This window comes from Onychomys torridus, chromosome 11 (assembly GCF_903995425.1).
Source record: "Onychomys torridus chromosome 11, mOncTor1.1, whole genome shotgun sequence".
NCBI lineage: Eukaryota > Metazoa > Chordata > Mammalia > Rodentia > Cricetidae > Onychomys > Onychomys torridus.
Window position 1 is genome coordinate 57368958 of NC_050453.1, and position 236896 is coordinate 57605853.

At 50.7% G+C, this 236896-nt stretch overlaps 5 protein-coding genes across 7 annotated transcripts; 2 read left to right on the forward strand and 3 right to left on the reverse strand.

Annotated features, from left to right (window-relative positions):
- Window positions 1-13611: 13611 nt before the first annotated feature.
- Window positions 13612-80161, reverse strand: Cacna1s (calcium voltage-gated channel subunit alpha1 S). Its single transcript, XM_036202223.1, has 43 exons — window positions 80010-80161; window positions 78425-78530; window positions 64145-64284; window positions 62433-62575; window positions 62150-62302; window positions 59568-59773; window positions 57885-57988; window positions 56104-56249; window positions 55346-55427; window positions 53181-53341; window positions 49433-49658; window positions 48199-48406; window positions 46790-46910; window positions 45303-45417; window positions 43935-44028; window positions 43194-43263; window positions 41096-41228; window positions 40237-40366; window positions 39564-39623; window positions 37605-37711; window positions 37197-37284; window positions 36841-36948; window positions 34908-34960; window positions 34514-34660; window positions 33899-34100; window positions 33375-33533; window positions 31732-31842; window positions 30978-31061; window positions 26720-26848; window positions 26454-26519; window positions 25825-25916; window positions 25102-25261; window positions 24013-24140; window positions 21357-21453; window positions 20617-20719; window positions 19729-19830; window positions 19299-19423; window positions 17388-17516; window positions 16443-16693; window positions 15243-15328; window positions 14687-14778; window positions 14277-14429; window positions 13612-14127 (listed from the first exon to the last, which is right to left on the reverse strand). The coding sequence occupies exons 1-43, from the start codon at window positions 80159-80161 to the stop codon at window positions 13954-13956; spliced, it is 5496 nt and encodes a 1831-aa protein (XP_036058116.1). The 3' UTR covers window positions 13612-13953.
- Window positions 80162-82219: 2058 nt separating this feature from the next.
- Window positions 82220-82789, reverse strand: Ascl5 (achaete-scute family bHLH transcription factor 5). The gene has a single exon (XM_036202013.1). It carries the CDS (start codon window positions 82787-82789, stop codon window positions 82220-82222), a length of 570 nt encoding a protein of 189 aa, XP_036057906.1.
- A 15718-nt stretch (window positions 82790-98507) lies between these two features.
- Tmem9 (transmembrane protein 9) lies at window positions 98508-116260 on the reverse strand. 3 transcript variants are annotated; one of them, XM_036202479.1, is made up of 6 exons: window positions 116212-116260; window positions 115679-115780; window positions 114622-114713; window positions 109263-109371; window positions 106308-106439; window positions 98508-99492 (listed from the first exon to the last, which is right to left on the reverse strand). In XM_036202479.1, the coding sequence occupies exons 2-6, from the start codon at window positions 115742-115744 to the stop codon at window positions 99340-99342; spliced, it is 552 nt and encodes a 183-aa protein (XP_036058372.1). In that variant the 5' UTR covers window positions 115745-115780; window positions 116212-116260; the 3' UTR covers window positions 98508-99339. The 3 variants fall into 3 exon arrangements, with proteins under 3 accessions (XP_036058372.1, XP_036058370.1, XP_036058371.1); XM_036202477.1 differs by having other exon boundaries at window positions 115670-115780; XM_036202478.1 differs by lacking the exon at window positions 116212-116260 and adding an exon at window positions 116049-116170 and having other exon boundaries at window positions 115670-115780.
- Igfn1 (immunoglobulin like and fibronectin type III domain containing 1) lies at window positions 115800-176752 on the forward strand. The gene is given in 28 exon segments (XM_036201975.1): window positions 115800-115823; window positions 115938-116345; window positions 124922-125053; window positions 125197-125319; window positions 147803-147817; window positions 147820-147853; window positions 148266-148388; window positions 150185-150324; window positions 151598-151697; window positions 152955-152999; window positions 153185-153230; window positions 153909-154083; window positions 154973-155086; window positions 156386-156554; window positions 157722-157994; window positions 158725-163725; window positions 164197-164321; window positions 164951-165092; window positions 165418-165717; window positions 166329-166628; window positions 166774-166947; window positions 167903-168031; window positions 170358-170660; window positions 171612-171700; window positions 173824-174019; window positions 174801-175100; window positions 175742-176068; window positions 176614-176752. Coding segments are annotated over 28 exon segments (9321 nt in total). The 3' UTR covers window positions 176628-176752.
- A 7148-nt stretch (window positions 176753-183900) lies between these two features.
- Window positions 183901-227042, forward strand: Pkp1 (plakophilin 1). The gene is made up of 14 exons (XM_036203028.1): window positions 183901-184284; window positions 194097-194203; window positions 212067-212464; window positions 214878-215022; window positions 216598-216805; window positions 217606-217783; window positions 219146-219260; window positions 220847-221002; window positions 221728-221904; window positions 222995-223148; window positions 223457-223643; window positions 224154-224241; window positions 225643-225749; window positions 226960-227042. Exons 1-13 carry the CDS (start codon window positions 184083-184085, stop codon window positions 225715-225717), a joined length of 2190 nt encoding a protein of 729 aa, XP_036058921.1. The 5' UTR covers window positions 183901-184082; the 3' UTR covers window positions 225718-225749; window positions 226960-227042.
- Window positions 227043-236896: the final 9854 nt, after the last annotated feature.

The window sequence follows — 236896 nt, forward strand, 5'->3', positions numbered from 1 at the left end:
CAGGAAGAGGGAACCTATTCCATCACTTTCTCTGATTTTGCCTTGAAGCAACTTCCCAGGATCCCTGGAATCTGGGTCATCTCTGACCCAGGGGATCTGGAGATCTGTCTGAGACCCACCCTAGACTTTGACTACTCCCCTCCCCCATTCTACAGGATTGGAACAGAGACAGATGCTTCTGCACATGCCCGAGTTGGTGACCAGCTCCTACATTGGTACTCTCCCAGTATGTCCTCAAAGAGAAGACCCCAGAACCCAATCAAGAGAGCTGGGGAATAGCATCTCCACCCAGCACAAAGAACACAGATGTTCAACTTTGTAGCGTTTCCTGGCCCTGCACCTGTGTGCCCCTTGCAAAAGAACCCACCCAGCCGTGTCCTCTTCCCTCCTAATGTCTGCCAAATCACTTTTAATACCTACAGATACTGAGAATGGGACTCCAGATAAATCTAGGGGATCTCCCCCTTGCTCAGTTTCACCTATTTGCCTGTGAATGTAGCATTCGGGTCGTGCCACCCCTTCAGGGTTAGTCCCTCAGATATACCTTTCCCTTCCTCCGCTAGCTCCATCTCCTTTTGGGGCAGGACCAGCAGGGTTCTCTCCAAAAGCCATTGGCACCCCGTGGAAGGCCGAGGCACCATTCCAACCCTTTCATGGGTCCCACAACCGATCTTTGTCTGTAGTACCCGCTCCCAGGATGGTGAGCTGAATCAAGAGCATGGAACTAGCTAACTGGGGTAGATGGGGGGAGGGGGGATTCCCTCCTATACCCCAGAATGAGACAGCAGCCTCATGGGGAGGCGAAGAGGAAACACACAGACGCTCCGGCCTGGGCCAGGGCTGGGTGTGAAATACCGGATTTCCTTGTTTATTCGATTTTCTGATCATTATGGGCTCCCAAGAGGGGCCAGAAATTACCACCCAAACAAAGCCACCTTCCATCAGTCCGCAGGGCCGCCGCTCCCTTGCGGCAGCCGGGCCAAGCGCGCGTCGGCCCCTCCTCCTGGACTGCGGGCTCCAGCTCGAGCGGTGCCCGCGCCCCCCGCCCCGAGTCCACGCGAGACAAAGCCCGAGCCCCTTCCTCGCACGCCCCTTCTCCGCCATCGGCGCTCACCTGACGGCCACTTTGACGCAGCAGTCGCCCTGGCCAGCCATGGTCCTCTGGCACTAGGGTCTGGGCGCGGATCAGGGGCGGGGGTCCGGGGGCCACAGCTCCAAGCAGCGTCTGCGGCTGCAGGAGGCGGAGGCACGGACACTGCTAGCGAAAGCGACCTCGCAGGCTGGAGGTGACATGCTCGCAGGAGGCGGCGAGGGGCTCACCCGCGGCCGGCCCCACGGGGCTGGTCCCGCGCGTCTCCTCCAGCCATCGCGCCGCTGCGCTGAGCTAGCTGACAGCGGGCGGTGAGACCCGCAGCTCCCTACAGCGCGGCACACGCGCGCACACACCTCCCACCCTGGCCGCCACCTCCCGCCGCCGCGCGAACAAAGGGGGCGGGGGCCGAGCCGCCCCGGGACCCACCCCCAGCCCCTCAGAGCCGCACAGGGCTCCGCCCCTCCCTGGAGCCACCAATAGAAAGCCCCAACGGGCAGCAGAGGCGGGACTTGAGCCTTTAAAGGGACCTCTTGGCTCGCGTCCATCGGGTTGCTGGGAGGAGCTGGGAGGATTGGAGGGCTGGGGTGGGATGAAAGCCGGAGTGGCACGACGGACTCATCGCTGGGAACTTGACCATTCGGGAACCTCGGCCCTTGAAGTCATGGTACCTCAGCTTCAGCGGGACCTTCCTTTGCTAAATGGGGAACGGGACCCAAAGAGGAACAGCTCAAGGTCATACAAGCGAATCTGTGGCTAGGCATGGGTAAGAACCCTGGCCTCTGGGCAGTGTGTGCAGCACCTCAGAGCATCCCACAGCGATTAGCAATTCGCGATTTGAAAAGGCCGGGAAAGCGTCCCTTCTGCATTTTATTCCTGTAAATTCTCTAACCTTTATTGAAGGGGATTCTTGTTAATGTCTAAGTAAATTTCCCCACCTCCATCCTGCAACATCTTAAAGCCCATCTTTTGCTTTGATTGCTGGCCAGCTCAGACCCTCCCTGCTAGACGAGGGTCCCATTGACCTTTATGACCCACAGATGACCCACTGGGCCTGCTTCACAGTCTGCTTTGTGACGGTGGGGGCAGAGGGTCAATGTGGGAGGCCAGAGCTGCCTGGGAGGTGGTAGGAACAAAGGGGCACTTCACTCCAGATACCTGGGAGAGGCTGGACTGCCGAGTGGGTGGGAAAGGAAGGCGGCCAGCAGCTACCATCACAGCTTTATAGAAAGGACAGGGAGCAAGCACCCCTGGAGACATCAACACAGGGCCTTGAGAGAGGACACCAGGGCCGTAAAGTCACAGTTCCCTTTCCAGTTCCCCTCCCCTCCCTCTGAGCTCCACTCCTCCCTGCCCCCCAACTCCCAACATTAGGGCCATTCACAGGGCCCCTCCCCAGCTGCCCTTTCTTCACTGGCTTCGCCCAGCTCCCTCCTCTGGAAAAGGCCCAAGAGGAGGACCCAGCTGCAGCTCAAGATGTGGATGGAGACCTCTGGGGGAGGGGAGGCAGGGGAGCCTAACTCCCAAGCTTCTTGCATCAGCCTCAGATGATGAAACCGTGTCAGAGATTTGGGCAAGTGTGTGGGTTAGGGTCTCAAGGATCCAGTTCTTGGTGTCATCATCCCCCTCATCCCCGCCACCGCCCCAACCCTCACAATCTGCCCAGGAGCCCAGATCCCTGTTTGGAATAGTTTTAAGGGGACATTTCAAAGTTATATATCAGTACACTGTTTGTACCCTCATAGGAAACAGGAAGAGAGCCATGCTCCAGAGTGGTGGTGGTGGTGGTGTGTGTGTGAGGGGTCCTGGTGAGACCCTATATATTAATATTAGCATCTGAAACCCAAAGCCAGTGAATCACATCTCTTAGAGCAAGAGGTAAGCAGGGCGTGGAGGGATTGAGACCCTCCCTGTCTTCCAACCGAAGCAGGATGTAGGGAGGTGAGTGGTGCTTATGAACCATCTACACAGGCTTTATGTTCATGCTCTTGTTCATCATCCTAACCTTATGAGCTAGGGTCTAGTGTTCTTTTTCAATTTTGCAAGTGAGGAAATAGAGTCTCATAAGCAGCAGAGGATTTGAACTCACACATGTGGCTCTAGGCTTCCTATCACCTCTAAGGGAATGCCCGTGGGGAAGGGAGCTGGACTGGCCCAGCTTTCCCTGAGGGTACCACAAGCTACAGGCTTAGCCTTCCTGGATGATAACCATGTGTTTTCACCAAAATTCTCTCTCTCCCATCCATCTCTGGACTTCTCTGGTACTTAATTGTGGTTTCCTGTTTGCCATAAGTCTTCTCGGACTTCCAACAGTAGGTGACCCTTCTGACTCATAGTTCCACTGCTGGGAAATGCCACCAGAGCTGTCCCCACTGCATCCTCTGATGTCCAGGGTGTCCAGTTAGGGTGAGCAAGGAGGTGCATGGGCTGCAGATGCAGGCCTCCTAGACATTCCGGTTCCGGGGTTCCAGTTTCCCCGCCCACTTCAGCAACTCCCTCCTAGACCATCAAGGAGCAGCTGGGTGGCAGAGGTCCAGACCCTGGACTCCTAGGCTCTGCTGTTCAGAGGGGAGGGACTAACTGTGCTGAGGTCATGTGGGGATCCCAGGTGAGAAAGAGGCTTATGCTTTGCAGTTTGGAGAGATTTAGATTAGGTCACAGGAAGCCTAAGACAAATCTCTGCCCTTTTTGAGTTCTACCCAGCCTCAGCAACCACTGCTTTGCTGTGTTCCCACCTCCTACCTCTTCCCAGCTGCTCTTCTTTCCTTCTCTCCTTCCTAAACCCCGATGTCTCTCAGCATCAGCTACTGTATGCGGCTCTCAATGCTTCACACCACACACACACACACACACACACACACACACACACACACACAGTGAGTGAGAGAGAAACACAGAGAGAGAGAGAGTTGGCCCCGAGCCCCTAACTGGACTACAGTATAAGCCCTGACTCCTATTCTGAGCTGTGTCCCTTCCCCCAGGCATCTTGGGTGCTCCATCATTTCTCCTGACAGGAGCTGTGGGCGTCTGGGCAGATGGGAACCTAGGGGAGGTGTGGGAAGCCCCCTCCAAGTCAGGAAGCTCCCACGCAACTGTAGTTAAAATACTCCAGCAGTGACTTAGGGCAGCCATCTGGCCCAGAGCTCTCCTAGACACATTCCACTTTTTAACAGCAATGCTGTGGGAACAAATAAAGACGCCAAAGGGATACCCATAGGTACCAGGAATGTTCCCAAGGGGGTCTGAACTCGAGTCTTCCTCCTCCCCCTTCCCCTTTCAGGGGTGGCACTGGGCATAGCATTGCAAAATCTAAATAAGCCCTGGTGTAAGGTGGTGACTATGGAGCTCAGAACCTGGACTTCTAGTCCCAAGCCTTTCCTAGCAGCTGTGTGCGGTTCTGTGGGAGCGGAGGCCTCAGCCTGTCCTCCAACAGTGTCCTCAGCAGATGTCCAGCTACAACCTCTAATGTCCAGCTAGAGGCAGGGTCTGTTCTTCTCACCAGCAGGAAGCTCGAGACCCCAGAAAAGGTCCGCTGAGCTGCAGACTCAGGAGATCTGAGTGCAGACATGGACTGTGCCTCACTTCCTGTGTTTAGGAGGAGACAGACGAAGCCGCGGAGGAAACCAAAGTCTGTTATAAATAGCAAGGAAGGCAGAGAGCTGTGGGTTTCAAACACCCATCAGTCTTAAAACAAACTATTTTGGGCTCCTAATAATAATTAGGATTTAATTAATGTTCTCTGTAACCTCAGACATGTTTCTATTTCTTCTTCTTCTTTTTTTTTTTTTTAAAGCAGAATCTTTCCATGAAGCACAGGCTAGCATTGAAACTTGTGATCAATGCTAGCCTCAGCTTCCCAAGCACTGCAGGCATACCTCATTATACGTGGTTTTCTCTCTCTCCCTGGTTTTTTGAGATGGGATTTCTCTGTGTAGCCCTGGTTTTCCGAAACTTACTCTGTAGACTAGGCTGGCCTCGAACCTAGAGAGTTGTCTGCCTCTGCCTCAGGGTGCTGGGACTAAAGGCATGCACCACCACTCCCCTGCTGTACATGATTCTTAATTAAACGTGGTGATGTTACCTACCCTTCTATTTTGCTGTATCCTTTTAACAATATTGATGTAGCAGTTCTCAATGTCACCTAGACTCAAAAAGAACCCCCAGGTCACATTTTATTTTCAAGTGAAAAAAACTGAGGCCCAGGGAGGTAGAGCCTTGTCAAAAGTTGCATAGTACAGTAAGTAGAGGCCGAGCTGCAAGACGGGAAGTCGGGCAGCTGCGCTGTCCCAGGGCAGGCTCCATGGGAGCACGATAAGGACCCCAAGGCTAAACATCTGAAATTAGACTGTGGTGAGTTTATAGTCCTGACAAAACTTTGGTCTGAGTGAAATAACGCAAGACAGCCCAGAGGCTGAGTTGTGATCTTCTGAGTCACGGAGATCTGGGCTCACATCCCAGTTCTTCCCCTTATGAGCTATGTAACCCTGGGCCAGTGATGTAACCATGCCCAGCATCAGCTCCCACATCTCAAAACGAGGAGGATCACGTTCTCAGCTCCGGCCCGTGGTGAGGTCTCAATGGGAGAACCTGTACCCCACAGCCCACGCGGTGCTTGCCTCAAAATGGGTGTCAATCCTCCACGTTGTCCTCGGATTCTCCACCTTTTCTCCAACAGACCCTACCTCTGTCTGGACAGAGGGGTGAGTTTATTAAAAAAGAAGAGTACCAGGAGGGAGAGGCACTCTCAGGAGTGAGTGTGAACAAGGCCGGGAGGGGACAAGCTTATGAGGATGAGGTGTTGTTAGGGTGGGGCCTGGGATGGCGTTCAATGGTAGAAGGCTTGCCCTGTGTGCTTGGAGTCCTAGGTGCATCTAAGCAGTCAGTGTGAGGGCTGCTGGGTGGAGAGGGGAACCTGCAGGAACGTAGCCACCCTCTGCTGACTACACGTGGCAGTGCCTTGGGAGCCAGGGTGCTTTCCAGGAAGAAACTTTAGCCTTATGGACCCTTTTGTGCACAGGTAATTCTGGACCACCTCCCCTAGGGGGCGGTCCTCTGAAAGGGAAGAGTTTGTACTCACCCTATAACCACAGCGAACTGTGTTACGTACATGTTCTCATCCACCCTCACAATCATCTGTGAGGTATACAGTTATCATGCCTGTTTTGCAAAAGAGGAAATGGGCTCAAAGGTCACTTGGCTGGGGTAGTGGTCATTAGTGCTGTTCACATATTTCCTGCACTCTGCCTTCCAGCATAGGGCAGGACTAACTGTCCTTAATCCTTGGATAGTAAGTGGCCACGTGACTTTAACCAATAAAAGGTGAAGTTTTAAGAGCCACGATCACTGTCACACCTGTGTTGTTCCCAGACCATACACGAGAAATAAACTTTTATTGTGTTCAACTGCTGAACTTGTGAGTTGTGTGTGGTCCCGGCAGAGCCCGACCTGCTCTGATACACTTAGTAAAAGCAGACCCAGAGACTGGACATCTCCCATTTGTAAAGATGACAAAGGGCCCAAGCGATTTCCAGGGCCCTGGCCCACACAGGTAGAAACCCCTTTAGGGTTCTGATCTCCGAGGCTCCTTAGAGATGGAGGCTGGAAGAGGCTTTCACTGTCTGTCTCCAGTCATCCTGGTTTGACTAAGATTTGACTAGGTCTCCTGGTTGCTGCATTGTAGTGACTAAAGAAATGTGTGATTAAATATTAACCCTTTGGGGTCCAATGGTTAGATTGGCCAGGCTGTCTGCTCCCTAGGAGTTCAGGAACCACCCTGAGAAGTCCCTGGAAGACACCAAGGGCCTTCCTCTGCCTCTGCCTGTCATGTCAGAAGGAAGGGTTCCCAGGTTGGGTCTTAGGATTTATCTGTATTCATCTCTAGCTCAAAGATTGGTCCTGTTCAGGTCACTCATTCCTTTGGGGACTTGGTTACTTCTCAGTGAGATGGAGATGCCACAGAAGGCTTCAGTAGCTGCTCAGAGATCAAGGACAAACCCCTTCTAGAGCATAAAGATCTCAGAGGCAAAATAATAACAGCTCCCGTTTCTGAACGCTGTGCCAAGCATGTGGTAAACGTGTCCGCTTCATGCGTTAATGTAATACTCACAACCCTAGGAAGGAGGAGGAAGAATTATTCCCCACGAAACAAACCAGTAAGATCATGATACAACTCATGAGCAGAGTTCAAACCCATGAAGGCAAAGGCTGGACCCGCCCTTGACAGCTAATGAACTGAGAACCTCTAGGAACTCACCAGCTTTAGGTGTGTGCAGGAGTGATCACAAGCACTTTTGTCATAGGCCCAAATGCTCACCAGCAAGGAATGGGTACAGAAACAGGCACATATTCATGATGGAATCCTATTCGGCAGCAGAAAGGGATGAGTTACTGGCACACTGTTGATGCAGGATAGATGCATCTCAGTGGTATTCAGTGAGAGAAGCCGATCGAGCAGCACATGCTGTATAATCCCACTGACAGGAACATTCTAGAAAAGACAGTGAACCTAAAGTGTCCGAAAACAGATCAGGGGGTCCCTGGCAGAAGGAGAGAGAGATACAAGGGGCCCTGGGTGGCATGAAAAGTGTTCTCACGGAAGGTCCACCTCAACCCCCCTCCCCAATTTCTTTCTCCAAACACAGCTCCTCCCCCAGAGAGGCTCAAGACCACTCCCACAGGGTATATAAGCTGCATCCCAGAAACCAGACACATGGTTTTATGCTGGAGAATCACCTGAGAACACTTTAGTCACTAAACTGGGGCTTAAAAAAAAAAAAAAAAAAGTTGGTCTGATTTGGTTTGATTTGTACTGCTGCATCGGTGGAGAGGTCTATCAGGGTGCAAAAAACCTTTCAAAAAGGCCAAGAGGGGGGACACAAAGAAAGTCTTCTGGGTGGTCAGTGTATGTGTAAGGTAAAGATGATCTGACGGGTAAATGTGTTTCTCAAGGCAAAGCAAACTGTTGTATGTGCTGGATAGGTGCAATTTACTGTGTTAATTTTACCCCAACAAAGCTGCTTTGTGTGTGGAGGTTAAAGATCATCATCTGGAATCTTCCTTAATTGCTCACCACCCTTTTTGAGACAGAGTCTGTCCTTGAACTGAGATCACCCATTTGGCTAGGCGAGTTCAGCTGGTGAGCCATGGAGATCCACCTGTTTCCGCCATCCCCCCTTCCTATCCTGCCCCCTGAGCTGGGATCACCTACATGTGGCACGGTACCCGGCTCTTTAGGCGGGTGCTGGGAATCTGAACTCAAGTCTTCATGCTTATGCAAGCACTTTACCAATGGAGCCGGCTCTCCAGCCCAATGTAGTTATTTTTAAAAGGTAACTTACTTCAATTTCCTCTTTGCACAGAGGTGCAGAGTGACTTATGATTTATCTGTGGTCATAGAGGCAGACCTCAACCCCTGAGGACCTCTCTCCCCTGTACCACATGGTTTAGGGGTTCAAAGAGAACCAGCGGCGGGGGGTGGGGGGCAGTGACAGGGAGGTAGGACATGCAGAAAATGTGGCATAACACCGGAGAGACAAGGAGAGGGCTTGAGGAGGAGGTCAGTCAGGGCTAGCCAGGGAGGGGAGGGGAAAAAAAAACAGATGAACTCCCTAGATCTGGGGATGAGCTGCAAGCTTCCAAGATGGACCTAGCCCCTCCCCTGCTGACAGCACTTTCCTCTCTGATGAGGCCCACAAGGGCCACTCCTGCCCTTGAGTTATTGATTGTCGTTCTCCCGGACGCATCACTTCCTTGGCTCTGGTAGACATGTGTCTGGGTCAGGTCCTACCCAGCAAATTGCCAGCACAGAAGCACTTAACGTTTTACCCTCTAGATTAACCTTGAACGTGCCGCTCTCCAGAAAAGGAGCCAGCCTGAGGATGCTACTGGACAGTGGTGGATGCCAGTCCCTAGGCAGTATATGCTGGATCTCACAGGCCTGAGGTGACATCACTCTTCAAAAGTTTGCCAGTGTCCTTCCTTAGCTCCGTGTTTTCTGAAACTTGAACCCGTGGACAAAAGAGATACATGGCTTTAAGCAGAGTGTCAACAAGGTCAAGGGAGGGTGCAGAGGAGTATGAAAAGACCCTTTCTTTTTTCTTTTTTTTCTTTTTTCTTCTTCTCTGTAATCTCCAAACTAAGCTGGAGGACCCAAATGAAAGGCTCAGACTGGGTGGAGCAAAGACTTCATAAGTCATAACCAAAATTAGAAAAAGCCCAGAGGACTAGGTGGTGGTGGTGCACGCCTTCAATCCCAGCACCCAAGAGGCAAAGGCAGGCAGATCTTTGAGTTCAAGGCCAGCCTGGTTTACAGAGTGAGTTCTAGGACAGCCAGGGCTACACAGAGAAACCCTGTTACATTAATTAATTAATTAATTAATTAATTAATTAATTTTAAAAAAAGAAAAAGCCTAGAGGAAGAGGCCTATCCCCTGTGTCCCAGCCCCCTACTCCTGGGCTGATGCGGGGGACCCTTGTGCCAGCCCAGAGTAAAGGTGGGTGCTGGGCCAGGCCTTGGCTAACATCAAATCCCCTGTTGATACTCTGAGTCTTTGCCTTCCCCCACTTAGAGGAAACTGAGAGCCAGGAACATGCCTGCAACCCAGCTCTCAGGAGACGAGTTTGAAGGCAGGCAGCACAGCACAGCCAGACCTTGTCTCAAAACTCAAATCCCAACAAAACAATCAGAATGCTTTGCCCAGGATGCCCATCTGGTGAGCTCTCATCCAAGTCATTCTGGGGAGTCAGAACAGGTGTAAATTTTTAAATGGCTTTATGACCAAGGCCTGGATCCAGAGCATTCTATGGAGAGGGTGTTACTTAGCATTCTTGAACTGTCAGCCCCAAGGCAAGAGTCACATGTGACTGGGATCAGAGATGCCAGGAGAGCAGGGAGACACCATGTGGATCAAGGTCTCCGGCATTGATCTGAAGCAGGAGTCAGCCTCAGCACACATCTAACATGGTCATGAGAGCTCTGAGGACCTGTAAGGAAACTAGCCTGGTGCTGAAGCCTCCCTGCTTAGCTTCCCCTAAAAACTCAGGATGGTCCCCTTCAAGTCAGCTTCTCCCATCTGAGAGATCTGGCCCTCACACTCAGCATCTAATAGGAAAAAAACAAAAACAAAAAACAAAAATGACTATTTATTACCAAAAACCAGGGCGGGGCAAGCCGGTCAGCAGCATCCCTCCGTGGCCCCTGCATCAGCTCCTGCCTCCAGGTTCCTGCCCTGTCTGAGTTCCTGTCCTGACTGCCATTAAGGATGATTTGGAAGCATAAGCCAAATAAACCTTTTCCTCCCCAAGTTGCTTTGGCCATAGTGTTTCATCACAGCAATAGGAACCCTAACTAGGACATAGGCCTTTACATGGTTACATCTATACCCTAAGGTTGAGCAGGAATAGACTTTAAGAGCCGTGTGAAATCCCTGCCCCTCATGTGACATAGCATGGTCAGGGAATATGACTCAGTTCTCTTGGAATCTGTTTCCCAGGATTGCTCTAACACGAGGGGGGGGGGGCGCTTTCTCTCCTTTGCAAACACCGGGTAATGGACTGGCAGGTAGTTTCAGTGGTAGAACACTTTCTTAGCATGTACAAGGCCCTAGCACCACAATAAAGAAATCATGTAAGGGCAGCTCTGCCCAGAGCAGGCCTTTTGAAGCCCTGGGGCCAGAGCCCGGCGTTCTCCTGGCTTTGATGGCATGGGACTTGGGGCCCACTTTTTCTGGCCTTTCCAGGGAAGCTCTGTCTGGGCTTTGCATCTTCCAGATGGAAAAGGCCCTCCTCATTTCTGCAGTCTTTGTATTCATCTGTGCCCATCCCTTCTACCAGGGGCACTCCTGCCCTTTCTGGCACAGTCCCCACCCAGCAGCTGGGTTCCAAATCTGCATAGAATTGCCAAGAGCCAAGAGGGGCCTCGAAGACACTGGTGCCGCCCAGTGACAGAAGGGAGACCCACCCGCCCCCATGGTACTGTTAGGTGGTCCTTCTGAGGGGACATCTGTCTCCTCTGCAACCTGGCCACTCCTCAGCTCCCTTCTGCCACCATCCTTTCCTCGTGGGCTTTATTTGAGCAGTCTGGCTGCCCTGTTAGAAAACCATTCATCAGGTACACTGAAGCTGGGCAGAGGATGGGACCTGCCCACGATGAATTAGATATGTTGTGTATCGTGGAGGAAATTGCTTGAACTTTTCAAAGACATGGAGAACTAGTTTCTCAGAGCTCTTGTGTACATTTGTATCTGCAGTCAGCCTAGGAGGACAGCATAGACTTGACAAATAGTGCGTCAGTTAAGAAAGTGAATACAACGCCAGACTGCCCATGTTGAGTTCCTTTTGTGGCCTCTTGTTAGGTGTGCAGACTTAGCTAAGGTCCCTCTCTGTGTTGTGGTTGCGAAATGAAGATAATGATATATTTTTTAATTGCTAAGAAGACGAAATACATGAGTACATAAGCAAAACTACTGAGACAAGACCTAACTAACTATATAGTTAGTGTTCTGTTTGTCGTAAGTGCCGTTCAAGACACCCAGCTCCTTTCTCTGAGCATAGCGCCTTTTGATGGTATTTTATGGCAAAAGAAGCATGTTTATGTAGGCTGCATCTTACCACACTAGACATATGAGTCAGGTGACTGGGAGACAGGGTAAGCACCTGTGGGTGGGTTAGGAACATCCCCCATCCTGGAGGCTACAGTGTGAAAGCCAGCCTGGCACATTTGGAGACAGAGCTTTTTTTTTTTCTCCTTGAGACAGGGTTTCTCTGTGTAGCTTTGCGCTTTTCCTGGATCTCACTCTGTAGACCAGGCTGGCCTTGCCACCACTGCCCGGCTGAGGTTTTTTTTTTTTTTTTTTTTTTAATTCCCTCTCACCTGTCCCTAGCTTAGATGGATAGCCAAGGTGGCCAAGCTGGTGACACTGAGCAGGTAGAATCTATACTTCCTGGCTCTTAGTAACACCTAGTTAACAAGTAGCGTCCACCAACGGTGGACGGACAGTGAGTGCTGGGCCCTGGAGGGTTAGCTGTGAACAAGGTGGGCATAGCTCCAGCTTTTGGAGACCTAGCCTCTGCCTGGGGTAAAATACAGATACAGCAAGGCTGCAATCCCTTCTGGGATGGGAAAGATAGTTGTCGACACTTGGGAGCCAGGCTCTAAACAGTTTGACAGCGTCCAGGGAAATGACAGCGAAGCAGGGGCCTGAAGGATGGTCGAGGTCAGTGAGGTAGAGGGCTCGGGAAGATCCCAGCGAGAGAGGCACACTGGGGGAGCTCATGGGTAACTATGGCCCCTTTTGAGTGAGCAGGAGCCTCACCCACGAGAAGGTAGAGCCTCACCCATGAGAGGGTGGTGTCTGGTAGGTCCAAGCCACACTGGGAAGATGACCCAAACAGAATCCAGTGCAGAGACCGGGCGCGTGGAATGGCTGGGGTGGAAAAAGGATTGGCCTGGAGCAAAGACCCAGTTTTTACCAGGGCAAGAAGAAAGGAGGGGGTAGGCAGATCAGTACAGCTAGAAGAACTGAAGAGAGGACCTTTCAGTGGCGTCTGCTTACCAGTGAGGTGGACACGGCAGGCTATTGGTGCTGAGGTTTGAGGAAAGGGGTAGGGGGAGTTGAAATTGCTGGACTGACAGGACATCGGGAAGCTTTGGGGCCTAGCTGAGGCTGGGGCCCGGATGCACAGGTCACCAAGTGTCACCCCTGCCCTGTGCTATACGCATCATGGGGCAGGCCCCAGAAACTCAGAAGCCCACTAGGGGTGGTGGTGGTGGTGGGAGAAGGTTCACCAGGAGGCTGCACAGCAGGCCGGCCTTGTTACCAACAACAGGCATGGAGCAGGCACTGCCCACACTTGAGGAAGAAATGGGCAGAAGGAAAGAGTGCCCTGTGAAGGGGAAAGACACCGCAAGGCAGTTCCATCTTTGCCTTGCTTTAGCTATCCACTACAGGTATGTCTTGTAACCTTACTGCGCTTCCATTTTCTCATCTGGACTGTGACTATGGTGAGAATTGAGTGGCTTTTGTGGGAAAGTGCCTTCCAAATGCACCGGAAGCCCTCCTCGGCAGGAGATGGCGGTTGGAAAGGGTGCCCAGGAGGCATTTGGTTGGTAGACAGCAGCTGTTAAGTTATTATTGTTGGGTGGTATGGAAGAGGAGCCATGGAAACACAGATCTGTGATAACCACAGCCATAAACCACTGCCTCTGAGACTGGCCTTGGCGTTGGCGATGGACTCTGGCCAAAGTCACAGGGTCACAGCTTCAAAAAAGGTTGGCCGTGGTGTAACCAGGGTGTGGCATTGCTTCTAATACCATCAGATCGAAAGTGGAGATGGCCTGAGACTCTTCTGCAAGGCCCAGGCTTTCTGAGGAAGAGGGTAGAGGGAGTCCAGAATGTTCTTAACAAATAATAATAATAATAATAATAATAATAATAATAATAATAATAATCAAAGACAAGCAGAAGGCCGGTGCCGGTGTCAGGCCTGGAGACTTTAATGTCCAGTTGGTTGGAGTGGTTTTTATGACAGACGGACTCTGGCACCCATCAGGCCTTTGTGAATGACATCAGAAACTCTGCCAAATCCTGCTTCTGGCTGGCGAGGAGAAGGGCCAGCCCTGCCCATCTATGGCCTCCTGCCTGGTTGAGGTGGTTCCTGACCACTGCTGCTCAGTCCACACAGCTGGCTACTGAGGGAGGGGAGGCTGCTGGCCTGGGCTAGCCCTTCTCCATTCCAGCGCCCTCTGGCCCTTGGTCATGGCAGTTCTAAGCTGTGGCATTCTGGGTAGGCCTCACGCCTGGGAGGAATAAGCATATTCTGAGAGTCCTGATGCTGGTTTGGACTGCCCAGGGAGGACCTGAGGCTCAAGCCTCCCAGGGCATGGCCCTGCCCTCTGGGGATTCTCGCTTCAGTAGCTCGGCTGCTGCCACCTCTACTTCCTCTGGTTCCATCTGGCAGGCATCCGCCAGGGCCTGGCCTGTTGCCATGACGAAGTTAGCATCTGCTGCTAAGGAGTCTAGTCCTCCTTGAACCAGAGCCTGCAGGGAGGAGAGGAGATTGGGTGGGTCTTCCAAGAGAACTGACTTCTGGGGCCCTCCACTGTTGCCCCTACCCTCTCCCCGTGACAGACTGTCACCAGGTCACCCCTTGTTTGTGGCCTGCTGCTCTGTCCCAGCCCCCACCTCACCTCCTGGATCAGGAAGGCAGTAGCTGGAGCTGTGCACCTGTGAGCTGAGTTCCTGGGAACGCTCTCCTCAGAGTTCCTGCTGTGGGGTGTTTCCAGAGACCTTGGCACGGAGCCCTTACTCCCCTCCCGCACAGGAGGCTCTGTCTGGAGGAGCTGTTCCAAACACACAGAAGCAAAGATTCCCCCCCCCAAACAGATACATTAGAGCCAACTGATATACCAGAGCCCACAGCTCATCCAAGGGAGTCTCCACCAAGACCTACAGCCTGGGGAGGATGCAGGAACACAGGATCCTTCTGTGATGGATGGACTGCTACCTCCAAGGCCCTCCCTTTGCCAGAGCCCCACTCCTAGCACCGGGCCAGGTGGTGGCTATATGGCACATCCTCCCAGGCCTTTGCCTTTGGTACCTGGCATGGGGAAGGAGGCACCTGGCCTCCAGGCATCTCTCTCTGGGTCTCCAGTCCTTTCCATTTGTCCTCAGGGGACTTGCTGTGAGGTCCTGTGGGCAAGGCAAGGCAAGGTCAGTGGGGCTGCTGTCTCCTGGTGGGCTAAGTCATCAGAGCCTTTCTTGGCCAGCTTCGGAAGGTAGTCTAGAGGAGAGACACATGTTGAAGCCTAACCAACTCCAGGTCAGGCAGAAGTGGCCCAGCTCTCCTTGCCCAGTGCTTTGTCCTTATGGTCTGGAAGAGGCTGAGGGCCAGGCTCACCAGCAAGCTCTTCTTCATTGTGGCTATGTGCATGCATGTTGAAGTGTGGGGGAGAGCAAGGAAGTATCCCTATTGCTACTGCGCTCTAGCATTCTGGAGCCTTCCTCAGACTGGTATAATGCTCTCCTTCCCAGGGCTCAGCAAGCTCCCATCCCATCATAAAGGTGCTAAGTGGCTCTCCCAGGCTCTAAGGAAAGAGGGCACCCTCACCACCACCCCCAGAAGGCCCAGCTTCTTAGACACAGAAGGGACTGACCAGAGCCCCTGCAGGGCTGTCTGAAGGGTCCTTCTCTGGGAGCAGGTATGTCTGCCTCTTCCAGGAACTCCCTTTCATAGCAGATGCTGGAATAGAAGCAGAGCAGGCTGGAACCCTTTCACTGAGGTACCAGTGAGCATCCTGGCAGACTGCAAGTGGCCTTCACTCCAGGGCTGATTCTGCCAGCGCTTGACTCTATCTGTCCTTGACTCTGGGGGAGCAAGCCAAACTCACGGCTGCCTCCACTCTTGCTCAGTGCCCCCCTACCCTTCTCACGTTCTGTATCATCCTCACACTCTTAAGATGCTAGTTCTCAACTCTGACTACACATGGGCTCACTTGGCAAGCTATGAAGCCCATTGTGTGTGACTCACCGTAGACACTGGCAAGTCTGAAAGCTCCCAGATTATGTCTCCTGTGCAACTGAAACCGAGAATCACTCTGGGCCAGCCTATGGACATCAGTAACTCTTCTGTATTCCCTAACTGGTCCTAATTGGTCTCAGTCATACCACACAACACACACTCTGAAAATAGAGGCCAGGTCTGATGCTTCTGTGTTTCTACACTACCTGCACCATGGTGACCCAAAGACATGCGTTGAGCACTCTGGGCTGCACTCAAGAGGCCTCTTTGGATTGGAGAGAGGTGTGGACAGGCCTGACCAGGGGAAGTGGCTACTCAGTTGGTGCCTGCCTTGTCCTGCCCAAAGAGACAGACAGCCACTCAGCTGGCCTGTCCAGAGCAGAAGCCCCACTGAGAACCCTGTGTTACAATCGCAAAGCGGCTCTGCTCCCACCTGATTGTATTTTATGATATTTAAACCACAGCCTGGGATTAGTGAGATGGGAACTGCCCAAATCCAGCAACTGACCTCATCATCCAGAATTTCCTACCGTATATGCTGCTGGAGGCCCTTTATTAAACATTACTATGTGACCAATACATTGCAGTCAGTGCCTCCCTACTGAGAACCACAGAAAGGCTAGCTCAGGTTTGTGGTCAACGCTGACAAGAGGCTGCCCCCTGCTGGCCAAAGATGCCTCTTCAATCCAGGTTTGCCTCTTGTGTTAGGGGTGCAGAGGGGTCCCCAAGGGCGCACAGAAAACAAAGGACAGTCTACACACTTCATGGTGCCTCCTTTCCCACTCGAGCCTAGCTCAGAATTCGTATACCCACAGATGGAAGTTACCACTGTTACCTGGAAAACACCAGGCTATTTCCATGGTTGCTGTTGCCACAGGCAACATTGGCATTGGCATTGTTGGTATTGGCACGAGCTAGAGGATGGGTGCCTGGGTTATGAGGGAAGTCCTCCAAGAAGACGGGTGACTCCAACTCTTCCATCTCTATCTCAGCAAACTGGAGGGGTCTCTGGTTGGCCATGACAGGGGGCAGGGAGTTGGTCCTTTCCAGGAAGTTGTCCACTTGGCCAAACAAGCCTCCGGTCCTCTAGAGGCAAGGGGGAGAATGGGAATACTGAAAGCAGTAAGTGGGTGTGAGGATACGGAGCACATGGGCGTTGGGGTGGGCCGCCATCCTGGGGAGGTGGTGCTAGGATGAAAGCAATGGCATTGGAGGATGAAGCTGAAAGGCCAGAAGAAAACGGACTGAAAAGTGATACTAGAACATGGTCGCCACCCTCAGCGAGGCCTAAATTTGATGGACAGACAGGGTGTGCCTAAGGAACCATACATGTGTGCCTAAGGTAGCACACACATGAACACATGGCACACTGAACTGGGAGTCTGCAGAACTGAATTCCAGCTCCCCTCTAATCAGGTGATACAGGGCATTGCATGTCATCTCTTTCGGATATCATTTTGTGAAAACCTAATAGAGTTTAATGGGGTGCCCAGGAAGAGTCTTCAAGATCCAATGGGTTGCAACTCTCCACAGAAGTAAGCATCAGGAACTAGCCTGAGTAGAAACAGATCCTCAGGAGATGGAATTAGATAAGAATTTGTGAATAACGTAAGAAAAGGTGTATCATACATGTAATACTTTTGGGTCATAGATTCTGAGCCCCCAGGGTAGCAAGGTGTAGGTGGTGTCCTCATCTCCTGTGCAGCCTGGCTCCTAGTCCTTCTCTTTTTGCTACTTACTACATCTGGTCCCTCCGAAGTGAGCCATGGCCCTCACTCACCCGGAATATCCCCTCCTCCATGGCAGCCTCCACCATGGCTCTCTCCAGCTCCTCCTCTGCTGTCAGGTCTCCTGAGATGGTGCGGTGGATCTCAGGAGCTGCCTCTTCCTCTATGGTCCGCAATCCAGCCTGGGGATGGGGAAGGGACAGAGGACCTGCAGTTCAGCGGAGACCAGAAATGCCTCCCCCGGCCCCGCTTGTTGGGAATCCCTGCAACCATAGCTCTCCTGAAACCTGTTCTCCATCCTGGGTCAATATCACAGGACCATGCGGCCCCTGTGGTCTGAGAGTCTGAGAGTCTGCATTCTGAAAAGTCTCTAAGGAGGTAGAGACTTTATACCTCTCCCATCCAAGCCTCTCCTTATTGATATGTGTTTTTTTTTTTGTTTTTTGTTTTTTTTGTTTTGTTTTTTGTTTTTGTTTTTTTTTTGTTTTTGTTTTTTTTGCCAATGAAACTTCATATCACGGGGGGAGGTGGGATCTGTGGGTGGTATGTAGAGTGAGTAGAAAATTTCTTAATGGGGTTGGGGATTTAGCTCAGGGATAGAGCGCTTGCCTAGCAAGTGCAAGGCCCTGGGTTTGGTCCTCAGCTCCAGAAAAAAAGAAAAGAAAATTTCTTAATAAAGAAAAATGGGAAAAAAGAAACTTCATATCACAACTAATAGAACGCATCAAAATGAGCGTTACTTGATAATTTCAAAGAGGGCATAGTATCATGTCTGGGACATTCTTACCCAAAACGCACATTTTCTATCTAGTGTGAGGGAACATCAGACCAACCCAATCAGAGGGAACAACATGACCTGTGTCCTCAAAAGGAAAGACTGCCGAGTGATTCCAGAAAGCAAGATGCCAAGGCAAGATGGCGTGTATGCAAGGCGTATGCTTCTGAGTTGGATACTTTTCCTGTAAAGGACATCATTAGGGCAGCAGGTAAAACTTGAAGGAAGTAAGGGGTAGAGTACAGTTATGTATCAACACTCACTTCCCAGCTCCAGTGGTTGCATTGTGGCTATGTGGGAGAATTATGTAGGGCAATGCCACGCTTTCTGGAAATTCACACTGAAGTATTCTGGGCGGACAGAGTGTCATGTGAGAGTTATTCTCAAATGGCTCATAGAAAACGTTGCAGTTGTGTAAGGTATAAAGTTATTTCAAAACCACCAGGGCAATTCAAATACGTTATTGAACATATAGCCCAGATGTGTGTGCATTTTGTTTTTGAAGATTTATTTATTTATTTTAACTTTATGCGTATGGGTGTTTTGCCTGTGTATTATGTCTATGCACATGTGTGTGTAGTGCCCGAAGAGGCCAGAAGGGGGCATCAGATCTTCTGGAACTGGAGTTACAGATGGTTGTGAGCCATGCAGGTGCAGGGACCTGAACTCGAGTCCACCTTTGGAGCAGGGAGTTCTGTTAACCACTGAGCCATCTCTCCAGCCCTACATGTCTACTTTTGAATTTTGAATCATGGGCATTACGATGAACACAGAGTCAAAAGGCCTATGAGATAAACAGTGCTAAACGTTTCTTCTCAGACTCAGTGGAGCAGACCCCTGGGTGGGGCAGGGTCTGCTTTCTTTGGAAACCTCTTCTCTGACTAGAGGTCTCTCTTTTGAAGAAATCAGATTTTCTTTGGTCTAGTCACTGAGAGACGAAGAGCTCCCAGATCTATTTCTGGGGCCCAAACAGCCCCCATCATGGTCAGAACTGAACTAGCTTCTCTTATATTTTTGGTTGTGAGCCTAACCTTTAACCACTGAGCTATGTCTCTAGCCCTGAATTATCTTCTCATTCTGTTCATCCAGGTCCCCTTCTCTTTGCTTCCATCTCTGACCGTTGATGACGGACCAGAGAAGAACTTAGTTCAGCAGGGACGTCCCTAGGAACCTACCTAGGTGGGCTTACCTGTATCTGAACTGTGTCCTTTTTGGGCCGATACCCATAATATTCCTCCTGGCGCTTCATGAACTTCCGGAAGTGTTCCTGGATGAGGAACGTGGCGTAGAACTTCCCCACTGTCACCTCGTCATCTGCAGACAGCCAAAAGGGAGGCAGTGAGGGCCAGTGGGAGTCTCACGGGATTCGGAAGGGAAAGCTGGGGGTCAGCAGGCTGGGGGGGTCAGCAGGTTGGGGGGCAGCAGGTTCAGGCGTTCGGTCCATCCTGCTGAGGCGGTGAATGGACACCTTTCGCCCTGAGTGGGATACCCTGTTAGAGACTCACGGTGTTCATAGTCTCTAGATGCCAGATTCCTAAGGGCCTTCTTGAGGAAGACTCTCAGCCTTCCTGTGTCTGCCCTAGACCTGCCCCCCCCCCCCCCCCCCAGGCAGCACTCACCTCCTATTGGAGGAATGACCTGGTCCAGGAGCTTCATGCTGGTTCTTTTCCAGATCTTTTTGATGATGGCTCTCAGCTCCTCATTAGCTTGTTCGAAGTTGCCTGGGGCAGGCATGAGAAAGGTAGGCGCAGCCCTGAGGTGACCGAACTTGACAAAGTTCCACCAGCTGCCCTTAGCTCCGCACACTCTGGCTCAGTGTTCTTTTGGGGGTAGCTGCTGTGCTCTGTCCTGACAGTGGGATGGGGGCAGGGGCAGGCCGACCTCTGGGTGCTGTACTTACTCCCCATAGGTCTCGGCTCACCATGATGAGACTGGTTAATTTGGTAGGCCATCATCTCCCTTCCTCTCTGTCAAAACGTCAAGTCTCTGCGTACTCCAGTCTGTCCCACGGTCCCCAAGCAGTCCATCTGATACCCTAACTTACTCCTTCCTGAATCCTGGCTTCCCTCTTCTTGTCTGCCCAGGGCTGCCTTGGACTTCATTGGCCCAGATAGGGAGATGGTCCCAAAGGCACTGGAACCCTGCTTCTAACCCTGCTCCTCCCGTGTCTGTATTTTAGGGGTTTAGGAGCCTACAGGTTTAGTGGAATCAATTGTGGGCTCTCATTCCTGCCCAGGACTGAGTTCTACCTCTGTCCCATCTAGAACCACTCAGGTTGACCCCAGTCCTGAGTGATCACCGTCATGCCTCTGGGCCTGACAGAGCTGAGGAACCTGAGACAGAACCTTAGTGAGCTTGCCAGGCAGAGCAGCCTCAGACTCCCTGCAAGACCCGAAGGGCGCGAGCAGTTGGTGATTGTGGCCTGGTTTCCCTCTGTTCACATTTCTGGGAATCTGTGTCAGAAGCCACCCTCGAAGAGAAAGGGGCATCCACGAGCAGGCTCTCACCTTCTGTCTTGATCTTGAGGGCTGTGCGTACCAGGGCGAAGAGTGTGGCATTGAAGGTGACTGTGCCGTCGCTATTCAGGGGCATGTTCATGCCCACCAGCCTCTGTGCACAGAGAAGGAGGACTCACTGATGTACTGGGACCAGGCCCAGCTCATCAGGTCATCCTCACCTGGGTGGGATGGGAAGGGATGGTTGTAAGGGCTGCGGTGTGGGCTGACTAGGATGCATCCATGAGACCTGAGGTCAGCGGGGAGGGACTTGGAAACTGCTGTAGGACCTGGATTGTCTACTACGGCCCGTGTGTTAAAGGTTTGCACCCTTGGGTGGTGCTACTGGGAGGTGGTATAAACTGTAAAGGGTGGGCCAGGGGTGCAGCTTTGGGTCACTGAGGAGCAGGGTTTCTTTTCTCTTTGGGTCTTGGCCATGAGATGAGTGGGTTTGCTCCACCATGGCTCCTACCATGGCACCTACCATGGCATGTTGAGTCACCCCCTCCAACCGGAGGCCTAAATGCAGTGAGTTTGCCTGATCTATGGATTGGAATCCCCAAACTGGGAACTAAAAAACCCCTTTCTCTCTCTAACATTTGCTATGGTGGTGATCATCTGACTGACATAGTCACCCAGGAAGTCATTGCTATAAGATGCCTCCTTCTACCAGGCTCTCCCTGGCCACCTAGCGCCACAGCACCTGTTGATTTTTCTTCCCTGAGCCACAGGTACTTAGCCTCACAACCTACCTTACATGCTACCCTGTGTGGGCAGAACTTCCCGAAGCCCAGAGGGGGCTGGATCCTCCTCAGTAGGGTCACCACATCCAGGTGCTTGATTCTGCCCCTGTGGGAGGACACGCAGACTAGTAGATCCAGGAATGTCACCCGGAGCACCCCTGCTCTCCACTCAGAGAGTGAAAAAGAAGGGAAGGAAGCCAGGGCCCAGGAACATTTCCTGGTTTTAAAGCCTGTTCAAAAGGCCTAGGAGCCTAGCATATTGTTTTAAATATATTTAGTAGTTCTTTGAAAATCTCATACAATGTGTTTCGATCACATTCACTCTTGCCTCTGCCTCCCTCAACTCTCCTCAGATGCCCCCACACCCATAGCCTTTCAAAAGAAGAGAGGAGGTGTGGGTTCATGGCTGCTCACTACAGAATGGGGCTCTCCATTTTGGGCAGATGCATGCTTTCTTTCAGGGAGCTACCCTGTAGCACAGGGGATTTGGATTTCATTTCCTTCATGCTAAGGCCATCCTCAGGTTTTGGTCAAGCTGAAGGGGGGTGGGTTCTGGGGTTGTACTAATAAATCAAGGGAGTGGCAGCCTACTTCAAAGACCCCTCCAGAGCTGGGAATACAACTGCAGTGTGACCATGACCTCCAGAATAGGCCCCAAACAGAACAACCAGGAAGGTCAGGTGAGTACATTCCCAAGGCCCTGGCAGTAATGGAGTGCTGCCCTAGGAGCATTCATTTGGGATGTTTTATGGACTGCCTTGTGCTCAGAGCTGGCTGGGAAAGCAATGAGACATTTCTGTCTTGGGAGCACAGCGGTCCTTGCACTCCGAGTTAATCATTAAGAAAACCGGGGATGTTAAGCACACAGGGTTGTCTTTTCAAAGAAAAAGATGTATGACTTGTTTTTCTGCCCAGAAGGCTGGGAATGGGGGTTTCTAATAGTCTAGGGGACCCCCGCACTATCTGTAGGGCCAGGCCATACCTGGCTCCTCCAAACTCCCACAACCAAGACTGAAGGTGGATAATAGTCTAGATGACCTTTGCACTATCTGTATGGCTAGGGGGCTCCCCCAAACTTCCACAAGCAGGACCAGAGGTAGGCAATATCCTAGGTGATCTCTGCACTATCTGTATGACCTGCCCAGATCTCCCCCTAGACCTTTAAGATAGCACATAGAACCCATCTTCGTGGAAGAAGTGATGTGGACTTTGAGAAGAGTTTCGATGTAATTATGCTTTACCATGCACACGGGATTATGTTGTACTAGGAAACTTTTTTGTACTGTATTTAAATATGGCTAAAATAAACTGCCTGGTGTCAGACTCTAAAGTTAGAACCAATACCAGCTACTGAGTCATGTTGAACTGGGTTTCCTTCTTGCCTCACATGAATCGGTACTCTGCTGGTCTCTGCTGGCTGAGGCATTTGCAGAGACACCCACATGGTCTGTATTCTAGGTGCTGAGTACACACACACACTCACAAACACACACACACACACACAAGCACACACAGGCCCATATGCATACTTGGGATTGAGCCCAGGGTCTCTCACATGACCAGCAAGTGTCTATCACTGAGCTGCATCCCAGCTCCCAGGCCCAAGTTAGTACTGTGGGGTAGTGATAAAAGCAAGTAAATTAAATATATATATATATATATATATATATATATATATATATATATATGTGTGTGTGTGTGTGTGTGTGTGTGTGTGTGTGTGTGTGTGTCTGTCTGTCTGTCTGTCTGTCTGTCTGCCTGCCTGCCTGCCTGTCTGTGTAAGTAAATACTATGTCTGTTCAAGTACCCATGGAAGTCAGGAGAGGGTGACTGATCTCTTGGAGCTAGAGTTACAGACCGTCGTGGCTCATCTGACATGGGTGCTGGGAACCAAACTTGGGTCCTCTGGAAGAACAGCCAGTGCTCCTAACCACTGAGCCATCTCTCCAGTCCCTCCTCCCCCCAGTAGTTTTTAATGTTCCCACTGGAAGTGTTTTCGAGTGCAGTTGCCAAGGACTCTGGACAGTCTTGCCTTGAATTTTGGTGCCATCACTTACTTTGTGATGCAGGACAACTTAATTTCTCCGCACCTCAATGTGCTCATTTGTGAGACTACAGTGACCAGAGGACATTGCCTTAGGGTGTCGGAAGCACTGGATGAGCCAATACATGTAGTATTTAAACCTGATAACTAGGACATGTTTAGCAAAAGTGATCCTACTACTTCTTCTATCAAGAGAAGTAAGAGAGAAGTGCCCCCCGCCCCAGGCTTGAAAGTGCAGGCAGATGGAGGAGCAGGCTAAGGGTAATGAGGACTCTAACTCAGACAGTCTGAGTGGGGCCTGGGACTCTGCATTGTACTCAGTCTCCAATACAGCCGGTGAGCAGAGCCCACAGTGAGCAGCCAGGCCTGGAGATCCTGGTGAGGTACTGGGAGCTCACTCCTCACCCCCGAGTACTAAGTGGACAACTAGAAGCTTGGTGAGCATTTCCTCAGAAAGTCAGGGGGTTTCTCCTTGGAGGGAATCCCTTCCAACTCTGAGACACGTCGATTCCCCTTGGAACCTTGGGTGGATTAAGGGAGAACAGATGGACTCCCGAGGGAACGCTAGGATGCAAGGGTGGGTAGTCTGATAAGCACCCAGCACTGCCCACAAAGACTCACTTAGCCTCCGGGTCATACTCGGCCCAGATGGCCTTGAACTCATCCAGGTGGTGAGGGCCCAGAATGGACCAGTCCCTTGTGAGGTAGTCAAAGTTGTCCATGATGACAGCCACGAAGAGGTTAATGATCTGCAAAAAGATACAGGCTCGCACAGCACAGGCAGGTGAGGCAGTGACTGGTGTCGGGGTCGGGGGGCAGGGGCAGACTAGGCATGGGCTCCTTCCTCATGCCAGCCCTCCAGCTCACTCCACATTCCACAAGCAAGTGAGCCTGGACTTCTCTTCTTGCCCAGCATGAGCTCTGCCCAGGTGCTTGTGCCCATTCGCTAAAACCAAGGTAGGGCACCTCTTGGGGAGCCATTCTGATTTCTGAGAGCTCTTCTGCCTCTTCTGGCCTGGCCCATGTCCCTCTCACCATGCCAGCCTTTTCCTGTCTGCACTGGGGGTCCTTGGAATCGCCAGGCTTGCTCACATACAGACTCACTCCACCGTGCCAGGACTAGGTCTTGTTCACGGTTCTACCCCTCACCTGTCTCTGTGCCTGGCAAACATTAGACATCCAAAGGTTTGGGGTGAATATAGGGAAGAAAAAGGAGCGCCAGTATGAGGGGACCCAGTGGACGCCTTCCTCACAGACAGCCCTGACACCCCAAGTGACTTCATGCTGTTTCTGACCCGAAGGGGGGGGCGCGACCTCTTGACTCGTTTCCACTCACTTAGCCTGTCCGTTATCTTTTAACTCAACATCTTTCTGTGCTGAGGAACAGTGAGGGTTAAATGTCTCTACTGGAAGCCTCTCCCCATTGAGAGCCGGCCTTATCACAATCCTCTTGATTGCAAACTCCGTATGTGATGTGTACACTATATATATAGTAAGCTCACCGTGCACACAGTGAAAACATCTTGTAGCCTGACTGGAGCAAGAAAGATCTCACAAAACAAAGACACCCCCAAAGGATCAGAAACACGGACAGTCTAACAAGAGCTTCCAGTGTCCCTAAGGTGTCCCCCTGTAGAAGATGATAGGCTCCACCCAACCTCACCCCCTCAAGCCCCGCCCTGGCTGGAGCCTGCCGACTTCCGTTCTCACCAGGAAGGCGCAGAGCATGTAGAAGCTGATGAAATAGTAGTAGGCAAAGTTGGTGCCACACGTGTACTCCTCACCCGGGGCGTAGTCTGACTCTGGGTCACACAGCTTCCCGTAGCTACAGGCCAGCAGGATCTCTTGCCAGGCTTCTCCTGTGGCACACCTGAGCATGGGAGAGACGCTGTGTGTTGGCCTATAGATGTGCGCATGGTTCTCGGGATGTCAGCCAGGAGGGCTGAACAGAACTAGGCTCCTCCCCATGGGTAGGATCCCTACAAGCTTGGTCACAGTGTCCCCTCCTCTCTGCAGCCCCGCTGCTCCACCTTTATGCAGGGCGAAAGTAGAGCTGGGCTACAGAAAAGACCCTTCTTGGCGTGGGGTGGCTTTTACCCATGATGACAGCCACTGTAAAAGTGAGTGTCACCGATCAATGTCAAGGGTCACTGAGGCCTCAGCAATTTTCAAGAGGGACATTTGACCTCTGAACTCTGCTTCCGCGGGGTAAAATAGGCAGTGTTCCACTCGGGAGGAATTCAGTGCCAAACATCAATGCCAGGTTTTCATAACGGTGACAACTGGGTATTAAGCCAGGCAGGGGACACCACCAGCACAGGGCCTGTGTGGGTCGGGCACTACTTGGAGGAGTACAGAGGGGGAACCCCTGGAATGCAGAGGGGGAACCCCTGGAGTGCAGAGGGGAACCCCAGCCACGTCAGGGACGCGTGCCTGAAGAGCAGCAACACAGCTTGAGGGAAAGTCTGGAAGTTGTTGTTCCGGTTAATCTGTGTCCCGTCCACCATGGCGATCTTCCCGAACATCTGCGAAGCACAGAGAACCAGGATACAAGCAAGCTCCACTCATCTCTTCTTCCGTCTCCCGCCACGTCTGAGTGACCTGCTTCCTACCCTCAACCTTATTTCTCCCCGGTGCCTTTCACTTCGGGCCGTGTCAGATCTGAAGCCAAACACACTGGATTCTTTCCTGGGTGCTGTAACATTCTTCCTACCACACCAAACAAAAGGCGGGGGTAGACAATTTCTCTACGGCAAGCACTAGATTAATCAAGACACGGGGAGGGGTTCTGGGTGAAGGCCTCCAGCCAAGGCTTCAGAGACCAGGTCTGCTCCCCGAAGCGCACCACGCGCTAGCGTCTCTCCTGGGCTACACCCTAGCTCATAATACGGAGCATCTGGGGCTCAGTTCTGCCTCCTCTCTCAGCTTGGCTCCTGGGATGTGGGAGGCAGGGACGTGATTCAGTAATGAGCTGCGTGGTTGGTAGGCCTTTCTGGGTCCACAGACAAACCCTCTGGCTTAGCTAGGACTCACCCTTTGGCCTGGGCCCACCTGCCCCTCACCTGCATGCCGATGACTGCGTAGATGAAGAAGAGCATGACAATAAGCAAGGCCACGTACGGCAGGGCCTGTGGGGAAGAGGACGCAGCACCAGCTAAGTGTTTTGAGGGCCGCAGAACCACGGCCCCGGGGCCTGCAGCCTGCCCTCCCTCGGCTCACCAGGGACGTGCCTGGCTCTGGAACTCTGGGACCCCACCATGGGCTAGTGGCATCCCTGGGTCAGTTTCCTGGGTCCCTGGTCTTGGCCTGTTGGGCTGGGCACTCGCACCTGGAAGGACTTGATGAATGTCCACAGCAGGGTGCGCACACCCTCTGCCCGGCTCAGCAGCTTGATCAGTCTCATGACCCGGAACAGGCGGAAGAAGGCACTGGAGATGCGCGCGCTCTCATCTGGGTCCTGTGGGGCAGCAGCCCCAGAGGTCAGTCTCGGGGTGCCACTCCAGAGTAAGGGGCAGGGCAGGCAGGAAATGCAGTGCACGCACGCGCGGGTGTTTTGGGTTTGTGTGTGTGTGTGTGTGTGTGTGTGTGTGTGTGTGTGTGTGTGTGAGAGAGAGAGAGAGAGAGAGAGAGAGAGAGAGTTTGTGTGTATGTGTGTGTGTGTGTGTGTGTGTGTGTGAGAGAGAGAGAGTGTGTGTGTATGTGTATGTGTGTGTGGGGTGTGTGTGTGTGTGTGTGTGTGTGTGTGTGTGTGATATTCATAGTGGGAGGATTCCAGCCCCACTTCACAGATCCTATTGTCTCATAGCCTTGGACCATCCTGAGATGCAGGGCTCTGGGACAGTGTGTCTCAACCCTGGATGTAGGGTCCAAGCTATGTAGTAAGCCAGTGCTTGGGAGCAGAGCAGGGATGCTTTCTGGGATGAGGCTGCAGCAAGGCCCACTGCTGGAATCCTGTTCATCTCTCCTTCTCTGTAAAGTGGCACTAAGCTATGCATCCGGTGGCCTGTAAAGTCTTCAGAAGTGTCCAATAGCTTTACCAAGCTGTTTGCTGTACACTCAGCGTGCTCACTCCCCCTTGCCCCACCCTACTCTTGAGTGTTGCAAGTTGGGCAAGCTCCTGCCCTCCTGCCAGCTTTAGTCCTGTTCCCTGTGTGCCAATTTGGGCCCTGTTCTCTGTGCCCGCTAAACTGACACGGAGGTCCTGTGCTCTCCTCTCTAGAGAAGGTCTGGGGAGAATCCTCCGTCCGTTCCTCGGAGCTCTAAGGTAGCCACTACATCCATGCATATTCTACCACAGAGGCCCCCCCACCTCTACCCAAACCCCCGACCCTCACTGGGCCCTACTCTAGGGAAAGGAACCCCATGCGATCCATGCAGCCAGCTCAGCATGCAAGCTGCAGGGCAGGGTGAGCGGGCTCATGCGGCCTGAAAATTACAACGTTCCCGCAGCCTCCACCCAGGCAATAAAGTCCCCCGCTGGAGGCCAGGAAAGTCTGTGGAGACAAGAGACGAGGGGAAGGGGAGGGGAGGGGAAGGGGAGGAAAGGGGAGAGAAGCACATGGGAGGGAGGTGAAGAGAGATGTCAGAAGGGACAGACACAAGGAGAGTTGAAAGAGAGAAGAAGACAGGCAAGGGGTGGAGACCTCACGTGGCTGCAGTTGGGGCAGAGAGTGGGTGGGAGCGAGGACAAAGCTCTAGGGAATCATGAGGCAAGAGGCCCGGGCAAGGGAGTAAGAGGGGAGGGAAGCCTGGACAGAGACAGGTCCCATCTCATCTTTGAGAAGCGTCTATGGGTGCCAAGGGCTTGGGTTCTCCCTGGGTCTGGGTTATGCGATACAGGGAACATCCTTGCTAAGGACATATTGGGAAAGACATGCTCACAGTTATAAGTAGATTCCCCCCCCCATCCCCATAACCAGGGTTGATGCCCTCCCAGGGGTCCAGCTTCCAGGGAGTGGGGGAGACTGGAGACACCTCCTCCCACCAGGTGTCACTCGACTCAGAACTGGGACCAGGATCAAGGCTTGCATCTCAGTGGCCTGGCTCCTCAGTGGTTGGGTTTATAGGAGTGTCTATCTTTTCCCTGGCCACATTTCATGAGATGCCCATCTTGGGAGCCCTGGGTGGGTCAATGAAGGAAGTAATCATGGAGCTTCCATGTGCCTGCAGGGAGATTGGTCCCAGCCCTCGGCTCCCTGCACCACTGGCCTCGATCCTGGCTGTATGTCAGGTTCATCTAGAGAGTTATACAGTATGTGGGCCACTTCTGGGGCCCAGCAGGCCAACGAAGCTAGTGACTATGGACCAGGCCTGGCTGCAGAGGTTTCAGTGCCTGAAAGGTTTCAGGAGAGTCTCATATGTAGCCGGATGACAACCCTGTTCTTGTGGAGTCTGACCAGTGGCCACTCACCATGAGTGGCCACTTGGATTACAATGAACATCAAATGAAACTAGAAACTAGTTCTTCAATGCCATCAGGTACATTTTCAGTGACCAGGAGGTGCGTGTGAACAGCGCAGGGTGGGGCTAGCATTGTAATTCTGATGGGCAGGCAAGGCCTTTCCCTACTTTGTATGCCAGGAATGTAAATCAGCCTTAACATGACTCAAACACATATCCTGGTGAGGGAAATTTTCCACTTCTGAAAACCAGAGTATGACCATGACGCCCTCCACAGCCAAGAGAAAGGTCTCTGGCACATGGGTCTCAGACTTCGAGAAGGAACTGTTTGAATTGGAGCTGTTTATTCTGGCTGTTTCGAGTTCTGTCTTCAGGCTGCTTGGGACAAGTGTGGCTCTTAGGCCACAGAATATATTTTCTTGGCAGACAGCATGCACGAAAACACACAGCACATATACACTACACATTGTTCTCTCTCTGCCTGCCCCCACTGATTTTTTTCCGGAGCCCACCCCCTATCAGGCCTGAGCAGATGGAGCTGTCTGTCACCATTTGTGATGAGGTGAACAGGGTTCCCAGGATCCTCCCCTAGTACAACAGACAGTTGGTGTGGCAGCCAAGTCCCCAGAAAGTGCCACTTCCCCCAGGGCTGAGCTTTTGGAGCCTCAGCTCAAGGCCCCTTCCTCACAGATTCAGGCTTTTCTCAGCTGGGCTCCCCTTTCAGGCATCTCTAGGGTTGGTATCTGTCTTTCCCATCAACTTGGTGCTTTGGGCTAGGAGGTAGGAAGTTCAGAAGGAAGCCCTGCCTATGATGAGTCTCCTGCCTCAAATGAGCTATCACTTGGGTAGAATCTCACTGCTCCTCAGCTGGAGTGGCTTAGGTAGATGGATACCCTTCTCTTTCTCTTCTTCCTCTTGGCTTCCTCTGCCCGTGCCTGGCTCCCGGGTGCGGCTCAGTGATGAGCCCAGAGGATACTGGTTTTTGCTTTCTGCTTCTGATCTTTGGATCGCTTCTTCCAGCTTCCGCTTGCCTTTCGCTCAGCCTTCAAAATACGCCCCAAGTTGACCACCTCTCACCATCCTTACAGCCCAAACCCTTCTCTGTCCCCTGCCATGTGGACTGCTGCACGCCCTTCCTGGCTGCTGTCCCTGGGTCAGCCCTGGTTCCTCCTAGCACAAGTTCAACATGGCAGCCACAGTGATCTCGTCAGACCTAACCAACACGGCAGCCACAGTGATCTCGTCAGACCTAACCAACATGGCAGCCATACTGATCTCATCAGACCTAACGTCTGAGCATGTCTGCACCTTCCAAAGAGCTCTTCGCCATCTCAGAGATCTGACCAGAGCTTGTTAGCCCTGTTCTGCCCCATTCCAGCTACAAGGGCCTTCTGCTAGTCTCTGCATTCAGCAGGCATGCTCCTCCTGCAGTCCCTTTACACATTCTCCTTTTGCTTTCTAACAGTGTCTGTCATAGCAACAAGGCTTACTCCTTTGCTCTATTCAGATCTTAGCTCCAATCTGCTCTTAGTACCACCCTCTCGTTCCCTTCCATGCTCATCCTTACCCACTTTTATTTATCATCATGCATCCTATCATGTGATAGATTTATTGTCTGCTGCCCATGACAGTTTTGTTCCCTGCTGTGCCTCGAGCACCCAGAGCCACACAAGGCACATAGAGGTATTCAGTAAGTGTTTAATAAGTGGCATAAAGGACTGACTTGATCAAAACCTTTAGTACATTCCTATGAAGTGAGTGGCTCATGAAGTTCACAGCCTCCCCAGCCTTGTCCAGCCCCCCTTCTCTCCGCTGCATGTCCGTAGGGATCTACTGAGACATCCCAGCATGTCTGACCTCTTCACATATCTCCAGAAGTTTCCCTGCATAGGCTTGTTACCCTCTTCAAATCCACGGCCACCTCCTACACCTCCCCCAACTCAGCCACAGACCACCTCTGCTGGACACTGAGCTCTTCATGTCTGCTGCATTGGCATACGGATCCACCTGGGACCACAGGCACCATTCTGCTCTGGAGAATACAACTCCTCGAAAGCAGAAGACTGGTCCTTCTGCCGTTCTAACCCCCTGGGGTGCCACGCTGCACTTGCCATGGGTACCCCATAAACATCTGCAGACTGAACAGGAGCCCTACCCCAGTGAGGGCTCTGCCCACCCATACTCACATCAATCTCACTCAGGATGACGTCAATGATGCTGCCGATGACGATCAGGAAGTCAAACACATTCCAAGGGTCTCCAAAATAGCCCTGGGAAGGAAGGTCATGGGAGAGCAGGGGCTGAGCTGTGGATGGAAGCAGCTCTGACTGCCAACAGGGGGTGGTGGGGGTTGTGAGGGGGGGCACCCATCAAGGTGCTGGGCAGGCCAGGGCTCCAGCATCCCAGCTCTTCTCTCTTTCTGACTTCTGATTTCTAATTCTCTTCCCCTGCAGCGTCAGTGGTAGGGAGTTGTTGGGTGCTTAGTCTAGATGGGAATCTCTTTCACCTCCAGAGCCCCACTTAAAACTCCTGCCAGAGGCCAGGCAGTAGTGGCGCACACCTTTAATCGCAGCACTCAGGAGGCAGAGGCAGGCGGATCTCTGTGAGTTCGAGGCCAGCCTGGTCTACAGAGTGAGCTCCAGGACAGGCACCAAAGCTACATAGAAAAAACTCCTGCTAGAGCTGGATGGCACAGAACTGGATTGGATTGGGATGACAGTGGGAACGGATTCGAGGGCCAAAGAATCAAAGCAAGATCCTAGTTCGAGGCCTATGCTTCAGAAGCAGAAAGGGAGGCAGGAATGGGAATGGATCCTCAGACGCAGTGCCCAGAATCTGTGAGCAGCTGGAGTCTAGGTTGAAGGGTCATCAGTAGAGATGACCCAAGTCTCTCTTCCCAGGCCACAGCTGTGCCTCTGTCCCCATGGCTCAATCGCTCACCCTGGGCTTGAATGCGATGAGCTTGAGGACCATCTCCAGGGTGAAGATGATGGTGAAGGCCACGTTGAGAATGTCTGAGATGTGGTTCATCTGTTCCGACTGGTTGTAATGCTGAAGAGGCAACATGGGAGATGTGGGCCAGACTTACCAGCTACAGATGGTGATCCTAGATCCCTCCTCTCTGTGGGCAGCCCCTCCTGTCTGCCCTTGGGCCCACTTCTCACCTGTTTTATCTCAGCAAGCTGGAAGACTAGTAATCCCCTGACTTCCACCAGATCTTAAGGATACCTTTCATGCTTAGTCCACCCCATAATAGGCAGTGGTAAAGTATAGAGTGGAGGTTCAACAGGTGCAAGGTCGACCAAGTATGGCTCGGGGCTGCAAGGCCAGATATCATTTACACATTGGTCCTGAGTGACCAGAATTGGCAATCTCCTAGGCAGGGCTTTGCAAAGTCATTATAGAGGAGGACTAAAGAGAAGACCCTGTGGGTTCTGGGTTGACATCACCAGTGTCTAGTGGACACAAAGCTAGCCAAGTTTCCTATATCCTATATGCCAGTGATGGGGCCTTGGCTTCTGTGATTGCTTCCAGGGTCCATCTGAGACTCTCGCTCTTTTTTTAAAAGTTGATGAAATTCAAACGTCTTCTACAGAACCTTCCGAGGTAGGCGAGAAGGGTCTGCTGATTGCCATTCCCCTTAGCAATGCTGTCTATGGCTGCTGCCTGACTCAACCCCCAGAAACTATTACTTATATTCCTCTACATGACCAGGCTCTGTAGCTCAGCGAGTCCCCTCCCAGGTCTCCATGAACCTGCAGTGCATGGTCCTAGCATTGTGTTCTTGTTTCAATGTGAAATATTCCCCCACAGGCTTGTGTCTTTGGACACGTGGTCCCCAGACTCTGGTGCGTTGGGAGGAAGTAGGTCACTGGGTTTGTAGCTAAGCCTTGCTTCCTACCCTGTCTCTGCTTCCTGGTCTGCAGAGGGGAAGCAGCTGCTGCGTGTTCCTACCACCATGTAGCAGCCTTTCAGTCTGTATTGTATCCCCTCCATTCATGAGCCAAAATCAACCTCTCACTCCTTAGGTGCTTCATGTGAGGTGTTTGGTCACTGCTATGAGAAAAGCAACTAGCATATATTAAGTATTTCTTGGGCTCCTGGGAGCAGGGAGTCTAGCTGTGAAGTTGTATTATAAAGGGCGTAAGAGACCAGATGTTTAATGAAATAGCATAATTAAATATGATCAATGAAGAGGTGGCTTCTCTCCTAAGAGGGTTGCCTGCCTTGTGAGTTCTAAGCCCATTTTTCTTGGGGTCAGAGCCGAGTTTCCAAACAACCCAGCCATCTAGATTTCCAACAGTGAAGGGAAAACAGAGAATACGTGGTCTGCTTCCTGCACACCCTCCTTGCCTGTAGCATCCATCTCCTGTTTGCAGATTTGCCATCCCATCTAGCTGGAGGCTTGAATTAGCTCCTTAACAAATGAACCATCAGGGACAAGGCTGGGATCCATCCGTTCACACCTGTATCCTGCAGCAGGTGCTCTAGAGATACCTACTGGGATGAACTGGGGGACTTCTCGACATCCCTGCCCCACCCAGGCCCTAGGTCTTAGTCTGGCCAGTCCCCCATCTCCTTACCTGCATGCCTAGGCAGATAGTGTTGAGCATGATGAGGGCAAACATCAGGTATTCAAAATAGGAGGAAGTGACGACGTACCACACCTGATACTGGTATGGGTTTTTGGGGATGTAACACCTCAGTGGGCGGGCCTTCAGGGCATACTGTACACACTGGCGCTAGAACACAATAAGACAGGAGAGGTCAGCCCTCCCTCTCTGCACCTATGATCACGGGGTTGTAGGGAGCCTGGCGTGCAGTGTAGGGGCAGCTGTGGCCAGGAGCTGAGGAACTGGCTGAGGAACTCTGAATGACTGGGCATCTTGAGTTCCCCTCAAGTCATCATGACCCATTCTGATCACAGCTGCAGCCCAGTGCAGAGGTTCTGAAAGGCTTTCTCTCTGGACAACAGGCAAGTTCCAGAAGAAAGCCCTCCCCCACACCAGTGCGAACTGATTCAGGTTGGAGGCAAATGGGGTCCACGGACTAGGACTGGGCCTGTGTGTGGGACTCTGTTGTCCATCTCTGGCAGGTGGCTCAGTACCTGGTTCTTGTTCAGTTCGCAGTTCTTATACTCAGTCTCCCCCTGTTCCTGGAAGGTGACGATGACAAAGCCCACAAAGATGTTCATCATGAAGAAGGCAATGAGGATGATGTAGATGATGAAGAAGATGGCCATCTCCACTCGGTTGTTGTAGACGGGGCCCATGTCCTCCTCATTGGAGTCTATGGCCTTGTACAGTAGCCTTAGAGTAGGCAGAGAGGAGAGGATAAATAGAATTGGGATAATGAGGCTGAGATCCAGGCCAAGAAGGTGGGTGTTAGCTCATTGGCCACAGGATAGCCAAGGATTGAGAGAGAAGGTAGAATTGGTCTAGGGAAGGCTAGAACCCACCCTGCCATGGCCCTGCCACTCCATGGGGCATCTTAACTACCCTCAGCCAACCATTAAGACTCCCCTGTGGGGAGAGAGGTATGCATTTGTGTGTGTGGGGGGGTATATTTTGGGTATATTTTGTCAGAATCCTTTGGTCAGGCTGCCTTAGGAGTGGCATGAGTCAGTGGGTTGGTTGGCTGGCATGGTTTAGTGGGGGCTGCTTGTTTCTTGGTACTACCCTAACTGTGCCCATAATGGACCCAGACCCCCAGTCTTACTCACTGAGGCCACCCCTCGAAGGTGGAGACTGTGAAGAGTGACATCATGGCAGAGAGCACATTGTCGAAGTGGAAGTCATTGTGCATCCACTGGCGGGGACGCAGCTCTATCTGGGTGGGGTCTCCATCCTTGTAGATGTAGTAGTAGCCCCTGACACAGGGAGGCCCAGTCACTCCGCAGTGTGGCTGGGATACCTCAGCCACACCCACGTCCCCTGGGCCCTGGGTCGTGAGTTGTGCCAGAGTTGTCGGACAGAGAGGAAGGACACTGTTGGGCATTCCCTCCCCACAGCTACCGACGGCCCAGGCTTCTATAAGGACCCCATTGCCCATCCTGAAGGACACCGTGGACCTCACGCGAGCCTCCCGTTCCCCTCAGCAGGCAGAGCCTGGAATACCTGCATTCCTTCTCTGTCATCTTGGATAAGTCATTGCAGCTGTAGAACTTCCCCTGCATCCAGGAGGGAAGAGGATGGATGAAGACAGGGCCATAAAAACAGGGTTGGGGGGCAGGCTCTGTGGGTGCTTGGTCGGAGGGAGAAGGGAAGGCAAGCTGTCTGGAAGGAGGAGGCTTCTCCTCTCTTACTCTGAGGGCAAGGCCATCATTGCCCATTTTCCCGCTCCCCGACGGCCTCCCACCCAGCCTTGCTGCTGCCTCAGATGAGCATCTGTGGAATGGCCGAGGTTGGACCTGAGGTTGTAAGCACACCCAGCCCCGCTCCTTTGACTGTGGTGGCCTCTGAGTTCCCCATCAGAGAAAGAGTACCCTTAATGGACCCAGCAAGAGCACATACTTCTTTTCTGTTTATCACATGCTGAACACCACCTGCAAAACGTTTTGTTTGAACAAACAGTTGAGTAAAGAGTTGAGACTAAGTCAGGTTTGAAATCCAGGAATTCTGCTCCAGCTCCTTGGAAGGCCCTGAGAGAGGAAAGCCTCAGGCAAGGGGCCCAGCTGCCCCGCCTCCTTTCAGGGCTCTGTCATTTCTTCAGGGCGCTCTTTCTCTGAGGTTGCCAGAGCAGAGGGTGGAGATGAAGTAAGAGATCTGGAGGAGAAGCAGAAACTGGACTTCGCTGGTGCTGAGCAGGGTTCTGGGTACTGGAAAGCAGCACCCATGTAATTTTATGCAGAAAGCAATGCCGAGCTCTTTGGCATCATGTGGAGTGTATGTGACATGCGTCAAGAGTAAAATGTGATGTAAAAGGCCAGATGTAGCAGAAGTGCTTCCAGCTGCTGGGTAGGCAGACCCTGAGGGCTCTGGAGGAAACTAGAGCACAGATGTGACATGCTGGAGGGTTATTGCTCTTACATAGAAAGGATGTAAGAACCAAAGAAAAGGTGGATCCTCATGGGTTGCTTCAGGACATGTGTTGGTAGGCTCCTGCATGCCAGGCCTGGACTAGGTGCCTGGGTAAGAGCTATGTAATACACAGACTCTTCCCTTGGGGATTCTAGGGTCACAAGAGGAGACTGTGGGGAAAGTGGGCATCCCTTCGCCATGTCCAGCTGGCTGATAGGATATCCAGGTATTATAAGCATTTGGGTTCCTCCAGAGAAGTGGCCAACAGGACCTCTCCTCCTTAGTGACCTTGAGAGGCCAGATACTGACCACTTTCCTCAAAGCTAGTATCATGTCCTCAAGAAGGATCATGGAATTGCCTTTGAGTCTCTCAACCCTAGTCAAGGCCCTGGCCCATCTACGGAATAAGTGATTCTTACATATTGGTTGAATGAATAATAGTGAAATTACATGTCTAAGGCTGCCCGAGGTTATATAATCACGAATTGAATCATGATGGGAAGTAGCATACTATACTAGAGTCCGAGGCATCTAGAAATCAAAGTTCTGTGGGAGGACGTTCCTGGAGAGAAACTGAGAGCCGTGTTCTCCCAGGGAAGTGTCGGTAGGATAAGGTCAACTGTGGATGAGACATGAAGTTGGCCTCTGTAGAGGCTCCTGGGTGATGTGGATGATGCCAGACATCCCAGCTAGGACCGTGGATTGCAGAGCCTGGCTTCAGCAAAGAAGGTGGCTGGGCCGGGGTGTTGTAGAGAGCCCTGATGGTGGGTGGAGACTGAAAAGTTGGTGAGAGGAAAGATAACTGGGCCTGTGGGTAACAGTAGTCACAACGGCAAGGGTGCCCAGAGAACCAGAGGCTAGCCACAGGCATCGCCTAGCAAATAGGCTCTGGGTGTTTCTTAATTTTGACACCACAGGTTCAAGATCATTTGCTTTCACAATTTGGGCTTCTCTTGCTTGAGAAGTGGCTGGCTTTTGACGTGGCCTTCAAGTTGGCCAGGGAAGGGCTGCTGGCCAGGCAAGGCCTCACCTTGAAAAGCTGGACTCCAATGCAGGCAAATATGAACTGCAGGAGGGTGGTGACCAGTACGATGTTCCCGATGGTGCGGATAGCGACAAACACGCACTGTACCACGTGCTAGAAAGGTAGGGGGAGTTGGTGGGCACTGGGCCTGCTGCCCCGCTGCACCCCACCATCCTGCTCATGGAACCCTGGGAATTCAAGACTCCGCCTCCTAGTACCGCCAGGAGCATGGGGGTGGGGTGGGGTGGGGAAGCACGCTGGGCTGCTCCATTCTCACCCCCATAGATGGCCAAGTGGAGCATCTGAGTTGAGGATCTGGAGTCAGGACAGCAGGCCCCTCCTGCACCTGGGGCCTCGCTCACCTTCAACCCTTTGGCTCTGTTGATGGCTCGGAGCGGCCGCAGCACCCTCAGAACTCTCAGGATCTTCACCACAGAGATGGCGCTGGACCTGCCGGGAGCAAGCTGCTGTGGGGCCTAGAGGGGTGTGTTGCAGCCAGAAGCTCTTCACCTCCTGGAGCTTCCCACACGCGCCTCCCTAACCACCCACCCCCACCCTTCACCCCACAGTCTCAAGGACAAGGCTCTGAGCACTTAAGCATTGCCACTTCAGCCCAGCTGGGGACTACCCAAGGGTGTTCCTAACTACAGCCCTAAGCCACCCTCCTGTTTCAGCCAGGAACCCAGGCATGCACAGGGCTGGGACTCCTGCTCTGAGGTGCAGGCAGGCACAGAGCACCCATGCCCTGGGACTGGGCTGCCCCTGCTCACTCGAGGCCCATAGAAATGAGGGACACGGCCACCACCAGCAGGTCCAGGATGTTGAAGTAGTTGCGGCAAAAGGAGCCTTTGTGCAGGAAGGCTCCGTAGGTGGTCATCTGGAGAGAGAGGCAACATCTGAAGCCAGCAGCTGGAGGAGCAGGCCTTCCCCTCCTAGAGAAGGGTTTCCCATCACAGTCTGCTCGGGAAAGTGCCCGCTGTATCAGGGAGTGTCATGTTATTAACTCCCCCTGTTATCTGCTTCAGATAAACGCTGGGCACTTCCAGAACACCTGTGCTTGTCTCTGCCCTCAGGGTGTGTGGGGGTCCTTTCCTCCAGATGTCTTCATGTGCCTTGGTGTCTTCTCCTTCACAGGAGGGGGATGCCTGGCTGGCCCTGCTCCCAGGACTCACACCACTGCCTCGTATTCACTTCCTCGATGGCGTAGCTTGGTTTCAAAGTCTGATTCTAACACCCCACTTCTGAAGTCCTCCTTGAGCTCTGGGCAGCTGCCTTCTCCCTCTGCTCCACTGTCAATGGTGGAAGCTCTGAAAAGGGAGCACTCCTCCCTCTGCTCCACTGTCAATGGTGGAAGCTCTGAAAAGGGAGCACTCCTCCCTCTGCTCCACTGTCAATGGTGGAAGCATCAAAAAGGGAGCACTCCTCCCTCTGCTCCACGGTCAATGATGGAAGCTCTGAAAAGGGAGCACTCCTCCCTCTGCTCCACGGTCAATGATGGAAGCTCTGAAAAGGGAGCACTCCTCCCTCTGCTCCACTGTCAATGGTGGAAGCTCTGAAAAGGGAGCACTCCTCCCTCTGCTCCACTGTCAATGGTGGAAGCTCTGAAAAGGGAGCACTCCTCCCTCTGCTTCACTGTCGATGATGGAAACTCTGAAAAGGGAGCACTCCTCCCTCTGCCCTGTACCTTACATACAGTCACCCTCTCCTCTTCTATTGGAAGAGACAAAGGCCTGTGATTCTGGGTTCCATTCAGAGATGGAACCCCTGCCTGCTCGTCAGAGCCTGCTACTGTGATAATCTGAACCCAGTGCGCCCACCTCAGGAGCAGGCACACGGGGCTGTGTTGTAGAAACTCAAACCAGGAAAATGGTCTTTTCTTTAGATAAGAGAACTGCTTTCTGTCTTAGTCGATAACCTGGGACCCCTTTATTCACCCCAAGGTGACCTTAAGCTTCTCTTCTTCCTGCCTTACCTCTTGACTGAGCAGATTACAGGCATACACCACCAGGCCTGCTTTCATGCAGTGCTGGGAATCCAAGCCAGCTCTTTATATTAGGCAAGTACGCTCAATGGGGCCATATCTCCAGCCCACGTGAGAGTAAACTCCTAACAAGTTTCCAAAAGCTGATAATTCCTGATTTGTAAAACCTGTTGCCTTTTATGTGGCAGATCAAGGTGTGGCACTGGGAGCCCCCCTCCCCTCCAAAGTTAGAGGGCATTTTCAGACTTGCAGCTTGCTTCTCCAAACAGCTAGACCCCATAGCACATGGTCAAGACGCAGCAAAGCCAGTCTGCAAGGCTACTGAACTCTCTCCAGGACACTTCCCCACAGTCAATTCTTTGAGAACTCTAGGAAGACAAGAACTTGCCTGGTACTTGCAGCGAAGGCCTAAGGACAACCCCAACTCCCAGGCCCACTTTAGGCTAAGGTGTCTTCCAGGTGGAAGATCTGTGCTTTTCTGAGAGGTAGTGGCCACAGGAGGGTCATAGTTCTTGTCTCCAGCCTTCCATTCAATCACCTGCCCCCTTGCCTTACTTCCCTTTGCTCAGGAGCTGAAGCCCTGTGTGGTCTCCTGCATCTGACGAGTCTTCCTTACCATTATTCATCTCTACCTTCTTTCCCTCCCACTCCTTAGTAGTGTCCCCAAGTGAGTCACTGTGTATAAACCGGAGCCACATCCTAGAAACACTTGGTACCCAGCCATGTCTGTCCTGCAGCCTTCACTCACCTTAAGGACAATCTCCACAGTGAAAACAGCAGTGAACACATAGTCAAAATACTCAAGGATCTGGAGGTGGGACAGAGGAGACGCAGTCAGTGAGAGAATTGGCAAAGCAATGGTTCCACCACCACCACCACCACCACCACCACCACCACCACCACCACCACCACCCCACCACCACCACCATTACCACTATCATAATCATTACCACAACTATCACCACCACTATTATCATTAACATTACTACTTCATCACATCAGTATCATCACCATTATCAACAACAGCATCCCCCCCATCACTGTTATAATCACTACCATCACTATCACTACCTTTACTATCCAGTGATCGTAACCACTAACATCACTACCGTCATCACCATTATCATTACCACCATTATTGTCCACACCTTCGATACCACCACCACCATCACTACCATCTTGACCACCATCCTCATCGCCAGCACCAGCACTATTCGGGGGGCAGGCAGGCAGGCAGAGCCTCTCTTGCCTCTGCTATGGCAACACTGTTCAGAAACTGCAGCGGGAAGTCCCAGCCCTCCAGAAGCTCCCAGAAACTCTGATGCCTATGGCCACATAGAACTTGGGCCCCAGGGTGGGGCGGGGCGGCTGCAGCCTAGCCTGGAGGAGGATGCTAAGCCAGCTGAAGGGGCTGCCATCACCTGGTTCCTCATGGACTCAGCCCGGATGGGGTCCTCAGCGGCCAGCGCAGCACTGCTGAGCAGGATGAAGAGCAGGATGAAGTTGGTGAACCAGGTAGCGTTGACAATGCGGTGACAGAGGACACGGATCCTGGTGGGGCAGGTTGGGAGGGTGAGATGCCGCAAGGCCAGGCCTCACGACCTTCTGTCCCACAGAGGGACACTCAATCCACTTGCTGTCCCCACCGTCAGGGAGGAAGGGTAGCCCTGCATCCACGTGATCCCCTGGCTGAACACGCAGGACTCGGCTCCCACTTCATTCCCTCAGTCTTAGTCCCATCTCCCAACTGAGCCCCTCCATCACTTGTCCCCTCGACCAGCACCCACCACCATGAGGATACTCCAGCCAAGAATGGGGCAGAAGAAACCCCGGGAAGTCTGCTTATTCCAAAGCTGAAAATTGTAATAATAAAAACTCCAGCTCTCCCCACACCTCATCTCCTCGTCCTACCTAAAACTGTCCTTAGAACCAGCAATCACGGTCCCTCTTAGGTGTAAGTAACCGATAAAAAAATGTAAAAGTACTATTTGTCCCAGAAATACTAGCATTTTTAGTCATTTTAAAGGCATTTTATTTTTGTTATGTGCTAGGCATTGAAACCAGTGCCTTGTGCGTGTCAGGCAAATAACTATTATTGAAGCTACTCCCTAGCTTGGGGCTAGCATTTTTAGACAGAGCCCAAGACTATAACCTAAGGAATGAGCCGTGTAAAGGTAGCCAAAGAGAGGGAGCGTCAAGAGCAGAACTCCTGGGGGAGGGAAACCACTGTCTCCGAGAGCCTCATCTGCTACCCCGCATGGCCGCCACAGCACTACCTACTTATTGGTGGGGCTGAAGATGAAGAAGGAGCTGGCCTCCGGAATGGGCACTGCCTTCTCTTTCAGCTGCAGCTCGGCCAGAGGGCGTGGCCGGGGGCTTATTGGGATCTCAGGCTCATCCTCCTCATCGTCCCCTGTGGGGAGAGGAAAAGAAATTGGGGTGTTTTCAAACCTCGCCAGGCCGTTGGCTTCTGTGCCCAGAGTCCTCCTAGAGCTTCTGAAGCCGCTAAGCAAAGGCCAATTTGGGGCAGTCGGCATTAGCAGGGTACAGCCTGGGCCTTCCCCTTTTGGGGCACAGTGCACGATCTAGCTCAGAAGTTTCCCCCCAACCTTCTGCAAGTAGGGCTGCGAGCAAGACTGAGGAGGAGTCTGGTCGGGCGTGGTGGCACATGCTTTTAATCTTGGGTTAGGATTCTAAACACAATAAGGAATTTCTAGCGTGGGCAGAATGGAGCCAATATCTCTTGAGCTTTGGCCAGGATCATGGCCACCGAGGTGAAGCAGAAGGTAGAGAGGAGGAAAAAGATATTCCAAGCATCTGCCTAACATGCTCAGCTTGGTTCCCTCCTCCAACAGTGCTTCCTCCCCACCCTGTCAACCCGGCCGAGACCCTAGGGCATGCCAACGGCACCTGATTCTGCTCTCTCCATGGCAGAGACCTGTGGGTTCCTCAACCTACCCAAATCACATCCCCACTCCTCTCCATCCTAAGAGGCCCCACCTCCTCCTCCCCAAGATGACACTCCCATCTGCCTGGTCTGCCATGGCTGTTTAATTGCGGGGTAGGTTCATCCTTAGTGTTAGCATCTTTGCAGCTCCTCTTAATTCTTTAGCCCTTTGTCTGTGTTTGTTTTGTTAATTTTATTGCACATATCTTCCCCACCCCCGCCACCCCAGTACTGGGAATTGAACCCAAGGTCTCATGTGGGAGACAAGCGTGAGGTAAGCAAGCACTCCACCACTGACCCATATTCCCATGCCTTGGCCTCTGGAGGGGCTGGAATTTGCAGGACTGTGCATTCGACCCAGATTGCACAGCACTTTTGTGAAAATCCCCTTCAGCTTATTTTTGGAAGGAGGTTAGATATAAATACATTTTAGGGGCCTTGGTAGGACCTCTCTCCAACCCACGTGTTCTCTACCCCCTGCTCTCATTGCCCTCTAGCCCCTTCCCTTTCCCCTCACATCAGATTTCCTACAGCTGGCGCCCTCCCGTCCTCAGGCCAGCCACGTGCACCCAACAGAGGATGGCCATTAGGCGACACAACTCCATGGGAAGTGTTCCCAATATACTCCTGCTAGATATTTAAAGAAATTTCGCCAGCCTTGCTCTCCATACTTCACTTTGCAAAATCATTCCATGCGATCATTTATTTGATTTGTGGAGAGCCTACAGGGTGCCACGCGCCGCCATTCCAAACACAGAAAGTCCAACTGGAGCTTAGAGACACTAAAGCTAAGCAGCCGATTACACAGTAAGAGGTAAAACACTCAGAAGGACCTGTGACCGAGCCTGGGAGCACTTGTGTCCCAGGTTTTTCCAAGAGGCCGTGTGGTGGGTGCTAATCCAGCTTGGCTCTGCTCCTACTGTACATCCTGTCCTTGGTCCAGATGAGCAGGGTTCACACAGCAGCCAGTGGCGACATGCACCTGGGATGCTTGCAGCTGGTCTGCAGCTCTGTTTTACCCAGCTTCCTTCCCATGCCGCCCTTGTGGATTTTCACACAGTGGCAGTCATGGTTTTATTTGAGATACAGGGTAGGGAGTGATCTGCCCTATCACCATATGAATGAAAATGCCCTTCTTTGGCTAGAACCCAGTGGGCAGGGGGGACTTGTATGCCCACCAGCCCTGTGCTCTTTGAAAACTGGGTGTTCAGTACTGAAGCAGATAGCTAGAACTCAATACAAGTAAATTAAAGCATGTGTGGAATATTATTTTTGCTATGTATATTGCAGGGAGCGGCAGGCCAGGTTCCTGGCCTCCACATGGAGAGGTATAAGCAGGAGACACACAGGAGACACCCAACAGAGAATTCAGTATCATCACGTCGCCCCTTCAACAGCATCCTGCTCCAGCCCGGGCTCTGGGATCCTTACCTGGGAAGTCAGCCGAAGGGTAGGGGTCTTTCACTTCATTGACGTTAGATTCGAACTCATCAATTTTCAGCTGTAGAAAGGAACAGTGAAGGTGATGAGGAAGCAAAAACTGATGCTTGTGTTTACTGGGCATCTTCTGGAGGGCCATTGTCCAGCTTCCTGAATATTCCCTATAACCTGAGAGGCGGGTGGTAGCCAGGTCTTTATGTCATTATGTCTTACAAAAAAGAAGCCAGGCCCAGCACGGTAGACAACTTATCCAAGCCTGTGTTGGGCAAAACCAAGGCTTTAGCCAGTCTGAGACTGCCTTCACTGTGTGTTCTCTTCACTCTCTACAGGAGAATTGAGTTGCTCGGGCCAAGACGCCCAGCCTCTTTGCAGCCCAGGCCCCTGGCTCCTGACTCTCTTTCCTCACTCTCCACAGTGGTGAGCAGGGCCTATGCAAGGCAGAGCTAGCAGGAGTGGAGAGCCAGGCTCCTAGTAGAACTGTGGGTGGGCAGACAGGCTGCCTTCTTGCTCTGCACAGGACACTAAGGAAGTCTGGCTCCCATGCTGAAGGGCCTGCGCCTCTCCACACAGGAGTCCCCAGAAGAGATGCAGATATGGGCTCTCCCTCCTACAGAAGCAAGGGGATGTTGTCTCTACTACTCTATGTCTCCTTCCTATCCCCAAAGTGCCCTGAGTAGCATGGGGAGTCAGGGGATTCTCAGAGGCTCTCCGGCCAGCCTGCAAAGGGCTCACCTTGGCAGTGGTGGGGATGCCTTCACCCTTGAACTTCTGCTCCAGCTTCTTAGCCATTGTCGACTTCTCTTCTTCTGATTTGTCTGGGAGCCCCCTGCAGTGAAAACCAAGGAAATCCAAAGTGGAGGCTGTAAGGATGGTTTCAGGGCTGACAACACCCTCAGGACGATTTCACACCAATGGCTCAGGGGGGATCAGGGAAGGAGCAGCACTAGCCCAATGGGAAGGGTGTAGCCCTGGGCAAGCCTTTCCTTTGTGGTAGAAGGTGTGAGCCTCTACTCAAGCGAGAGTCTCAGTGGTCATCCATAGTGGGTGTTTGTTCTAGTGAATGAGTGGGGAGTGGCTTTGCACCTGTTTTTTTTTAACTTAAAAAATTAATTAATTAATTAATTTATTTATTTATTTATGTTTTTGTTTTTCGAGACAGGTTTTCTCTGTGGAGCTTTGGAGCCTGTCCTGGAACTCACTCTGTAGACCAGGATGGCCTCGAACTCACAGAGATCCACCTGGCTCTGCCTCCCAAGAGCTGCGATTAAAGGTGTGCATCACCACTGCCCGGCGCACCTGTTTTGTGTAGGGTTCAGAATGGAATTATGGCCTGTCCAAGTTCCAAGCCTGGAAATGGCTGGGGGGGGGGGGCTTTGCTGGTTTCTCCTCCCTAGCTCTTTCCACCTTGCTCCCAAGAAATGGGCATCCCATTCCTGCAGGTGCCTGGGTTAAAAGAAGCAGGCTCCAGGCTGAAGTTCAGTTTCCCAAACTGTGATCCTCCAAACCCAGGTGCATTAGCACTGCCTGGGAACTGGGAACTGGCTAGAAAGTCAAGCCTTCATCTATCCCACCTGGTTCAGGCTGGTTGACATAGACCCTACATTTCATAAAACCTCCAGATGGTTCATTTGCAACTTGAATTTGAGAAATACTATCCAGAAAAAAACCTATCCCACATCTACTCCCAGGCACCAGGCACAGAGAGACATGAACAATCACAAATGGACAGGTCTGCAGAGAACTGAGAAGTCAGCCCCTACTTCACAGTAGCCTGAAGTTCCAAAACTACTGACTCCCTCCAAGAGGTACAGTGACTCAATAGCAGGACCGTGAGGAGGGAAAAAACATCTTAGAACCCACTGGGCTAGATCATTGTATTTCTTGAGTCTGTCTAAAAGACCAACTTGCCTCTAGCTTTGCCCAAAGAACACTATACTTCGTGAAACTTCAGAAGGCCCGAATGTCCTGATGGGCGAAACCTGCCCACAAGAGCCGGTGTCGTGTGGCCTCTGCTCATCTGGCTCAAGGCAGGGACCCCGCTTAGAGCTTAGAGGCCATGGCCACAGTCGGGCCAGCTCTCACCCGGAGGACAGCACTCACTTAGACATCTTCCTGCGCTTTCTCTCCTCGGCCTTGGCCTTCTGGGCAGAAGTCAGACTCTCTGCCTCTGCCAGGTTGTCCACAGCGATAGCCAGGAAGACGTTGAGCAGGATGTCTAGAGGTCAGCTAAGGAGCCTTGAGTTGTGGTGGAAGGCAGTTTCTGGGACAGGAGTTTTGCCTGCCCATGTGTTTCAAGGCCTTAATCCCTGAGGGGGCAGTTTCTTGACAGAGCTACAGCCTTGGGAAGACAGGCCCAGGAGCATAGACGTGTCCTCAGAGAGGCTCGCCTGCAGATGGGGCCTGAATCCACCAAAGCTTTTGAGTCTTATTCTCCAGCTGCCAGAGCGGATCCCAGCTGCCCGATCAGAATCCTCGGGAGTGAGGCAAAGCAGGGGCCATTGACTTCATCTCTGCCCGCTCACCGTGGTGCCAGATTCCACAGCATGGCGTAGGGACCCTTCAGGCCACTAGCATCTTTCTGCCCATCTCCTTCACTCTCTCCTCTCTCTGCTCATCTCACCTTTTGGCCTATCCTAGCTTAATCTTCCTGGTCCCAGAGCTCAGATGCATCCCTGGTCACAGCTTTGTGTCAGCTTCAGTTGTTAACCTGACACACTTGGGAAGAGGGAACCTCCATTTAGGAACGTCCTCCATCAGACTTGCAGTTTTAAAACTGCTGATTGATGTCAGAGGGCCCAACCCACCCTGGGCAGGTGGTCCTGGGTTATATAAAGAAGGTAGCTGAACAAGCCAGAGGGAGAGGGTTAGTAAGCAGCATTCCTTCAAGTGGTTCCCAACCTTTGGGTCGTGCCCCCCTTGGGGGTGTTGAATGATCTTTTCACAGGGGTCGCCGAAGACCAACAGAAAACATAGATATTTACCTGACAACTTGTAACAGTAGCAAAATTACAGTTATGAAGTAGCAATGAAAATAATGTTATAGTTGGCGGGGGGTGGGAGGGGTCACCACCACATGAGGAACTGTATTAAAAGGTCGCAGCATTAGGAAGGTTAGGAAGGTGGAGGACCACTGTACTGTGGTCCCTGCTTCAGTTCCTGGCTCCAGGCCCTTGCTTGAGTTCCTGCCCTGACTTCCCTTGATGACAGACCATAATGTGGAACTGTAAGCCCAACATTTTTTTTCTCCTTCAAGTCGGAGGACACCTTGGCTCCCCACCCCCCACCCCGCATGCCTCCAGCATCTGGACCAGGCTGCCCATCCCTCTCCACTGCTAATCTGCGAAGTCCTTCTAAGTTTCTTCCCACTTGCTTCAGGCTCTCACCAGCTGATTGGGTGCATTGCTCCCCAACATTTCTGGTGGAAAGAATTACATTATTGCTGCTACTTCCTTTACTGTGTCCTGTTCCTCCACTTCACGAACCTGGGAACCCCCTGAACTGACTTCCTGACACATGGGGACCCCTGATCCTCCCTGCTAAAGCCAACTCCCCCAGCTCTTCTTTGCACCCTGGCCCAGAGGGGATACAGTTGCCACAGACGAAAAGGATGATGAAGTAAATACACACGAGCACTCCAGGGTAGGAGGGGCCTCCGTAGGCCATGATACCATTGTACATCACAGAGTTCCAGTCTTCGCCTGTCAGGACCTAGGTGGGGGGTACACAAGATGAAAGGACACATCACCCCAAAAGGCCTTTGTCACCTATCAGCTCCCCCAGTTCCCACGGTCCAGATGATTACTCCCTACAGTCCTCACTGCCCCTCCAGTTAGCTACAATGTTATCAAGGTGTGTGTGGGCTTGGAGGAGGAGTGAGTGGGCTCTGGAGAGGAGCACAGGACAGAAGGGCTGCCGGGAATGGTTGGAAAAAGTCTTATCAAGCCTCTCCAGGACCAAGTTTGATCATGGGGCCACCACTCTGATCTTAATCCCCAAGCTGAAGTGGACTATACTCAGCCAGGCCTCTGTTATCCTGGCCTCCAAAAATAGTACCACTGTCAAGTCCCTTGAAAAGCACCATCCCTGGCCAGCCAATGAGGTAGTGAACGGAACAAGGGCAGGATGAAGCCATCTCCAGGGCAGACTGGTTGTCCCCTACCGCTCCTGCTGGTATGGCATGGTAGAGTGACCTGTGAGATACTGCTGACGCAAAAAGGAACATTTCCATGCTCAACACTAAGAAAGCTCCTCTGGGAGCCTGTGGCTCTGAAGGTCACTCTGAATCACGGCCATGATCCCTTGAGTGGCTTCTCATAGATAGGTAGCCCCTGTGCCTCTCGTGTGAGAAATGGGTCTCAGATGCCTGTGGTTTTCCCAGCTTGCAGAGGGAGCTTTCAGCTTGTCTGACTTTTTCCTAGAGATGTGAGCAGCACACCTCCGTCTTTCAGTCTACCCCAAGTGTTTACATCAGCTGCTGTAGCACTGTGCCAGGCACCAGGGACCAAAAGAAACAGACAGGCGAGGCGTTGTTAGGCACAGCTCAGGGAAAGAGACAAATATTATAGTGTTGCAATGGCCCAAGATACAGGCCACGGGAAGTGAGAAGGATTTAACCAACAGGTCAGAGAAAGGCTTCCTGGCGGAGGTGATGTTTTCCAGATATTGAAGGCAGCTGGGTCCTTGAGAGGCTGATGCTGCAAGGGCCGACCAAGCCTGGTCTTGGCCTGGCCGAGGCCTCCTTTTCCTCCTTAAATCACTGCCCTCTGGGGAAGAGAAATCCCACTCACACTGCCGGATGCCCCTTTCCTCTTGTGACTCACTATGATCTGTGCCAGGGTGGGGGGAAGGGAGGAGCCAGAAAGAGGAAGAAAGGGGAAAAGGGAAGCCCTGGGAGATGGAAGGAAGAGACAGAGAGAAATGTGGGAGGGGAAGGGAGAAGAAAGAAAGGGAATTCAAGAACCTCCCAGCACGAGGGCTTCGCAGACAGAGCGCCTACCTGGAAGACACTGATGAGCGCCTGGGGGAAGTTGTCAAAGTTGCTGCGTCGTACTTCTGTGTCTTCGAAGTCGTACCTGCCTCCAAAGAGCTGCATGCCCAGCAGGGCGAAGATGATGATGAAAAGGAAGAGAAGCAGCAGCAGAGAGGCAATGGAGCGGATGGAGTTGAGCAGCGACGCCACCAGGTTGCTCAGCGATGTCCAGTACCTGCGGAGGAGGAGGAGCGGCAAGGCAGGGGCTGGGCAGGGCCTTCTCACTGCTTCTCCTGAGCCCGGAGGGCTGGAGATCGAGACTGGAGACATAACAGAAAAGGGCTGTGGCTGCATCCCTGGCTTCCTGGTGCATGCCTCTTGCTGACCATCTACTTGTCTGCCTTAGTTCCCATTTCATACTCCTAGGTGGGGCTAGGAATGAATTTCCATCTTCACTATGTACACTCTATGAGAGTAGAGACCCGTGCTCATGCCAGTGCTGGGCAAGTGTTTAAGAACATCATAGTGACAGGCAGTGGTGGCGCACGCCTTTAATCCCGGCACTCGGGAGGCAGAGGCAGGCGGATCTCTGTGAGTTCAAGGCCAGCCTGGTCTACAGAGCGAAATCCAGGACAGGAACCAAAACTACACAGAGAAACCCTGTCTCAAAAAAAAAGAACATCATAGAATCCCTTCATTGGTGATTTCAGTTGTCTGGAGCCGGTGGAGGACAGCATTAAATCCTATAAATGCAGTGCTGTGATACGTTTTCAGAGAAAGACCACAGTCATGTAAATCATTACAAGACATTATAATTGCAATTTTGTATTGGTGTTAATTGTTCAGGAAAAGGCATGATGTATTTAAGGCACAGCACCGTTACAGTTTCAAGCATGGACTGGGGGCTTGACAAAACCCCCGTAGAAGGGAAGAAGCTCAAATGAAATAAATGTGTCCTTTCCCCTCTGTGTCTGGTCACCCCCACTCCCTTGCCCGTTCCCCTCACCTGCCCCATGTCCTCTTTCTTTCTTTTCCCTTCCTCTCTCACATGTCTCTCTCTGTCTCTTCCTTCCATCTCCCAGGGGTCCCCCTCCCTGCACAGATCATAGTGAGACACAAGAGGAAAGAGGCATCCGGCAGTGTGAGTGGGATTTCTCTTCCCCAGAGGCCAGTGGTTTAAGGAGAAAAAGGAGGCCTCGGCCAGGCCAAGACCAGGCCACTGCAGCATCAACCTCTCAGACCACCCCCTTCCTGCACTCACTTGGTGACCTTGAAGAGCCTCAGGAGTCGGATGCAGCGGAGCACCGAGATGCCCAGGGGCGTCATGGCTCCCGACTCCACCAACAGAATCTCCAGGATGCCGCTGCACACCACGAAGCAGTCGAAGCGGTTGAAGACGGACATGAAGTACTGGCGCAGGCCCAGCCCATACATCTTTATCAGCATCTCGATGGTGAAGAGGGCCAGCAGCACACGGTTGGCGATATCTGCAGAGGGTAGCAGGGCCCCAGCACGGCTTCCTTCCCTCCTCGCCCTCCTAGCCTCTGCCCCAGATGAGCTTCTACCAGCATGCATGCCCTCCCTACCTTTCCAATCCACTTAAGCCCTTTTGATTCCCAGGACCTAGGAAAGGGCCATCAAGATGGCTCAGTAGCTAAAGGTGCTTGCTGCTAAGCCTGATGATCTGAGTTTGATCCCCAGAAGCCATATGGTAGAAGGAGAGCACCCCTCCACAAAGTCAACCAATCATCAATCAGAAATGTAAACCAATAATAATAACAACAACCTGGTGAGAAACCTGGTGAATTTTACCCATCAAAAGAACCTAAATCTGTATTTCCAGCAGGGTTATCCATACCCGCGTTAGCCAGAAGAAAGTTGTATAAGTTCGAGAAGGTCCACCCTTCCTCATTAAACATAGTCTGTTTCCTGGTAGAGAGCGGGTGGGCTTCACGAAAGGCAATCTGCTCTCGTGTGCTTTGCCCAGCCCCATCTGGGATGCCCACTCTCAGGAACTGTTGTCTTTCTTAGCTACTTTACTTCCTCCTTTCAAATGGTCTCCTTGTGTGCACTTATCCAGCTCCAGAGTCAGTTCCATGACGCCAAATCCAGCAGATACAGACTTCCACGTACCTGCTTTCCCACAATTCTGTTCGCCATCTTCTTGCCCTTTCAAATGCTCTCTTCACCACCGCTCTGGCTTCGGTGACACCACATTCCTCGAGGGTTCCCTGAACTTCACTCCTGTCTTCTCCTAATTCCCTCTGCCCTGCATTCTTTACCAAGTCCCTGGTGATGTTCTATGATCACAGATGCAACACTGCTCCTGCCAAAGATGCCCACCTCTAACTCTCCAAAGATCCAGCCTCTCTATTGCGATCCAGATGCAGTTTTCCATCAGCTTCTTTGACACTACCCGTCAGAATGTCTCAAAGGCACCTCAAACTCAATATGCCCAGCACCACAAGGGTGGATGTTGGCTATCATCCCACACTTGCCAAAACTGCCACCTTAGAAGGTAAGCCCACCACCATCTGCTGTCTGCTCAGTCTAGGAATCCCAAATCCATCTCTTGATGGGTAGTATCCTATCTTCACACGGGTTTACTAACACTGTGTGTTAGCACACTTCAGTGTGTTAAGACAGGCTGCGCTGGGTGGTGGTGTGCACACCTTTAATCCTAGGACTCAGGAGGCAGAGCCAGGCAGATCTCTGTGAGTTCGAGGCCAGCCTGGTCTACAAAGTGAGTCCCAGGAAAGGCGCAAAACTACACAGAGAAACCTTGTCTTGAAAAACCAAAGGGGGAAAAAAACGAGAAGAAGACGGGCTGCAATGAATGAATGAGCAGATGGGTGCATGCATGCATCTGAAGGGCAGGTTTGTCTTCTACTCTTTAAAACTCTAGTCTCTACTTCATTCACTTTAAACAGTCTCTTCTGCAGTGGTTCAGCATGCCATGTTCCCGCTCCGCTCACTTGCATGCGTCAGGCCGGTGACTCTTCCTCATAGTAACTGTTCTTTATCTGAGTTGTGGTTTTCCTCCCATGGGAGCTCATCACTAAAGATGTTCTTTCCCCAGGGAACCGTATGCCTTGGCTTGAGGACATTCCTGAAAGGGTGCCTGTGTCTGCCTTGGGTGGACTTTTTCTCATTGTCTTTAGGGGTCTGTCTTAGTTTGCTTTCCCTGCACTGTGAAAGGTGCTGTGCAATTTGGACCCCATCCCCACACAGGGCATAGGTTGGAGTTTAATTTTTCACTTGTGACATGTTTCTTCCCTCCTAGGACCCCCAGGAGAGGGAACTTCCAGACTCCTTGCCTGTCTCAATGGGCAATAACGTTTTAGATCTCCTTACATGGAAGCAGCCTTTCCAGGCCCTGGTCTAAGCAGGTGTTCTGGTTTTTGTTCCCCACCTCACACAGGCCCAGGGTCCTGTCTCTGGTCTCTGCACAGACATGAAGAGCCCAGTTACCACCCCTGAGGGTTTAGGCCTGGGTGTCAAATGTCTCTGCAAATGAGTTCATGAGCTCCCTGCCTCTGCCACCCAGAGACTTTCTTGTTATTTATTACAGCTTCAGTGTGCAATGCCCCCCCCACACACACAGGTTCAAACATTTGAACTATTGGCCCTCATCTGGTGGCACTGTTTTATGTCAAATCTTTAAGAGGTAGAGCTTTGCTGGAGGAAGTATGTCATTGGGGCAGGCCATGGAGTTTGTGGCTCTACTTCCTGTCTACTCTTGCTTCCTGACTGTAGGCACAATGCTACCATCCACCCCATGCTCCTGCTCCCCGTCATAAGGGACTGGACCCCTTCTTAAGGGGCAAGCCAGAATAAACTCTTCCTTCCGTAAGTTGCTTTTTAGGTAATTGTCATGGCAATGAGAAGAAGAACCAATATGTCGTTCCTTGAGACACTATTATAACTCAAGCCATGCTGGAGTCTGGAGTGGGAAGGGTACCTAGCTGTGGAAACTGGCTCTTCTTTTTCTTAACCAGTTCTTGGTCACCATCCAGAGCTCGGGACACAGTGGCAGCATCCCCTGAAAGGATGAGGCTGACCCATTCATCTTCTACCAAGGCTGGTCCTTCAGAGCCTCAAATCTGATCATATTATGTTTAGGCTTATAACTGTTTCGTTGGCTTCCCTGTACTCAAAGGTTAAACTCCTAATGCACCATGACGGTCCACAAGGACCCGTATGAACACGTACGGCTCCTGTTGGCCATCATGTATGAAGTTCTGTGGCTTCCTCAATTCACCGGACTGACTATTCCACGTGTTTGCACTCATTACATCTTCTGCAGGAATCCCTGCCAACCTTCCACCAGCTGGGCTTTATCTCTGTGTCCTTAGAGCTGTGGAGCATGAGCATCTTCTCTTGTATCCTTTCTCCTACCATCTTATATTTGCTTTCATTGTCTTCCCTGAATGGGCTGGAAACAGTTAACATCTGACAGGTCCTATGACTAAGTATGCTCCTCGAAGTCATGAGCAATGAATGAACTGTCTGCAGTTCTCTCTATATATAGATACACACTATACACACTACACACACACACACACACACACACACACACACACACACACACACACATATACACACATATATATCTCACTCACTGCATAGTTACTATATTATAGCAGTATTTGAACTTGGATTCTTAGAGCTTAGTTATTGACAGTCTTATGTCAATATGTATGGTGTATAATTGAATAATTTGTCCAGATACCTGAGGAAACATCTGAAAATTGTCCCTGTGTATCATTGGCACTGCCCCCAGATCAGAAGGGTGCCAGGGGAAAAGGCGGGCATGCCACCTTGCCCTCTGATGCCTCTTTTCAACCACTGTGAACGGAGGGAGTTGGGCCAACGGTCCAACACGAGTAGTACATCCTTTCTAGAAGACTTTGTCGGTCTCCTTGACTTGGCACACGCTGCAGCACCCTCGGCAGGTTGAAGCGTCTCATCCCAAGTGCTCCTTCCTGGCTCCATTCCGTCTGACTCACCTTGCAAATGGGTCAGCCACAGTGGCTGGTTATGGTGCTCAGAAGCAATAGACAGGGTGTTGAGGGCGACGATCAGGATCACCAGCCAATAGAAGACCTTGGATTTCACCAGGTCATGGCACTTCCAGCGGAAGACACGATTCCACTGCCTCCAGTGCCGACTGCAGGGGACAGGAGAATTGGGATCCATTACTTTTTTTGTTTTTTTGTTTGTTTTGGGTTTTTTGTTTTGTTTTTTTTGTTTTTTTTTTGTTTTTTTTTTTTTTTTTCGGAGACAGGGTTTCTCTGTGTAGCTTTATGCCTTTCCTGGAACTCACTCTGTAGACCAGGCTGGCCTCGAACTCACAGAGATCTGCCTGGCTCTGCCTCCCGAGTGCATCACCACTGCCTGGCAGGATCCATTACTTTTAGCCACACTCACCTTTTTTCTCTGGGCATGCAAGAGAAATGGAGGGCATGGTCTAGGTCAATTTAAGCCTGGCTTCCTATTAGCCAAGTTTTGCCTTGCAAATGAGAATGATAACAACTACGATCTCCCAGGCAATTAAATGAGACAACGCAAGCAAAATGCTTAGCATGGCATCTGATACAGATAGAAGCCAGGAGCACCATGCATTTTAATTTCCACTAAAGAACATTGCGGTGGCTGGGTAGCAGTGGCCACGCCTCTAATCCCAGCCCTTGGGGAGGCAGAGCCAGGAGAATCTCTGTGAGTTTGAGGCCAGCCTGGTCTACAGAGCGAGATCCAGGACAAGCACCAAAACTACACAGAGAAATCATGTGTAAAAAAAAAAAAAAAAAGAACATTGTGGTGCCAATTCTACCCATTTTTAAAAGGGAGTTTTACTAACTCAAAGAGGTTTCCAGATCAGATGGGTGTGTGGGAAAGGCATTCTCTTTTTTAGTTAGCACACCCTTTGGGTGAGTGACCTCACAGCACTAACTAAAGTTTAGGTTTACCTGTCCTTGACTCAGCAATTCCACTTCTAGAATTCTGCCCAGAATGGCACATACTTTACCAGGAAAAACTGGTTAACTATAAAATGGTGCATCTATACCATGGGACATTTAATAGCCAAAGTTGCAATTGATAAAGATATGTGTGTGCATGTGCGTGTGTGTAGGGGTGTGGTACTGGAGAGATGGCTCAGCAGTTAAAAGATCTGGCTGCTCTTCTAGAGAATCCAGTTCAATTCCTGGTACCCACATGGTGTCTCACAACCATCTGTAACTCCAGTTTCAGGGCATCTGATGTCTTCTTCTGGCCTCTGTGGATACTAGGTATGCACGTGGTGCACAGACATGCATCTAGGCAAAACTTCCATGTACATAAAATAAATCAATACATTTAAAAGTGTATGTCTTCATATATGTACATGTACACACAAGTGTGAAAATTGACTTCAGCAGAAAGGCTTAAGAAAAAATATATGTCACAAAATAGTGTGTATTCATTTACTCAATAAATAATCTTCAATATCTCCTATATACCAGTCACAGTTTTAGTCTTTATGGTGACAGTAATTAACATGAATAACCTATTATATAAAAAGCATAACAAGAAAAAATATCCTGGTGTGTGTGTGTGTGTGTGTGTGTGTGTGTGTGTGTGTGTGACAGAGAGAGAGAGAGAGAGAGAGAGAGAGAGAGAGAGAGAGAGAGAGATGAAAGCACAGAAAGGATCTTAGTAGAACACTCATCTGTTACCATGGTTACGTCTTTGAAGGGCAGCAGGGACCTCCATTTTTCCTTTGCTGTTCTTCCTCTTGTTGGGTCTTTCAAAAGTTGTAATTATGTATGAATTTGAAAAAGGACACAGCCTTCTCTGGCCGCTGACTTTTTAGCAGGCCTCCTTCCTGCATGCCATCCCCACATCTTCGCTCTTTCCTCTTGCAAGCTCCCAACACCCAGTGTCATCCTCTCAGAGGGTATAGCCAAATGTGCTTGCTGTCTCCAAGGGCTCCTGTTTTACCTTGAGCGATGTATAAATAGGTCATCTGCCCAGGGTCCTCTCTGATTGCACATTCCCTGGGCATCCAGCCACTGCTGAGTCCTCAGAGCAAGAACTGGCCCTGTTTTCTAGCTAGGCCTTTCTAAGGGCTCAAGAAAGTGCCATAAGGAGAGGTAGTTGGACTCTGGCTCTGTGTCCCAGGTCAGGTACTCACATGAACTGAATGATTCTGTTCAAGCCCTCGATTTCATACAAGCTCTCTGTGTCTGAGCTCCCTTCATCCAAAGACAGCTTGCCTGGGGACAGGACAGATATAGTTAGCAGCCCTTAGGGTCCCCTGGGAACAGACACACTTGGTTAGGCATCATTGGACAGGACACCTATGATGGCGGGTTCTTGGTGGGCCCACTGTTGGGACTTCCTATAAACTGGAGAGGCCCGGCTGGCTGCACAGCACGTGGCCACCATGGGCAGGCCACAGGATGATCTGAGAAGAAGAGCTCAGGATGCACGTGGACTGGACTGTCTTGAGGTGCAAGGCTTTACCCAAGACACTGATGGCCCTATGAAAGCAAGCACTCTACCTTCGCAGTGGGCTAATTTTATGTCAACCTGACACAGGGTAGGGTCATCTGAGAGGAGGGGGCCCCAATTGAGAAAAATGCCTCCGTGAGACCAGGCAGTAGGCAAGCCTGTAGAGCATCTTCTTAATTAGTGATTGATGAACGCGGGCTGAACAAACCAGTAAGCAGCACCCCTCTATAACCTTTGTATCATGGAACTGTGAAATAAACCCTTTCCTCGCCAAGTTGCTTTTGGTCATGGTGTTTCATCACAGCAATAGTAACTCTAAGACACCCGGCGGTTGGGGGGGGGAGGGGCGCTGTGTAGAGTTGCACTCTCCAGGGAGTAACTGGTGTGGTGCTGATCAGCATCAGGCAGGGGGATTTGGCCATGGCTCAGGGCCCCAACCTTCTCTCAGGTCCTCCACGTCCATGACCTCGCCCTGTGTGATCCAGCTCATGTAGCCTCGAAGGTCCTCCTCTAGCTGCTGCTTCTCCCGGAGCTTTTGGAAGGTTCCCCTGGACTTGGCCTTCTCCCGCTCCTTCGTGAATTCCCTAAAACAAAACCAAGGAGGTAGGAGGGGGAGAGGAAAGGGGGCAGGGAGAGAGGAAAGGGGGCGGGGCCCACTGAGCTTCCTTAACTCAGGACACATCTGAGCTAGACTTGTCCTCTTCTGGTCTGGGGTACTGCCTGTGGGCCAGGGACCCCCAGAGTTGCCCCCTGTCTCTCCTTCGCCCAGCCCCATCTCCAGACACATTTCCAAACACTATTGTAGGTCTCTGATTTTTTTCCAAACGATCTCATTTCCTCCTTTGGTTTATTCTCAGATGTCAGGGGTTGACGGGACATTCCATTATTCAAACAGAGCCACCAGAAAGCCCCAAATTTGCCATACTTCTTGGCCTTTTAAGCTACCCTAAAATGATTTCTGCTTATAGACTTAAGGCCTGAGAAAATCCTCATGGACCCTCACCAGGAAGCAAAGAACCCGAGGGGGTGCAAGGCACCTCATGACCAGTAGAGGGCAGCACGAGGCCACCAAGCAGAACTCAGTGTGCCCTTGAAGAGACCCCAGCTCAGTGCTGATCTGATCTAAACCCCCACGCCCCCCCCCCCCCCCCCGGGCAGGAGGGGTCTGCCTTTAGGACAGTCACCTCACCCTGGCAGTGTGGTGTCCAGCTGGGTGATGCCGGCCATTGTGTGCACAAAGTTTTTGGAAGCCCACCCAATGGAGACCACCCTCAGATCACTCCTCAGAACAACGTCACAAAGTGCACAAAATAAGAACATAGAGTTACGAAGGAACTGATCAAAGTGAAATATAACCACAGAAATGTAACAAATGCCGACAGAGGAATGCAGGGGCTTCTTCATTAGCTACAAGGATCCCGTTGCAAGTCTAATTAAGCCAGTTCACCAGCAATGGTGAATGTAAACAGGAGTGCAGCAATGAACACATGACACGGTTTCCATTAGGAGAACCCACAGGCCCTGCTAATGCCACTGCGGTTAGTTGCCTGCATCCATTATTAAAGGAAACACACATTTCAGTTAATGCAATAGAAAGTAGAGATGCGTTTTCTCTAACCAACTTCACAGACTCCTCAGTTCTGTTTACAGGCTGTTGGCGTGGGGTGGGGGGTGGGGGGTGGCGGCAGACTTCTGGAGTGAGGTGATGTCAACCCAGAAGGGAGCTGAGGCTACAGCTAGCCCCACCACTGTGGCTGGGGTGGGCCACAGCAGAGACGCTCTGCTGAGAACAGCACTCATTAGGGATGCAAATGGGGATGTGCTGGACGGTTCTAAGTACTTCTGACTATCTCATGACAACCCTAGGAAACAGGTCCCGGAATTATTCTTTGACAGATGTGAACACTGAGGCATTGAGAGGTTAGGGAATTAGGCAGGGTCCCAGAGCCTGCAGGTAGTAAGTAGTACACGGATGAGACAGGTAATCTTGACCAGAAAATATGTTCTGACACACACCCAAGGCCAGAGTCTGGGGCTTAAAGGCTCACACAGGAGTGTGGATGCTGGAGACAAGGGGACACAAAAATGGGAGAAACTGCAAGCTTAGGATGCGTCTTTGAGCCAAGAAGGAAGAAGTGCGCCCAGTCTGGTGAGCTCAGACATGAGCTGAGGGTCTGGGTCTGTTCCTTTCTCCCTTCTACCAGCTGCTACTTTCTTACCCGCTCAGGACACCCAGCACCAGGTTGAGGATGAAGAAGGAGCCCAACAGAATGAGGGTGACAAAATAGATCCAGGGCCACTCATTCCCGATGGCATCGTTGACCTGGTCCAGAAAAAAGTGTGGGTTCAGTACTCTGACTTGAAGGGTAATTCCTGCCTCCAATTCTGTCCTTCCAGACTGCATAAGGGAAGCAGCCATTTGGTCCAGTGAGAAGACTTTTTCCAGCCTGGGAACCCAAGAGCCAGGCTGAAAGGTCTTCCCAAGGGACCCTTGCTGGCTGTGCACCTGGCCTAGGCTAGGCAGACGCATTGCCCATCTAGTCAAAGGCGCCTCTAACTTGCCTCTCAGACCCCATGTACAGTCCATTTCTTTACAGCCAAAACTCTTCAAAGTGACAACCCTCTGTGACCTTAAGCCAAGTGTCCTGACATCTCTGAGCATTTTCTCATCTATCTAGTAAGGTTATGGCACGTGCTCTCCTCCTAGACATGTAGCAGAGGTAAAATAGCATGTGTGACATTCCTTTGACATGTTTAATTATCTGCTTCCCTAATGCGAGCCTGCGAGAAGTGCTCACACTAATCCTTTATATTTGCAAAGCATTTAACAGTTTTACAATTCCAACCCCACAGGCAGCACCACATTGTGCTTGAGAGTTCTGGACTGGAGCCAGATGGGTGAGAGCTCAATGCTTGGCTCAGTTGCCCATTAGATTCATGAATACAGTTGCATAACCTCTTGGAGCCTCAGTTTCCTTACCTGTAAAATGGGGGTGATACTGTCTGTTGCTGGAGCATTAAACAAGAAATGCAACAGAACTGAAAAATACCTAACGAAAAGGTTGCTCTAATGAGAAAGCTTCTGTCATGATGAGTATAGACCAGGCAATGTTAACAATTCTGTTCGTTTCTCCCCAGCTCTCTGATGTGAGTGGTATATTATTTTTATAGATGAGAAGGAGACTTATATGTAGTGATATTTACATAAGAAAGCCATCTCACCCAATGGCAAAGAGAAAGACCTAAAGGACCCCCTCATCCCTCAGGTGTCCAAGATACAGGACACCAGGACAGAGTCACTGACATTCTAGGGAAAATCCAGGCATCGAGACTAGAACTCACCCCTCACCCCCTTCCTGGGTCTTGCAGACTTTACATCATAAGACCTGTCCCAGAGAATACCAGACAATCTGTAGGCATGAGGAAGACATCATACACCTGCATGGATACCCAGGGAGGGCAAGGCAGAACCAATGGCACCGAGCAGTGGCTGGCCTCTGGGGCGGGCTTATAAGCCCTTCCTTCCTGCTCCCCTAGTGCAGTGGGTAGCTGTTTGAGCCCTGCCTTGAAGCATCGCCCCTAGTGAGGCAGCTGTTACCATAACACCTGCCTATAACCTTGAGTACCAGCCTCTGGGGTGTGGCCACCAGGGACCCTTAAGACCTGGGATGCATGTTCGCTGGCCCCTCTTGGCTACCTCATGGTTCTGGATGCTGAGATCTTGGACCAAGCCATTCAGTGTGGGACATAGCTCAGCTTTAATAGACCCTATGATAAATCTCCTGTGGTTGTGAGTTTACCCCCAAATAAATTCCTGTGATTATTAAATAGACTCTGTGGATTAATCCTAATATCCCAGCAAGCCCTTAGAAGGCAGGAGTGGCTCGGAGGCTCAGACCCACCCAGTATAGGACATCGGTCCACCCCTCCATGGAGATGCATTGGTACACGGTGAGCATAGAGAAGCCGAAGTTGTCGAAGTGGGTGATGCCATGGTTGGGTCCCGGCCAGCCTCCTCGGCATTCACTGCCGTTGATGGTGCAGGGCCGCCCAGAGCCAGTTCTAGCACAGGGCGATGGCTTCTCATTCTCCACCGTGGCCACGATGTCTGGAGGCAGAAGGCAGTGCATTAGGCAAGTGGGCAGTGCTGGCGGCAAGCTGCCCAAGGACCACAGGAAAGAGCACAGTAAGAGGTGAGGAAGGACAGGACCAGGACTGGCGGTCGGCACCCACAGGTGGCAGCAGTCATGTCTTAGAAGAAATACAAGAACTTTGGAAGGACTGCTCCTAACATGAACCGTCCCTTGAAGCTCAACTCACGTCGAGGAGTGACCAGAGGGGTCTTCGTACACTCTGAGATTTAAAGAGGGGGCCACGGTCCAGTTGGGTGAGCCAGGAACAGGGGCTCTCATGCTCTGACCTGAGATTCAGTCTGGGGAGTCAAAGTGGAGCTGTACAAGTCACAGTGCACACAGGGCCAGGGCCACCTTCTGGGGAAGATGCCATCAGGCTTCAGATCACACCCCCCTGCATCCCCCAAGGGGCCTTTAATTTCCTCTAAAACTTGGTTCTCTCTCTCTCTGTCTCTCTCTCTCTCTCTCTCTCTCTGTGTGTGTGTGTGTGTGTGTGTGTGTGTGTGTGTATGTGTGTATGCCTGCATACACTACTGCACATGCGTGTGAAGGCCAAAGGTCAACATCAGGTTTCTTCTTCAGTGGCTATCCACTTTATTAACGTGGAGCTCACTGTTTCGTCTGTGCTGGCTGACCCACACGCCTCTAGGCTCTGCCTGTCTCTACCCTCAGTACTATTGCACCTAGCTTTTCACATGGGTTCTGCGGACACATGCTCTGGTTCCTCGTGCCTGCATAGGAAGCACTTTGCCCAATTGGACTATGTTCCTAGCCACTGAAATCTAGTCATTTTGATAATACCTTAGAACGCTTTTATCTTAGGATGTTTGACAGCATCCTGCTGAGTTCTGCGATTCCGTTATCCTTGGAGCACAGTGCTCTCACCTTACCACACTTACAACGTCAGCTTGGAACGCTGAAGGTGGGCAGGGAGGACAGGGATGATAAGCTTGGGGTCCCTGGATCTATGAAGCTGTCAGCTCTGATCTGAGAGGGACATTTGAATACTGCTGCTCAGCGTTCATTAATGGCTTGGCACCTCCAAATTTGCCCCAAAGCTCATGCTAGACAGCCCCTGCTATCTACAGTGCTGATTACAGGGTGTGGGAAGTCCTGCTGATTCAAGACGCCAGCACGGGTTACAGAGTGTGGACCATTCTGACGATGGAGAAGCTGCCGTGGGAGAAGACTGGAGAGCTGCCAGCTGAAGCTTCGTCAGACAGAGTTCACTCTTAGAAGCTAGGTTTGACCCTGTACTGATGGACTCTTGCTGTCCATGGGTCTGGGGAAGCAAACAGCCTCTCCCCAAGAGGCTGTAGTGAGTGCCGGGGCTGGCTGCTCTGATGAGTCGAATGTCTGGGATCTGGTAGAGGACCATTCTCTTTCTGTGTCATCCTCTCTACCCTGGAGACCCTGGTATAGTGCGTGCTCAGAGGAGTCTGAGCTAAGGATGAGGCTGAGTTCCCGGAGACCGCTCAGGGAGAGAGCCATAGAGCCTTCCGAGGTATCTGCCGTCAACAGGTTCCTTGCGCTTGGCCTCCGGTCTCTCAATGGAGAGTGGCGTCGTCCAGCAGTCACATGACCCTAATGTGACAACTTTGCATGCAGAGCGCATATGGGCTCCAACCCACCTACTTAAAGCCAGGTATTTAGGAGCCTGACAAAAAATGCAAAACCCAGTCACTTTTCTCACTAGATTTTGTTTGGGAGAATACAGCCATTCTTAGAAAACTAGGTTCCTGGTCTCACGCCATCAGTTTATTGCTGCTCATAAAGATGAATTGATGTCATTATATTTGTTCTAGTTGCATATCAGTGGCTCAGACCCACATAAATCACACTTTTGGGGGATCTTAATCACCTTTTGAGGATGTGGAGGGATGCTAAGCCAGAAAGTGAGACCTGCTGCTTAGGAAGGAAAGACTTCCTAGATTCTGGGACCTCGAGTCTAGTGTGGGTTGTTTCTGACAAGCCACAAAGTGCCCCCTTTGAATCTCATTCAGTCTGTATCCCACAGGCCTAATTTGAGACAGCTCAGGCCAAAGTACCCTACTGCCACAAGGAAAGTATGAAGCGAAATCCAGGCTCTTCCCAGGCCTATGCCTCAATCCACAGGAAGTCAGGAAGATACCGAATGGGTAGGATGAGGCACAGCAAGCTGTGGCCAAGGCCCGCCTGTGATCCCTCATCCTGGTGGAGCTGTCCTCATTGCCACTCTCATGCATCCAGGCAGGAGGAAAGGTGGACAGTGGGGAGTCCCAGCTCGAACCCAGAGCCTCTTTACCAGCTGTGATGGCCTCATTGGGAGTTGACCTGGGTCCTCTACCCCTCCACAGTCCTCCATAGCTCACCTGTCCCAATGAAGTAGCATGTCTTGTGCATCTTGCCCTTGAAGAGCTCCAGCCCAATGATGGCGTAGATGATGACCATGAAGAGGACGAGCAGGGCAATGTGGAACAGAGGGAGCATGGCCTTGAAGATGGAGTTGAGGACCACCTGAAGGCCTGTTACCAACAGCAAAGAGGAAAATAGTCATGCTCCCTCACAGTCTCGTGCCCTCCCCTCGATACACAGTGGGACACCCAGGTCAGAAGGGGCAAAGGAGGGCTTGGGAGAAGAGATGCTGTCACCCACTGGGCACCCCCGACACCAGCCGAAGGGGTCTGAGCACACGGAAAGCTCTCAGGGCCTTCACATCCAAGCCGGCTCCTTTGCTGCTCAGGGGGGCTGTGTTGGTCTGAATAACGTTCACTTGTTCCAGAAGCACAGTGAAGACACTGGAGGGGGAAAGACGGAGAGAAAGCGGTCAGCAATGAGAGGAGCCAGACTCTTAGTGCCCCGGGACCCTGGATCCTACCATGAGAAGGACCTGGGGGTGGGGTGAGATGGGGTAGGGGGCAAACACGGTTCTCTGCTGCTAGTGCTGACGAATTTTATTTTCAAGGAATCGGAGGCTAAGTTCACCTTTGAGCTCTTGGTGATGAACAGGGCTGGATACAGAAAGGGAGGGTTCAGGCTGAGATACAAGTATGTCCCTCACTATGAGACAAGAGCATCACAGTGAGCTGCAGATTAGCCCCTCACTCACTCAGGACCCAGAGAAAAACACCCAGTGGGGAGTTCTCTCCGGATCTCCCTGCAAAGAGAGGCCAATGCTGGATGCAGGCCTTCCTGGTCCCCTCCCCCACCTTCAGAACTCTGCAGCCCATTCAGCTTTCCTCTTAGGAATACCATCTGACAATGAGCCCTGAGTTCATCAGGAAACAGTGGCACTCTGGGAAACAATAGTGCTGCTCTCTGATGCTCTAGGCATCTGATATGGCTTCCAACCAGAGCACCTTACAGTGGCTGAGCTGAGTCTGAGGATGCTTCAGTTTTCCTTGTGGTAAGAGGAGAACCAAATGGCCAGCGGATAACCAACATAGCAGTGTTGGACTGCAGGCTAGTACAGTGGCTAACTGCGCAGCCTTTGGAGCCAAAGATGTTTCTTGTTTTGACCTTGGGCAAGTTGCTGGGTTCTCTGTATCTTAGTCTCTTCATTCATGAAATGGAGGTTATGGAAAAGTTATTGAAGGGTTGTCCATGTAATACACATGGTAAGTCCTCAATAAACGTGGCTGTTATAATTAGGCAATGATTATTAGACGTGATGTCATAGGCTAACGAAAACTCATTTGCTGAAATTCTGACACACAGTAACTCAGAATGTAACTCTGGAATAGAGCTACTAAAATGAGGTGACCCAGGTGGGCTGTTATCCAATTTGATGGGTATACTTACAAGAGGGAAATCTGGATGTACAAAAAGACATCCAGGATGCATGCTCATAGACAGACCACATAAAGACACAGTGAGAAGGTGGTCACTTACAGCCATGGAGAGGCCTGGGGATACCAGCCTGCCCACACTGTACTTTGGACTTCTGTCTCCAGAACCATCTGTAACAAATCTCCATTGTGCAAGCTCCCAGCTGCAGAATCTGGTGGCCACCCCAGTACACTAATGCAGGCTACTAGATGTCCATATTTGTGTACTCGAATAACACCATAGCATAGGTCTGTAGAACCAATGTACAGATGGCAAAGGTGGCCACTGGAGGCACTCCAAAGTCCTCTTGCATGTGGTGGGGGAAGATGAGGGAACTTAGGGCTGGTGAAGTGGTCTGTGACCTGCAGGCAGGTGTTGGGGGTCACTGGTTCATTTCCCACCAACATTGACCCTGTCACCCCTGGGGTGGTCAGCACAATGCTGAGGTCCCGTCTTTGCCTCTGAGCTTCTGGTACTGTCTGTGGCAGAGTCTTCAGGGAAGCTCTGACCCCAGCCGCCAGCCCCCAGCCAGCTCTTACCCCAGAAAGACAATGATGAAGTCTAGCACGTTCCAGCCGCTGCGCAGGTAAGCATCCTGGTGGAATAGGAAGCCGTAGGCTATAATCTTCATGGCAGCCTCAATGGAGAAGACGATGAGGAAGAAGTATTCCAGTTTCTCCTGGAGCGGGGGAGGAGGTGGAAAACACCGGTCACACCTTCAGGCTGCATACTCCCAGTGCCTCCTCGCTTGAGCCCGAGCCCGACAGTGCCCTGCTCCCTTCAACTTCACTTACGGTCTTTCCTAGCCACCAAGTGCAAGTGTAAGCCACTTCTAACCTTTCAGCTCTCTTCACCCAAGCTTCATGTTGTCTTCCCAACACCTGCCTAAAGTGCCGTATACATGCTTTCATTGAGTTCATTAGCTCTTTCCTCACCAAAATATAAACGCCACAACATGGTAGGATTTTTGCCCATGTCCCATCTTATTTCCAGGATTGGATGAATAAATCAATAATCCAATGCTAGCTTTTTTTTTGGGCAACTTGGCACAAGCTGGAATCATTTGGGGGAAGAACACTCAGTAGAGAAAATGCCTCATAACATTGGCCTATAGGCAAGTCTGTCAGGCCTTTTCTTGATTAGTGATTGGTGAGGGAGGACCCAGCCCACTGCGGGTGGTGCCAACTGTGAGCAGGTGGGCCTGAGTTGGATAAGACAGTAGGCTGAACAAGCCACGAGGAGCGAGGAGCGAGCCAGTAAGCAGTGTCCCCTACGACTTCTGCTTCGGTTCCTGCCTTTAGGTCCCCACCCTAAGTGCCTTCACTTGACTTTTGGTGATGGAGTGTGCTCTGAGAGTTATGAGGTAAAAGGAACGCCTTCTTCTCCAGTTACTTTCGGTGGGGGTGTTCTGTCACAGCAATAGGAACCCTGACTAAGTCAGATCCCCAAGTGGCTTCCGGCCTGGGTATTTCCCCGCTCCCAACCACTCAAAGGACCACAGGTAGGAAGTAGGGTGGGCTTGGCATCCCGAATGACCCTCTCTTGCTGCTCAGGGTCCTTAGCTCTTGCTTATTTCCCTGGCCTCTCCCTTTGCACGTCCACTACAGCTGTCTACAGGCAACTCCCACAGGCAGGGGGATGAGGAAATGGAGTGCCCCGGGTAAGAGGATGCAGTGTTGCTGAGGGGCCAAGGTTTCAGCTCCAAAGATGGCCTTGCTGACTCCTCCATACCCTGTCCTGCTGCCTGATCCTCTGGGTCACCCTGAGCTTATCCAGGTCACTCTTTCCCTGCTCTGGGCCCAGGCAAGAGCTATTTCTAACTGAGAAAACCGTTCCCTCCTGGCTGGGCTCCAGGCTGAAACTGCTCTTCTTGCAGCTATCTGAACCCTGGCTTGGTAGTTTCCGATAGCTCTGGTCCTCCAGGCTCCCCACACAATCTGAGCCTCCTGACAGGGTATCAAGGTTGTACACAGCAGCAGTTGGATTCACTGGTGCATACAAAGTTGTTTTAGCAAGAGAGAGTCTGTGTCCACAGCCCAGTAATTGTTTCCTATTACTATCACCAAGTAGTACCCATTCCTAGTAAAGCATCTCAGGACTAGCGTCTCTCCAAGAACCCTTCAGGGCTCTCTTTTATTACGACTCATTTTTCTTTATTCTGGACACAGCCAGATAGGAAACCTGACCACCCCAGGAATGACTTGAAAGATGTGGAAGGAGAAACAGAGTCATATATGAGTGAAATCTATTCTTTTGTTTTGTTTTGTTTTTGTTTTTTGATTTTTCAAGACAGGGTTATTCTGTGTAACCCTGGTTGTCCTGTAACTTGCTCCGTAGACCAGGCTAGCCTGGAACTCAGAGATCTGCCTGCCTCTCCCTCCCAAGCGCTGGGATTAAAAAGCATGTGTCACCACCTCCTTAGACATACTCTTTTTAATCTTGCCCCCAACTCCTCCTCAGTTTGTAATCTCAAAGCTTTCTCCTTGCAAAAGTACAGTGTACAGTTGAAAGGCGCCTCCACACTACTCCATGAACAGGGATGTTACTAGGGTCTATGTTGAGCATCATGGGGTGGGGTGCATGGGGAACAAATCTTGCCTCCACACAAGAGAGCTCCTAGGGGCAATCCGAATACCATCCCTGCTGAGAGGAATGAGGTGCAACCATTGTGGACAGTCTCCTGGAAATCAACTGGGTGGTCTTTCCTCTATGTGGTAAGTGTCTAGTAGTCAGGCCCATCTGTCAAGGAAAGGCACATGTAAGGACAGGGACGTTAAGTCAGCATGTAAATTTTCAGGTTGATTCAACCCCCACGGGACAGACAGGGGAAGTTTTGTTGAGGGAAGGAAAACAGGACCCAAAATAGTTGTCATCCTCACAGGCCGGGCGGCTGGCCATGTACACCAGAGAGCTGCCCGCACCTGCTACTGTCTGTCTATCTGTCTCTGGCCACAAGCAAGCTTGTAGGGGCTGTGGGCCTCAGATGGGAGTCACTTGGGGTTCATACCCATGAGCTCCAAGACCCAACTCTCTCAGTTAACCGCTCTGCAGCCTAATGCTGGAGTGGACACAGCATGCCCCTTGCTGTGTAGACATGGACCAGGAATGTATTCATTCTTGCACCATAGGAACAGTGTTATCCGCGTTTCACTGTGCTGGCCTCATGCCTCTCTAGCCCATGTGTTGTTCACAGAGGAACAAGGGCTATACACTCCCCAGGAATTTATTAAGCTTGAGACTAAATCCCCAGGCACGGCTGACCTAGCTGTCATCCTGTAACCAAAGCTATAGCCTTCCTAAAGCATTTCTATCATTGTCTGTGGGGAGTCTGCTGTCAGAGGTGGGAGGTGGGAGACAGAGGGTGCACATTCTCCCTGGCTGTTTCTTTACCCAGGTCTGTCTAAGAACCTCAGTTTCCTTGTGGTGGTTAAAGTTAATTCAGGGGTTAAGAGCACTAGCTGCTCTTCCAGAGGACTCCAGTTCAATACCCAGCATCCACATAGTGGCTTATAACCATCTTTAACTCCAGTTCCAGGGGATCTAATGCCTCCATGGCCACTGCACACATAGTGCACATGTTTACATGCTAAACACCCATACATGCAAAATAAAATACATTTCCTTTTAAAACCAAGCTAACTGATCCCCATCTCCAAAGAGCTGTCCTGAGGACTAACTGGCATCCTTTAAGAGGTGGTATCCCACTGCTCAGTGGGTCACAGGCTCTTCTACACACCTGACTCTTTGTGGAGGGGTTCTGATACTTGCACCATGGCATCCATGGAGCTCTCTTGGTCTTCACAGAGCTGCCGGGTCAGGGATACATCAGAGAGTGGTACAGCAAGGCACATCTCTGTCCAAATGGGAACTCAGCCTGAGCCTATTTTCCCCTTGAACCTGCTCTTCTTCCTCACAAGGCCCTGCATTGGCCAATAGTGTCAACTCAATCAAGACAGAGGTCTTCCCAGGCTTGGATCCCACAGATCCAGACTTTTCTTTCTCCGATGCCTCCATCTCGTCTCCACTGGAGGTGTCCCTGGCCTGGCTTGGCTCACACTCTAATCTGCAGTCACTTGTTACCTGTGATGCTCCCTTCTCTCCTGGTCCCTCTCTACTCTGGGTTCTTTATCTCTCCTGGTCTCCAACGGCCATGTGGTTTGTCAGGTAAACCTACAGCGTAGATGGTCTCTTATGAAATGACCTGCTGACCTTGACTGCTGGCCTTACCATTGTCCTGCAGGGCACTGGCCTGTCCGATGGGATGACTTTCAAATTTTCCAGGTCACCTAGCCTCTGAGCCTTTGCTCATCCAGGCTCATATGACTTCTCTGGTTGTCCCCCAGGAGAATCTGCCTGGGGTGTCTTCTGTATTGCCCGGGACCCTGTTTGCTCTCCACTGCCTCTGCTGAACTGCAGACTTGTAGGGCCAACCTCATCCTCCTGTGTGGACCGACTGTGGGAGTCCCAGTGGGGTTTGGCCCCAAGCTCAAGTGAGAGGGGACATCCCCATTAGGAACAGGATTTGGGTAAAGTGCTAGGGTCCCTCATAAGAGGGTCTCAGGATGAGTACTAGGAGCAGAGAACAGCAGGGTTTGAAAATTGTGCACTCCAAGGCTAGCTTTCCCCTTGTACCCAACTGGAAGAATTTTTGGCTCAGGTTTGGACCCTTGCTGTTTCTTCTGCCTGGAATGCTCTTCCCTGTGGGCCTACTGTCTTCTTTCTCTCTGACCCCAGCTTGTGATGGATCCCTTCTGGATTACCCCCCCCCCTACTTCCCAGCTCCCTACTAATGACACATCACTTTGTTTGTTTGTTTGTCTGTTTTAGCAGACTTCAAGACAGAACTCGCCAGCTACCTGTTTATACATGTAACTGTCTCCTGACGCGAATATAGGGCTGTCCTGCTGTGTCACCTGCATCTGGAAAGGTGACTGCCACATGGCTGCTACCACTGAGGCAAGATGAGATCGACGGGTCACCGCAGAAGCTCTGTGGAAACCCCACAGCATTGCCTAGCCTCCAAGTGCGACCAGACAACAAATGTCACCTGCCAGTCACATAGCAAGTCCCACGTGGCACAAGTGAAGTGGTCCCATACAGTAGAGCAGACTGGAAGCTATAAGCAACAGACAGACCCTGATACCAGACTAGGGGAGATGGTCTTTGACCCTGCAGCAGACTCTTGGCCCTCCTGCCCTCCTGAACTCATGGGAAGACTAGGAAGCTGCCTGTGAGGTAAAGGGTTCCAGCAGCTCCACCTACAAAGGCCTTCACCACCAGGTATGCAATGCAGGTGGTCCTCCCACAGACAGACCTCTGATGGGGCTTCAAAGGCTGCACTTGGTGTGGAAGCCTGAGCACAGACTTTGTGTCTGTGTGTCATTACCTTGCAGCCAGGTGTTCCCAAAGTCCTGGGCAGAAAAGAGCAGGACTCACAACACACATCGCTTTGCATTGCCCCATCCCCATCTCCCAGTGACTCCCACCCAGGCGTGCCTGGGGCTTTGAGAGAAGACGGTGGCAGCCAGCCAGACTCCTCTGCAAAGGGACTTGCCCACTACAGACTCTCTGTCTGGGCCACAGGGCCAGCTGTCCCCATCTCTCCGTCCTCTGCCCTGCCCAAAGCACTGTGGCCTGGCCTGCATTCCTGTCTGAGGGCCTTCTGCGTCCCCCATGGAGGACTCTGGGGTCTACCAGTGGAGCTTCCTGGGAGAAGCTAAGATGAGGCATCAGGTGAAGGAATCCTTCCTTGGGGTCCGGGCATGTGATCTGCACAGACTCGAAGCAGATAGGAGCCAGAGGTGCTAGACTCATGGGGTTCACTTGCTCGGGCCTGTTGGCTTCAAGGAGGCCAAGGGAATTTGATGGTGAATTTAATGGGAACTTGGTGGAAGCTAGAACTTGGGTCAAGGGTGCAGCAAGGGTCAGCTGAGTGAACCCACAATTCCTTCTGCACCTGGGTCCTCTCAGCAGGTGCTTCAAGGCAGGCCTCCACACAAGACCCTCTATAATAGTAATGTCTGTCTGTCTCCTGGATTCACCACCCTTCTTGTTTCTGGTAGTAGATAGCAGGAATGGCCTACTAATTATTGGAATAAGTCTGTGGCATGATCTCCCACTTTTGGTTCTTAAGGCTGGAGACCTGCCCCCAAGGTGAGAGGTCCACAGAGTGGTGGGGGGCAAGATAAGACAGGGTCTGAAGGCCCTAGGACCCCCAAAAGTGGGGTCCGTTCAGCTTTGCTCAGGTTCCCGTCCCAAAAAGAGTACAGAAGGCCTGTGACCTTAGCACTGGAAAAGGCTCAGCTCAGGACAGACAGGAAACCACCATCACCAAGAACAATTGCGGCCAGTGATTTCTGTACTCCAGGCTCAGGGGAAGCAGGGAGTGAGCTCAGAACTCATGAAGGTTCTCAAATAAGCTCACAGGCAAACAAGACAGTGGACTGCGGCTGAGTCCTCATGTAAGCGCCATATTCCCTTTTTCCTACGTGGGAGAAGCAAGAATATAAGAAGAAGAGACTATAATATATAATATAATATATAATATAAGGGGTCTGGTGCGAGCATTGGGCCCTTACCCCACCCCCAGTCCTTGCCAACACTTTTCTGGTGAGCCAGCCTGCTGGGCCGCTCCTCAACCCCTGTCCCCTCTCTGGGCCTGGACTCTCCCTGACACTTCATTCTAGAGGGTTTGGAAAATGAGCAGTTGAGGAGTGAGCGAAGTTGCTATATTTAGTGAGTGAACCCTTGCTCAAATGGACATGGTCTGGGTGGATCCCTCATGCCACCCTACGTCTCTGGGTGTGTTGGGGGGGTCTTCACCCCACTGCTCCTCCTCCATACTAGCTTCTACAGGTCAAGTGGGCTGACATGTTGGGACTGTCTACCTCTGGGGACGGGGCTGAATGACAGGAGGGGAGGTGGGGGGAAGCCGGAGGCCTAACCTAGGAGCGCTGGGGATGGAACTGTCTTGGGTGATAAGAACAGCTAAGCCTTAATAAAGCAGCCACTTACACGCCGGGACCTGTCCTAGCCACACACATTAATGGAATCCTTGCACACCAAGCATTGTCACACCCACTTTACAGATAAGTAAGTCAACGCACAGAGAGGGATGCACAGCTTTCTAGAAACACACAGCCTAATGGCAGAGCTAAAAGTATGTGTGCAGAGAGTCTAAGTCAAAACTCCACAGTCTCAACCGCCAGTCCATATACTGGAAAGGGAGAGGCATCCACAGGCATTTGTTGGATCCTGCCCACAACCCCACACTGCCCCTTCAGTCCTGGGCACAGTATGACTTTGACTGTGATGATGGGCTATCTGGAAGGGCAGAAGACAAAGGAATGAACTCTGGTTATGTAACACCTATGGACCAGGCTGTATGTGAGGTCACAGGGAGCTAATGGTTCTGAAAGGGGGAGTGCCCGCCCCTGTTCACAGGCGGGGCAGTGTAGACTGAGTTTAGGCGCAGGCTGTCTGACTTGAACGCTCCTGGCTTTCCCCCTAGAGTTCCCGAAAGGCTGCAGAGTGTGGCTCATACCAGGGACTCTCCCAAAGCTTTTATTCTTTAGCCCCATCTGGTTCATCCGTCAGGGGGCAGATTCGGCAAGGAACAGTGTCCAGAAAGGGAGCTGAGCCCACACAGTGAGAAGAGGACGAGCTCTGGGGTGAATCCGTTTTATCTTCACAGATTCTTATTGGGAGCACACTATGTCCACACTAAATGTTGAGAGTCCCTCTGTTCCTCAGAGTGGGTGACCCAGCCAGGCAGTCCCTAGATCCCCAGATTGTCTTAGAACAACTTGGTTCCTGTGCTCTGAAAGCAAGGCCAGAGTGGGGCCCTGCTGAAAGCCTAGCTTCCCCAGATGGTGAGGCAGAGTGGGCCACTGGCCGCAGGCATCAGCAGGACATTCTGGACCCTATAAAAAGATAAATGCCCCGGCTGCCAGAGGCTTAGCCTCCAGCCTTGCGGAGGACACTGGGTGGCAACCTGAACCCCAGGAATGTGGCGGAGGCCTGATGTGTCCTATGATGGCTTAGGGCTGTCTGCTCTAGAGCCAAGGAGGGGCTGAATGGGTGGTAGTCTGGAGAGCAACTCACAGTGCCCTACACAGCAGGCAATGTCTCCTACGGCTGTTAGAAAAAAATCATCCAGAGTTTGGAAGCAGGCTGCCAGATGTCAGGATGTAATTTTATTATTAATATTTTTTAAACATTTGTTTGTTTGCTTATTGGAGGAGAGTGAGTGTGCCATTGCATGAGTGTAGAGGCCAGAGGACAACTGTTGGGAATTGGTTCTCTCCTTTCACCATGTGGGTCCTGGCAAATCTTACCCGGGTCATCGGGCTTGGCAGCAGACATCCTTACCCACTGAGCCATCTGACCAGCCCCACCACAGAAAACTTTGTAAGTTGTTTAACTGTCCAAGGAAGGGTCTCTCATCCTCAACCCTAACTGACATCGGGGCTAGATAATTCTGGCTGTCCTGGGCCGGTACATGTGTCCCTGCCCCCACCGCCATGATTCTAGTCATTGTAAATGTCCCTTGATGGGCAGAGGTCCACCTCATGTCCCTCCTTTGAAAACCACTGCCTTGAGGGGTTCCTATGTTTCGTTCTCACTATTGGGTCTTACAGAGATGGGTTCTTCCCAATGGAGACACAGCCCCCGGGGTTTAGTTTTCTCGCCTGGGCTGTGCATACCCCACTAGTCCTGCAGGTCCTTTCTCCGCTGTCACTGACCCCGCCTCCTCCAGAGCTCTGTGGACCAGGCTTACCCTCCTGTTTGCTGTCTTATGAGCTGGGTTTACTGTTGCCGCGTGTTTCTCCTGTATGCAAATCAGTACGGTTCACTTTGTGAAAGCCACACATTGACACTCGATTTCTTTGAGGGTGAAAGAAGAGGTTATATCAAAAGCAATCTGTTTCTGATCATTAATGAGGGACTCTGATCATCACTGAGATTCTCATGGGTCCCCCTAAGGTCAGTGGTGGCCTTCCCAAAAGTCCCTTTTAGTTCAATTGAAGTCAGACTAGGGGCAGACCCCTTTCAAAGCTTGGGTTTGGGGCAGGGCCGGAGAGTCTGTGGCTGGGCTGGGATGCAGGCCCTGGGCTCCGGTCTTGCTTCCCAGCTGCATGTTTGCCCATCTTCTTACTTCTCTGACAATGGAATCCCTTTGGGTACTCTCCCTCGGCCTCCATTGTCCTGGGAGACTGCTGAGCAGGGCTGAACCACAGCCCCCACCTCCACCTCCACCCCTGTGCCAAGCCAGTCCCGGAGGGTGGAGCGGACACTCCGAGCATCTTTTCTAGCCTGAGCAGCAGTTCCAGGAGTCAGGAGAAGCAGGATTACAGTGAGGAGCCCAAACTCTGATTGCTTCCTCCCCTGCCTTGTCTCTTCCCGTGCAGAATGGTTTGCAAAAGGCACAGGCCTGCCTGTGAGCCAGTTGCACCGGGCGGTGATTTAGCCTCTTTGCGTCTGAACCATACTGGATAGAAGGGGAGCCCTCGGCAAGCACCGTGTTGCTGTTGCCGTGATGATGGTGGGGAACTAGGAAGGCTGGTCAGACACACTGGGACCTCAAAGAGAGATGAGGGGCTAAAGAGAGCAAGGTCAGGGGGCAGGTTGGGGGAAGGGATTTCCCCCCCAACACACACACACACACTACTGGGGATCAAACCTGGGACTTACGCTGGCGTGTTGTCACCGAACTACATTTCCCCAACAGAAGGAAGGATTTTCTTTTATCTGACATAATCATTTGGTGAAGCTATTGAGGACTATATCCTTGGATTCTAGAACAACCTTGGGATCTAGTGAGCGGGGCTGCCTGGCTGGGTCACCCACTCTGAAGAAGTGGACCCTCAACATGAAGCTCCTAAGGTTGGTGTACCAGGCACTACAGCCTAGTAGACCCTCATTCACACAGAAACCTCTCCCAAGTATGCCAGGTTATCTCACCACAAACCAGGATGCTGAAGGAACATGGAGATCACACATGTCCGAGAGCATATCTCCATGAAGGGGCCAGGCCAGATCCATCCATTGCCCTAATCACCATGCTACCCCACTCCTCCAATGTGGCTGAGTTTAGAGCCCACACCCCCATCCACCCGGGTCATAAGGCTGTCCAGGATCCTCATCTTGCTACCCTTTGGATTGCTGCTACTGTGTATTGCCACAACACCTTGCTCTATCTGGGCCTTAGTTTCCTCTACTGTTCAGAGAGAACCTGTGGCTCCCCTGCTGACATAGAACAGGCAGAATCAGGGGGGTCCCCCAGACCCAAATACAGGCCTGATACCCTCCTGGAATGCTGGAAGGGTTTGGAGGGGACAGTCCATCCCCTCAGACAAGTGCCAGGGCACCCAGTCATAATCATGGGTCCAATTCTCATACTTGGCTTGTACATCTTTGCCTGTCCCACATCCTAGCTGGTCCGGCACATGCCACAGCAGGAGAGCTCTGTCACCAGATACTCAGGCCTACAGAACCAGTTGTCCGGGGTGTAGATATAGGTACTTGTATCCCACATGGTTGAGTCTGAACTTACCTTACTCCCCAAGCCGTCTTGCTGAGTGACACTATCCCCACCCTGAAATCCCAGTGCCATCCTTGTTTTCTCCAAGCTCTGCTATACCCTCTTTCAGTTAGTCCCCAAGTCCATCCAGCCCACTTCATAAATCTTTCTCAAGGTTACCTTCTTATCCATCTCCATCTCCAGTGCCTATTAGAGTTCCTTCAGGGACAACTCTGCGTACCTTTCCTAGCTCCCATCTCACCCTAGTCCACGCCCCATGGGGTGGCCTGGAAAGCTTTTAAAATGCTGCCTGATGGGCTGAAGAGATAGCTCTGTGGTTAAGAGCACTGGCTGCTCTTCTAGAGGACTGGGGTTCAATTCCCAGCACCCCCTGGCATCTTACAACTTTCTATAACTCCAGTTCCAGGGGATCCCACACCCTCACACAGTCATGACTGCAGGCAAAACACCAATGCACAGGAAATAACGATAAATTAATTTTTTAAAAAAATGCTACCCTGGGCTCTCTAGTCTTGTATTCATTCTTTTGCCCACATAGGGCCAACCCAAACCCTCTTTTTGCTGAGCCCTTCCCATAGCACCATGAAGGCATATGTCACCCCACCCCTCACCAAACACGTGCTGTATCACTGAGGGAGGGCAGGGACTCCGTTCACATGAAAATGGAGGCCTTCTTGTTCAAAAAGTAGGCAATCCCTTGTTCATAAAGGTGTTAAAACAAACAAGCCAAGTAGCTATTTACCTTTTCCGCATCATCTCTCTCGATCTACCATAGCATTAACTGCCAATGCCTATTGTACGGGTGAGGTCAGACCTTCGCAAACCCCTGCTAATCCTCCTTCCACTACCCTCACCCCGAAACATTTGCGATCCCAACAGCTGCTAGATGTGAAGAAGGGGAACCGGTGCGTTCCCATCACACACATCCGCTACTGCAACCTGTGGTGAGCACCTAAGTGCATCTGGACCTCCCCTCCAGGAGACACTGTGTCCCTCGACGGGGGCTTGGCCTTGGACTTCAGCTCTGCAGAGCAGACCACTGCATGGGCTATGGCACAGCCAGCCCAAGGTAGGGACATCCACGACCATGCCCATCTCAGAGACATCAAAGGATCTGAATTCTAATCAGGCCTTGCCCACTCCCAGGGAGCCCAGGGCCCCAGGAGAGAAGAATCTAAGAGCTTGTGCTTTGAGTCAGAAGGTAGCAGAATCTGAGTGAATGGGAGCTGAGTGTCCAAGCTCCCAGAGTATGGGTCACTGTCCCAGTGGACTCTCCTTACAAAACTTAAATTCCAAGGTGAAATTAAAGCTTCAGTGCCATGACCAGGAGCATGCATTCCAAGAGTGGTGGAGCTCTGAACAGATACATAGCCACAAGGCTGGCCCTGGCTGCATCCTCTAGTCCTTGGGTTAAACAGTCTGTCTTTTGGGGAGTCTCTCTGACCCCCAAGACTAGTTTATATTCTCTTCCTCAGACCTCACATGCCTCTCATTTAATTTTTAAGCACATATTTAACTAATTCATTGTATTATTTGTTTTGAAATTGACTAAATTAATTGAGCTCTGTGAAGATGGGAATCATCCTCTTGGTTCACAATGGCACCTCTGGAGTATTTCTAGGTCTATCATAGGTACTAAATATATATTCATAAATCAACAACAAAATTAATGCAGATTTCATCCTGGAGTCTCCCCCTTTTAAAAGCTAAGTGTTGTCATAGGCAACTGGAATATTGCTAGCTTCCTGTAGGCTCCCAAGTAGCCAAAATAATAAGGAAGAGATAAATGCTCAGTCTGCTCTGTCTCTCTCATTGTCCTCTTCTGGGTTTTGGGGAGATGAACATATGATGGACAAGTGGTGGTGAAGAGACCTCAGGATGCTTCGGAGGCCTTGGGCAGAAGCTGCCTTTGACCCTGGGTGTGGCCTATTCTCTTTGGACTTCACATTAGGGGGTTCAGATTAGAGTTATTCCCAGGTGGTCAGTGTCCCAGGGTGTGCTGGCTTATCCCACAGGCGATGCTGGCCAGCTTGCCCTCTTCCAGCACACTCACTATGGTATGTCTTGGAGCTCTAGACTTGACTGAAAAGCTGCAGTTCCAGCCCACAGACTAAAGGGATATACCACAAACCATTTTGTTTCAAGATGGAAGATCGCATAATCCCTAAGGTGTGGTTTAATGTCCTTAAAAGAAGGCAGTTTCTTGCCAAAAAAAAAGTCAATTTCCTGTGTGTGTGTGTGTGTGTGTGTGTCTGTGTCTGTGTCTGTGTCTGTGTGTCTGTGTGTTTGTATTCATATACATACACATGTGTCCATATGGGTATGTACACATGTTCATGTGTGTGCAGATGCAAGTGTACATTTGTGTGTGTGCATGTAGAGACCAGAGGACAAACCTAGGGTATCATTCCCCAGGAGCTGGCCACCTTGTTTTTTGAGACAGAGCCTCTCACTAGGAACTAGGGCTCACTGATTTAGCTAGGACAGCTGGCCAGTGAGCCCTGAGGATGCTTTTGTCTCCACCTTCCTAGTGGCAGGATCCTAAGCACACAACACCAAAAGGACTCTACTACTACTTCTTCTCCTTCTCCTTCTCCTTCTCCTTCTCCTTCTCCTTCTCCTTCTCCTTCTCCTTCTCCTTCTCCTTCTTTTCGAGACAGGGTTTCTCTGTGTAGCTTTGGTGCCTGTCCTGGAACTCGCTCTGTAGACCAGGCTGGCCTCGAACTCACAGAGATCCACCTGGCTCTGCCCCGAGTGCTGGGATTAAAGGCATGCGCCACCATTGCCTGGCAGGATTCAACTTCTTAAAGTACACATGGTACCACATTACCAAGTCATAAAGTATGGGATGGACCAAGAACTCTCCCTAAACCCATGGACATGGATCATTGAGTTTCTTTGGGCCCTGGCTGCACGCAGCAGCTTTGCTGGCAGCAGAGGCCATGCTGCCCTGCCCTCATTAGTACCCCCCTCTCTCTCCATTCTAGGAACTCAGCTATTTCCATTCCCAGCAAGCACACATTTAGCACCCAGCATCTCCCCAATTCAGAATAGATTACCATGGAAACCAGCCTGAGGAGAGGCAGAGACACACACTTTTCTTTCAGGCCCTGGATGCATGCAGACAGGCCTCCTGTCTCCAAGCCTTGTGGTTCCAGTACAGGGGAAAGTCCTGGAGAATGGAGCTCCATTGTTGTGTCCTGTTGGTTAGTTTTTGTGGTACTAGAGTGCAGCTCTAGGCCTTCTGGATTCGAAGCAAGTATCCCAACATTGAGTCACATGCCCAGTCAGCTCTTTGTTTCTCAGTGGACTTCTCTAGGAGTCCGCATTCTGTTTACCATCTTAGCGATACAACAACAGAAGGGTTGAAGAGATTGCTCCATGGTTAAAAGTCAGTACTGCTCTTGCAGGGTACCAGAGTTCAGTTCCCAGCACCCATATTGGGCAGCTCATAATCATGTTAACTCTAGTTCTAGGGAATCCAATGTCATCTTCTGGCCTCTGAGGATACTGTAAATGCCCACACAAAGTCACACAAGTATACACATAATTTGAAAATAAAAATATTTTAAAAATAAATAGAAGAGCAAGTTCCAAAGTCAGTAAGACCAGGGTATGAGGCCCTGTTAGAAGCTTATACGGGGGCTATCCTATATAACATACCTAAACTCTAGCCACCATGGGTGGGGTTTTGTTTGTTTGTTTATTTATTTACTTACTTACTTGCTTACTTTTTTGTTTTCATAGAATCTAATATTATACCATGGAGATTACTGTGGAAGATCAAGAATTCACTAATGAAAACTACTCAGTACAGAATTTGCTGTGTTGCTGGTGACAGGGTAGGAGAGAGACACTTCAGGTCTGTCATGCCCTTTCTGCAGATTTCTATATCTTATACCCCTAGTAGGTGAGCTCAGTGGGATTCTATCCAGGGGAGGAGGCTCGTGTTCAGCATCCCTGGTTCACCCTGCTGTGGCCCAGCTTCCACATCTGTCAGGGGGTACCACTTTGGGTAGTTCTTGGGAAAGCTCCCCGAGTTCATGCCTGTTGGGTGTTTGGCATGGTGAATGCTGACTGATGGATATCATGGAACTGAGCTGCACAGGTTCAGTCTGGTAAAGCCGCAGGGCCACTGAGCAGCTCGGCAGTATGAGGACATCGGTCTGTGTTGTTAGGGAGCCAAGGCACCAGCTTCTCCCACCAGAGCAAAGCCCCAGGGTGCCTCCCAGCCAGGGCTGGGGAGCTCAAGGGAAGGATGGGAAGATGTTCTTACCAGGCCAAGGTTCAGAGTGTTATTGTCATCTTCAGGCATGGGCAGGTACACTGCCAGGGCCACGCAGTTGGCAAAGATGGTGAGCAAGATGATGGTCTCGAAGGGTCTGATGCCAGGGTTAAGGAGAGCCCCTGAGTCATCTGTGGGATGTATAGGGTTGAGGGGAAGAGACTGCTAAAGGCCAGTCTAGAAATCCCTGTAAAGCTAATAATCAGGCTACAAGATGATTTGTGGGGGCTTGTCCCCCAAAATGGCCAGGGAGGCTGGGGGTTGATGTGTGTTCAGTAGGACTGGAAAAGAGGGGAAATGGGGAGGAAAGCCAGACTTTCGGAGCTCTGTGCACACACTCTTGTGTGTAGGCTTGTGCTCACACATCCTCTTCCGAGATACCCCTGCCCTGCAGCAGCAGCCATTTCCAAAGGGTGCTCGGGAATCCACCCTTCCAGACATACTGGTCATTCAGAAAGCAAATATGAGGAAGGGAAATTGAGACAGAGTCTTCGGCATATCGTTAGGGTTGGGAAGCAGAAGGCATGCTATGGAGATAGGTTTGATAAAAATCCCATTCTCTTCCCGGCCATTTCAGTGTTTGAAGAGAGATGGGACGGGGGAGGGGCCACAGAGTAGAGTGGAGGAAAGGGAGCGCCTGCCCGGGGGAAGCCGCCCTCACAGGAGACAGGCGAGGGTTTGGAGGGGACGGGGAGTCCGTGCAGCTATGGAATCAGGCCTGACCCCAGACCCACTGTCTCTCTGTGGCTCCATATGTCCCTTACCCCTTCCAGTTATCCCTTTCTTCTCCAAGGCACAGCTGATGGAATCCCACTCTTCCAGAGCATGTCAAAAATATTTCAAATATCCCTGACTCTCAGAACCCACTCACACAGGCCTCCTCTCTGCAGCCCCTCCTTCCCCCCCCCCCAAATAACCCAGATATTTTCATCCTTCTTCTTCCAGAACTCACACAAACCCAAAGAGAGATCAAGGCCCCTGTCACCAGAACACTGCTTCTGAGGTAAAACACCCAAGTTTGCTTGCCAGCATCCAGGAACCACTAAGAGTAGGCCTTCCCTCACATGCATTTCACCAGCTCCATTTGTAACTGAGACTTGGAAATTGTTCTGGACTGTCACGTCACCTGCCCCCCCCCCCGACTCCCAATCCCTACCCCCACCTCCCCCCACCCCCAAACCCCCATGGAGGATTTCCTCCAGAGCTTCTACCTCTTTGGTCTTCTTATTCAAAATCTTGAGTGGTGCCCCATGATGATAGAGACTTGGGCATACTTAGAAACAACTCCCACGAGCCACAGGCTCTTCCCAAGATGATCAATAGCTCTCTCTCTGGCTGTCACCTATGACCTCAGTGGTCTCCTCGGGGGCCCCAGGAAGCTCTTCTTTCCATTGTGGTGGAGACCTTCCTTCCTGCCTTTACCAAGATTCCTTATGCTGGTCTGAGGTATTAGATGAATCCCCTGCCAAGAGCCCAATCACCCTGATGCTAGACGCCTGAGTTTGTGAGGGCCCTGTACCCTTCCCCTGCCTCCCCCGCTCCCCACTCCAGCTTGCTCAGGTGCTAAAAAGGATACTTCCATTCCACGATGCTGATGCAGGCCTTCCTTAGGGGGTTCTGGAGAGTCAAGCAGAACAAGGCTCGGGGTGGCCTCGGCAGAATCTCAGGAACAGGTTTCTTGGGCTGTTTCTTCCTCAGGCCCTCATCCTGGGGTGAGGACGGCTCCATGGCTTCCCCGACACCCCTCTTTTCTCTTCTCCCCCAGCCCACGGCCCTCTCCTCCCTGTGTCCCCAATGCCCCCACCTTGGGGACTGGGCCTGACTGAGCCTGTCCTGCTGAGGCAATCAGACAGGGAGGGTGTGGGGGTGGGAGGATTACTCTCTCTGTTCCCAGCGAGTAAAATTAGCCCGTGCTGCCCAGCCCAAGCTCCTGAGCCCAGGCAGCTGTCATTCCTTCCAGTCCAGCCAGTGACATCCCAAACTGCCCCCAAGGAGGGCAAGGGCTGGGTGTAAAGGGGTGATTTACACCCCAGGCCTGAGGCAGGGCAGGGGCAGTGGGAGACAGGAAGGTTTTATAGCTAGACAATGGGGTTCAGGAAGAGGAGCCTGCCGTGTGGAGCCACAAACTAGATAGGTCCCTCATGCTAAGATTAAATTTCTCCCCACCCCAGCTCCATGGCTCTATCCAGAGGAGGTTCTGGGCCTAGCTCAGCATATCTCCACCCACTCCAGGTTCAGTGTCTGTCAGCATCAGCCCTGGACCTCCATGCCTTCTGCTGTCAGAAATGGAGCCACCAGCTGGGCGATGCATGCCTTGAATCCCAGCACTCGGGAGGCAGAGCCAGGTGGATCTCTGTGAGTTCGAGGCCAGCCTGGTCTATAGAGCGAGATCCAGTGCTGTGGGATGTCTTTCTGAATGCTGTGAATATGTGTTGCTCTGATTGGTTGATAAATAAATCTGTTTGGCCAATGGTAAGGCAGAATAAAGTTAGGTGGTTCATTCCAACTGGAGAGAGGCAGGAGGAAGAAAGAGAAACAAAGACACTGTAAGCCACCACCAGAAGAAGCAAGATGTAAAAGTACGGGTGAGCCAGGGCCCCGTGGCAACTTACAGATTAATAGAAATGGGCTAAGTTATAGGAGCTAGCTAGCGAGAAGCCTGAGCCATAGGCCATCCAGTTTGTAACTAGTATAAGGCTCTATGTGTTTACTTGGGACTAAGCAGTTTCGGGACACTAGTAGGATTTGTCCTGGCCTCCCTCCAGGCAGGACACAGGAAAACTGATTACTATCCAGGACAGCTCTAAAGCTACACAGAGAAAGCCTGTCTTGAAAAACTTAAAAAAAAAAAAAAAAAAATGCAGCCACCCTCCCATTAAAGTGAAAGACTCCCAGGCAACCTTGAACGTGCATGCTCTTACATGGCCCCTGCCCTTCATATCTCTCATTATGCAAGGTTTGTATGCTTTCTCTCTGCAACCCTGACAGCTCTATCGCGCAGTCACAGCATACATTAAGCTCTCTAGAAATTTTAGTGGACTGTATAAGTTAGCAAACACCCCATACACCTTGGCAGCAAGTATTCTGGGCTGGGGAATCAAATGAAGAAGAGGAACAAGGTGGGGAGTGGGCACAGACAATAATTCAGTAGTCACAAAACTCAACAATCCTTTTATTTAGCCCTTGGTGTAAACACAGTGTCAGTGGACCCTAGAAGCTTCCAAGTCTTGGGGGCGAGGGAGGGATGAAAGTCCTTAACCTGGGAAAAGACCAGAAGACTATACCCAACGGTGGGAGAGGGAGAGCGGAGGTGATCACTTGCTGTCAAGGAAGTCAACCAGCACCAGCGACAGAAGTGCGTGTGTGTAAAACACACACACACACACACACACACACACACACACACACACACACACACGCATTCCAGATCTCTAGAGGCAATCAAGCTCCCCACTAGCATTTGAGGCCATCTTGTGGAAGATCCAGGCATCGCATACAAAGTGCTGCAGGCTTCCAGGGGACTTGTTGCCGTGGTGGACAGTAGAGGCGCGCTAAGGCTAAGAGGCGGTCAAGGTCCAGGAGCCGTTCAGAGCTCCGCTCCTCACTGCACTCACCACCTCCCGGTGATCCCTATCTCGCCCTTTCTACCCTGGGCTCGCACATTTGGCCCAAGTGGGTGGAAGTGGGAGCACAGACCTTGAACATCACTGTCCTGCCCGACACAGATCAACCAGAAGGCCCCCATACTGTTCCCTAGAGGGACACAAGTCGAGGCCTCTGGCCCCATCAAAGACTGGGTTCCTCTGACTCCAAGAAAGACGAAGAGGAGAAGGAGGAGGACCCACTGCCCTCGGCCACCAGGAAGGGGGGTTGTGGCGCATTGCCCTGACCCACGCAGGCGGGCTGCGGGGAGGTGGCTGCAGGTGGCTCGCCGTCGGGGGCGGCGCTCAGCAGCTCCTGCAGGTACTTGATGTAGCGGATGGCGGCGCGCAGGGTCTCCACCTTGCTGAGCCGCTTCTCCGCCAGGGCGCCGGGGAGGTGGCCGCGGAGGCGCGCGTAGCCCTCGTTCACGCACTTGACGCGCTGCCGCTCGCGTTCGTTGCGCTTCTGGATGAAGGCGGGCTCGAACGGGTAGTCGTAGACCCCGAAGGCGCCGGGGAAGGGCACGTAGGGGAACACCCCAGCGTAGGCGTCGTAGTAAGGCGGCTCGGCATGGCCAGGGTACAGCAGGAAGGGGACGTTGCCCAGGGGCTCCGTGGCTGCCAGCGGCGTCTGTCCTGCAGGGGCCACGACACCCAGCTGCATGCCGCTGGGAGCCCCGCGGTCCACCAGGGCCCGGCAGAAGTTACTGTTCATTGCGCCCCGTGGAGCTGGACCCAGAGTGAGGCCCTCATCCAATGCCCTCTGCTCGGGCTCTGTGTGGTCCTGACCACGGGGACAAGTCACATCGCTAGCAGCTCTGGGGCTCCACGAGATGCTAAGGCTTCATTTTGCTTTGGGGGGTTGATTTGGACTTCTTAAAACGAGTCATAGCTCTGGACAAGTGCAGCTCCTTGAGGAGCCTCAGCAGGTACCTGCTGCGATCTTGCTTGTGGAGCCATGTATTGAGTAATCTGAGGACTCTCGCCCTCTTCCCTGGCCCTTGTGACCTGCGAGTCTTCCTGCACCCCAACACTGGCACCTGTCCCTGGCGCTAGCTGTGAGCCTCCATGACCAGGTCCTCCAGTGCCCAGTTCTTGTTCTTCACTGGTTCTTGTCTCAGGATTCCCAAGCTGCGGGGAAGGGGTGAGGGCAGCGAGTGTGTCAGCTCTGCAGAAGAGGTCCCAGAATTTTGCTAAAAGCAGAGAAGAGTGGACATATCAATAAGGAAAGGCCCTTGTGGCACTCCTATCTCCAGAAACGATCAGGAGGGAAGAGATTGTGGTTTTGGGGGCATGTTGTTCAGAGCACAAATCTTGGGTTCATCCCTCAATAGTCAGGTGACATCCTTGAGTCAGATTTCCGTATTTGGGGGGACAGAAAACATCTTTACAGTCCCTAAGAGAACCAAAAGAGAAACAAACAAACAAACAAACAAACAAAAACATATCCCAGAGCACGCCGTACCTGGCCTGGCATGGGGCAGGGGCATCAATGCCATTTCCTTTGAGAATGCAGATTGTCCCATCACTGTTACCTTCCAGGGCCTTCCATCTAAAAATGGCGGAAGGAAAGCCTACTGGGGGTTTAAAGAGATGGTTCCTGCAGAGGACTGGGTTTCCAGCGGCCACATCAGGACCTCACAACTGCCTGTAACTCTAGCCACAAAGAATCCACTATCCTTTGCCTGCGTGGGCACCTGTGCTCATGTGCACACACCCATGCATGAAGACAGAGTTAAAAATAATAAAATATTTTAAAGAAGTCTATTGAACTAGCAGAAGGAGTTGTGGCAGCTACCTCGAGTTATTACAGAAGTCTCTCTGGTGAATGAAAGACAACTCTGATTACAAAGAGCTCCTGTTGTTAGCACCTCCAAAGTTGCCTGGCAGAGAGACTGTCACCTGCTCCTTCCCTGTCCCAAGCTACATTGGGTCCAGGATATACCGCCTCCCATCCTCTTGGCTTTCCCCTCTAGAGCACTTAACAGGGTGTCTTCTTTGTCTTGTATCTGTCCAAGCCAAGCCCCATCCCTAGCATGTCATAGATGCTCCATAAATCCTGGCTGAATAACCAAGAAAGAGGATTAGGCCAAAAACTGGGTTTGCCAGGGTGGGGCATAATTACATGTAGCCCTTCCCAGGTTTTAGAAAGCTGTTATTTTGGAAATAATTGGTCGGTGTTGAGTTTAAGTACCACCAGGTTCCATCAGCTGTGCTTATCGGATTCAAGTTATGGTCTCCTCCTCCTCCCCGCCCCCTGGGGATCCTCAAGCCTCTCTGATCCAGTTCCCTGCCCTTGTATGTGTCCCCAGTGCTCCTAAATGTCCCTGTGGCACTGGTCACACTACTTGTCACACAAAGCCGTTCTCCCTTTGAGGAAGATGCTCTGAGTTTACTGAATGGGGGAGTAAATTGATGAGAGCGATGAGCATCCCGAGGCACTGGCAGTGGTCACGTCTTCTCTGCATGGCAGAAAAGAGCCAATCCTCTCCCTGCCCGAGGCTGGTGGCAGTCTCGGGTTCCTGAGTGTCTTCCATCCCCTACCACATTTGTCCTTTTTGCAGCCCCCCCCCCCCCCCCCCGTCTGTCCCCGATTAGCATTTCCCTCAATGTTTACTGAGAACAACGAGCCAATGAGGACCCAGAGACTCGCACTTGCTCTGAGTGGAAGCTGATGTATAAAGACATCAGGACCAAAACTCATATCTCCCCGCTCATATGGGCAGCACCCCAGATCCCCCCATTGACTATAGAGGAACACTCTAGAAAACAATTCTTCTCTGACAGACCCTGGGCTCCGTTAGGGTAATCTCCCGATGTCCTTTGCTCATTCCTCACACCTTGGCTAATCCTCCAATTGTGAGGCCCTGAACACCTCTCTGCCTTGCTAACCTAGTGTCCATGAGAGAGTTCTCGTACAGCTTCTGCCCACACTGCTTGGGCTTTCCAGATTCCAGCCTGGGCTGTCAGGTCAGGACTGAGTATCTGAGACTTTACTCAGGCAGTGAGGTCTCAATGGGCAGGGCTAGGCTTTTTCTCGGGAAGGTGAAGTCCCTCACTCAATGTTGGACACAAAGATTGTTCAAGAGACTTGCCAGGGGGCTGGAGAGGTGACTCAGAGGTTAAGAGCACTAGCTGCTCTTCCAGAGGTCCTGAGTTCAATTCCCAGCAACCACATGGTGGCTCACAACCATCTATAATGAGATCTGGCGCCCTCTTCTGGCTTGTAGACATACATGCAGACAGAACACTGTAATCTTTAAAAGAAAGAGACTTGCCAGTATTGTTCTGCTTCTTTAAGAATTTGGGATTGTTTATATTTGATCTGCTAGAGGGCGGAAGTTTATTTATATTAATGACAATTTTAAGAACACAACTTCTCCTGTTGATTTAACACGCAGGACTCATTTTTAAAATAAACAGTCTGTGCATTAACATTTGTTTTTCGTAAAAATATGCATAAAAGTGACTCACATAAGATGCCTCACTTGGGCCCATGTCATTCTAGGCCAATTCTCTCTCTACTGCTGGAAAAAGATTGATAAGCTGCCAGGGAGCCCGATGAGGAGACCCTGCAGTAGACTGTGCCTTCTCATAACAATTCTTACCCCATATTAGAAACCGAGACCCAGCATTGCCAGTGACCATTTGATGGCCTGATAGCCAATGGTATTTTTAAGAGCCTTCTGCATGCAAGGCCCACTCCAGTCAGCAGACTTGCCGGGAAATAATGATAATTTCAGCTGTTATTGCTTGCGATGTGTGAGACACAGTTCTAAGTGCTATTCTTAAATGTTCTTATGTTCTCACACCATTCTTGGGAGGTAGTTAACATCACCTATTTTTGCAGGTGAGAAAACAGGTCGCTTGTCCCAGGCCCTGTGGTTAGGAATCATGAACTAATAAATGCTGAGCCAACCACACTCAGCTTCCTGCTCCTCTGTGGTAGTTCTCTTGGTGACTTGGCACTCCATCAAGGGAATCAGAAAGGCTTGCACTGACCTAAAAAGGATCTTATTAGGTTAGATCTCCTTTTGGAGGGATGCCCCGCTGCAGATTGCAGTTACAGTGCTAGTATTTAGCTTCTGCTGAGAGGTCACATTCGTCATCCTTGGGAAGATGTTTTGCTAGGGGTGGGGCATGGGATTCTTGGAGCCAAACATCATGAACTCACCCCTGAGAACATGATGAGAAATCCCTTTGCCCGAGTTTAGGGGAAAAAAAGAAAAGGAAAGGAAACAACCACCATCCACACAAACAGGAGTAGTGGCCCCTTCCAGGCCTCTAAGATCTATGAGGATCAGACCCGGTAGAAGTGGCTGTCAACAGCGCCACAGCGTGGTGATGAGAAGAAGTACAAGTGATGGATGAATAAAATTCAGGTCCTGATTCTGTGAAGAAGTTGTAACTTCCTCTCACAGCTCCTCCTGGAGACTGCGGGTTCTAAGAATAGCAAGGAAGAGCTGTGTGGCTTTCTGTCAACTCTATTTCCTTTGAGTTTGTTAAGCAGAAACAGCACATAAACTTTCATCATACACACACACACACACACACACACACACACACACACACACACACAGAGTCATCTATGCTTTGTAACCTGATTTAAATAAAAGTAAATAGAGCATGATGTTAATATCAGGCACCTCACTAGATAAAGGGTTACACATATGATACTTAACAGTCTTGATTTTCTCAATGTCTTCACTGGGGCTGGAGCTGGGCTCTGAGACCAGAAGATGGCCGAACAACCCTTTCCACAGGCAAGCCACGGCTCTGGAAGAGGGTTTGAGGAATGCAACGTCTTCACAACTCCACTGCTTTCTCTGTGGCTCTGAGAGATCCCTGGCTTGTGCTCAGTGCACAGTGGTGCAATAAGACTGCTTCCCGAGCCTGCCCTCCATCCAACTACCCTAAGCCAGAAGAAGGACTCAATGGACGAAATCACTGGCTTTCGGCGTCATCTCCCCCATCCCTGGGCAGGGTAGTCCCTAAGGCCTTTTCCCAAAGAGCTCCACAGTCAAACAGTATGATAAACATAACCTGCATTCTTCTCCTGAGTGATCCACAGGGCCCTAGGTATCCTTGTAGTAAAGAAACCTGTTTGTGTTGAGCTTGGAAATTCAAAAGAAACTACACAGCACTTTAAGGAATTCTTGAGCCTTAAATACACTTTGAGGAATTCTGCCTAAAATATCCAGAATACATACTTTAACACAGAAAAGGGAAAAAGAGAGGAGGAGGAGGAGGAGGAGGAGGAGGAGGAGGAGGAGGAGGAAGAAGAAGAAGAAGAAGAAGAAGAAGAAGAAGAAGAAGAAGAAGAAGAAGAAGAAGAAGAAGAAGGGTCACAGCTTCCCTTGAGGGATATGTCTAATAGCCTATAAATATTTTAGAAGGATAACCTGGCCATTCTCTCAAGTCCATATTAAATGCCTCCAAATATGCATCAACACGGGCAGTCGTTTTGGAATGCTGTATGCTACATGGAGAATAGTAACTAGCCAACGGGACCAAGCCTAGGAGACCAGCACTCAGGTCTCCCGACTGTGAGCTCACTTGTACCTTAGATGGGCTGGAAAATGATGCTGTGTCCTCTGGGTCGACATGACTCAGCAGCCTGGATCAGTCCCTCTTGCCTTTCATCTGCTGAGAATGAAGTGAGTCCCCTGCAAGGCCGTCCCTCCTGCCTCAGGGTCGTGGACCCCGACTGCTCCCTAGCCCCATTTCTGTAGCCAGTTTCACTGAGAAGGACTCATCACAGATGCGCCCTCTGGTGCTTGCTGCCTTGCCTAGCAGTCTGCTTCCTTAGCTCCTGTAATCCCTGCACCTGAGAGGAGCTGGGCATCATTTGTTTGCCGAAGAGAAACTGACTGTGGCCGGGAGTCCTGTTCGTGGTCCTGAAGCCTGGTTGCAACGTACCAGGGTCTAATTGGCTGATGTATAAGGGTCTTCTTGGCTGGACAGGGTCCCCTAAGTTTTAATAAGAGTTGCTTTATTAACCACTAGCAGCTAGAGTTGGGGGAGAGGTCTGCTCACTCCTAACCCTCAGCATTTATACTGTTGAGAAGTCACAGGTAGGTGATCTGAGAGCACTCCCTGCTCTACCAGAATGCTATTGGAATTCTGCCTTCTCAGCTTCAGGACTGGGGAGGAGAGCTTGTTACCCAGGAGGCTCATGGGAAAGGCAGCCTGAGACCAGGACCCCAAGTGTTGAATGTTCAACTGGCAGCTCCTATCTCTGGTCAAGCAGTCTTAGCCCTGATTTCTACAAGCCTCAGTGTTCTCCTCTGCAAAATGGGAACAATGCCATTTACCTCTGTGGTTACTGTTGATGGGGGTAACATACGTGGGCCATGCGGCATCCGCTAAGAACTGAGCTGTGGTCAATAAGGCAGGTGACCCAGGGTAGAGCTCCCCAGAGCTCTCAGACCCCCCGCTTGCAGCTATGACAAAGCCCAAGGTGGCGGTCCCCACGACCTACATTGCAGCTGGCAAGCACCTTGATGCCCACCTGACAGCCCTCAGAATCACATCCATACCAACAACCACAAAAAAGGAAAAATCTGTGCGTTAGGTCCCGATTGCTCCTTCAAATGTCTGAATGAGAAGGGTCACGGAAGTCACCTGATTCTAACCAAATGCATTCGCAGGTGTGACCTCCTGTCTGTCAACGCACCCCCACAAATGTCCCCTGAGGCCCTTCTAGGAGCCCTTTGTGTGCTGGGTGCAGTTGAGAACGACCTAGATTCTGTCCTTAGTTTCAGAGGAGGGCAGGACTGCCTGGTAGTGGACATGCCTAGTATATACCTAGCACTCACCCACAGGCACTGTTCTTTGTGGGCCAAAGAGCTACTGCAAGCCTTTCATGTCAGGACTGATAACACCCCCAGCTGCAGATGAGGACATTGAAGCGCAGAGTAGTTAAGTCCCTTGCACAAGGTCGTGTGGTTGGTATAGATAGGGTTGGGATTCATATTGGGGCAGCTAGGCTCCTGAGTAAACCCTGCTCACTCTACATGGCAGGGACAAACCAATCCCACCCAAGGGAAGTCAAGGAGAGAATAAACTGCCCCATATGGTGGAAAGGGAAGCATCCTGTGCCTGCATCCCAGCCCTGTTCCTAGCTTCTGGGATAAATGGACAGAACTGTGTACTTGGTGTACCCACAAACTGATGATCTAGTGAGTAAGTTCGCTGAGCCATTTTATGAACTGAAGCTCTGGACTAATATCAAAGGGAGGCCATTGTTAACTTTTGTGATTACCAGCCACCACAGCAGCCGGCAACCAGGCATCATCCTTTCTTTGGTTTGGGACCATTTTCCAAATGTCCTTGTAAGCCTGCAATGAGCTTTAGAAAACATCTGTTCTTAGATTTATCATCAGGGGATCTGATGAACTGACCCAAAGAAACAATGATCTGCTGGCTCGGGAGCCAGAGACAACTTAGAATTTAGAGCATGCTCAGATGGGACAACAATAGCTAAGCCTGGGAGCCCAGGATGTTCCACGCCAATCCCTATTCTAAACAACGAATATTCACGTGTGTGTAAACTCCACTAATTCTCACAACCGGACAGGTAGCGTCTTATCAGGTAGGAAAGCAGACATAGAGAGGAAATGACTCTCCCAAGGTCACACTGATGGTTAAATCTTGACTGGGAGTCAAGGGAACCTGGTGGGTGCATTGGAACAAGCCAGTCATTAGACAGTCCAGGGGTGAATCTTTACGAGTCCAGAAGAGAGATCAAGTCTGAGACTCGGCATATGCAAAGGGTGTTTCATACACAATACCCTGCCACCCCTGCCCACTGCTTCCCTGTACCCCAAAGAGGGAGAAAGAGGCTATGGCTTAGGAGCCAGGGCACTGGAGAATAAGGGGGGCTGGTAAAGTGTGACTAGGTGTCTGGGATCTGGCTTGCAGGGACACCTACCACTATCCAAATGCTGTGACCCCATCACCTCTGGTATTCATGAAGGCTTTGGGCTCCATGACACTAATCCCAGAGGAAGGCCACACAGAGGGGAGTCCTTTCTGTGAGCAGTGAAGGATGGTCAGGGTGGAGCAGGCAGTTCTGCTGAGGAAATCCATTGTGACCCCAGAAATTCTAGCAGCATCTTCTGGGGTAGAACAGTCGGCCTGCACGCTGGAGCCATGGACTGAGGTCTGGGGTGCAGAGAGAAGACATTCCCTGGGGGAGCTGTCCACCACCACCAGGGCTGTCTGCTTCCTTGAGAGTCCTGCTGAGCTCACGTAGAGAGCAGTACAGTGAGGTCCATCTCACTGCCAACCCAGGGGACAGAGGAAAAAGGAATCCCCGTGTCCATTTCCACAAAGGGTTCCCCTGCAGGATTTCACCAAGGAAAAATCCTTTGGGGACCACAGAGAAAATGTTTGAGGATTCCCAGGGAAGTTAACAGACTCAGAATTTACAGGTAGAAAGTCACTTGATGCCCCTGGTCTAAATGGGCTGTGGCACCTGATAGGAGGGACCAGACAAATGTGATTGAGCACCTGGGACACTCCCTGCTGGTGTTCATCCTGTGTCACGGTAGAACTATGATGTCTCCAGGCCCTCCCCAGGAGGAGGATGGGTTAGTCCAACCAGGACCTGAAATCAGGTTAGACTTCTCTCCTCGATTCCCAGCTACCACCACTCTGTCCCCTTCAGGTGGCTGAGGTCCTCACCTCTCATTTACCCAGGCTGCCGCTGAATTCCCTGATCTGCCCCCTTCCCCCTTCCATCCCTTCTTACCTCGATTTAAGACTGGGAAGTCTGGAACTGCCTGGGTGTGGCTTAGAACCCTGATCTTGGCATTTCCCCGTGTTAGGAACTTGAGCAGTTTTCCTCTATGCCTCTTCTTCTGGATGGAGCTAGCACCAAGGGGTAAGGTTCAGGAGCACCAGGCCTCTGAGAGTTGCCTGGCTGAATGCTCAGTAAACAGCAGCTGCTACTGATGCAGCAGTAACTAGTATCCAGGCTCTGGATGCCCCATATTCATCTGTCTAAAATACTGCTTTGGTCATGGTGCCCCCAGAGAGGCAACTGATACCTCCTGTGGTCCCGATTCCTTTGCTTGGCACATAGATTTCTCAGTGGGCTGGTACCACCCTCCTCCCTCATCTTGCCCTCACCACAGCCCCCATCAGCCCTCAGTTACACCATGGTGCTGCTCTGCTCTCTTCCCTCCATCGGCCTTGGGTCCTCTCCTCCAAGCCTGTGTTCATGGGATGTTCCCTTCCAGGGACATCAGCCACTCCTCTCTCTATCCACCCCTCTACCTCTCCTCCTCCTGCTGGGACCTGTTTGAGGATCTCTTTGTCCATGGAACCTTCTCTGCCCTCTCCCGATTCTATTCTTTTTCTGTCCCCAAAGCCTTTGTCTATTGGTCTCTCCTTAGTCACAGTCTGTTTGGGATGCTGGTGGGGACCTTTGGCTTGTCCATTGACCTTGCTGCACCCTTTCGCACGTTGCTCTCTCTCTAGAGAAGGCAGAATGTTGCCCTGTGTACTGCCCCATCCTGTAGAGATCACCACTGTTCCTGACAGCTTGGAGGTGCCCAGAAAGTAGTCAAAGATGGAGGGGAGTGTGTTCTTCCTGAGTATATGCTACTGAGCTGAACGTGGCTATGGCAAGCAGGCACTCTGGAGAGCCACATCTATGCCTAAGGTCTGCAGCAGAGCAGCGATGCAGAGGTTCAGGACCCATTCACCATGCAATCTCTACCTCCAGATAAAGGCACAGGTGCCCGGGGGAGGAAACCTGTATGTTAACTGACACAACACTGGCTCCTAAAACAGAGAAGGGTGGCTACTTAGTGGACACCTACCTTGTGCTAGCAACTTAGTTAATGCCCACAAGTTCCCTTCCGGGTAGCTTTATTACCTCATGTTACAGGCTGGGGAGCCAAGGGCCTGAGAGCTGAAGTGAGCTTCAAGGAGACCACAGGTCTAGCAAGCCTCAGTGTTAGAATATTTCCCTCGAGTTCCCCCTGAGCTGAATGCTAAATGTCTCCGCAGCACTTGGAGACAGTAACTACTGCCCCCGTTGACAGGTGCCAGAAGAGATTCGAAGAAGCAAAGCTCAGAAGGCCTGGCCCCCACTGCCGCCCCGCACCTCATGGGGGGCAGCTATCAAGTCCAGACCCAGGTCAAGGCTCTCTCCTCTATTTCATCCCTTCACATTTTAGCTTCTGCCCAAGAAAGCCTCTCCCAGCCAATCTCTAGACAGAAATCCCATGATGACCTCTAGGTACCACCAGGCGTTAATCCAAACCCAGCAGGCCCTTTAGGGGGCAGGTCCGCAGACAGACACTGGCTGGTGTACTGTCCCTGGAGACACCGCTAATCCCACCTTTTCCCCCCAGAGGTGGGTGCTGTAGCCCCACAAGCAGGTGGCCCGGCTCTATTTCTTCTTTGGGTAGGCGAGCTGTGAGGGGGTGACTAAGCCCTAAGTAAACAGCAGCCTCCCTCCTCCAACTCTATTTCAGGACAAAACACATCCCTCAGTCTCCATCACACAGTGATCAGCTACTTGCCTGGGGTTTGATCTCCGTGCACTGTTGTTCCCGGCCAGGGGCTCCTGGGACTCCAGGTGACGGCAGGAACTCCAAGCTGCCTGTGCGCGCGCCTCTCCGCATCTATCTCCCTTGGCCTCTGGCCCAGCTGCACCGCCACAGCACTAGGAACCAGGTACACTTCACCTGATTAAGCTTCAGTGTGTGCGACACACCCATAAAGGGAGGGAGTAGAGGAGGGGGCTCCTGAGCAGGGGATGGGCCACTCCTGGCCTGCTGTGATTGGCTGCTCTGAGCCTGGGTGAGAGACTGGGCTAGAGACTAGGGAGAGAGCCCGTGCAGTCCTCTGAGCACTGCCCATCTGAGGGGCAAGGGGACATTGCTTGTGTGGTCCGGACGTCAGGTCTTAGGAAGGACACAGTGAAAGTAAAGGGAACACACGGGGGCTCGGGGCGGGAGGGGGTGTGCCTTCACTTGATGGAGATGATTCTCTAGTGGTTTTCAAGGTACCCATTAGGGTTGGGATGTTTGATGATTGCCAAATCCTTCCAGGCTGATCGGAGGGTTATAGCACCGCAGTGGCTCTCGGGGACAGTTCCAAGGCTAGTTGGATTGAGGATGACTTTGGCTTTGCACAATGGGAACTGCCAAGGGCTGCGTAGTGCAGACAGGGCGGCACACTTGCAGAACTACCCGAAGCCAGCAGAGCCCAGGAAGGTCACCTAGACAACTGTCCTCAGGACTCCTTGAGGAGCGTGTCCCAAAGAGAGGGAAGGAGTTTGCCTGTGGGCATGCACGTAGCCCAGATCTGGCTGAGGAAGGCTGCTGAGCCAGAGAGGAGACTTAGGCTAGATTCTGGGGGACCCATGTTCCCACAGTGTATTCCTCACCCTCACTCCATGCGGCTGCTCTACAGATGGGAGCCTAGGCAGGGGCAGAAGAGCCAGCAGTAATGGAAACCCTGCTTCCCACTGCATAGACATGTGCTGAGAATGACAGATGAGCAGCACACTATTACATCCCAGGCCTGTTACATGTGTATGTTCATGTGCACATGTGTGCATGTGGTTTGTGCACACAATACTCATTTTCCTTTTACAACACACAGGGAAGTGTCACTACCAGTTTTCAGATAGGAAGGCAGCTTGACCTGCCCAAGATTGTATGCTAGGAAGAGTCCACACTGGGATTCGGAGCCTGGCTCTGCATCCAAGGGTTCAGCCATCACTCCACAGTGCCCAGTGGTGCTGGGGAAGATCTAGGGTCCAGGATAGGTCCATTCAGGCCTAGTCTGAGCAGCCCTTGCACCACACCAGAAGCCCAACATTGGGAAGCCCTCTGCTGGTCCTTTTCATACCACATTTCCTTCATTAGGAGACAAAAACCTAGAAAAAGCAATTCACTGGCAGGTGTCAGCTCCAAGGGGCCAGACGTCAGCAGTTTCAAACTTGAGTTGTTAGCAAAGGCTGCTTCTGCCATATCTGCTGTCCATTCCCAGGATCCTTCGTGTCATGAGCCTTATACCAACCATGACATATGCTTACCCCCATGCTCCTACCCACCAGCTCTCCGTATCAATATCGACAGAGCCGTCAAGTGTGTGTACTGATTATTTCTTTGGAATACTCAATAAAGTGTGTAAGCAATTGAGGAAAATACATGATTCTAGGCCTGCCTCAAATTACCTCCCTCATGTGAACTGACCTTTTGTGGGGCCACAGGCGAGTTCAGTAGGCTCTGGAGTCATCTAGGAAAAGGGGGGTCAGTGGGGAAGTTGGGCCTGCCTGAGGTCATACAATGGTAACAGCAGAGATGCTGGACCAGAGTCGACCCTCTGTGTCCCTGCATGCAGTTAATTATCAGAGGATCTTAGCATCCTTGGGCCCACTTGCCCCCAGCTTTTATGTTTGGAAGAGGAAAACAGTCTTGGGAAACCAAGTCAAGACTCACTGGGGGTGGTCTAGCTAGCTGAAGGTTGATAGAGATGGCCTGATGGCTGGGAGTCTCTGGTCACAGTGGCAGGAGGTCATGCTGAGCAGGAACCACCCACACTTACCGTGTGCCCGTATGGAAGGGCTGGTCTAAATGTCTTTGCATCAACAATCCAGTTCTTACAACCTGGGTGGAGGCAGTTGCTATTCCCACCTTGGTGAAGAAAGTGAGGCAGGTAGAGTTTTGATTTTTTTTTTTTAAAGGTATTTGCTCTAGGACAAAATGCCCTGAAATGGTATGTTCTAAAAATATTATAGAATATATTAAATTCTTATTATTCATTATCCTTGTCAAATAATATTTGTGGATATTAGTGGAATACAAGGTGATGCCTTTTTATTGTTTAATAATTTTCATGCATATACCCATACATCAATGCATAGAGCTTTTAAAGTTTCATTCATGTATGTACGTTTGTACGTATGTGAGCCATGGGACACGCGGAAGTCAGTTCTGTCCTTTCATCACGTGGGACCTGGGTGTTGAACTTAGGCTTGGCAGCATGTAGTGAGCCATCTTACTGGTCCAATATGTAGACTTTCAAACCCAGCTCAAAGCTGCTCGGTTAGTGAGTGGCAGAGAGAGATGTGTAAACAGCCACTGGGCTGTATTTATGCTCCAACCTCCCCTCTTGCTTTACAAGTGAAGGAATGATCTCACAGGGGCACGTCTGCCTGGCTCATTTGATAAGCACAGACCACAGGTTGGACCCTGGCTGTGGCACTACCACAGCCATGGGGACTGGCTTCGAGGGATAGGGCACTGCCCAAGGGCTCAACTGGGGCCCATTGCTTCGAAGGGAGGGTTTGTACCTTGGGAAGCAGATGCAGAGTTTCAGGCTTGCTTATGCAGCAAGCTCAAGCTTGGGTGTTCTTATATCCCATCGATCACTTCTTCCAGCTCAGCTCCCTCAGCCCTGCGAAATAGGACTAATGAGTTAGGAGCTGATAGGAAGCTTGAGTTAGCTCTTGCCCAAGTCTCATGCTAAGAATAAAAGCCCCAGAGGGCAGTGGCTTGCTGGGACCTAAAACCTGACACCCATAGGTGAGTGTCTCTCTGTAGGGCCTGTCTAGTGCCCCCTCTGCCAAGGGCTTGCATGGACCCAACCCAGGAGCTCATGCCAACTGTTCTGGATCACAGGCCAGAGGGACAGGCAGACCGTGGCCTCCATAAAGAACTCCTGTACCTACCCTGTCCCCCTGGAAGCTTTGAAGCAGGGAAGGAATGTGATTGGATCACGAGCAAACTCTCTGGTGGTTCCTAACAAGAGCGGTCAGCGAATGAGAAATGAGCTTGGACGAGGACAGTGATAGCAGGCGTGGAGGCGGGGGACAGATGCTGGAGACCAGAGTTTCATTAAGAAATGACAGCCCCCGGTTACTGGCTTGAACTACTTGGTGTATGGTGGCACCACTGGTTAAGATAAACAATGTGAAGGAGCATTTGGTACAGAGCTTGCTGGTTTTGAACAGGCACTGGGGGGGCCTAGAGGACTGTTCCATCTAATAGCCAGAAAGGCAAGTCAGGAGCCTGGGGTCAGGCAGATCTCAGGGTCAGATTCTATGACGAACATGAGAAAACCCCAAGAGGAGGAACTTCTGAGCAGAGAGGCCTTTTGACTTAGATTGCAGATTGAGCCACGTTGGCTGAGGACAGAAGCCTAGGAAAAGGCAATACTCGGGGAGATGTGAAGGACAGTGAGAGAGGAGGAGGCTTAGGGGCACCGCCACTGAAGCCAGGCGGAGAACTTTGTGAGGGAGAGAGAAGATCAAGGGTGTCACGTGGAGCAGCCAGGAGCAGAAAGGCTATGACCAGAACATCCTCTGCACCTGGCAACGGCAGAGCCACCTGAGTGTGCTGGGGATTGTTTTGGGGGAGGGAGAGGTCAGCCTACAGAAGGCACAGCGGGTTGATTGGCAAGGGATGACAGGAAGGAGGCTCCACTGTGACCATAGCTGGACCTGGGTCCTGTGAAGGTCAATACCCTAATGAAAGGGGCAGGAGAGAGGATGAGGTTGAAGACAGTGAGGGTCCCGGGAACCATCATGGGAAGGGAGGGCTGGCTTTGAGCTGACCACAGCTAAGCTGGTCAAGGGGATGCATGAAACTGTTTTGCACATGCAGGGGGATACTCGGATCACACCTAATGACCTGACCGTGGCCTTGAGACAGGATGAACGGCTCTGCAGGGGACACCGTGAACCTGAAGTGGTCCCGGTTAGCCTCTTACTGAGTGACTCGGGAAGGGATCAGAGCGAACGGGCTGGACTCCTGTTGGTTTTGCTGGCAGGTGTGTGAGGGAAGATACCAGGAGACAAGGAGCACAAGGATGTTGCCGATGGCCAAGTGAGGAGTGCAGTGATGGGCCACAGGAAGCAGCTAGCCTCCATCCCCCTTCCCTTTGTCCAGCCTCTACCCACGGATGGCCAGTTTAAGGCTCCGGTTTCCAAGGGGGACCCTGTCCAGCTCTTCTTCCAGGTGGCACCAAGGCCCTGCGCAGCAGCTTGCGGGTGGGTTTGATGACATAACTTCTGAATAGGACATTAAGATTGTGCTCATTGCCCATCATATGCGATACAATGGCGAATGCGACCTCAGGTCTTTTCCGTTCTTGGCTACACAATCTCTCCTCTGGAGGCAGGGGGTGCTGCCAATGACATACACTCTGGAATCCATGTCTGAACACCAGCTTTGTTTGTAAATGTGAAATTCTATACAATTAGATGTTTGGCTACATTGAAACCTTAGGCAATGGACACTCATTTCTAATCTCATAAATTTTCCTATATTCAACTTATGCTGCGGCTGATTTCTAGCTAGCATCATGAACTTGCTTTACACCAAATCCTTCAAATTACCAGATCTAGGCAGATCTCTGCGGGCCTTACCTAGGACTCACAAAACAGTGCTTGAGGTCTCTTCCCTGTGGAGGGGCTGCAAAGGGGAGGTCTAGCAATTCCAGACTCCACATGAGTTATTGGCAAATAAATGGACCCATCTGTTCCTTTTATGAAATAAGCACATTAAAATCTCAAGATTCCCAATCAGTGATGAGCTCCAGGAGGGGCTGAGAAAGTGCCCGGCTGATGAGCAGCCGAGAAACGTAATCAGCACTAGGTCTGTGCCGGTCTTTCGTTCATGCTTCCTGTTAGCCCCACCTGGGGCTTCCTGCCAGTTAAGGAGGCCTGCACAGGACCCCACAATCAGCTTATGGATTCCATATCCTCTCTGTACCTTCTAGAAGCCCCATCTGCATGCCCTCACCCCTTCCCATCCCCCTGCGGACTCAGCACTGAACTTCAGCAATCTTTGCACACTGAAACCCCCAGCTCAAGTTGTTCTCGTCTTCAGCCTTTTGCTGAGAGCCAAAGGCTTCACAGGCATCTTCCATGCACAGGGACAACCCTGAAGGACAGCGACTCCAACAGACTGTTCCTTACAGGTACCACCCTTGGGCTTGAGTCTTTGACACCCCGTACCATGCACATTCAGGGCTAAGCAGGCCCAGCTCTGCGCTCTGCAGAGCGGCCACTCTGGAAGCCACTGACTCTTCCTGCTGGGGCACACTCTTCTGGACTACCCTCTTAGTCCTTCCCCTGTCTGGGTTTCGCTTGGGGAAATTTTGCAAGGAACACCATTAATGTGCCATTAGGGTACGAGAGTGTCATCGGGCAGGCACTGTGACATTTCAAAGGCGAAGCAAACACAACTTCCAGGGGCCAGTTCACTATGCCTTCTTGTGGTATGCAAACACACAGGCAGTACTCTAGCAGGCAATAGAGATTACCCTGGCTTTGCAAAGCTCTGCCTCTGTCTGAACCCACCTAGGACAATGCTCTATCCCCTCTATGGGACAGCACACCTAACCAGATCACTTGCAATGTACTTGCCTATGGCTCCTCATCTCCCTTGAAATCTGGAACATTTGAGAAATAAAACAATTTAATGGCTTCCTTGATTTACAGACAACAGAAAGACATTTCTCTCCATGCATGGTACAATGAAATTCAGGGACAAGTGGCCATCCTTGGAGAACAGGAGTCATGGTATTCAAGTCCTCTGCTGCTCAGCTCCCTGGATGGTCCAACTTTATGGCTCAGCAGTTGCAGTCACTGGGGAGAGATGGGAGGCTGCATGGCTGAGATGGGAGCAAGGTGACAGGCGCTCAGTATGCTGGCATGCCTGGGCACTGCCATGCACCGGTGGACCAGGAGCTGAGCAGAGGGGAAGGAGGCTTCCGGGTGGGTTCTGGATGCCGCCATGGGCTCAGTGGCACCAGAACAGTTCCTGAGGCTGGGGCCAGGCCAAGTGGGAGCTAAGCTAGCACTGGAGGATGTGGAAAGCATCCTGGAGCACAGGCTCAGTGCTGGGTACCCACAGGGTTCTTGATGACACAGCTCCATCTCCCCAGGGGCAGAAAGATCCCCCAAGAATCGGAGCTTGGAGGAGCAGAGAGGAGGGAATGAGGAGGGATGAATTCCTCCCAGTCTTGTGGCCACCCCAAATGTCTCTGTTCCCTTCTCCCTTGCCTCCCCTCCCCTCTACCCCAAAGACCTACAGAGATGCTAGAGACCAGCGACCCAACCACACTCCCTAGTTAACAGTCGAGTACACTTCCGGAGAGGGAGGAGAAGGACAAATGCCATGGGCTTTGGAAGGGAAGACTCCAATGAGGGAAGGGAACTGGCCGCTGGCTCTGTCCAGCCCCAGAAGCTGGCAGCCGCGGGCTGGGTCCTGATGCAACCATGGCGGCCATCTAACTGAGCATCTTGTGTCGATCGAAGACCGTCTTCCTCTGCTCCTGCACCTGCAGCTTCCATCGCTGCTGGGCGCCTTCCACTCGCTCCAGGACAGTGTTTGCTCGGGCTCCTCCAATGGACGTAGCTCCTGCTGCCATGGAGCGCGCATCCTGCATTGGAAAGAGAAAGGAAGGGAGCAGGCATGAGGCGGGACGGGTCAGGGCCCTGGATCTTTAAAGGCTGGTGTAGAGCCGAGTGCCCCGGGAGCACTTCTAAAGTCTGGACTTCCTGGGGGTCTTGCCTTTGTGACCTGCAGACCTCAACAGTGTGCCTGGCCAGAAAAACTCAAGTCTTCAAGAGTCAGAAGGAACATTTTCTGGGGCAGAGCTGGCTCAAGTGTAAGTCACATCCTAAACCCCACAGGCTCACTCCTAGGTCTCAGGAGAAGTACTAGGTATTGACTTCAAGGCTATGAACCCACATGCACAGGGCTGGTACCAGGCTGTGCACCTCCCCTACTTGTGCTAGTGTCCCAGGGACAACAGGAAGGCCAGGGACCAGGGCCTGGCTACCCTGAGATGGTTCCTTCTATTCAAGGTGGGGGAGGGGCCTGTTAAGGAGTCAGCACAAAAACAGCTGCAGGATCTCTTGGAGAGGGCAGCTGGACAGATGGATGGACACACACACATACACCAAGTTTCACACAGACACATACACACACACAGCAAGCTTCACACACACACACCAAGCTTGCTCCTCCTGGGAATGAGAAGATGGGCCATCATTCAGTCTGGCAGGGGTGGAAATCTGGAGCTAAGGCCAGCATCGCCTTTCCGGGGCCACTGTGAGCACGGTGTGCTCGGCAGCTCTGCTCCCCTTAGCCTGTCTCCCTGTCCCCTTCCCCTTTGCTCTCAGACCCACTTCACTTCTGCCGTCAGCCCTCCCTTAATTAGTACTCCTCTGCCTCTGAAACTCCAGAGCCCATGCATTTCCTGCAGGACCTGAAGCTGATCTTTGGGGGAGAATTAGAGCCGAGGGCCAGGCCCACAGCCCATGGGGATTTCCTCTCCTGCTCTCCCCGCCTCTCATCTCCTGCCACATATCTCTTAAAGGATTAGTGCGCCCCTCTAAGCCCAGAGCCGCCCAGTAAATGCAACTTTGCTTCTAATGCCCCGAGCTGGCACAGCTTCTGTCGCCATGCGGGTGCCAGGCTGGAGAGCAGGGCGGAGCAGGAAGGTATAGATGAGCTGGCAGTGCAGAGGGAGAGGTGGCTGGCTTGCAAAGGGGCTGGAATAGAATTATCCTTGAAGCACGGTGCTGGGCAATTTGTCTTGAGCTCACTTGTTTCTAAGGTGACTTAGAAACAGTCCCCTGAGAATCCCTGTCCAAAAGCCTGAGTGGGGCATCATTGGCAGGCCAGGTGAGGCCTGGGCCTGCAATCCCAGCTACCTAGGAAGCCGAAGCAGGAGGATAGCCAGTTTAAGGCCAGGAGGAACAACTTAGTGAGATGCTGTCCCAGGATAACCCATGTTTACAGAGATAGGGATGGGTCTCAGTCATAAATAAAGCACTTGGTGAGCACGCACGAAGTTGTAGGTACAATTTCTAGCAAGATGCCAAAACCAAAAAGCAAACCCAAACAAAAATCCTAGTCATGTCTCACAAAATCCCTTTTGAGACCTAATGCGCTTGAACACCACAGTGTGACTAGTGGATGTGTGGGTCACAGAGACACCCACATGTCAAGTGAACAGGCAAGCACAGCACGGTCTCAAGTGGCCTTCTCTCTGGGAGTTCAGCACAGTGGTGCTGACTGGAACAAACCTGGCTTTGACCCCTCCCAGATATGTAACCTTAGGTGAGTCACCTCTCAGAACCAATCTCTCTACACACAATCTCTCAGTGACACAAGGAATGCAGACACTTTGGCAGCATCTGGAGATGCAGTGTGAGGCATCTCAAAGGCTGGTTCACGGACACACCAGCATTTGAGGGGACCCACCAGCAAACGGGGCAGGGCCAGGGTTAAAGCAGGCAGACTTCTGTCAGGGGAGCCACCTCTGAACAATCACCATTCTGCTCGGCTCCTCCCCAGGCTGCCTGTGTTGCCTGAGTGACCCATAACAACACAGCTTGGCTCAGATTGGTCTTAGCACGGATGTGGGGTTAGGGTGGGCACCGAAGGACCACCTTGCCTGGGAAACAGCTGGCCTACCAGGACCCCAAACCAGCTTTGGGGGCCTGAGGGGCTGCTTTCCACCCCTAGGACCAGTTCATTCTGGGACCAGTGTTGCTCTGGCGGGCTCTGGCAAATGAGCACCTGGATGTGAAGCCGGGACAGGACCGGGGTTGTCCGGGGCAGAGTGGATCTAGCAGTAGAGCAGCAACTCTGCTCTTGGGTTGTCTGAGGAAATGGGAGCCAGGAGAGAGCCAGAGCAGGGCATTAAGGGAGCGTGTCACAACTCACCGCATTACCACAGCCCCACTTGTGAGTGTTCATACGAAGTCTCGGCAGACAGCTCCCAAGTGGGAGGAAGCTGCTGTTGAGAGGCTCCATGTCACCATGGCTAATAGTCTGATTAAAAGGTACCAGAGCATCCACATCTGTTCTCATGAAGACCCAAGGAGGGCCTCACTCCTGCCTGCTCAGCAGTAGAGCTGGAAGGTGGCCGGGCAGTTGTGGGGTGAGGGGGCAAAGAAGTCATCACCTCCAACCCTCCTCCCTTCAGGGCTGGGTCTGAGGAATATAGGCAGGCAGGCAGGGGACAGTTAGGTTAGGGGGTGGGTGGAGCCCCTCCCACAGTGGTTCATGGATACGGATGATTCCCTAGAGGTCCCCAGGTAACCAGACCAATGTGACCCTGACAAGCGTACACTTTTATAGACCTGGCTCCTTCCCAGGCACTTCACAGGGCTTACTCCCAGGCCCACCAACTGGCAAACAGTTAATGTCACCTCCATTTTGTGCATGAAGCAACTTAGACTCCGAAGGAGGACTCACCTTGCAACCCAAGGTCGCATGGCTGCATGGGGCCATGTTTAAACTTGCTCACACACTCACACACACACACACACACACACACACACACACACACACACACACCTGTATTTCCCATCTTAGGACTCAGCAGTGGCTGTCTTTGGCTGGTTTTTCCCAAGAGGAAATTACTTATGGACAACCAGAGAAGCAGGTAGCCCAGAGTTAGCTCAAAGGTAAGTGACTGCAGGTGACTTGTGGCCAGAGGCCACCTCTCTGGGCAACAGCACTCCAGTGCTTGGGCCCAGTGCTGATGCTGAGGGAGGAGCTACCATGTCTAGTCCAGGTTTAGAAAACACACCCTGAGGTCAGCCGCAAGGATGCTGAGTGGCAGAGCCGGGACCCCACTAAGACCACCCTCAAGTGCTGTGCAGCCCCACGATGTTCTAGAAGCATCTGTTGAATAGCACATTCTTCCTATTCTATCATCAGGTGAGGGGACCATCTGAACAGTCTGCACCAGACCTTGGCATGTGTACGCGTGCGCGCGCGCGCGCGTGTGTGTGTGTGTGTGTGTGTGTGTGTGTGTGTGTGTGTGTGTGCAGGATTCTCAGCACACACTGTGCAACCATCCACGAACAGGCTTCCGTTCTTTGGAAACCCCAGCTTTCTCTTCATCTAGCCCTCCACCTCCTTAGTTCCCACCATCCTCCTTGTTTTCTGGCTTCCTTGTCCACCCCGTCCCACAGATCTCAGAATGAACTCAATCCAGGGCCCCCACTGGGGTGAGAACTTTGAAGACCCTGTCAGAGCGCAGGGGGCGAGAGGTGGAGACAGCTCGAGCCTCAGAGAAACCCTCATTTCTCCCTCTTCAAAGGGGGCCAGCTCCGCACATCTAAAACAGCTCTGTTGCCGTTTCTGTCCCCACAAACATACTGGCTTCCTCCTTTCAAAGGGCGTCTGAGCCCAGGGATTAGGCCTAATGCCACTGGAATCCGGGGAGGCAGCGCCCAGCAGCCAGGCCCACTGAGGCTCTGCCAGTGCTTTCAAAGGGAACCCGGCAGGCTTTCATCTCCCTCTGCAGACTGGGCTGCACTGTGGGGGGATGCCTCTTTCTTCACCAGGCTTCCAGCCCTTGGGAGGGGAGCTCCTGCCTACAAGAATTGGGGTGAGGGAGCCAAGGAGCCCCAAGTCCCGACAAACACTCTGCCTATCAAATCTCACCTCTGCCTGAGCCCCAGGCTCCTGGGAGAGGGGAAGGGAAGGCTCTGAGGCCCGACACTGTTCTTTCTGAGGCCACTGACTATATAAACTCACGTGACCTTTCAAGGGACTCCCCCACACCCCCTTTCAGGGCTCATTCCAACTTTCTCTTCTTGAGCTGAAAGTTAAATCTCTCTGGGTCTGGGAAGGCCTCCTCCTTAGGAAAACACTGTCTAGGCCACTAATCAGGCCAGAGACGTGGCCAATGCCCTGGCTTTGTAGCCACTCAGAAGGCGACCATGGGGGCCTTCCTCATGTGCACTGATTGTGGAGGCAATAGACTGTCCCTCACCATCCTTGCCCAGAGTTTTCAAAGGCCCTGTAAGAAGGCACCGTTGGCCATTTCCAGCTCAGAGCCCACCATCCTCCCCTACAACGTACAGTACTCCCATCAGCCCTCCCTCTGAGCTGCATTCAAAGTACTTCTCTGCTACGAAGCCCTCCCTCCTAACCAGAGACCTCTTTTACTAAAGACGTCATCCTTGACCGGACCTTAAAGATGATTTCCCCAAAGTACCAAGCTTCACCAAAGACTGTCATCCCAGCAAATCAGATCTTAACTGCCTGCCTTTGTGGCCCTGGCCCAGTCAACTGGTTTTGGCTATCTGGGGGCTGAAGCCTGTGGACAGGCCAAAGGTCTTAGTAAATCTCATCACAGTACCGCCTGCAGGATTATGGGAGCTGCTGGGCCACAGGCACCTACGCCTGGATACTATGCAAAATAACAGGAAGTCGGGGGATGTTACAGGTTTGCCATGTACTAAGAACATTTTCTGGCCCACTTTGAGGGTACTCATCCTGAAACTAATCCTGCACACCCATCTCCACACCCACCTCCATGTATTAGACCAACCAGACCAAGCTGACTTTAGGCCAGAGTCTCCAAGAAACTAAATACAATGTTCTATAACCTTTAGAAGCCTTGGGTGGGAGACTAGGGGTGTCCTCCTCTCTGTCCGCTACAGATGGGACATGAGCTCACAAGCACTGGCTTAAGTCTGCCAGTGACAGCCCTCTGCAGCCCTTATATGGCTAGACAGCAATCCTTCTTAGAGAACCCTTCCCACCAGGCCAAACCTGCAGGCAGAAGAATCTACTCTGATCCAGGTCCTGTTCCTGGGACCTGACCACATCCTCAAGGCTCTCCACAGATAGGCTCCAAGTGAGGAGCACCTAGGTCTCTTGTAGGAAGAGAGGCCTAGGATCAGACGTAGCGACGGCAAACCTCCCTTCCCCTGGCTCTGTATCTAGGATGGCGGGAGACACGGCAAGGCCATGCCCGAGAGCCATGCATTCCTAGAGAATCATGGCACAAGCTGTGTAATCATCGGCTGCATCTCTCAATTATTCCCCGGCCAGGACTGCAATTACCACATTACCCCTAATCGCCCCATGTTTATTAGTGACGCTTTCTCCTATCAGGGCTGCTATTACTCTACATTAATAACTGGGTAGGCAAGCAAGCTTTCCTCTCAAGCACAGACCACCCAACTGTCAGGGCCACCACCTCCCGAGCCCCACCTCCAGTGGGCGAGGCTCCTCACCTCTGCTCCACCTTTGGCCAAACCCATGCTGGAGGCTGGTGGGAGGGGCAAGCTCCCAGTGCCTTCTGACTGTCCTCGCCCTCCAGGTCTGGGCAGGCCAAGACTGCCTACCACCGGGGACGCTTCACACAGACCTGAGTCTCCACGTCCTCACTCTGGATTTGAACTTAATCTAGAACTTTAAAACCTCCAAAACTCTAATTGCCTGGTGCAGCTTGGCCTAGGCCTGGTCACCTCCAGTGACCCACAACTCACTACATTAAAAGGGAACCCTCCCCTCTATCATTCACCAGTGTAAGAACATGCCTGACACGGTCCTGTTAAATCTCCCACTTCAACCAGGAGGCCCCTCTGTCCCCTGGGCCAAGCTCTTCTCTACAAACATCTGAAGACAGCAGGCATGTTCCATCTTTTCTTTCTTCTGTAAGCTATCCAGTCATCTTCCGGTTTAAGGAAACCTCCCAGGTCTCTGCTGACATGGCTGAGGTGCATTCCCACTGTGTGCTCATTTGGACACGCCTAGGTTCCTGTTCCAAATCCCCACTCCTCGGACAGCCTCATTCCAGCAATGAGGCTGCAGGGACACTGCTCCTCACCTGATAGGTATGTGGGCAGTCTGGTGCAGTGGATCCTATTTCCTTATCATACAAAGTCAAAACCCTTTAGTCCGGCATTTAAGGCCTTCATTCATCTGGCTGAACTTCCTGGCCAGCTCTACTTACCAACACCCCTAGCACCTACCCTATCCTAAGAAACCCAAATTCTGCATTTGTGCATGGTGGTGCTGGGGCACTACCCACTTGGCCCCCCTAGCTTCTGAGATCCTGCCTCTGCTTCCAGCCCTCGGGGCCAAGCTTTGAAGAAAGCAAGCATGTGACAGATGTAAACAAAAGAACTACTGCCTCCAAGTCCTCACATACTTGTCACCAATCTGAGCAGGCAGCATCTCATGTGTACCTCCATGCAACAGGTCCCAGGTGGATCACCCTCCACCCCCAATCTTCGCCCCGGCCTAGTAACACCACGTACTGAGCCTGCCAGGTGCCAGGGAAGTTCAGCGCCACCACCTATATCTTGGTGACGCACAGGAAAATGGACAGGGAAAAGCAACCTGAGGATGACAGGGGCGGAGAGGAGGGGCACCCCTACTTTAGGGCTTGGCCTAGGGACCCACATGCTGGCAGCCCAGGGCCATGGTTACCTCATTTTCCTCTTCATTGTGCAGCTGCTCAGTATAAGCATCCGGCTTTCGAATCAAGGGGTCCACCAGCATCAGGAAGGCCATGTAGAGTAAGAGGGCGCCTACCACAGACAGGTAGATGACGATGATGACCTAGGGGAGAGGTCAGCCTTATTCCATGACCCAGCATTCCGATCAGGACCCCATTTCCAGTCTGCTATCCATGTCGGCTGCTGGGGACCATCAGGCTGGATACTGGCACTAGGAGGTGATATGGGGAACGGCCCACACTGCGGGCTCTATGCTAGCCCGAGACAGTTCTCTGACAAGGAACATTCCAGCAGACACCAAGATGACAGAAGAAGCAGCTGGCTGCTAGACACCTGAGAGGCTCTGCAGTGAGAAGCCAGGGTTAGCTGGCTATCCAGGAGCCTCTGTCAAGGAGCAGGGATTCATGAGACCCACGGCTGGAGCAAGGACCAGGTGAGAAAGCCAGAGAGCAGAGACGGAGAACAGTAAACCGGGGATCTCAGGCTGGACTCACTGGGGGTGCAAGACGGGAATGGGGCAGCCTGTATCCCAAGAGGGTGTGCTGGTCCTTCCAGAGTGCATCATCATGCAGGGATGGAGGACCACACCCTGAGGGCTGAGGGTGGGGAAGCCATGTTGGGATGACTCCTTCACCCGCCTCCCAAAGCTTGAGTAATTGTGTCTTATGGAAAGGACAGATCCAGGCCAGCAAGATGGCTCGGTAGATAAAGGCGCCTGCCACCCAGCTTGATGACTGACTTTATCTCTGGGACCTACATGGTGGCGAGAACTGACTCTCAGAAGTTGTTCTATGTCATCCAAATGTGACACATGTACCCCTACCAAATAAAGACAGAATTTTGTTTGGCTTCTCTGTGTGGCCCTGGCTGTCCTGGAATTCACTCTGTAGACCAGGCTGGCCTCGAACTCACAGAACTCCACCCGCCTTTGCCTCCTGAGTGCTGGGATTAAGATGTGTGCCACCTGGGGTTGGGGATTTAGCTCAGTGGTAGAGTGCTCGCCTAGCAAGGGCAAGGTCCTGGGTTCGATCCCCGGCTTTAAAAAAAAAAAAAATGTGTGCCACCACCGTCAGGCTTAAAGACATAAACATTGATTTAAAAAAATTACAGGGCAGCTTGAATAAGATGAATAATTCAGTGTGAAGTACGGTACTCAGTGAAATTTAGTGGGCCCCTACATGACATTCAGCACTCATGGTCTCTGCCATGTCACTAATCCCTCAGTTGTTAGGACCACAGAAGCACCTTCACTCAGCCTGAGTGGCTGTGACCGCCACACTGGAACCACAAGGCCACAGAATTCACCCAGGACCACAAACAAGGCATGGTACATGAACCTACCTTTGCTGACTCCACCTCAAATGCTTTTCCTACCCCCTAAAATGCCTAGTCACTGCTGGCTTCTGATCCCAGGGATGGTCCTGACTGTAAAAAGGGGTTTAAAAACAAACCCACCAACTATGAGAGCTGGAAAGATGGCTCAGTTAGCAAAGCTAACTGTGTAAGCGTGAGGACCTGAGTTTGATTCCCCAGAACCCACACTGGGAAAAAAAAAAAAACAAAAACCAAAAAACCCAGACATGATGGCGTGTGCCTATATGCTCAGTGCTGGGGGAGAGATAAGGCTTGCTGGCCGGCTAATCAGCTGAATTGGTAGACTCCAGGTTCTGTCTCAAAAGACAAGAGACATTCAACATTTACCCCCTCGGCCTCCACATGTACATGGAGACACACAGAAAAGGGAGAATCTTAAGACCTTTTAGCTTGATCCGAAGCTTCGTCAAGAAGCTGGATTGCCTTCCTCCTGAACTGGGGCGGCAGCAGCAGCAGTGCTCAGGCCCCTTTAACGGGGTGAATGCTCAGAACGGTTGCCTCCACCCAAGACGGGGCAAGAAGGCAGACTGCACATGCGTGGGGCTCCTAGACAGAGCCAAATGGGAGAGGGGCTGGGAGTCTGTGTGCATATGGCTCCATGCTGGAAGCACCTTCCCATCCACACAGGGAGGGGACACTGGGCTCTGGACCGAATGCCTTGGGCATCTCGATGGTCTCTAGACCTATAAAGGAAGTTCAGAACCAGGGAACTGCCCCAGGCAGGCGGGTGGACAGAGTGCAATCTGTACAGGCTGACGGGGCTGGGGAAGGGCAGAGAGCCATTTTCTCCCTAAATGTGTGTGTAGTGGGGGATGTAGGGAGTTACAGTCCAGAGAAGGCAGGCAGGAGGGGCGGCGTGAAGACTGCCTTCCTTTCAAACACACCTCAAACACAAGAGCCTCGAGACGATTTGGTATCTTTGAACTCAGGTGAATTATTTCTGATGCCATTTCTCGACTTGCCAGAGGACAAGCTTAAGAGGGTTGGCTTCATGGTCTCTAGAGAAGGTCTGATGAGTCCTGCCTAGAGGTGGAAGGAGGGATGGACAAGGGCTTTGTGGCCCCCTACTTCATTCCCTGTGTGGTGGCCCCATTTATCACTTCTGTCTGTCTCCAGTTCACCCAGACGGTCAACAAGGACGAGGTTCAGGCAAAAGATAAGACTAGAGTCTCATGTCCAATACCTCGTGTGGTCATGGAGGCTTTCTCCAGGAGGGTGACGTGATCTTGGATAACCTGCAAGCTCCCCATGAGTCCACCTCACTCCCAGCACTTGCCAGGCTGCTCAGGCACCCAGAGATGTGCTCAGCACCCTCTCTAGAGGGAATAAGGAGTCTCAAGCATCTGTGACTTCTCCGTTCTCACCACACAGGAGCCACTGCAGGGGTGTCAGATGTCCCTCACCCCTCCACCCCACCCCCCCCCCCCCCCCCCCCCGCCCAAAGGTGTAGCAATCAGGTCCCAAATCTGCATACTGGCTTTGGAATGTTAACAAAAGAACAAAAATCACAGGACAGGGGCACATGCATGCAGCCCTGTAGCCCCAGCAGTACCTTGATGGTGGTGGTGCTCCGTTCCTCATACCTGCACTCACAAAGCAGGCAGTAGGCTTCCACATCGTGGCCCGGCACTGGCATGGGCTCGACCACATGCAGGCAGTTGCTGCAATACACATAGACAGGGCTGACGAAGGGCCTCCTACCCTGAGGTCCGGCGAGCAGGTGACAGGGTGCTGAAGGGGTAGGAAAGCCCATAGGTAGGCACTCCCAGGAAGGGCAGAACCCGTTTCCCAGGCAACAGTCTGTCCAGTGTATCTCCAGTGCCAGCCCCATACTCCTCGGTGGTCCTAGAGCCCCGCCCTCAGCTGCCCCCGCCCTCAGTTGCCTTCTCCTCTTGTGTTGTTTGCCCTGGGGGCTTCATCGGTCCCAGCAGCTTGCACTCAACTCATGGGTCTCCAGTCTGAATCTCATCAGGCCTCCATCCTTTTATGACTGGACTCTAGGTCCACTGATGACCGTGGTTACCACTGACTGCCCCATAGGAGCTGTAAGTGCCACATCTGTGCACTCAGGCCTTCATCCTTTTATGACTGGACTCTAGGTCCACTGATGACCGTGGTCACCACCCGACTGCCCCATAGGAGCCGAAAGTGCCACATCTGTGCACTCAGGCCCCTGGTGCCCAGTCCTGCACACTGGCTGTGGGATCTGTGCTTCCGAGATGGGGGAGCAGACAGGGAACTCACAGCACTCTTCTGCCAGACAAGTCAAACCTGGGGGTCATCTGTGACAACACTTTTTCTTCACCTGCAAGTTCACCCAATACCCAGGTCTTTACTTCCTAAAAGTGTCTAAAATCCACCTTCTCGGTTCCCTTCTGCTGGCACACCTCAGCTGAAGCTCCCCTGACCTTTCCCTGGCAAAGTCCAGCCCTTTGGCCCTGCCTAGAACTACCTTCCCATGGTGGCCAAGTGACCATACCAAAATGGAACTGCTGTCACATTCTTCAACTTAAAACCAACAGGTGCCTCCATAGCTCATCCAGGGCCCAGGCAAACGAACTGTCCCACCGCGTCTTCACAGCCTCTCTCGGGCCCTACCACAGCCTCCACCCCATCTTAGAGCCAGACTATTCCCAAGAGAGTCACATGAAGCTTGGATGCATGCCTGCATGCATATTCTTCTCCACACAGATGATTCAGCCCCAAGGCCTGACCTCCCATCCATACTGCCAGTTCCCCTGCCTCATCCCCACCACATAGCTCTTAATCCTTGATTTGTACTATCCCACCCAGCGGGTGGGAAGTCCCATGAAAACAGAAGTTCTTACACATCTCCATACCTCTTGTATTGAGCATGGTGCTAGCCAGGACTCAACGAGTGAGTGCCAAAATCATCACGGGCTGAGAGTGAGCCCCCATCACCCAGTCACCAGCAGCACTCAAGAGCACCGTGGGCAAGTTTTGCATTGAAATGAGGAAACAAGCCCAGGACAGCAAAAGTGGCAGCTCCACCATGCTTGTGAGGCATTGGCCACCACCTGTGGTTGACTCAATCTTAGCCAGGCCTGAGCCTGCCTGTGCACTTGGGCCTCATTCCCGGACTTCCGTGGATGGGCAGGTTTCTAACCAAAAGACCTTGAAGGAAGACCATTCTCCCTGGGAACAAAGTAAGCCCTTCAGAGGTCCAAAGAAGTGAACCAAACATATTATAGTGGGTAGTTAGCCCGCCTGTCACCGTGTGTACCCTGTCCCCTGGTGTGAGATGCTGTGGTTGACACATTAAGATCCAAGTCACTTTAAAGAGGTCTTCAAGCACTAATGAAAGTTCTCAGAACTCAAGCATGGCTTCCTGCATACCATCAGGCCCGACAGTCCAAGCTGTCAGGCTGGGTTTCTGAGAGGCACCACAGATCTGCAAGAACATGCGTGGACAGAAGAGCGGAAGGTCAAAGCCTCCGTTTCTCCCCAAGTCCAGTATGCGGCACCCATCTGCTCTCTAGGCGTCCGAGGATCCTGGTTCCACCTCTGGGTAACAGCTACAACACTCTGTCCCCTACAGCAGGAATAGGTGTCTCTATGCTGTACTTCAGGGCACTGCCCCAAGACCCTGCACATCACCTTCTCTGGGAATCGCACACAGACAAGGCCCGTTCCCATTGCTCACCATGAGCCAGACATGGCGGCGCACATCTGTAATCCCCATGCTCAGGAAACTAAGGCAAGGGGCTATTGAGTTCAAGGCTGTCCTGAACTATGTGAGACTGTCTCTAAAAACTGAAACATTAATCTCTCATCATTCCCGTCCAGAGCAAATGCCGCCCTCCCTTCTCCAGCAAATTAAGCCTCCTGGGAGCCGAGTCCTTCTGTTCCTGAGCCACATGGGCTCTGGGTCAGAAAGGCTACTCCATGGCTACCGTGGGCACTGTGAATGCCCTCGACGCCCAAGGTGTAGTGGGAGGAAGCCATCTTTAGTTCTTCAGTTTGGGACCCCGGAACCCAGGGAAACGGGCTGCAAGGGAGGATGGGGACAGTAGTAGTAAGAAGGTGAAATATTGCTGTTCTTTCTGGTTCTCCAGAGTCACTGAACCCTACATACTTCCCTGTTTTCCTAAGAAGGGGACTGGGCAGGGAACACTGGCGAACAGTGAAGGAGAAAGACAAGCGGGATAGGATCCTCCACTCTTCTATTTAGACTGTGAAGTAAGGTAGCTCACTTAACCTCTCTGGCCTCAGTCTATTGCTTGACTATGGACGCGAAGCTTGACGGGTGTCTTCCGAACTGTGCCCTTTAGGGTACCACTAGAAACAGGAGGCAGGCGGTGGGAGAAGAGGGGTTTGCAAGCCCCCTCATTCGGTGCAGTTCCGGTTTCACACCTCACACAGCTTGTGTTTCCCTGACAGACTCTGTGTGTGTGTGTGTGTAGAAGGATCCTACTTTATCAAGTCAACCTGGGGACTTGTCTATGCGGCATCTAACAAACCCACCAAGAGGGCCTTTTCACATGCCTGTGATTATAGACTTTCAACACTAGATGACAGAATGCCAGCCACACAGGAATACACACAGCCATGACACTGGGTGCTGGCCTCAATCTGAACACCAGCAGGGCACCCATGGGATACAGGACCTAAAGACTCAAAGACATCTCTAATTCTAGCCCTCCCACTAAGATGCTAGGAACAAGGTCAATCCCCACCCCATCAAGGGGCGCTGAGTAAATACGTGATGGCCCTCAGGCAGGTCAGTGCTGTTGGGCCCTGGGGTCTCACCTCCCAGCTTCAGCGGCTACCCAACATCTGTAATGGAACTGCTCTAACATAAGGGTCTTCGTGTGAGACTGCTCACCAGGTGGCCCCTGAGTCTGCCTCTAAAGGAAGGGGTAAACTGCAGCTTGAAAGGTTTAGACCAGACCCCATCCTCTGGGCAAGCAAGCTTGCATTTCCAGGACATCTTATAACCTCAAGACAGTGTTGCTAAATTTGCCAGAGCAGAAGCTGCCTGTGTGAAGGAAGTAGGGTCAGTGTAGCATCTTTGCTGATGACAGGAAGCCATTAGTGCTCCTCCCAGACCTCCATTATTTTAGGACCATACCACCAGGTCAGTAGAAGCATAAGAATTAGACTAATGTTTCAGGAGAAGAGCACGTTTTCCAGGGCTATAGCATAAATTTGAGTATGTAACCTCTAGGAAGGGGTGATAATGTTATTATTATTATTATTATTATTATTATTATTATTATTATTATTATCAGCCAATATTTATATAGCACGTAGTAAGGGCAGGCATCACTCTAAGTGCTATATAAATTAATATAAACATACACTTCACACTCAAAGTATTTTACTTTACTCATAAGGAAATCAATGTGGGGCTGGAGAGATGGTTCAGTGGTTAAGAGCACTGGCTGCTCTTCCAGAGGACCTGGGTTTGATCCCAGCACCTCTTCTCAAAACTTCCTGTAACCCCTTCCAAGGGATCTAATGCCCTCTTTTGGCCTCCACTGGTACTGCATGCATAAAGTGACCAGACATACAAGTAGACAAACACACTCATCCATCCATAAATATATAAAAATTTAAAAAGTAAGTCAAAGTACACAGGGCATTAAGTCATCTGGAACATGATTAACAAACGGCCAAGGTAGACTAGGGTCCAGAAAGGTTGGATCCAGAGTCTATGCAACCATCCACATAGACAGCGTTGCAGAAAATCCTACCGCTACTAGTCTGAAAAGTCTCAAATGTGCTCTGAATCAACGGCATCATGAGCACCTCAAGGACTCCAAGCAAAGGTTACCCTTCCAACAGACACTACCATATTTGCTGAATCAAAATCTTGGCAGGAGAGGGCTGGGGCTTTTCTCAAAGCTCGCCTAGTGATCCTTGACGTCCAAGTGGCAGCAACCTTGACCCACCCCATTCAATGCATAAGCCTTGACCTTACCCGAGGTGTGCTCCCATGTCTTCAAGGATGAAGCATCCCAAACTAAAATTACCGGAACCGGAGATGCTTCCTTCACTCACACTGTAGTCTCTTTCCCTGACGCTCTCTTCCACTGGCCTTACACTTCAGCACTAGTATATCATCCCAAGCCTTCCCGGTTCCAATCCCAGATGCCTCTTCCCCTCAGCATGGCAGCTGTTCTCCCTATCTTGAGTCCACTGAGTGTCCCCAGGTCTCTCCCTTTCCAGGGAAGGTCTAGCTCCTTAAACTACTCTTTCCAGAGCACTGTATTTACACTTCCTTTCACTGGTTTTCTTTACCTGGATGAATTCTTGGTTATTTGTGCTTTTTTTTTTTTTTTTTTTTTTTTTGGTTTTTCGAGACAGGGTTTCTCTGTAGCTTTAGAGCCTGTCCTAGACTAGCTCTGTAGACCAGGCTGGCCTCGAACTCACAGAGATCCACCTGCCTCTGCCTCCCGAGTGCTGAGATTACAGGTGTGCACCACCACCACCTGGCTTATTTGTGCTTTTTTAAGTAAGGGGCTAAGAAATGAATTCAAGACCAGAGACACCAGGAGCATCATGTAAGATCTTTGTTTGGACCTAAGTCTATGCAACTGTAGAATGGGAACAATATCTACTCCATTTACCTTAGAAGGCTGCTATGAAACTAGCACAGAATACAGTAACAGAGCTGTGCAAAGGCACCGAATGGTACACACCGCATGCACCTGCCTCTCCCACCATTCTTCACGCACCAATTGAAATCCAAAGCGAAACAACAAAATCCAACCCCCTCAGCTGGAATTCAAGATACCTGGGTTTCGTTATCAAATAGTTAAGGACAAAATATTCCTTTGTAGGCCCTCCACAGAAATGTAATTTATCTCTAGGACAGGAAGTCTGGTAAGCCCCGATCATCTCAACCAGGTGATGCAGGCACGGGCCAGCCATTTACAATGTCTTACCAGTCCTTCTGAGACACATTCTGGTTGTAAATGTGCCCACTGATGTTTCTATAAGGCGGACAGATGCATTTGCACCGGATATCTTCAGAGCTCTGGAAGAAAAACAGAAGGGTAAATGGCAGGGATGATCCCAGCCTGGGTTCAGATTCTAGGCAGGCTAGCAAATGTTAGTACTGTGTCCTGTTCTGTGAGGTATGTGTGCTTTTGAATTTTCCCATCTCCAAGTCACAGAGGACTGGTTCTTTAGAAAGGCTGTCACATTACAGGGTCCTCAAGATAGGAACCTCTCTGGTATCAAAAGAAACAGAAGTTGCCTGGGGCCGCCACTCAGGGAGTGATATGTGCATGGGTAAGCAAAGTGACAGGCCATAACCCTGGGGCCCACACTTGTGTATTTTCTGTCTGGTGGGGTAGGTGGCCAGATTTCCCCCCAATTCTGTCTTAACTCCCTAGGTTAGACTGGGGGAGGGATGAATAAAGGCAAGGGGGATGTTACCACGAGAAGGCGCCCTCCAGGAGTTCCCTGAAGAGCCAAGCAGCAAGCCCTGCTACTCAACCTCACTTCAGTGTCTTCCTGATCCTCAGACTCTAAAGACATAGGGCCTCACGGACCATCTGAACCCAGCTGCTGGTCCCCTACCCCTAAGGAACGGGTCAGCCTGGAAGCAGAGGCTCCATCTGCGCATGCCTTTACACCCAGAGCATTTTACAAACATGACGTGATTTGATTATCCCCAAAGTGAGCAGCAGATTCGACCACAGCTGTTTTTACTTTGGGCAAAGGAACACAGGGAGAACTTGGGTAACTTCTCTAAACAAACTTTCCTGCTTGTGGGAAATTCCACCGAGGGGCCAGTTTCGTCTGGAACCTACGCAGTATGCTCCGAACCCCGTGCTCCCTGCACCCTTAGGAAGTCCTGCAGCTTGCCCCAGGTGAGGTCCTCCAAGTACGGTCCTCGGATGGGTGAGGGACAAGGGTGGCACTGCGGCTACCTCCGTGAAAGCCCCGCGGGCCCGGCGCTAGAGCAACAAGGTGCTGCTGGCTCACCTCCCTCACCTTGTTGGCTTGAGCTGGGGGCACCAGCAAGCACCCCACCACAGCCACCAAACACAGCAGCTTCATGCTTATCAGGCTTGCTGAGCCAGCAAGACTAGACGCCTGGGGGATAAAAAGAAACATGGAGTCGGAACAAGAAGGGAAGGTGGTCATAACACAGCCAGCACCCCGGGCCCCATTACAGCTTTGCCGGATGAGAGAAGAGGGCTGAGTTCCAGCATTCCTGGGCCTTCTAACCCTTTCCCTCTCCCAAGTCCAGCTCTCAGAAGCTTCCGGTGCACTAACAGAGGGAGTCTTCTGCGATTACAGCCTCCCGGAACCCCCAGATCCTGTCACCAGGCCCCGCTCCGACCCTCGCCTCTCCTCCCACCTCTCTGCCTTCACTGCCCCCGTAGCGCCGCTCGGGCCCAACGAGAAGCCCCGATTCCGACCGCCAAAAGCATTGCACACCCCGCCTAAGGATTTGGGGCGTCTGGGAGCCCCCAGTGTCCCTGCGACCCCCGTTCCCCTCCCCCAGTGCCGGGTCCACCAACCTGCCAGCTCCGCCGCAGCCGCCACAGACCAGCAGGCCCCGCCCCTCCAGCTCCTATTGGCTGCTAGAGCCGCCGCTCAGCCCAACCTCGCTAGTCGCCAAGACAACAAGACCCACCTCCGCCTGGTCCCGGAGGTTCCCACTCTAGGGAGAGGAAGGCATTTCTCTACCAGGACCTAGCAAGAAAAGGGAATGTCTGCCTTTTCTATAGAGAACCGAAGATCTGTCCCGGTGGGTCCTGCCAACTCCTCCCAGAGTGCTTTGTTCTACCTTGCGTTGTACCATCTTCCTGCTCCAGGGAAAGCGTTGAGAAATGAAGCTAATAACAACAACGATTCAAAGACAAGATCAAGGGCGATTGTGCTTATTCACAGTCTGAAATTTTTTAAAGAGCCACATTTAAAAAAAAAAACAAAAACAAAAAACAGGGAACTCAAGGGCCCAGTCTCTATCCCTACACACAAAGACACAATCTGAGGAGAATAAAACAGGATTGGTAATAGGTGAGGGGCTGGAGGAGGCTGGGCCTCATTAGCCTACACTGGTTCTAAAGGCCTGGCAAATTGAGACAAGCTGTACAGGCCGGGCTGGGACTTAGGGTAGGTTGCAGGCTGCAGAGGGACGCATGTGGACTTCTTACCAACTGTGAAGGAAAGTCAAGTCATCTGAGTCCCGGGCCAGTTAGTGAGGACACTTGAGCTTTGGCCTCGGCCCTTCATGGAACTAAGCACCTGTGTTACCCCAGAGACCACGCCTTCCCTCTCTGGGTACCAGTTTCTTTAGCTAAGAGTCCCTTCAGCTTTGACGGATTGGATTCCTGGAGGCAGGAACGGTCATATGGCCAGAATGTAATGTATAGAAAATCACGTGCCACAGAAGAGTTCTCCTCCCCTGGCATATTATTTGAGCACTGTTGTGTGAGGTACCATACTAGACACTGAGGCTGTTATGGGGACGGGGGGGAAACCTTGACTCCGCTCTTATAGAACATGGTATTTGTTCCAAAGGAAACACTGTCAGCCAGCCGTGACAATTTAGGATAGTAAGAGCTTTGTTGGGAAAAAGAATGTAAAAGCTAGTGGGAAACAGACCAAGAGGCAGGGGGAGCCCAGGATGGTGGAGAAGCTTTGAAGGTAGCAAGAGGCTCTCTGAGCTGGCCGAGTGTGATAAGAATACCGGCACCGCTATCAAAGGTCCATGTGCTGCTGCCGGACCTGTGACTGTGTTATCTTATCTAGCAAAAGGACTTTGAAGATGTGATACAAATTAAGGCCGTTAGGGTCCAGAGGGACTATTGGACTGTTCAGGAGGGTCAAATCTAATCAGGTGAGGCCTTAAGAGAGGGATTTTTTTTTCCTGGCTGTGGTAGAGAAAAACATGGCTGTGTCTCTGATGGTCTGCTGCTGACTTTGAAGGCAGAGGAAAGAGTTTTGAGAAAAGGGATGTGGTGCCTTAGAAAAAGCGAAGAAGTGGCCTTTTCTAGACCATCTAGAAGATATATATATACCTTGATTTTAGTTCACTGTCAATCAGACTTCAGACCTACAGAGATGAGATACAGTTGTGTTGTTTAGACCACAAAGTTCATGGCTGGCACTCTGTTAGAACAGCAACAGGTGAAGGCAGAGGGGGTAAGGTGCAGGGTGGTACAGACAGATGGAAATGCTTGCAGCAAAGGAGTAAATGGCTCAGCATGGGTCTTCTTGCACCTGTTTTTACCCCCCCCCCCCACAGTCATAGCATGGGTTTGCCTGCATAAGCTAGGTTTGGAACCCATGCTAGAACAGAGGGTCTGTGTTCCTCCCCACCCCTGCCCCTACTGTTGTGCTCCTGGATAGGGACCTGATGGCTGTGATCACCCCTGAATTATGCATCTCTCACAGGCATCAGCTATATGCCTCTAATACCCAGCAAAGTTATCTTTGTCCTCTAGCCTCGGGCTCCTAGGAGATGATGACCTTCCTGAGATGGCATTAAGCAACCACACCTGAGCCACACCACAGTATCATCCAACCTAAATAGGAAATAAAGACCAACAGATGGATGTCAGTCATTTGTGTGATGTCCAAAAGATCAATTACCGGAGTCTCGGTCATCTCTGATTCACCTATTTATTATATGAAGTTGCCATTCATGGGAGCCGTCCTTAAAATGGATTGTGCACCATCCTCAGATATCCTAAGTAAATGTATTGTCTCTGACAAAAGCAGATTTATCAAGCATCAGAGAAACTGGGTACTGATATCAGGGTGGGGGTGTTGTTATGAAGTTTGTGACCCCTGGGAAAAGACCATAGACTCAATCTAATTATAATTAAAAGGTTTATTGATTAACTGCTAGAAGGAGGAACACTCTCTGAGCCATATTTGAGATTGCCATGGAGGAGGGATTTGGGGAAGGACTTTTAAAGGAGAAAACCACACAGGGACCTTCAATATCTATGTAAGCAAGTAAAAACTGTACTGTTCTGCCAAGTTAAGCGGTTAGGGCAACTCAAAACAATCTTTGGTATCTGCATAAGCAACTTACAGAAGCAAAAAAAGCGGTTAGTCATAAAATAACAAATAGTCATTGCACAGCTGTACATTTCGGGGTGGCCACTGAGTCAGGGTTACTGGGAACTTACCTTCCAGAGACTGGAGTCAGCGACAAATGGCTGGTGGGTACCAAGATGGATGACTGACATACATGAGCTTCTTCAGGCATAGTGTTCTGCTGTGCAGGCCTCCCCTCTCAGTGTCTCACGGACACACTTCACTCTCAACACATCTCACCAAAGTGGTCTTTACCAAAGAAATAATCATCCTAATTGTGCAAATCTTGCAATAAATTCTGGCCAAAGTTTAGTAAATAATATGGACCCTCCAGTCTATTGTGTATGCATACAAAGAGTCATACATAACACGTGCACACACACACACACACTCACATACATACACACACACACACACACACATACACACACACACACATACATACACACACACACACACACACACATACATACACACACACACACACACACACACACACACACACACTCACTTACATTTCAGCTGTGCACTCTCCTAGCAATCACTCACCAGGCATCAGGATGCTATGGCCTCAGGTCAACGTTTCCTTGTCCACTGTCCTATTTTTCTTGGTTTAGTCATTCGCCTCTGCGCATGTGCTTCTGGGTGTCGACTATGTATGTCTGAGATAACAGCTTACTTTGGGGCTCCCATTTTCTCTACCCAAGCCAAATATTTTGGGGTTTTGGTTGGTGTATCAGCTCACAGTAGCAGGCATCAGTGCTGTTGTGCTAAGCCCATGGAATCAAGTCCACAACGTCTGTTTCTATTGATGGGACTCCTGCTGGAGCATCACCCACAGGGCCTCAGTTTCCCTCTGAGGAAAGTTGCTTGGAACAGCAGCTCTTAAACATCCTAGTCTCACATCCTCTTACACTCCTTTAAAATTATTTAGAACTCCAAAGACTGCTCTCGAAGGTTCTAGTTATATGTCACTATCAAAATTAAAGCAGAAATCACAATATGTCTCTGAAATTGCACGCATAGGCACCTTCTGATAACCAGAGGACAAGGGTAGCATTGGTTTACATTTTGTTGTTGTTGTTGTTGTGACATCAGGTTGAATGTGTGAGATCTGGCTTCTCACATTTGCTTCTGCATTTAATCCTCTGTGATGGATCTAAACCTAGAAAAGCTCCATTGTATGCTTGGAGGGAAATCAGACAGAAAAGGGCAAATCCCTTCTTAGTGCTTCTAGGGGAAAAAAATTCAACCTGTGATTTCCCTAAAAGTCTCTAGAGACTCACAAAAGTCCCCAGGCTGCTGGCTGAGAAGACTGTAAAGTTTTCTTTAGAAGATGATGATCTATGGTTTTTCTGAGACTACTACGTGATAGTAGTTTTCAAAATACATTTTAGAAAACACATTCCTAATATTATCACAGAGTGTTACTGTAGGTTGGATGCAGCCTGTGTGGGAAAATGAGCATCCTATGAATAAATTAGTGTGGGAACCCTTAAAGTAAATTCAACACACATACATATTTGCTCTAAGACTTTTTAGATACTTCAGTGTGATGAACACATTATAAATTTCTTAAGCTATATTATTACATAATAGTGTTTGCCTGTAGTTTTTTTCATTAACTGTATGTATGTATGTATGCATGCATATATTTCTTTTCGAGTTTTTTGTTTGTTTTCGTTTTTTTTGAGACAGACTCTCACTATATAGCCTTGACTGTCCTGGAACTCACTATGTAGATCAGGCTGCCCTTGAACTCACAGAGATCTGCCTACCTCTGCGGTTGAGTGCTGAGATTAAAGGCATGGATTAAAGGCATGAGCCACTATGCTTGACTTCTACTTTAATTTTTTTTATTTTATTTTAACTTAGTCTTGATGTGTTTACATGTGAACTCTAACTGGATGCTTGCTGTTGGGAGATCACAGGTGCACAGTGTCAACAGGGATCAACTACCCGATGATTTAATGGGGGGACTGGCTGTTCAGACAGCTAAAAGCCACCAGCATGTCTTATAAAAATACAATTTATATGGACAGATGACTAATGTCTCTTATATTGGCTCTGTCTTATTTGGAATCAAATTCTTTGAATTTTTTTAACTTAGCCACAGCAGCCACCAAAGGAGTAAACAAAGAATCCCAGCATGGAGTCCACCTCAGGACATCCAACTATCAGAGGCCAGAAGTGGAAGTTTTCAGATGTTTTACTCCTTACAGGTGGAAGGGAATAGAAGGTAATGTTTCTAGAGATCCCCTAACACATACATCTGTAAAGTAGAAAGCATAGGCAAGCAGGGAGGGGGTGGGGCACAAGTGTGCTGTGGCCAACACCTTCAGTCTGTGATCCAAATGCGTTTTCCACAGAGTTTTAACTTAGGGTGTAGAAGCAAGCAGACAGGAATTCAAGAAGGACATCGGTGATTGGGAGGCAGTCACTGTGGTGTGTTTGCACCATTCACCTAGAGTCCCAAAGCCAGTAGATCCTTTGTAAGTGTCCCACAGGGAAGTGGTCACCAGTAGGTGGTGGTACAAGGCAGTATCTAGATGGAACCTTGAGGAACTGGGGTTTGAAGCAAACTAGAAACTGTGTCTGAGGTCACTCACTGAGCCCTGCTCCTGGTGCGTGATCATCCAGCTTGTATTTAAAATGGGTGTGGAAGGGATGTGAAAGTACGCGCATTCACCACTCTGACTCTTTACTGCTTAGTTATTGAATGAAGACTTCACAGAAAACCGAGTCATGTCACATAGTTTGTTTTTTCCTTTAACTTTTTTTTTTTTTTTGGACAGGGTTTCTCTGTGTAGTTTTGGTGCCCATCCTGGATCTCACTCTATAGACCAGGCTGGCCTTGAACTCACAGAGATCCACCTGCCTCTGCCTCCCAGTGCTGGAGTGCTGGGTTTAAAGGCGTGTGCCACCACTGCCAGGCCAGAAGCAGGAGGTTCTCTGCAAATTCAAGGCCAGCTTGGTCTGCAGAGGGAGTTCCAGGACAGACTCTAAAGTTACACAGAGAAACCCTGCCTTGAAAAACCAGAAGAAGGAGGAGGAGGAGGAGGAGGAGGAGGAGGAGGAGGAGGAGGAAGAAGAGGAGGAGGAGGAAAGGAGGGAGAAGGGGGGAGGGAGGAGAGGGAGGAGGAGGAGGAGAAGAAGAAGAAGAAGGAGGAGGAGGAGGAGGAGGAGGAGGAGGAGGAGGAGGAGGAGGAGGAGGAGGAGGAGGAGGAGGAGGAGGAAGAAGAAGACAGGAAAAAGGAACATTGGATCCAAACTTCCTGCATGGTTGAAATGAGGCTGAGTCTGTTTCCCATTTAGATGAATCCAAGCGATGAGAGATGAGTACTTGGGGATGTATTAGTGGATTGTACAGTGTAATGTGACTGAGCAAGTGAACAAGCTCATTTGACCTTGGGGTTACCTAACAAAGCCTAGAACCTAATAACTCTGTTTTAAATTAAAATAAATTTTGTCTAGCTCAGTGGTTCTCAACCTTCCTAATACTGAGACCCTTTAATATGGAGTTCCTCATGATGTGGTGACCCCCTCCACCAAAAAATGATTTTCATTGCTACTTCCTAACTGTAATTTTGCTACCACTGTGAGTTGTAATGTAAACATCTGTGTTTTCCAATGGTCTTGGGTGACCCCTGTGAAAGGGTTGCTTGACCCCCTCAGCAAAGGGGTCTTGCTACAAGCCACAAAAATATACAAAGTAGGATTTCAGCTGATTGTGACAAAGCTAATACCTGGAAGAAGCCAAGGGCCTTCCAGAGGTCAAGCGGAGGCTCAAGGAGTCTTGGTGATATTTGTCTTTTGATTATCAGCCATTTCCTGCTATGAGTTTCTTGTGTGCTATTGTAGCTTTTCCATCATTTACTGGGCACTATTCCCCTCTACTAAAGGGATATTTAGATAACCTGCGCTGACAGCTATGCACAGCCAGAACCCCAGTTCAAGCCTCCCTGTAATTATCGTCATTGGCAGCAGCCGGTCAGATCCATCCCCGGATGGAGGAAAGTACCTTATCAGAGATACCTCTGTATTCTGTAAGAACAGACTTAAGCATCCAAGGCCAAACAAAATGACACCTGTCTCCTAGGTCAGGAGGATAGCTTTATTTCTTGTGCAAGTTAGGGTGAGACCCTCCTATTGACCTCCTCCTTTAGCACTCCCCTTTTGGTTTGTAAAAGAAAGCTTAGTGCTCACTGCCTGAGGAAAATTCTTACTTGCCTTTATGACCCTTGTTCTGTGAGAGGATTGCTATTGCTTGGGTTTATAACTGGATTCCTGAGAGACTTAGGGAGAACTGAGAGAATACGGAGAACTGAGAAGTAGAAGGAGAGAGAAGGATTTTTGAAAAGAGAACTTGAAGACAAGACAGAGAAGAGAAAAGAGAACAGAAGAACTAGATGGGTAAGAACTGGAGAGAAACTAACTAGATGGGAAGAACTAGATTGAAGGGCTAGAAGAGAGAACTAGAGGAACGAGATGGAAGATGAGGAAGAGACGGATGGGGAAGAACAAGACAAGAGAGAAGAAGATGGGAGAGGAGCTGATATGGGAAAGAACTAGATGGATGAGAACCTAGATGAGGCAGAATTAAGATGAAGGAATTAAGATAGAACCTAGAGGAACAGCAGATAAATGTAGAGAGAAATCAGGCAAGAAAGGAGCTAGGCATGAGAGCAGAATAGAAGCCGTGTAGACAGAGAACTGACTCAGAAGAATAAAGTGTATAGACTAAGGAATTTTGTGTACATAGTTTAACTTTTTTCATCAAGATTAAATTATCAGCTGGTTGTAGATTCTTCCCGGACCCTGGGAGAAGACTATCGAGAGGCTGGACCCCCTTAGTCCCCAATAGGGTCTCAACTCACATGTTGAAAACCCCTGATCTGGATTAAATAATACACCCATATAACTGGGTGTTGTGTTCCATTTAGGGACACATGCCATGAAAAACACATACAAGAATGCACTTATACAACACTGGCCAGTGCAATGAGAACCTTGAACCCCATCTGAGAATCTGGGAGAATGACAGCCATCTTGAACCATCTGAAGGGATGTCCAATGGAAGAGGGATAGGATTTGTAGTACCTGGTGCCTAAGGAGACACACAGAGAATTCTTTCAGTTTAGTACCAGGAAGGATGTTTACCAGGTTGTCTAAAGCAGGAAGGAGGGTCTCACCCACAGTCAGGATGTTTCAGTGCTCTGCAACAGTAACTGAATAGTTAAACTCAGAAAAGAATTGAAATTCATATAGTCTAAGAAATGGCCAAGGAACTAGGCATGAAGGGGGCAGATGGGAACATTCTCTCATGGCATTCTACAGGGGAATATCAGCAGGAATTGTTACCTCCCCCCACCACCCCTACTAAGAATGCAAAGTCTAGGCGAGAGGCAGTTGCATATACTGGACTTGGTCTCATGTCTGTTGGTCAGCAGAAAGGTCAGGGCACCTTGATAGGCCCAAGGTCATCTCTCAAGTTGGCATCAGAAACCGTTTTTTAACAGCAGTAAAAACAAACAACCAGTGTCCCCCACAGTCTCCACCCTTTTCTCTCCCACTTGGAAGACAGTTGATGTATTTGGGTTTGTTTGTTAAGAGATGAGTCTCACTATGTTGCCCAGGCTAGCTCCCAAATCCTGAGTTCAAGCAATCTTACTATCTCAAAATTCCAACTAGCTGGTACCAGCTCAAGTTATTATGCTGGTTAGCAATAATGTCGCTCTCTTCGAACTTGTCTTTAAAAGTGATAAACACATCCATCTGAATGCTTAGCAGCACACATGACAGGTCGTAACTGTGTGATGAAATACCTACTAGTCTGGGAACAGCACTTCCCTAGGAGACAGACAAGCTGACAGACTTACACATTCAACAAACAGGTATTGGGTGCCTATTATGTGTCAAACTCTGCTAGACACCCAGATTCACAAGCCACTGCAAAAATGGAAAGGTTAAATATTTGCCCAAGTAGACTCAAAGGGCAAGTGCTCTGTGTGCTTCGGGGCTACAGAAGGTGGGGCTCTCCAGGGGGGAATTCCGTTCAGGCCAAGTCCCACCCCAGCCCCGCCTACCGGCGACCTGACATTCCATCTGTCCAATCCCAGTCATCACATTCCGCGAAGCTCCACCTCAGATCTAGACTTTTGCAGCCTTGTGGGACAGGTGGCGCCCCCAGAATTAAGGACATTTCTGTCCCGGGCCAGCAGCTGTCACCTGAGAAAGATCAAGATTCTCCCACCAGGCGACAAGGCTTGTTGTGCCCGAGACAGATACGGCTCAGATTCCCAGGCTGAGGTAATTAACCCGGAGAAAAATGTGACACATCTCCCAGGCGTCTGCCTGCAGCCGGCTGCCCACTGGTCCTGGCCTTTCCCAGAGCCTGGAAGGATTTCTGAGAAGGGATCCGGGGGCAGAGCCTCTGTGTTTTCCTGCTGTAGGGGTGCAAGGGCCCCCAGGTCAGGACCTCAGCCCTCAGTGTCCCTGCCCAGTGGTCGCTGCGGAAAGTCGGCTGGCTGCCTAGCACTGCACCCGGAGGTCACCGCTCTGTGTCCTGGGACGGGGTAGGAGGATGGGTCCTGCTGATCCCTGGAGACATAGCACGGACACACTAATCCTCTGTTTTTACACATAATCACTTCACACGCAGAGATTACCTACCTCGGATTGCATGCATAGCTGGCTAGGTCTCTTGGCTTTAAAGGCTATCAGCTCGCGTTCTGGGGAGCATTGGGAGACCAGAGGCCCACCCAGACTCACTAATCCTGATCTCTCCAAACTGCCACTCACTCTCCAAGGTGTCTTTGTGGGGCTGTTTTCTCATCTGTTCAAATGGGTTAAGCTGCCGCCTAGATACCACCTTATTCTGTGGGATAAGGGGGAGGGGGCGGTCTTTAGAAAGTTATGGGTTTCTCTGGACTGAGGGTCTCACATCCTCCTCTGGATGCTCCTCCAAGAAATTGTGGTTTGGTTTTTAAAATCGGTTATAATTGGCCAGAAGGGGATCGGACTAATTGCTCAGGCAGATGCTGGTAGCAGGTTGGGGAGGGTGGGGTAAGTGATTAGGTGGAGTCCATGCCTGTGAGCAGGGACAGAGTGAGGCCTTAATAGTCATTTTCATAAGGTTCCCTGTGACCAGAGCAATTGTTGACTCTGCTGATTACAGCAGGAGTTTGGGAACTGTCTTAGCTACTCAATAGGGAAAACGGGGTCCAGAGAAGGGAGGTGATTTGCCAAGTCCAGGCAGCTGGTGGCCAGAAGTGGCCCTGACTTTTTTTTTTTCTCAAGGTTGTTACAAATCGGCTTCCCTGACCTGGACCTCCATTCTGGCTCCCTAAAGTGCTACCCCCTCACTGAAACCAATTTTAAGATTTTGGACTTCCCCCATAGATTTGTTTCCTACTTCTAAACCATTTTGAATTTCACTGGTAAAGCCATTCCCTAGACCATATTTCTCAAGTTGGGAGAGGCAGGGGCCTTGGGAGTTAAAGAGTCATCACTAGGTGGTAAGGGATTTGGGGAGGTGAGATCTTCATGGGCCCTGGGTACCTGATCGGTTTACAACTTTCTGTTAATAGAGGCCATTAATCATAGCCAACTGCAGCTGGCTCAGCCTGGGATAAGGAGCCAGCCTGCCATCTTTAGGAGGATTGGGCAGGAGGGAATATGGAGGGCAGGGCTTCCTACAGTTACCCTGACATATGAAAATGAGTCCCAGAAGACACATGACATGATGGTACATGTACATATAATTGGTGTCTCATTAAGTCCAGTCAAGTGTCCCTCCAAATGTCCTAAAGTGAGTGAGATACCTAATATAGTGTCTGCTAGACATTAGGTGTGGTCACCTTTATCTTTCTTGGTTTTTAAAAGATACTTATGTCATGGACACCTCTAAGAAGAGACTGGGCTGCGCTGTAGCTTCCGTTACAAAGCTTTGTCTATATGAGGGAGGCCCTAGGTTTGATCCCTACCACTGCAACTTAACAAATAGAGCCTGGGGGCTGGAGAGATGGCACAACAGTTAGAACTGCACACTGCTCTTGCTGAGGACTCGAGGCTGATTTCCAGCATCCATAACAGGTAATCCAGTTCCAGGAGATCCAGCGCTTCTGGTCTCCATGGATACCTACACTTACGTGCACATGTGCCTTGCTATACATATAGTTAAAAAATAAGAATGGAACTCTTTTTAAAAATAAAACAGATAGAGGCTGGGATTTGGAGGGCCCTACCCTAAGTATCAAGGGGCTGTGGGGAGAGTCCACTGGTCTTAGTTGCTAGGTACATGGAGGAAGCCTAATGATTAGTCTCCTATATCAGTACAAGCTGTTGTTGGACACTCAGGTGTTTTCCTGGTAAGGGAAGGGTTGTGGGATAAGCAGCCAGGTCACTGGACTCAAGCTGTCAGGTTCATGTCCAAGAGCATGCTTCTCTTTCTGCGGCCTCTGATAGTGTCTATACTTTTCCAAATCTTACTGTAACAGGCTTTCTTCTGGGCCACCAAGCAGCTCCCAAATCATGACACGAAGACTTCTTATCAGTTATGAATGCTCAGCCTTATCTCAGCTCAGATTTTAATCTGTTTCTCTTTGTCTATGTTTTGCCTCTGGACTTTTTACCTTTCTTTCTGTCTGTATATCTTACTTTCTCGCTGTCTCTATGGCTGTCTGACTGGCTGGCAGCTGCCTGGCTTCTGGCCCCTGGCATACGCTCCTCACTCTCCTCATTCTTCCTCCTATTTATTCTCTCTGCCCGCCAGGCCTGCCCATCCCTCTCCCGCCTAGCTACTGGCTGATCAGCTTTTTATTAGACCAATCAGGTGCCTTAGGCAGGCAAGGTGAAACAAATGCAACACATCTTTACATCATTAAATGCAGCATCAACAAATGTAACTCACCTTTACACAGTTAAAGTAGTATTCTGCAGCATAAACAAGTGTAACACATCTTCACATAGTTAACTATCCCACACCACCTTATACATTCATAGCACCCACCACTGGAGATCCTACACCCCTCTTGGATCTATTAGGGTCAAGACCAGGTAGACTGGTTTCTAGTACTCCAAAGACGTTTAGAAATCTGTGGTGGTTAATATTGATTTTCAACTTGACAGGATCTGGAATCACAGGAAACAAACCTTCAACATGTCTTGGGGGGATTTTCTAAACTAACTGAGGTGGGGAAATGGTAACTGTGGGTAGCACTATTCTGTGGCCCAGGGTCCAGGAGAGAGCAAGCTGATCCTTGGCCCTGTGCTTCCAGGCTGCAGATGCTGCAATGTGACTAACTATGTCACTCCTGATGTGGTGGCTCCCTGCCATGGTGGATGTGCACCCTCAAACTGTGAGCCAACGGAAGCCCTTCCCCCCTGAAGTTGCCCCTGTCAGATGTTCTGCTACAGCAACAAGAAAAGTAGCTAATAACAGGAGCGAGGTTGTTGCTGGGATAAATTTGACCCTGTTCGAACTGGTTTATGGGAAGAATGTGAAAAAGTTTGGAACTTGGAGCTAGAAAAGCCCTAGAATGCCATAAGCTGAACTTAACAAGCCGTTCTAATAAGAGTTTGGAAAGAGAGTTGAAAGGGTAGGGCCATCCAAGGTCTCACTTTATACCCGTGGCTGTCCTGGAATTTACTATGTAGTCCAGGCTGGCCTTGAACTCACAGAGCTCCATCTGCCTCTGCCTCCTGAGTGCTGGGATTAAAGGCGCCCATCACTATGCCCAGTCTTTTGGAATCTAGATGATTATTTGATGTTTATCTAGTCATTCTTTATCAATAAAAGAATTGGGAGTCAAATGATCAGAGAAGCAGTGGAGAAGTGACCAGTAACTTCCTATCTCTTCAGTTTCTCTATCCAAAGGGGCTGAGAGCCTAAGCCCTGTCTTACTGCTTCCTGCCTCTCTATTTCCTTAGTCCTCCAAAACCTCTATGGTTAATTTTGGTCAGCCAGTGGCTAGTTCCACCCTCTGATGCAAAGCAAGCTTTATTGTCAGAATGTGATCAAAATATCACACAATTATTTCATCAGGAGTCCCAGATAATGAGCAAAATTTTATGTTTGCTGAGTTTTTTTTTTCCTTTGTTCTGATATTTCTTGTTGTTCTCCATTCCCCCCTGTAGGAATGAGAATTTTACTGTGTGTCATTATATATTAGAAGTGTGTAACTTGGCCAGGTGATGGTGGTGCACGCCTTTAATCCCAGCACTTGGGAGGCAGAGCCAGGTGGATCTCTGTGAGTTCTAGGCCAGCCTGGTCTACAGAGCAAGATCCAGGACAGGCACCAAAACTACACAGAGAAGCCCTGTCTTGAAAACTCGCCCCACTCAAAGTGTGTAACTTGTTTTTATAGAGGATCATAGCTAAGAGATTACCTGAGTCTTAAAAAAGATTCTTCACTTACACATTTGAACAATATTGGAACTGTTGAAGACAATGGGATGGATAGGGCTGGAGAGATGGAAAGAGCACTCGCTGCTACTTCAGAGGATCCAAGCTTTTACCCAGCACCCATGTTGGGTGGCCCATGACTACCTGGGAGATCCAACACCCGCTTTGGCTGCTGCAGGCACCTGCACACAAATGGCACACATTCACATAGACATATACAAGCACATCTAAAAAATAACTCTCACAAAAAGACTGTGAGTGTTTATGAAGTTGGACTGAATAGACTTTGCATGATAAGACGGCCAGGAGCCTGTGGAGCTAAGGGGTGGGAGGTTATCACTTAAAAGTGATACTTTGATGTCAAGTTCAATAGGAGTGGACTTGTGGCTATTGATTACCAGCTTGACAGGATCTAGAATCACTTCTGGGCATGTCTGTGAGAATGTCTAGATGAGGTTACGTGAGGTTTGAAGAGCCATCCTTGCTGTGAGTGGCACATTTTATGGAGTAGGGTCCTTGAGTATATAAGAAGAAGAAAGAAAGCTAAGTATCGCTTGTAGATGAACGAACGGTCTTATTAAATAAGAAACACAAGCCAAATACAGAGTTAAAAGCCAAGAGGTCAGAGCAGTAGCTTAAAACCTCCTTACCCTTCCTGTCACTGCTGTCCTTCCCTCAGCAAGAGATCTACTTCCTGTTTATCTCTTTTTTTTTTTTTTATAGACTTTCTGTTCTGCCTTCTCATTGGTTTTAAACCCAACCACATGACCTCCTCCTCACTGCCTGTCTATACAGACCTCCAGGTCTTCTATGGTTGGTATTAAGATTAAAGGCGTGTGTCTCCCTGCTGGCTGTGTCCTTGAACGCACAGGGATCTGCTTGTCATGTGATCTGGATTAAAGGTGTATGCCACCACCGCCTGGCTTCTGCTATGGCTTGATATTAGCTCTGACCCCCAGGCTACTTTATTTATTAACATACAAATAAAATCACATTTCAGTACAAATAAAATGTCACCATAATCACTGTTCATCAATGCCTTCTGACTGCAGATGTAATGCAGATGTAAAGCTGCATCACACTTCAGCTGCCATGATAGACTATCCCCTCATACTGTGAGACAAAAATAAACATTTCCTTCCTTAAATTGCTTTTGTCAAGAATTTTCACACGGCAGAGAGAAAACTAATACAATAGCCTAGTGTCAAGGAGACGGTAGGAGAAGTCCCAAAATCTCAGGGTATTCTACCATCCACAGTCAGGTTGGACTCTTTGGCCAAACATGGAGCTGTCAGGATCTACCACTTGCTGGCAGTACCAGGGAATAGTGTTGCTTTTGCACACCAGTTATCTTTCTTTTATGCTGTTTGTGTAGTACCAGGGCTTGAACCCAGGCTCCTTTGCACACCAGACAAACATTCTGTCACTGAGCATTTATTTACTCTTGACCCTAGAGCAAGGGCAAGTGGGTATAAGTTAGGAGATAGGACTAATAACTTGGATGTGTTTAGTAGTCACTGTGTAGAGTTTACCAGCTACCAGTCCCTCCTTTATGGATTATAAAAATATTCATCCATTTAGAATCCCCCAAACCCATGAGATACATGCTTTCTTACATACATCTTTTTTTTTTTTTACATTTATTTATTACATATACAGAAGAGGGCGCCAGATCTCATTACAGTTGGTTGTGAGCCACGATATGGGTGCTGGGAATTGAACTCAGGACCTCTGGAAGAGCAGTCGGTGCTCTTAACCTCTGAGCCATCTCTCCAGGCCCCTATACATACATCTTGTATTGTATTTCCTGTATTGGTTATTCTTCCCATTGCTATGATAAAATAACAAAATCAACTTAAGGTAGGAAGGGTTTATTTTGGTTCACACCTCAAGGGTTCTGTCCATCATGGCGGGGAAGTCATGACAGAGTATCACAGATGGTCACGTGGTACCTGTAGTCAATAGGGAGAGAGCAATGAATTCCCAGCTAGCATTCCCCTTTTGATGCAGTCCAAGATTCAAGCCTCGTCTTGAGAGCCACACACTTTTAGATAGGCCTTCCCACCTCCATTAGCCCGGTCAAGATCATCTCTCACAGCATGACCTTTTTGGCAATTCTATCCCCTGTCAAATTCATAAGCAATATGAACCATCACATATAGAGAAAGAGATGTGCCAAGAAGTTAAATTCCTTGGCCAAAGTCATAGAGCAAGTATGTGTCAGAGCTGGATTTTCAATCCAGATTCCAAGAGCCGTTCTCTGAGCCAGCTAGAAAGAGTGGGCCCGGGATTGTCTACTCTAGAGAGGTCCTTGCAATAATCCCACGCACACATGCATGTCCACCTCCAGCTCTGCCTGTTTCTCTTTCTGTACCATCCAACAGTCTGGCCCACGCTTCCTGACTGCATTCTGTTGCTCCAGGAGAGACCTGTACCAACCTGGTAGGATAAGGAATGCTGATAAGGTAGCTATGTGTGGGGGAGGAAGCGTCATTTGACAAGGGCCTCTCTGCTTCACAGGTCATAGAATGTGGAGTCCTCTTGCTGGCCTCCTGTCGCCCAGCCCTTCTTGTTGCCACCTGACTCTTGTTGCTTAGCTGCTACATGTTCATAATCTTTTGGGAGACCTTTAAATTTACCCTAGCATTGTTCAGTGCCAGCTCACAGCGAGTCCGGGAGTTAAGAGCAGTCCTTACTGCTCTTCAGAATGCCCCCTTGCATGCCCGGGTGATATCTTCCTTCTGTAAAGGGATATGGCACAGGCTGTAAGATGCTTGCTGTTATGATCATGTGAGTTTGATCCCCAGTAGCCATGTAAAGCAGCCAAGTATATTAGTTCACACCTGTAATCCCAGTGATGGAGAAGGGGGAGGCAGGAGTCACACTGGGACTTGCTGGTCAGCTAGTCTAGCTAAATCTGTGAGCTCCAGATTCAGTGAGAGATCCTATTTCAACAAAATAATGTGGATACCAACTGAAGAAAAGTCCTGACACCAGCCTCTGGCACATGCATGGATGGCCACACAACGTAAATCTCCACAGAAGGTTCCTCGTGTTTCTTGTTCATTTATTTCAGGGTTGACAGTTTATGAGGCCAGGGCATTTGGTAGGATGGAGTTTCTGAGGTAGGTTTTCAGGGATTTGTTGGGGGTGCATACAAGGATTTCAAGTACACAGTTTGTCTAGCTCAGAGCGCTGCAAACTTCTGCCATGAAGTGTCAGAGAGTGAATATTGTATTCAGAGCACACTGGGTTTTGCAATTGCAACTGAATGTTCTGTACAGTTGGAGAATGAGCTACAATTGCCATACTTGTAGTTTTCAATAAGTTTAGTAAGCATATAGCAAACAAAGTAAAAGAATTAATAATAGATGGATAGATTATGTGTGTGTGTGTGTGTGTGTGTGTATGATAGACAGGTAAGTAGATAGTTAGATGATAGATAGATAGATAGATAGATAGATAGATAGATAGACAGATAGATAGATAGACAGCAAAACTTCATCAAATCCCTCAAAAATATCCAGCTGAAATCTACAAGGGAAATCCCTCTAAGGCAGTTGGCTGGAATTCCCAGGCAGTACAGTGTCCCCTTGAGATGAGGCTTCCAAAGAAAAGAACAAATAGCAACAGATAGAGATGACATCATCAAATTTGGCACTTTCGACATCCAGCATAAGCTGACTGGGGAAGTTGAGGCAGTCAGCTGGAGTTCCTGACAGAGCTTTCTCTCCACGGATGAATTTAACTGGCCTACACCAGCTTCTCTCCTGCCTGCAGGCACTTTTGTTACAGGATAAACAATAGAAACCTCTGCCGGAAAGGAAATCGTTTACATTCCGACTGCCCTCAAAGGGCACAGTGCTTTTACTCTCGGTCTGTTTGGCTGTTCTCTTGCCTCCCTGTCACAGTTTGAGGGGCATCCTCAGACTTGGGTCTAGGGGGGGGGGCAGGGCATTCCTGTTTCCAGAATGAGCTTCTCAGTGAGATCAAATAACAATTTGTGACTATAATGCACATTACATAGACGACAGCCGTATGTGAAAACCGCATAGTTGGTCTGTGAGCCACTGTTTGCTGGCCCCGGAGAGAAGGTACTTAGGGCTGGGAACTATTGTGAGCACTCCAGCCACTGAGGAGGTCTGCCAGCAATTTCTGTGCATGATGCTAACTAGAGAACATGCACCCTGAAATTGTACCAACAGGGGACACAGCCTCTGCTACACTAGAGACCATGGAAAGGGATGGATAGGATGCTGTCTCAAGAGTAAGACTCCCTGTAGGTGTTTAGGTTATGTTCACTTCTGACCTGTGCAGACAGCTGACAAACACCTTATGCTCCATGTTGGAGCTCACAGCCTCACTACACCCTTTTCTGATGCACTCAGGGAGAAAGTCCAAAGGAAGGCCTCACTAGGTTGTGTGTGGCTGCCCAGGGGCTCGTTGTCTGGGGTCTGGTGCTCAGCAGCATTTAGGATGTCCTTGCTGGAGAGGAGCCTTGAGGAATAATTTCAGAGGTGCTGAACTTACTTGATTCCTTTGAGACACCTTCTTTCCTCTTCTTCCTCTTCCTCCTCCTCCTCCTCCTCCTCCTCCTCCTCCTCCTCCTCCTCCTTCTCCTTCTTCTTCTTCTTCTTCTTCTTCTTCTTCTTCTTCTTCTTCTTCTTCTTCTTCTTCCTTCTTCTTCCTCCTCCTCCTCCTTCTTCTTCTAAGATGGATTTTATTTTTTAAATATTTTTATTTTATAATTAATTTAATTTTACATTCATCAGCCATGGATTCCCCTGTCCCCCCTCCTCCCATCTCCCAGCTTCCCCCCCCCTTCTTTCTTCTACACTGAAGCATCTACATCCCAATCTCTTCCATCTTTACTATCCAGCTCCTCCAGGAAGCTTTCCCAGATTGCTCCCTTTCTGAAGTCTTTGCTGGGGTCACTGTGTCTGTTCCCATTATATCTTAGTTCTTTACCACTGCCATTGTTACCCCCCCCCCTTGGAATCACTGTCTCCCCTGAATATTCTCCAGAAGAGTAAATTAGACCCCCATACCACGTGTAGACAAGGACACCATCCCTTAGCACAACAAATGACATGTGGGAGTTGCTCAGCGAATGTTTATTAAACTGGTGTCACTGAGTAACTGTCCCCATAATGATCATAAAGCAATGTGTGCATCTGCTATGTTCCCTATGACCTCTGTAAGAAGTGTGAGGGAGCAGAGGCCCTTCCCTGTAATAGAGCCAGACTTTCCCTTTTGACATTGGAAAGAGCTTCTGGTTTTCTCTGGGTGGGTTAGAACTTCCTGTGTCCTCCAGCTAGCTCCAATTGTACTTAGGGTTAAAAGTTTCATGCTTCAGCAACTTAAAGCCTCCAGCTACACCTCCTGCCAAGCTTGTGGTCTAGAAGTTCTAGTGTTGCCCCTGGGGCATAACAATTGTCTCTCACAATGCAGGAAGAACCGTCCAGATACCTCCATACAAACTTCCGGTGCTCCCAGAAAACAGAGATGTCTGTTGTAAAGCCAGGGACATAGGTTGAAGGTGACATCAAGGACTTGGAGCCCCATCATGTCTCTGCTTAATGACCACCTAGCTGGGGAATGGGGGGGGGCGTGAAGGAGAGATGTGTCTCTAGTCTGCACTGACCACTTCTCATCAAGCCCAGCTCTCATCCCTTTGGACACTTGCTCTGATCTCTTTACCCTTCTTTTTGAGGCCTACCATAAATGCCCATAAGTGCATCCCTTGTGCAGTACCAGGCTTGTTCCCAGGAGTTATGGCCTTTGATGAGATGACCTATGAGGTATTCTTGGGGACAACTGGGATGAATTGTCCTGGCAGCCCAGCCAGACTATGGTTATGAGCAAAGCAAGCCTTGGTTACAATCAAAGCATGTTTATGGGATATTAAAATAGATCGCAAACAAGTGCATCATTCTCTTTCTACCCCCAGACCTCTGCCTCCTTGAGACGCCCTTGAGACAGCATCTTGATTTTGATTTTTCCAGGTTTTCTTTATCTCCAGGGTCTCCACATCTCCATGCCATGGAAGGACAATCCACCCCCTAACCCCCACTCCCACCACCTACACACATGCCATCCCTGACGATTCCAGTTTCTTCTTTCTCCTCTCCTTACAGGTCATCCCTAGCAGAAAAGCTGAGCCATCACCTCAGCACCCAGACAGCTCATTCATGACCAGAGGAAGAGGTGCTAAATCTGTAGCCAGTCCATGGCAACTACTGCAGGCTGGTCAGTAGGGAAGGTCTGTCTAAGGTCTGAGATCAGCTGTGCTGAGTAGTGAGCTTAGCTCCAGCACCCATAGTCCTGGGGTGTCCATGCTTACTACCCTGCCCAGCCCTCACTATTCCCCAGTGCTGTCATTTGGTAAACACATGATATGTTTAATGTGCTCAGATCTCCGCCCTTAAGGATCCCATCTCCTGGCACAGCCCTCCAGGCTGAGTAATTCCTGGTCAGCACCCAGACTGAGACACTATGGGGGACAGACAACAGGGAGAAGGAGACCTTGTCCTTTCCTGGAGGCTCTCACAGGGACTGTGATGAGTGTACATGGGCATCGAGATGTGCATGCAGCCCTGTGCTTGGTTTGTGCTCATGATGCGAGGGTGGTTGGAGGGGGACTGGAGAGGGAGCCCAGTCAGGGGGCGCTGACCCAAAGGTTCCTAACAGAGATGGACCTTTAGCAAGCTTTGAAAAGTGATGCCTGACAGAAAAGGAAGATACACATTCTTAGTTCTTCAAGAATGTTCTTCAGCTCTTCAAGCTCTCAGTTCTGTGAAGTCACCATGCCGACATGCTGTCAAGTGAGTCCTGATGAGGGGCACAGATCACTCAGCAGGCACCAAAGTCCCTTTCCGTCCTGGGCATTAATGAGACTCAGCTGGCTCCCGTCAGTCCCCTAGGGACAGGCATCTCACAAAGCAGGGCGACAGGCGGTCCCCCAGGCCCACTCTAAGTTAGTTGGGGAACTCCCTGGGCACTTTGCAGAATTAAATGCTGGGAGGAGGGAGGCAGGAGCGTTCCAGGGCAAGGGACCTGAGAGAGGCGCATGCTGTGGGAGCCTGAATGAGCCACTGCAGGCTGGGACAGCTGGACAGTGCAGGAGCAAAGGGTGTCAGAGCTAAATAAGGACTTCCTGCCTTTGACAACTGATATTAGCTATAGTCCTCTGCTCATGAGACTCTCCTTTCTCTCTCTCTCTCTCTCTCTCTCTCTCTCTCTCTCTCTCTCTCTCTCTCTCTCTCTCTCATACATGGTCAAGGCCCTGTCTGGAGGGGAGAAGGTTGTCCTGCATGTCCCAATGGTCCTGCATCATCAGTTGGAGCTCATCCTACCTTTACTTCCCCTCATTCTCAACTCCCTACCTGCAAAATGGGTATAAGAATCCCGCCTCATGGGGGATGTGCCACAGTTGTGTGACACAGGCACTCGAGGCACTTCAAATCAAACGTGTTTATTTACTTATCTGTTACTTTGGGAGTAACAGGTAAGTTCAGCACTAGGTATGGCCAGAGGACATTGGGCAGGAGTCTCCTCTCTTCTCATGTGGGCCCTGCAGATGAACTCAGGTGGTCGGGATCGGCAGCAAGCTCCTCTACCTCCCGAGTCATCTGGCCAGCCCCCAGTCGGGGTACTTAGCTACTGACCTCCAATAGTCTTCAGATCCACCTGACCTTGTCACTGGTCACTGAAGACAGGATAAACTTTCTAGAATGTTGGGTTTGACTCTTATAAAAGAGACACACCATCCATTTTGAGTCTTTATTGAGAAATTAGATGGGTGGGAATCAGTTCTGGTGAAAGCATATGCTAAGAATTAAAGAAAAACATGAGAATTTAAATAGTAAGATCCCCCAGAGCTGGCTCTTCCTCCTTCAGAGTCAAATGTTTTGTATATCACTAAACCAGCCCCACATTCTCATTCTTGTATTTGTGTTAGGGATATTTAAATATTTGACAGAATTTAATTATTTTGCCTCTCAAATTCTAGTAGGGTATCTAAACACACACACACACACACACACACACACACACACACACACACACACACACAGTCTTGTTACACATAACAAATACCTTCTCCCCTTGAACATCACAGTTACAGGCAGGTCTCTAAGTGTCTCCAGACACAACAATCATAAAATTGCCATGCAGCGAGTATACTTTCATGTCAAGTTAAAGTCAGGCATGCCACACTTGAGACTGTGTTAACTTTTTTTTCCCTTTCTTTCTTTCTTTCTTTCTTTCTTTCTTTCTTTCTTTCTTCTTCTTTTTTTAATTCAACACAAAACAGTCATCTGGTAAGAGAAAGTCAGTTGAGGAATTGCCTCCATCGGATTGGACCATGGGTATACCTGTGGGGCATTTTCTTCATTAATGATTGATATAGGAAGGTCAGCCCACTGTGGGTGTGGCCGTCCCTGGGCTGGTGGTGGTCCTAGGTTCTATAAGGAAGCTGTTAGTATTCTGCCCCACCCCTTGGGGACCTGCCCAGTGTCCTGATACCATCCTACCTTCCCTTTAGAAAAACTCCCCTCCCTTCACTCTCTTGTCAGAGGTGGCATGCACCTTCCTTTTTCTCTCTCCCTCTCTGTCCCCCTCCCCCCTCTCCTCTCTCCCTTTAATAATAAAACTTGCCACGCAGATGTCATGCCTGCTATGTGAGTAATTCCACTGCGCCATGCCGCTGTCCTCCTTTTCACAACATTAACAAAAACAGGCTAAGCAGGCCATGGAGAACAAGCCAGGAAGCAGCACTCCTCCATGGCCTCTGCTTCGGTTCCTGCCTTCCGGTTCCTGCCTTCCAGTTCCTGCCTCCCGGTTCCTGTTTTGAGTTCCTGCCCTGCCTTCCCTTCAGAATGGACTGTGACTTTTAAGCCAAATAAACCCTTTGTTCCTCCATGGTGTTTTTGGTCAGGAAACCAACACAGCAGGAGAAACGTAACTAAGACAGAAAGGCTCTTAGGTGCCAATCATTCAAAAAAACAAAGAAACAAATGAAAAAAAATGAATACCAGGAACTATTTTCAACGCAGTGAACGAGGGCAGCTCCCTCTTTCCTGGGCTTTCACTTTGAAGTGAGAGAGAAGCAGTCAGCACGGGCCCTCAGGTGATTCTCTTCCGTGGACAAGACGGATTGAATGACATTGTCACTTAGCATTGACTATCAAAGTCCACACTGAAGATCTGAAAATGGGTGGGCAAGGCAGAGACAATGTGCAAGCATCTTCCCTCTGACCCATGCTGGAAAGAGAACAATTAAAGGAGGCTTCAGCAAGCAAGCATAATACCAAACACCTTGCACAGCTACACACTACCCATGTTCAATGCATGCTGGTTTCCATCTTGGCTTCACAGAGTCGCAGTCAGAGTGGACCACAGCAGTGACAGACGCCATCCACTGGTGACCTGACAGTGGGATTGTGTCTCCACAGACAGCAGCTGTCTGTCTCGGCCATCACACATGGGAATTAGAGGTTCTGTCCCCTATCAGGGAAGGGTCCTCCTGTCTTCCAGCTGTAAGGGGAGGGTCCTATCCCTGAATTTCTTAGTCAGAGGATTTTCCTCCCAATGGCAAAGCTTCCCAAGAACTTCAGATGCCCAGTCCTTCCTAGCCAGCTCCCTGCTGAGTCCTCAGCCTAGCTGTGTCTCCTCTGGTACCCAACACTAGCCAGAGCTCCAGGGCCAAGCTGCTGATCAGGGGTAGGGTTTCAACCGGATCTTTATGACCAGCCACATTCGGCCAGGCTGCTGGGAATCTGGGAAGTTGGTGCCAGATGGAGAACAGCTGATCCTAAGGAAGAAGTCATGCTAGAGGCAGGGGCCTGGGGCACAGGGTCTCTCCCCCATGGTCCAGGGTCCCACCTGGTCAGCCGAGTGAAGACTCCCTAGGGCAGCTTGTGTCCCCTCTGTCCTCAATTCCACCTCAGCTCTGGCAGGCCACAAGCTTCCAACCATCCGAGTGTGTCCAGGCTGAAGCAAGGAGTCTGAGAGTCCTTGCTCTTACCCTTGGTGCCCCCATTCTGATGTAGAAGACACTGCCTCTACCTTCAGGGGTGTCAAACCAGTGGATAGAGACAGGGAAACACGTAGGAGCTCCTTCAAGAATAGTGTATTTTATCTCGCTGCTCATGCACCTCCCATAGCTCCCCAGCCTTTTGCCAATGAATACTAAATGCCACAGCAAGGTACAGAGGACACCTCACAGCTTTGCTCATGACACCCACGGGATAGGGGCTTTTGTCGGGCTCTCTGCTACTTTGTCAAAGAATGGGGGGTTGCGGTTGAGGCTAAGTGAGTGGTTGACCAGAACTCTCTTCATAAAGGGAACTAGCTCCTCTGTGCAGAGTGGGAAGGGGGAAGGCTCTGTGACTGAAGACTCTCTGGGTAGAGTCCTGTCCTGAGGCACTGTTGGACACGGAAAAGTGTCCAGGAAGGAGAGGTACTTTCTGTCCCTTGGGAAATTCCCAGGACTGAGGGAGACAGAGCAAGCCTCGAGGACGGTCCTGAGACACGAAACTGAAGTGACCCACTGCGGTCATGTGGAAATGCCACTGGATATGGGGGTCACGGGGCAAGGACAGTTAGCATTTCAGGCCGGAGGGAGACTGAAGTCAGGAGAGAGGTCAGCTTGTTGAGTTAGAGAACAAGTCAGGTGAAGAGAGTCAGTGGGCAGAAAGGCTTTGAATGCTATAAAAAGCTGATATTACTTGTTCCCAGGCGCCTTGTGTGGGCGGGAGAGCCAGGAAGAGATCCCACTGCAACTCTAGCCCAGATGGAGTTGGTTTCTTACAGTCTCGGTCAAGCTGGTCTGCTGGGCCAGTTCCAGGGGTCAAGGTTACTAGCTCGCCCACTCTGTTTGTTTTTGTTTGTTTGCGTTATTACTTATTTAGGTATCTACATTAGACAGTGTCTCATTACCTCTGACTGTCTTGAAACTCCTTCATAGATCAGGCTGGCCTCAAACTCACAGAGGTCCACCTGCCTCTGACTCCCAAGTGCTGGGGTCAAAGGCGTGGCCACCACGCCCAGCACCTATCTTATCTGCCTCAGGGTTCGCTTAAGGTTCTCCCAGTTCCTTCAAAACGGCCTCACTACTTCTTACTCAGCATCCCAAGATCATCCGGAGAGACCCAGACCCAGTCTCTCCACCAAGAACAGCAGTTTGGGGCTTTGGGTTTTTGAGGTTGCTTAGGGTGTGATTTGGTAAGACCTGGGTGAGGATTCCAGGATCCTCTCTAGTGGTGTCTCCAGGTAGCCGCCTCCTCCATCTCCTGTCCCTCAAAGCCTCTTTCTGGGAGGTTGATGCTTCCAGAAGGGACAGCAACATGGTTGCCATGGGTGTGTCGCATGGTTGCCATGAGGTCAGAGTGGGTTCCCCCCTCATTACAGTTCTGGGGAAAGATGGGTCGAGGGCATCTTCCCAAGAGGATTGATCCTCTTGCATGATGATTGTGGTGAACTGGGTCTGTGCGATAGTTTGGGCATAGAGAAGGGAAATATGCCTCTCCAGGACCCCTGGAGCCCCGCCCTCCAGCCCCCTGCCCAGATGGAGCCTCTTCTGGCATTGCAGTGGGTCTGCTCCCCCAGGGCCCCCCAGTACCATCCTCAGTGAGTTATTCCCGTAGCTTCAGGGAAGCCACTGAGGGAAGTGAGAGGAGAGGATGTTCACTCCTCTCTCATCAGCATCCCTCCATCATTCCACAAAGCAGGGACCAAGAATTAACCCCTGAATAAATCCTGCCACAGTCCATGAATGGCACAATTGCATGGTCAGGCGTTTTGCACCTGTGAGTTGAAAGTATCAATTGGTTCAATGGAAATACTTAACGATTATTGTCCATTTGTAAAGAAAGCTTAAAAAAACCACAGTGACCAGGTCCTCCTCAAGTGCTGATAGTTTTGGGTAGAATCTCTGCCCCCCCCCCACCATTTTTTTTAAATTAAGGATGGAATCCAGGGACGTATACATGCTAGGCAAACTCTTCACCACTGAGCTGTGTTTCTAGTCTATTTTAGGAGACTTCTTTAGAGACAGGTCCAGTACCAGTGACAAATACAGTCATGGAGGCTGCAAAATGGAAGCCCTTTATCTATTTTTTTTTTAAATCAGCTTTTCAAGGTTCTGAATACCTGGCCCAGGGGCAAAAGTAGAGGAATCTAGTTGCATAATTCCTGTTCCTAGCCATGTGACAGTAGGGACATGCTTTAAGCACTCACCCTCAATGCTTCCTTCACTGTAGACTGGAGATAATACATTTCTATTTCATGTGCACTGCATGAAGTAACCAATGTAATGAATGTCACACACACACTTGGGGTCATAGTAAGCACTGCCATATGTTGTGACTTGTCTTGGAACCCCTTTGTAGATCAGGCCAGCCTCGAACTCACAGAGGTCCACCTGCCATTTATAGGAATGGGCAGGGGTCTCATAAAAATGACCGACTGTACAACATCGGTGATGGTATCCAGCAGAGTTGGCTGGTCCTGTGCAGCAGGATGGGGCCAGCTAACTTGTTAGCCTGATGGAGACGGAAGAAGCAGGTTTCCAGAGCACTTGGTGCTTCTACCCAGCCAGTGAGATGAACCTGGATGTTTAGCAGTTGTCTCTGCCAGGTCCTGGTACCCACCTCAGAAAAGGAGGGGGCTTCATTGGATCCACAGAATACCTCTCAAGAGTGCAGCTGGCTGAGGTCCAGACCCACTCACTAGTTGTGTGATCTTTGTATCTTAGCTTCCCTGTCTGTAAAATGGGGCTAGTAATTATTTTACGTTACAGATTTGTTGTGAAGGATTAAATTAGTTAATATGATTTTTAAGACTTTATTTGTATTTATGTATATGTGTTGTGTGTCTGTATATTTATGTGAAGGTAAGGGTGACCACAGAGTCCAAAAAAGGGCATTGGATCCCTTATAGCTTGAGTTACAGGCAGTTGTGACCCACCAGGTGTGGGTGCTGGGATTCAAACTCTGATCCTCTTCAAGAAGAGTAAGCATTCTTAACCACTGAGCCCATTTCTCCAGCCCCTAGATAATATGTTTAAAGACTCAAAGCCTAGCCTGGCATGTAGCGAGAGTTCTCTGAAGGTCAAATACTGTCCTTTTACTGTTGTTAGATGCCCCGTGAGGTCCTGTCCTGCTCTGATCTGTGAGGATCTACACTGACCTAATAAACTGCACATACATTGGCTTCACCCCTTCTACAAACTAGAGCAGGGAACCTGCCCCAGCCTCTCCTTTTTGGGAGTGAAGAGAGTTCCCATTTGCAGCCCTGGGGCCAGCTGGGCTTGCTTGGCAAGGCCTTTCTGGTTTCTCTATGGCTGAAAGCAGCTTTGCAAGAATAAAAGTGTCCTTGGGGTCTCTAAGGTCCTCATTCCTTTGAGGCCACATGGGATTCATTACACTGAGGTTGGATGAGAAAGGCATAGGCTGATGATGACCTGGACTGAGACAGGGGAGGCATGATGTCCTGAGATGGAGCTGGGAGAGTGGGAAGGATAGATGATTCTAGGGAAGTCATAGCCCCAAAAGCATCCCCAACAATGACCCAGGGAGGACAGGTGTGAGGCACCAGGAAAGATGTTGTCTTCATCAACCTTTGCAACTCAGACTTCCCGGGTGAAGACTGTGGTGAGTGGAATCTTGTGTATAAGCTCAGGCCCAAAGGGGGGGTGTCCCATCCCTTGAGGTCATCTGCACAGGGAACACATGGTTTTCTACTTCTCATGAGAATACAGCCTCTCTCTCCTTCTCTGTCTCTCTGTTTGTCTCTCCCTGTCTCTGTCTCTCTCTGTGTATGTGTGTGTGTGTGTGTGTGTGTGTGTGTGTGTGAGTGAGAGAGAGAGAGAGAGAGAGAGAGAGAGAGAGAGAGAGAGAGAGAAAGAGAATGTCATTGTGTCATGTACGGGGTATGTTCTTCCAGGCCTTTATTGAGAACTTTTTTTTCCCCCTGGAGACAGGGTTTCTTTGTGTAGTTTTGATGCCTGTCCTAGATCTTGCTCTGTAGACCAGGCTGGCCTCAAACTCACAAAGATATGCCTGGCTCTGCCTCTCAAGTGCTGGGATTAAAGGCGTGTGCCACCGCTGCCCAACGAGAACTCTGCTTTTAAAACCCATCTCCTTGGACCCATGAGAGGAGGATATGGAGCATCCTTGGTTGGCTCATTCAGCTGAGCAAAGACGTTTTACACCACAGCACAGAGCAATGGTAACCTATGAATCAATTCAAACTCTCCAAGTTACATGGAATCACCTGCTTTTCAAGTCTGGGGAACTCGCCCAGCAAATCACAAAACCATTGGATGTTGACACTGGCATGTCAGAGACCCTATCATCAATTCTATGCTGTGTGAAGGTTAGAGGACCCCAGAGGGGAGCCTTCATGGTGCCTGGGCCTCTTGTTGCTTGCCATATACTGAGTTTCTCTCTTGTGGGGACAGGAGAGCTTTGGTGTGGAGGAAGAGTAGAGAGTACATACAGCTCTTCTACCTTATTCTCTAGTCGATGAAGGCAAAGACTTGGGTTTTGCACCAGAAAAGAGAAGTCCAGCAGGTGGTGGCCACCAGCAAAGGTAGTAGGGAAATGTGGTTGTTGGCTGTTTTTGTCTTTGCTCCTTGGGGGTCTGCCTTCCAGCTCCCAAATAAATCACATGAAGGCTTATTTTTACTTATAAATGCCCAGCCTTAGCTTGGCTTGTTTCTAGCTAGCCTTCCGTAACTTTAAATTATCCCATCTACCTCTTGCCTCTGGGCTTTTTCCTTTTCTTACTTCTGCATATCTTACTTTCACTCTCACTGTGTGGCTGTCTGTGTGGCTGTGTGGCTGTGTGGCTGTGTGGCTGTGTGGCTGTGTGGCTGGGCCCTAGCATCCTCCTCTCCTTGTTCTCTTGGTTTTCCTTCTTTCTTCATTTTCTCTCAGATTTTTTCTTTCTATTTATTCTCTCTGCCTGCCAACCTCACCTGTTTCTCTCTCCTGCCTTGCTATTGGCCATTCAGCTCTTTATTAGACCATCAGATACTTTAGACAGTAACACAGCTTCACAGAGTTAAACAAATGCAACATAAAAGAATGAAACATGTTTTTGCATCATTAAAAGAAATGTTCCACAGCACAAACAAATGTAACACACCTTAAAATAATATTCTACAACAAAACGTCACCACTGACATCTGTGTATAGAAAAGCCACTGGGAAAGAAAAGGTCAACACTAGATCTGTTGGCTTGAGTGCTAACTGGGAGATTCCTGGGAGGGGCTGGGTACTACATCTTTTCCTTCCTGGCTGCCAGCAACAGGGAAAACTATCCATATCTTGCACAGGGCATCCTGCACAGTTGGAGGTTCTCACTTTCACATGGCTTACTAAATGTTACTGAGTATCATATTTGAGACTAGGCTATGAGATCAGGGAGATGACTTGACTCATGTTGTTTCTTGGAGACTCAAACTTCCCTTCTAACTGCGATGAGAGGGATCTAAGCGTGACATAGTGCAAAGAACAGAAACACCATTAGCATGGCCCCTCTTAAGACATGGGAGATACAGGTTAGTCTGTAGTGAAAACCAGCTCATGGCCATCTCTACCCCAGAGAAGAGGGCATCATCTCCCTGAGGACCAGCAGCTAAGGGTTCCCTAGTGGGCCACGTTCATAGCTTCTCTCTTCTACCATAAGCTGGAATGCTTGGAGGCTCTGGGACTACATTTCAGGAGCTAGACTCTGCATTGACCCTCTGTCTTCCTCCAACTCCTTCGCCATGCAGCCAGGGTAAGCATTTTTACAACTCAAGCTGGATTCTGTCATCACTCAACAGCCTTCTCCAGATAAGTCAGAATCCTACAGTGGTTTCTAGACCCTGTGTGTCCAAACTCAGCTGGGGCTGCCCTTCCCTAGCCTTCTACCCTCGGGCGTACTTGGCTTGCTCTTGAAACTTGTTCACAGTTCGTAATTGGCTGGTCAACATCTTTCTGTCCTTTTAGACTTCATGAGGGGAAGACTCGATGTTTGCTTAAACTTGTATACCCAGGGCCTAACAGTACCTGAGTCTAGGGCTTAGCCTTTGGGTTCCACACTTCAGTCTCTCTGGGTCTTGTGACTCACTCTCAAAGTTTGTTGACTGTTTGGTACCACTATGGGATACAATTATCAAAAGGACAGTGGCTTTATGTATCAGTGTGACTTACTGTGTCAAGGGTCCCATGGGATGAGCTTAACTGACAATTTGAGGCTGAGCTTGATGAAAACGCTCCCACTCAAAGGGATCAGATAAATGAGGCATCCTGGAGCAAATGTACCCTCAGCTGACCCAGTAAAGAGCTTAAGGCTCTGCAAAACATGAGCTGGATCAGTAGATGCCACAGGACCCTTCCATCTCTGGATTCCTCCCAAGTTGGTCCCTTAGCCCCGGGGGCCTTGCCCTGCCAAGCCTGAGCCAGAGGAGGAGGAGATGGGGTGAGTGGGAGGGGCAGAGAGAGCAAGCAAGGCACTGGCTATGACCTACATTTGTTCTTGCTCTGCCTGTCCACCGCCAGATGGCTCAGACTCCCTGGTAGCCAGCAGCAGCTGGAAGCAGGGAGGAAGGAGTGTGAGGAGGCTGGAGGCTGGTGAGCCATTCAGGTGAGTGAGCACTGTGTACCTGGTTGTCCACCTGGTCTGGGAAGGGTAGGGAGATGCTATGCTGTGCTCTAGCTTTTCTGTGCAGGAAAGAGAAGACAGGGGTCATCAGACAAGCCCCACAGATATCTAGCTGGCTGACCACAGACTGGGGTACATTTCTAACACCTCTTAGGGGACCCTGGTATCCCTGGAGGAGGGAATTTCAGCAGGTTCTGCCTGAGTGGTTCTGCCCTGGCTCTGATTTTCCAGGCACTGCCTGATGGAGAATATATATGACAACTAAGTTAAAAAAATCTTACTAGCAATTCAGAGTAGCGACCTCAAGGCCAAAGCAGTTGAGAAGAATCCTATTTGGTTCCTCCTTTCTGTTGAGAAGTTGGAGGAAGCAGGGACGTAGGCTGGCAGAACGGAACAGGTTCTGGGGCAGCAGGTGAGGATGCTATGTCCTGGGAAGAGTTAAGGAAGACACAGCCTGGTCCCGAACTCAGCGTCTGGTTGGGATAGGCTGAAATGGGTGCATTTGTGGATATAAGTAAGGGGTCTTCCCAAATGTGGGAATAAATCATGAAGGAAAGAATTAATCCCCTTCCCCATTCCTTCTAAAGAAGCCTACATCCCTCTGTTCTCTAGCCAAATGCATCTCTCACTGATTCGTCACTGAGTTTGTACTTCTTCTAGATTATTCCTGAAGTAGCATGATACTGGACCCTTGACCACCACAGGCTCCTACTTCTTTGCTTCTTTAACTGGACCCACAGGAGGCAGAGGTAAGGGGCTGATATTTGGATTATTCTTGACATGTGACAAACAGCCACACAATCTGCTAGAGCTAATGGTAATGGGGATAAGGATGGTGACCATGCTGTGTCACTATGGTGACAAAGTGTGGCTGGGTGCCACTGTTTCCCCTGATCAGATATTGACCTGAGGGAGGAAGGAGTGAAATCTTAGGGTGCCTCCTCAGCTGAGCCTGCTTGTCCAAGTTGTCTTCTCTCCTATCCACCTTGTGACTCCTTTCAATGCAGTGGCTACGGCTCCTGTGTTGCTTGTGACCGCTACAGAACGCCGTTGGCACACCGTGGCATTCCTGCACACAGGGGGCCATGGCTAGGCTGTAGAGAGGGCCAGAAGTGCCAGTGAGCGAGCAGTTGTGCAAGAAAGCATATTAGTTGGAGTATGGAATTTGCTCTATCATGTGGGACTCTATATTGATGGCTGGGTTCTTTGGACAGGAAGTACTGTTCCCCAAACAGAACCATTTGGCTGTGCATCAACCCTCAGAGGTAGGATTGCTGGAGGACTCTTGTAAGTCTCCCTTTAACTCATGCATAGCTCTCATCCTTTCCTAGAGACAACCCTACTCCTTTCTCCTATATGGGCAGTAACATGGGTGCCGTAAAAGGAAGTTGAGGGGAAAGGATGGTGGAAATGCTCTGAAGAAGGACACACTCCTGATCATCTGACATTGTAGTTCAGAGGGAAGTGGGTGGACTTCTGGCGATCTTATTGGCTTTGGGAGAGAAGAGCTCCAGAGTCATCCCCACAGACCTTGAGATCCAAAGTATTCCACTTTGGTTAAGATAGGAGGTAGAAGACACCCAGGCTCCAGTAGAAAAATCCAAGAGATTGCTATGGGATTTGCATTCCAAAGTTGAGAGGTCATGGCTGTTGAACAAGTCTCCTGCATGAGTTTGGTCTTACTCTCTGAATGGTAAGGAGCTTGGGTCCTGCCAGGAGGCCAGGTCATACAGTCTCAACACCATGGTTTTCTTTTCTCAGGATCTGGGTAGTACCTACTTCTTTCCTAGAAATTTCCCTGGGAAATTGGTCTAGTGGAGCTGTTCTAGGGAATGGCAAGAAGCTAATCATTTTTATTTGCGGGGTTAGACAAGCTCTCAGGGGCACCATTTGCCCCCAACATCCATCTTAGATTTGGCTGGGACCCCTGGTGGTATGGGAGAGGTAGGCTGACATTAACTTGGGCCTCTCATGAGGAATTCATCTGCCACCCTCAGGAGATCAGTTTCCACCCTCAGAGGAGCAAGAAGAATCTGGAACTATGGCAGGTAAGAGAGCTAGCTGCCCCTCCACCCTCCCTGTTGCTCCTCATGTGGGTAGAAGGTAGGGAGGGGGTTGAACCCAGAGTTCTTGGGGAATGCACCATCTCTGCTCTTTCAGTGTGGGCTTTGAAGCTTGCTGTGCTTTATTGAATCTCCACATGAACTTAACTTCTGCTTCCTGAAGAGTGGTCCTTTCCTACCCTCCTTTACCTGGTTTTTCTTTAGTGACACATCCAGGGTCTTCCCAGGGCACACGACCAGAGAGGAACCACCAGATTCCCACTACAAAGCTTACAGGCATCCTTTAGAGAGAGCAGGTGTGCAGGACAAGCCTGCCTTGATGGCTAGAGAAATGAGGCACCTCATTCCCTGATGGAATGGAAGGAAGATCAAGATGTACTCCTCCTATCCTCTCCAGGAAAAACCCCTAAGAAGTCCTCCATCCCCGGAGTGAGCATCCGGCAGCTGGTGGACAAGATCCCCGAAGGCTGCAGTACACCAGATTTCAAGCAGAAGCCTGTCACCTTGGCTCTACCAGAGGGTGAGACCCTAGTGGATACTGCTGAGGGAGTCATGGCTCCTGCTCTCCCACTCCCCAGAAAGCACAAGGGAGGCTTGGCCACCTAACCTTTCTATCCCTCCTATATCCATTACCTGTGTGTCCCTCCTTCCTATATTCAAGTGGTGCCTGTCTACCTGGATCCCTAGTGGGGGGACAGGAGCTGAGGAGACTGTGGGGAAAGGGAGTGAAGAGACTTCACACTGTGCAGGGGAACAAGGACTGGCCAATACTAAACAGGGGAGCAGGTCCTCAGGTTCTTTCCTCTCCTCCCCCTTTCTCAAGGTCTTCTATAGGAAGAGGCTATTTAGAAATCTCTTCTCCCAGGGTGGAGAGCATGGGTATCAGTAAAATGCCTGCTATGTAAGCATAGGGACCTAAGTTTGGATTCCTAGTACCCACTTAAAAAGCTGGACACTGAACTGAGCAGTGGTGGCACATGCCTTTAATCCCAGTACTTGGGAGACAGAGGCCAGCCTAGTCTACAAAGTGACTTCCAGCACAGCCAGGGCTGTCACAGAGAGAAACCTTGTCTAGATAAAAGAAGAAAGAAAGAAAGAAAGAAAAAGAAAAGGAAAAAAAGGCCTGTAGTCCCCACACTGGGGAGAAAGTATTAGCAGGATTCCAGGGACTTGTTGGACAGCCAATCTGGCCAATAGATGAGTTTTAAAAATTAGGTAGGAGGGCTGGAGAGTTGGCTCAGCAGTTAAGACTACTGGCTGCTCTTCTAGAGGACCCAGGTTTGATTCTCAGTGCTCAGCTCTGTAACTCTAATTCCAGGGGATCCGACACCCTCTTCTGGCCTCTGAGGGCATCACACAGACATACATGAAGGCAAAACACCCATGCACATAAAAGTGAAAGAAAAACATTTAAAAAAAGGGGGGGGAGTGTAAACAAGGAAGAGATATCTGACCTCTGGTCTCTAGACACACACACACACATACACATACACACACACACACACACACACACACACACACCCCTACCTTTTCTTCCAATCTTACCCTAAAGAGCCAGATGTTTAGTGGCTCACAGGCTAGCTCAGGAGTGCCATTTTAAAAGGCCACACACAGGAGTGCCCAGGGAAGTGGTGTTCCTCCCCTGGAAATGATCCCTGCCATAAATTTTAGTTGACATTCTGGTATAAGAAAAATAATGGTATGGTATTTTACTTTTCTAAATATGAAACAAGGTCATGAGACACAAGGGAGGGCCCCGGGACCTTCAGATTCTTCTGCTGAGATGTCCCTGGTGGGAGGCAGCAGGGCTCTGTGAGGACCAAGTAGCTCCCACGCCATCTTGCCCTGCATGGAACTGCAGGTCTTCTCTGAGGCTGGAGTCCTATGTCTCGGGACCAGTTCCTTTGAGTACCAGCAGCCATTGCTTTCCAAGATCTCCCTGGATGGGAGGAACCGAACTCACAAATTCTCACACATTTCCTTGGTTTGGGAGAGACCTTAGCCTCCTAATGCACCCACTCTCAGAGAAATCTGCCTCCCACTCCTACCCTGCTTACCTCCACGACCACAGACGGCACACCACATCCTTCTCCTGGGGACACCAGGCCTCTGCATGGTTGACCTCAGGCCAGCACTGCTTCTGGGTACCTGGAAACTTTCCACCTGACATGATGAGTCCCCAGTCAAGGGGCTCAAAGCCGGGTACTTCTTTGGGGATGGAGAGCTGGGATGCCTACCACAGGAAGGATGATGTAAGTTTAAGTCTAAATGACATCTATTGCCACTCTACCCCCAAGCTGCTTCTTCCTGCCACAGGAAAGAATGCCATCTTTCGGGCAGTGGTCTGTGGGGAGCCCAGACCAGAAGTGCACTGGCAGAGCACCAAAGGAGACCTCAGCAGCTCCAGCAAGTACCAGATCTCCTCTGCTCCTGGCAGCAAGGAGCACATGCTGCAGGTGAGCACTGCAGCCATTCCTACCCGGGGCTTGTGGGTCTCTTCTTAGTCCCTTAAGTCCTTAAGGGCATCAGTCCCCAGGGGAGGAAGAGATAGTTCCATAGTTGGGTCTATTCAACTTCAATCCATGGTTCAAGGAGATGTACTGGCAGGTTTGCTGAAACCCCTGTGAACACACCTGGACCACTACTGGGTCACAGTCCCAGGCCCATCACCTTGCCTTCGGAAAGCTACTTACTTGTCTCTTTCTATCTCTATTTCTTCACCTATGGAATAGCATAATTACAATACATGCTCTATGGAGTATTAAAAATTTAATGTTCATATGAAGTGTCTAGCCAGTGTCCCAACCTTAAACTGAGCACAGACAGCCCTTGACTTATCATAGTTCCACTTGCAAGTTTTGATCCTTGGTGGAAAAGCAATGTGCAGAAACCACACACTGAGTTTTTAATTTTTCAGTTTGATCTTTTCATGGGTGAGAAATATGTAGGTGCGAGCCACTTACCCTGAGCAATGGCAGCAGCCTGCAGCCTACATCATTCAGAGGATAACTGTATTCTGTAGCATATAGTGTTCACCAAATTACATGAGGCATTGAACCCCCTTTTATAAAATGGGCTTAATCATCTCGCCCAACAACAGGGTCATGGAAATGCAGTCTCACATGAAGGCAGGCAAGGCTAGGGCAAAATTTGGTAGGTTAGCAGTACTAAATGCATTTTCAATTGATAATATTTTCAGTTTACAGGAGGTGTACTGGATGTATCTGTCATGTCACCAGACAAGTGCCTGCCCTCTCAATCAATTAGGGTTAATATTAGTAATGTTGTAGACACTAACCGTGGAACACTCAAAAGTGTCGGGCTCTGGACCAAACATTTATTACAGAGGACATGAGTTAATTCTGACCATTCACTGCTTTTTTGAGATATTATTATCCCCATCTTATAAGCCAAGAAATTAAAATTTATAGAGGTCAGGGAACTTGCCCAAGGTCCTATAGCTAGTAATACAAGGTAGAGATGGTCTCCAGTGCCAGGTTCATCTGACCCCTCACCCCCAGAGCAAGCTCTTTCTGGGACCCATATAGCCTCCAATGGCAAGAACATCTATCCTCTGCTCCGGTCCAGAATTTGTTCTGATGTCTGCATTTGCTGATAAAGACTGTGAGCTTCATGGGGAAAGAGCCCATACTTCCATCCAACAACTGTGTGTGGTGCATGGAGGAAAGGAGTGTTAGCCCTGCTCCCCTGCCCTTGGCCTCTCCACAGATCAACAAGCTGACTGGAGAGGACTCGGATCTGTACCGCTGTACTGCAGTGAATGCCTTCGGAGAAGCCACGTGTTCAGTGAGGCTCACCGTCATCGAAGGTGGGCTTGGCCTGTGAGCTCATCAGTGCACAGGGCATCGGCTTTCTCTAGAGAACACCCTCAGAGGACCCACAGGGCGGCAGGAGGGGAGGGAGAACCCAGAGGCTGTGCATTCTTGCAGGAGCCCTGGCTCCACCCAGTGGCATTCAGTTTGTATGTGCCTAGTAAGGCACACTTCAGCCACACCCTGTGGCAGTTGCTCTGAATGGGCCCAGGCTCCAGGTGTTGGTTTCTAGTCTTCTGCTAAGTCGTTTTCTTTTCCCTCCTGGGTCTCAGTTTTCCCACTCTACAACAAATATTTTGTACAGGTTTACATTAGACTTTTTTCCCCCCACGGTGTTTGAAGATCCTTATATTTTTAGTCTGTAATGAATGGAAGGTTGATACCTCTCGAGGAAGCAAGCCTAGTCTCTCAAGTAAGCTGACACATTCATCTCATCTCTAAGCACCACGAAATCCTAAGAGAAGTCCAAGAAATAAAGATACCAAATTACTTCACATAGGAGGAAATTCTGAGATTGAAGTCCAGGGCTCATTCTACAGCTCCAGCTGTCCCAGGAGAGCAAGCTCTTCTGGTCTCACTGCCCTGCCATCCTCAGCAGGCTGACTGGTCACTGCAGAGCTGAGTGAGAGGAGAGGGAAAGGGGGGGGGGGCCGGGGCCGGGGAGACACCTGCCTCTCTCATCAAAGAAGCAACAGCTCAAAACTCCAAAAACCTGGGAGCTTTTGTGTGCATGTCATTGGCTAGCACTATGTCACGTGATAGCCGTTATTTGCAAGAGGGAGGAAGTGTGTGTTGAGTTTCCCCAGACTCTCCATTGGAAGCCGATGACAAAGAAGAGGATTATGAATGGCTGAGGGAATAATCAAAAAGCAGAATCTGATGCGTTTGGCAGTTCGGGCCCCATCATCTGAACTGGCAACTGTCAGATGCTCTTTGGATGCCCTTGAGTTGGCCGTGGTTGTCAGTGGCCACTTCCCTTGTACCCCCTTGTACCTGCCACTTCCCTGTAGACATGTGAGTGAGTCTCCCCTCGTGCAATGATGCTCATGTCAAAGCTTTGAGGTATCAAAGCTCATGGGAGACCCTCCCCCTCCTCTCCCCCTTTCGCTTGGATGTTGTGTCTTAAGGTACAGAACAGGTGGGAGGCCAGGGCTCTGGGACTTGGTCCAGTTCCCAGGAGGACCATCCAAGTGTCTTGCTTCTTTCCCTGTCTGTGCACACCACCTTTCTCCTCTCCTCCTTGGATGGTCCAGTGGGTTTTCGGAAGAACCGAAAAAGGCAAAAGGAACCTCAGGAGGGTATGTAGATCGGTCAGAACACCCCTCTGGGGCCTTTGCATGTTGCTCCCCATCTAGTATAACCATGCACACCTTGTGGGCATGAACAATTTCTGGAAAAATAAAAACTCACATCAGCAGCCCTGGACCATATAGCCTTGCTTCAGACCCTACCTGGGATTCAAGACTTATTCCTTATTTTCTAGACCTCAGGACAGAGCTGAAGGACTTTCGGAAGATGCTGAAAAAGAGGTGGGTCTGGGACTGTCTGGAGGATTTTGGAATCTCACGTAGTGTTCACCTCTGCTCCTTCCATAAACAAACTGGGCTCACCCTCCACTTCTGAAAAAAGGAAGGAGCCCGATTGCCACCTAGTAGAAGGTAGGCCTGAAGAGCACAGAACCGGGTATCCTGGATGAACTGGGCATCCTGGATGAACTGGGCATCCCAGATGAGCTGTGCATCCCAGATGAACTGGGCATCCTGGATGAGCTGTGCATCCCAGATGAGCTGGGCATCCTGGATGAACTGGGAATCCGGATCTGGCCACTTCAAAGCTTTGTACCTTTGAGTCAGTCTTCTTTCCCCCGAGTCCTGTTTGCAAAATGGGAGGGCCTGCTTGCCCAGTGACTTAAAAATATGCATTAAAGCAACAGAACACTTCAATCCTAACTTACTGCCACCCAAAGACATCCTACTCAGAAATCAATATCACCAGTTGTTAGGAGCCCCAAGTCTCCTCCAAGCCGAAGCCACAGTTTAGGTCCTTCCTCTTGAGATCGTGGTGCCTCCCCCCCCCGAGATCTCAGCCTCTGTGCCTGCTCTTCCAGTACGCATAGGACAGCTTCCCTAGACCACTCAGAAGGCCAGGAGCAGCTGGTCTAACCATGGGACTCCTCTGGCCTCTGACCGACCAGCCTTGATCCCCAGGATCCCAGCTCCAGCCCCTGATAAAAAGATGGAGTCTGCAGAGGTGTGGCAGCTGCTCATGACCGTGGACCGTAAGGACTATGAGAAGATCTGTATGCAGTATGGCATTGTCGACTTCCGGGGCATGCTGCGCAAGCTGCAGGAGATGAAGAAGGAACAGGACAGAATGGCACAGGTATTCTGGCCCTGCTCCCACCCCCTAGCTGGAGCGCAAGGCCTGGAGGGGCCCCACACACCTACCTAGACCTGGCTTTGGAAAACCCAACATGGTGGACAGTCTACCTCCATCTAGCCCCGCTGAGAGGTTCTGCTAAGGATCCAGCCTTCTGAGCTTGCTCTGGGTTTTAACACCTGGGCCTGATACTTGAACTCCGGACTTTAGAAAATTAGGGCTCCAGTGTCTTGATGTCCTCATATGTATAACAGGTTTATAGCAAAATCTGCCTTGTAGGGTTGAGAGGATAAATAAGAAGATGTGCTTACAGCAATTAGCCTGGTGCCTAACACATAGTAAGGTCTAGTGAATGTCCCCTGTCATCACTGTCAACATCATTATTGTCAGACTTGGAGCCTGATTTCTTGAGGATTCTAATACTCTGATTCCAGCATCTTAAAAACTACCGGGAAGTTCCTTCTTGTGTCTAACGTGACATAAGTCTGCCTTTTCCTTCTGGGATTAGAAAAACAACCTATTTTCATTATTCTGAAATTGGCATTTTGAAGGTAGCTTCTCCAGCCTCCCAGCTAGGGCTTTTCTTTCAATCATTCTTACCCATGTGTTGACGTGGCCTTGCACATGGCTTTGCCTAGCGACGTTCATGTTTATCAGCAGGTAGGACAGATGCATGGACACCCAGAGCCCTCTCTTTTTGTCCTTCATCGCCTGACTTTTTTATCTTTGAATTTTCCTTCTTGAGGGTTTATGTATCCTCACTTGAGAACCCCATAAACCCCTGCTCTTCAGGTATGTTGTGGGCCAGGGCTGAGACCAGATCCTGCAAAGATTTGGCGTACCCCAGAGAAACTGCTTTCGGGTCCCTCTCATGAGTGTGTCTGCCCTCTAGTACGTCAACGCCATTGACAACTTGAGACACATCAGGGTCACCAAGGAAGGGGTCGCCACATTTGACCTGGAGCTGGATCTCAAGAACCTTGAGAGCAAGATTTACCTGTACAAGGTGAGGCCAGAGGACCTAACTGGGGCTGTGGGTCCTGGGTGGAAAATGATGGACCCCATGGAACTATCTAGAACACCCAGGTGGTAAGCACTCACCCATGGGGTTCCCAGTTGGAGTTAGGTCACACCCTGTGGTGGGCAGTCTCCAGACATCTCTCACGTCTCCTTGAGCTGGGCCTGTTACTCTGCATAGCATCTAATGCATAGCAGGGTCAGAACAGAGTTCTGAACACATGCCCACCATGTGGGGCCGGGATGGGTATGTGGGATGGGAGACAGCAAAGCATACACTTCTTCTGCAGTCAAATTCACCCTGGCTCCATCACTGCAGACCAGACATCTTTCCTGAGCCTCAGTCTCCTCATCTATGAAGTGAAGGATCAGAAGAGCCACCTCATAGAATACAGCAATGCCTAAATGACACTGCATGCTTGTCTGTCCTGCGACTTGGCTCCCCCTACCCGTCTCTCCTCCTCCCTGCTGCTCTGTTCCTGCTCCTTGGCCTTGTCCCTGCTCCTTCTCTGTTGCTGTCCCCTGTGCCTGGCGCATTCACCTCTGACATCCATGTGGTTAGTTCCTCCCACCTCACCCCCTGAGTGCTTCTGCTGTGCTCCCAGGTCCTCCCTGGTGCTTCTGAGCCCCTTCCCCACTTAGCCTGCTTTGTCTCTGAATTCTGCTTTTCCATATACAAATCATTTATTTATGGAGCTTACTACTTATCTTTCTCACCCATCGGTGGGAGTCTTTGTTCTATTTATTGTAATGTCTCAAGTACCTGAAATAATACCTGGCATGGAGCGTTAGGAAGTGTTAGCTATTGTTAATTCTCAGCTAGTAGAAAAATCTATGTATGGCTTAGCAAGGATGAGCGTACGTATAAACTGACTATGTTTTGTGCAGCCTGGAGGACATTCTCCAAACATTCCCCTTGGTGGATGAGAGAGCTGGTCCCAGGTCATAGGATCACCTCCCCTGCTAACACACAGGGCTGTAAAGCAACTCTCTTCCCAGCAATCTGGATTAGCCAGATGTCTTGAGTAAACTGCATAGATTTTTTTCCCACTCATAGAAAGAGGTCTAGACATTCTTAGAACATACATTTCTACTTACCTCATGACCCATGCACCCATATCCAGGCTCTGCTCTCTGCCCTGATTCTACAACCCCCACATGGTTCTAGGACCGTGTTGTCTTTGACCCCAGGCCAGTAGAGAAAACTGTTGGTGGTAGCCAGAACGAAGCTAGGCTAGAAGGCTCTTTGGACCCATGGAGACCCTAAACCATCCTTTTCTGGCTTCAGGATGGTGAGATGATCCCCTATGGCTTTGATAACCAGACCAAGCACTGTCTGAGACGGCTGGGGAAACGCTACCATTTCCTGATCCAGGACCTGCGGCCCGAGGATGCTGGCCTTTACCAGGTCATGGTGGAGGATGCTGTGGTCTTCTCCACAGAGCTGGAGGCCAGCAGTGAGTGTTCTTTGCCACAGAAATTTGCATAGAGGAGAGGAGAAGGTCCAGGCTGGTGCTATGGAAGGGGATACATGTGACATGGCGGCATTGCTAAGGCAGCTAGGAAGACAGATGCACCCAGATATGTCTGCTTTGGTACCCGGCAGGGCTCAACAGAATGAGTCAAGGATATAGGCATACACGACATTCTCCTGCCCATAGACCTTCCGTTGCAGCTGAATATTTTCAAATCAGACCCAGACCACGGCCTTTAATGATAACTTCATCCCTTATGATAAATCTCCTCCTCTCCCACAACTCCCAAGCAAGGATTTCCACCTGGGCTCGCCAGGCCTGTGCAGCTCAGGCCTCTTCCATTCCTGTTTCTTGTGTTCCTTCTCCCCGTGAGAGTATCCCTCCTTGAACTCCACCCTGTGCCCAGGAGGACCTGTGTTTCCATCATTTATAGAACACCCGACCAGGAGCCTCTTGGGAAGACAAGGGGAGGTCTGAGGAGGAAGTTTTGGGCAGGACGTAAAGAACAGGGCTGAACCCAGGCTGAAGAACAAGAGAAGGGCACCCAGCAGGTCTGGGTGTTAGGATGGGCTTCGAAAGCCCGGTAACAATGCGCCATGGGTAGAAGAGGATGGGCTTGGGAGCAGTCACCTCTTAGCTGTCAGGATGGGACAAGTAATTTTTTTTTTTTTATTTTGGGGGCCTATCTCATTCTAGGCAAATGCCAGTCCCTCAGCTCTTTATTCTATTTTGAGACAGGATCTCTCTCAAGCTGTCCAGGCTAGTCACAGACCCACTATGCTACAGGCTGGCCTTGAACTGGTAGTCCTCCTGCCTCAGCCTCCCCAGTAGCTGGGATTATCAGTGAGTAATGCTCTATCGGTGACTAACCTAGGTCAATAAATGTCTTAAGCCCCAGTCTCCTCATTCATAAAAAGGGAATTCAAGATCGATCAGTGATAATAATATGATCACAACCCCACATTTATGTATGTATGGGGGCAGGGGGTACTGATGCCTTCAGTAAGGACCTGGTGGTGGTTACAGAAGCTGGGGTAAGGGGGTAGCCCAGCCGAGGTGACAGGAAGATTGTGGCAAACTGGGGTGAACTAGAGACCTCTCTGTGTCTTACTGCCAGGCTGATGTCTCCCTTTCCTGTTTCCATGGCAGCCATCCCCCCCAGAGTGGTGGTCCCGTTGGCAGAGACCCGCTGTGAGGAACAGGGGGATGCAGTCTTTGAATGTACACTCTCCAATCCTTGTCCCAATGCTGCCTGGCATTTCCAGCACCGAACGCTGAGGCTCAGTGACAAATATGAAGTTTCTGTGTCCCCTGATGGGCTAACCCACCGGCTGGTTGTGAAGGGGGCCAGTTGCTCAGATATGGGCCTCTACTCGCTGCACGCCGGACTCCATGCCTCCAGTGCTTGGCTAGAGGTCGAAGGTGAGTGGCCACACTTCTGAATTCCCCTGCCTTTCCCAAGACAAGGTCTCAGAGTGCAGACAGGGAGCTTCCTCTGCTTCATCGTTTGCTTCTGTATGCTTCTCTCACTCAGAGAATGAGGATGGCTCCTTAGATTAATTCTTGAGTTAGTGCAATACAGTCTCTTTGCGGCCAGCCAAGCCTAGCTCTCTGTGTGTGCCATTAGATCTCTTAGGGTTACTCTGGGGCCTCAGGTTCAGGAGGACCCCCAAGACTTGGGGTAGGGCTTGTAACAGTGATCCAGTTTTGATGTGAATGAGAAACCCCTGGGCTAGACCGGGAAATACCCTAAACCTCCCAAGCATTGCCATCTGGGAGCAACATGATTCAGGAAACTGTGAATTGGTCTAGGTGAGGCAGACAGCAGGACAAGTGGGTCTTCTAAAACCCACAACAGCTTGATAAATTCATAACTTTGACACATGAGCTTATATGTCAAAACCACATGACCCACGTGGCAAGAGAGGGTGGCCTATAGACACAGGCCTGGGGGAGGAGGTGATGGGACGTTACCTACCAATGTGCCGGGACGTCCTTGTCTATTCTTCCAATGGGCAGCTTCTCCACTGGGGAGGGGGAGGGCTGGGCAAGGCAGCCATGTTAGACGGCTGCTTTGCTGTCCTTTAACAAGGTCTTTTCTCTTGTCTCTCTATGGGCTAATGACCTCTGTGTAATTAACGCCTTACCGAAGGTGGGAAGGATAAAGGCCCTCAGACCACAGATACTGAGCACCGACTGCAAACTCCAGAAGTTCTGGCCTCAGAAGCAGAAGACTCTTGGGGCATCAGCAGCAAGGGAGGGCAATCCGGAGAGCAGGGCTCCCTCAAGGAGACTAGTGGGGCACAGCTCACAGCAGGCCCAGACAGGGGTGCCTTTGACGAGCATGGCTATTCTGTGTTGGGGGGTGAAGGATCAGCTAATTCAGCCTGGGACCCTGAGCAGAACAAGAAAGGCTTTATGGGAGGAGAGCAAGGCAGGGTCACTCTTCCGGGAGACAGTCAGCCCCACAGAGAGGGAGACTGTGGCAGAAGCCTTCCTGGGAGGCCTCATCTCCAGGGAGGGGACACAGAATTAGATCTGGGCTTTGTGGAAAGACAAGGTCATAGCAGAGACGACAATGGGAATAGCAGAGCAGGGACAACAGGAGGTTGGGAGGCTGGCTCCAGCCACTGTCAGGATGGAAGACTTGAGAGTAACAGAGAGGGAAAGGAACTGGACAGACATGGCCCGGGACAACTTGGTGACCCTCACTTGGGATCTGGGACAGGGCAGAGGGTGCTGTGGGGATCCCAGTCTGAGGCTGAGAGGTTTCAACTGAAAAAGGAAGGGGCAGAAATGTGGGGTGATCTTATGGATGAGATGGAAGGAAGGGGTGACCTGAGCAGACAGAGGGGAGCAGGGGCAGGGTGGGCTAGTGGGGCCTGCCTGGAGGAAGCCAGAGGCTGCAATGGGGCAGGAAGTCCTTGCATTCCTGAGTTTCGTAGAGGAAGAGGTCACAGTCTTGAGGTAGCCATGGATCCTGAGTGCTGGGGCACTCAGGCAGGTAGAGATGCTGGCCATGGAGAAGCTGGGGCGTACTGGGAGGCAGGGGGATATCCAGGACAGACATCAACTAGCAATGACACCCAGAAACCATTGCTATCTGGAGGCAGGAAACTTTTGGGGTGTAGGAGTCCTGAGGCCAAAGCTGAGGACTCTTTGCAAGGGGCAGGTAGCCATGGTATTATGGGGCGGGGCTACAAAACTATCCCTGAAGGCCTGGAAGATCCCAGAGACTGGAAAGGTGGCCGAGAAGAGCTCCAGGGAAGGGATGGCCAAGGCACGGCTGGAACCTTGGGCAAGACGGAGGACGGCTCTCCATGTCTCCAGTTTCCTCAGAGCTGGACGGTGGGGCAAAGGGAAGCAGGGCATCCAGGCAGAACAGAGTGTGAAGACATGGGTCGTCGGGATGACATGTGGTCCAATCTCAGAAACACTGGGGCCCACTTTGGGTCTGGAGTGCTTGGGTCCAGTGGGAAGGAAGGGAACATGGATGGTTCCCAAGTAGCTAGACTGATGGCGTCTAGTCAGAGGGTAGATGCCAGAAACCACAGGCTAGTTCCCTCTCCAGGCCTGAGTGTCCAGGGCTCTGGGGGCACACTGGGAGACACGGCAGGGTTAAGAGACCCAGGGTGGGTAGGATCTGAACCAGACTTCAGGAATGGGTCAGGGAGGTCTAGAGAAAAAGGGTCCAGAGGGGGAATGGACTACAAGGATGGCTTAGGAGGTCCAGGGTGGGTGGGGTCTAGGTATGAGGAGGGTTCCAGGTGCTCTGAAGGGAAGGGTTCTAGGAATAGAGTTACTTATCATGACGGCTCAGGGGTGCCAGAAGGAACAGGGTCGGGTCTTGGTATTGGTTGCAGAGCCACCTGTGGGGCACCTGTGGAGACAGGTTCTAGGGAATGGGGTTCTTACAGGCATGACTCAGGGGTGTCTGGGGGATTGTGGTCTGGAAACAAAGGTCAGGGTGGTTCTCCAGGAAAGGTGTCTGGGAGAGACGCTAGCCTCAGAAACGGCTCAGGTGGCCTTCATGGGATGCCCATTCATGAAGCTCAGCGCTGGGATGTATTTCAAGGCCAGGGTCAAACAGGCCCTGGTGGGGAACACTACTCCGATGGTGACTTAGGGAGTCCTGAGATGGTGGGATTTGTGGGTGGAGATGGAATGAAGGCCTCTGGAGCAGTGGGGAAGGTCGGGGACAGACAAACGGGAACAGCACCAGGGGAGTCTGGGAGAACACACTCATGGGGTCACGCTGGAGGTTATGGGGGCTTCGGAGTTCTGGGGGCCCTTAGCGAGGGAGACTTTGAAGATGCCACTGGGGTTCCATTACCCATGGGACCAGGATCTCTGGGGAGAGGGGACAAGGAAGGTGATGGAGAAAGGTTCCTTGGTGCCAGGACCTCTGGAGCTGGAACTGGGAATTTGGACAAAGCCAGGCACCCTGAGGTGCTATCTCCTCATGAGGCTGGTTCCGAAGGCCACTGGGCTCATGGTTCTGGCAATCCGTTAGGTTACAGGGATGGATCTGGAATTTCAGAGCCTTGGGGAACTGGGGACAGAGCAGTTTATGGAGATGGGTCAAGGAGTCCTGGATCCGAGAGAACAGGGTCAAGGGGTCCTGGGTCTGAGAGAACAGGGTCAAGGGGTCCTGGGTCTGAGAGAACAGGGTCAAGGGGGCCTGGGTCTGAGAGAACAGGGTCAAGGGGGCCTGGGTCTGAGAGAACAGGGTCAAGGGGGCCTGGGTCTGAGAGAACAGGGTCAAGGTGTCCTGGATCTGAGAGAACAGGGTCAAGGGGGCCTGGGTCTGAGAGAACAGGGTCAAGGGGTCCTGGATCTGAGAGAACAGGGTCAAGGGGTCCTGGGTCTGAGAGAACAGGGTCAAGGGGTCCTGGGTCTGAGAGAACAGGGTCAAGGGGTCTTGAGTCTGAGAGTACAGGGTCAAAGGGTCCTGGGTCTGAGAGAACAGGGTCAAGGGGTCCTGGGTCTGAGAGATCAGGGTCAAGGGGTCCTGCGTCTGAGAGAACAGGGTCAAGGGGTCCTGGGTCTGAGAGAACAGGGTCAAGGGGTCCTGGGTCTGAGAGATCAGGGTCAAGGGGTCTTGGGTCCGGGAGAACAGGGCCAGATGGTGAGACAGTATATAGAGAAGGCTCAGGAGGCCTCAGAGGAATGGGAGCAGCAGGTGAGGCAAGTTATGCAAATGCAACTGGGGGCTCTGGGGCCATGGGGTGCAAGGTAGATTGTAGGAATGATACTGGGTGTTCTGGAGTTTGGGGGCCAGGGAGTGAGGCAGGTTATAAGAATGGCATCCAGGGCCATAGGGCGAGGGAATTAGGGAATAAAGCAGGCCACAAGAATGGTGTAGGAGCTTCTGAAATTATTTCATTAAGGGACAAGGCCAGTTATGAAGGTGGTTTAGAACATTCTGGAGACATTTTGTCATGGGATGAGTCAGGTTCAAGGGATGGCTTGGGGGAAACAGGACGAATGGAATCCAAGAATGAGGTTGGTTATAGAGGAAGCTCAGTGGGGCCTGGGAAAATGGGGCCAGAGAGTAAAATGCACTATGCAGGTGGTTCAGGAAGGCAGGGAGGGCCAGGGTCACCGGCTGCACCCAGAGAACATGAATCCGTAAGTCTTGGGTCAGGATCCCAGGCAGCAGCAGAGGTAGGCACAAGCTCCAAGGATGGCGCAGAGAAGGGCAGAGGAATGGGACCTGCAGATGAGACAAGGCCTGGGGTGGGCTCCGGGAAGGCTGGGATACTGGATGCTACAAGTATAGCACACAGGGATGGTATCATGGACCATGAGAAGCTGGGGACACCAGGAAGACCACATATCTTTTCAGGTGGCCAGGGTGTCAAGAACAGTCTCGAGGGCTGTGGACCCTTGGGAATCCCTGAAGCCTTGGGGGCTATTGGTTCTGTGGGGAAACCAGGTATCAGGGAATGGAAAGATGGTTCTGGGTTCCCAGGGTCTCCTAGGGACAGTGGGACTCCCAGTGGGGAGGGAGGATCTGTAGACCAAGCAGGAGCTGTGGGGACTCCCAGGCTTCTTGATGGTAGGGGGAGAGTCGGGGGTGAGGGTGAGTCTGGAGTAGCTGCTCCAGAGTCAGGAAATGATTGGGACTTTTGTCAATCAGGCTTGGGGACAACACGCAGGTGGAGAGTTGCTGGCCAGGGAGAAGTGCCGCCTCAGGAATGTGGAGATTCCTTGAAAGGCAGAAGGAGGGAAGCAGGTTCTGGGAGCTTGTCAGGAGCAGGTCAGGTGACAGAAAGCAGTTCTACACCTGGGAGAGAGACCAAGTCAATGTCAGGACAGGACAGTGGGCAGGATAGGAGCCACACTCCGGCTCCAGGCTGGGAAGACGGGGTTCGAGGCAGCTTCAGGGCTTCTAGCTCACTGGGGGAGAATGATGCCATTTTCAGACAAACCCAGGAGGGGCAAAGAGCCTGTAAGGGCAGGGGCTCTGTGACAGGCCAAGAGGCTGCTGGGGAATGGCAAGGTCCATGCTCCTCGGAGAGCAGAGACTCGGGTTTTAGACGGGGCGGGGCTGGTTTGATGGAGGGCTCAAGTGTCCATGGCAGAAGGAACTCCAGTATGCGTGGAGATGGTATCATTTCAAAACCCCAGGAACCCCAGGATGAATTAGATAGTTCATTCGGCAGAAGGGACTTCGGAAGTGTATCGGGAGAAATCCAGGAGCCAGATTTTCAACTAGAGACAGGGCAGGGAGATAAAAGAGGGTCTCTCCAGGAGTGGGGATCCTGGGAGGCTAAGACTGACAAGGTCCAAGGATCTGGGGCCTCAGAGAAGTGTGGAGGGCAGGGAAGGAAAGGCCCTGGCTGGTCAGGCAGGAAGCCTGGTCCCTATGGAAGCAAGTGTCAGCCACAGTTTGGGACTGATGTTGGATCAGCCAAGAGAGGGGCTACAGAGAGGGCCAGAGGTCTGGGGCATTGGACTAGTGGTGAGGACAGAGGGTCTCTGAGACAATCTTGGAGTGAAGATGGGAGGCAAGACCCCCACAGGCCTCTTGACAGCAGGAGAGATACCCAAGAGGGAAGGCCAGATGTCTGTGGCCAGGGACAAGATGCTACCCAGAGCCCCATATCCAGATACAAGCCTGGCCCTGGCTCTTCTGCGGAGGCCCAAGGTAGGTACTCCAGCTGCTAGTTCCCTTAGGGTGGAGCCAGAGGGTAAGGTCGCTGGATAGTGGGGTGCCCCCATGCTATTTCTACCTTTAGCACAGGAACTCATCCCTACCAGTTCTCCATTTTCTAGAATCCCTTGCAAATTCAGGGAGGAGCCTCTCCTTTCCCCTCCCTGGGATTCCAAGCTGTGTGAAACTCAAACATCTGCTGGATGTTAACTCTTGAAACCCTTTGTCCAAAGTCCCTGCATATTAGCTTGCCTCCGTGATTCAGAATCCCCATCCGGTGGTACTCAGGGGTGAGGAGACGCTCTTCATCTACCTTACACCATTATCTCTGCATCAGCCTAGGAAAACAGGGAGCTGGGCATTGGTTCTGGCTGGGTCCTGTGGGCAGGACCATGGAGGCCTCCCAGAATGCAATGCAAGCCAGGGTGTAAGAGGCTGGGCTTTGGGGACTTTATGTTTCTCTAGGCTCCTTGGACCACTTCTCTCAGGGTCTGGTGGATACGGAGGTGCAGCAGGGGGAAGCTGCCATTCTGTCCTGTACCCTCACCAGTGACATGGGACCTGGCACCTGGTTCAAGGATGGAGTCAAGGTACTGATGTCTCACACCTCACACCTTCTCTTTCCTTACTAATATGGGTGGGGGTGAGGGGCATGGCGAAGCAGAGAAGTAGAAGAGACCAGGCAGAAGTTTTCACTATTCATGTTACTAATATTTCTACTCTGGGAGACGTTTAAACAGCTGGAGTGTGGTGCATTCAAAATAAACACATTATGAATGTGTGACTCACTCCAACTTTGATACAGCCTCGGCTGCCCTCCCCGGACCCCAAATGCCTCTCAGAAGAATTCCACTCACCCTTGAAGGCCTTGCACAAATACATTGTCTAATCCTAACCAGCTGGGCTTACTGGTCTCCTGGAGCAGCCTCTCTGTGTCCTGTCAAGTTGTCATATCCAGCAGGACAGCACGGTGATGTCAGAGAGATCTGACTCCCAATCCCTGCTCCGCTGTCACCAGTTATGTGACCTCAGACAAGTCCCTCATCTATAAAATGGGACTTATAATAGCACTGATCTCCAAAGGCTCTTTCAAGAGTTAATGGAGGAAATAGGTAGGCACAGTGGCCAGCGGCAATGACTGTCTAGTTCATGGGGCAGTTGTTAGGACCGAAGTGGACAGGGCGGGAGTGGCTGTCTCCATGGTGATCATTGTCTCCAGGTCACTGCCCATGATGGGGTCATCTTTGAGCAAGATGGGCTCACACACAGACTGATCCTCACTCACGTGGAGGGGACCCAGGCTGGGAGATACACTTTTGTGACCGGCAGACAGCACACAGAGGCCAGGCTGACCGTGCAGGGTGAGGCCCAGCCCTTCCCAGCCCTATAGTCTCTGCATCAGGTGAAAAGGACCCTCCATGGAAGCCCTGAACTTGCAACTTGTCTGCAGTCTTCTCAGATTTTTTTATGAAGCCCACACAAGCCTTTCCCAACCTGATATCTTATCTCCTTCTTTACCAGGAAGTTCTTGGTGAGGTCTGACCCTGGTCCCTCCTGCTGCAGACTCAGCCCATTCCCTTTGCTAGTCCTCATGAGGTGGGGTAGGGAACTCCTTCTCTGGGCTCTTTCCGCGATTGCCAGGGCCCCAGGGCTCAGTCCTCACCGAATCTTTTGCTTTTTCTCCAGATCCCCCAACTGTTGCTCCAGATGTGATAGAGACACTGAGAAAGCCACTGGTGTTCAAAGCTGGGAAGCCGGTGACTCTGAAGATCCCTTTCCAGAGCCACCTCCCTGTTCGGGCTGTCTGGAGGAAGGATGGGGAGGAGGTGGTGGCCAGCAACCACAGGGACATCCAGGTGGCTCTGGGGGATGGCTACACACGGCTGTGCCTCCCCAGCGTGTGCAGGAAGGACAGTGGCCAGTACAGTGTGATACTGAGGAGCGACGGAGGCTGCATGCAAGCCGAATTCACTCTGCACATCATAGGTGCTAACCCTGTCTGGTCTCCCTCCAAGGCCCCAGGGCTTGTGGTCCCAGGCCCTCCCTGGTAGTTGGGACAGGCCCGGGGAGTGGACTTTGCTAACCTGCTTAACTATCATTTGCATGATAGTTACGATTCAAACCCTACTTACCTACTTTCCTATCCCCAGACCACCCAGGAAGAAGAGTTTAGATAAGCCAGTGCCAGACACAGGCTGGCGGAGGACCCTGTTGTGCCTCTGGGAGCTCCAGATTGTGGGGGAGATGCTCAATGGAATGGTGGTCTCCACCTTGTAGCGGCCAAGTCAGATTGTGTATACCAGAGGGCTAAGCAAGAGCCCAGGCTGGCCACTGAATGGGGCTGGCTACAGGCTGGAGGTTCTGTGGTATCTCCTAGGGCAGGACTGGGGAGGTAGAGACTTAGGGATACCAAGAGATGTTGGGAACCTCCCCATGAGCTGGCACCTTACCTCAGCCTCTGGCTGTGTCAGGAACCACGTGCCTCTCTGGGCAGTCAACCCCTTTTGCAGACTTATCCACTGAAGAGGGGATAGTAACATGCCCTCCTCCAGCTTCTCTGATCCTTTCTCCTTCTGCTCCTCTCCATGGTTCCTCAGACAAGCCTCAGCCCCCACAGGGACCCCTGGAGGTGCAGGATTGCCACAGAGCAGGTGTCTGTCTCCGCTGGCGGCCCCCGAGGGATAATGGGGGCCAGGCCATACAACACTACATGGTGGAAAGACGACAGGCTGGAAGGAGCACTTGGCTGAAGGTGGGCGAGTCCCCACCAGACAGTACCAGCTTCACTGATGCCAGCGTGGAGCAGGGCCGGAAATATGCCTTCCGTGTGCGGACTGTGACCTCAGAGGGAGCGGGGGACGCCCTGGAGTCTGAGGAGGTGTTGGTGGCTCCTGAAGGTGAGAGGCCAGATGGCACTTGGATAGAGGACTCCCCTGCCCTCTCTGTCGTGCCCAGAGTGAAGGCTGAGGGGTTGCCAGCTCTGCTTGGAGGCGGGAGGGCTTGAGGCCCCCACCGCTGCTGACTGGCGCCCTCTGCCTTCAGATCTCCCAGGGCCCCCTTCTGCCCCAGACATCTTATCAGCCTCCAGCCAGAGCATCACTCTGACATGGGCGGCACCACGGGGCCCTGGCAGTGCCCACATCTTGGGCTACCTGGTTGAGAAACGCAAGAAGGGGAGCAACACCTGGGCAGCTGTGAATGAGCAGCCTATGTCTGGTGAGTTGGCCTGAGGGCAGCTTCTCACAGACCCCACCCTGAGTTGCCCCAGAGCCCCTCCTGGCTACCAGATCCCTTGGCATTGCTAGTGCGCATCAGTTTAACATGGTAGCTTTTCAGCTGGGGCAGTTTTGTCCCCACAGGGGACATTTAGCAATGTCTGGGCCTAATTATGACAGTCACAACTGGGTGGAGAATACATATTCCTGACAACTTGTGTGATGAAGCCAAGGATGCTGCTGAGCATCCTACCCCCCAAACCCCAGAGATCATCCAGAAAAGTCTATCAACAGAGCTGAGCTTGGGGACCCCTGGGGTAGAAGGCTCAGACAGGAAGCCAGAGGTTAAGCTGTCTTCTCTGGTCCCTCCACTCCAGGCCTTGGCCGTGGGCAGCCCAGTTTCTCTTGGCTTCCTCACTGATAACACAGATGGAAGTGCCCTGACCCTCTAGTTAGCATCCTAGAAGCTAGCTGCTTCCTGAGAAAAGAAAGAACCTGGAAAAGGCCAAGGATGGGACAGGGGTGAAGGAAGCTTCCAGAACACTGTGCATGTCTATGCTCTGTGCATACCAAGATCGGGCTCAGAATAGATTGTCAGGAGTCCTGTAATGGCCATGCCACTTAGGAGTTAAAGCCCCTTGGGGCCCATATCCTCATGTCTCTAATGTCCCCGTTTAGTATTTATGTATTACAACTCTGAGGCAGCATGAATCAGACACAACAAAGTGACATCAAGATCATCCAGCAAGGTCGTGGCAGAGATGGCATGGGGATGAAAGCAGCCTGGGCGCCTCCCTTTTCTCCTTGGAAACAACTCGGTCACGCCTGGCTGGTGCGATGCAGGAGGGTTGTGTTAGACCCCAGGCTTGATCCTCTTCTGAATTTGGAGGTGCTGTGCTATGTCTCCATTTCCTGGTCCCACCATGGGAGACTAATATGGGATGTGGTCTTCACAGAAAGGCGGTGCACCGTGGCAGATCTGCGACAGGGCTGCCAGTATGAGTTCCGGGTTATCGCTGTGGCTCCCTCTGGCCCTGGAGAGCCTGGGCCTCCATCGAATGCTGTCTTTGCTCGAGATCCCATGAGTAAGTAAGACACCAATCCAGGATGTGGGTAAGGGATGTGCAAGGGATAGTTGGAAACTGTGGGACAGAAGTTCACAGGTTCAAGGCATTCCAGAGGGAGATGGTCAGGAGGGTGGGGAGTCAGGGTCGAAAGGCCCCTGGGATGAGATGTATCTTAAAGGGTCTAAATTGAAGTCAGACGGGTCCAGAGGCCAGGCATCAGAACCTCCCAAGATCATGTTATCCACTCTTTGGCCTCTGGGAAGGTCCGTCTCAATGCTAGCCCAGTGGTATCACACATCCACTAGTAGGTAGTCTCATCCCTGGAGACCAGGTAGCTTTAGTTTTCTGCCTGATTCCACACTGTCCATCACTTGCAAAGGGGCCAGCATTGTTCCAGGAACGAGGTGCCCCTACCCCAGCCTCTGTCTTTGGCAGACAGACATCCTAGATGAGCATTCACCTGCCTGTGGTCTCAGCAGCAAGAGATGTCAAGAAACATTTTCTGGAAAACAGAAACAGCAGAAGGTCTGACATTAAAGATAGGTATGACCCGAGCTCTCACATGTCCATGCCTCACAAGAAAGACACTTGTCTGACATTGATTCAAACCCCTCAGATTCAAGTAGAGAAGACCCTTCTCATGAAACCCCTGTTAAAATCTTCACTCCAAGGCATAGAGTTTAGAAGATGTTGCTCTGTGCACCTCGCACAAGCCTGCTGGTGACAGGCCATCGAGGCAGCAGCACACTGGAGGCACCTGTGCAGTCAGCTGTGTGACTGTACAACTCCAATAACAACAGAAAATTCTACAAGTTTTCAAGGGATGGGGGGAGGGCTGGCCTATGTGTCTTTTCCTTGCAAATAGACCAAATCTATCCTGCTTCACTACTGATCACTGGCTCTCTCATCAGTGACAGGGATGTTCAGTGTCTGTAGCAGCCACAACAGTTGGCTATGACTGTATCCTCTAGACTGGCTGGGAGCAAAGCCAGTAGACTGGAAATGGTACTTGGGAACCTTCTTGCAGAATCTCAGGCCATATGTAGTGATGCACACCTGCAAGTCTAGCATGAAGGAGCTGAAGAGGAGACACATATTTTAGCTAGACAGACAGACGCACGCATGCATGCATGCATGCATGCATGCATACATACATACATACATACATACATACATATATATGTTGATAGGTAAAAAGAAAAAAAGAGAGGGAGGGAGGGAGGGAAGAATATCTTAGGCGTCACCTCAGAACTCCTAAATTAGATCTGTGTTTTGTTTTGTTTTGTTTAGATTTATTTATTTATTATGTATACAGTGTTCTGCCTACATATATGCTTGCAGGCCAGAAGAGGGCGCCAGATCTCATTACAGATGGTTGAGAGCCACCATGTGGTTGTTGGGAATTGAACTCAGAACCTCTGGAAGAGCAGCCAGTGCTCTTAACAGCTGAGCCATCTCTCCAGCCCCTAAATCTGTGTTTTTAATGAAGTTCCTCAATGATTTGAGTACAGATTCAAGGCTGAGAAGCACTCCCCTAGACCACAGGTTTTAAACATCACCACATTCAGAAATACCAGTGATCCCTTACCAACCCTGATGCCTTCGCTGCACCCCAGATTAAATGAACAGACTTTGGGGCTGGTATCTTCCAGACAGAATGTTAAATGTGCAGCTAGCCTTGACAGCCAGACCATCACCCTGCAGTATTACATTCGAACTACACACGCCATGCCGTTTGCCTGTCCCAGGGTCCCCATGGGTAGGTGAGGCTGCTGTTGTTCCCATCTAACAAATGAAGAACAAGAAATCCTTGCTTAGTTGTCCCCAACTAAGAGCTACAATTCTTACAGATGTAGAACTTTAGTCCCCAGACACAATGGAGCACAAAAGATTATCAACCAAGGTGCTGGAGAGATGGCTCATTGGTTAAGAGCACCGACTGCTCTTCCAAAGGTCCTGAGTTCAATTCCCAGCAACCACATGGTGGCTCACAAACACCTACAGGTGTAATGAGATCTGGTGCCCTCTTCTGGCCTGTAGGGACACATGCAGGCAGAATACTGTATACATACTAAATAAATCTTAAAAAAGAAAAAAGAAAGAAAGAAAAAGATTATCAACCGAAAATACCAGCTTTCAAGGATTACAGGAGGATAGTTAGGGGTTGGCAAGTTGGTGGGTGAGTAGAGGAGGTAACTAGATTCACAAGTATAGCTGGGGTACAATACCAATTCTAGGTAGGTTCTGAAGAAACCCCTAAGTGAAAGAAATCCCAAATCCCTGGCAGGAAGACTCCCCAGGGGAAAACTGATACATTCCTGAAATTTCCATGGTGCTTGGCCAGGACCTCCAGGACCTGTTCGGGATCTCCGGGTTACAGACACATCTAACACCAGCATCACCCTGAGCTGGATGAAGCCAGACACCCAGGATAATGATGAAGCCCAAGGGTTTATTGTGGAGTTGTGTGGCTCAGACAGCCTTCAGTGGAGCCCATGCCACGTGGGCACTGTGCCAGGCACCACCTTCACAGCCAAGGGGCTTCGGCCCCAAGAAGGCTACTTCGTGCGGGTGACAGCAGTCAGTGATGGGGGCCATGGCCCCGCCACTTCCCTAGACGCATTGGTCCATGCCATGCCTGCTACTGGTGAGTGTCACCTCCCCTCCCCCACTCCACACCCCTCCCCCCAGTGCTATAGACCCTTCCTGAGAGGCCATCAGCTGCCTTCTTAACTGAGGGATGGCATCAAGGGCTGAGCTAAGTGAATCCCTCTTAGGAACGCTTTCTTGTGACAGCTCCTGTCCTACATAGTTCATATATATTTGGTTTTTCGAGACAGGGTTTCTCTGTGTAGCTTTGTGTCTTTCCTGGATCTCACTCTGTAGACCAGGCTGACCTCGAACTCACAGAGATCCGCCTGGCTCTACCTCCCGAGTGCTGGGATTAAAGGCATGTGCCACCGCCGCCCAGCTCATAGTTCATACTTTTAATCCCCAATTTACAGAGATGGAAACAAAGGTCCAAGACGCTTTGCCCAAGATATCACCACTATTGTGACACAAAACTAGGCTTTAAAACAAGTGACTCCAAGGTATGGGCGCAGCTTAGTTTGAGACGGCACACGCCCCAGCTCCCTGTTACTGTAGGGTGGATTGTGTTTCCCTTTGGGCCTTAATTGCTAGAAGCAAATCCCCCGTCTTTGTGAGCTGTACCAACTGTCGCAGAGGCAATAAGGAGGCAGTTACAACGAAAAGCACAGAGCTCCTGAGTAATCTTAGACTCTTGTTCCTCACTTGGTGTGAGCAGGAAGGTCACTCTCTGACTCGGGCTAATGGTACCCTCACCTTCAAACAAAAATGTAGTTGTCCCCGAGAGATCCTTGCTCTAGACTAACCTTCACCTTCCCTGGCCTTGTCTCTACTTCCGACCCTCTCAAAAGACTGTCCCTGTCAGCTCCTGGTGTTTCTCTCCAGTGTGCCCTTCCAAGCTCTCTCCATCACGCCATTACACTGGCTCAGCCTTCTACCTGCATGTTGGGTGACCTGAGCTGGACGCCAACACTGGAGAGAGGTGACAAGCCGTTTTGTGTGTTTTTAGTCTGTCCCAGGTTCCTCATGGGCTCCAGCACAAAGGATACGCTGATGGTCAGGGTTGGGGACAGCATTCGAGTTCCTGTCTCCTTTGAAGTGAGTATCCCTGGACAGGTGTGTGGTAGGGCATGGGGGCCCCAGAGTGACCAGGAAACTAGACAGTCTTGGGGTGTTCTTTCTTCCTCATTCATCCTTAGCCCTAGTCACAGACTTGGGCTTGCCTCGGAAATGAGGCCCATTGAGAAGTGGGTAGGAAGGAAAATGGTTCTTGAAGCCACAGCTGGCATCTGGCTTCTTGGGTGCCGGTCTACTTTCCTGTGCAGGGCACGCACCCTCTAGTGGTAGCTTTTGATACTGCATCTCCAAGTTAGAGCACCCCGTTTTCTTAGTCTTAGTCTGGGAACTGAGGGAACCCACAGAGTGGATAGCCATTTTTGCCTCTAGAATATATTTTTGTGCAAGCGCATGATCTGAGTTTTGCTCAGGACGATCCTTAAGCCAATATCAACGCCGTCTGCCTTTATGTACAGTAATTAAGGTAATGGTTAAAAACTGCCTAATATCAACATCAGTTTGGCTCCTGGACAACATCTTCCCCGCTCTGTGTTTGAACTTGCTCATCTCTCAAATGGTGTTGAGAGTTCTCCCATCCCTCCCCTGAGCTGACCAAAAGGCTGAAAAAGTGATAGCAATAAGTAACCTGGGCCTGTTCTGTGTTTTCCATGTGTTGTTAAGGCCTGAAACCCTCGGAACACTCCCATGGATAAATTAGTATTCCCCGAGTGCCCAGCACAGGGGCCCCACAGGCAGTTGGTAGCATCCTCATGCTGCAGCTGGAGGGACTTGGGCCTGGCATGTAAGATCCTGATCCCTCTATGAGATCAGACATACACCCTGGAGAAATCCAGCCTTGTGTCCCTGCAGTTTGGCCCTTGAGACAAGAAGCTGGCAGCTCTTGCCATGAGTGTGCAGATCTCAAGGGGGAGGGGGAAGCAAGGCTGTCCCCTAAAAACAGAAAGCACAGTCCAGCTCCCTGGGAGGGTTTCTCTAGAGCCATGGCTCCTCATGCTGACCTTGGTGGCTGCCTCCCATACTCTCCCTTTAAGCTGTCTCCCCAGCTTATGCCTCTAATGCTCTCCAACCTCAAGGCTCATCGCCCTGCCTCTGGTATAAGGTATCGTCCCTCCTAATGCTTTCCTGCCCAAGGCTTGATCATGACCCGCGTGATGGCGAGGGTCCCTCTCCTAATTAAGCTCATGCTGAAGGGCAATTTCATGTCAGCTCCTTTCCTTAACCTGCCACTCTCCTACCTCGACAGTCGTCCCAGTTCTAGGCTAGGCTGCATAGTCTACCTGCTGCGGCCTTTCTCTCTATTGCAGGAATTTCCAAGTTATCCCCTAGCTTGCCTTGGGCACCAGGGAGGGAATACCCCTTCCTGGTTAGTCTCTCCTCACTTCCACCCAGCATCCCATGTGAATCCAGAGCCAGCTGTACTGTCCTGGGGACATCTAACAGCAGCAGCACCCTCAGAATGAAATCTATGTGTCTGCATGCAGGGCTGTGGGCTTGAGGATCAGCACAACATCACTGAGTCTGCCGGCCACACCTCCCTTCCTATCCCATCATTCCACCATGCCTACTAGGCAACCCCACACTTCACCACCTCCCTCAGCCTATTCCTAACCAGGTACTTGTTCACCTCCTAGTGCTCAGGTATATCCCCTTCTGCCTAGAATCCTCTTCTTGCCCTTCTACATTAGGCCCAGGTTACATGCTTTGACTTTTATAAGATTTCTTCCATGAAGAACAATAATGGGGAGGAAGGAAGGGATCATGAAGGATGGGAACCTAGAGAGAGAGGTTAATGGCCTTAAGGAAAGAAAGAAAATAGCATATTCTCATTCTCTCTCTCTCTCCTCTCTCTCCTGTGTGTGTGTGTGTGTGTGTGTGTGTGTGTGTGTGTGTGTGTGTGTGTGTGAGAGAGAGAGAGAGAGAAAGAGAGAGAGAGAGAGAGAGAGAGAGAGAGAGAGAGAGAGAATGTATGATATGAAAGCAGAAAGAAGCCTCTATCAGGAAGATACAGTGATATATATGCAATAAAATGTCACAATGAAACCTATTATTTTATATGCTAACTAAACAATTTATTTGCACAAATACTTTTTTAAAAAAAGAAAGAAACTTCTCCTTCTCAATGTGTCTTCACTCTTGTTTCTCAGGCTGCCCCCATGCCTGAGGTGACCTGGCTGAAGGATGGCTTGCCCTTGCCCAAAAGAAGCGTGACCACCGTGAAGGATGGCCTCACCCAGCTTCTGATTCCTGTAGCTAGCCTCTCAGACCGCGGCCGATACACCGTGATGCTGAGACACCCACAGGGGAAGGAGGCTGCCTACAGCTTCTACATCAGTGTGGCAGGTGAGGCCTGCTCAGCTGTGGACTCTCACCAAGGTGTGAAGGCTGCCTCTGTCCTGGGAACAGGTCACTGTCCTGAGTACGCATGGTGACCACACTGTTGACCTGATGATGTGCTTGAAGGGCACAGCAAGCAGGAGAGTCCCAGAAAGCCCCCACTGTTCTGACCTGTGAACTTGGTGACACCCCATCCTCACTTATTTCCTGCTCTGCTTTTGGAGTTCAAGAGCAAATGTGATTCTCACCGCTGTATCGCTCAAGGACGCCATGGGAAGAACTACCCATGACTCTGGTGCAGGTTAAGGGTGTCTGTCTTTTCCCTGGGGTGACTCTCACTTCCCAGCAGCACTGAATATTCAGGAATGCCTAACAGGAGGCATCTGTGATTTGATTTTATGAAAACTCCATCTTAGGTCCGTGTCCTCTCATTTTATCTTTTTTTTTTTTTTTTTTTTTTTTTTTTTTTTTTTTTAATGTGAGTTAATGAGTATTTTTATGGAAGTCCTCTGCGGTGGTGAGTACCTATTTCTGGTCTTGGGAGACTGAGGTAGAATCCAAAGTTAAGGCTAGACTGGGTTACAGTGGGTGAAACCCTGCCTAAAAGGGGGGGGGAGATTTTTCACCTTATAAAGATTGTATGCCCAGACCTAGATCCCTCTGGCCCTTCACCTGCCTGGCAACAATGCATTCTGCAGGATCCCCCAGAAAACTTGGGGGCCCGGAGAAGACTTAGCAGAATTTCTGTGACTCCTCTGCAGCATTGCTTCTCTGCTCTCTCTGGTAGCATGCCCACAGGCACCAGGACCCATCTACCTGCAGGAGAATGTGCCTGGGACAGTGACAGTGCAATGGGAACCCTCCCCGGACGAGGCTCAGGGCACCCCCTTGCACTATACGGTGCTGATGCGCTCCTCATCTCATGGATCCTGGCATGAGGTGGCTGACCGTGTCCACACCAACCACTTCACCTTCCTGGGGGTCCTCCCTGGCCATGAGTACCACTTCCGGGTGCTGGCCAAGAATGAGCTGGGGGCCAGCAAACCTTCAGACACCAGCCAACCCTGGTGTATCCCCAGGCAGAGAGGTAAGGATCCTCCAAAGACGGAGGAGCTTAGCTGTCTGCCTCTGCTTAGGGCAGTGGGCTGTGTGGAAGGGAACACTTCAGTTGATTCAGACGTGTAGGGTCCTCCCACTGCCTGCTTGGTGCCCACCTGCAGAGATGCCCGTTGCATTGCATTCGGGATGCGCCCCACCTCAACAGGCAGAAAGAAAGAGTCAGGCTGCGGGTATTGGAATGTCTAGAGGCCTTTGGGTGAATTCTCAAAAAGAACAATGAGCAATAAGTTAAAAATAGAAGTTATTATTTCTCTCAAATAAGTATATTTTATAAATCAAATAAGTGTAGATAATTAAAGAGGTCACTAGAAAAATAAGATTACAAAACCAGCTGTTTCATTTCACCTCTCTAAAATACAAAAGTATCTAGAAAGGTCTACACCCAAATGTCAATTGCAGTTATCTATAGGTATGCTCTGGTTTGGACACACTAAACTTAAAAGTTTTTTAACAGTTTTAAAAATCAAAACATAATTTTAGGAAAAAGATAAAAATAATGTCGGGTTGTGCAGATGAGATGTGGAAGGCTCAGCTAATGGGCCTTCAGCAGGACCATGGACTCTTCTGACGTTTTAACCATCTTTCCTTCTGCCCTGGATTTCACCACAGAGAGGTTCACAGTGAAGACTCCAATATACCGGGAACCCAACCTGAGCCAGAAGCCCCGCTTCCTGGTGGGTCTGCGGACTCACCTTCTGCCCCAGGGCTGCGAGTGCCGCATGACCTGTGCTGTGCAGGGCTCACCCCGGCCCCATGTCACCTGGTTCAAGAACGACCAGAGCTTGGACAGAAACCCCGCACTGTACAGTACTGACGTGCTGAGTGTGTGCTCCCTCGTCATCCCCAGTGTGACCCTTAAGGACAGTGGCGAGTACAAGGCTGTGGCCAAGAACCCACTGGGTCAGGCTGTCAGCACGGCTACCCTCATTGTTACAGGTAATGATGGCTGCCCTGGCAGGGCACCACATGGGCATGGGAACAGAAAGGAGAGCCAGAGGAGCAGCCTATGACTTCAGGGAGCCCTCAAGGGCCTGTCTTCTCCAGATGACTCAGCTGGTATATCATGAGACTCGGGTTTCTCCCTGCCTCTAGGAGTATTCTGTTATGTATTTATTTAGCCTGATCTGCACAGAACCTCTTGGGGTTTGATTTGTCCATTTGTAAAATAAGACATTGGCTACTTCAGGGGCCCACACTACCCACCTAAGTGTCCCTATGTGACCTGGCACATGCCTCAGGATGGGAGGTAAGATATTTACTCTCCGTGCCCTTTTATATTTGTGTTGCATAGGAGTGTTTAAAAGACCGTGCTGAGTCTTTAATTGGTAGGTTCCTTTGAGCAAGGCAAATATGTACTAATAAGAAAATACTTTGGTGGCACTGGGTCAGCCTATACCCAGTATTGCAGTCTTCACAATGGGACAGGTATGGGAGGGCCCACTGCCCCTTCAGGGTCATCTGAAATATTCCATGTCTTGCAGAATACAACTCCTAGCCCCACCTGGCCTGGAATCCTAGCCTAGCCCCACCCCACAGCCATGAGATGGATGGGAACTCTCTGAAGCTTTACCCCCGATGCCCTCACTGGCCTGGGGGGTCAGCCCAGAATGACAGTGGATGTTCCTCATGCTGCTGGAGAAGAAGCAAGCTCTTATTTAAGCCCTTATCATGCTTCTTATTAAGCACCTACAGTATTCCATGTACTGTGCAGTGTGTGGTGTGTGTGTGTGTGTGTGTGTGTGTGTGTGTGTGTGTGTGTTGTCTATAATGTCTTATGGCTATAAGAATCCCATGAGGAAGGTTTTGATGTTACCAATAAAGAAACTGAGGTATGGAAAGGCCAACAGCTAGCACTGGCGAAGTCATGGTGTACCCATTGTTCTGTTGACTCTAGAACGCCATTCTTGTTTTCCCAGGGTCCTCCTTGGAGTCTATTCTTGAAGTGAGTTTTGGGTGAGGTGGGGACCGACAGAACCCTGAGGTCCAACGGGGGATCACAGGGCAAGACTACTAGCTGTAGGCTGAGGCAAGAGGCAAGGCGGGGCCTTGGGAGGACCGTGTTAGGAGGGCAGAGTGAAATCTGGGTTGGCAGAAGGGCAGGGCTCAGTGCAAGTCTGGTGCTGACAGCAGCTGTCAGCCAGCGCTGGGCTGAATCCCGGCTACTATTCATCGCCTTCCCTCCCTGCTGGCAGCCGCCCCACCCACCCCACCCAGAGAGACCAGAAGGGCAGCTCTGAGACAGTCCTGGTGGCCCAGGAACCCTCAGTGCACACCCAGGCCTCACCCCTTAGCTGGCTAGCCCGGCACGTCCTAGATTCACCCAGGACCTCCTACCCAGCTCCTTGATGTCCGTCTCTCCTCCCTCTTTCAGCCCTGCCCCCCAGCTCTTCCAGGACAGAGCTGGGCTATGTCTCTGCCCACAGGTACACAGCCAGTTTCTAGCCCTGGCCAGATGCTCTAGTCCTCGGATTGGAGGGCTTGCCAAAGGGATGTGAGCATGGCCTCTGCTGTTTCCAGGCTTCTTCCATTCCCCCATCTCCTGGACCATGGCTGAGAGCTTCTGTATGCCCCGGTAACTTCTATTTGGTGAGATGTGACCGGAAGGGCTGAAATCGTTGAAGAAGAAATAGAAGGGTGAAGGATGTGGTCTTAAGCGGAATCATGGCTCAGGGTGACCCTGGCGCTATGGGTGTCTTTGTTCTCCACATCTGGATGAAGCTCCAGAGAGAGTGATCCACAGGGGTGGAAGCTGAGCCCACTGTGACTGCAGGAGTGGAAAGTCATGGAGGGCAGAGGACCTGGGTGAAGGCATCAGGGATACGTGTATGGGGGATCTCTGTACTTCATTAAACAGCAGGCTGAGAAAGGTGAACTCTTTGCAGAATAACTTGGGCCTGGTGGGTTGGAAGGAGGAACCCAAAGCAAAGGCCTCTGAGTGGAGGCTGGGTGGGCTCTGGCTCCAGGGGAGAGTGGATCAGAATAGTACTCACCTGCAGCAGGGCAGAAAAACCAAGTTAGGTGAGAGAGTCTATGAAACAGAGGCTCCTTTTTTTCTGATCCATATCTCCCACAAACCACTGTTCTGCAAAAGCTCTGGTATCAGCAGGACATAAGCCTCCCTAAATGTTGTGTGTATGGAGACTATGAGCCTCTTGTCCCTCCCTGGAGCCAGGAATGGGCTGGACTGGGGATAATTCTACTGCACTCTGCTCTGGGGGCTCCTGTCGGCAGAGATGAGGGGATACTATCAAGTGCACGAAGATTCGAGTCTCACACAAGGCTCCATGAAGCCTCCTCAGTGTCTCCATAGCTCCATCACCCTACGTCATAGGTAAGATGAGTCCATCTCTATGTGACCCAGCACCACCAAAACCTATAGGCATACCTATATTCCTGTACTTTGGGACACCCAAGAAATGTTCTGGAGTTTGCAGAGGGAGAAGCAAGCCCTGGAGAAGGCCAAGCTCACCTTCTCCCAGGATGTTACAAGCAGGTTTGGTAGGTTCCCTGACAAGGGGGCACACAATCTGCTTTGACCACCCTCTGAACATGGGCTCCCCTTCACCCAAACCCATGGTAGACTTGGATGGTCTTGCAGCCTGGTGAAAGGTGGCATATGGTCTCATCACGAGTCAAGGTGGAGTCTGGTCCATTTCTGGTGTGGTACCCTGAGAGAAAGAAGCCAAGGGTTTAGGATTTCTGAAAGGACTCATCACAGGGTCTCTGTGAGGCATGGGGTTTGGAATCCTGGTGAAATTAGTTCCAAGATGGGGTTATTATGCAGTATCCTGGTCAACATGGCGTTAAATAAATTCTGGGTTCCTGGAGTAAATTTACCCTGGGAACTGAGAGAGGAAGGCTCCTTGTTTTCACATGGAGGTGAGCGTGCATTGCTGAGATCCCTGCTAGCAGGTGGAGCACTTAGGGGAAACGGGCTTTAGAGACAAAGGCTTGTGGTGACCTGAGCCCGGCTAACTCAAGAGTCTGGGTAAGGTCTGTATCCAGGCTTGTTTGTGCACAAGAGGAAAAGCCAAACAAATGTTGATAAAGCACATGGACACAGAGGAAGCTGCAGTGAGCAACAGTGTCTTCCCCTCAAGCTGCTCAAACTCACAGAGGCTCCCGGGTCTCATGAAAGAGGCAAGGGGTACAGTCAGGGGGGCACAATGGGCTCCAGGAAGGAGACTGAATCTGGCTTGGGGATTGCGCTTCAGGGATAACAGGGATGAACGTGGCAATAAGGAAGGAAGTGGACAGTCTGTCACCGTCTTTATTAACACCCGCGAATGACTTCTCGTTACTCTTAGAAAGCTCAACTAGACAGAAGTCACAGGGTCCTGCATTGTCTAGTGCAGTGGCCACTGGCAACGTGTGGCTAGCGGCACTTGACGTGTGGCAGGGTTTTAACCGATTGAAGCAGACATCACAGACACTTCCCTCACTGCAGGAAGCTGGTCAGAATGGTGCTCCCTGTCCACCTACCCATGCCTACTGCCTCCTTGTCACTGACCTACAGGTTCCAAGGGTATGCCAGACTCTGCTCGGCAGACCGCTGCCTCAGTGCTCCAGGTCTCAGCCTGCTGGCATTCTCTGTCCCAGTGGCTCCAGTCGCCTCTCTGTATCCTCTCTCGCCACTCATGTTTCCCACATGGTACCTAATATAATTTGCAGTGCTGGAAATCAATATTTTGCTAGCTCATTTAATAGTTTGTCCTTGTGTATCGTTTAGGAGGTAAGCCCTGTGGGACACAAGTTGAGCGTTTCTTATTGTGTAAGTTCCAGGGACTGGTGTGGCCTCGAGCTCACTTAAGTGGCTGACTGAGGATGCTCCATGCAGAGGGAACATGCGAAGGCATGGGAGCAGGCATCAGCACAGGGGTGGGGAAGCCACGGAGGGCTAGAAGAGAAATGAAGGTAAGGAAGGGTACACATGTAGATTGGGGAGGAGGTGATGTGGATGTCTCAGGGAGGCTGAGTCCTGAGGCCGGCAGCCCGTGAGAAGCCTGCTATATGGCTGAAAGGCTTGACAACAGAGCCAGCCCCATGTCCACCGTCCTGGAACATGGGACACATGCAGGGAGGTGGGCTAAACAAGGAGGGACCATCCTGACAAACACAGGAGCCAAGAAAGCAAGAATATCCCATCTTTCATACCCCTGGGGATTCTAGATCAGCTTGAGGTACAAGTGGAGATGGCCCACTCATCTAGTATGGCTGATGCTAAGCAAGAAGAATCTGCAGCCCTATTGGAAGTAACAAGAGCCCAGGAGACCTCGGAGCCTTCTCTGGGCCTTCCTCCATTGGTGGGGTTTCCCCATCACACAGTAAGTAGTTGCTCAGTAAACAATGGTTGAAAGAATAAACGAATCCACCTTCCACCAAGACCACAAGATATTCTCTCCTCTCATGAAGACTGGGAGGGAGTCTTGAGTGCTGAGTGAAATCTGGGTCAATTAAACGCTGTAGGCAAGAGGCAGACAAAATTAGAGGTCCATTCTTACTCATTCCTTTCAGTGACTTTGAGGATGTGATGCTGCTTGTATTGTTTCATAATTAGGTCAAAATAAATTTCTTCTAGGAACCTTTCCCCAGACCATTCCTTTAGCCTCCAAACTCAAGCTGACCCATCAAAATTCTCTCGCTGTCTAATTGCATGTTCAACGGTCTCCTGAAAGCATGCCACCGAGCTCTGCTTGGGCGGTGGCACCTCGGCCACATTCTGAGAAGGACGCTCTTCTTTTCTGACCAATTTCTGAGATAGGATCCTCCATGGAGTGGGCCAGGAGGGAGAGAGAGTGGAAACACAGGAATAGTCCCGTTCATCTGGTCCTGTGGGGGTGACTACACTCTTCCTTCTCCCGTTCTCATAGATCACAGGTTCTTGGCTCCACCATTGGCTTAGCTTCAAAGTGTGTTTTCTATGTGAAGAATAACACTCTCAGCATGGTTTGGGGGATGGGGGGCCAGATAAAGAATACACGCAATGTGGACCAATGTAGACCTGCGGCGATGCACAGCAGTGGCTGAGAGGGGCTAGTCAGCACTCCTGTGGGCCCTGACAGGTGCTGGTTCACTTTGGTGTCGGGAGCGTTGGGGACAAATGAAACACCATGCAGAGGACCTGACTCGAGATTCTCCTCTTCTATAAACATCGCAATGATATCACAATTACAGCATCGGGATTAGGGTGAATACCAAGATCTGTCAGATACGTCCCATCAACTTTACAGGTTTGGTGCAGGAGACAGGACATCGCAGAAACGTTAAGCAACACCATGAGGAAAGTTAGGGATATAATCCAGCTTGCCTGACTTCCATGTGCTGGAAATCAATATTTTTAAAATTGGAAGGGTTTGGAGCCAGCTGCTTGATAAAGAAATGGTAAGGAGACAGCCGAGCGTTGCCACACTCTGGATCCAGCTGTTTGGGCTTGGCCTCACCTCTGCCAATTATTAACCTGATAACCTTACAGTGCCTCAGTTTCCTCGTCCAATAGAGAGAAGTGATGGTGCCAGCACCAAGTTCACAGGACCATTCTAAGGATGGGGAGGGCTTGATCTGTAGGCAGTGCCTGTGGCAGTATATTAAATGCTGCCCAGCACTATCAGCATAGTAAAAATGATGTCAGGATCCAAATCATACCTCAGTAGCTAGACAAATTGAACTTTACACCTGGAAAACGTTTCAAAGATCATCAGTTTGGACGTTCATGGACTTGATTTTCACAAGAATATTCCAGTCACCCCCTTCAAGGTCCTGTGTATTATAGAAGATAGCAAAATTATCACTATTTAAAGTCTCAAGGTTTAGTTTGGCTAACACATTAGGTCTCGGGTAGTTGAATGGATGATATAATGGAACTGCATTTTTATAAGCTGTCCCTGTGTACTTTGTAGTACACTTGGGCCCTTAGGTAACCAATGTGTGCAGCATTAAATGCCCATTTTATAGGGCTTTTCTAAGAGAGGCTGGTAGTGTGAAGGAACAAGCAATGGACCAGAAGCCACCAGGCCTTGGTTAGAAGAGAGGCTTTGTCACTTACTCACTGGGGCACTAGGAGCAGGCTGCCTCTCTTCCTATCATTAAAGTATGGAGCTGGTCGGGGTGAGGTACACGGCAGTCTGTGCTGGATGGAAAATTAACAAAGGGAGTGATGGCAAAGGCCTGAGATGTTTAACTTTAATATCTAATGATGGCATGTTTGGAGGCATGTCTCTTTAAGGTTTCTTTTCTTTTTTTTTTAAACACAACCCTCGTTGGGTAGTGGAGGCACACACCTTTAATCCCAGCACTCGGGAGGCAGAGGCAGGTGGATCTCTGTGAGTTCAAGGCCAGCCTGGTCTACAGAGGGAAATCCAGGAAAGACACAAAGCTACACAGAGAAACCCTGTCTTGAAAAACCAAACAACAACAACAAAAAACCCACAATCCTCAAATAGAAAACTGTTTCCAGAGGAAGCCATTATCTGCTTCATAATAATCTGCTGTGCAGGTGGCTCCCATGAGTGCCCTCTGGGGAACAGCTGAGCTGCCTGTATGTAACACCCACTTCTCTGGAAGAGAGGTGATGACCGGCATGGTCACAGTCAGCCTCCTGGGCCATTCCTTGATGCATAAGTAGCAAGCAGTCTTACTTTGTGATTGCCCCTTCTTCTGCAGATTAAAGGAATGAACTACAAGGGACTTTTGTGGGCTAGGAGCCACAGCTACACCTGAAAGCAAGCCCCAAAGCCGTCACAGCCACTGAGATCCCAAACCTAAGCTGAGCAGATTGTGCTGCTACCATTCAGCGGTGGATGTCCAGAACCAGAAACCTGAGTCATCAAGAAGTGCGTCAAATACTTCCAGTATCGCTTGCTTTCTTGGGGAAGGCTGAGTGTGAAGCCTTTTGGAAAGAGCTTTTCAGCGTCCTCAGCTGCTGTTGCTCAGCAAACTCACTGCTGTGGACTCCCTCCATAGGATGCCACCACATGCTTCCCCCATGAATGTTCCAAGGTTGTTCGTACGCAGAGGAGAACACACACACACAGTCCTTGGGTAGCAAGCACATAGTAGGGAGTTTTAGAGATGAGGCAGCCTCCAGTTTTTCAGTAAGGGTCTGAGTAGGTTTCAAGTTGGAGTTTATCTTAACTTTTCTTGAGTGCCTACTGGACACCAGGCATTGTTGTAGGGGTGGTCTACGGCATTCCAGAGAAGATCCGCTGTTGACACGGTTTCTGTGGTGGGTAGATCCACAAGTGACAGTTGTTTTGTTTTCTAGATCTCGCCTTGCTCCTGCCCTGACTTTACACCCTTCAAGCTGAAGGCTTCCTTGGAGTGGAAGGGGTTGCCCTGTAAGACTGGGCGGCCTCTTGGGCCAGAGGCTGTGTTTCTGCCATCAGCCTGGGCGCCCCCATGGGACACGGCTGGGCTCTGCCTTGACCTCAGTGCTTGAGGAGCACATCGCTTTAGGGGGCAAGAAGGGGAGCTGAGCAAAAGTTCCCTTTTCCTCGACAGAGGTCTCCCTGAGCTGAGCACACGCTTCCTCCAGGAAAGAGCAGGAGCAGGGCCTAGGGGCATCTCCCCTGGACCTCAGGGGAGTGGGAGAGGAAGGACGAGGCTCAGAGCTTTGCACACCGGGCACTCCCCACGCCCCGCACCTCCCCCAACACACACCCCAGCGCCCTCCCCGCAGAGGCAGTGCCCTGCAGCTTGCGTCTGAGCGGAGTGGGTGGCGCAGGGCAGGGGTAGTATATCCTGTCTGACGGAGGGCGGGCCCGGCCAGTGCCTGCAGAGGGACGAGCCGGGGCGGAGGCGCCAGGAGCAGCAGCCGGGAGCCTCACGCGGACCAGCGCTCTATGGCCATAGGGAGCCGCTGAGAGGAGAACACGTGCCCGCACCCCGCTGCACCGCACCCCGCGCCTCTCGGCTCCCCCGGCCCGCGCGCGCCCCTCCGGACCCCACTGCCACCATGAACCACTCGCCACTCAAGACCGCGCTGGCGTACGAATGCTTCCAGGACCAGGACAACTCCACGCTGGCTTTGCCCTCCGACCAAAAGATGAAGACCGGCACGTCGGGCAGGCAGCGTGTGCAGGAGCAGGTGATGATGACCGTCAAACGGCAGAAGTCCAAGTCTTCGCAATCGTCCACTCTGAGCCACTCCAACCGAGGTAAAGGCGCGCGGCGACCGTGGGACGTGCATCCCTCCCGACGGCGCGCTTCTGTCTGCCGGTGGGGACTGAGCGTCAGTCCGCCCCGACGGGGTCTGCGAGGAGTGACCACGGCCCAGCTCTCAGGCCATCGCCACAGGGTGGACTCGGTCGCCTCTGGCTAGCCAGCTGCGGGAGGTCGAGTTCTCTGTGGGGTCAGGATGGGTAGCTCCCTGGGGGACACTGCTTGGAGTGGATCCACTCTGTGGGTCAGGAGGGCGCTGTGGGTCTAGATGGGTAGCTCCCTGGGGGACGCGGCTGGGAGTACTTTCCAGCGAGATCTGAATCCGGAGGGCTCTCTTTTCCTAATCCTGCTCCAGGGATACCAGCCTCCCATTATCTTGACGTGTCTGTCCTGGAGTCCGAGACCCAGCGCTCTGGCTCTCACCTACCTCGCGCCCACCCCCCCCCCCCCCCCCCCCCCCGGCTTTTTTAGCCTCCAGCTTGCATCCAGGCTCAGCGGGATAACATCCCTGGTGGAGGTGGTGTGTGGAGCGGGGAAGAGAGTGACTGAATTATTGTGATCGAGTCTGGGTTCAGGAGAGGCATTGTGGATGAGGAGATAGTCAGGAATCCATCTTCCCCCACCCCTAACTAATCCCTGCCACTTTACCTGGAGACTCAAACCAAACTGGGAAGATGCAAATGTGACTGGAAGGCTCATCAAGGAAGGAGGGCCAGGTGCCTGCCTTCTTTCTCTAATAGCTGGTGCTGAGCCCCCTTCTGACCCAGGTTAAGTAGAAAACAGTGTCAACACGGAGATGAATGTGGGGGGGGGGGGGCGGGCAGGGGTGATCACCAGTTTGGGCTTCCAGTCCTGTCCTCATCCCAGGGCCTGTGAGTGACAAGGCCCTAGATTGGGGTGGGGGGGGGTCCCTGAAGCTGAAGGTGAAGAGTACACCTGACAAGTTATTCAAGTGGACATTTTAGAGTAAAATTTCCGTGCAGAGGATTCCCAGTAAGAAATACCAACCTTTGGTTGTCAAACGTCATCAGAAAAACTCGGACACGTTGCTTTATTTTTATTATTTAGCCAAATTGAGCAAAATACTAACGAGAGGCCACACTGCCGTCCAGTCCAGGTCAAGCAGGGCATGTTTTTTAAGAGACCGAGGAGAAATGGCCGGGGGAGGGAAAGACTAAGGAAATAGGTCTGCCAGTTCTCCAGAGTGTCCGAGGCCCGTGCTCTCTGCCCCGGGCATGTGTTCTCCTTCCCCTCTGTTCCCCAGTGACCCCTGGGCAGCGCTGAGGGAGAGAAACATGGCTGTGGGCTGACTCTGCCACTTCCCACACCCAAAGGCTTTGCTGTTGGCCGTGCCCTTTGCCCTCGTCTGGGCTCCTGGCTCCTCTCCTACCAGAGGTGTGCTCCTCGCCTTTTATGTAGTGTCTTTGTCACTGCTTACCAGCTTCATTTGAAAGCAGGTTTGAAGGACAAAGGGCCTCGCCACAGCCCAGGGCACAGCTTAAGGCCACCCACTCTTCTCTGGTGCACACATGACCTTGTCCCTTTCCACCCTATCCTACCAGCCTCCGGCTCCTGGCTCACAGAGCCAGGAAACTCTCAAACTGGGTCCACGGGTCTTCTCCCTACCTATCAGGATGTTTCCTGACATCCGTCATCTTAGAACGCTTCTTCTATCTAGCTTGGTCTTTGTGGGTAACCATCTGAGGGTATCTCGACCAAAGGTCCCCAAAGGGGATTCAGCCAGGGGAGGGCTTAGGGCAGACCCTGATGCCTCTACTGCATACTTGTCCAGAAACTCTCCTGAGACTGGCCCTGTAGGTGTGTCTCCCTAACCTCAGCCTCTGGGGAGGTTCCCAAAGGGGGCCGGTTTTCCCAGCTGGAATAGGCGGTCGGGGCACTCGGATCTGGTGTGTCTGGTTTATCTGGCTTTGTTTTCGTCAGATTTCTCCGTGCTCTTCCCCCGAAACGCCCAAGCATTCTGTATTTGCTTCTCAGCGGCCACGCTGCTCTCTCTTTCTCCTGGTGATTTCCATGCCAGGAGCCTGCTTTACATCCTGGCAGAGACCAGTTGGCAGCTATGGAAGTCATCTGCCCCTGGACACTTGACTTCTCACACGGTCTTCTCCTGGCACAAAGCCATTGGTTTCGATGGGTCTTGAGCTCCTGGCCTCAAATCCAGGGCCTCTCTGGTTAGAACCCGGCTCAAAAGAAGGCTGGCCCCACCCAAAGGGTTGCTTGGCAGAAGAGCCACTGCTCCTAGTGCCCCTGGTGAACAGTCAGAACATTTACCCATGGCCCTGGCGGTTAGCAAAGGCTTTTCCTCTTTCCTCAGACCCTTGCCCACCAGGTCTATCCTTGTCACCTCGCTCTTTTTAGGATGGGACATTGAGCTGTTGGGGGGCTGGAGGAGGGATGGGGCACCATTTGAAGGCACATCTCTACCTATTCCCTCCTTATTCACGGTAGACCAGATTCTTCAGCTTGGTCATGGAGTCCCCAAGAGGACTGAAGACCATGCAGAGGAAGGTGGCTGTCTACCAGGTGGAACTGGCCATGAAGTTGCTCGCCTGTGTTCTCAGGGTGTCTCTTTGTGTGTCAGGGTGTTAGGTCTTCTTCTTCCTGACTGTGTGGGAAATAAGAGGTACATGATGGTGAGGCGTGGAGTTGTCAAATCCACTCAGCAAGAGATCTTTGCTAGGGACTGTTGATGTCCCTACGGGCAGGCAGAAAGGACCTCTGGTTGTTGGTGATCTGTCCTGTGAGGGTGAGGGGCTGACAATGAGTTACACCTTCCAGACTTGTTCAACTCATTTGAAATCTTTTCCAATAGCTTAGCCATTATCTCATTTGATTCAAACACAACACCCGCCGCCATGACATACAGATTGCACACCAAGTTCCATGAAGGGGGCTCCCTTCTACTGCTTCTTCCAAGGAGTCCAGCATGACCAGCATTTGAACTGCATGATGTTGCCTACTTAGCTATCTGTGATTCTAAATTCCCAACTCGGGCCAAAAGTTCTCCTTTTTCAAAAGTGGCGCTTCCCACTAAAACACACAGTCTTTATTCCCCTGCGCTGCTCAGAGATTGGAGTTTCACTAGGCTGGTGGAGGTGTCTGCTCACCTTCCAAGTTTCCCGCCTGTTCAGGGTCCGCAGCCTCACGCCAGCTCCTCTATGTTATGAAAGGGCAGCCTAGGGCGGCCCTGCCTTTGGTGACTTACGTGTTTGCATTTGTCTGTGTCTCGGCATGAACCCCTGCCCGAGCAAGGTTCTTTTCATTCCACTCTTGAGAGTTGCCCTTTCCTGGCCACGGAGGGTGGGTAGACAGCACTGTGGGGTTGTTTTCTCGGGCGCCAAGCAGAGATGAGAGATGGTAAAGGGCTTTTGTGTTTAAGCTTGTTCCAGAGGCAAAACATACTAATTAAACTTCAAATGAACTAATTCTGTTTCTTTACCATTCTTGGCTTGAAGTTGGGGGGTTTAGCCAGTATTTCTGTTGACCTGTTACAACACATGCAAAAATGTGGAGTCTCCCAGGGTGTTTTGTAGCAAACACTATTTGTTTTCCTGGATCCCATCCTCTGCTAAGCTGCTGAGAGAGTTTGTAAAAATGCATTGGAGGGAGAAAGAGAGAGCGGTGACCACAGTGCCAGGTAACCTGTGTGGTGGGCTGTTCTCCCAAGTTGTAAATACTAGTATGTCATTCAATCTAGGTTTAAAAATCCAAAAAGTGCTTCTGTGATGGGATATAACCTCTAGAAAGTATATGATTGATGTTTGACCAAAATAAAGTGGAAGGATATCAGATAGCCTTATTTGACAATTTTTTGTAGTTTGTGTTATATATATGTACATACATTCTTCACATGGATATACATGTTGTAGACATACAGTTACTCTATGCACATGGACATATACAATTACATATATACACATGCTCCAATATACATGAATATACACACATATGCACACATATATGTACAGTGACATGCATACACAATGCACATATATGTATGCATACACAAACACCACAATGGACATACATTTGCATGCATACATTTAGTGCATGCTTATGTGTATACATGGGTAGATTGTATATTATGAATATATTCCCATGAATATATACACATGAATACACACCTTTACCATATACATCTATTCACAGAGGCACACACAACACATCCTGTGCATGCACATGTACAGATATACACATAGCACATAGTCTAGGCATGCACACACACCACACCTTGCAGCCTGTACTGTGGCAGGAATCCAGCTTGGCTATTACTAGTCCTTACCGAGCCATCTTGGGCAAGTCACTGCCTTTCTCTGGGTCTCTGCAGCTGTTGGGAATTGGGTAAGATCATATCAAAAGTGCTTTGTGCCCTTTGGAACTAGATTTACAAGTCCCTCCCTCGATAAAGACTTTGCCCAAACTGTGTGAAGCAGTACTCTTCTCAGGGCTTCCCACTTGGTATGTCTCTAAATAAATACTCCAGGTAGCATACAAAAGTAAAGTTCTCATCAGCTCATCTCAAACTTGGCTGCAGGTTGGGATGACCTGGGAATTTTTCAAAACAAATACTTACGTCCTGCTGTCTGAGGTTCTGATTTAGTCAGTATAGAGGGTGGCATAGGAAGTGGTAACTCTAAACCCCTCAGCTGATGCTGCTATGTCCCAAAGTGCAGACCAGCACAAGGAGTCCCAGTACCTGACATACCACTCACTCTCCCTTGCTCCCCTGGTGGGGTGGTTGCTAGTGATGGGTTGTACTTCTGACCACAGCTGAGTCCCCTTGCCTTCTTTAACCCATCATCCTGCCCGTGCCAGATCTGCTTCCACAGAAAGCTCCATGCTCTGGTTCTGTTGTCGCCATACAGGTTCCAGCAGAAAGAACAGGCTCCATCAGAGCCGGCCTTAACCGTTGCTCAGCAGAGCCTGCAGGAACCTCATGAGGCTGAGGAGAGGGTGCCTAATGAAGGCAGCATAACGTGTTTTGTCCTTTGTGTTATGTGCATACGCCCAGGAAAGGCCAAGAACCACAACGGAGTGCTTGATGAGGTTGCATTGAACTATTTGCTCTTCCTAGGAGCCTCAGCCCTCCAGAGAAGGAGAAGCAGCTGGCAGTGTTTCCTGTGGCCAGGCAGATGCTTAGGGAACAGGCTAGCCCAAGTCCTGCTGGGATACTTGACCATCCGTTCTCACAGTCCATTCCTCCCCATCTCTTGAATATCTTGTGAGGGGATCGTGTTGCGCTTGTGCTGACACATTACTGCCTCATTTAAATTCCTTTTGTTGTGACCTTTGCTGTGGGCACCATAGTTGAAGAGAGTTCAGGGGTGGAAGGGTAAGGACTTTTTAAATCTGAAAGACTGTGGGCTTCTTTTTCAAGATCTTTATATTGAGGAGTAGGTGAGCTTGATTCAGGTATAGAAGACGCAAAATACAAAATGAAAAAACAAAATAAAACCACATCAGCCTTATGGGAGAGAGACACAGACTTCCAGAGAAGTTTCCCTCTGAAAAGTCCAGCTCATCAAAGTAGAGAGGTTTAGGAGAGAAAGGAAGTAGAGGAGTTTCAGATGCTCTCTACCCCCCGAGGGCTGCCTGCTGTTCAGGAGGGATGTGTCCTGAGGTCTTTTTTGATGTAGAAGCTAGACCCAGGGCTGGAGGTGAGGTGAGTCCAGTTCAGCACAGAGTCCCTTGCTTAGGGAGCTCTCAGTTTTCTGGAAGATGGGTATGCATAGGTGTGTGGACACACACACACACACACACACACACACACACACACACACTTGTACAGACCCCATAAATACTCCAAGAAACACACCAGCCAGCATAGCTAAAGTAAGTGCAGCCATTGGACCCAGGGCTAATGCAATTGTGATGAAGGTTTGGAGTATAAAAGATGGGTGAGATCATTGATAGCTGAGTTTTGAACAGGGTATTGATTGCAGAGAGGGGGTTTGCTCAAGAATGCTTCAAGTGCAGTGTGTGTAACCTTTGTGAAAGCTTGGAAGTGGAAAAGAATGGTTTGCTCTTCCTATGTGAACCTGCCTTTCAAAGATTTTGTAGCTGAGAAAGCTTGGGTTGCCCACACGACACAAGAATGCCAGCCAGTCTCATCTAAGGCACAAAAGAGAACACAAACGCAGTCTACCATCCTCAGTACAGTAGAATGACGTGGTTTCACATAGTGAAATTCTACACTGACACAGGCTGAGACAAGCCACTCACACTGATTGTAGAACAGGGAAATTCATTGATGTTCTAAGGTGTTGGGGTTCTGTATGTAGGCAGATGTGTGTCCCGATGGTGATGCCCAGGTTGGGATGGCTGCCAGCTTCACTGAGAAGTCACCATCATTTTTGCTCATGGCGAATACACCTCCGTAGGGAACAGTGGGAAGGCAGAAGGGACAATGGGATTCTGAGCGGTGAGCTGGATATTTGGATCCTCACTCCCAGGATAAAGAATCTGGAATTCTCAAGGAGGTGGGCTTGAGCCTCTGTAATTCCATACATGCTTCTCTCTTATTCCAATTAACACTGCCCTCCAAGAACCTTTGGGGTGGGGGGCCCTTGCTGATAGAAGTCTAAGACTCCATTTGGCATTCAATGGAGGTGTTGAGCCTCTACGGACCAGAGTACCTTCCCCACAGGACTGGACAGGAAGGAAAAGTGGTACCAAAATGTCTAGCTCCTGTCAATTAGGCTTCCTAGGAGTAAGTTTTGTAGAAGTGGAGAGACCCAGTGGAGAGTGAACTCTCAGGGTTATACTTATTGAGAAGCTCCATGTGCTTGCTGTGGAACTTAGTTTTTAGAGGACATGGCTAACCATCCAGACACCCTGGGGTCAGGAGAGAGGAAGTGGTTTCTGTGTGAGAACAGCTCACCTTCTCTCCCTGACTACAGCTAGACGTGATTCCGAATGTGTCACATCTCTAGATTCTTCCCCACCCTGGCCATCTCTCCAGCTGTGCATCCACCTTCTACCAGAAAAGCTGTGCTGGCTGGTGCAATGGCCGCCTCACTCTCACAGGGAGCCAAGCAGCTCCCTGATTGCAGATAGGTTTTGGAGGATGCCTTCAGAAGTTGCCTGGAAGGAACCAACCCAGTGAGAATTACAGCTCAGAGCTGTTTTCTCCTGAGTCACCTTGAGACATGGGGACTAGCTCTGGGAATTACAGAGTATCTCGTCCCCTGCTTCCATCTGTTCACATGGCCATGTGTCTGTCCATGTCTGCCTCCATGGCACAGTTCCTACTTTGCCTGGAGAGTAGCCAGCAGGTAGCGGTGACGCATGCCTTTAATCCCAGCACTCGGGAGGCAGAGCCAGGCGGATATCTATGAGTTCGAGGCCAGCCTGGTCTACAGAGGGAAATCCAAAGCTACACAAAGAAACCCTGTCTTGAAAAACGAGAGACAGAGAGAGAGACAGAGGCAGAGAGACAGAGGCAGAGAGACAGAGAGAGAGAGTAGCAAGGCTGGTGAAGGGCATGGAAATGGGAGATGCTTTATATGACCTGTGGGTGTCAGGTCATGATGGTAGATTCCCTCTCATGGGGGTGGAGGCCTGAGTGGGAGCCTCCAGGAGATGATTCTTAAAGTAGGAGGCCTCCCTGGGGCTTTGTTGAAGTATCTGTCACCACCCCAGAGTTTCCATCTGGAAGTAGCTGGCTGACCCATACCTGCCCTTTGCGAAGAAATGCCTGCTCAAGAGATGTGAGCCAAGCAGACACTGGCCTGCCAAGCTTTGGAAGAGTTGACAGACATGGGCTGCATCAAGGCGGTGGAGACCTGGAGGGCAGCTCCTTGGAGTCCTGATGGTGTCTGTGCCTGGCTGTGGCCCCTTCTCTGGTGACCGAGTCCACAGGATTCTCCTCCCTGTTGCTTATGAAAGCACAGTCTGTCCAGAGGAGCAGCTGCAGTTTGGACAGACAGGGCCAGGAGCAAACTTGCTGTACCTGCAGAGGGCAGGGAGTAAATCAGAGGCTCTGTGGACCAGGCAGAATCCTAGAACTTCATTTGTAGGGGAAGGCCTGCACCTGGGCCCTATGGGGCGGGGTTCTGGGGCTCTATGGATGGAAAAGCCCCTGGAACGACCCCGAGGCAGGAGGCAGAGGAGATGGGGTCAGCCTCAGTTGTCTGCCCATCTTCCTTGAAAGCGGAACCTTATCTTAGAGAAGCTTCTCGGGATGCCATCAGGCACATGCCACCATAGCCACAGAGCTCTGGGAGTGTTTGGACCGTTTAGGATGTAGAGAAACTGCTTTTTACAGAAAAAGAAGCTGAGGCTCAGGGACAGCTTGTGGGCCAGGCCAGGACCAATTCCAACTGTTAGGCTTCTGGAGAAAACTATGACTGTCACAGCTAATATCCCAAAGTCCCACTCACCCTCCAAGATCAGAAATGGGAATCAAGGGAAATGCCCTTTGTTGTGGGCCTGGCCCTGGACAGAGGAGATGGCCCTAAGCAGGATGCTGGCCTGGTTCTGAAGTGCCGATCTTGTTCTTGTTCCCAATTCAGACAATTTGGTTCCTAGGAAATGACCTCGAGCTGGTGAGTGTGGCATAAGTGTAAGGGATAATGGATTCAAGGGAGATCAAGGTCCAGCCCCCCTCCTCCTTAGACAGGATTTCTGATGGGGGATTCCAAGCATCACATTAGGGGAAAGGCATGCACATCCCTTAGTGGATATGTTTGATGAAAGTAAGGAAGACTTGCTATGGATATGCAGGGCAGAGAACCATGGCTTATCTTTCACAGAGTTCTCAATGTAGCCGAGGAAATATGGACACCAGGTGGCACATGACTTGGGGTACAAGAGCAGGGTATAGCAGAGACTAGAGAGATTGTCTTGAGCGGGGCTGGTTAGTAAGGGGTTCCTGACGAAGACGAAGTCTGGAGGCTCGCTTTGAAAGATGGATGGAATGTGATGGCTATAGCCTGGGAGAGAACATGGATTCAGCTCCGGGGTAGGGAGGTGGGGGGGGGGGATGGGACGGACTATGTCACTGAGAGTCATGTTTCCTGACATTAGGACCTCCAACAGACCAGCTTGCTCAAAGTTGGGGCTGTACTGTAGGCCTCCCCACTCCCTTCTGTTCTGGAGGAAGGAAGGTGGGTCCCCACCACGAACCTCAAATCCAGCCTGCATTTTGTGATTCAAAGCCACTTGGCCGCTAATAACCCTAATGACACTGGGTCCTCCCGCATAGCCTGTCATTTGTGGGTCTCGAAGCACTGTGAAAGCATTAATTAATCCTCACTGGGCCTTTGAGGTTGATTATTGCTCCCCCTTTACCAGCGGGAGGACCTCAGAGAAGGAAGGGGCAGGTTACCTGATCACCCGTGGGGGCTGGGCTCAGGCTGGCTTTCACAGTCCAGGCAGAAGCGGACTCTAAGCAGTGTGCACGGCTGTGTGGCTCTGACCTTGAGCCTCTGGACCGGGAATGTCGAGATCCTGCCCTCCTTCCCCGTGCATCTTTGTAGAGCATGGACTCATGATTCCCTGTGTCGGAACTGCCGTTCTCCAAGGCTCTCCATGCCAGCTCCTGACCTGTAGGTGTCAATTTCTTCCAAGGGGTCTAAGCTGTCCTTGTGGCAGTCTGGTGGCTCTTTGCTGGTCCCTGGCTATGGAGGATATGAAGATGGGCATGGTTGGTAGATGGCACCCTTCCCCAGGATCTCAGACTGCTTCCCTCCATGGAGGTGGTGGACCTGGATGTGGATGATACAGCGGGAGCATGGATGGGTGAAGATGATGGCCATCCCTGCCCTAACCTCCCGGCTCTTCCCTCCAGGTTCCATGTATGACGGGCTGGCCGACAATTACAACAACTATGGGACCACGAGCAGAAGCAGCTACTTCTCCAAGTTCCAGGCGGGGAATGGCTCCTGGGGCTATCCGGTAAGGAACTGCTTCCGTTCAGAAAGATCTAGAACGTCTGTGGACGTGGTCTGGGATTCCTATGCAGAAAGCTTTTCACTGGTTGCTCAAAAAGAGAAATGCAGACTTCAGCCAGTAAATGAGGACTCCAGGTCTGACAAGGGCTGTTCGCTTGGCTATCGCCTCCCAGGGAACTCTGTGCAGTCTCCTTCGATGCTGATTGGGGATTTCTGGGTCTCTCAAGTGAGAACGTTTTTTTGAAAAAAGCATTTTACAAGTCTGTTTCCCAATTTTTCTGATTTTGACCAACGGGATGTGAGAAGTCTGAATTCTGGGGGTCCTTGGTAGACAGGTTTTTAGGAAAACCCTGAAGTATTCTCTCTCTTCGTGTGTACTGTTGGTCAAAGAAGGACCCAGAAGGTACCTCTGAGACCAGGAGATCATGTCCATTGCAGTAACTCCTGCAAAGGCTGCCTTGGCTTGGGGAAGAGCTTTGCTTGAGTTTACTAGTCAGAGAAGTATGAGTTCAAATTCAAGCCCTGCCATTCACTGAGCATTTGTCTTTGGGTTTCAACTTCTAGGCCTCAAGTTCCTCACAAGTAAAGTAACTATAACAAAGTCTTCTTGGGTTATTGTAAAGATTAAATTAACTAATACAAATAAAAAGCAGATACAATTTGTAAGGTTTAAAAAAATTAATGTGGGTAGAAATAATTCTAGATCCTTTAATCCGGGTTCTGCCTCTATCTTTCTCAACGCCCTCCACTCACCTGCCCATTTCCTGAACAGAGACCTATGGAGCTGAGCTTTCTATGAAGCACTGTGGCAGGTGCCCTGGATAAATCATATGAGTCAGTACATGTTTCGTCCTATTCTAGAACCGGGGTTACTGGGCTACATGGTACTCAGTGTTTCCCAAATTCCTCAGATTCCATGAGTTCTGTTTACTTTTGCTAGTTCCAACATAAACCTTCGCTGTTCTTGGAAATTCTTACGTGAGGCTCAGGGATAAAAGATGTGCCTCCAAGCAAAGCTGAGGCTGTGTCTTCTTGGGGTCCCAGGATCAGCAGCATTTTATTTTGAACAAATGATCACAGATGTCACTCCAAGTTGCTGAAGATCCTGGGGTCCTATGCAAAGAAGCAGGAGCACGGTTTGTGAATTCAATGTTCTTTCACTGTGGCTTGATTTCCCTTCTCTGTCAGCTGTGTCGGGGCTAACTGTGGAGGATGTATCTTCCACAGATGTTTCACACTGGGGACTAAAGAAAAGAAAGAACTCAGTCTGCTACAAATTCATTTCTCATCCTTCTTTGTGGGGGGGGAGGGGCATTTATATCCGTTGTCACTCTCGGGACACCCTAAATTTAGTTGATCAAACCAAACAAGCTTGCAGAGCGCTCATAGATGTGAGATGGCTTTCACACAAAGATGGTGTCCACATAGATTCAGAAAACACCTTAGCAATGTAGAGTGAAAAGATTAGCTAATAACTGGACTTACTGATCCAAGCTACTGATGCTGACCCTATACATGTTCACGGTCATACATGTTCCGTGTTACCAGGCTGGAACTTAGAGGTCTCTGGGCTCTTTCCACTCTCTTCTGTGACTCTGGATAAGCCACTCTCTGTAAGATGAGACTGATGGTACCAGTTTTTCTGCTTCGTTCACATGTTACTATCATGCCGCATTAACTATGTTATCAAACGGAGCGCGTAACCATGGAAATGTGGGAGGAGGTGTTTCTAAAATACCTCCCATGGCCTGTGCCTTTCTGACATTTTCTTCTAGATAATTAATCCTTAGTTGTCTCATTTGCCTTGTAATGCTCCCAAACAGCCCCCACACCTCCCTGTGCCCATTTTCTGACAACCACTGAAAATCCTTTTCCTTCCCCGCGCCCTAAGGCCCATCCCTCTTCACTCCTTTGCTGGCAGCAATGCAGACATGACTCATGACAGTGCAGCTGCCGAGGCTTGTCCCGTCTCCTCTCAGTTCAGGAAAGGCTATGGGAACAGGGAAGAGCTGAGCACACACGAGGATTTGGCGGAAGGAGGGGGGCTGAGCAGCGAGGAAGTAGAATCACTGATATTGAAGCCAGACATATAATCAGCCGAGCACTGAGAAAGACCAAGTGGGGGTCCAGATTTAGAGAGGGAGAGAGTGGGAGAAACCGTAACAATGATCTATGGTGTGAGATAACCCCGTGCCTGTGGGATTTTCCCATGGTTGGAACAACTAGCATGGAATGTTGTATTTCCCAGCCTCTGGTGAAACCAATATGGCAGCCCAAGGCAGGGAATACAGGGAGGAGGGTGTGGTTCATCGGCACAGGCACTGTCAGGAGTTTCTGAGAGCTGGTGAAGGACCGTTTCCTACAGACACATTCTGTTCATTCAGTCAGCCAGCTGGCATTGAGCAGATGCTGGGCTCAGCATCACGTGAAGCACACCAGAGATGAAACTGCAAAGACTCGCTTTGTCCTCAGTGAACTGCTAGTCCAGTTGGGAGAAGCAACGATCAACAGAAGTAGAATAGGTAATCATTTCTGTCCTGGAGAATTACACCAACGCCCTGCTCAAATGTTTCTAGAACCTGTAAACGTTTTCAGAAGGAGCTATTTCCAGTGTGTTCTAGAAGCCACGTAGGTACCAGTGACTTCTTTATTAAGATGATCTCCATCGGATTAGAAACAGTACAGCCAACCCACTTAGAGCACTTCATTCCTTGGGTTTGGTTCCAGTTCCAAAAGTCACACCATTCTCAAATTCCAAAGCTTTATCACTAGTGAGTAAACATTGTCTTTAAATGTAGAGAGATTCTGTGGGCAATCCTAAAAGAAAAGCCTAACAATGTTTTAAAATCAGTAGTGTCACTTCATATTCTGAATCATCAACAGCCTTCTAATTTAAAAAATCTTTTGTATTTCATCTATAACCAAATATATTACAAATTTTAGAAAACTGAATAAAAAGAGTCCTATAATGAAGCTTAAAATGAAGTGATTCTGACCTACAAGAAGCATCCATCCTACAAGGGGCTTAAAGAAAAGACTGGTCCAAAGAAAACCATTGGCCTCAGCGTCCCCCTGCTGACTGTGGGTCGCTGCAGCCTTCTGCTTTAGAGACAAGAATTTGCCCAAGAGTCCCCAGGCCTCCGGAAGAGGGAGAAATCTGTGCAATGAGGCAGAGTGTCCCCATACCTGACACCTCAGGTGGCCTGATGCCGTCCCAGTTCTCAGAGTCAGAGCGGCAGGCTTTGCATTTTACAGATGAGGAAACTCAGGCCCAGAGACCATCAGTGACTCAGTGGAGGCCACACAGATGTTCACTAGTATGGCAGCCCAGATCCCTGACCTACTAACCTGGGAGCTCTGCTTTCCTGATTCTAGGTGCTTAGGTGTTGTGCGGTATCAGTCTCCATAAACCTCTCTGTGCCGACATGACAGCTGCGTTTGGGGGACTCACAAGAGATCCACAAATCCAAATCTTTTCATTCCTCTCTTCCCCTGCCTTCCAGCCAAAGCTGTCTCTCCTTGAGAGAGTCTAATGCTAACAGGAGAAGGAAGGGAACGGTCATATTTTCTCTTCCTAGACTCTGTTCATTCAGCAATAATTATTAATAGGGAGTGGTCATAGTAAGCTTGTAGGGTAAAATACAACAAATAAATGGTTTGGTACATAATTATAATGAAAAAATTATATCAGCGATTCAAACACAGCTATGAGTGTCCTGTGTTCTCAGTTTGATACGCTAAGTCATTCCTGACATTAAAACAAGTATCCATAAGAGCTCCTCTACTGGGCTGTGAACCCAAGGAGAATGACTTCAGACTGCAGCTGTTTCTAGTTGGGAAATGGAGGTCTTTTGGTCCCTATTCATTGGACAACTAATATAATGAGTCACTTGAATACCCTTGTCTGGGTCAGGTAGACCAGGGTGAAGGGTACGGAGGCTATTTGGAAAGCATGGCTGTTGTATTCCAAAGCTGTAAACAGTCACTATCATATGGGTCTGTCCCAGATGCAGCTAGAGTTTTCCTGTTTTTAAAGCAAGAAACACATCATGAGCATTGAGTTATTTTGAGAGTGTTCTTTGGATGTGGATTGAACTTGACCATCCTTCCCGGGATCTGATCTATAGAGGAGAGAAGTCATGTGGATAATACCAGCCAGGAGTTCTGAAAGCAAGGTGAACCATGGTGTCTGCCATATTGAACCACACACATCCAGCTTGGCAGTCATGAGGCGAGAATCTCTAGGAACATGAGGAGAGAGAATCCTGTCTTTGTCCTGGATCTTTCTCCTGGCTGCTTACCTATTTGATACATCAGTGTTTGATGTTCCCTTCATGACAGAATCTTGTGGATTATGGACTAGAGACCCTTTGCACTGAAGAGAACCAAGCCTGTTCAATCTGGACCCAAAGCAACCTGTGGGAGCCCCCGGTACAGATGGGAGGATGGCAGTTGTGTCTGGCTGCGGTGGGAAATAGAAAATCCCAGCACACTGCTGTCTGGGTTGAGGGTTCATCTTCTGTCAGAGTTACACTGTTGATTAGGCAAAGGGCTGGCTTGTGGACCGCACACTGCTGAGAGATTGCCCGAGACACGTGGCACGGTCCTTTGTCCTGGGAGCAGTAAAAAGAGACTGCCCTTGCTAATCCATAGTTAACAGAGGCTGTGACCCAAGATAGCATGATGTAGGGGAACAAGCCCCAGGCTTGGCTCAGGACCTTCAGCCCACAGTCTGGCTCTCTCCCCTTTCATTATTTATGTGACTCCGGGCCTGTCCTTAATCTACCCAAGCCTCAGTCTCTGAAATGGGGAACTCTCTTTCTCAGTGTAGTAGGAGGACTGTGTATACAGCATACCTATATAGAGTGTGATGCTTGGACTCTAGTCTCAAAGACTGCTACGAGGTGAGAGATGTGTTTTTCAACACAGAATAAGAGTGTTTGATTAACTCTTTGCCAAAGGTTAACATGAGGCTCCATGTGGCTTGAGAGCTCACTAGTGACTCTGAGCTCCTGGGCTGAAGCCAAACCTGGGTGGCCCCTGGTTGGAGTTGGTGCAGATCCTCTAGCCCAGGGGCCCTGCTTAAACCCTCCAGCTGACTGAAGACTCTGTACTTCCTGCTCTCATGGGACGATCTCTTCCCACCAGGAAAATGGAAGTTAGTGAGCTCTTGTAACAGCGACATGAGTAACTACTCTAACTTAAAGTCCAGGCTCTCCATCTTTTCTGCTCCCTCTTCCCAGCCCCGAGTGCCGCTTTCCAGGTGTGCAAGCTGGGATCTTTGGCAGTACCTGCTGGCCTCTGCCTTCTCTTGCAAAGTCCAGGTGAGGGAACATAGAGTAGACTCTGGCTCTTGCTCCCAAGGAGGCATGGATCCTGCTCTATGAGGGAGCAATTGATGTATCTGCCAACTCAGTGTCCCTGCTGCCAGCTCGTGACTCACTCCCACCCAGCCTTGCGAGATAGGAGGGTCCCACAAAGGCCCCAGGCTATCACCCAACAAGAAGAGACAATGATCCTGCTTGCCAAAGGACAGAATGTGCCTCAGAGAGAAAAAGGAGGTAAATGAGAGAGTCGCCGGGTGACTTGGGAGGTGACCCTTCCCTGTAAATGTGGCATGTCTCTGCCAACTAATTGCTGCTATGGAGATGCTCCTGGCACTTCAACTGTGACAAATGTCCACATCTGAAGAGCCCCTGCATGGACACTCCTTGAGAAGCCATAGTCCATCAGAGTGGCTCTGCTTATACTGGAGACATTTCTAGGTTGGGCAGCTTCCTTTTTATGCTTCTCCCTTCATAGCTGACTTAGCTCTCCTGAGTAGCTTGAGGCTATACTTCCCAGCTGAGGACCTCTCAAGTCTAACATCTATAGCCTGAATCCTTCTTTGGGGAGGAGAAGTGGAGGATGCTCGCTATGCAGGCCCCGTGGTCCCTCGGAGGTAGGAGGACATGGCTATGGTATGTAAATGTGAATGGCATCCCTGAGTATGAGCTTCAGATGGGGGACCCGAGAGGCCTCTAGGAGATGCAAAATGTTGAATTGTGTGAAAAGAGAGGAGAGAGGGTGGAGAACATAGCAAGGCCCTGGGGGTAGGTAGGACTGGGGAATGAGATTACTGCTCTGGCTATCCCCCAAAGAATGGACATCACCACATCAGGTTGTGTGTTGCCAGCCCCAGAGGTCTTACAACCCGCCCCCTCGCCCCGCCCCCAGGCTTTCTGCAGCCAATCCCTGGGGACCAGAACTCACACTGCCCCTCAGAGTTAATTGAACATGTCAACCTACCTCCTCCTGGATCCTCTGCTCCCCATGAGGGGCTGCAGGTGGTACTTTGTTAGGGATGGAGAGGGAAGGCCGGGGGTAGAGCTAGCCCAGGACATGGCCAGCAGCCCAGAGCATGGCCAGCAGCTGGCCCTTCTTAGAAAGTCCCCAGAAGAGAATGTTACTGTCTCCTGGGACAGCAAAGCCAGTTTCAGCTTGAAGGATCAGCTGTGGCTTCCGTACAGTTCGTGCAGAGCTTCAAAGCTGGTGGCCAAACGGGAAGAACCAAGGCTTAGACTGATTCACCAGGATCGAGTCCTTCCTTCCTGACTAGGGATTAGGAGGTGCTTAATAAAGCTCTAGCCCCTGAGGATGGGATAAGGAGGAAGCCCTCTTCCCCACCCTCACATCTTCTAAGTACAGTCTCCAAAACTTTAGAGGGAAGACGTGAAGAATCCAGAGGAATTGTAAATATCTCTAGTTTTCTCCAGAAGTGACTAATGGAGCTGTGTTTGGGGCCCTTTGGGAAGTGGGGGGGGCTGACAAAAAGCCATCTACTTAACCAGCGAGTCTTTAAAGTCCTTACACTGTGGTTAAAGACAAAGAACAGACGAAACAACAGCCCGAGAAGGGACATAATTAAAAGCTAAATTCTACAGCACATGCTGACTTCAGTCTCCCCAGGCCTCAGTTTCCTGGTCTGTAAAGGAAAGCTGGGGGGCGGGGATAGGCAGGGCAGGTGATTGCCAAGCCTTCCCAGCTGGAGTCATAGGGTTTGGGGATGTGGTCCTCAGGTTCTGGATTAAAACAAGCAGGAACATGTAGGGCTAGCTCACCCCTCCACATTCTCCGTCGACTCAGATCATGTGATAATCCCTGGGATTAGGGCTGCTTTTTTGAATTCACACAGAACGTTTGTTCATGTTGTCATTCCCTCACTCGATTCCTTGGGTGTCCGTGAGATGGGTGGATACTCAAGCACTTTTATTCTGATTTGATTTACAGGGGAATTAAGTTGCAGAAAGGTGCAGGGCCTTGCTCATGACCTCACAGGTGGAGTTGGCAGAACTGAGTCGGGAGCCCAGTGGCCATGAAGGGGTGTGAAGAGTGAGGAGAGATAAAAGCCAGGAGGGGCAAGAAAAGATAGGTGGCATCTCTCCCCTGCCAGCCAGCCCTAAGCCAGGAAGTGGGGACCAGAAGAAGGGCCATAGACGTGACGCGGTAGAGACATTTTCTGGTGCCTCTATTAGTGAGAATTTTCCTTTTGTCACTGAGCCCAGAGAGACAAATGCAGTAGCCTTTCCCAGGTGGGTGGAAGAGCCATCCCCACCCTTTGCTAGGGTGAGGCTCAGCTTTCTCCCCCAGGGCCCTGGCAAGTCTCTGCGAGGCCTGCCTGCCTACCTGCCCCAAGAGCGCAGACTCAGCTGAAAAACTAAATCAAATCTGGTTGTGGAGGGGCAGGGCGGGGAGGGGATGAGAAGAGACACAGGTGGAGAAGAAGCAGCTTGGGGGCCCGCCCCTAAACCCCCACCCTATGTCCCGGGGAGTGGCCTTGAAGGGAGGAAGACTGGGCTGAGCCAGGTTGGCCAAAAGGCTATGACTTCAGCAAGGGCTGAATCGTCTGCCATAAGCCAAAAGCCTTCTAGAGCGGTCTGTGATTGGAGAAACTGAGGCTGAGGAAAGGAAGCTGATTGCCCAAGCCTGCACACCTAGGCAGGGGCAAAGAGGACTGAATCTAGGTCCCCCTATCTCATGCTCAAAGTTCTTGGCCCCTGGGTGTCTTAAGCTTCTTTTTTTTTTTTTTTTTTTTGCCACTGTAACATTCCCAAAACCGAGGTCGGGAGCACTCGAGTATCACAGTTTTACAAAATCATCATACCAACTATTACTTACTGTCCAAGGAGTAACTTTTCAATTTCAGTGCATTTCCGTTGCAAAGAAACCACATATCACCAAGTCGGAATACACAAACAGTATTCTTTGCTACGAAAGGAAGGCTCGCCATGACCTTGATAACCCAAATCCACATAACAGTGCTTACTGCTTGTGAGGTCCATTTGTTCCACTGGAAAGCTTGAGCTGTTTTGCACTGAAAGAAATGTCGGTGAGTGATGAAGACGCACAGGGAGCCATGCTTAGGCTCATGGTCATCAGACTGGAAATGCAAGCATTTCTATGTGCTTCAGTGATGGTCACTGCCTGTGACCTTGAGATCCCTAAAGTCATCTCACAGCCACCAGTGGTGCGTGGCGAAAATCTGTGAGGATTCTGAGTCATAAGACAATCATGTGGGATGATTGTCCCACGCTGACTCCCTCCCAGGTCATGCAGAGAGCTCTGTGGGCCAAGGAGAAAAGCACCTTGTGGAGCTCCTGCCCTCAATAAGACCAGCAGCCCCATGCCTAACCATGCAAGTGGAGTATGTCAAGAGGAAGTCTCTGACTTTAGTGTCTGCCCAAGGGCCAGGCTCTGGGGGATGGAACCCCCCTTTGGGGTTCAGAGACAATCCCCAACTTCTTCCACCTTCACCTCAAATCCTAATCACCTTTTTAGAGGTCCCACAGTGCTGGAGATAGCGTGGGAGTACTCAGGGAGAAGCCAATGACCCATACTTCCCTCTTAACCATCCTAGAGTCTTGGAGCAGGGTGGCCCAAGCCACCCAAATCCAAACAAGTCCAGCAATAGTTGGCTAACTCCAAAGGACTCTCACTGCCAACCTCAGCACAAGCTCCTGTGTCCCCCACACAACTTATGTGACTGAGAAGTGCATTGGGAGCAAGATACGGCTTGAGGGGACCAGCTCCTCCTCTCCATCATTCCACTCATGTCCCTACACAGAACACACCAGCTCTAGCAACCACAAGGTCTCCATTGTCCTGGTGTCCTTTGGTCCAGAGGGTCTTTTCAGCCCTGGCTTTGGGCAGTAGACTTGTGTGACACCAATGATCAGCTAAGTCCCTTGTTTCTTTGCTTCCCCACCACCGCCACACTGAAGATAGAACCCAAGGCCATGCACATGCTAGGCAAGCATTCTACCCCCGAGTTTGCAGCGCCACGGGCTCTATTCTCTTCTTAAATATATTCAAGATCTCTTGGGACCCATTAAAAAAAAAAGAAGAGGCAGGTACCTCCTAAGCCTGGACTCTCTCAGAACCAGGCTTGCCTATAACTAGAGACACCTTTGATGTTTCAGCAGGGGGCCACCTAGGATAAAAGCTCTTTGCCTTTAGCTGTTGCTGTTTCGTTTTGTTTTGTTGATATAGGTTCTCACTAGAAAGCCTAGAATGGCCTGGAATTCATGGTTCTCTTGGTTCAGCGTCTGGAGTGCTAGGATTATAGGCATGTGCCTCCCTAGCCAGTTCTCTTAGCCGCTTACGCCTTATCCGTCATCACCAGGCTCTGTTAGTTGGTGTCTGGTGGCTGGAGGACAAACTTTGAGAGGAGACCAAAGATCTGATTCACTATCTACCACATCCTAGCCAAATGGCCTCAGACAAGATCAAGGAACTTCTCAAATATTTTCCTCACATAAGACTACCTCTGGAAAAATGTGTGTTCCTCAAGTGAGCAGGTGGGATGTGTACAGGATGGGTGTGTGCTTGGACACATGTGGATTCAAATAAATATGTGTGTACACACACATAGATGCTTGCATGTACATATGTGCATATACATACATATGTTCGTCTTCCCAAGAGGTGATCTTCTACCCAAACATCGGGGAGGGGATAAGGGGTGGCCACATGCATTCATATGAGGTTCTTGATCCTCTAATCAGCAGGATGGATTCGGGTCTTCCAGGAGCTCTTTAGGGCCAGGAAGGAGGTGCCTTGTGGTATGCATCTTCCCCAAAGTTTTGGCTCTCTTCTAAAACTGAGAAATATGCACAGGCTCAGGGCTCACAGGGGTTCTGGGGTTATTCAGCCTCCCAGCTGACATTCCAGGACAGGGAGGGGACATGGGCTGTGCGAGATCTTGACTTAAACTATCCTGCTGGGAAGCAGGCCACACTTCAGTGCTCCCTTACTCCTCCCTCCCTGGATGGACCCATCACTGGGACAGCCGAGTTGGCCTCCGAGTTCAAAATCCAGAATCCATGACACTGAAGTGTACAATAACTTAGACTCCAACTGATCTGAGTTCATGGGAAAGAGACAGCCAAGGGCCCAGGCTCTACTGCCGCTTGCGTATGAGAGGGCCGTGTGTCAAACATCAGCTCAGACTTCCCTTCTAGAAAGAAACATGGGGGACTTTGCAGTTAAGAGCACTTGCTACTCTTCCAGAGGAGTGACGAGCGTCAGTCCAGCCCTCATGTCACAGGGCTCCTAACTCTCTGTAACTCTAGTTCCAGGGGATCGGGCACCTCTGTCCTCAGTGGACACCTGTACTAACAGGCACCTATTCACGGAAAGACACACACTCCTACACACAGTGAACCATCATTTTCTTTTCCTCTTTAAAAAGAAACATGCATATGAAATCTCGTGTCCTTGTGGCCCAGTTCATTCTGGCGGCGGCAGGAGCTCGAACAACTCTATTTCTGGAGTAGTGCGCTGGAGGGGGCCGGAGAGGTGCTGGGTGAGCGATAAAGCAGGGAGCAGGGTGCAGAGACAGCTAGCGCTGGCGTGGCATGGTGGCCATGTTGTTATCAAGTGCAGCTCACTTGGATGCCTCCCACTGTATATGAGGAGCCCCTGTGGGCTTCGTGTGGAAGACCTGGAGCCTGTTACAGCCAAAGAGGCCAACTAACAGGGACATCGGGTGTCCCTGGAGAGAAAGTCACCTCCCAAAAGCCTTCCAGGCCAACTGGCTGGAGTTCTGTAGTACTCTCACCCCTGGGCTTCAGTCATCTTGATGCCCTGGGAGATCTGTCTTCAGTCATTGCAAATGTTTCTTAATACTGACCGATGGATAAGGCTTGCAGCTTCTATTCCTCAACGGTCATGAGAGATGCTGACAATTCTTGACCAGCTTCCTCATAACATCTACATATGCTTCCGAGGTGCGCACAAAAACGTTACTTTTTCAAGGATTTTAGGTGACAGCCCATGTGCAATGGCTCATCGCTAGAATCCTAACACTCAGGAGGCTGAGGCAGGATAATTATGGCTTGGCTATGTGTTAAGACTCTATTTCAAACAAACAAACAAAATCAGTTAACAAAACATATCTGAGCCCTGGGACTGGACTGTGTTGGACTTGCCTGGTGTCCCTCTTCTCAATAAATAAGCACCAGTGGTCAACCAGACACTACCCTTTAGTTCACAGGCATCTCTCATGCTTCTGGGGTGTCCCTAGGAAGACACTGTGGGTTTCAGGGTGTTGGTGATGGAATTGTGGGTGTGTCTCCTCCCTGCCTTTGAGGACTTCACAAAGAGGCACCCCCACCCTAGCCTCCTTCAAGGCCAAGTGGCACTGCTCTCTGCTTGGATGGACATCAGGGATTCTGACCAGTGGGGTTGTTCTCACAACCGTGTGCCAGGAAATAAGAAACCCAGCCCAGAGTGGGACCTCTGCTTCTCAAGAGGAAGGTATACCCAGAGAAATCAGGGACTGGCACTCTTCCTGATGAAGTCCAGTCTTTGGTGACTCAGGCCTCAATGGCTTCCTCGCTGATGCAGACTGCTAAGAAAGCAGCATCCAGTGCCTTTAGGAGAACTCTCCATGCCTTGAGTCCTACATGCCCCTCTTGGGCGCCTTGTTGGTAGAGGACCTGAGTCCACCAGCACCTAGGAAAGCTCAGCAGAGTAACCCACCAATCAGATGCCCCTTGTTACTCAGGAGTGACCGCAACCTTAGAAGGTTGCAGAAGGGCTGTTGTCATTACTGTGTGAGGGTCCTCAGTGAGCACAGGCAGGCAGTGGTAGTTGCAAGATAAACAACCATGGAGCCTGTCGGGGGGGGGGGGGACCTTCTGTCAAGGTCCCTTCTCTAGAAGGCTCTCTCCAAGCCCAAGAGAGATGAGGACTCTGTGAAGTTGTATGTGTGCTTGCTTTCATGAGAAGGGCGTGGGGAGATTGCCTTGCTGAACATGGCCCTGTCGGACACTCCACTGGGTGTGTGACTTGCCAGGCAGAGAAGGGTGTGTCCTGTGGCAGAGCCGGTTTGGCCAGCCCCACCTAGTTGGCAGAAGCGTGGTTTCAAAATGGTCTAATAGCTGGGGACATGGACACTCTTTTCATCTTGGCCTGCCTGGCGCATACACTGCTTCCAAGGAGGTAGGCAGTTTCAGTCTGGTTATCCAGAGCTGAGGTAGAACTTTCTGGGCTCAGCCAGGTATCAGCTGTATCCCAGGTCAGCCTATAGGAAAGTGTTCTGGACCTCAGGTTGCGGGTTCAGGCTGTGCTGCTGGCATAACTGTGTTGCCCTGCTCAGAGCCCTCCTACCCCCAACCAGCTCATTTTGTCTGTGGTAGACCCCTGGGCAAGGAGGCCATGGGGAACCCAGTGCTCCTCAGTAACTAGAGTCTCCATTCCCAGAAGAAACTCTCCACATAGCTCTCCTTTCCATGAGTGCTTGCTGGGAACCGCGCCCCCTGCTAGGCACAGCTTTTTGGTTTGAAAAGCTTGGAGGACTAACAGCCCTATGGTAGTAACCAGGGAACAGACAAGGCCAGGGGAGACTGGGTGTGCCGCTGAAGGATTCCAGCTGTGAGCATCCCGGGCCAAGATGGGGCAGAGCAGACTTCATGGAGATGACAGGTTTGACAGAAGCTTGGGAGGACTGTGGGGTTCCAAAGTAGGTGGGCAGAGAGCAGGCGAAGCGGAGGCCAGCATGTGTCTGCTGTTGTGGGACAGTGTGAGAGGGTGTGTTTGGGAGGGACAAGATGGCTGGGTATATGGACTCGAGTGAAGTTGGTGTGCTTGCCTGGTCAGTAGCAGAGACACATCGAGTTCTCCAGCACGGTCGGGGCTAATGGAAGCTTTGCCTGAGAAAGCAGAGAGCCATGTGTGAAAAGGCCGGGATCAGAGCAATGGTTCTCAACCTGGGGTTGCATGCCAGATATCCTGTATATCAGATATATTTGAGCAGGAGTAAACTGAGGAAATGCAGGCCCACAGTCGAAGCAGTGGCAATGCAAAGGGAGGAGGCGGACAAAATGCTCAGGTGGACACCACCTCTTCCAGGACGGCTGCTAACTGTCCTCCCCAGCCACTCTGACAAACAGGAGCTTCTGAGGCCTTTGGAGCCTAAGAAAGGCATTGTTTACTTTGCTCCAGCTCACTCTAGAACTCATGTTCCTTGCCTACACAGTGAGTAGTGGGCTCCTGAGAGCTTCCTGCTTAACTTAAAGAAGAACGGGGGTATAGAGACCATCAACGTGGGTTGAAATGCCACACTCCTTCAGGAAAAGTGGGGAGAAGTGAAAGAAAAAAAAGGTATTTAGGGGCCGGACAGCCTTAAAGGCAGGGCCACTAAACGACCTAGGTGCTTCATTAGCATAATGAAGACGTGTCTTCCTCGGATGCAGGAAGAGCCATGTAAGGAAACAAATGCCTTCAGGCACAAAGCCTGGCTTCACTCTTAGAGCAGGTGAGTAACTAGTCTTAAGTCAGTAGAAGGGAGGGCAGAACACAGGCTGGCTAGGGGAGGCTTTCGGCCAATGCGGTCTGTCTGGCTTGCCTTGGACTGTAGTCACAAGGGTTGACTCTCAAGAGCCCCACTAGTGTTCCAGGTGGAGAAGCATGTCTCTGTGTCCGCACTCTGGGCTTCAGTTGTAGCCACCTAATCCAGCCTGTTGACTACATGGTCAGTTCTGCTCCTAGGAAGTTGAATGTCTAGTCTGGAATGCTTTGATTCACAGTCTGCCCCATCTGAGGTTTGAGATTCCCAAGAAAGCATGGGATAGTCTGACAGTGTGTGTGTGTGTGTGTGTGTGTGTGTGTGTGTGTGTGTGTGTGTGTGTGTGTGCGCCCCCTTTGTATTCAAAGAAGAGGAGGCTGCCAGCAGATTCCTATCTGAGTGTGGGGGTGTGGCTAGAGAGGGGGTGGCAGTGAAGCTCTCCCACCTGCTGTGGGCACAGGTGTCCATGAATCCTCTTCTGGCTGCAGCTGTTTGCTGAGGACTTAGAAGACAGTGTTTGGAAATGGGGGTGGGAGTGGGATTGTTATCATTTGGAGCCTGGGGGCAGGGCCACCACAAACATCCTGTGGTGCTTGGGCATCCAGACAATGGAGAAGTCTCCTGCTCCAGATGCCAGGAGCACCCATGTAAGGACTGCACCACCTTGGCAGAAAGCCTGCCTCATTCTCGATGTACCATCTGGGCAGAATAGGTACCTCTATTTTTCTCAAACATACTTAGACCTGTTCTGTGCTATGTAATGAGCTCAGCATGGGGCTCTGAATCCTGGGCCCACCCCCTTATGGATTATCTAGAAACTTCTTTAGAAATGGTGTGAGTTATTCAAAATGCCTGCTATACAAGCATGAGGACCTGAGTGTAGATTCTAGCATCCACTTAAAAGCCAGGCAAGGCAGTTCACGTCTGTAAGCCCAGTGCTGGGGGAATGGAGACTAGTGGATCGCTAAAGTCCATTGGCCAGCTAGACTAACTGAATCCAGGAGCTCTGGTTTCCGTGAGAGAATTTGTCTTAAAAACCCAAGACAAGGACAGAAGCAGAGGGGATGGGGAAATGGCTCAGCCAGTAGGTTTATTCCCATGCCCGTATGAGGACCTGCGTTTGAACCCCGGGATCCATGTGAAAAGCATGGCATGATGGCATGTGCGTGTAATCCCAGCATTAGGGAGGGAGAGACGGGGGGGATCCCTGGAGTGCATGGGCATGTGTGTGCACCCTCAGCCAGCTCCTAAAGGCATCCAGTGTGAGAGTCAGAAGGATGCAGATGGGCTAAGTGCTCCTGTCATGTCCAGTTCTAATTTACAGACATTAGTCTAATGGTTCTAATGACCCTCTATGTCATGAACAATTAGGATCTCGGTTAGACAGCTGGAGAAACTCACTCATCCCGGGTTTAAGGTTATACCTCAGGTTTTACCCAAGGAGGCAGCTGAGACAACCAAGGCAGTGTGACTCCAGTCTGAGCTCTTGACTACCCCATCTCCTTCTCATGTGTAAGTCCTAACCTGCTCATGCTTGAGGAGAGTATTTGGATCCCCAAGACACCACTGCCAATTCAGCCTTAGAGGCTGCAGCTACAGCTGGGTCATGGGCTAGAGGCAGTATGCTTTCTCTGACCCTCGGTGAGTGCTCAGGCATGTGTAGCACCAGGAGAGAGCAGGGTCCAGCTAAGTTTATCTCCTGCTTGTCGAAGTGACAGCGAAGGCTGTGAAGACAGGAGAGCCACCTCTAAGCTGTCATACTCATACAATCCAGCGCTGTGACTTTAAAAGCTGGGGTGGGGCTCCCAGACATGGATGACACTACTGGGGTGTGGCTGATGGGGGGGGGGTAGGCTGGTACTACAATCTCACAGGGGCATCCTCGCCCATTCCCTGGGGGCAGCCCACCTCGCTGAGACTTGCCAGGGCCGCCTGCTGCTGCTTTTCCCAGCACGGGTTGCTGAGCCCAGAACCTCTCTCAGGCTTAATCAGCAGAATGGCGTCTTTGCTGGGTTTGGGCCAGGAGAGCATCTGCGCTCCTCATCAGGTGTCTGAGATGACGTCCAGGTGTGTCACTTACTGAGAACAAGGGAACTCCTTGTTGTCTTTCCCTCCGAAGCGCAGCCTGCCTTGGGGAGTGTACAGCTTCCCCTCCTTCCCTGGAGAAGAAGGCAGAGTGTGGCCATTGCCTAAAGCAGTGGAGGCCTCTTTACATTTTGTATATAATTAATTGTCAAGGAGTCCAGTTCACCTCCAAATGACCAGAAAGCTGCCGGCTCCTCTCACCTCTGCCTTACGATTGTTTGTGTCTCCCCAACTCCCACAGACCGGCTCACTGTGTGGCAGGGTGGTTTGACCCAGTCAGGGGAAGAAAATTGTACCTGCTTGGCCTGGGGAACAGAGTGTACCTGCCACCACCAAGGTTAACAGTCTGTGGCTTCTGGGTTTTGGATGCTGTTTCCAATGGGTAACTTGACACCCATTCTTTTTGGGGAACTGGAACAATGGGCCCCTCCTTAGGTCTGTGTGGCTAGATCCAATATAGAGGGGAATTGCTGGTCTCCTAACAGCCTCCCCTGTAGACACACAGTTAGCACCCCTTTTCCCTTTTCTACCCCATCCCTTCATGAGGGTTGGGTGGGCAGCCTCTGGGCTGGACTTGGCCCTCGCTCATCCCAGCAGAGGTGAGTCCTAAGTCAGCACCTGTATGGAGAGGTTTCATCAGGCTCAATGTTGATCCTGTAGTCTGAGAACAAGTTCCGGCAGGCAAGACCCGCCAGCTTTCAGGTCTGGGAAAGTCTTCTGTGGAGAGTTCAGTACCAGAGCTGATTCCCACCAAGTCTCTGGCTTGGCAGGCTCCTCCCAAAGAAGTAAATTCCCAGTGGGGCTGTTGTTCATGGTACATGTTTCCTTTCAGATGAGTTTCTGCCCTGCCTCTTCCCCAGCCAGCCTGACAGCACAGCCCAGGGGTCTCCCCGGGCTCCACCCTGTAGCCCTGTACACCCTCTGTGTACACCATGGCTTCCTAGTTATCAGCACTTTGTACATTAATAGAATAGACATTTCCAAACACGCACAAGTGCTGATGCAGGCCTGGCTGTGTCAGAAGCTGCTGCTGTTTGGAATGGCCTGCAGGGACAAGACTTGAGACAAAAGCCCCTTCCTGAGTGACTATTGAAAGACCCCTCCTCCTCTCTGGCTTGCAGCCCCCATCCTAGACTTTGCCCATGTGGCCAGATCAGTGGTATAGAACTTCCTTTCACAGGTTTCCACAATAGGAAGTACATGTTGGGTGCTGAGAGATGGCTCAACAGTTAGGAGCACTGTTTGCTCTTCTAGAGGACCTGGGTTCAATCCCCAGGAACTACATGGTGACTCATAAATATCTGTAATTGCAGTTCCATGGAATCTGACATCCTCTTCTGGTATCTTTTGGGGCACTAGACATATGCGTGGTGTGTAGACATATATGCAGGCAGAATACTCATGTACACAAAATAAATTATTATTATTATTATTTTGTTTGTTTTTTGAGACAGGGTTTCTCTGTGTAGTTTTGGTGCCTATCCTGGAGCTCTCGCTGTAGACCAGGCTGCCCTTGAACTCACAGAGATTTGCCTGACTCTGCCTCCCAAGTGCTGGGATTAAAGGCATGCGCCACCACTGCCCAGTCTATATTTTTTTTAATTTAAAAAAAAAAGAAGTACATTCTACATTGCAATTCAGAATCTACTCACTGTAGCACAAAGCAGGCTATGTTAACACTCTGTATTGTATAGTTTCTAATATATTTCTTTATTCTATACTTTTGATAAGGGTGGGCATATCTGCTAGTATGATCTCATATTCCACAGTGATTCACAACCCGCATTGGAAAAGTAATATAGCAAGCAGATAATGCCCAAAGTTCTTTTCTCTACAAATATTTCCACATCCCTTGAACACTGTAACAGGGCCAGGAGGGGCTGCCTTCGTGGACAGCCAGATCCAGGATCCCAGTCAGGAGCCTGACTAAACCTCTCACCCCTTTCCTGTCTAGATCTACAATGGGACCCTCAAGCGGGAGCCTGACAACAGACGCTTCAGTTCCTACAGCCAGATGGAGAACTGGAGCCGGCACTATCCCCGAGGCAGCTGTGCCACCACTGGCGCTGGCAGCGACATCTGCTTCATGCAGAAAATCAAGGCGAGCCGCAGTGAGCCTGACCTCTACTGTGACCCGAGGGGCACGCTGCGCAAGGGCACGCTGAGCAGCAGCAAGGGCCACAAGACCACCCAGAACCGCTACAGCTTTTACAGCACTTGCAGTGGTCAGAAGGCCGTCAAGAAGTGCCCCGTGCGACCGCCCTCCTGCATCTCCAAGCAGGACCCGGTGTATGTGCCCCCTATCTCCTGCAACAAGGACCTGTCCTTTGGCCATTCAAGGGCCAGTTCCAAGTGAGTGCTGCAGGGCTGTGGTGGGGCCCAGCGGGAGGCAATCCACTAGGCTGGCCCAGGCAGCAGCAAGGGGCTTCCAAGGGAGGGAGCCGGGAGGGGGTGCTCAGCCTGCGTTCTGGCTTCACTGGATTCCTTGAGGGATCTCTGGTCTGAGGGGCTGCTGACTAGGGAGTCCTCAGAGTGAAATAGTCACAGAACCCAGACTTTGCATACACAGGTCGCAAGGATCACAAGTTATGAACTAAGAAAGGCAAAGGAGAGATTAGCTGGCTAATGGCTGCCCCGCCGAGTCTCTCTGATCAGCAACATCAGCAGCACCTGGGGATGTGTTAGAAATGCTTATTCTCAGGGCTGGAGGGATGGTTCTGCAGTTAGGAGCACTGGCTGCTCCTCCAGGGGACCCTGGTTTGATTCCCAGCACCCATGTGGTGGCTGACAACCATCTGTGACTTCAGTTCCAGAAGCGCCAACACCCTTTTCTGAACTCTGGTTATGCATGTGGTGCATAGACATTCATTCAGGCAGAGTACTCATGCACATAAAATAATAAAATAAATTTTAAAATATTCATTCCTGGCCCCCACACAGTCCTACAGACACCTGGAGGTCCTAGCAGTATGTGTTCCAGCAAGCCTTCTAGGTAATAGTCACACACACACACACACACACACACACACACACACACACACACACCACTGTGAAGGAGACCTATTGAGCTATCCCATAGAGAGCCATAGGCAGAGTGTACTTTGGGGCCACAATAACATTGAACCTGCCTTTCCAGGCTCAGAGTGCCATGAGCTTTCCAATTGTCCCTTATCACCTATAACAACTACTCACTTATGTGGCAAACATTTAGGGAGCATCTGTCCATGCAGGCTCTGTGGTGAGCACAGGAGGCACAGCCATGGTGATAGAGCCGCTGCACCTCTGGAGCACACTCTTAGTGACAGAGGAGCTCTGTGTTCTTCCTCTTCAGCCCCTTTCCAGGCAGACCCTGGTGAAGCCCACAGATGGTCGCACTTGCCCAAGGCCACACAGGCTATACCCGTTCCTACCAGCCCCACACTGTTCTGAAAGAAAGCAGGATCCCTTTAAAGCGGACCTCTAACATTTGAAGGTGTATCTAGAATAACTTGTGAAAGGACTCGGAAGTCCTTCTCTTTGGGAGTCTAATCATGGCTCCATCTGCCCCCAACTGGAGGTCTAGGATTGAGTGACAAGCCACGCAGGACAGTTGACTGATAAAGGTAAGGTGATGCCTTCTCCATAGAGGTCAGGTGTGAGAAGAGCCAGAGAATTCTGCTCCTTGGATGATATTTTTTTTCAGAAGTGAAATTGGATTGCCTTAGCTATAACTGTGGCTATTTACTGAGCACCAACTATGGCAAGGTATCAGTTCTGTACAAATGGAGAGAGGGTTCCCACTGTAGATGCTGAAGACATCTGTGAGGTAGGGCTGGGGTAGACATCTGTCTCTGCCCTCCGGGACCTTTTCTCTCTGTTCAGAAGCAAAGCACACTTGAGCGGAAAGGCTGCCTGTGGCTGTATACCGTGGGAGCCGTGGGAGTTCCCAGACAAGGATTCCCTTCCTTGGAAAGGCTTCTTGGAAGGGAGACTCCAGCCGGCCTAGGCTAGGCCTTCGTGCCTGGAACTGAGGATGTTTTGCTACAACCAAGACTCTTGCCAGAGGCTGGGGAACGTTGCCAGAGGTTGCAGTGGAGCCAGCGATCAGTTAAAACAGTGAACTAATAGCCATTTGCTGTAGTTCAACTTAATGCATGCCCTTCAGTGTCTGTCCAAGCAGTGTGAACTTGAACCTGCTGTATGGAGAAGCTTCAGCTGTTTCTGAGCTGGAGGACAAGCTCATGGACAGGCTTTCAGGACCTAGTTAAAGGCTGTAGTATGCTGGGTAGAGCAACCCTCTAGCCTCTAGCCCCATGAAGGCTAACCTAACACAGACGAATATGGTGAGTGTGAGGACGAGGACTGAACATAGAGTTTGTTTGTGTGTGTAAGAAGCTATCTGGACTTGGAGGAAAGGGGTGGAGATGGACTAGACAGGCCATTCGCTTTCACGTTCCCAGGACACAGTGCAGACAGAATGGTAGGATAGATGGGAAGCTTCATCTCAGGAAACAGGGCCAAGTCTGTGCACAGTGTAAAGGTAACTGTCCTGCTCCAGCCTTAACCCACCACAGGGGCATTATCCCAAGAGAGGGAGACCCCGAACATAGCCTTTTTCCTTCCTTGTAGAGAGCTGTTCACAAGATGTTCTCCAAGAGAGCCTGGCTGCCTTGTTCTGTTTCCCTGGGAGAAAGGCTGTGGTGGCTGAGTGTACAAGGAAGAATTTAGAGCCTGCTCTCCAGGGCTCTCAGCTCACCCTGTAATACGCTGTACCCCATTCTTCCAGGATCTGCAGTGAGGACATTGAGTGCAGTGGGCTGACCATCCCCAAGGCTGTGCAGTACCTAAGCTCCCAGGATGAGAAGTACCAGGCCATTGGGGCCTATTACATCCAGCATACCTGCTTCCAGGATGAATCTGCCAAGCAACAGGTAAAAGGCCATACACCTTCCAAGCTCCTAGTGTGTCAGCCTGGCCCCACATTTGGAGATGAGTGGAAGCATGTGTAGCTGGTTCCCTTTCATGGCACCCAGTCACCAGGATAAGGAAAACTCCTGGTAAGATCAGAGCGGCATCTTAACCTGCCGAGTAATGCCCTCCTGAGTGGACCTTAGACAGGTGTATTTACCCCACTGGCCATTGCTATGTGAACCTTTCCTACAGAGTTATAAAAAAAAACATACCAGCTATTCACCTGAGACAGTGTACCAATGACAGACCAGAGTACTGAGCCCACCAAGATACACCCTGACATATCAATGACTTTCTTGGGTTTATTTACAAAGCACGGATAATGAGTAACTTACAAGAGTACTAGTGACCCCAAAGCAAGTCTCATCCCAGCACAGATGTAAAGATGGAATGCCCCCCTCTCTTCCTCTAATCTTTCATATTCTCTATACTCTATCACCTCCAACACCTGAGACCACAGGACCTTACGCAACTTGGGCAGAATTACATATCTCTGGGAGGGAGGTGTGAGAAGGGGTGGCTGAAATCTCAGGCAAAGCTCTAATGATTCTCTCCATCCCCTCCTAATAACAGGCCCAATCTTTTTCTTTTACTGTGTGTGTGTGTGTGTGTGTGTGTGTGTGTGTGCACGTGCGTGTGTGAGCACATGTGCGCATGTGTGTTTATGCAGTGATCAGAAGACAACTATCAGGATTCAGTTCCCTCCCACTGTGTGGGTCCTGGATATCACCAGGATTTGAACTCAGGTCATCAGGATTTGCGGCAAGCTCTTCCACCCACTGAGCCATCCCCTAGCCCTCAGCAAACACCATCTTGAGGGTCTCTTAGAAGCAGATTGTAAGAGCTGTTACACTAGGAGGCTTGTCTTCTACAACAGCCATGCAAGAGGCCCACGGCTCAATGACAGCCATGAGTTTCCCAGAAATCCCCTTCCTCAGATTCCACTCAAGGATATGACTAGTCCCCCTCCATCTCAACGCCCTCCCCACCAGCTCTTTCCCTCAGTGAAAAACAAGGTTCATTTCTGCCTCCCACGCTTGGCTGTTGGCCAGCTAGGAAAACACCTACAGAACACAGTACAGCCATGTGTGCGTGCCACAGGTGGCATCCTAGAAGCCCGGGGTAGTTTTCATCAAAATGTTGAGCGTAGGAGAGTTTCTGTGGCACCTCCAGTGTGTCTGAGTCCCCTTGGGAATCTGAAGCATGGTGGTGCATCTTCTCATCTGGTCTTTGGCATGCTTCAGAAGAGGAAAACAAGGCTCCAGACAGAGGAGAGACTTGCTAAGGGCCTTGAGTAGGATATGAGAGAGCTAGGCTCTGAATTCGGTTCTTTGGCTTTCTTCTCTGGGTCAGTTATCATTAACTCATTGCTGCTTATTTATTGTGGTTGACTTGGTTGACTTGTGTGCTTCTGAACTGTGGTTTGTTTGTTTGTTTGTTTTTGTTTTGCCTGAGAAATAGCTACTTCGAGTAGAGAATAATTGTCTCAGTCTCCCTTCCTTTGAACAAGCAAATGTGGATGACTCTCTCGGCAGGTCTATCAGCTGGGGGGCATCTGCAAGCTGGTGGACCTCCTCCGCAGCCCCAATCAGAATGTCCAGCAGGCTGCTGCTGGCGCCCTGCGCAACCTGGTGTTCAGGAGCACCACCAATAAGCTGGAGACCAGGAGGCAGAATGGGATCCGTGAGGCTGTCAGCCTCCTGCGGAGAAGCGGGAGCACGGAGATCCAGAAACAGTTGACTGGTAGGCTGTTACAGAAGAGAAACCAGGGTGGGGACTGGGCAAGGAGGCAGGGTGTGTCTGGGACCAATCCTTCTAGGCTAGGCCCAGGCACAGCTGTATAGGTCTCACTGGGCTACAATTCGGGAGCTCAATGCCACTGGCTCCAACTGGAGTAGTGGCGTCCAGATGATGGCTTGAGATGGTGTACACTCTGCACATGACATCTTCAAGACCAGGGTGCAAGGGAAGGAGCCTTATGTAGACGGCACTGAAATTGATAGAAAGGAGCAAAGCCAGTGGGGGAGGGGCTAGTGGGTCTTAAAGGCTGGCCTTGCCCTGTATTCACAAAGTACATCAAGTATTCAAGGTGGGGTACAGGACAGAGAAATCACCGTCAAGAGCTAGAGTTGGACTGGGAAGACAAGAATGTTCAGAGTAACAGTGGATAAGAATTTCTAGACCGACCTCCATGGTCAATTGATACTTTCCATGTATTGTTTCAGATGGAAAACAGAAACCATTAAATGGTTCTAAGTTCCAAAATATATGGTTAAAACCACTGATCAACCAACTGAATATTAGGAACCTTTCGTGTGCATAATTTTTACCTAGACAGGGGACACTGAGATATTCCCAGACCTCACACAACCTGCAGACCCCAAGGGCACTGAGAATAGGATCAGTAGAGAGTCAGACAATGCGGCTGATGGGCCAAGTCCACCTGAAAGGTAGTCACTGGCTAAAGCCCAAGCTAGGGGCAGCACCATCAGTCCCTAGGTTTTCAGAGCCTGCCGTGTTGAGCTGACCATGTCTGTGTCCAGGGCTGCTCTGGAACCTGTCTTCCACTGACGAGCTGAAGGAGGAGCTGGTGGCTGATGCTCTACCTGTTCTGACTGACCGGGTCATCATTCCTTTCTCTGGCTGGTGTGACGGCAACAGCAACATGTCCCGGGAGATGGTGGACCCTGAGGTCTTCTTCAACGCCACAGGCTGCTTGAGGTGGGAGAAGAGGGCATGTAAAGTCTTTTTGCCTGGGCCCTTCCACAGTCAACCTCCATTTCAGCCAACATTCAGCCAGAGTAGAGAACATAATGCTCATCCCGGGCCCTGCTTTTTGTGGGCTGGTTTCAGGACAAAGGGTCAGGTATTGCCACTGTCTCTGAGTCTGGCTGTGCCATGCAGCCACCTCAGGGGATCTAGACGGCATCATTGGGAATCTATGAGTAGAAAAGCCTGCTTTTGAACATCCAAACTGATTCAACTAAATCCCCTCCTCCACCCTCAGGGGGAAAAATATTTCTTGTACTATCTTGACGCGCATTCTTTTATACAAAAGTCTGCTGACTGGCTGCTCATGAGTCACCTCCTTCCTGAGTGCTGACACCGTTTGCCGTGTTCATTGGCATGGAGATGGTGTTGCCTTGCCCAAAGTTGTTTGAGATCCACTGCAGGGTGTGGCAGAGCCCTGGTGGGATCTGGGTGTGCTGCGGGGTGGGTGCTGGCATGGAGCAGAGAACCATGGAACAAGTTCCCTTGTCGGGTCTCATTTGCTATAATGGAGTTTGTCCCCCAGAACTTCAAAGAACTGCCAGAATAGGGGTGAAGTTGATATGTGCTGCTGTGTCTCAGCTTGCACATCTCCCAGCCAGCCTCCAGCCACAGCTTCCGGAGGGCAAAGAGGCTGGGTAGATGAAAAGCCAGAGTAATATAGGACTTTATGGGGTCACACGGCTCCTGGGTGTGACAATACACACACACACACACACACACACACACACACACACACACACATCCTATACATGCACTATACACACCACCTAGGGCAGGACCCACAGTGCTTGGGAATGAACACAACCTTTATAAGAGGTAACTATATCTGAACCCCAGGTTAACCCACACACGCACACACACACACACACACACACACACATCCCTGCTAGTTCTGGTCCAGCACCCCTGCAGCTCTGCTTTGCTCAGGCAAAAAGACAGTATGCTGTCCCTTCGACTCCTGTCCCTCAAGTGGCCACTAGAGGGCAGGAGTGGGGCTGTCAGATGTAGTGGCGCCATTGAGAGTCTTGTGTTGGGGACTAAATGACAAACTATGAAAACTGAGTTCAGAGGAGACCCCCTGCAGCCAGGGCCAGGCGGGCAGATACAGCTAAGTGATTCATTCTCCTTCTCTCCCTTTTCTTCATTTTTCTCTCTCCTCTCCTCTTCTCCCTTACTCCTGTTATAACCTCCAAATTCTGTTCCCTGCTTTCTGCTGGTCCCCACCGCATGTCCCCACTGGGCTCTGGCCCTCCTGCCCTGCCCTCCCATCACCCTACCTGCATCCTCCTCCTCCCTGGTTCTCTCCTGCAGGAACCTGAGCTCAGCTGATGCTGGCCGCCAGACTATGCGGAACTACTCAGGGCTCATTGACTCCCTCATGGCCTATGTCCAGAACTGTGTGGCTGCCAGCCGCTGTGATGACAAGGTGAGGGTATGGGTCCCTGGTGACACCTCTGTCTCCCACCCTGTTGTCTCTGACCATAGCTGCAAAGCCCAGGGCCACACACCTAAGTCAGGGACTCTCCTGGTCCTGACATTACTATCTCTGAGAACCCGTGAGTCAGGGTTATACTTTCTGGATGCTTGTGGAATCTGCCCCAGGGACAGGACAGGAGCAGAGGGAGGAAAGTGGAGGGGGCATTTAGAACATGTAAGTACTCCCTGCCTGAGGTCAGGGGGCCACCCTGTTATTGTGGTGCTGAGCCCATAAAAGTGCTCCCAGGATCCCCGTGTCCTTTCCAAGATGTAACTCCTTCCAGTATCCCCAGGAAAGCCATTGGCAAGCCACCCTCCTGCCTCCTCTCAACTTCTGGATGCAGCAGCATGAGCAGATTGAAGGGACAGTTCATGGAGAAAAGATGAACTGGAGGCTAGGACACGTCCACAACAGCCGGACAGTGGCTCAGGACACAGTCAGGTCTAGTCCCCACACCCAAGTCACCAGGAAGGTCAATGAAGGGAAATTTTTTTTTTAATCTCTTCCTTCCTTCACTGGAAGGGATAACAAGGCCTCTAGGAACAGCCTTGTCATTAAGCTGCAGGGAAAGTGCCTTTTTTCCCCGTTTTTCCTGCTCTGTGTACATCTCCTGTACCCAGACAACCCTAAGCAATAGAAGCCAGACACCCTGACCCCAAAAGGGACCACGGAGGCTCACCACAAGCCAATGCGGCTGTGGACCCACATGCTTCTGTGAAGTCCCAGGTCCCAGCTCTCGTTGTAGGTATACACATAGCATCTTTGATGTTGGGGCTGAGGGTGACCATGGGAGGAGGGGACAGGAAAAATGGCGGTGACTAGATGCTTTTAGAGCCAGAAGGAACTGGGACCGCTTCTAAAGGAAGTCGCTTTAGAAGTGGGGACACTTTTAGTCTTCAGACCCACACATGGTCTTTAGCAATGGGAATGGTCACCACTGTTTGCTGTGTGTGCTATGTGCGGGCCCCACAGTTGGTTTTTCTCCTGTACAATCATCCCTCAGTAACCATAGACATTGGTCCAGATTCCCACACACACCCAAATCCACAGGCTCAAGCCCTCCTATAAAATGATTGGTATTTGAATATAACCTATACACACTCCTTTGTACACTTTAAATCATCCATATGTTATTTATGAAACCTAATACAATATAAATGCCAAGCGAATCGTTATTAATAATTCCAAGAAAGGAATCTGTAGTCAGGAATGCCTTGTGTTTTTTAAAATGATTTCAGTTTGGGGTTGGTTCATTCTGTGGGTGTAGAACTGGGGGCCTGGTACCTACTCTCCCCCACTACACAAGTGAGGTGAGAATAGTCCATTTTACATCTGAGGAAGCTGAGGCCCATCAAGGTGAGTCATCATAGAGCTACAAACAGCCAGGAGGTGCCTGACACTAGATCCCAGGGTGTGCCTGAGAGATCTTTCCCGACTTACAGTGGCGCAGGCCACTCTGAATACTCCGGGTAGGTGGCCGGCCCAGAAGTCTGTTGGGCCTGGATGGAACTCAAGCGATCTCTGCTTGCCCACAGTCCGTGGAGAACTGCATGTGTATCCTGCATAATCTCTCCTACCGTCTGGATGCCGAGGTGCCCACCCGCTACCGCCAGCTGGAGTACAATGCCCGCAACACCTACACTGAGAAGTCCTCTACAGGCTGCTTCAGCAACAGGAGCGACAAGATGATGGTGAGCAGTGGCCACTGCAGAGGCGGGGCCCACGCCCCAAGCACCCACCAGGTCCACCTCCCCGCAGCCCTCTTCTCTAGGAGCCAAAAAATGCCCTAGAGGACAAGCCCTGGGCAAAGCCTTGTTCTTGGAAGCACACCACAGTCTTGCCGCCTCCTAGAGTGCACAGAGGACCCTTGGAGGCTGTAGGAGTCCAAACCACCCAAGGGCAAAAGCTGGAGGCCCCTTTCTGTGGGCCTCCATTCCTCTTATGACATAATGGGGAAAGCATCCTTGTCTTCCCTTAGCCTCTGAGACTGAGCAAACAGTAGAACTCTTACCATCTTGGGCAAGGGATCCCACCACTTCCTGAGCCTCCAATGATGCTATTGGCAACAGTCGGGATGTAGAAGCCAAGCTCCAGGGCAGCCTGGAGATCCCAAGGGAGCGAAAATTCTCAGCATCTTGCTGCCAAACCTAACGTGGCCTTACACAATTGGAGGATCAGGAATGAAGCTACCCTGGAGCACACTTCCTGAGATGCTGCCCAGAGACCATCTAGAGAACAGTGGTCCATTCCCTCATTTGGAGGAACTCTGGAAAGCGCAGAGGAAAGGGGGTTCAGGGAGCAGTCTCCTCCCATTCTTCCCTGCAGAATCCACAACCTGGGATTGGGGGAGAGGTAGAATGCTTGGGTATGCTACATCACCAGATCCCTCACTGCCCTGCTGTCTGTCTGTCTGCAGAACAATAACTATGACTGCCCCCTTCCTGAGGAGGAGACCAACCCCAAGGGCAGCAGCTGGCTGTACCACTCTGATGCCATCCGCACCTACCTGAACCTCATGGGCAAGAGCAAGAAAGATGCCACCCTAGAGGCCTGTGCCGGGGCCCTGCAGAACCTGACAGCCAGCAAGGGGCTGGTGAGGAGGCTCCCTCTCCATTTCTCCAGCCCACTCCCTGCATTTCCCACTAAGCCTATTCTTTCTCTGCCCAAGTCTCTCAAACACATCTGGCTCTCAGTAAGCATTGAGCTGCAGATGTGAGCATGTTGGACCCTGGGCTGGTCACCAGAGCAGTGATGGGGGCAGACATACCTGTGCCCTCTGAGAACTCCTGGGTAATGCCCACACTATAATCTCTTGTCCTATGGCACTGAACCACTGGGACTCCACGTGCAGTCAGGGATAGGGATGAGGAGTTTGTTTAGCAAGAGAAATCCCCATGTAATGAACTGACAGATAAATAGGCATGGGCAGATTCAGAGGAAGCTGTGACTGAATCAGCCTTGGAGTTCAAGGTCATGATGGTGTAGGGAAAGCCACAGGATACTGGGGGATGACCAGCTGCTGTTGCCCAGATGCACTCAGGACAAAAGAGACTTGGGGAGCAGTACACATGGGCATCCTGAGGGTCAAAAATCACCTCTGGTTCTTAGGGGAGGAGCCTGGGGTTCTCAAGGACACCAAACTGGCCTAGATTAGGTCACACCAGGATGTGGGTTTGCAACCCAGATAAGCTGGCTTACCTGTAAGGGATCTCAGTTCTATTGACCCAGATCTCTTCTGAGCCATCTTGGTCTTGGGCAAGGTCACAGTAAATGTGCATTGGATTCTGTAGGGGTTGGGGAGTTTGAAGATAGTCAGACTTTTTAAAACTGTCACGCGTGCCCTTGGCTCTGTGGTTTCATGGAAACAGATACTGCCCGAGAGAGGCATCTCACAGTGAGTGAGAACAGGACACTGCCAGTGTAGACGCTAATCCTGGGTCACCATGTGTGAGAGAAATGACATGTCCCCTGCCTACCCACCAGAACTTCCGGCTGACCAGGCATGGGGACCGGCCAGGGGCAAGTGAAGCCTGGCTATTCCATAATCACTTGGGTCTGAGCAATTCTGTTTCCTCCCAACTTTAAGGTGAAAGAGAAAAGACTTACTTGGGGTTGTCTGCCTCTCTGCTAACCATGGTGCCTGGAGGCCACAGGTCAGCTCTTCCCTGGGTCTTCTTTCTCAGATGTCCACTGGCATGAGCCAGTTGATCGGGATCAAGGAAAAGGGCTTGCCACAAATCGCCCGCCTCCTGCAATCCGGCAATTCAGATGTGGTGCGGTCCGGGGCCTCTCTGCTGAGCAACATGTCCCGCCACCCTGTACTACACAGAATTATGGGTAAGATGCCTGTCTTCCACCTAGGACACACAGGCCTGAATTTTCTAGAGCCTTCTAGAAGGTCATCCTCAATGTATTCCATAGTGTGAGTATTCTGAGGGGAAGTTGGTCCAAGAGAGGTATGGAAGTCAGAGGGAATTGTCGCTTGATGGGTGAATCTACTGAAATCCATGGGTCCTGTGGGTCCTTGAGGAGCCGCCTTGCTTGCTGCCTGGCAGAGAATTATGAGTACTGAGGCCCTTGAAGGAACCCCTCTGCCAATCCAAGGCAATCCTGACCCCACTCCTCAACTCCTTTTTTATCTCTAGGAAACCAGGTGTTCCCAGAGGTAACCAGACTCCTCACCAGCCACACCGGCAACACCAGCAACTCTGAAGATATCTTGTCCTCAGCCTGCTACACTGTGAGGAACCTGATGACCTCTCAGCCTCAGATGGCCAAGCAGTACTTCTCCAACAGCATGCTCAACAACGTCTTCAACCTGTGCCGCAACAGGTGGGCGGAGGAGGGACCCACTTCCCCTTCCCACACAGCAGCTCCCAGGGAGCAGAGAATGTGCCCAGGGGAGGCAGGGGCAGGCTGAGGAAGACATTCTAGAAGCTGATGCTGAAGGGCTGTTGCTTCAGACTCCAGGCCCTAGGAATGCATGGAGAGGACAGAGTAGTACCCGTCTTAGCCGGGGGACACGTGGGGCACTAGGCTGTCCGAGGTTCAGCGGGAGGCATAGAGGAGTAAGACCTAACTGTATGAGAACGTTTTCCTGCTTCATGGGGCTCTCTCTTCACCCGGGGCTAGGGAACTAACCTCTAGGGTGCCTCCAGATGGGCCGAGGTGTGAGATGTGCCCATTGTATAATGGCTCAGGCTCACTGCCCCCATTAGAGTTCCTCTTTCATGCACTCAGGGCCTGCCCACATCTCTGGACCCTAAAGAGGGGGTGGCCAGGGAAGGGGTGTTCCTGTGCCATAGGGACTTTCATCTCACAAACTCATTTTCACCTGTATAGTGCCTCCTCACCTAAGGCTGCAGAGGCTGCCCGACTGCTCCTGTCTGACATGTGGGCCAGCAGGGAGCTGCAAGGCATCCTCAGGCAGGTAAGAGCATATGCCAGTGGCCCTCCTGACTAGACTCTTCCCACACTTGCCCTGTACTAAAGTCCCAGCAGATTGGCAAGGGAGGGACGGGTCTGTGCACTTTGGAGTGCACTTTTTGGAAAGCACGGAGAGACCGACTCCAGAGGAGAGTCAGAAGCAGATGTGTGTAGCAGTGAGTGTGAGTGAGACTCTGACCTACCACAGGTGCCATGCAGCTGGGGGACGGAGGAAATGTGAGAAAAGCCCAGTGTAAGAGCAGTTAGAGCAGTGTTTCTCAATGTGAGTTTGGGGGTTCAAAGGACGCTTTCACGGGGGTCACCTAAGACCATCCTACACATCAGATATTTACATTATGATTCATAACAGTTGCAAAATTAAAGTTATGAAGTAGCAACAAAAATAATGTTATGCTTGGGGGTCACCCCGTGAGGGAATATATTAAAGGGTCACAGCATTAGGAAGATTGAGAACCACTGGCTTCAATCAAGGTGGCAAGAAGGTTGGAAAAAGGGCATACCAGCCATTTGGGAACATAGTATGTCCTAGAAAGGTTCAGGGCTCAGTAACAGAGCCCCTTCAGTTTCAACTCAAGAGTTTGCTCCTGTGCCTTTGACACTGGAGAGCCACTAGGCCTGTCCTCACTGTCTGAGACCTAGAAAAGCCAGGTGTGGTGGCACACACCTGTAATCCTTGCTCTTGGGAGGCAAAGGTAGGAGATTCAAGAATTCAAAGCCATCCTTGGTGTCTTAGGGTTCCTACTACTGCGATGAAATACCATGACTGAGAAGCAAGTTGGAGGGGAATCTCTCACAGGGCGGGGACCTGGAGGCAGGAGATGATGCAGAGGCCATAGAGGAGTGCTGCTTACTGGCTTGCTTCCCATGCTTGCTCAGCCTGCTTTCATATAAAATCCAGAAACTCAAATGTGCAAGAGGAATTCCAAATGCAATTCACTAACAGCACTGCTGTTCATGGCATTAGGTTGTGGTGGGGGTTTTTTTTGTTTTTGTTTGTTTGTTTGTTTTTGTTTGGGGGTTTGGGGTTTTTTGTTTGTTTGTTTGTTTGTTTGTTTTTCGAGACAGGGTTTCTCTGTGTAGCTTTGCACCTTTCCTGGAACTCACTTGGTAGACCAGGCTGGCCTCAAACTCACAGAGATCCACCTGCTTCTGCCTCCCGAGTGCTGGGATTAAAGGCGTGTGCACCCACCACCCAGCTATGCATTAGGTTTTTTTAAAATCAGGTCCCTTGTGGCCCAGGCCTACGTACACAGTGATAAGAGCACACTGGTGTGTCCAGAGTCTAGATGAACCCACGGATGTTAGAGAAGAGGCTCCTGACCAGGCATCAAGCCCTACCCTGCTTCTCCCATGATGTGTCATGTGTTTGTTTCTCCTCTTACAGCAAGGTTTCGATAGGAACATGCTGGGAACCATAGCTGGGGCCAACAGCCTCAGAAACTTCACCTCCCGGTTCTAAGAAGAGACTGTCCAAGCAAGTTCAGCTTGCAGGTGAGAACTGGCCTGCCCCATGGCAAGGGACGTCTCCAGGCCCACCTAGGCCTGTGCGCACTAGGGAGATGCATCATTCAGCTTGGCAAGCAGTTGGGCTCTGACTAGCAGGGCAGGAAGGACAGCCATGTAGACTCCTAACTGAGAACATGGCTGTCCCATCACAAGAAATTAAGGATATGTGATGTATTGTTAACACTGGAAGGGCCAGAGCTCTGCGTAGGACTACTAATTATAACTGTGTAGGTTGTCCACTGCACAACCCAGGTGGTGCCTCTCATGAGTGGGCTAGTCATTCTGGGTTTGGCCATCTATAGCTTTCTTTCCATCCTTGTTTTTTAATTCTTCTATTTTTATTTTTTATGCATATGAGCATCTTGCCTACATGTATGTCTGTGCACTTTATGTGTGCCAGGTTTCCAAGGAAGCCAGAATAGGACATCGGATCCTCTGGAACTGGAGTTACAGACCGTTGTGAGCCACCACATGGGTGCTGGGAATCGAACCCCAGTCCTCTGGAAGAGCAGCAAATGCTCTTAACCACTGAGCCGTCTCTCCAGCCCCTCCATCCTTCTAAAACCCATTTTCATCCTGCATACACTTAGTGTGGACAAGCTTTGTTTCCAGTTGATGATTCTAGAGACCAGAAGCCCAAATATAACACTGTCAAAGCTTTGTAAACTGAACATTCTCTGGAATTAACTGGAATGCTTGCTACTCACACTCTGGCCTTCCATCTTGTCAATTCTGACTTGATATCCCTTAAGTGGGATGCAGAGAAATGTATTTTTAAATGGGTATCCAAAGGGTTTCTCATGCAGAGAAGTCAAGAACCACAGGTAAACACTGAAAGTAGACACCTTTGGAGGGTGTAAATGAGAAGCAGGGTACAGCATGAGCCAGACTTTTTGGTGTAGCAAGGTCTCACTACATGTAACTCTGCATGTTGCGGTTGTTGGGGATTTAACCGAGGACCTCACACATTCCAGGAAACACTCTACCACTAGCTTCTAACCTCAATCCTCTTTTGCTTACATTTTATCTTGAGATAGGGTCTTCCCAAGTCTCCCAGGCTAGCCTTGGACTTGCTGTAGCCTAGGTTGGCCTTAAACATGTGATCCTGCTGCCTTGGCCAAATAACTGATATTGCAGGCACACACTACCAGGTCCACCTTTCAATATACCCTAACTTGACAGTTTCTCTTTCTAGAAAGACATGACCCAGCTCAGAAGACCTCAGGCCTTGAGGATGGGTTACCTGCTTCATTTGTGCAGTATTTGGAGATGTTCAGATGCAACCAAAAACAACCTGGAAACTGTGGATGATGGAAATAATTTTTGATTCTTTTTTTTTTCCTTAGGGGATCTGGGAGGCAAGAGGGTTTGGGAGGTTGGGTGGGGGAACTTTCTTGAGTTAAAGGGGCTTACATCTGATGTCAATACTTTCTTCTCTGAGAAACAGTATATATATAATGTGTATAATGTAAGTATGTGCGTGTGTGTGTGTGTGTGTGTGTGTGTGTGTGTGTGTGTGTGTGTGTGCCCAACAACATAACCAACAACTGCAACAGGCTAGGTACACTGACTCTTTGCAGTTCACAGACAGCACAGAGGACTCTCCATGTCTCCCTTAAAGACAAGAGCCACATGTGTTTGGGGCTAACTGGAAGTATCATGTGTCCAGACAGGCGCCCTTGCCGATCAAGCCACAAAGAGTTCAGCAGCCTTTCTCCGCCACTTCCCAGATGACATGAGAAGGGGCAGTAGCCAGGGCTGAGGCTAATGTTCCCTCTTAAGAGGCAGATGGGAGCTCCAGAAGACGTAGGATGGTGTCACTTGCTTAGCTAGGGAACAGGAGCTGAGAGAGAGGCTCATCATTCTTTGGGATTCTGCAGCCTCATGAAGCCTTTAGCCAGCAGAGCCTCAGATTTCAGAGAGCCTGCAAGCAGCTCTTTCAGGAGAAAGAAAGCAAGAACGGTGCCTGAAGTCAAAGAGCTATGGGAGCAGGTAGTTGTTCCCATCTTCCGGGGGATTAGGGCGGGAACAGTTGGGGACCAGGCAGCTGCCTGCTCAGGCTTCTCATCGAACAAGGGAGGAGAACTGGAAATTATCTACACTGTGCCTCAGACCCAGACTGCTTAGTGTCGGGTGAGAGAGTGCTTTGGGGTCCCAGAGGCTGAAGGGGGGGAATTTGGGTGAATGGACCAGGAAAAGAAAGTGTCCGGTTTGGCATCAGCCAGCCCACATCCTAGCCATCAGGCATCCCTCTTTCTCCCAGATCGTCCTGTCTGTATTCTGTCCCTGTGAAACAACGAGGTCTGTCAGGGTGGAGGCAGCCAACAACCCCAAACTTTGTACTGCAGGCAGTAGTAGCAGAAGAGCACCTGAGAACCCCTAGAGTGGGCCTGTCTGTGTCAAGGTCCTAGGACAGATAGTGGGATGGCGCAGAGCTGAGCCTCCCCAGGGTCTCTCATGTCTAGGATAGCACCTCTCAGCTGGTGTGGTTTGCACTGGGTAGACAAGCGTGATCAGGGCCACACCTCTCTCGAGGAGGATGTAGGGTGCTTCCTGGCCCACCCCTCTTCTTACCCCAGCAGTAAGACTGTAAAAATCTCTTGTGGCTCAGGATAACTTCATAAAGGATCTGTCCACTGAGGATGGAGGTCAGATAGATGAGGGCATTGTCCCTGAGAGGAGTCCTAAACCATCTAACCAGTGTGCTCTGGCACTCTGAGTCTGCAAATACCCTTCCCAGATTGGCTCATGTTAGAATCTGCCTCACCTTCTCCAATATCATTGTGGGATGCTACCCCATTACACTGTCCTTGAATAGGTTTTTTGGGATCTCCCTTGCCAGTCATTGGGATGCAAAACAATCCATTTCTTCAAACATGCCATTGGCACACTACTCCATGTCAGGCAGTGTTCTAAGGAAGTGCTTAAGATACATCAGTAAATGAAACTTCCCACACCCCAGCCCCATAGAGTGTGTGTCCTCCCAGGGAGAAAGGATACCCAGGTCCTGGGCTTTAGGAACCGTCCCCTTCTTAAGTAAGTTGGAGAGAAACATGTAGAACATCCAAGTCAGCAAGTGGAACTGTTATAGACCCTGAGCAATACCCTCTCTTCAGCATGGTGCTCACTTCCTGCAGCCCAGGGGCTTAGTTTTCCTTTTCCTAGGAGGAAGGTTAGGTAGGCCCACCTTTTGCTTTGGGGATGAAATGGGTGCCCAGACACCCCAGGGGCCAGGCCTGATGATGGTAACTTCCTCCATGATTTCAAGCTGGCCAGGTGGGCTGGGCCCAACTCATATCTTTCACTCAGGAAGGGTAAAATTAAGGGAGTTTATGGATACATTCCCAGAAGCAGGGAGTAAGGGACTGGCTGGACTTTATGTATCCCAGACCTATCTTAGTGTTTTAATTCAAATTTGCTTCCTATTTCCATGCCTAAAACAAGTTACAATTGAGGGCCAATAAGAAAGGCCTTCCCTGACTTTTGGATTTCCTGTGAGAGATCCAACTATTGGCCACCAGCAGCCTGCCCAGTGGGGGATGGATCAGCCACCCAGATTCCACACCTCTTCTAAGGACCCAAGAGGCCAAGGATGGCCTGTGCATGTCCACTCAGTTCCCGGCTGGAGCTCTGGGCTTGTGGTGTCTGGGAATCTCTCTCCAGCCCTTACTCTCCTGGCTCTGTCTTGTATGAGAACCTTGTGCCAGCCAGGCCCTGTTTCCTTGTATGATACACTATGTATTTGCTTTGTTGAAATATAGGAAATCAATAAATTGATAGTGTTTCTTTGAATATGTTTCAAACTTTGTATTATTTGGGTTACTATTAAGGGATGAAGGGCTTTCTCTCCAGTGTCTCCTCTTACTGACTACACATCAGGCAAGGATTGAAAATGTCACCCAAGGGCATGCATAGATACCTGCTCCACTGCAGTTCATGTGAACACTGGGATGCTGGGACTGCAGTCCTCATCTACAGATAGGCAGGGCTTAGGAGAGAACAAATCTGACTGATGTCACCCAGGTTACAAGTGGGAAAGTCATTCTGAGCACAACCCCATCCATCCGGGCAGAATTCAGTAGGGAAGAAAATTTCAAGGGGGAAGACTCAGGGATTCATGTTTTTAGAATGCATGGGTTCCGTGTTAGCTGCTGGAGAGCTGTGAACACAAGGGATATGGAAGTCCCCCAGCATGGTGTGGGCTGAGGACCATCTTCATCTGTGAGAACCAGGGATGTCTGGATTGAGAAGGGGAGATGCTAATCCATGGAGGGGAGCTTTTCCCATCCTGGAAGGATGATGACTAACAAGGCCTCCATTAGAGCATCCTGGGATATCATGGTGTTTGGTAATGGCACCACTCAGGAGATAACTATGGCTCTCTGTGACCCACACCATTAGATGTACTAGGCTGGAGTTTCTGGAAATGCTTTGAGACCTACAGACTTATACTGGCTGCAAAAAGCAGGTCAGATTACAAAATCAGTAAGTGCCATCTTTATGCATGCTTTAAAATACAACTTGGATGCTGAGCTGCAAGTGGTGTACGCCTTTAATCCCAGCACTTGGGAGGCAGAGCCAGGCGGATCTCAGTGAGTTCAAGGCCAGCCTGGTCTACAGAGTGAGAGCCAGGACACGTACCAAAACTACACAGAGAAACCCTGTCTCAAGAAACAAAACACCAAACAAACAAAAAATACAACTTGGAGATCGAAATCACAATTTAAATTAAATGTACACAGCTCTGACCCTCTTCAAACTTAACAATAACCAGACCAAGACATGGTACAGGACCAGCCCTCAAGCCTTCCTCATGGCTCTCCTCTTTCTACCGCCCTCAAGGAGAACATGGCACGACCCTGACTTCTAACATAAATTTTAATTTTGTCCTTTTGAATTTCATATAAAGGGTGCTAATGCTAAAGCCTGGGTTTTTTTTGTTTGGTTGGTTTTTGTTTTTGTTTTTGTTTTTGTTTTTTGTTCTAGCTTTTCTCTCTAACATGTGGCTAAGATTTATCCATTCCTGTCGCCTGCCTGGTTGCTGTTGTCCTGCTGCAGCTGTGCCACAAGGCAAAATGCCACACAGCATTGCTGTCATCTGACATCTTTATGGACACATGCTCTGAAGCAATTTATAGATCCATTGTCTCACTTTCCCAGAACTACTACATATGATTCTTGGGAAATCGTAACAGTGTAGAAATTCAGTGTTATACTTGATGTGGGTATAGGCACGCCAAATGACTACAACTATAAAGTCCCAATTCAGCTGTCCTTGACCAAAAAGGTGATGGGCCTTTTGGGGGGCAAGCTGATGAGGGTGGGAGGGTCGTGGCTCCAGGATTGGATGGACAAGAACAAAGGGACACCAAGGACTCAGGGCATCTGAAAGGTGAGAAGGAAAAGGCTTCAAAGACCTGGAAGCTGAGTGTCTCAGAGCCCATGTCCACACATGTCCACATGCCTCGAAGCTACTTCCTCCGGTTCCTTCTGCAACTTACCTGGTGTGGGGCTGGACGCCCCAGGAATCAGGCAACTAAAACAGCGCATTCTGCTGCCAGCACAGCTGGAGAAGGGTGAACAGAAGTTGGGCAACAGTCTTCTTCTTTGAAGAACCACACAATGACCCTTTCACTTTCAGAGCCCTGAGGCACTGTTTTCTGTCTGGATCTGTACTTCTCTTTAGTAACCCGGGCAGAGCACAGGGTATCAAATTCCAATCAACAGTTTCCAATCAATAGGAAACTGAGAGACGGTAACCAGCTGCAAGTCACACAGGGCGTTTACAGAAGTACCAAGCCTGGATCAGACCCAGGCAGGACTCCTGGGTCCTGAGTATCAGAACATGCGGAGGAGGCAGCCAGACTTTGCACTATCAAATCTCCAGTGAATCAGGGTTCACAGAGCCTTGAGACAGCGTAGGATTGCACATCCTATGAGGGGTGGTTGCTGTGCAGACATGCAGGAGAATAGAGTTCTGATTCACAGACTGTCTATCGGATGCCAGGAACTGCTGCAAGCATCATCCAGTCTAGAGCTGGCAGGTTTGGTTGGTTAGAACACGGAGCTAATGAGCCAAGGGCTTCAAGGCAAGAAATGTCTCCATGACCCCAGCACGTATTCCCCAACCTGGCTAGTCATCCTGCAGATACCTGCTGGGTCAGCCTGTGTGTATGTCCCTGAGAGATGGGTTGGCCATCTTGAGGATGCCTGTGAAAGCTGAGGAGCCTGTGACAGGGGATCAGCAGAGAACCCCACACTTTATGCTTCTAACATGTTAGTGTCTCCTTTAGTCAACCACTAAGAAATTTCACACTGGTAGGGTATGTACTTTAGTTGGTAGTGTGTTTGCCTAGTATGCATAAACCCTGCGTTCACTTCATATCCCTGAATAAAACTGGGTGTGGTGGTATGTACCCACAATCCCAGCACTGGAGAAGCTGAGGCAGGAGGATTGTGAGTTCAAGACCAGCCTGGTCTACAAAGTGAGACTCTGTCTCCAAGCAAGCAAACAAACAAAACAAAACAAAATAAAAGCTTCAATACTGATGAATTAGTAAATAATCTTTAAGATTTGTTTCTGCTGGGCATGGTAGTACATATCTGTATTCCCAACATTCCCCACTGCTTAAAAAACCTGAGACTGAAGAGTTAAATAAAGGTCATCCTTGACTACAGAGTGAGTTAAAGGCTAGTCTCGGCTACAGTGAGCCCATTTATGTAGCTTTGGATCCTCTGAGACTCAGACTCCTGCACTCTGGGACCCATGTTTTCCCGGAGGACAGTTAAACTACAGATGGCAGATAGAGACTTGACCACTTGATCTGTGACCGTCAGCAGAGTGAACACAGACACGGACAGACAGACACTACAAAGCTGGTCCGACCATGCCCACATCGCTCATTCCCAGTTCAGAGAGGCAAAGAGGCTGAGCAGCTGGAACCATGGGAACTCCTAGGAACCATGTGGCTATGTGTGTATGTAGGGTCTTATAGTATTGTTTAGAAGAGAGAGAGAGACAGAGAGACAGACAGAGACAGACAGACAGAGACAGAGAGAGAAAGAGAGAGAGAGAGAGAGAGAGAGAGAGAGAGAGAGAGAGGAAAATGGAGGGAGGGAGGGAGGGAGAGGGGAGAGAAAGGATTTCTTCATACTGGCTGTTTCTCTTGACTTGTGTCCTGGGAACATGACTGTCACCTACCAGGCGAGTCCTGAAGACTCTTCTGTCTGTGACCTGGATATGGATCAGTTCCAAAGGAAAGACCTGGAAGCGGATGGCGAGCCTAGCATGCCACCTCCTCCTCGACTGGCACCTGTGATAACAGCCCCACCCACCACATCCTGCCAAGGGTCCAGCCATCTGCTTTGTTGGGACTGGCTGAGTCCCAGGAACACTCAGAGCCAAGCAGAATGAACCAGGCAGGGACCAGTTCCGAGTGTGTGTACACGGTGTACATAGTGAGAACTAGACTCAGAAGCGGCCGGAGGCAGGCTAACTGGGAAGGGATTTTCTCAATTTCAAAAGGGGATGTGGAGAATTGTTTTTGATTTTTGCCTAGAAAAGATTTCTGAAGGACCAGAGCCTTTCCTCAAGGTGTTTCTTGAATTAAAGAAGGAGAGATGAGAAGAAGCAAAGGACTGGGTCACAGGTGCTCATCCTTGTCTCAAACCCAGGGAGCAGAGCTCAGGCTTGGTATGGAATACCATGACAAACAGGACTCTTCTGGTAACCCTAACATGCGTGTCCAAAAATACAGCGAACAAACTGGTCCCAAGTGCCCCAAGTTCTAAAGAGGTTTTAGGATATTTGGGCCAGACCTTTCTTAACAAAAACTCAAGGGCTTTTAAACCAGAGCTGACAGAGGAGCAGAAGAGAGACCCACAGACTGGACACGTGGCCTGTGCCAGTGAGAAGGAACTGTGAATGAAAGCCGAGGTGAAGCAGGAGAGCGAGGTGCAGGGCAGGCAAGGGCACCCACGGATGGAGAGCTACCCAATCAGGGTCAAGTGATGCCGAGGAGTACGTAGGAAGGATGGAAGCTGGGCCCTGGGCTTATGATTCCTTCATTTTTACCCCCTCCTCCTCTGAGGTAAAATATAGAAACAGTGGAATGCACAAACCTTAAACACATCATGCCATGCATCTTTCAAACTCACACACCTGTGCAACCCAAAGTCCATGTCATCACCTCAGAAAATGCTTCACACATGCTCCCAGTAAGTGCCCTCCCTAGAAGCAACGCTGTTCCATAGTTCTGATGTTCTATCCCTCTCCTTCCCACCTCCCTTCCTCTCTTTCCCCCCTCCCCCTCCCTTCTCTCCCCACCCCCCACCTTGAACAGCCAGGCTAGATGCTTATCTATTTATCTCATTACCAATTTCTGCCTGTGCTAATTTTCTGTCTGTTCCTTATTATTTTCTCCTACTTAACTTAAATTTATTTTGCCTTTTTGCCCCTAGATTTTGGTTTGGTTTGGTTTTTTGTTTTCTGTTTGTTTGTTTTGAGACAGAGTCTCTCTCACTTGGTAGACCAGGCTGGCATCTAACTCAGAGAGATCCGCCTGCCTCTGCCTCCCGAGTGCTGGGATTAAAGACATGTCCTGCTGCCGCTGCCACCCAGCCTTTTCTAGAGTTTTTAAAAGTAGAAACTTAGGTGATTTGTTTTGGGCATTCCAAGCACTGTTCTAGATGCACTTTGGTACACTGGTTACTTCTTTTGTGGGTTATTGAGAAGAATGTTACTTATTTTAAACATTTGGAAAATTCTATATACTTTTTTTATTTATCCATTATAAGCAAAGAACTTATTCCGTATTCTTTATGATTTCAATTCATCTAAATATATTGAAACGGTCAATTTATTTCATGTCCTGACATATTTTCTCGGTGAGTGAATTGTGTACAGTTGTAAAACACATATGCTGTGTATTTATGGAGTGTACACATACATCTGTTTGCTATGATTTCCCAGTGGTTGTCGTCATCGAATTTCCTTGTTTCTGATGATTTTCATTGGGGTTTTTTTGGTTGGATGTTTGATTGGTTTGCCGGCTTGCTTTTTGTGTCATTGGCAAATATATTCATTATGCAAAATTATGGGTTTGTTTATGATCTCTTCATGTGTATATATCATGTACTTTGCTCATTTTCACCCCCATATTACTCCATTTCTTGGTCTTGTTCCTTCCCACTAGTTCCCATCTTCTTCCTAGAGAGATAATCTCCTCGTGTGTGTGTGCGTGTGTGTGTGTGTGTGTGTGTGTGTGTGTGTGTGTGTGTGTGTGTGTTCTAGATTTTTGCATACGAGAAAACATACAATAACTGTCATGCTGAATCTGGCTTATTTCCCTTAGCACAATGATCTCCAGTTCCAGCCGTGTTCCTGCAAATTATATAATTTCATGACAGCTGAATAAAATGCCATTTCATGCTGGCAAGATGGCTCACTGGGTGAAGGTGCTTGCAGCACCCACATAACAAGCCAGATATGAGCAGGGGCTCCTGTAAGGGTCTGTAAGGGGCGGGACAGCAGGACTCCTGGAGCTTGCTAACCGCCACCCTTCCTCCAAGTTCAGTGACAGGCCCTGTCTTAAAAAAGGGGATATTGGGGTTGGGGATTTAGCTCAGTGGTAGAGCTGCTTGCCTAGCAAACGCAAGGCCCTGGGTTCAGTCCTCAGCTCTGGCAAAAAAAGAAAAGGTGATACAACGCTGATTCTAGGGGTCTGGGCCATCAGTTGGGGCCATGTTTGGTATCTGAGGACCGCACTGCCACTGAGGCCATGCCAATCTGGGTGGCCTTCACTGCAACATGGGGTCAGGATGGCATCCAGACCTGGGGTGCTGCCAAAAACCATGTCTGGGTCAATGGTCCTACTGCAGATGGGGTCTGAGTGGAAGTCAGTGGCCCATGTTGCCACTAGGGCCCACATGGAGGCCTGGGGTCTGGGCAGCAACCTGTGGCCTTGTTGGTTTTCAAGGCCTATGCTACATCCAGAGCCATACAGATCTGGGTGGCCTGTGCTACCACCAGGGGTTATGGTCTCATCTGGGCCCAGGCTGCTGCCAAAGGCCATATCAGGGTCCGTAGCTCTATAGTGGCCATGGTCTGGGTTGACATCTGTGGCTCCCATTGCCACCAAGGGCCATGTAGATGCCCAAGGTCAGGTCAACCACCTGAGTCCATGTTGGCATCTGAGGGCCATGCTGTGGCAAGGGCCATACAGATCTGAGTGGCCTGCACTGTTACCCAATGCCATGGTGACATCCAAGCTGAGCTGCAGCTGAGGGTCATGTCTGGGTCCATGGCCCTACTGCAGCCAGAGTCTGTGTTGATGTCCAAGGCTCCTCTTACTATTGAAGGCTATGCAGATGCCCAAGGTCTGAGGCCACTTTGGTGTCTGAGGACCATGCTGCCTCTGGGGCAATGGTAACATCCAGACCGGCTGCTGCAAGGACCATGTCTGGTCTGTGGCCCTACCAAGGCCAGGATCTTTGTTGAAGTCAGAGGCCCATGTTGACACCAAAGATCACATGGAAGCCTGGGGTTGGGGCTACAGCCTGAGGCCTTGTTGGTGTCCAGGGGCCATGCTGCTGCCACACAGCTGTCTTCATCTGAGTGGCCAGTGCTTCTATCTGGAGCCAGGATGCTGTCTGGGGCGGAGTGGCTGCCCATGGCCATGTCTGGGTCTGCGGTCCAGCTGCAGCTGGGTCTATGCTAATATCTGTGGTCTGTATCGCCTCAGCGGTGGCCATAGGAACCATGTGTGATAAAATCAGGGTCATGCTGAGCTGGCCCTGAGAGAGCTGGCCCTACCCTCATGTAAGAGCTGGCCCCTGCATTCAGGAGAAATGGCCCCACTCCTCACCTCGGATGAGGGAGAACTGACCCTGATGGTGTGGGCACAGGGGAGCTGGCTCCATCCCCTCACCTGAAGCGGGTCATCCACAGCAGGGCCCTGGGTTGGCCCACCCTAACATCTACCCCATCTAGGACTGGCTGGAGTTCATGAAGGGACTGGTCCTGAGGGACAATACATACAGGATCTTCATGAATCGGGGCAGCTGCAGGCTATCCCAGAAGAGTTTGGGTGAGGATCCGGTGATTATGTACCAGAAGCCAGAGGCCTTGAATC

Coding starts and splice junctions, on each gene's coding strand:
- Cacna1s (XM_036202223.1), bottom strand. CDS start 80,161: ATGGAGCCGTCCTCACCCCAGGATGAGGGCCTGAGGAAGAAACAGCCC. Junction 57,989..59,567: donor GGACCGATGTCCTATACTGG/GTGGGTCTGAGC, acceptor TTTCTGGACCAG/GTCAACGATGCCATCGGGAA. Junction 14,128..14,276: donor CTGCCTTCCTGATCCAGGAG/GTGAGGTGGGGG, acceptor TCCTCCCTGCAG/GCTCTGGTTCAAGGAGGACT.
- Ascl5 (XM_036202013.1), bottom strand. CDS start 82,789: ATGAACAGTAACTTCTGCCGGGCCCTGGTGGACCGCGGGGCTCCCAGC.
- Tmem9 (XM_036202477.1), bottom strand. CDS start 115,744: ATGAAGCTGCTGTGTTTGGTGGCTGTGGTGGGGTGCTTGCTGGTGCCC. Junction 109,372..114,621: donor AATGTGTCTCAGAAGGACTG/GTAAGACATTGT, acceptor TGTGTATTGCAG/CAACTGCCTGCATGTGGTCG. Junction 99,493..106,307: donor ACAATGAAGAGGAAAATGAG/GTAACCATGGCC, acceptor TTTCCAATGCAG/GATGCGCGCTCCATGGCAGC.
- Pkp1 (XM_036203028.1), top strand. CDS start 184,083: ATGAACCACTCGCCACTCAAGACCGCGCTGGCGTACGAATGCTTCCAG. Junction 194,204..212,066: donor ATGGCTCCTGGGGCTATCCG/GTAAGGAACTGC, acceptor TTTCCTGTCTAG/ATCTACAATGGGACCCTCAA. Junction 215,023..216,597: donor ATGAATCTGCCAAGCAACAG/GTAAAAGGCCAT, acceptor CTCTCTCGGCAG/GTCTATCAGCTGGGGGGCAT.